The 284,386-nt window shown below is 42.9% G+C and overlaps 17 protein-coding genes across 33 annotated transcripts; 6 read left to right on the top strand and 11 right to left on the bottom strand.

Moving 5' to 3' along the window:
• Positions 1-11,577: 11,577 nt before the first annotated feature.
• On the bottom strand, positions 11,578-19,966 carry LOC133957121 (deoxynucleoside triphosphate triphosphohydrolase SAMHD1-like). 2 transcript variants are annotated; one of them, XM_062392561.1, is made up of 14 exons: positions 19,842-19,966; positions 19,051-19,211; positions 18,598-18,713; positions 18,377-18,447; positions 17,433-17,591; positions 16,487-16,587; positions 16,269-16,377; positions 16,078-16,169; positions 15,879-15,991; positions 15,636-15,775; positions 14,971-15,072; positions 14,749-14,853; positions 14,459-14,596; positions 11,578-12,690 (listed from the first exon to the last, which is right to left on the bottom strand). In XM_062392561.1, exons 1-14 carry the CDS (start codon positions 19,857-19,859, stop codon positions 12,664-12,666), a joined length of 1,452 nt encoding a protein of 483 aa, XP_062248545.1. In that variant the 5' UTR covers positions 19,860-19,966; the 3' UTR covers positions 11,578-12,663. The 2 variants fall into 2 exon arrangements, with proteins under 2 accessions (XP_062248545.1, XP_062248546.1); XM_062392562.1 differs by having other exon boundaries at positions 15,636-15,739.
• Positions 19,967-31,509: 11,543 nt separating this feature from the next.
• LOC133957119 (deoxynucleoside triphosphate triphosphohydrolase SAMHD1-like) lies at positions 31,510-41,753 on the bottom strand. 2 transcript variants are annotated; one of them, XR_009921188.1, is made up of 17 exons: positions 41,498-41,753; positions 41,330-41,396; positions 41,105-41,177; positions 39,275-39,435; positions 38,972-39,087; positions 38,207-38,277; positions 36,902-37,060; positions 35,922-36,022; positions 35,704-35,812; positions 35,512-35,603; positions 35,310-35,425; positions 35,067-35,206; positions 34,556-34,657; positions 34,334-34,438; positions 34,044-34,181; positions 32,936-33,164; positions 31,510-32,386 (listed from the first exon to the last, which is right to left on the bottom strand). XR_009921188.1 is itself a non-coding variant. In XM_062392560.1 (16 exons), the coding sequence occupies exons 1-16, from the start codon at positions 41,616-41,618 to the stop codon at positions 32,321-32,323; spliced, it is 1,737 nt and encodes a 578-aa protein (XP_062248544.1). In that variant the 5' UTR covers positions 41,619-41,752; the 3' UTR covers positions 31,510-32,320. The 2 variants fall into 2 exon arrangements, 1 of the variants encoding a protein (XP_062248544.1); XM_062392560.1 differs by lacking the exon at positions 32,936-33,164 and having other exon boundaries at positions 41,498-41,752.
• A 1,764-nt stretch (positions 41,754-43,517) lies between these two features.
• LOC133956918 (deoxynucleoside triphosphate triphosphohydrolase SAMHD1-like) lies at positions 43,518-56,937 on the bottom strand. The gene is made up of 16 exons (XM_062392286.1): positions 56,645-56,937; positions 56,475-56,541; positions 56,244-56,316; positions 53,670-53,830; positions 52,835-52,950; positions 52,605-52,675; positions 51,835-51,993; positions 50,946-51,046; positions 50,728-50,836; positions 50,538-50,629; positions 50,336-50,451; positions 47,791-47,930; positions 47,080-47,190; positions 46,849-46,953; positions 46,567-46,704; positions 43,518-44,480 (listed from the first exon to the last, which is right to left on the bottom strand). Exons 1-16 carry the CDS (start codon positions 56,823-56,825, stop codon positions 44,346-44,348), a joined length of 1,875 nt encoding a protein of 624 aa, XP_062248270.1. The 5' UTR covers positions 56,826-56,937; the 3' UTR covers positions 43,518-44,345.
• A 3,960-nt stretch (positions 56,938-60,897) lies between these two features.
• LOC133957037 (NUAK family SNF1-like kinase 1) lies at positions 60,898-75,916 on the bottom strand. Its single transcript, XM_062392460.1, has 7 exons — positions 75,019-75,916; positions 68,782-68,902; positions 67,848-67,999; positions 66,399-66,464; positions 64,137-64,256; positions 63,683-63,815; positions 60,898-63,532 (listed from the first exon to the last, which is right to left on the bottom strand). The coding sequence occupies exons 1-7, from the start codon at positions 75,445-75,447 to the stop codon at positions 62,367-62,369; spliced, it is 2,187 nt and encodes a 728-aa protein (XP_062248444.1). The 5' UTR covers positions 75,448-75,916; the 3' UTR covers positions 60,898-62,366.
• A 109-nt stretch (positions 75,917-76,025) lies between these two features.
• Positions 76,026-81,765, bottom strand: LOC133957035 (kelch repeat and BTB domain-containing protein 12-like). Of its 2 annotated transcripts, none has more exons than XM_062392458.1 (10): positions 81,612-81,765; positions 80,566-80,763; positions 80,262-80,458; positions 79,967-80,099; positions 79,340-79,573; positions 78,868-79,223; positions 78,508-78,781; positions 77,954-78,101; positions 77,662-77,859; positions 76,026-77,336 (listed from the first exon to the last, which is right to left on the bottom strand). In XM_062392458.1, exons 2-10 carry the CDS (start codon positions 80,728-80,730, stop codon positions 77,188-77,190), a joined length of 1,854 nt encoding a protein of 617 aa, XP_062248442.1. In that variant the 5' UTR covers positions 80,731-80,763; positions 81,612-81,765; the 3' UTR covers positions 76,026-77,187. The 2 variants fall into 2 exon arrangements, with proteins under 2 accessions (XP_062248442.1, XP_062248443.1); XM_062392459.1 differs by having other exon boundaries at positions 80,277-80,458.
• Positions 81,766-85,962: 4,197 nt separating this feature from the next.
• LOC133956509 (solute carrier family 26 member 6-like) lies at positions 85,963-95,705 on the top strand. Of its 2 annotated transcripts, none has more exons than XM_062391625.1 (19): positions 85,963-86,295; positions 87,839-87,978; positions 88,280-88,390; positions 88,521-88,693; positions 88,786-88,950; positions 89,239-89,391; positions 89,557-89,639; positions 90,165-90,312; positions 91,413-91,526; positions 91,630-91,707; positions 91,819-91,914; positions 92,007-92,113; positions 92,241-92,310; positions 93,656-93,748; positions 93,924-94,028; positions 94,147-94,470; positions 94,585-94,639; positions 94,867-94,997; positions 95,130-95,705. In XM_062391625.1, the coding sequence occupies exons 1-19, from the start codon at positions 86,156-86,158 to the stop codon at positions 95,154-95,156; spliced, it is 2,313 nt and encodes a 770-aa protein (XP_062247609.1). In that variant the 5' UTR covers positions 85,963-86,155; the 3' UTR covers positions 95,157-95,705. The 2 variants fall into 2 exon arrangements, with proteins under 2 accessions (XP_062247609.1, XP_062247608.1); XM_062391624.1 differs by having other exon boundaries at positions 85,964-86,295; positions 94,144-94,470.
• A 570-nt stretch (positions 95,706-96,275) lies between these two features.
• Positions 96,276-102,594, bottom strand: LOC133956511 (sodium- and chloride-dependent creatine transporter 1-like). 2 transcript variants are annotated; one of them, XM_062391626.1, is made up of 7 exons: positions 100,728-102,594; positions 100,173-100,307; positions 99,229-99,369; positions 97,912-98,014; positions 97,722-97,822; positions 97,474-97,644; positions 96,276-97,337 (listed from the first exon to the last, which is right to left on the bottom strand). In XM_062391626.1, exons 2-7 carry the CDS (start codon positions 100,200-100,202, stop codon positions 97,209-97,211), a joined length of 675 nt encoding a protein of 224 aa, XP_062247610.1. In that variant the 5' UTR covers positions 100,203-100,307; positions 100,728-102,594; the 3' UTR covers positions 96,276-97,208. The 2 variants fall into 2 exon arrangements, with proteins under 2 accessions (XP_062247610.1, XP_062247611.1); XM_062391627.1 differs by lacking the exon at positions 100,173-100,307 and having other exon boundaries at positions 100,728-102,593.
• A 536-nt stretch (positions 102,595-103,130) lies between these two features.
• LOC133956512 (kelch repeat and BTB domain-containing protein 12-like) lies at positions 103,131-106,153 on the bottom strand. Of its 3 annotated transcripts, none has more exons than XR_009921154.1 (5): positions 105,997-106,153; positions 104,979-105,195; positions 103,768-104,321; positions 103,412-103,512; positions 103,131-103,269 (listed from the first exon to the last, which is right to left on the bottom strand). XR_009921154.1 is itself a non-coding variant. In XM_062391628.1 (5 exons), the coding sequence occupies exons 2-4, from the start codon at positions 105,078-105,080 to the stop codon at positions 103,780-103,782; spliced, it is 480 nt and encodes a 159-aa protein (XP_062247612.1). In that variant the 5' UTR covers positions 105,081-105,195; positions 105,997-106,153; the 3' UTR covers positions 103,377-103,512; positions 103,768-103,779. The 3 variants fall into 3 exon arrangements, 1 of the variants encoding a protein (XP_062247612.1); XR_009921155.1 differs by lacking the exon at positions 103,131-103,269 and having other exon boundaries at positions 103,377-103,512; positions 103,768-104,020; positions 104,137-104,321; XM_062391628.1 differs by lacking the exon at positions 103,131-103,269 and having other exon boundaries at positions 103,377-103,512; positions 103,768-103,972; positions 104,137-104,321.
• A 4,266-nt stretch (positions 106,154-110,419) lies between these two features.
• LOC133956507 (solute carrier family 26 member 6-like) lies at positions 110,420-123,656 on the top strand. Of its 3 annotated transcripts, none has more exons than XM_062391621.1 (19): positions 110,420-113,713; positions 114,989-115,128; positions 115,449-115,559; positions 115,690-115,823; positions 115,953-116,117; positions 116,402-116,554; positions 116,727-116,809; positions 117,329-117,476; positions 118,587-118,700; positions 118,804-118,881; positions 118,993-119,088; positions 119,181-119,287; positions 119,415-119,484; positions 120,807-120,899; positions 121,075-121,173; positions 121,288-121,614; positions 121,728-121,782; positions 122,004-122,134; positions 122,267-123,656. In XM_062391621.1, the coding sequence occupies exons 1-19, from the start codon at positions 113,574-113,576 to the stop codon at positions 122,291-122,293; spliced, it is 2,271 nt and encodes a 756-aa protein (XP_062247605.1). In that variant the 5' UTR covers positions 110,420-113,573; the 3' UTR covers positions 122,294-123,656. The 3 variants fall into 3 exon arrangements, with proteins under 3 accessions (XP_062247605.1, XP_062247604.1, XP_062247603.1); XM_062391620.1 differs by having other exon boundaries at positions 115,690-115,862; positions 121,291-121,614; XM_062391619.1 differs by having other exon boundaries at positions 115,690-115,862.
• Positions 123,657-123,659: 3 nt separating this feature from the next.
• On the bottom strand, positions 123,660-137,821 carry si:ch211-117c9.5 (sodium- and chloride-dependent creatine transporter 1). Of its 2 annotated transcripts, XM_062391622.1 has the most exons (14): positions 137,179-137,817; positions 135,786-136,085; positions 132,846-132,977; positions 132,392-132,716; positions 131,929-132,061; positions 130,506-130,640; positions 130,286-130,389; positions 128,382-128,506; positions 127,537-127,649; positions 126,590-126,730; positions 125,275-125,377; positions 125,085-125,185; positions 124,837-125,007; positions 123,660-124,713 (listed from the first exon to the last, which is right to left on the bottom strand). In XM_062391622.1, exons 1-14 carry the CDS (start codon positions 137,207-137,209, stop codon positions 124,585-124,587), a joined length of 2,043 nt encoding a protein of 680 aa, XP_062247606.1. In that variant the 5' UTR covers positions 137,210-137,817; the 3' UTR covers positions 123,660-124,584. The 2 variants fall into 2 exon arrangements, with proteins under 2 accessions (XP_062247606.1, XP_062247607.1); XM_062391623.1 differs by lacking the exons at positions 123,660-124,713; positions 124,837-125,007; positions 125,085-125,185; positions 125,275-125,377 and adding an exon at positions 125,383-126,201 and having other exon boundaries at positions 137,179-137,821.
• A 7,026-nt stretch (positions 137,822-144,847) lies between these two features.
• Positions 144,848-155,081, bottom strand: LOC133957225 (transmembrane prolyl 4-hydroxylase-like). Of its 2 annotated transcripts, XR_009921202.1 has the most exons (10): positions 154,385-155,081; positions 153,658-153,739; positions 148,833-149,029; positions 148,603-148,693; positions 147,605-147,767; positions 147,306-147,491; positions 146,836-146,926; positions 146,524-146,647; positions 146,322-146,415; positions 145,827-145,966 (listed from the first exon to the last, which is right to left on the bottom strand). XR_009921202.1 is itself a non-coding variant. In XM_062392698.1 (9 exons), exons 1-9 carry the CDS (start codon positions 154,772-154,774, stop codon positions 145,752-145,754), a joined length of 1,539 nt encoding a protein of 512 aa, XP_062248682.1. In that variant the 5' UTR covers positions 154,775-155,081; the 3' UTR covers positions 144,848-145,751. The 2 variants fall into 2 exon arrangements, 1 of the variants encoding a protein (XP_062248682.1); XM_062392698.1 differs by lacking the exon at positions 146,322-146,415 and having other exon boundaries at positions 144,848-145,966.
• Positions 151,362-153,639, top strand: LOC133957226 (secreted frizzled-related protein 5). Its single transcript, XM_062392700.1, has 4 exons — positions 151,362-152,012; positions 152,503-152,678; positions 152,761-152,847; positions 152,961-153,639. The coding sequence occupies exons 1-4, from the start codon at positions 151,450-151,452 to the stop codon at positions 153,278-153,280; spliced, it is 1,146 nt and encodes a 381-aa protein (XP_062248684.1). The 5' UTR covers positions 151,362-151,449; the 3' UTR covers positions 153,281-153,639.
• Positions 155,082-158,368: 3,287 nt separating the features above from the next.
• LOC133956546 (cyclin-dependent kinase 17-like) lies at positions 158,369-195,550 on the top strand. 6 transcript variants are annotated; one of them, XM_062391684.1, is made up of 18 exons: positions 158,369-158,782; positions 163,569-163,728; positions 166,732-166,896; positions 177,855-177,988; positions 180,865-180,990; positions 186,295-186,351; positions 186,469-186,583; positions 186,711-186,805; positions 186,941-187,003; positions 187,352-187,475; positions 188,149-188,269; positions 188,579-188,676; positions 188,779-188,884; positions 189,090-189,132; positions 189,227-189,317; positions 189,400-189,477; positions 191,140-191,261; positions 192,737-195,550. In XM_062391684.1, the coding sequence occupies exons 2-17, from the start codon at positions 163,599-163,601 to the stop codon at positions 191,241-191,243; spliced, it is 1,650 nt and encodes a 549-aa protein (XP_062247668.1). In that variant the 5' UTR covers positions 158,369-158,782; positions 163,569-163,598; the 3' UTR covers positions 191,244-191,261; positions 192,737-195,550. The 6 variants fall into 6 exon arrangements, with proteins under 6 accessions (XP_062247668.1, XP_062247666.1, XP_062247667.1 ...); XM_062391682.1 differs by lacking the exon at positions 166,732-166,896 and having other exon boundaries at positions 158,372-158,782; XM_062391683.1 differs by lacking the exons at positions 166,732-166,896; positions 191,140-191,261 and having other exon boundaries at positions 158,374-158,782.
• A 647-nt stretch (positions 195,551-196,197) lies between these two features.
• LOC133957020 (parapinopsin-like) lies at positions 196,198-198,053 on the bottom strand. The gene is made up of 5 exons (XM_062392423.1): positions 197,723-198,053; positions 197,098-197,188; positions 196,781-197,018; positions 196,459-196,701; positions 196,198-196,338 (listed from the first exon to the last, which is right to left on the bottom strand). Exons 1-5 carry the CDS (start codon positions 198,051-198,053, stop codon positions 196,198-196,200), a joined length of 1,044 nt encoding a protein of 347 aa, XP_062248407.1.
• A 1,316-nt stretch (positions 198,054-199,369) lies between these two features.
• On the top strand, positions 199,370-205,777 carry ddx20 (DEAD (Asp-Glu-Ala-Asp) box polypeptide 20). The gene is made up of 11 exons (XM_062392579.1): positions 199,370-199,582; positions 200,475-200,569; positions 201,176-201,344; positions 201,451-201,565; positions 201,667-201,809; positions 202,044-202,182; positions 202,282-202,340; positions 202,846-202,928; positions 203,040-203,145; positions 203,864-203,965; positions 204,112-205,777. Exons 1-11 carry the CDS (start codon positions 199,387-199,389, stop codon positions 205,308-205,310), a joined length of 2,406 nt encoding a protein of 801 aa, XP_062248563.1. The 5' UTR covers positions 199,370-199,386; the 3' UTR covers positions 205,311-205,777.
• Positions 205,778-206,391: 614 nt separating this feature from the next.
• On the top strand, positions 206,392-210,917 carry LOC133956096 (neuropeptide FF receptor 1-like). The gene is made up of 2 exons (XM_062390927.1): positions 206,392-207,463; positions 207,945-210,917. The coding sequence occupies exons 1-2, from the start codon at positions 206,408-206,410 to the stop codon at positions 208,098-208,100; spliced, it is 1,212 nt and encodes a 403-aa protein (XP_062246911.1). The 5' UTR covers positions 206,392-206,407; the 3' UTR covers positions 208,101-210,917.
• A 70-nt stretch (positions 210,918-210,987) lies between these two features.
• Positions 210,988-243,945, bottom strand: LOC133957114 (potassium voltage-gated channel subfamily D member 3-like). The gene is made up of 7 exons (XM_062392549.1): positions 243,884-243,945; positions 226,910-227,078; positions 217,633-217,734; positions 214,831-214,863; positions 214,585-214,674; positions 212,837-213,081; positions 210,988-211,445 (listed from the first exon to the last, which is right to left on the bottom strand). The coding sequence occupies exons 1-7, from the start codon at positions 243,943-243,945 to the stop codon at positions 211,271-211,273; spliced, it is 876 nt and encodes a 291-aa protein (XP_062248533.1). The 3' UTR covers positions 210,988-211,270.
• Between the last annotated feature and the right edge of the window lie 40,441 nt (positions 243,946-284,386).

The following is a 284,386-nucleotide window of genomic DNA, read 5'->3' as shown; positions in this document are numbered from 1 at the left end:
TGAGGGAGAAGAGATTGAGGAGAAGAGATTGGACTTTGAGGGTGGGGTGGTAAGTGTCTGGTGGAGAACGAGAGTCTCTATTTGTTTATCAAATCACTGAAGAACAGAGTTTGCAGGGGAGTGCTATATGTTGCAATGTAGACTTGATCAGTGACATGTGCTGTGAGGGCTGAGAGATACTCCCCAATGATGATTGTCTGCAGTTCACACACCGAGACACACACACACACACACACACACACACACACACACACACACACACACACTAAGAGCTCAGGTCTCTGCACAAATAAAGAAGTTTTCACCAGGGACAGGATATGGCCTGTAGGAGGGGGTACACACCGTTTCCTGCCCACCTCCGCACTCCTGCTGTCCCCTTCTGTATGTGTGTGTGTGTGTGTGTGTGTGTGTGTGTGTGTGTGTGTGTTATGTGGCTGGCACTGTGTTTCCTCCTAAACACAGAGCCTCTCTGTCCCACAGGGTCAGAGGGTAGAGGATGAGCCATAAAGGGACAGGAGAGTAAACAGATGAGAGACACTGTGTGTAACAGAGGTTTCAAACCTTGTGCCATCCAGAGCAGCGTGCATGCAGGTTTTCCACCAGCTTAAACAGTTGAGGGTCAGTTGAATGGCACAGTTTGGCTCTATTCACTGTAATATACATGCAGAGGCTAACAGAAACTAGGACAATATTGATGACGCATTCTATTGTCCAGTGATATAGATTTATGATTTTAAAGAAATTGAGTTTGAAATATACTTTATTAAACTAGAATGAAATCTAGTGGCCAAACCCAGAAAAGTTCAAAAACAAAGCTCTATCCTATTAAATAAAGTAAAAAGAAATTCTGGATCCACACAGAAATTTAAAGACTTTTTCCCTGACCCAGACTACAGCCTTCCAAAGAGCTTTGCGGTTATCCGTCCAGTATTTTTTTTGTAACCTAGCGAAGCTAACCTAGCTAACAGAGAAGCAAATAAACAAACAAACAAGCTAATAAACGGACAGAGGGGAAAAACACTTCATGGTGATGAGATCAGCCGATGGGAAAGTCTCTTTTCAGTTTATCCTGTTTGACAAACACTTTGACTTGCATGGATTCACATTGATTCAAAAGTTGTGCAACCTATTTTTTTCCCATAAAGCAAAAGTGCCTGCAGCTTTATCCTTATTTGAGACAGTGAGACAAAGAAGCAGATCCAGCTGGTAACAGTAACCAAGGCCCTTTATTTCTTTTATTCTTCGGCGTGGAATTGTTTTATTTTTCATATGCGTCAATGCTACTGACAATCTCTCTTATTTTGAAATCTAGGTTCATGAATTAGGAAGTGAATTAATTTATCCAGCACCATAAAGTAACAATCTAAAATTTTGTTTTTAATTTGAGTGAAGCTGCTCACAGTTTACTTGACTGTAGTTTAACCTATAAGGTCACATTTCTACAACATTTACCTGGCAGCTTCTTTGACAACAACTTTTTGATATACAAAACTTACGATGCATATTTTGAAGTTTGAATTTTAATAATTATAAAATTAGTAAAACATTTATTACAGCACTTTACACAGAGTTTACAAAGTGCTTTAACAGAAAAGCGAGAAAAGTAAATATTAGAGAAATATCAACCAGCAGGATGCAATGTGACAAGGTGGCAAGACAACCTTAAGGGGGTCGCAAATAAGGTAGTGTTCAAATTAAATGAATAAATATAGAGCTATGTCCCATGAAAACACATAAAAGCAGGAATTTGAACAAAAAAGTAAATAATAGGTGAAAAGAAAATGATAAACCAAAGTAAATACACAACACCACATGAAGGCCAGTCTATAAAAATGGGAATTAAGTTAAGTATAAACAAGGCTGGGCAATCGAGGGACTACATGTCACATTGACCTCAGGGTTGACTGTCACACGTGTCCGAGTCCGCTCTTGCAGTCTCTCACCATCTGGTAAATGTCTGAGTAATGTGAGGTAATCTAAATGAAAAGGGAGACAGCGTGGTGGGACAGCAAGGGTGACGGTCTCCATATGCTCCACAGAGCTGTTGCATTAACATTGTTTTTAACCGGTATCGGCTGTCAGACTCCTCTGTGTTTCAGTAGTGTGACAGCCGAGAAAATACAAACATCCTCCATCTTTGCCCTTTACTCGAGAACATCAGCACCGATGCAATACGTGCAAAGTTGAAGCATCTTTTATTAGAAGTTTTCCAGTGTTTTTGCTCCAGTTGCACGACCTCACAGCCTCACTACGCCCACATGTGTTGCACAGAGCATAGTGACTGTGGTTGCATCAGTGGTAATGTGACCGTGGCTTAACACACTTCATTTGACTGATTACCACACCTTCACTCAGAGGCAGGGATGTGAATACAGGGGCTGCATGGAAAGAAACAGGTCCAGCTTTGATTAACTGGGGCTGGTAGTTGATAAGAAATGCAGGTAATCAGTGTTATCCTGCAAACTCACTTGTTGAACCATCTTTCACAGCCTCAAAGTTTAAATGAGTATAAGTTCACTGAATTCAGATGAAAGTGTCGTCACCAGACCTACTACAAAGCTGTAGTTGTAAAGAAGTATGTGCTCATGGAGATATTGACAATACAAATATTGGAAATATAAAAGGATTGAAAAATTGACTATTGAGGCCAAACATAAATACAGATTTAAAGATAAATAGCTGGAGCAATACAAAGTTGTGCACCATCACTAAAATGATGGTACAGCAGATGTAAGTGTATTTAAAAAAAAAAGTGAAAACAGTGCAAGAAAAAAAGAGAAACTACAAGACTCCATGGTTTATACTTCACACTCATTCCGCCAATACACTGCAGCAACGAGCCAACCAGGGTTTAATGTGGTGGTGCTGGGATTAAATGTGCAGAGTGAGCTCAGACAGCATGTCATTACATGAGCGAATACGAGAGCGGGCTCACAGGGAGCAGCGGAGAGCACATAATGGGGGGGGGGGGGACGTTACCAAGAAAGAAGGTGTCAGAATAAACGTGAAAGAATGAGTGACATGCCGAATTACAATAATAAGAGGGGGAGAGGGCGACAAAATAATAAGGAGACCGCGGTGGTGTTTTCCTTGGACCGCTGGACACGTCTGTGTTTCACTTGGCACCTGAAAGCAGAGAATCGTCCCTGCTGACTTATTTTTCTCCTTTTCTTTCATCCCCTGTCTTCTCCCTCACCTCAGGTTGTGTCATTCTGTCTCTCCCTCTTATTTAACACAGGTATTCAGGTATTTGCCCCCAGGGTGCCGCTGGTGGTGCTGAGAGGTGCAAGGTGCACTTTTGTCCTCCTGTCAGGGCCTGTGTGGGCCCGGGGGGCCGCCAGCCGAAGGACCGGGACAGTTCTATTGTCCCGTTGCATTCCAGTCAATGAAGGATACGGAGGGGGACGAGGGAGGAGTGTTGAGTAGGTGGGTGAGGAGGGGGGGGCCTTTCAATTTGGGGAGCTAGAGGTTGTGTGTGTGTGGGGTGTGTGACTGAAGAAAGCACAGATTGCCTCCCCTCTCCTCCTCCTCCTCCTCCCTCCTTGTCCCGTTCTGTCCTGTCCCTTGAGGAGCCGCGGGGCAGGCAAAAGCACCTGCCTGAAATCCACACCCCAGGGCCAGACGCCGATCTCCCCCATCTCCACGGTTTTATAGAAACACTGCATGTGCCACACACACACTGGTGTCCACTTACACCCATTTAAAAGGGGAGTACAGACATGTCGTACTCTGCGTATTAGAAATCTGAATTTAAAATCAGAAGGAGTTCATGATCCTCAGTGTCCCTGTGGAGCAGCTTGAATCCCCAAACGATTTTTATTGAGCTTAAAGAAGAACATCGACCAAAGTCATTGGTGACCTGCTCGTCTGATGGAGAGCTTTGGAAAGCTCTGTTCTGACGTCAGTGGATCTGGGTCCAACTCTTTTGGGAACTTTTTGTAAAAGTGTGACTTGAGGCTGCTGAGCGGAGGTGAGAAGTGAGACAAAGGTGAATGTGTTGTGCAGTAAAAGTGAAAACGCAAAATCTACTTATGTTAAGTACACATGAAAATGCACTTATTGAAGTAACAAAATAAAAGTACTTATTTTACATCTCACCACTGTTCTGGGTTAGGACGACATGTCTCCCTAAAAAGAGTTAAACCTTGAACAGTTCCGTCTAGACACAATGATCCTCCGAAAACATGGAGGCACTTTCTAAGCTACCGTGTGTGGAAAACGATAGTTTATCTCGTCCAGAAACGCTCTCTGCTCTCTTCGACTTCCCCTCTCTGTCACAAGCAAATCCCCTCATCCGGAGCCTCGAGCTGCATGTGTACATCTCAGTCCCTGTGTCCTCCTCGTCTCACACATCGTGACCCTGTCATTGTGCGACTGTTCAGTTCGTCACGTGTTGTTTGGCAAAGCGAGAATCGGCCCTGGTTTTATCACGGTGGGCAGATTCACATTGCACGACAGGATAGCTGGTTCTAATGCTGCGAGTCAGAGCACATGTTCAAGCTGATGTGCATGCTTGTGTGTGTGTGTGTGGGTGTAACTAGACCCTCTTTTGCAAGTAGGGACAGGTGTGTCACCACCTGACCCCACCCCCAGGCCACACGGCACCTCCTGTCCTCAACACCTGTCCCCATCGTCTGTGCAGAGACCTGTATACCCCTCCACTCTGTCTCGCACTCACACACACACACAGTGGCTGAGGCCTGCAGGAAGGCAGGTTGCTGGACTGTGACGGAGCGAGCAGGATCAAATCAGGCGGTGCGGCGGCCGGTTTGTCTTGAGTATCCACACAGCTGTCCCCGTGAAACTAGAACTCCATCGATGCGTCTGGCTCAAGCTCCCTGTCTGTCTGGCGGCACGGTGTCATCTCTGCACACACAGTGACATCGCTGCAAGCTGTTGGAGAGCTGCTCCAGACCTTCACGTCCCTGCGGCAACAGATGGGAACGTACCACAACATATATCTTCTCCTTGCATGTCATCCTGAAACAAACACATTTATTTTTGCCTTATTTTCTTAACTGGATTTTACTCCTTAGTTTCATGAAGACGAGAGGGTTCGGTGAGATGACTGCAGTCCAGCACACCAAAGTTCAGATTTTACAAAATGAATACATGTGACAAAGTGACTGAGAGATTTAAAACAGCTGCAGCTACGATATCAAAGTACGCAATTAAATATCAACAATATTGTTGCTGCTGATTAGTAAATGATCCTGCGAAACTGCGAAAAACTAACGTGGCTCTAATGCTGTGTGCTCAAGGAAAGAAGTTTCAAGAGTTTATGTTTGAATAATCTCATACATTTTGTATCTCGAATAAGGATTTGATGTTCTCGTCTGTGTCTGTTTCTTGGTGTCTTTGTGCTCGTATTAATTTGATTTTCAGGGACTTTTGTAAACATGAAGTTGCCATTTTGGACACATTGGAGCTTTTAGAATAATCTACATTCATGAATAAAACTTAAATTTAAACTTAAAGCAGTGAAAATCAAAATCTTATATCAGATAACATAGCTGTGAGACATGAAAGCGATATCATTAAAGCTGTAATTAGTGAATATTGTGTATTTCTTTTGTCTATAACGATAAATTGAATAATTAAACATATGTTCAGATCACACCTGCTGTGAATAATCCTGAGAGGAATCACACCTACTGTATCACAAGAGAAAACACCTGAAAATATGATTACCGTTAAATCCGCTAATTATAACGTTTGATTAATTTCCAAGTAAACTAATCATCTGTCTACAAATTGTGTGATCATAGGACGGACTGAGTTGCTCGGCCTCCTGGACTCTGTTCTAATGATGTCACCATGTCCGCAGATCTGAACTGAAGCTTGTGACTGACATGTTAATAAAACAGATAAGAGTGAGGACCCGAACTATGAAATAAGAGCTTGCTTATGAAGAAAATAATTTTCCTTTAGGTGTTTCTGTGTGTCTGTGAGAGAAAGAGATAGAGAGAGTGGCAGAGAGAAAGGGAGGGAGAGGTCAAAGCAGCCTGAAGGCCATTGTAAATTCCTCGCTGGCCCAACCAAAGACATTCTTGTCTGTTGTTTTTCTTTCTAATCTCTATGCTCAGATTACCAGCTAGAGGGCCTGACCAGATGAGAGGAGGACAGGGTGGCATGCATGCACGCACATGTGCCCAAACACGCACAAACACACACACACACACACACACACACAAAGACATACACCAGGTTTGCAGAACTGCACGTTATGTCGCGGAAAACTCAAACACTTGGTCACCGTGTGCTACAGCGGATTAATGGAAGGCATCAGTCCGTCCTGCTGAGTCTTCATCGACTGAAGCTGAATTCAGTGTCACACAAATGAAACAAAAACACAGAAACACACTGAAGTCATTACCTGTGAGCTTGTTTTCTTTTTTAAACCTAGAGAAAACAACCCCCCCCTGTGGAGAATACTGAGAGGATTCCCACATGACTACACACACACACTGTATTTGAAACTTAAATCTTACCAGTAATTCTTTCCAGATGTTCCTAATTCTGTTTCTGTGCTCAACTGACATTACATTACATTTCATGTCATTTAGCTGACGCTTTTGTCCAAAGCAACTTACATTTTTAGTACACTCAACATTTACGAGGGGCCATTTAGGGGTTCAGTATGTTGCCAAAGACACTTAGGCATGTAGATGGGAAAGAGAGGGATTCGAACCAGCAACCCTCTTGTTGCAGAACACCCGCACTATCCCCTAGGCCACGCTCTCCCCGTCCCGGTGACAACAGACAGGGGGACATTCAGCCAAATGTAGGTTTTAAAGTGCTAAAAAAATATATTTTTGGATCTGTCACATTTTTTTCTCCAGATAATTCAAATGCAATTGTGGGTAGATTATTTCCATTCAATAAAGGAACATGTCATCAGTTGCCTGATTCAGAATTCCTGTGATACGTGGATTTCAATGTGCGATGATGCTCTTCTGTTGGGCCAGTTAAAGGATAAACTTTCCCCAGAAACAAACACAGACTCCAAACAGCTGGGTAAATCTTGATCCCCGTCCCGGTGACAACAGACAGGGGGCTGAGAGCCCAGTTAGGCGCTCCACCAGGGGGCAGAGACCAAACCACCACCCCCTGGAGTGATTGGTCAAACCAGAATTGAATCAGCGCCAGTCTCTGTTGCCACTTTGAATTTATCCACAGTGATATAAGACACAGTTGTACCAGGCTGGGGTTCCATTCATCCTTTAATCATCCACACTGTTTGTCTTACGAAAAACTAATTAGTAGGTTATTTGCACTCTAAATAAACTTGTCTCTCCGTCCCTTCCCCCTGTGGCCCAACCTGCAGTGATAAAAGAAACAACTAATCATCCTAGAGGTGACACCTGATATTGAAAGTGGTGGGGGGAAGGGGGAAGGGGTCAAAGCAGATGAAAACATGCTTAAAGTATTTACCCACACCTCACCTCAGACCCCCACCGTCTTGGCATGTAGCTGAGGCCTGGCCGTCTGAACCAGCATGAGTCCTCACACTTCAACAGGTGTGGGGAGAAGAGAGACAGAGAGGGAGTGAAGGATGAAAAGAAAAGGAGGAGAAGCAAAGATTAAGCAGTCGGAGCACCTGTTTTGAACTCCCAGTGCCTTCCTCCGGCGGGCCAGGGCTTGCACTGCGCTGCCCAGCACACCACATTCATGTCCCGCTGCCTGATCAGCTATGTGAGGTGGCGCTGGGGTCAATTTTCAAGGGCTGGAGATGAACTGAAATGGAGGAAAAAGGTCAAGAGGGAGCGGTAATTATGCTTCAGTAATTACTGATGGTTATATGGTGGTGATTGAATAGCACATGCGTAAGTGGGTGAGTGCTGCAAACACTGAGCAGGAAACCTTGACTGCCACCGAGATGTTACTCTGGCTTCAGATAAAGATTTGACAATTCTGAAGATATTTGACGATGAGCAGTTTGACATTTCAAAGTTACTGTAAAGACTGAATGATGCCAAATCCTTTGTGTCCATACTTTAATGTTGATTTTCACCATTTTATTTTTTTACTTAAAAGCCAATTTTCCATGTGACTGGATGTTGTGCCAAGTTTGTGGATCTTTACCATATAAAACATTTTTGCATTCGAAAAAATAATACTGCATTTTTATACAACACACTTTAATTTTTTTTATTGTCAACTCAATTAAATTTGTAATTCAGTCAGTATTATATATATTATATTATTATTATATCCACTGTACACTCATAATAAAACACAAATTCAAAGTAAATATCATGATGTTTATGAAGAGAATTGTATTTACACTGACATTTACAACTTTTTAAACCATATTTAAAAACTTGTCTGGTTCTAAAAATGTATACAGCGATGCAGAAATCTGATCAAATCGACCTAACTATGTTGATCAAGGAACCAGGTCTGACATGCAGTTTTACAAAGGGATGATTTTTTAAATCACCCTTGAAAATAAGTCAGGTTTAAAAAAATCCATCATATTAGTCAGGCTTCTTTAAGTCCTAAAGCGAGTGTAGGATTTGTGGCATCAGGCTGTGGAGTTGCAAATTGCGACAAGCTAAATAGTCAAAGCCTCACGGTTCCCTTTCTAAGCATGAAGAAGAACCTACGTTGGCTGTCAGGTAAAAATAACATGAAATCACCTTTTTTCAAAGCTTGGTTTTGGTTTGGTCGTTCTGGGCTCCTGTAGAAACATGGCGGTGCAAACTGCTTATGCAGATAAGATAAGTATAATCACAATGATTTTCAGTTCAATGGCAAACATAATTCTGAATATTATATTTAATTTGTGCCAATGTGAATCCTACACGCTGGGCCTTTAAAGGTGAAATCTTATTCTTATTTAAAGTGCAGGAATGGGAGAAGCCACAGATGCTGGTTTAATTATTTCAGAGTTATTCCAACATTATTCTCCACACCCACAACAAAAACAGCCTGGTCATCTGATCTGACCACCACGGTGAAGAATATCAGACGTCTGGAGGATCCCTCTGCCTCTTCCCCAGCACCCCCACTTCACACACACACACACACACACACACACACACACACACACACACACACACACCAGTAACAGCATGCCCACAGAGCTCACCGAGGCTCATTAACCTCCTGATGGTGGGGGTGGGGGTCAGGGGCATCAAAGTGGCAGGATCACTGCAGACTCACCCAGCAATCCTACCATGGGGGTCTGGAGCCGCAGTGTCTTACCCCCTAATGAGAGGCCATGACATGCACACATCCACACACAGTTTGACCCCTCAGGACCAGCTGGAAAAGAGAGTCTGACATGCCTGTAGCAACTCTCCTACCCCCCCCCCCCCCCCCTCCCTCTCCCAAAACCCCAAACATTCCGGCCTGTAAGCAGCGGCCCGCAGTCACCACCGACTCGCTCAAGTCTCACCCAGCAAAATTACCTAAATGCAACGGGGAGAACCTGAGGGAGGGAGACAGAGAAAGGGAGAGATGGAGGGTCAAGAGAAAGTCAGGATTTAAAGGTGCAACCTGTAAGTCTTGATATCGTCACATGGTCGACGTTAATGTTCACGAGCAGAAGCAAAGAGGGTCCAGAATCAAATGTCAGTCCTTCAATTTCCTCTTTTGCTCCTATTTCCGTCTCATCTTTTTTTCCACTGAGGCTAGGATGCTATCCATCCAGTCTTGACCCAGCAACAATGGCTGAAGCTCAGAGTATCCATCACCGCCCTGACAGCCAGTGCATATGATAAAATGGAATCGTTACAGAGAAGATTAGCAAACACTCAACAGGCATGTGGGAGGGGGTGAGTCAGGAGAGAGAGAACGAAGGGGGGGGAGGGAGGGAGGGAGGGAGTTTTGGAATAGCTTTCTGCCAGGAAGGCAAGTGCAGCAGCGGCTAGGGGGGGGTTGAGGGAGGGGTGCAGGGTCGAGGGAAGAGGCACCTTGCAACAGCTGGTCTCAATTATCCGTGGAGGGGCTGCTGAGCGTACAGAAGCCTGCATGCATGTGTGTGTGTGTGTGTGTGTGTGTGTGTGTGTGTGTGTGTGTGTGTGAGAGCCTGTGTCAGGTTGAGGCATCGCAGGGGGAGGGCTGAGACCACTGGCGCCAGGAGGGGAGCAACAGGTCAGGGAGGATGAAGATTATAAAAATACTAGCAGGCAGTTGGCCTTGGTTCTGCTCTTTGTGAGTGTGTAGTGGATACTCCTCTCCTGCCACACTGCCACATGATGTGGAGTGTGGAAGTGTGTGTGTGTGTGTGTGTGTGTGTGTGTGTGTGTGTGTGTGTACCCACAGTGCATCGGGGTAGTGTGTTTCTGTGAACATCCTGTTGGACAAACCTTCCTGGCTGAATTAGAACGGGGACCCACATTATTAAATATCAAACTTGTCTCATGGGTTCAGATCATTTACATGTAATATCCTAGTTAAATACTTATTTAAAACAATAACTAGTGATGTATTAAAGGTTTGATAGTAAAATAATGAGACTAATGCAGAAATGTTATTATCATGTAAAGTAGAACGTTCGATTCTGTATCCTCATTGTGAGGGACATAAGGAGATATTGTAATAAACTGAACAATTCTTATGATTTGTTATATTGGGCTATATCATAGACATAAGTGCAGTAACGTATTACTTTGAAATTACATTTCAACATGTTAACAGGAAAGGAAGCGTCACATACCCCATCACATGATTTGAATCTGCTGAGTTACAAAACATTTTCGAAAAAATCAAGGAAAAATTTGGAAAATCCCATTTACTCCAATATTCTTCCACACATTAAAGATATTGCCTAAAAATAAATCATAAGGCCCAGGGCTCCCGTTGGCTTGAGAGCCCCGAAGCAGTGGTTCATCATTAGGCTTTACCAATCAAATCTGACTTGATTGTGACGACAGCTCAGCAGCTGCCTCAGGACCTGGACCACAGCAATAATGGAACAAATGAAGTAGCATGTTGGCACAAATGAGTGCACAGCGCCCCCTAGCGCTCAAACGTTCTTGTAACATGAACATGTTCTTCCATCCCATTATCAGGCTTTAACTTAAATGTTAAAATTGTAATCAAGGTGAGGATGGATGGATAAATTACTTTCCATGACTGACTTTTAAGAGAGAAGAGCTCATTTTTTCCATAACCACTGAGAGTGACACTGCTTCATGAAGAGATATTTTAAAGGCCAAAGTGAATCCAGCAAGAAAACTGTGCTTCAGTGTTTATCTTTTTTACGTTTAAAAAAAGAAATTGGACTTCTGTACTTGTAGATTTAATCAATTGATTATAATCTGATTTGCAATATTCCAATGTATGTTTGTTTGGATTTTTAAGCTATACGATTTCACAATCATGGAGGGAGGATCCATCATGTAAATTCAGACTTTAGAAGTTTCTTATTCATGTTTTCATATAGTAATAAAGCCCTGAACCTAAGGTGCCATACAGCTATCTTAGAAAACAACTACAACCGTCACCTGGTGGTGGTATATGGTCACTAATGTGCAGAGAAGTGTTTTTGCAGAACATAATGATGCCACAGTGGAGTTGATCTTGGTCCTTTGACCACCGGCAACAAATAACATTACACAAGTGAAACAAAGTGAAAACAAAGTTTTATTTTCAAACTTTTCTTCAATTCACAGGATCACCACAAACCGTTTAAAACATTTCACCTCACACAAAATATAGGTTTTCAAACAATCCAGCACAAATCCCATTTTAAATGTTGCACATGTTAGTGAGGTGGAGATAACAAGCTGTGCAACTTACCATAAGAACAATAGATAAAAGGATTGCAAAACATTCTCGCCCCCCCCCCCCCCCCCCCAGTATAAATATATTTGCAGTAAAAATAAAATAAAATCTGCAAATAGTCCCTCAAGTAAAAACAAACACACAGTGTAAAGCTCAGAAACAGTTTTTCTTTGTATATGGTGACTTTTGAAGCTTGATATTAAAAAACAAGCGTATGTGAAAGTTGAATAACACACTGGCTGTAAATGCTGTAAAACACACTGACATGAAACACACTGTGTTGTTATTCTCCTGTTTAAGAGTAAATCATTTCCACTGCCCATGAATAATTGCCCATGATTCAAAATCATGATAACCTGATGCTTAACACAGGGTATTACATTCAATTACATTTCATTTAGCTGACGCTTACAATAAGTGCATTTAAACCCAAGGGTACAAACCCAGACAACAAGAATTAAGAAAGAACCATGTCTTCAAAAATAAAGCAAAATTACTAAGTGCTTTAAGTAAGTGTCATTTAAGTGCTACTAAATTGTTTTATTTTAGGAATAGTCGGATATAGAAACAAATCAACTCAAAAACTCGACACTTGTAGCCCGAGGTTAGTCCCAAATAAATCCCTGAATCCCACGAGAAAAAAAAAGTAAATTGTGCATATAATATTTAGGAAGGGTCAATTAAAAAAAACAATCACCTGATGATAGTCCCTGAGCTTCTGCTTGTAAAAAAACTGCTTAGTTTCCAGCTTCAATTAACATACTCACCTCGTAGAAAGATATAATGTTCACTCAACACTCCTCATCTACTGATAGTGTAAGAGGGGTATTCGCTCTCCTCCTATTTAAATTTTTTTTTTTTGCTTTTGTCACAGCTGTGACTAACAGCGTTGTCACTGGAGCCTCCATCATCGCGTTACACAGGGATCTACGCCGGCGATGTGATGTCTGCGTCCTGTGTATGAATAAAATGTCAGACATTGATATTAACATTGGCAGGTTAGTGTGTACACTGTCGTGACTGACACAGGGGTCAGTGACAGAACTCTTCTTTACCAGCCAGATAATGTAGGTAGACTAGAGGAAGGTGATCTCTGGACACCGATTTTTTTAAAAGGTACACAGGATGAACACTAATTTTAAATAAAACATTTCTTGCTTTAGTTTTTTTTTCTTTCAGTTTCTCCAGACCTCATTCCATTCATTTCAATTTCCCTGACTGTATTGTTTTTGGTTGTGTAGAGCCTCACTGCCTCATTAGGACATATTTCGGCTACCCGCTGTCATTTGATATAAATGCTGTAAAACAGCAGCGTTCTTTTTTTAGTGAGATACTTTTGAGTTAAAACTAATTTCGCTCTGTCATCTGAGGAGTGGTAATAATGTGGTGATAATCAATATTGATGTTATTTTGATGAAAAATATCTACATAGAACTCGTTATTACCGAACACCAATTGGAATTTAAAAGGTGCTATGCCTGTCTACAAAGCAGATTTCCATACCTAAGTTGTTTGGCCACTAGGGGGCAGTGGGAACAAGCTGTGAATCTGACACAGACACATCCTCTCTGTTACCTCAGGTCTGAGCCCAACTCTGCCCACTGCTGAGGTGACATCCTCAGGCCAAAACAAGAGAGACAGAATCACAGGGCACCAACTGTATGCTACCACATGAAGAGGAGAACCTTTCCTCTGCAGTGGGCATTACTGTGCATCACTTCGAGTCTTTGGGGCATCATGTAAGCAATCATTCAAAGAGGTTGTAAATGTATGTATATAGCTTTAATATCTTACGTAAAATAAACTTCAAATCAAAAACGACACACTGCCAGCCCCACTAATAATGTCCTCTCTGTCCTAATTGTTGGTTTGGGCGCTGCAGTTGCGAATGTGCTGGAATGAGATCAGGTCACAGTTTGAGCTACTTTGAGGAGGCTAGCATCATGATGGTGAACCAGTGATGGGTACTCAAGGCTGGCCCATGAGGTCGAACCCATGAAATGCTCAAACAGTTCATGGTGACTATGACAGAAAGCTGTCAGAACACAAACGCAGCCGTGTGGCAGCAGACCGGTGAGAGTTGCTGTGTTCGACCTCTGTGCTGCTGCTTTGACTGACGACAATGAGCTGGACCATTGAGCTATAGAGGAAGGTGGCCTCAATTTTTGAGTGACATGTTACACTAACAGTACAGGGTTATGCTCAATACACTGCTCCACACAGCCATTTCTGCTCAACATTTACTACCCCCACCAAGGAGGTTAGGTTTTGTTCATGTTTGTCTGTTATTCAGCGGGATAATGCAAAAGTGCAGAACTGATTTCCATGATATTTTGTGGAGGGGTGGGGCATCTCCCAGGGAAGAGTGTACTGAATTTGAGTGGGGATTCAGATTATAACGGCTCCAATTAAAAAACATGTGGCATATTTAAGCGACTGATATTTATGATTGTATATAATCTGGTGCAGAACCAAATAAAAATCTGGATCTCGTGAATGTATGTGTTTATTTATGTGGTTTCATAAGATGACTGTTGGTGCTGGACAGAAGTATGTGCACTTTTCTTAGGGCCATTCAAGTTCCCTTTGTTTTCCATTCTCAAAAGTCTCCCCAGTTTGAGGCAAACGCTCTTGAAGGCGTGTACCCATCCAATGTTTATCAACCAACATTGACACTGCAAGTAAATACACAATTCTTTACACTGGAGAAGATAAATCTTACCGTAGGCGTTGTGAATCCGTTGTTTTCGCACCACTGAACAAAATGTCTCTTTGCAGCCGCCACAGACTCTCCATCCCTCTTCTTGCAGTAGACTCGGATCACCTGCTCGGCAAACACCGCTGGAAGCATTCTTGACACCTGACAAGAATGACAAGGGTTTATTTTAAGCTGTAAATTCAAAATAGAGGAAGTGACAATCAATCTTTGTGTTTATAAATATGAGACATGAGAAACATTCAGCTCTGTAAATGCGAAGGCAACTCATGCAAACAAATATAAAGATGTGTGACCTGGTCATCGCTTATCTGGAAGGCTTTAGTTGGGTCAGTTTTGCAATAGAATTGCACTTTGTTGATGGGGTTTTTATCCTTCATCCCATAGTTCAGAGAAATGACCTAAAGGAGAGGTTTTGTACAGTAGGCAACGAATCAACAAAACTAAAATTCACATTTAAAAATAGTTGTTGTTAAATATAATTTATGAGATAAAAAGTAGTTGAACTGAAAACTCACGTCAACTTTAAAGTCTTCTGGCTGCAGATGGACATCCGGGACACCCTGGTCATTCTGAGGAGTGGACTCTGACAATTCTTCTTCCCAGTCTGTAATCGCAGCCTAACAGATGTGAAGTGGATTAAGTAATAAGAAAAGAGAATTTACATCCAAAACACAGAATGATATACGAGGATACATATACAAACACATATGGTTAGATTTCTAAGTTGAAATCACAATGTACTTTCCAACATGCAATACATTTTTTTATTGATTAATAATATCTTAGGATCAAACTGGTTTCATATCATCTATAAGGAAGCTAATTGGCTACATCAAAGCAGCAGCTTTTTTGGACAATTGCCAAATCGTCCAATATTTTCTTATTAAAGCTTCTCAAACACAAGGTTTGGATGTTTTTCTTTGAATTGCACTGATGGGAATTTAATGTCTTTGCATTTAGTTTTGTTGATCAACAAATCAAATCATAATTGGATATAAAGGTGGATGACATGACTGTTCCCAAAAGGGAAGCCAAAGTGTCTGGATATCATATCACTGGAGAAGCAGCCAGTTGAACCCTCCTTGAAGAACATTGATAAAGTTATCAATATAACTTATAATTTGTAAAAACTAAAATTCAACAGCCAAAATAGTTCCACGAGAAGAACACAAACACACACCGGGGTAACCTCCAGATGTTCTCTTGGATTGGTGCGGCCCAGACACTTGTAGAGGCGTCGACATACGATGTCTTCTAGAATCCTCCGCGACTGAGCCAGCTCCACTGAGGGCGAGTGGAGTATTTGTTCAAACACATGATCTAAGGTACAGAACGGAAATCTATGAATTTGAATCATTCATGTACACTAATGTGAATGCGTTTAAAACTGTTTTAGAGATGGCACACTGAGGTGTCCATGGACCTGTCAGTTTGGTGTAGGCCTCCATGTCATCTATGGCTGTGGAGAGAGTGAACATCCCTTCTGAGCCTTCGATCTGGATGTGTGGATCTGCTTCTAGAAAGGCCTCAGTGATCCTAAAGAAACACCCAACACATTATCACCTTTCAGAACGACCACAGGGAAAAGCAAAGAAGCTACATCAGAGCAATGAGCTACTCACATGATCTCTATGATGTTACAAACACTGTGCTGGTAGGCTCTTCTGTGGAGGCAGTTCCTTGTGTGGAACATGTCATACAGATTGCCCACCTCCTGTTTAAAGAATCACTTGTGTTTTAGTCACAGCTTAAATGTTTAACTAAGACGTTTTGTAAAAAGCTGATCAGAAAGAAAACGTAAGAGAGTTTTTACTTTGTCTCTGGTACAGATTTGCTTCTGCCCATCCACCTCACACACCCTGGCGAACATAAGGCAGCGCTGATAATCAAAGTTGTTCTTGATGCCCAGGTGGTAGCAGTCCCTAAGAGGAGAAACATGTGAACAGATGGGCCATTAAACTCACAAGGATTTATCAACATGTGATTTAGGAAATCCTTATTAAAACAAACTAATACGTCTAAAATACTCACCTCGCAAAGTAGTCCCACTTATCCACATCAATGCCATTTATTTTGTTGGCAACAATCTCATAGAGAAAGGACTTGTCCTTTTGGCGGCCTTTGTAAGGCCACTTTGACAGAAAATAGACACATGAGATTCTGATATATTAGACAAATATTTTTAAGGATTAATAGGATTTTAACTCTGGTTTCCAGAGGCAAGTCATTACACATTGCTGAGAACTAATGTGGCATTCATTGCATCTGCTGCATACACACTAATATTCTGTAGCCTGCACTGTTAATGTGCCAATGGATTAGTCCATATGCAGGTCAAACTCTTACTGTTAACTGCATGTGCAGGTACACAATAGTGCAAGAGTGTGAGGAACATTAAGCTGCACATCAGTCACTGGTTTTTGTAGCTTTTAGGAAGTGAAAGTTTCTTCTGCACATTTCTGCTCAAGCCTCCACCACATTGGAGCTGAAATTTAGTGCAAATCAGACCCATAGAATGATTTACAACTGAAGACACTGATAAATGTGCAGTTGGGAAGCTGACAGCGAGAGAGTGCAATGTCGACCCCTCATCTTATTATAATGTGAGGAATCTCTGTACTTCTGTCCGTATGTACCTAATTCAGGCATCGAGTCGCAAGTTTAGTGCAATGTGGGCGCTTGAACCGTTCCAAAATGAAAAATAATTTGAATGAAATAGTGCTCAGTAGCAGCAGAGGCACTGATTCAGGGCTCTAAATCTTCAGCTGCTTCAGGGCTCTAAACCTTCAGCTGCTGCCTCGACCCATTTTACAGGAACTATTTTAATCCAGAGATCCTCTAGTCAAAATGTTGTTTTAGTTCAAGAGTTCCTCAAAAGGTTCTTGGTTCCTTTGGTAAAGTTCCTGCAGTAGAACAATACGACTATAATACTAATACAACTATCAACTGATCTCATATAGGCAGAACTAGAAGTTACCCCCTCAGCTTCAGCTCCATTAGTGTCCAATGGTCCAGCAATCTGCTCCTTGATGAACTGCAGGTCCTCAAGCAGCACCAGTTCGTGCTGCTCCATCACCGGCTCCAACTCGTTTTGCTCAACCAGGTAATCGAACATGTCCAAAGAGGCCTTCTCATGCTGAAACACACAAAGAATTGTTTATTAATATTATATAATAATTGTAACTTATGGGAAATTACACAGTCACAACTTGAAAATGAAAGCAATCAGAAAGAGCTTATCTTAAAATATGACTCCTGCAAACAAGAATGCTTATCGGTGACGTTTGCCAGACGGCAGGTCTGTGGTCATAACTTAAATAATGACTGTTTGTTTATAAGCTCTTAGTGTCTCTTATCAGTGACGCTTATTATTAGGAACATTGCAACCACTACTTTAAACCTCAGCTGTCCTGCTCAGAGGCCAGGTGACACTGACTGGTTTGTGTAGCAGCTTTGTTTTTACAAATAGATAGAAAAGCTCCCTTTCATCCCAATGTTGTTTATTGCTGTAACGTCATCCCATATGCTGCAGGAGGTTTTATACAAATATCAAACTTTATGGGTTCAGTGTGTAGAATTTAGTGACATCTAGTGGTGAGGTTGCATGTTGCAGCTGAATACCCCCCACCTCACCCTCCCCTTCCAGACATGACAGATAACTTGTAGCAGCCCTCAGTTGTCATAAAACCTTACAAATGATTTAGTTTGACTAGTTTGGAATAATGTAAAATAACATGGCGGCCTCCTTAGAGAGGACCCACTTCAGATGTAAATATAAAGTATTTAAATATAAACGGGCTCATTCTAGGGTAAATAAAACAACCATTTGTACTCTTCCACTGGGTGGTTCATATGTGAAAGGCTTATGTGATCTCCTTGAACTAATTGTTTTTTGGCCGAGGATAAGTCACATTTTCTTACCTTCCAGGTTAGACCAGGACGTGCTGCGGGGATGAAGCTCCGATCAAACATATGGGAAAATGGCCCATGTCCTGACATGAAACATGAAAAAGATGATTAGGCTGCATTGGATCTTTGCACTAAGATATGTGGGTTCTATTCCCATCTGGACAATAGAGGATAATAAAAATACTTTCACTTCCATTCTTACTCATGCACACACCCACGATGCTCTTACTCACCCAGGTCATGGCAGAGCCCAGCGATCTGCACGCAGAGGATGTCTCTGGGAGAGATGAGGAGTTCTGGCTGCCTGTCATTTAGAGCCTTTACAAGTTGTCCTGCCAAGTGACAAACCCTGTTCCCACACACAACAAAACATTTCATACAAAACAAGACAAGACAGGGAAAATACAAACATTGTGGAATACATTGCCATGTGTTTATGAGAAATGTTAAAGGACTTTCGCCGAAGAGGTTGACTTTACTCTGTTTGTTTGTTGTTTGTTTTGTACAGCATTATTTCTCAAAAACTATTGATTGGATTTCTACGAAACTCGTAGGAAGGACGATACACGGGGACAAAGGGGCGTTTTAGCTGTTTAAAATTTTTTGGGAATAATTAATGAATCTTAATTTCATGAAAAAAACCTGACACATTGATCATTTGACACTGTCTCTAAATGAGGACAAACCCGATGCTGTGTTCAAAGCGGTTGTGGGACGCTCCGGGGAAGACAAAGTAGGCCCCTCCAAGCTGCTTGATGTTTCGCAGTCTCTGGAATTGAGGTGTGTCAATGATTCTGATGAGAAGTGGGTGCAACACCACATGCCCGTGGATCGGATCATTAAAGACCTGGCAGGAGACAAGACAACAAAAGAAGGACTGACTCCATCACTCCTACTCGCAGCATTAGTGTGCCTCACCGAGCTGTCTTCATGCTCTACACTGTGGCAAAGCTGTCTTAGCGTCATATCGCACCACAATCATATCTGTGATAAATATTCACTTTTATCAAAAAGTCAAAGCTGTATTCTCACTTATTAGAGTGGAAATTTGTAGATATCAATAATAAAAAACTGTATCTCAAGATATCTACAACTTTGATTCTAGCCGTAAAAACAAAATATAAAATCCCGAAAACCCTTAAAAAGTACAAGTGGCAGTTTCACCATTTAATAGCTCAAGTGGATACTGCAGATACGTGTCATTCACTTCTTACTAATCCATAAAGCACAGTTCACACCTACAATCCATTTCTTACAAAGCCATCTCATTGGATGTGAAACTGGACGAGCCCTCAATATGTGAAGAGAGAGAAAACGTCACTCGTTTCTTGAGAGATCAAAATATTTACTATCTCCAGACGCAAACATCCCGACGGATATGATGAGTACATTTTAATTTAAATTTTTGGGCGAACTGTCCCTTTCTTATCTGACCTTAACCAGATTTTGAGCTCTGGCCAAAACAAAAAACTGTTACCTTGCCTTGCTCTGCCATCTTCCTGGTACTGTGCAGGCTCCGCAGATGGTCACCGAGGAAACGGGGAAGGATCAAACAGAGGAGGAGGAGGAGGAGGAGAGGTTAACCCTAACCTGGGTTTTGTTATTTGACTAGCTGTGTCAAGAATCACCTGCTTTTTATACTCACAGACTTTCGACAGCTCTTAGAGGGCAGGGCTAGATCCAGTTGAACGAGGGAAACCGGAGCAGCGACATCGAAATCCCGGATCACATCCTTGACGCTGTTGTGAGCTTTATAAAGGCGGCTTATCTAAAAAATGTCGTTCCTGCCATTAACTGATTTTCTGTCCAGTTGCCCGGATGTTGATCGGACACATCCTCCCTCCATTTTCACATGGCCAGCAACATATCGGAATACAAAAGAAACAAAAACTGAAATCACAGAAACCCTGATGGGGTGTTGTTGACAATATTTGGGGTTTTATTCATTTCCAAAACCATAGACTGTGAATAAAGGTGGACGAAGCCTTTCCATTTCCTGCCACTTTACAAAAGTGAAGCCGAAATACCCCAGGTTCGGGTGCTGCCATCTTGCTCCTATGACTAGGATGATCATTTGGAACCAGTGGAACTTATGATATCAAGATCCCATGAGCAGTCATGAGCCAGACTCAGTAACTGGTTTGCAGCAGGTTCCTTTGCAGCAGCACAGAAAGAACGGTCATGTGAAAATGATTAAAAACACTGACACTTCAGAGGAAGAGTTAGGTGAAGACATTAGAATGGTGAATGAGAGAGTCCTTCACATAGTGTTACAAATACATATTGGTAATGTTTGTGTGCGCAATGATAATTCAAGTTAATACTAGTTAATTAACTTGTGCATATTTCGATTAAAAAACACAATATGTCCTTTCAAACAACTCCATGGTAATTAAGCACCTGCTAAAACAACATTTGGACACAATGACTCAAAAGACTTCTGAGTTCTGAGTGATCAGTGAGGTCAGTCAAGTTTTTCTACATTCATAATGTGGACACATAGTCATAATGATGATGTGCTAAGGATCATTCAGTGACCCTGACGTCTTTCACACTCCCTTGCTTTGTGATTTACAATCCTGAAGGGCAGGTCTTAATTGTTTCTTTATGAGCTCTATGACCATGCTCTTATATCTAACTCCATAACAACCAATTATAAATAGTTTCTTCTGTACACACTGTCTGTACTGTGACGAGTGGAACTTTGTATGAAGAATAAGAGCAGAGTGATCACACGCGATTTTGATTGTTTTCACAACCTCATTAACACGGCAATAACATGTGATGTAACTGAATCCACGAAACTCTAGACTGCACCTCACCGAGCTGTCTTCATGTGCTCCACTGTGGCAAAGCGGTCTTAACGTCTTATCACACCAAAATCATATCTGTGATCAATATTCAATGTGATCATTAAGTCAAAACTGCATTTTCACTTATTAAATTGGAAATTTGTGGATATCCATAATTAAAAATGTATTTCAAGATATCTACAACTTTGATTGTAGCCGTAAAAACTAAATTCAAGATCCCGAAAAACCCTTAAAAAGTACAAGTGGCAGTTTAACATTTAATAGCTCAAATGGATACTGCAGATATGTGTCATTCACTTATTACTAATCCATAAAGAACATTTCACACCTACAATCCATGCTTACAAAGAATACAAAAATGAATTTTGAAAGGTTTCTCACTTTGGAAATCTAATATCCAATTCATGAGATTTAAGAGTTCGAGTACAGATCCAGTCCAGTCCAGCAATTAAATGGAAAAACTGTTTGCCATACGTGACACTGGACAACACTCTTCCCATCATACTGTAGTAGGTTTTCCATTTTCCTGTTTTCAAACTGCTTTACTTCCTCTTTCTTCATCAAGTGTCAGCATTTGCTATATAGCAGGTTCCTCAAGTGGATGAATGTGTTTTTTTCTGATTCTGAGTCTAAACCTTCCGCCCTGCAGAGAACATGTCTGACTTCAGAGGGATCTGGAAACTAGATTTCCTTAATTTTAGAGCACACAATCTACATCTCTGAAGGGATAGTTTACCCAAAATTAAAAATGTACTCATTATCCCCTTGGCTGCAACGCTGTTTACCCCTGAAACTCCAAAAGTGTTTGTTGGACTCAAACACTTCACGCACCCCTCCATCGGCATAGTGCTAAGTAGATAATGAGTACATTTCATTTTCGGGTGAACTGTCCATTTTAAATTCTTATCTGACTTTAACCAGATTTTGATCCGTGGGCAGAACAAATAAAAAAGAGGACACACACACAGAGAGAGAGAGAGAGAGAGAGAGAGAGAGAGAGAGACAGAGAGAGAGAGAGAGAGCACAACAATAACATTAAGCAGTCGCTGGCAGTGAAATGCTTGAGTCTCAGGCTCCCTTCTAACAATGCTCAAGTAATTACAACCTATAAAATAAAATAGAAATAGTATAAAATAGAATGAAATAGAATATCAAAATTTAAAATAGAAAATAAAGTACATATATATAAACAGCTGAGGAGAAAATAAAACAACAATAGTGCAAATATGCAAATATATAACGGAGAGGAGTTTAAAAGTCTTATGGTCTGGGGGATGAAACTGTCTGAGCCTGGTGGTGCGGGCCCGGTTGCTGCGGTACAGTCGGCCAGATGGCAGCAGGCAAAAATGTTTATGGTTGCGCCGTCCTGGTGATGTGCTGGGCAGACTTCACCACCCTCTGTAAACCCTTATGGTTCAGGGCGGTGCAGCTGCCATACCAGGCGGTGATGCAGCCAGTCAGGATGCTCTCTATAATGCACCTTTAGAAGTTGCAGAGAATCCTGGAGTCCATGTGGAGCTTCCGCAGCCTGCGGAGGAAGAAAAGCCGCTGTCTGGCCGTCTTCCTGATGGAATCTGTGTGATGGGTCCATGTCAGGTCATCAGTGATGTGGACCCCGAGGAACTTGAAGCTGCTGAATCGCTCCACCGTGGTCCCGTTGATGGAGAGGGGGACGTGTTCTTCTCCTCTTCTCTTCCTGTAGTCCACGATCAGCTCCTTCGTTTTGCTGACGTTGAGGTTGTTGTCCTGGCACCAAGATGTCAGGGCCCTGACCTCCTCACTGTAGGCCTTCTCATCGTCGCCGGTGATCTGGCCTATGACAGTGGTGTCATCAGCAAACTTAACGATGGTGTTGGAGCTGTGGGTGGCCATGCAGTCATGCATGAACAGGGAGTACAGAAGAGGACTGAGCACGCAGCCCTGGGGGGCACCGATGTTGAGAGTCATGGTGGAGGATGTGGTGCTACCGATCCGCACCGCCTGTGGTCTGACCGTCAGGAAGTTCAGTATCCACTCACGGAGGGTGATGTTGAGCCCAAGCGTTCTGAGCTTGGTGACGAGCTTCAGGGGCACGATGGTGTTGAATGCTGAACTGTAGTCGATGAACAGCATTCTCACATATGTGTCCCTCTGGTCCAGGTGGGAGAGGGCAGTTTGGAGGGTGAGGGAGATGGCATCTGCAGTCAACCTATTTGACCTGTAGGCAAACTGAAGAGGGTCCAGAGAGTCAGGGAGGGAGGAGGTGATGAATGGTTGGACCAGCCGCTCAAAGCACTTCATGATGATAGAAGTGAGTGCTACTGGGCGCTTGTCGTTCAGGCAGAGGATTTTTGTTTTTTTGGGAACAGGGACAATGATGGTCTTCTTAAAACATGCGGGGACTACAGACTCGAGCAGTGACAGGTTGAAGATGTCTGTGAACACATCTGCCAGCTGATCTGCACACACCTTGAGAGCTCGGCCGGGGATCCCATCAGGTCCAGGTGCCTTGCGTGTGTTGATCCGGTTGAGAGATTTCCACACGTCTGCCCTGGATATGACGGGGGAGGCAGCGGCCCTCCTGGGCCTCTTCGATCTCCGCAGCCGGGGAGTTTCTCTCAAAGCGTGCATAAAAAGTGTTCAGATCCTCTGGGAGAGATGCAGACACTACATCAGCACTGCTGGTCCAGGCTTTGTAGTCTGTGATGGTTCTCAGTCCGGCCCACATGTTCCTAGTATTGGAGCCCTTGTAATGGGACTCCACTTTGTCCCTGTAGAGTCTCTTAGCACTGCTGATAGCACTCCAGAGCGTGTACCTGGATTTCTTGTATTCCTCCAGGTCCCCCGAGATGAAGGCAGCAGTCCGTGCTTTGAGTTTAGCATGGACTTCACCATTTATCCAGGGCTTCTGGTTTGGAATTTTTTTTACTGTAATCCTGGGTACGACGTCATCGATGCATTTGCTGATGTAGCAGATGACCGCGTCCGTGTACGTGTCGATGTCATCATCCTGGAACACGCACCACTCAGATGAAGAGGTTGTGAGTGAAACACCTGAGTGTTTCACTCACAACCGTAACGATGAACGTGATTGAACGTCACGTTCATTTTTTAAATCATCATCGTATCAGGCCCTCATGAAATACCAGGAGCGGGCGTAGGTGTGTGTGTGTGTGTGTGTGTGTGTGTGTGTGTGTGTGGCCAGCGCACCGGGGCTCCGACCCCGCTCACTCGCTCGGAGAGAGCCACAGTGAGCTCTGAGCAGGAAGATGGTCCGATCTAGAGACATGCCGTCTTCTCCTGTTAAAAAGAATAAACAGCGCTAAAACACAAGACCCTGTTTGTGAGGCCATGTATTATCCATAGTGTGCAGGAGGAGGAAAGCTTTACTATCAGAAGAGACATTTTACCCCCTCTTCTGAGCGAGTGGGCGGGGTCGGTGCCCCGAGACCAGAGACCGGTCAGCCCGCTACACACACACACACACACACACACACACACACACACACACACACACACACACACACACACACACACACACACACACACACACAACACACAAACGCGCTCCTGGTATTTCATTAGGGCCTGATACGATGATGATTAAAAAAAGTAACATGACGTTCATTCACGTTCATCGTTACGTTCACGTTAATAATATGAAAACTTCGTTAAGTTCAGCGTTCGACGAAACATATGCACAACACTGTACAGGAAGCCACTGCAGACGGGCTGAAGAGCCGCGTTCAGCTCCAGAGCCGCGGGATGACAACCCCTGTGCGGAACCGAAATTGTATGGTGTATTGGACGTTTTAGTGTCTCCTGTGTCCATCCCTTTTACCTGTCCTCTGGAAACACTTCCATTGTGTTGTCGCCTCTATTTGCTGCGCGTTCGTCTATTTGCTGCGCGTGTGACTATTTGCTGCGCGTTTCTGTGATATGTTGTGTTGTGAAATTGATGAAGATGTTTTCTTACTTTGCTTGTGTTTGTCAACTTGCATGTGTTTTCTTAAGTTGCTGTTCGTTGAGCTCTCAGGGCCAACGTAGTGACGGGATCCGCCGAGATGAACCTACGAGTGGACCGAGGAGCGGATTTTGTTAGAATGATGGGAATTTATATAAAAGGGCTTTGACTGAAAATGTACTTTCCTGAGTATAAGGGATATTAAAAGTCAGAAAGAGAAAGTGATCATCACAAAAGTGCCTGAGTTGAAGTCTGAAATTTCTTCTAATCTGTTTTAGTTACAGCTAATGTTTTGATGAGTGCTGAGAAGAAATAAAGAAAAAGTTACTACAGATAAAAACAAACAAACTTGTAATTACTCTGATTTTTGAGTACTGTTGAATAGGTAGGTGCCTTGAGAACAGGGTCATGCAAGATACAACTATGTAGTATTAGTGTAATTTTCAAATTGTACAGAATGATATTCTATTTTATTGTTGAATTGTACATAGTAATACAAAAGTAATACCAAAAAACAATAAACACAAAATTTAAGAAACTAAAACCGAGGAGCGCACAGGTGGCTTGCGGGGAGCTAACGAGCGGCTAGTGACAAGCTGTGCCCGCATCGTAGCCTGTACCCAGGTGTTAATCAATAGACCCCGCCCCTAATTATGCGTAATTTTAAACCTCTATATCGTTTAAACGAGGGAGTTAGAAAAAAAGTCACCTCCTCAGAGTTGTCATGAAGGAATAACCTCGCGATTGAGACTAAAACCAAAGTTTGTACCAGGCTTTAAACAGGTTTAATTCTGCTCTAAAGTTGGCCATTTTAACATTGGAGTCAATGGGACTTTCTGTTTCTTGAAGCCAGGCGTAGCGGCTTCCCATGAAACTGCAGCTTTTTACACTTCCGTGTTGGCCTCATCGCTCAGCCCAGGATGTTGCCCCTTAGTCTGTCCAGGAGCTGAACGTTTGGGATCAAATGAATCACCCTCCATTTATACTCACAGACTTTACGTCAGCTCCAAGAGGGCAGGGCTAGATTCAGTTGAGCGAGGGAAAACCGAGCGGAGCCATCGAAATCCCGGATCATGTCCGTGACGCTTAGGCGGCTTAGCTGTAACCATAGACTGTAAATAAAGGTGGACGAAGCCTTTACACCTCCTGCCACTGTACACAAGTGAAGCTGAAATGACTAGGATGATCATTTGGAACCTATGATATCAAGATCCCATGAGCAATCACGAGCCAGACTCAGCAACTGGTTTGCAGCAGGTTCCTTTGCAGCTGCACAGAAAGAACAGTCATGTTACAAGGATTAAAAACACTTGAAACTTCAGAGGAAGAGTTAGGTGAAGACATTAGAATGGTGAATGAGAGAGTCCTTCACATAGTGTTACAAATACATATTGGTAATGTTTGTGTGCACAATGATAATTCAAGTTAATACTAGTTAATTAACTTGTGCATATTTCGATTAAAAAACACAGTATGTCCTTTCAAACAACTCCATGGTAATTAAGCACCTGCTAAAACAACATTTGGACACAATGACTCAAAAGACTTCTGAGTGATCAGTGAGGTCAGTCAAGTTTTTCTACATTCATAATGTGGACACATAGTCATAATGATGATGTGCTAAGGATCATTCACTGACCCTGACGTCTTTCACACTCCCTTGCTTTGTGATTTACAATCCTGAAGGGCAGGTCTCAATTGTTTCTTGATGAGCTCTATGACCATGCTCTTATTTCTAACTCCATAACAAACAATTATAAATAGTTTCTTCTGCACACAGTGTCTGTACTGTGACGAGTGGAACTTTGTATGAAGAATAAGAGCAGAGTGATCACACGCGATTTTGATTGTTTTCACAACCTCATTAACACGGCAATAACATGTGATGTAACTGAATCCACGAAACTCTAGACTGCGCCTCACCGAGCTGTCTTCATGCTCTCCACTGTGGCAAAGCTGTCTTAACGTTTTATCGCACCACTATCATATCTGTGATCAATATTCAATGTGATCAATAAGTCAAAACTTTATTCTCATTTATTAGAGTGGAAATTTGTAGATATCAATAATAAAAAATGTATCACAAGATATCTACAACTTTGATTGTCGCCGTAAAAACTAAATTTAAGATCCTGAAAACCCTTAAAAAGTACAAGTGGCAGTTTAACATTTAATAGCTCAAATGGATACTGCAGATATGTGTCATTCACTTATTACTAATCTATAAAGAACATTTCACACCTACAATCCATGTCTTACAAAGCCAGTTTGGATTCTATTATTTTCCCATTGGATGTGAAACAGGACGAGTCCTCAATTTGTGAAGAGAGAGAAAACGTTGCTCGTTTCTTGAGAGAATCAAAAAATGTACTATCTCCAGACACAAACAACATTTGATGAACATGATACCGCAACAATGACTTTGTTTGATGAATAAGAGCAGGGTCAGGCATTGAAAAAAAAATGAAAAAGCCTTTTTTTTTACGAATGTAGTGGAAATGTCAAAGATAAAGTCAAACTACACTGGAGCAAGATTGTTTTGTGGTTTCTTTGGTGGAATTAAATCAAGATGTCAAGAATAAAATGTAGATATTAAGTATAAAATCTTAATATTGAGAGTAATTTAAACTAAATCAGAAGAAAATATTTTGGTATTTTGTTAATAAAGTCAAAATCTTAAGAAAAAAGGCAATAGGATAGGATCAAAAAGTCAAAAATAAAGATGAGATATTGAGAATGAAGTCAAAATGTTTAGAGATAAGTAGAACTAAATCAGAGGAAGATAAAAAAAAATTATTTCATGTATTAGGTCAAAATGCCAAGAATAAATTTGAAATATTGAGAGTAAAATCAAAATGTTGAGATGGAAGTCAAACTTAATCAGTTTAAGATAATATTTTTGTGTTTGGTGAATAAAGATGTAATGTCGAGCGACAGACAGGGCGCCATCTTTCCTAGCTGATGTGGTTTCTCCCTTCAAGAGCATTGCTTTTCAAATACTGATTACCACATTGTGTTTATATGCTGAGAGAAAAATTCACCAATTATACACAAAGTATTTTGTAATTGGCTGTCGTAGCTACTAACATTATTCTTTTTATATATCCTTAAAGGTTTAAAAACACTAACTCTTAAAGCTACTTCAGCTACTTAGGGGACTTTGGGCCACCTACATCAAATGGCCACAAAGGGGCCCTTTTTCTCAATTCTTTAGTTTGGTTGCCTCTGCAGTAAGGGACTTTTTGAAGCAGGTGCTGTGTTGCACCATGTGCTCAAACAAATACTGATTTATCGTTTAATGCTAAAAGAAGAAATGTCCAAATTCCAAGATCAACAAACACAGAACTGTACAATCATATCAAAGATGTTGTCGTCCACCATATTTAGGATAAGTATCTTGAAGAGGTCCACTTTCCCCTGTATTGTTATCACTGGGAGCTGGAGCTTGTGATGTGAGTTGTAGCAATTGTTGTCGTAAGTCTTCAGATTAAAGACAAATATGTCTCGAGAGGTTACTGTATGTCTGTTCATTTGTGGTAAATAATGGCAGTGTTAATCTTTCGGTTTTAATCAGTAAAATTAAGACTGAACTAATAACATTTAGATCAGATCAATATATACTCCAGCCCTATTCAAAATGAGGGCCTCGGTCAAATGTGAGGAAACATCAGTTTGTCGTTTAGGAATGGTTCTGGGGTCACAGATGCGGGGTTTCAGAGGCTTTCTATGCAGACACACATCACACTGTAGCTCTGTAGTCCCTGTAAGATCAGATAACCTCAGATGCTTCTGCAACTCACATAGTAATTAATGGTCATCATGACCAGGCTGACGGATTTTGTTAGAATGATGGGAATTTATATAAAAGGGCTTTGACTGAAAATGTACTTTCCTGAGTATAAGGGATATTAAAAGTCAGAAAGAGAAAGTGATCATCACAAAAGTACCTGAGTTGAAGTCTGAAATTTCTTCTAATCTGTTTTAGTTACAGCTAATGTTTTGATGAGTGCTGAGAAGAAATAAAGAAAAAGTTACTACAGATAAAAACAAACAAACTTGTAATTACTCTGATTTTTGAGTACTGTTGAATAGGTAGGTGCCTTGAGAACAGGGTCATGCAAGATACAACTATGTAGTATTAGTGTAATATTCAAATTGTACAGATTGATATTCTATTTTATTGTTGAATTGTACATAGTAATACAAAAGTAATACCAAAAAACAATAAACACAAAATTTAAGAAACTAAAATACAATGCATAAATGTCAAGATAAGCATACCAACACAAATCTATTTGTTTTTACATACTCAAATGTATAGATCATATAGCTCCTAGTGTAAATCCCACACACATGTACACACAAAATACCTTAAGTTCCACAAACCTGCCTCTCAGTATTATGCTGTATTGTTATTGTCATTTTTCGTTATTGTCAATCTTTGAAAGATCACCGTGTTTTAACCAGAAGACAGCTAGAGATTGTCATTCATGGTTTCGTTTTTTCTCTTTTAGATCTTTGCAATTCTCTCTTCACCTGCCTGAGCGACAGAGTCCACATAAATAGCAGCTCATCCAAACATGGCGGGCAGACAGATCAAATCAAATCTGGTAAAAGAAGAAGTCTGTATTTATTTAAAAATATTTTTTCCGCTCTGGACTATCACTAAATAAATTTTTGATCTTTTGTCTCCATATGTGCCCGGTCATTATCATTTGACAATGTTTTATTTGATCTTTCTCAATTGTAATTTCTGTTATTTCTGCATCTGTGCTCTTTTTCTGTGGGGTATTCAGATTGGTTTTCATCCAAAGATCGGACCAATCCAAACTGATTTGCAAGAGCTAAACTAGCGAGTCAATGGATTTGTTAGACAAGTATGGAAATGGTTCAGTGGTTAAAGCTGTAAAACCAATGATTTTTTACCAACCTGTTTTGCAAATATTTGTTTTTACATTGTTTCTCTTATTGCAGTGGTTCTCAAAGTGGGGGGCGCGGACATTCTCCGGGGGGGCGCAATGTCACAGACAAAAAAAAAAAATTATAAAAAAAGACAGGTCACCTGTCACTGGTTAGTGAAAGCTCCCTCAGTGGTGAAATGCAAGGGACTGGACTGACACAAACAAATCAAATACTGTTTCGTACCTGATCCACCAATCAAAAGAGGAGTGTTATCATTTGAACGCGAGTTGCACGTACAGTCTGAGTATAAAAGTAACTGCAGGCATGGTCAGCGCTCACCCTCACTGAGACGACACCCTGTAGAGCGATTGCTCTTGTTTCCTCCTATTCGTAGCCTAATCTAAGGAGTAATTAGCTCCACAGTCTTTTTTAGAAAGCTCATAGCCCCAAGAGCTAGCCTTCTAGCTAGCTAACTTCTTCCAACTGCAGCTAGCCCTTTTCTCCTTAGCACCTACCTTTACATCTTCAATCATCCACCGTGTAAAACACCGGCATTTGAATACTATTCTGTGCTGTCCCTGTCTATATTGTGTACTGTTCCTTTTGTTAGGAACCATTGCCTAGCACAGCCTTATTCATTATTCGTGTGCAAGTCGCTCACAGCCACACATAAAAACACACGCACAAGACCACGACGTTGAAATTAGAACTTTATTAACATCACACACACTGTATCAGCAAACCATCACAACTATGGCCAAGTTTCTGATTCGTAAAAGTCAGGCAACCGATGCGCCAGTTGCGAAGAAGCCAAAACTGCGCAAATATGACGAGAGCCATTTGCAGTTTGGTTTCACCGTCACTGGCACGACTGAGCAACGTCCTCAGTGTGTTCTGTGTGCCGAGGTGCTGGCAAATGACAGCATGAAGCCATGCAAATTAAAAAAGGCACATCGACACCAAACACCCCGACTTGAAAGAGAAGCCTGTGGATTTCTTTAAAAGGTAAACGTTTTGGACTCCAGCAACAACAATCCACCATCTCCAAGCATAGCACTGTCTCCAAGCTATCTATCTAATTATCTATTCTGGTGTAGTTGAGGGCGGCGGTGGCGGGCGGCGCGAGGGGGGGGGGGCAACTACCCCTAACCAGCTTTGGGGGGGCCCAGCTTACAAAAGTTTGAGAACCCCTGATTTAATCTATTTATTTGAATAGGATTTGTTATATTCCAAAGTATGTTTGTTTTTTAAGCTATAAGATTTCACAAACATGAAGGGAGGATCCATCATTTACATTCAGACTTTAGAAGTTTCCTATTCATGTTTTCATATAGTAATAAAGCCCTGAACCTTATGTGCAATATAACCGCCACCTGGTGGTTGTATATTGTCAATAATGTGCAGAGAAGTGTTTTTGCAGAACATAGTGATGCCACAGCGGAGTTCATCTTGGTCCTTTGACTACCGGCAAAACAAAGAACGTTACGCAAGCGAAAACAGAGTTTTATTTTCAAACTTTTCTTCAACTCTCACAGGATCACCACAAACCGTTTAAAACATTTTCCCTCACATTCTTTCAAAATATAGGTTTTCTGACAAAGCAGCATAAATCCCATTTTAAATATTGCACATGCTAGTGAGGTGGAGACAACAAGCTGTGCAACTTACTGCAAGAACAATAAATAAAAGGATTGCAAAACATGCTCGCCCCTCCACCCTCCCAAGTATAAATATATTTGCATTAAGATCAAATAAAATCTGCAAATAATCCCTCAAGTAAAAACAAACACTCAGTGTAAAGCTCAGAAACAGTTTTTCTTTGTATATTGTAACTTTTGAAGCTTGATATTAAAAAACATGCGTATGTGAAAGTTGAATAACACACTGGCTGTATATGCTGTAAAACACACTGACATGAAACACACTGTGTTGTTCATCTACTGTTTGAGAGTAAAACATTCCGCTGCAATGATTAATTGGCCACGATTCAAAGACATGATAGGCTGCTGCTTAGCACAGGGTGTAAAAACAATTCAACTTAAAAACTCGACACTTGCAGCCCGACGTAAGTCCAAAATAAATCCCTGAATCCGACGAGAAAACAAAAGCTAAATTGTGCTTATAATATTGACGAGGGGTCAATTTTGTTTAAGAACCCTGAGGATAGTCCCTGAGCCTTTTTTTCTCCCTTTCTGTAGCTTGTAACAATATAATGCTGACAACACTTTCATCTACTGAAAGTGTAAGAGGGGTGTTCGCTCTCCTCTTATTTTAAAGTCTTCATGTGGCTCTCACCAGCTATGTCACCGGAGCCTCCATTGTCGGGGTCACAGGGGTCAACACCGGCGCTGTGATGTCTGCGTCCTGTGTGTAAATAAAATATCAGACATTGATATTAACATTGACAGTTTAGTGTGGACACTGTCCTGACTGACAAAGGGGTCAGTGGCAGAACTCTTCTTTACCAGCCAGATAATGAAGTTAGACTAGAGGAAGGTGATCTCTGGACCCCGATTTTTTAAAAAGGTACATATATAGGATCAACACTGATTTTATAAACACATTTCTTGCCTTAGTTTTTCTTCTTTCAGTTCATCCAACATTTCTTCTGTTCATTTCAGTTTTCCTGACTGTATTGTTTTTGGTTGTGTAGAGCCTCACTGCCTAATTCAGACATACTTCGGCTCCCCGCTGTGATTTTATATAAATGCTGTAAAACGGCAGCGATCTTTTTTGAGTGAGAAACTTTTGTGTTACCTAATTCCGCTCTGTAATCTGATGAGTGGTAATCATGTGGTGATATCAATACTGATGTTATTCTGATGAAAATTATCTGAATAGAACTCGTTATTACCGAGCACTAATTGGAATTTAAAAAGGTGCCCTACCTGTCTACAAAGCAGATTTCCATACCTGAGTTGTTTGGCCACTAGGGGGCAGTGGGAACAAGCTGCGAACCCGAGACACACATCCTCTCTGTTACTTCAGGTCTGAGCCCAACTCTGCCCACTGCTGAGATAGACAGAATCGCAGTGCACGAACTGTATGCTACCTCATGAAGAGGAGAACCTTTCCTCTGCAGTGGGCATTACTGTGTATCACTTCAAGTCTTTGGAGCATCACTGGGGCAGGAGGCAGTTAACTGAAGGCCAATGTAAGCAAACATTCAAAGAAGTTGTAAATTTATGTATATAGCTTTAATATCTTACGTAAAATAAACTTCAAATCAAAAACGACACACTGCCAGCTCCACTAATAATGTCCTCTCTTTCCTAAATTTGGGTTTGGGTGCTGCAGTTGCGAATGTGCTGGAATGAGATCAGGTCACAGTCTGACCTGCTTTGAGGAGGCTAGCATCGTGATGGTGAACCAGTGATGGGTATTCAAGGCTGGCCCATGAGGTCGAACCCATGAAATGCTCAAACAGTTCATGGTGACTATGACAGAAAGCTGTCAGAACACAAACGCAGCCGTGTGGCAGCAGACCGGTGAGAGTTCCCGTGTTCGACCTCTGTGCTGCTGCTTGGACTGCCAACAATGAGCTGGACCATCGAGCAATTGAGGAAGGTGGCTTAAATTTTTGTGTGACATGTTACACTCACAATACAGGGTCCTGCTCAATACACTGCTCCACACAGCCATTTCTGCTCAACATTTACTACGCCCTCCAAGGGGGTTAGGTTTTGTTTTTGTTTGTCTGTTATTCACCGGCATAATGCAAAAAGTGCAAAACGGATTTCAAGGATATTTTGTGGAGGGGTGGGGCATCAACCAGGGTAGGGTCTACTGAATTTGAGTGTGGATTCAGATTAGAACGGCTCAAGGAAAAAAAAAACGAAATCTGGATCTCGTGAAAGTATGTGTTTATTTATGTGGTTTAATTAGATGACTGTTGGTGCTGGACAGAAGTATGTGCACTTTTTTGTTTTCCATTCTCAAAAGTCTCTCCAGTTTGGCCCTTCAGGGCGTGTACCCATCCAATGTTTAAACCAACATTGACACTGCAAATAAACACACTTACCGTTGGCGTTGAGAATGATTTCTTTTTGCACCACTGAACAAAATGCTTCTTGGCGGCCTCCACAGTCTTTCCATCCCTCTTCTTGCAGTAGACTCGGATCACCTGCTCGTCAAACACCGCTGGAAGCATTTTTGACACCTGACAAGAATGACAAGGGTTTATTTTAAGCTGTAAATTCAAAATAGAGGAAGTGACAATCAATCTTTGTGTTTATAAATATGAGACATGAGAAACATTCAGCTCTGTAAATGCGAAGGCAACTCATGCAAACAAAGATAAAGATGTGTGACCTGGTCATCGCTTATCTGGAAGGCTTTAGTTGGGTCAGTTTTGCAATAGAATCGCACTTTGTTGATGGGGTTCTCCTTCTTCATCCCATAGTTCAGAGAAAAGACCTAAAGGAGAGGTTTTGTACAGTAGGCAACGAATCAACAAAACTAAAATTCACATTTAAAAATTGTTGTTGTTAAATATAATTTATGAGATAAAAAGTAGTTGAACTGAAAACTCACGTCAACTTTAAAGTCTTCTGGCTGCAGTTTGACAACCGGGACACCCTGGACACTCTGAGGAGTGGACTCTGCCAATTCTTTTTCCCAGCCTTTAATCGCCTCCTTACATATGTGAAGTGGATTAAGTAATAAGAAAAGAGAATTTACCTACAAAACTGTAACACAGAATGATATACTAGGAACAAACTGGTTTCATATCATCTATAAGGTAGCTAATTGGCTACATCAAAGCAGCAGCTTTTTTGGACAATTGAATTGCACTGAAGGGGGATTTAATGTCTTTGCATTTAGTTTTGTTGATCAACAAACCAAATCATTATTGGATATAAAGGTTGATGACATGACTGTTCCCAAAAGTGAAGCCAAAGTGTGTGGATATCATATCTCTGGAGAAGCAGCCAGTTTAACCATACTTGAACGACATTGATAAATTTATCAATATAACTTATAATTTGTAAAAACTAAAATTTAACAGCCAAAATAGTTCCACGAGAAGAACACAAACACACACCGGGGTAACCTCCAGATGTTCTTGTGGATTGGTTTGGCCCAGACACTTGTAGAGGCGTCGACAGACAATGTCTTGTAGAATCTTCTGCGACTCAGCCAGCTCCTCGGAGGACGAGTGGAGTATTTGTTCAAACACATGATCTATGGGACAGAAGGGAAATCTGTGAATTTGAATCATTCATGCACATTAATGTGAATATGTTTAAAACTGTTTTAGAGATGGCACACTGAGGTGTCCATGGACCTGTCAGTTTGGTGTAGGCCTCCATGTCGTCTATGGCCGTGGAGAGAGTGAACATCTTCCCTCCTGAGCCTTTAATCTGGATGTGTGGATCTGCTTTTAGAAAGGCCTCAGTGATCCTAAAGAAACACCCCACACATTATCACCTTTCAGAACGACCACAGGGAAAAGAAAACAAGCTACATCAGAGCAATGAGCTACTCACATGATCTCTATGATGTTACAAACACTGTGCTGGTAGGCTCTTGTGTGGAGGCAGTTCCTTGTGTGGAACATGTCATACAGATTGCCCACCTCCTGTTTAAAGAATACCTTCGGTTTTAGTCACAGCTTAAATGTTTAACTAAGACTTTTTTTTAAAAAGCTGATCAGAAGGAAAAAGTTAGAGAGTTGTTACTTTGTCTCTGGTACAGATTTGCTTCTGCCCATCCACCTCACACACCCTGGCGAACATAAGGCAGCGCTGATAATCAAAGTTGTTCTTGATGCCCAGGTGGTAGCAGTCCCTAAGAGGAGAAACATGTGAACAGATTGGCCATTAAACTCACAAGGATTTACTAACATGTGATTTAGGAAACCCTTATTAAAACAAACTAACTAGACAATAATACTCACCTCGCAAAGTAGTCCCACTTATCCACATCAATGCCATTTCTTTTGTTGGCAACAATCTCATAGAGAAAGGACTTGGCCCCTTGGCGGCCTTTGTAACGCCACTACGTCAGAAAACAGAGACACGAGATTCTGATATATTAGACAAATATTTTTAAGGATTAATAGGATTTTAACTCTGGTTTCCAGAGGCAAGTGATAACACAGTGCCAAGAACTAATGTGGAACTTATAGCATCTGCTGCATACACACTAATAATCTGTGGCTTGCACTGTTAATGTGCCAATGGATTAGTCCATATGCAGGTCAAACTCTTACTGTTAACTGCATGTGCACGGACACAATAGTGCAAGAGTGTGAGGAACATTAAGTTGCACATCAGTCACCGGTTTTTGTAGCTTTTAGGAAGTGAACGTTTATTCTGCACATTTCTGCTCAAGCCTCCACCACATTGGAGCTGAAATTTAGTGCAAGTCAGACCCATAGAATGAATTACAAGTGAAGACACTGAAAACTTTGCAGTTGGGAAGCTGACAGAGATACAGTGCAATGTCGGCCCCTCATCTTATCATGTGAGGAATCTCTGAGCTTCTGTCCGTATGTATGTAATTCAAACAGTTCTGTGCATCGACTTCCAACTTGCAAAGTTTCTCTCAGGTGGCTCAAAGAAGTGGAGTGGCAAATTTGGTGCAATTTGGATGCATGAAATGTTCAAAATGAAAAAAACATTTAATGACAGAGCTCAGTAGCAGCAGAGGCACTGATTCAGGGCTCTATATCTGAGCATACCCTTCAGATGTGGCCTGGACCCATCTTACAGGAACTAAATTGAATCCACAGTTCCTCTAGTCAAATGCAGTTTTAGTTCCAGAGTTCATCAAAGGGTTCTTGGTTCCTTTGGTAAAGTTCCTGCAGTAGAACAATACGACTATAATACTAATACAACTATCAACTGATCTCATATAGGCAGAACTAGAAGTTACCCCCTCAGCTTCAGCTCCATTATTGTCCAATGGTCCAGCAATCTGCTCCTTGATGAAATCCAGGTCCTCAGGCAGCACCAGGCCGTGCTGCTCCATCACCGGCTTCAACTTGTTGTCCTCAACCAGGTAATCGAACATGTCCAAAGAGGCCTGCTCATGCTGAAACACACACAGAATCCTTTATTAATATTATATAATAATTGTAATATATGGGAACTTCCACAGTCACAATTTGAATATGAAAGCAATCAGAAAGAGCTTATCTTAAAATATGACTCCTGCAAACAAGAATGCTTATCGGTGACGTTTGCCAGACGGCAGGTCTGTGGTCATAACTTAAATAACAACTGTGTGTTTATAAGCTCTTAGTGTCTCTTATCCGTGACGCTTATTATTACGAACATTGCAACCACTACTTTAAACCTCAGCTGTCCTGCTCAGAGGCCAGGTGACACTGACTGGTTTGTGTAGCAGCTTTGTTTTTACAAATAGATAGAAAAGCTCCCTTTCATCCCGATGTTGTTTATTGCTCTAACGTCATCCCATCTGCTACAGCAGGTTTTATACAAGTATCAAACTTTATGTGTTCAAGGTTCAGTGTGTAGAATTTAGAGACATCTAGTGGTGAGATTGCATGTTGCAGCTGAATACCCCTCACCTCACCCTCCCCTTCCAGACATGACAGAGAACTTGTAGCAGCCCTCAGTTGTCATAAAACCTTAAAAATTATTTAGTTTGACCAGTTTGGACTAATGTAAAAAACATGGCGGCCTCCGTAGAGAGGACCCACTTCAGATGTAAATATAAAGTATTTAAATATAAACGGGCTCATTCTAGTGTAAATAAAACAACCATTTGTACAGGTTAATCTGCAGCTGTTAAAATCTGATATTAAAATACATCTGGAATTCCTTTTCCAGGGAGCACTTCCTGATCCATATGCAAATAAACATGTACGCTATTTGTGTTCACAAAGACCAAATGATGATGTTTACAGCCGGTTCCAACTACACAGATTTGTCTGTTGTCATTAGCTGCTTACAGACATTCACTGAACTCTGGAGGAGGTGTACGTGTGAACGCTAATGTCAGAGAGAAAGCTTCCAGAGTTTCTGCGCCTGGCTCCTGAGGATTGGTTGTTTATGTTAACGTGTCTGAGCAGAGACTCTCCCACTGGGTGGCTCATATGTGAAAGGCAAAGTGAAAATGGCTTATGTGACCTTGTATCTCCTTGAACTAATTGTTTTGTTTGAGACTCATATGGCCTGAGAAAGGATGAGAACAGGATAAATCACATTTTCTTACCTTCCAGGTTAGACCAGGACGTGCTTGAGGAATGAACCTCTGATCAAACATATGGGAAAACGGCCCATGTCCTGACAGGAATAATAAAAACATGAAAAAGATGATTAGGCTGCATGGGATCTTTGCATGAAGACAGCTCAGTTTGCACTAAGATACGTGGGTTCTACTCCCATCTTCTACTTAAAAAATTCTGTATGTTTACTTCTGCAACAAACTGTCTCTTGTACTGTTTGCACTTTATCACTTAAATGACTACGTTTACACTTTTAGAGAACCTTATGCTGCTGTACTTAAAAAATTCTGTATGTTTACTTCTGCAACAAACTGTCTCTTGTACTGTTTGCACTTTATCACTTTAATCACTACGTTTACACTTTTAGAGAACCTTATGCTGCTGTACTTAAAAAATTCTGTATGTTTACTTCTGCAACAAACTGTCTATTGTACTGTTTGCACTTTATCACTTTAATCACTACGTTTACACTTTTAGAGAACCTTATGCTGCTGTACTTAAAAAATTCTGTATGTTTACTAAGTATTGGGAAATGTCTTATGTTATCTGTTGTGCCTGTGCACTTTATATGTCTCATTGTGGGAGAGTGGGAAACGTTGTATCGATTCCTTGTATGTTCTGAACGTGTTAAGAAATTGACAATAAAGCTACTTTAACTTTTAACTTTAACTTGAATCTGGACAATAGAGGATAATAAAAATACTTTCACTTCTATTCTTACTCGTGCACACACCCACGATGTGCTTGCTCACCCAGGTCATGGCAGAGCCCAGCGATCTGCACGCAGAGGATGTCTCTGGGAGAGATGAGGAGTTCTGGCTGCCTGTCATTTAGAGCCTTTACAAGTTGTCCTGCCAAGTGACCAACCCTGTTCCCACACACAACAAAACATTTCATACAAAACAACACAAGACAGGGAAAATACAAACATTGTGGAATACATTGCCATGTCTTTATGAGACATATTAAAAGGACCTTGATCGAAGAGGTTGACTTTACTCGTTTGTTTGTTGTTTGTTTTGATCATTTGACACTGTCTCTAAATGAGGACACACCCGATGCTGTGTTCAAAGCGGTTGTGGGATGCTCCGGGGAAGACAAAGTAGACCCCTCCCAGCTGCTTGATGTTTCGCAGTCTCTGGAATTGAGGTGTGTCAATGATTCTGATGAGAAGTGGGTGCAACTCCAAATGCCCGTGGATCGGATCATTAAAGACCTGGCAGGAGACAAGACAACAAAAGAAAGACTGACTCCATCACACCTACTCGCAGCATTAGTGTGCCATATTGAAACTATCTGTAATAAGGGGTTAAACTGTAAATGTTTAATCTCAATTGTAGTGTGGTGTTTGTGATTGTGTTTGGTAGTTTGTGGCTGTGTTCTTCCCCTTCTGTGTTACCCTGTGTGTGTGTGTGGCAGGGGGTGTGGCTGGCTGGTGGCTGCAGCAGGACGAGGCACACCTGCATCCAATCCTCCTCATCATCCTCCTCCTTTTTAAGCCTGGGCGTCTCAGCACTTCGACGCCAGATTATTCCGTCCAATACGGTAGTAAGAGATGAGCAGGAAACTCTCGACTTCCTTATCATTTGGATGTAAGCTAACCTTGTGACTTTCTTCACCCAGGACTCTCGTGTGCCTCGTCGCTCGGCTCTTCATCCTCCACGTTGCCAGGATCTACAAGCCAGCCAGCACCCTGCTACTCCTGCCTTCCTTTTCCTCGCCAGCAAAATAAACTCTGTTCCTTATCCATCTACAAACCACTCCTTGTCTGCTTTGGGGTCCGAACCTTCACCTAGACAAAACATATAGTTCTCTTTCACAAGGGTTCTATAACCACATCTTTGGGATCATTACCAATTCAAAAAATATAACGTTAAGCATTACAGTGATAATGCCATTAATACTGTCTGCTTTTACATTATTGTGCAATCATCCTGTCCCACTTCACTTTACTGAACCCACGATGTTGTTGTTTTCCAAACCTCATTAACAATGCATAACATGTGATGTATCTGAATCCACGAACCTCTAGACTGCACCTCACTGAGCTGTCTTCATGCTCTCCACTGTGGCAAAGCTGTCTTAACGTCATATCGCACCACAATCATATCTGTGATCAATATTGTATTATCACTTATTAGGGTGGAAATATGTAGATATAAAACATGTATTTAAAGATACTTTGATTGTAGACGTAAAAACTAAATTTAGGATCCTGAAAACCCTTAAAAAGGTCAACCGGCAGTTTTAACATTTAATAGCTCAAGTGGATACTGCAGATACCATATAGACATCCATAAAGAACATTTCACACCTATAATCCATTTCTTACATAGCCAGTTTGTATTCTGTTACTTTCCCATTGGATGTGAAACTGGACGAGCCTTCAATTTGTGAAGAGAGAATCAAAACATTTACTATCTCTAGACGCAAACAACATCCAAACAAACATGATCCTGCAACAACATCTTGTGATAGCAGCCCGAGAGAATCTTTTCCCATGGGGATTGTGCACAGTTACACGTCAAAACACTGAGTCAAAGGTCCCAGTTACATTCACTCTGTGTCAGGTACAATTTAAATATCTGATCCTGCATTCTGGAGAGGAGGAGATACACTTATGGACAATATTTATAACAGATGTCCACATTTGTAAGATTGCAGTGGTACATAAGGAAACTGACATTCGACTAAATCCATTACTGGATATCAAAATTGTCATCAGGAATTTTGAAAGGTTTCTCATTTTGGAAATGCAGATTTTGATCTGTGGGCAAAACAAAAAAAGAAGAGGACACAGAGAGAGAGAGAGAGAGAGAGAGAGAAAGAGAGGGAGAGAAGGAGAGAGAGAGAGATGACTTGCTGTTTATCTCTGCAGCTGTTACCTTGCCTGGCTCTGCCGCTATCTGCCACAGCTTCCTGGTACTGTGCAGGATCCGCAGACGGTCACCGAGGAGCCTGGGCAGGGTCAAACAGAGGAAGAGGAGAGGATGAAGAGGTTGTGAGTGAAACACCCGAGTGACCCACTGAGGAGGTGCAGCCCTATTCTGACACTTCAGGGGAAACGCGAATATGTATCACATTTATTTTTAAATCCAACACACACATACTTTACTCCAATCCCCTGCAGACGCGCGTCATCGAGGTACCTCAGGCCCACACCAGTTATGTTTTGTTCTGGAAGATGAAGCAGACACATGATGAGCTGCCGGATTCAGGTCACATGGGATAAACAAGCGGCTCAACAACATGTATACATCACCGACACCACCACCGACCTCTGAACGTTTTCTCCCACTCCTGCAGACCCTCTGCCCGCAGGTACCGACACGTTTCCTCCACGCCCCCATCGAGTGTAGTCCGAGTCCGGCGGCGCTCTCTTCTCCGGCTGCGGGGCATGCAGAGGAACTGGCGCTTGTTCGGGTTGATACGGGAACGGGAAGCTGCAGTTGTACAGCCGATACTGTTGAGCCCACTCCGCCTGACACAGCTGATTGCGCACAAATGAATATTACACGGGCTGCGTCAAAGTGAACCGAAACACTACCAGCTAGTTCCCGTCAGGGATTTCAAAATAAAAGTCCAATGCATCCTCGTTCCCGAAACCCTACGCCTGATAAATGGACGGAGGGTCCGTGACGTCACCCATTGGTTTCTTCAGAATGAGAATGAATCAGTCTGCTGTGATGTCCTGAGGTTGCCCCCTGCTGGCTGCTGGGTTCCTCTGCTGCTCTAGCTTGGTTTGTGCAGCTTGTGATTAACCAAAGTTGTCAATAAAAGAAAATCTTAATATCCTTCAAGGGCAATTTGATGTACAACCAGCAATCATCAATTGATGACAGAGAGAGTAATTTTTATTCTTAAATATTGATGAATGAAGAAAAAATGGTGCTCCAGCAGAAGGGCACTTTTCTCATCCAGGGCAAAAGGGCCAGTGCTTGAGCACCACTAGGGGTCTATCTGTGCACGTGCCTGGTCCTCACACTTCAACAGGTGTGGAGAGAAGTTAGAGGGAAAGGGAGTGAATGATGAAAAGAAAGGGAGGAGAAGCAAAGATAAAGCAGTCGTGGATTTTGACCGTATGAAACATTTTTGCGTTCGAAAAATGTAATACTGCCACAGGATGTGTAAGAGTGTGTCTGTGTGTGTGTGCGTGTGGGTCCACAGTGCATCAGGGCAGTGTGTTTCTGCGGACGTCCTGTTTGACAAACCTTCCTGGTTGAATTAGAACGGGGACCCACATTATTAAATATCAAACTTGTCTCATGGGTTCAGATTATTTCCATGTAATATCCTAGTTAAATCCTTATTTTAAACAATAAAATAGGTTTGAAAGTATAATAATGAGACTAATACAGAAATGTTTACTATCTTTTAAAGTAGAACGTTCTCGTTATAACAAACGTAGTCTGTATTATCATTGTAAGGTATATAAGGAGATATTGTCATAAATCGATCAATTCTTATGATCTGTTATATTGGGCTATATCATAGACACATTAGTGCAGTAACATATTACTTTGAAATTAGCTTTTAAGAGGTTAACAGGACAGCAAGGGTCACATACCCCGTCACTTGATTTAAATCTGCTGAGTTACAAAACATTTTCACAAATCAATGAAACATTTGGAAAATCCCATTTACTCAAATATTTGTTTTAATACATTAAAAATATTGGCTAAAAATAAACCCTAAGGCTCAGGGCCCCCTTTGGCTTGAGAGCACCGCCCTGAGCAAGGCACCTTACTCCTCCAACATCTGCTCCCCGGCCGCCGTACATGGTCGCTCACTGCTCTGTGTGTCCTGCACCAGATGGGTCAAAAGCAGAGGTTATATTTCCCTACCTGCATGAGTATGTCTGTGATTGGGACTAATAAATGCATCTTAATCTTAATCATATTGGCCCAAATGAGTGCACAGCGCCCCTTGGCGCTCAAACGCTCTTGTAACATGAACATGTTCTTCCAAAAAAAATTGGACTTCTTTACTTGCAGATTTAATCTATTTATTTTAATAGGATTTGTTATGTTCCAATGTATGTTTATTTGGATTTTTAAACTATAAGATTTCACAAACATGGAGGGAGGATCCATCATGTACATTCAGACTTTGGAAGTTTCCTACTCATGTTTTCATATAGTAATAAAGCCCTGAACCTAATGTGCAATATAGATGTTAGACAACAACTATGGTCACTAATGTGCAGAGAAGTGTTTTTGCAGAACATAATGATGCCACAGTGGAGTTCATCTTGGACCTTTGACTACCGGCGAAACAAACAACTTTACACAAGTGAAACAAAGTGAAAACAGAGTTTTATTTTCAAACTTTTCTTCAACTCTCAAAGGATCACCACAAACCATTTAAAACATTTCACCTCACACATACACAAAATATAGGTTTTCAAACAATCCAGCACAAATCCCATTTTAAATGTTGACATGTTAGTGAGATGGAGACAACAAGCGGTGCAACTTAATGTAAGAACAATAAATAAAAGGATTGCAAAACATGCTCGCCCCCCCCCTCCGAAGTATAAATATATTTGCAGTAAAATCAAATCAAATCTGCAAATAATCCCTCAAGTAAAAACAAACACTCAGTGTAAAGCTAGGAAACTTGTTTTCTTTTTATATTGTAACTTTTGAAGCTTGATATTAAAAAACAAGCGTATGTGAAAGTTGAATAACACACTGGCTGTATATGCTGTAAAACACACTGACATGAAACACACTGTGTTGTTCATCTACTGTTTGAGAGTAAAACATTCCGCTGCCCATGATTAATTGCCCATGATTCAAAGACATGATAGGCTGCTGCTTAGCACAGGGTATAAAAATAAATCAACTTAAAAACTCGACACTTGTAGCCCGAAGTTAGTCCAAAATAAATCCCTGAATCCCATGAGAAAAAAAAGTTGTCCATATAAAATTGAGGAGGGGTCAATTTTTTTTTAAAACCCTGAGGATAGTCCCTGAGGCCTTTTTTTCTCCATTTCTTTTTCTTTAAAAAAACTGCTTAGTTTCCAGCTTCAATCAACACACTCACCTCGTAGAGAAATATAATGTTCACTCAACACTTCTCATCTACTGAAATTGTAAGAGGGGTATTCGCTCTCCTCTTATTTTAAAGCTTTCTTTTTGCTTTTTTCGGCTCACTCTGTCTAACAGCGTTGTAACTAGACCCTCCATCGTCACAGCCATTGTTGTTCGGCTTGTCGGGTTTCATAGGGGTCAGCTCCGGCGCTATGATGTCTGCGTCCTGTGTGTAAATAAAAATCACACATTGATATTAACATTGACAGTTTAGAGTGTACACTGTCCTGACTGACACAGGGGTCAGTGACAGAACTCTTCTTTACCAGCCAGATAATGAAGTTAGACTAGAGGAAGGTGATCTCTGGACCCCGATTAAAAAAAAAAGGTATATAGGATAAACACAAATTTTATAAAAAAATGTCTTCTCTCGGTTCCTCCACTACTAATTTCATTCATTTCAGTTTTTTCCTGACTGTATTGTTATTGATTGTGTAGAGCCTCACTGCCTCATCAGGAAATTGTTCTGCTCCCCACTGTCATTTGATATAAATGCTGTAAAATGGCAGCGATCTTTTTTAGTGATACTTTTGTGTTAAAACTAATTGGTTGTTAAGAGTGGTTATTGTGTGGTGTGGTTATTGTGTATCACTTCAAGTCTTTGGAGCATCACTGGGGCAGGAGGCCGTTCATTTGAAGGCAAAATGTTAGCAAAAGTTCAAAGAAGTTGTAAATTTATGCAAATAGCTTGAATATCTTTGTAGCTCTTACGTAAAATAAGCTTCAAATCAAAAACGACACACTGCCAGCCCCACTATAAACGTCCTCACTGTCCTAATAGTTGGTTTGGGCGCTGCAGTTGCGAATGTGCTGGAATGAGACCAGGTCAGACTATAAACAACATTTCTCCCACAAACGGCAGTCAGTATCCTTGGTTTTTAAACAAGGAGAAGAGGTGGTTGATGGCGAGGTAAGCTGCCTCCAGATACATCACCTGCTTCCATCCACACCAACCAACAACAAAATTAAATTGCAATAGCCAGATTTCAACCAGTAGGGGGTAGTCACTATACATTTTACTACACAAAATATGGAACTCAAATACGAAGCACTAGAATGTCAAGATGTGTACCTGAATCAATCAACAACACTGCCAAAACCCGTCACGCCCTCCAATCTGCCCTCAGCCCGAGTTTCCTACCTTCTCACCTGCATTCGTTTCTGTCATTACTGTTTCTGTGCATCTACATATCGAGTTGCACTCGTTTGTCTCGGGCAATTTCAGGTATTGTGTTTGTGTCTTTCTATCAACCGTTGCTCCCGATTCCCCGCTCCTGCCCCGTATCAACTGGCGTGTGATCTGATAACTGGTTTGACGTATTGCCCGTCATCTCCAAGTAACTAACTGCTGCCTGAAGTGGTTTGTGTTTGTTGTCGTGCTTATGGGTTAAAGCCTGTCTCCCCCTTTTTTTATCCACCTTGTATAGAGATCTAACTTGTGTGAGAGGTGATGAGAATAACACATGTTCTCATCAGAGTGGCATCTTTCATGGGGGGGGGGAGCTGCTTTGACGAGGGTAGGATCGTGATGGTGAACCAGTGATGGGTACTCAAGGCTGGCCCATGAGGTCCAACCCTATGAAATTCTAAAACAGTTCTTGCCGACTATGACAGAAAGCTGTCAAAACAAAAACGCAGCCGTGTGGCAGCAGACCGGTGAGAGTTCCCGTGTTCGACCTCTGTCCTGCTGCTTCGACTGACGACAATGAGCTGGACCATCGAGCAATAGAAGAAGGTGGCTTCAATTTTTGTGTGACATGTTACACTCACAATACAGGGTCCTGCTCACTATACTGCTCCACACAGCCATTTCTGCTCAACATTTACTATGCCCGCCAAGGAGGTTAGGTTTTGTTCTTGTTTGTATGTTATTCAGCGGCATAATGCAAAAAATGCACAACTGAGTAAATTTGAGTACGGATTAAGATTAGAAAGGCTCCAGGAAAAAAAGATCCGGCATATTTAAGCAACTGATATTTATGATTGTGTGTAATCTGTTGCAGAACCCAATAGAAATCTGGATCTCGTGAATGTATGTGTTTATTTATGTGGTTTCATTAGATGACTGTTGGTGCTGGACAGAGTATGTGCTTTTCTTAGTGCCATTCAAGTTCCCTTAGTTTTCCATTCTCGATAGACTCTCCAGTTTGAGGCAAACGCCCTTCAGGGTGTGTACCATCCAATGTTTATCAACCAACATTGACACTGCAAGTAAATACACAATTCTTTACACTGGCGAAGATAAATCTTACCGTAGGCGTTGAGGATTTTTTGTTGTTGCACCACTGAACAAAATGCTTCTTGGCGACCTCCACAGTCTTTCCATCCCTCTTCTTGCAGTAGACTCGGATCAGCTGCTCATTAAACTGCGCTGGAAGCAGACTTGACACCTGACAAGAATGACAAGAGTTTATTTTAAGCTGTAAATTCAAAATAGAGGAAGTGACATAATCAATCTTTTTGTTTATAAATATGTGAGATGAGCTCTGTACATGCGAAGGCAACTCATGCAAATAAAGATAAAGATGTGTGACCTGGTCCTCGCGTATCTTGAAGGCTTTAGTTGGGTCATCTTTGCAATAGAATCGCACTTTGTTGATGGGGTTCTCCTTCTTCATCCCATAGTCCAGAGAAATTACCTAAAGGAGAGGTTTTGTGCAATAGGCCACGATTCAACAAACTAAAATTAAATTTAAAAATTGTAATTCTTTCTTTTGGAGCAAATGAAATGTATGAGATAAAAAGTAGTTGGACTGGAAACTCACGCTAACTATAAAGTCATCTGGCTGCAGTTTGACATCCTGGACAACCGGGACATCCGGGACACTCTGAGGAGTGGACTCTGCCAATTCTTTTTCCCAGCCTTTAATCGCCTCCTTACATATGTGAAGTGGATTAAGTAAAAATAAGAAAAGAGAACTTACACACAACACTCTAATGCAGAATGACTTACGAGGATACATATACAAGCACATATGGTTAAACTTCTTAGTTGAAATCACGATCTACTTTCCAACATGCAATAGAAAATGTATTCATTCATAATATCTTACTGGTTTCATTTCATTTATAAGGAAGCTAATTGGCTACATCAAAGCAGCAGTCATTCATCTCAGGGTGCAAATGGCACAAAGTTTATCCATGAAAGTTTTTCACATTTGCTAAATCGTCCAATATTTGGTAATTAAAGCTTCTCATACACAAGGTTTGGATGTTTTTCTTTGAGTTGCACTGAACTTAATGTCTTTGGGTTTGTTTTGTTGGTCAACAAATACAATCATAATTGGATATAAAGATTGATGACATGACTGTTCCCCAAAAGTGAAGCCAAAGTGTCTGGATATCATATCCATGCAGAAGCAGCCAGTTAAACCCTACTTGAACCACATGGATAAAGTTATCAATATTACCTATAATTTGTAAAAACTCAAATTCAACAGCCAAAATAGTTCCACAAGAAGAACACAAACACACACCGGGGTGTCATCCAGATGTTCTCTTGGCTTGGTTCGGCCCAGACACTTGTAGAGGCGTCGACAGACGAGGTCTTGTAGAATCTGCCGCGATTCCTCCAGCTCCTTGGAGGACGAGTGGAGTATTTGTTCAAACACATGATCTAAGGGACAGAACGGAAATCTGTTAATTTGAATAATTCATGCACACTAATGTGAATGCGTTTAAACAATGTTGGAAGTACAGTTGCAATCAGAAATATTCAACCCCCTCACCTCAATAGACATTATAGTGATGTGGATGACAGATAATGACAATAAATGACAAAAACCTCATCAAACAACAAAAGATATTTATTAATGCGTATTTTAGTTATTTTGACAACAGAAGTTGACCTAACTTTGAAGTTCAAATGAAAAATGTAACTCTTTCAACACATGTTGATGTGCAGTATTATTCAACCCCACAGCTTCAGTACTTTGTGGCGTATCCTCTAGCTTTTATAACTTCTAAAAAATGTTTTCGGTAAGTGCGGACAAGCTTCTTACACCTCTCGATTGGAATCTTTGCCCATTTTTCAAGTGCAAAAGCCTCTAGATCAGTGATGTTTGATGGCTTCCATGCTGCAACTGCCTTCTTTAAATCCCACCAAAGATTTTCAATCAAATTTGAATCTGGTGACTGTGAATGCCACTCCAGGACATTCCAGGATCTTTTTCTCAACCAAGCTTTGGTGGACTTGGAGATTTTGCTTTGGATCTTGCTGGAAAGTCCAATGATCACCAAGGTTTAATTTGTCAACAGAAGGAATCCCATTCCTCTTTAAAATGGCCTGATATTTCTGTGAATCCATGATGCCATGTACACAATAAAGATTGCTAGTTCCTGCCGCAGAAAAACAGCCCAACATCATCTTTGACCAACCTCCATGCTGGACTGTGGGGATGGTATTCTTCTGGTCATAAGCCTGGCCTTTCACACGCCAGACATACCGCTGGTCCATACGTCCAAACAGTTCCAGTTTGGTTTCATCAGTACATAGAACTGTCACCCAAAACTCTGTAGGCTTATCCAAATTCCTCCTGGCATATTCTAGTCGACTTTTGATGTTGCTTGTGGTCAAGAGCTTAGTGCGTCTGGGAGCCGGCCATTAAGTCCTTTATTATTCAGTGCATGTCTTATGGTTGCCACTGCAGCACTTGTACCAGCCTTCATCAGGTCATCCTGTAGGTGTCTTGCAGCCACACAGGGGTTTATCTGAGTTGTTCTGACTAAGTTGCTGAGGGTCCTTGATGAAATGCTGGGCTTTCTTCCACGGCCAGGCATGTTTGAAGCTGCTCCATCAGTTGTAAACTTCCTTATAATGTTCCCAATTGTGTCTCTTGGAATATACTTTTTTGGGGAATTCTTCTTCTACCCAAGGCCTTTCAGGTGTGATGAAATAATCTCCTCTCTTAGCTTTTGTGTAAGCTCCTATGTCTTTCCCATGATTGCAACTCACCTTGAATACCTTCATGGGTGGGGTTTATATATGCATCACAGCTGAAGCAAATGAAGGATCAGTATAGAGTTCCCAAAGGCTTAATAATGTTTCAACTCAACTTTAGGACAAAAAAAACTGTCAAACAGCTTTAAAAACAACAATATTATATAGGGGTTGAATAATTGTGACATGGCTATCTTAACAAAATATACTGCTACACACAAATACTACATCATGCATTTTCCGGGTTGATTTTCTTTATCACTTAACTCATAAAGAAGGCATCCGAAGCAGAATCTTGATCAAAGAACAAGATTCTGTCTACTTTAATTGATAAATCCTTAAAATCTATGGGGGGTTGAATATTTCTGATTGCAACTGTAGATGAAGTATGAGTACTTCAAGACTGATACAAACCACTATCTGGGGAGTAAATGAAAATAATAAAATAAGTTTACTGGTGCTGTTATACTCTATATTAATGCAGTTTGTGCAGACTGTGAGCATTTGTCTCTGTAATAGTGAACAACACTATGATCCATCATTGTGCCGTGTGTGCAGTACGACGGATTTGTTTTTTTGGGGTTGGATGGTGAAACTGGGAGTAAAAAACTTTCCAATACCGATGTATCCGACGATATATATACTAGAAAGACCCTTATGACAAATTAATGTAATTGAGACTTCATATTTTACAGATTAAACAAACAAGTTAACGGAAATATATAGAACTTGAAATAATGATTATTCTATGGAATCAAAGTTCAACATTTTTATGATAAGCATTATAAAAATAACAATAACAATTTGCTATGGCAAACTACATATCGCCACCATTTTCAAAAACCAATGTTTACAGCATAGATCTTTCTGTAAAATAAAGGTTTTTGTATTGGTAAACATAAATAAGGATATTCTTATGCCTGTTAAAGGCTCTTATTGGCTGATTGTTATTGGCCAACTGATAAATCAGTCGGCCTCCAGCCTGATGAGGGCCCACAACAGTTGCACAAAAGAAACCATGGTTTCAAACCAGAAAACAGTGGGATGGACAAGCTAAACGGCACACAATGGTGTCCACGGACCTGTCAGTTTGGTGTAGGCCTCCATGTCCTCTATGGCCGTGGAGAGAGTGAACATCTTCCCTCCTGAGCCTTTAATCTTGATGTGTGGATCTGCTTTTAGAAAAGCCTCAGTGATCCTAAAGAAACATCCGACACATCATCACCTTTCAGAACGACCAAAGGGAAAAGTGAACAAGCTACGTCAGAGCAATGAGCTACTCACATGATCTCTATGATGTTGCAAACACTGTGCTGGTAGGCTCTTCTGTGGAGGCAGTTCCTTGTGTGGAACATGTCATACAGATTGCCCACCTCCTGTTTGAAGAATAACTTGTGTTTTAGTCACAGTTTAAATGTTAAACTAAGACGTTTTTTAAAAAGCTGATCAGAAGGAAAAATAAGAGAGTGTTTACTTTGTTTTTGGTACAGATTTGCTTCTGCCCGTCCACCTCACACACCCTGGCGAACATAAGGCAGCGCTGATAATCAAAGTTGTTCTTGATGCCCAGGTGGTAGCAGTCCCTAAGAGGAGAAACATGTTAAGAGATGGGCCATTAAACTCACTAGGATTTATCAACATGTGATTTAGGAAACCCTTATTAAAACAAACTAATAAGTCTGAAATACTCACCTCGCAAAGTAGTCCCACTTATCCACATCAATGCCATTTCTTTTGTTGGCAACAATCTCATAGAGAAAGGACATGGCCTCTGGGCGGCCTTTGTAACGCCACTAAGACAGAAAACAGAGACATGAGATTCTGATATATTAGACAAGTATCTTTAAGGATTAAAAATAATTTTAACTCTGGTTTCCAGAGGCAAGTCATTACACAGTGCAGAGAACTAATGTGGAACTTATAGCATCTGCTGCATACACACTAATAATCTGTAGCTTGCACTGTTAACGAGCCAATGGATTAGTCCATATGCAGGTCAAACTCTTACTGTTAAATGCAAGAGTGTGAGGATAATTAAGTTGCACATCAGTCACTGGTTTTTGTAGCTTTTAGGAAGTGAAGGTTTATTCCGCACATTTCTGCTCACGCATCCATCACATTGGAGCCAAAATTTAGGACAAATCAGATCCATAGAATGAATTACAAGTGAAGGCACACAAATGTGCAGTTGGGAAGCTGACAGACAGCGAGTGCAATGTCGGACCCTCATCTTATTATCTAGTGAGGAATCTCTGTCTGAGCTTCTGTCCTTATGTATGTAATTCAAACAGCTCAACACATAGAGTTGCAATTTTGGTGCAATTTGGAAGCATGAAATGTTCAAAATAAAAAAAACTTTGAATGAAATACTGCTCGGTAGCAGCAGTATTTACGTGTGTATTTATGTACCCTTCAGCTGCTGCCTGGACCCATTTTACAGGAATTAAATCCATAGTTAAATTTAATCAATAGTTCCTCAAAAGGTTCTTGGATCCTTTGGTAAAGTTCCTGCATGAGAAAAATATGACTATAATACTAATACAACTATCAACTGATCTCATATAAGCAGAACTAGAATTACCCCCTTAGCATCAGCTCCATTAGTGCCCAATGGTCCAGCAATCTGCTCCTTGATGAACTCCAGGTCCTCAGGCAGCACCAGGCCGTGCTGCTCCATCACCGGCTTCAACTTGTTGTCCTCAACCAGGTAATCGAACATGTCCAAAGAGGCCTGCTCATGCTGAAACACACACAGAATCATTTATTAATATTATATAATAATTGTAATCTATGGAAACTTACACAGTCACAACTTGAAAATGAAAGCAAACAGAAAGAGCTTATCTTAAAATATGACTCCTGCAAACACGAATGCTTATCGGTGACATTTGCCAGACGGCAGGTCTGTGGTCATAACTTAAATAATGACTGTGTGTTTATAAGCTCTTAGTGTCTCTTATCAGTGACGCTTATCATTACGAACATTGCAACCACTACCTTAGACCTCAGCTGTCCTGCTGACTGGCCAGGTGACACTGACTGCTTAGTGTAGCAGCTTTGTTTTTACAATTATTTTAACCGCTCATAGAATTATTTATTGCTGTAAAGTCATCCCATCTGCTACAGCAGGTTTTATACAAATATCAAACTTTCTGTTAAAGGGTCAGTGTGTCATATTTAGTGACATCTAGTGGTGAGGTTGCATGTTGCAGATGAATACCCCTCATCAGGATTGGTTGTTTATGTTAACGTGTCTGAGCAGAGGAAAATGGCTTATGTGGCCTTGTATCTCCTTGAAATAATTGTTTTGTTTGAGACTCATTTGGCCGAGGATAAGTCAAATTTTCTTACCTTCCAGTTTAGACCAGGACGTGCTTGGGGTATGAACCTCCGATCAAACAAATGGGAAAACGGCCCATGTCCTGACAGGAATAATAAAAACATGAAAAAGATGATTAGGCTGCATGGGATCTTTGCACGAAGATACGTGGGTTCTACTCCCATCTGGACAACAGAGGATAATAAACATACTTGCACTTCCATTCTTACTCGTGCACACACCCACGATGTGCAATGCTCACCCAGGTCATGGCAGAGCCCAGCGATCTGCACGCAGAGGATGTCTCTCCGAGAGATGAGGAGTTCTGGCTGCCTGTCATTTAGAGCCTGTACAAGTTGTCCTGCCAAGTGACCAACCCTGTTCCCACACACAACAAAACATTTCATACAAAACAAGACAAGACAGGGAAAATACCACAAACATGACGCATGAAGAATTACTATTTTACTATTTAATAACACTGTGTTTCAAACGCAGTTCTTAAGGAGTCTTTGCAGAGAATTTATTTAAACAAAAAACTAAAGTATAGGAAATAAAGTATCTGGAATTTGTCTCACAAAACGTATATATATGAAATACGTGGGATTTATTAATTATAAAAATATTTTTTATCGTCCGAATCCCGCAAGGACATAACATGATCGTTTGAAATTCCGTAGACTTTCACCTACATTCATCTGCTTCATTTTCAGCAACACCAATCCTTGTAGAAAACATTTCCATGTTTCCCATCATCATTTTAAAATGCATATAATTGCCAGTCAAATAATGAAAAGAGTGAAAAAAGTACATGTAGTGTTAATGAGACAGGTTAAAGGACCATGGCCGAAGAGGTTGACTTAACTCTGTTTGTTTGTCGTTTGTTTTGTTACATTTAGATTTTCAGCATCGTTTCGCAAAAACTATTGATTGGATTTCTACGAAACTCGAGGGAAGGACGATACACGGGGACAAAGGGGCAGATAGAGGATTATTTTTTAAATCCGTTTAACATTTTCTTGAAATAATTTATGAATCTTAATGAAAACAAATCGATCACATTTATAATTTGACACTGTCTCTAACTGAGGACACACCCGATGCTGTGTTCAAAGCGGTTGTGGGACGCTCCGGGGAAGACAAAGTAGGCCCCTCCCAGCTGCTTGAGGTTTCGCAGTCTCTGGAATTGAGGTGTGTCAATGATTCTGATGAGAAGTGGGTGCAACACCACATGCCCGTGGATCGGATCATTAAAGACCTGGCAGGAGACAAGACAACAAAAGAAAGACTTACTCCATCACTCCTACTCGCAGCATTAGTGTGCCAAATTGAAATCTGTAATAAAGTTAAGGGTTAAACTGTAAAATGTCGCATCTCAATTACAGTTCTCTTTCACAAGGGTTTGATAACCACATCTTTGGGATAATTACCAAAAAAATATAATTATTGGCATTACACTCATGAAGCCATTATCACTGTCTGCTGCTGAATCATTGGAATTTGGTTGTTTTATCTAATCTTATCTTTACATATCAGCATCAACCCCAATTAAAAACGAATCAGTCAGGCTCCATTTGAAATCGTTCTACCACAATAAAAGAGTGGAAACGTGCGATAAAGATAAAAACAATAATAAACATTACAAACAAAAATCTCTTGCACGGAAACTCGCAGAATTTAATGAGGTAGGTGAAATACAGGATGTGCAGGGCAAGGAGCACAGGGACTGATCACACACAATTTTGATTGTTTGTACAACCTCACTAACACCGCAATAACATGTGATGTAACTTAATCCGCGGACCTCTAGACTGCGCCTCACCGAGCTGTCTTCATGCTCTCCACTGTGGCAAAGCTGTCTTATCGCACCACAATCATATCTGTGATCAATATGCAATGTGATCAATAAGTCAAAACTGTATTCTCACTTATTAGAGTGGAAATTTGTAGACATCAATAATTAAAAATGTATCTCAAGATATCTACAACTTTGATTGTAGCCGTAAAAACTAAATTTAAGATTCTGAAAACTCCTCCTGAAAGTACAAGGGTCAGTTTTACCATTTAATAGATCAAGCTGATGCTGCGGATATGTGTCATTCACTTCTTACTAATTCATAAGGAAAATTTCATACACACAATCCATTTCTTACAAAGCCAGTTTGGATTCTATTATTTTCCCATTGGATGTGAAACTGGACGAGCCTTCATTTTGTGAAGAGAGAGAGAACGTCGCTCTTTTCTTGAGAGAATCAAAACATTAACTATCTCCAGACACAAACAACATCCTGACAAACATGATCCTGCAACAACATCTTGTGATAGCAGCCCGTGAGAATCTGTTCCCATGGGGATTGTGCACAGTTACACGTCAAAACACTGAGTCAAAGGTCCCAGTTACATTCACTCTGTGTCAGGTAAAATATGTAATCCTAAAGATTTGTAAAATTGCAGTGGTACATAAGGAAACTGACTTAATCCATTACTGGATATCAAAAATAGAATTATGAATTTTGAAAGGTTTCTCACTTTAGAAATACAATATCCAATTCATGAGATATAAGAGTTTGAGTACAGATCCAGTCCAGTCCAGCGAATAAATGTAAAAACTGTTTGCCATATGTGACACTGGACAACACTCTTCCCATCATACTGTAGTAGGTTTTCCATTTTTCACTGCTTTACTTCCTCTTTCTTCATCAAGTGTCAGCATTTGCTACATAGCAAGTTCCTCAAATGGATGAAAGTGTTTTTTTCTAATTCGGATTCTAAAGCTTCCACCTTGCAGAGGACACATCTGACTTCAGAAGGAATTGGAAACTAGATTTCCTTAATTTAAAACCGTACAATCTACCTCTCTGAAGGGATAGTTCACCCAAAAAATTTGAAATTCACTCATAATCCCCTCCCACTATGCTGATGAAGGGGTGGGTTAAGTGTTTTGAGTCCACAAACACTTTAGGAGTTTCAGGGGTTAACAGCGTTGCAGCCAAATCAAATACAATTGAAGTAGATTGTGACCAATTCTTTAAACGTAAAAAAACAACAGAAAGAAAAGTATAAAAAGCATCTGTACTGCTCCTGTGGTGTCATCCAAGTGTCAGTAAGCCCCAACATTCAAATTTGACTCGACACAGCATAATTTACACCATGTTTTAGCCTAAATGTCCACTGGTATCCTCCTACCCTGGAGCTGCATTCACGTTTGTAAGCAAGAGAAGAACCGGTAGCATGGCTAGCTCCATTAGCAACTCTGCAACATTTGTGCCAAAACATGGTGTAAATTACCTCGTTTTAAGTCGAATTTGAATGTTGGGCCTTGGATGAAAACACAGGAGCATTATGAAGGTATTTTACATTTATTTTTTTCCATTTGAAGAATTGGTCACAGTTAACTTCAATTGTATTGGATTTGGCTGCAACGGTGTTTACCCCTGAAACTCCGAAAGTGTTTGTTGGACTCAAACACTTCACCCAACCCTCCATCGGCAAAGTGCTAAGCAGATGATGAGCACATTTTCATTTTGGTTGAACTGTCCCTTTAAAAATTCTTATCTGACTTGAACCAGAGTTTGAGATGTGGCCAAAACAAAAAAAGAAGAGGACAGAGAGAGAGAGAGTTGATCCTCCCTTGCTGTTTATCTCTGTGGCCTCGACAGTGCAGCTGTTACCTTGCCTGGCTCTGCCGCTATCTGCCACAGCTTCCTGGTACTGTGCAGGATCCGCAGACGGTCACCGAGGAGCCTGGGCCGGGTCAAACAGCGGATGAGGAGGAGGAGAGGATGAAGAGGTTGTGGGTGAAACACCCGAGTGACCCACTGAGGAGGTGCCGCAATACTCTGACACTTCAGGGGAAACTCGAACATGTACCACATTTATTTTTGATTCCAACACACACTTACTTTACTCCAATCCCCTGCAGCCGCGCGTCATCGAGGTACCTCAGGCCCACACCAGTTATTTTTTGTTCTGGAAGATGAAGCAGACACATGATGAGCTGTCGGATTCAGGTCACACGTGATAGAGAAGCGGCTCAACAACATGCAAACACATCACCGACAACACAACCGACCTCTGAACGTGTTCTCCCACTCCCGCAGACCCTCTGCCCGCAGGTACCGACACGTTTCCTCCACGCCCCATCGCGTGTAGTCCGAGTCAGCCGGCGGGTTCCCGGGCGCTCTCTTCTCCGGCGTTTTGAAGCTGTCGTCGGGGAACGACGCTGCCTCAAACGATCGTTTTTGGTTCTCCATGCAGAAGAAGCTTGTTCGGGTTGATACGGGAACGGGAAGCCGCACAGTTACAGCCGGTAATGTTGGACCACACGCCGCCTGACACAGCTGATCGCGCAAAGGAGACTGTAAAATACCCGGGTTTTGTTATTTGACCGGCTGCGTCAAGGTATAACGAAACACCACCTGCACTTCCTCTCTAGAATTTCAAAATAAAAGTCTAATGAAACTGCTGGTACTACTGCTAATAATAATATGAATAATACAAATAATGTTATTGTTGTTTTTAATATAACTTTTTTATGGGTACAGCCCAGTAGAACGCAAAGTATTTGTTTAATGATATTAATTTCTAAGTTAAAACACTAAGTTCCGGTGAGTTATTTAAATAGTATCGGCAGCTTGACCTTGTTCCGCTTTACGTCAGCTTTTAGAGGGCGGGGCTAGATTCAGTTGAGCGAGGGAAACCAGAGCGGTGATATCGAAATCTCGGATCATGTCCGTGACGCTGATGAGAGCCTTATAAAGGCGGCTTATCTGAAACTGTTCGTTCCTGTCTTTCACTAATACTTTCCCCAGTTGCCCGGATGTTGACAAATCCTCCCTTAATTTTCAAATGGCCAGCAACATATTGGAAGTAAGAAAAACTGAAATCACAGAAGCCCAGATGAGCTGTTAAATTAACTAAACATTAACTGTAAATAAAGGTGGACGAAGCATTTCCACATCCTGTCACTGTACAATAGTGAAGCCGAAATACCGCAGATTCGGGGGCGCTGCCATTTTGCTCAAGTGAAATCATTTGGAACCAGTGGAACCTATGATATCAAGATCTCATGAACATCATGAGCCAGACTCAGCAACTGGTTTGCAGCAGGTTCCTTTCAATTAGCACAGAAAGAACGGTTGTGTTAAAGGATTGAAAACATTGACACTTCAGAGGAAGAGAGTTAGGTGAATACAAGAATGGTGAATGACTGAGTCCTTCACATAGTGTTACAAATACCTACTGGTAATGTTTTAAAGATGTCTTGTGTGCAGTGCACAATGATAAACTTGTGCATAAAAGTAAATTAATACCAGTTAATAAACTTGTGCATATTTAGATACAAAAAAAACAAAGGAAGTCCTTTCAAACAACTCTCCATCATAAACACCTGCTAAAGGAAAAAATTGGACACTATGACTCAAAATACTTCTGAGTTCTGAGTGATCAGTGAGGTCAGTCAAGTTCTTCCACATTTCAACTTCAACGAAACGAGGTAAAGACACAGTCATAATAATGTGCTAAAGACAATTCACTAACCCCGACGTCTTTAACACTTTTTGCTTTATGAGCTCTATGACCATGCTCTTATATCTAACTCCATAACCACCCATTATCAATCATTTATTGTGTCCACACTGTCTGTGACGAGTGAATCTTTGTATGGAGAATAAAAGCAGGGTCAGGCATTAGGAAAATTCACAAATTCTTACAAAGTTCTTTGTAATTGGCTGTTGTAGGTACTTACATTAGTCTTTTTTTTATATTCCTAAAGGTTTAAAACTCTTAAATCTACTTCAGATGCTTAGGGGACTTTGGGCCACCTACATCAAATGGCCACAAGGGGACACTATTGCTCAATTCTTGATGGTTTGGTTGCCCCTGCAGTCAGTGACTTTTTGAAACAGGTGCTGTGTTGCACCATGTGCTCAAACAAGCACTGATTTATCTTTTCATGCTAAAAGAAAAAATTTCCAAATTTCAAGATCAACAAACACAGAACTTTACAATCATATCGAAGATGTTCTAAGTCGTCCACCATATTTAGGATTAGTAGCTTGATGGGGTATCTCTTCACCTGCCTCAATCATTTTTGCAGGTCTGCTTTCTCCTAGTTCTGATCTCACCAGTTAAACATTTAATTATGTTTTTTTTAATCTTTTTTAAATGTTCTCATTTGTAACATTCTTTATCTCTGTATCTGTGCTCAATTGCTGTGGGGTCTTCAAATTGGTTTGCAACTGTTTCCTATTGTTTACCTTCAATTTTTAACTTGTAAACCGCCTTGTAACTCTGTTTTGAAAGTTGCTCTATAAGTTTTTTTATTATTACTATTATTACTTTTAACTTTAGTGTCGTCTCCAAAGAATCCAAACTGGTTTGCAAGAGCTAAACTAGCGAGTCAATGGATTTGTTAAACAATGGAAATGGTTCAGTAATTTCAAGCTGTAAAATCAAATTAAAATTAACAATCTGTTTTGCAAATATATATTTTTGAACATGGTTTCTCTTATTGTATTTGACCAACTTAAATTCAGTGATTCATAGCAACAGCATGTGGGGAATGAAGGATTTCTCCATTTTAACGCTGCTGTTCTCTTATGGCCTGAGCCCCAGTAAGCAGGCTGAAACACGGGTAAAGTCTGACTGCTTTGGTTCACTCCACGGTACTTTTATCCACATGTGATAGAACAGAAGGAAAAGCCTCTTGGCTGTGAAGCCCTTCGCCCTGGTTTGCATTAGTGATGATTGCAGATTTTGGAATACTGGAACATACTCGGCCATTGGGTCCATGCAGCTTAAGGGAATTGTCAGTGTGATTGACAGGAGGCCCACTGACTATTAAAGCCAAGTCTTTGTTTGTTGTCTTGAGCTCCTCAGTGACGGAGAGCATTAGTGGGATCAAACATCTAACTGGTCAAGACTTTGACACACACACACACACACACACACACACACACACACACACACACACACACACACACACACACACACACACACACACACACACACACCACACACACACACAAAATAGTGTTTCTCAGCTCAGCTCAACTCAGCTCAGCTCTTTGGTGTCTCTTTCAGTCTTCCTCCCACGTGTGTCTCCTGTGCCTCTGGGGTCTGTCCCTGGCAGCTCTCCAGCTGCCTTTTGAATCAGCCTTCCAATGTCAGCTGTGCATCACCTCTCCCTGGTTCACCTGGAGATGCTAACCACGTCACCTCCATGCCCACATACCCCCATCACCAAATTCAGGCTGGGTAGCCATCTGGGGCACCGCACGGGTGACGTGGATCCAGGATCAACACTCGCCCTCGTCTGTTACAGCATCTTGGGCACATGTATTTAGTTATTTTTGTATGTTCTTACCCCAGCAGGTTCACGTATGTAGTGTAAATGAGCTGAACAGATATAAATGGAAGCTGTTATGTAACTGGCCCCTGTGTGACTGACAGGAGGTCATGACTGTTTTGAAATGTCACCGTCTGACCTCGGCTCTGGACTTCACCCACCAAATGAACAAAGTGCTTTCCTGCCATCAATCAACCATTAACATAAGAGTCATTAGACTATTGCAACAGGAAGAACTTTTAAAACCGTACAAAAGTGTGGTATAAAGTAATCCCTGTGTTTATGGAAGCCATGACAGACTCCTCCACATCTAAACAAAACCTGCGGAGTGATGGTTGCTTTGTTTCATCTCGACAAAACGTGGAAAACGGCTGTGACTCAGCCAGCAAGGACCACATGGATTCAACTTTTGACAGGATTTAATGAGTAAGAGATTGGATACTTCTGCCAATTCACTGAGGACAATATAATCTTTAAATTTGGCATTAAGGCCTTAAAAATCTTAACCGCTGATGCAGGGTTCTCTCCAATACACAGAGGAGAGGCCTGCCAAACATTAAGACTGGGCTGGAGAGGTATTTAGTGAAAGCCGATACAGGAAAGAAAAGGAAAAGTGTCTTAGGAAGGCGTCACAGTCATGCTCACTTATGTTGTAATACACAGTTTTGCACAGTTGATATATTAATCCCCCTCTCAGAACAAAACGTTCATGTAAAATCTAAATGTAACCTGAAGTGAATTCATGAAATATTCCCACATTCTGCTGAGTGCTTTCTTTCTTCAAATTAACTTTTTAAGTACATGGCTCATAATGAAATCAAGGCTTAATGGTAAACACAGCTCTGTGCTTATGGACACACAGGACTGTTGGAGTTAATCAAATGGATAAATGGCTTTTTTTTCTTTCGCAAGAATGGTCATGGAATTCTCTGTCTCGTGTCACGCTCATGGCCAGAAAATAAAAAAGTAAACATATGGAGAGTATTAAGATTCACATAATTTATTTACTTTTCCAAAAGAGAGATAGGAAGAGCTAAAAGATGTCATCAAACAAAATGAACAGAGCCTTGTTCTCATAGGATTACGTGCATACATCAGCTGTTCAAACGTCCACAGTAAAAACCAATATGATCCACCTGCTATTCAAACTGTGCCTGTTGGTGCAAAGGAGAATATTGTGCACAGTGTAATACTGTGTGGTACAAACACACTCACTAACATGTTGAAACAGGAAACACTGTACATCAATCGCTCATTTTAAACATCAGGTGTTATTTAGTGCTATTTGTTGAATGGCCTGTTTCTAAGAATATTCGACTTTGGCACGTTTACAAACACAAGACAACTTGACCACACAATCACACGTTGGACTGACTTTATGGATGGTTTCACAAGCAAATATATCGTGACAGTCGGCCTAACATTGTCTGGCTGTAAATGCAGCACAGGTCGTCCCAGTTTATGGAGAACGAATGATAAGTAAAAGGGTGTTTTACTGCACCTTCATAGAGTCAACGATAGGTCAAAATGATGTTATTCACTGTGCCACCCAACTGCTACCTGCAACTTTCAAGATTAAATGTTATAGAGTCTAATATTCCTTTTGTTTTTATTGTCCCACTTGCAGGTCATATGCTAACAACTGGAACATGCAAACTGTAAATATTCTGTTTCCTCACTTGGAAGAAGAGATCTGCAGTATATATAACATTTAAGGACTGGTTTATTAAAACACTTTAATGTACTTGTGCACAGATATAAGTGTTTGTAAACAGCAACTACAACTCCTCTTGTATCCAGTCAACAGGGAAGCCTGGTGTGTAAACAGAGAATTAAATAATGTCAAATACAGGAGAAGTTATGATTGATGACACGTACTATACATTAAGAAATGCTTAAAATGTCCTTATATCTGCGTACAACTCCATTTCAGTGAGTTAAACACTAGTTATTAAATGCGTTAAAATGCATTAAAAGTGTAGTTATTTAGCAGGATTCAAGCTCACAATAGAGGTGTCTACATGTCTTGCCCCTATTGACAGACTCACATATTCAAGATGGCAATTTGTTAAACTCGTCATTGTTTCCAAAAACCTCGGTGCCACAGCATCGACACTCAGATGTTCAAGGCTCATCTGAACCGAAAACTGCAGCAAAATCTAAAAAGACGATTTGTTGTGCAGGCGAGGTTAGAGGTCATCCAACAGAGCGTCTGTCTGTTCTGCCATACTCAGGTGCCATGTCTGTGATTCAGCAGGTGCAGGATCTCTTTTCAATGTCTCGCCACTTTCTGTTTTGCAGTTAAACTGTCAAAGAATTCATCTTTCACTACAGAGAACTGGTGCTTTACATTGACAATGTTCTCGAGGTGCAAACTTCATTTAAGAGTTTTTATGGCAGACAATGATTATCACAGGAAAGTAAACTGAGGAACAGGTGTCGCATGTCAGCATTTCCTTCTGTCCTTCTGTCCTTCTTCGACCCTGTCCGTCTCAGCCCTCAGCTGATCCAGGTCCTCCTCTGAGCTGCGCTGCGTCCCCCGGGAGAAAATCCTGCGACGTGACTGGGCGCTGAGATCCAGCAGGTCGAAGGAATCGGAAGAGAAGACGCTATCCTCGCTCACCACGCTGGAGGGGCGGCTACGCCTGCCCTCGGCGCCCCCTGTGGCACGGAGCAGCTGCTGCAGAACCTCGGGGAACATCGCGGGGGCCACAGATGGAGATGACTGGTGGTCATCGGGGAGATCCAGACTGCGGGAAAACTTGCCATTACGTTTCAGTATACCTTTCCTTCTTCTTACTGCCTCTGTGTGCATGGTGGGACTCTCCCCTGATGCTGGGAGACAACTGTGCTTTTCATAAGAGCACAAATCACCAGCTTCATTCTCTTTAACTCCTGCTCCGGAGCCTCTTCTTCCTGAGGCGGAGCCATAACTTGACTCCCCTCCACACAATTTCTTCAGTATCCCCTTCTTGGGCATTTTAGATGAGGGCTGGCTGAATGTTGGAGGGGACGGCAGGCTGGTGGATAGGACGTCAGCATGTGTTCGATAAGGCTGGGGAGAAGCGTTGTATAGCTGGGAGGGAGAGCTGTCTCTAGGGGGGCTGTGAAAGACTGAGTCAAAACTCCTCTGGGGTTTCAGAATACCTTTGGGTTTCTTTCTTTCAACAGTGGAAGTGGAGGAAACCAAAGCAGAGAGGGCAGCTGCTGCACAAACACCACCACATGCTCCCTGTGCCGTCTGGGGAATGGCATTCTCCTTGCGTGACTTCCTGAGGCTGGACATTCCCCCACGTGCCCGCCCTCCGCTACGATCGCTCCTCAGAGGTAAGCTCAGGTAGAACGGGTGGTGGGAGCGCTGGGTTGCACAGGTGGAGTCTGAGGACAGGCACCCGGGGTCAACCGCCATGTTGCTGGCGGCAGCGACCCGATTCTGCCAGTCGATGTAGCGAGCCAGCAGAGGGGAGGGACATTCTTGGTGCGGAGATGAAGGGCAGTCACACACACTCTCTTCATAACCCCAGTTCACCCACCAGTGGTTGGCCACATCCTCTATCGTGGCTCTCTCATCCACGCTCACTGTCAACAACCAGTCGATAAGAGCGCAGGCGTCTGGAGGAACAGAGTCAACAGCTATTTACAGCAGCCGCACTGGCCGACACAACACAATTAACAGGATACTAGTGAGAACAACACACTAACCCAAACTTTTGGACGGAAATGTGAATTTATAATGTTGCTAAATATAAGGATAAAGTTTACCTGAGGGGGGGCTGGGTCTGTGATAGCGACCTTGGCTTATCCGCTCAGTGAGCATGGAGTGACTCGCACCATCAAACGGCATGCTGCTGTACACCAGGGCATAGAGCAGCACCCCGAGCGCCCAGCAGTCCACCTGGCATCCCAAAACACACACACAATGAAGAATGAGCCATGCACATAACTTACACAATTTCGGCTTCAATTTATACAACACAATTGGGTGATACACGATTCACTCCGTCAAGGAAGTTGAGTTTTCAGCCCTGTCCATGAGTTAGCTTAAACGGTTTTTTTGTTGGCTTGAGGGAGATGGAGGGGCAGGAGGAGCTGAGTGGAGCAGAGTGGTTCGTTCTTGAGTCTAAGCTAACGTTAGCGCAACTTCGGTTGCCGCTCTAATGACACACCCGGAATGTTTTCTCATAAGAAAAAGCAGCGATGGCAGTGTGTGACCCACCTCCGGCCCCTGGTACGGCAGTCCTTTCACTATCTCTGGGGCGGCGTAGAGCGGACTTCCACAGTACGTCTGCAGCAGAGTGCCCCTCTGGAAGTGATTGGAGAGGCCGAAGTCAGCCAGCTGCAGAGAGAGAAAGAGAGCGAGAGAGGAATTCACACATTGTTAATATATTCATATTTTGTCCCCTTGTTGATCCTGTTCCTCGCTTTTGTATTAATTATATGTTATTAATAGTATTTATTCCTGGGGTAGAACATAGTGAGGATGACAAACCACTGAAATACAAAAACTGTAGCACCTTGAATCTACCTCTGTGTGTATGGAAGGTGCTTTATAAATAAAATTGCCCTGCCTTGACGTGCCACGGTAAGTGTGATGTCTCATTTCCTTTGGGTAGTGTCTTTTACATTTTTTGTAGTTTTTCCTTCCTATTGTTGAGGTGAAGGGCAGAGGATGTGTTGTTGTGAAGCCCCATGAGACAGATTGAGATTTGGAAATATGGGTTATACAAACAAAAGCACGTTAAACCTTAAAAAGATGTTATCATATTTCATTCAAAGGTTTCACAGCACAATAGAGCATCAGTGTCAAGTGAACAGGAAGATTAATGTGACAAGGATCACACGCCTAACACTGGGTCCATCCCAAATCTAACTCACTCATTCCCTTTAACACTCAGATTCCTTTTCACTGAGTACGCGCCGCAAACTCTGAACAGTAACACAACAACTCAAAAGCAATTCCTTTTAAAAGAGCCAAAAATAGCTTTGCTGAGCGCTTGCCAAAGTAAGTGTGAGCGAGGGGGAAGAGAAGAGCGCCAAAAACATCAGGCGGCACGTAACGGAACAATCACTCACTCGAGGATAAGAGCGCCGTGCACACACACGCCGAGGCTCTTCTCTATCTGAAGAGATTATTAACAACGTGCACGATACTTAGCGTGACAGCTTTATTTCCGCGGAGCAGAGGTACAGGGAAACAGAGACCTCACAGGTGGAAGAGGACACGGTGTGTACATAGGTGAGCTCACTCTGTATATTATACATGTACCTACTGTTGCAACAATGATGTGTAGACCTTCAACAAGTGTGTGTGTGTGTGTGTTTGTGTTTGTGTTGGTGCATTTGTTTTTGTGCTCCCTGCAGATACACATAATTTCAGGCCATGACAAAGACTTTCCTCAGTGTTGAAACCTTGCAACACTCTTTCTCATAAACATAAAAATGTTTTCCCTGTGCACGCGCCTAGACCAATGTATGAAGCAACTGCCTGACCAGACTATTGTTCCTGTTGTCTGTTACCAGTTGAAATATAAAATGAACACATTAAACAAACACCTTCAAAGCTCTGAAGTCATAAACCCTGCAGACTTCTGCCACTGCTGGAATGAAAACAGTAAAACCATCAAAGAAGAAACTGTATGTTCATAAGCAATAAGCTGTTGCTTCATACGTGACCGAGAGCCAGAGTTTAACCTTAAATGTCGGGCTGTGTCGGCAATGAACACATGCCATGAAGCTGCTATTGTGCAGGTATAACATGCACACGCATGACTAACAGCCTCTGTCTTTTCCTGCAGCCCAGTGTGGTGAACCTGTGGTCTGAGATGGAGGAAGAACTGCTGAGAGGTCTGCACAATGTGCTTTCTTTTGACGGACAGACAGCATACTTACATCAAAACCCTCAGATTGGCACGATTGCCCCTAGATTCCCCGCATTCCCCTTTGGCCGTGCACAACTCCCATATAAGGAGAGGAACATCCAAATAAGGCAAAAAAAGACCCCTGGCTTCTTTTATAAGACCTGGCACAGTGATTGTGCTGGTTCAGCGAGCGTGAGTTAACAACATATTAACATTACTGTGGGCAGAATGTGTTCCAATGAACGTTCTGAATCTGGACTTGGTTTGCAGTTTTATTTCGGGGCTGGCAAAATCCTCTGTCAGCAGCTGCACGAGGTGGAGCTTCGTTCTAGCATGCTCAGAACATCAGCAGTGGAAACAAGATTGTTTCCTAAAACATATCAGTCAGTGTGTCAGAAAGAAGCATTTAAAAAAAAAAGTATAATCTGTGGCCTTTGGACGATTCAAAATAACTCGTGGTGTATTTTAGGCTCAGGCCAACAGAGATTCTGTCAAAGGACACGTCCATTTTTAACGTAGGGATACATATTTAGATTTTGGAAGGAAACTCTTCATCTATTTCTTCTTTTTGTCAAAGTAACCTGCAGGTCCGGTGGTTGATTGCTTTTTATAGATCTTACCTTGACATTGAAATCTTGATCTAAAAGGATGTTCTCCAGTTTGAGGTCACGATGCACCACACCATTCTGCAAAGAAAGCAGAGACACATGAGATGTTTTCTCTTTGCGTGAAGTGTCTGAAGTTTACAAAACAAACCCACCTGGTACATAGAGCATTTACTATTTCATGATCCTTAACATTCCTCTCAAGCCTCAAGTAGCAAGGGCCATGAGTCTCCAATACCAGAGAACCTTGAGACAGCTTCTCAGACGTAAAATCATCAGGCATGAGGAAGTGCTTTGTTTGGGTTAATGAATCTGTTGAGATGAGATTTTATCCCCTGATGGCATTGAGCACCTGGGAGCCAACTGTGTAGCCACAGGAGGGAGACAGCTGTGGACCAGTGTGACACAGGGCAGCAGCGCACTTCAGATCCAGTGGAGGGGAAACATCTGTTTATTTGATATTGAATAGGTACGAAATCCTAAGAAGAGACAAGGCTAGAGATAACTGTGAAAACTGTGTGACGCAGAGGAACTTTGGTGAATGAGCCAGAGCCTTTCTTTCATTTATTCCATCATCTTCAGAGCATTTACTGTAAGAGGAGAAATGACCCATGACCTTAGATGGTGTTGTGTGAACTCTCTGTGTGTGTCTGTGCATGCAAGGCAGAGATAAAGGTAAACATAAATCTGTGTGGCTGACCAGATTTGTTTCTTCCTGCAATTTTTCACATCACTGGAACTTATTTTGAAGGATAGCACAAAAACAAACTCTTGAAGCTATAATAAGCCCTCCATGTGTCCTGCATACCTCAGAGGCACATTCAATAATTCATTCATGCCAGAACGTTCACATCTATTTTGGGAAAATATTCATAGGGGCAGAAAAAAAAGGAGCACAAAAAAATCCACCTCCCCGCCGACTACAAAGCTGCAGGAGCTGAATGATAATCCCTACGTTTAATGTCAGGGATTCACAAAGAAGCCAAGCTGCTAAAATAAGAATGATAAGAAAACAAACACCTTTCTGTCACATCCAACTCATGTGACCAAAAGCCATAGATCCTCATGATACACTTCTGTATTAATAGGATTTGTGTATTTCCTTTCTTACGACACAAAGAGGAACTTGTTCTGTCGCGAGGGCCTGGAAGGAGGAAGGAAGCTCCTTAAACCAACATGTCGGTTAAATGTGTCAGTGTGTGACTGTAAAAAACAATCAAGGCTTAATGCTCTCTTAACCCAGAGAGATCTGAAAACTCGAGTCAAGTTTTTCTGCAGCATTAGGATTAGGATTTAGTGGATTTAGCAGGGCCGTATTTGCTTGTGCACACTCGAATACAGCAGCAAGCGAATCAGCATGTGCCGACATGTTATCCCTTAATTTATACTGAATTGGCGGGGTTCCATTTTGTGTTGCAAGTGTGTGTGTTGCAAGTGTGTGTGTGTGTGTGTGTCAGTATAAACCTTGTGGCAGTAGTGGACAGCAGATGTGATTTGTCTGAAGATGCTTCTAGCTTCTGTCTCTGCCAGTCTCCTTCTCTCCTGGATGTAATCGTACAGCTCTCCTCTGCTGGCATACTCCATCACTATCACGATCTTATCCCGGCTCTCGAACACTGCACAGGCGACATCGACAACATGACATTATACGTATGAGTCTCAGAGGATGCCTCAGATTTACACCGTACAACATTGAGAGATGCTATTCTGCATTTGTGGAAGACCAGACACACAGAAGCTTGTTAACAGAATATTTCAAACTTTTAATGAGCAAAATCCCTCCAGAATAAACTCCAACAATACATAATATTTCACTTTCAGGGGGTAATGCTGTAATATAATGTTATGACATGTGCTAGATCATCTCTTAATTCCTTTAGAGACAATGATCTTTTGGCAAAATGGTTTAAAAATATATTTTCTAAACGCTAATTTCACTTTCCTGGAACAGCTGGGCCCTGCAGCCTTTTACTCACACAGGAGTAAGTAGAGCACGTGTCGAGGACTATTTTCAGCTGTTTACATGGGATCCGCCCAAGAATAGACCTCAGTGCCAATGTTGTTGTTCCCTGATGTTGTTTTTGAACAGCAATGTGGGTCTGTGGCACTGAGGAAGAAGCTTAATTGGAATTTGGAAAATTGCTTTTCATTGTTCGTTTTAAACTTGATTGACAATTAAAAATGTCAGCATTATCTGTTTTGAACATTATTATCTCTTTATTACACAACAACTACTGGACAGGTTACCACAAAACTAACCTGTCCAGTTTTGTGGTTTAGTTACCACTGGACAGGTTGTAACTGTCTGGGGCAACAGACCCAGACAGTTACCACCTGTCTGGGTCTGTCGCCCCAGTTTAGCTATTGTGTGCAATGTTGCGTGTGTTTGCAGTCTTACCCTCGTGGAAGCGTATGATGTTGGCGTGTCTCAGCGAGGAGGTGATCTCGATCTCCCTCTGGATGTGGATTTTGTCCAGGTCGTCTGTGATGCGCTCCTTGCGGATGGACTTGATCGCCACCTGTGAAAGGAAACACGCCATTGAGTCCGGACATGTCATATGAAGCAAAATGTTCGAAACCAACATAAGCTGATCACTGCAGCGACTCCGTGAGGTTAGTTCACGGCTAAGAAAGAAAGAAACGTCCTTCTGAAGAGAGCCCGTCTCCCAGGTTATCGGGGGACAGTCGCTACCATGGTGATACTTTGTGCAAAACTTGTGGATGTTGCCAGCAAACACAAATTCCTCTTTGATGAATTCCTCTGCAAACCCAGCAGTTAACTCATTTTCAACTTCCTCAACTCATGACTTTCAAGTGATAAACACAGACAAATGCCTAGTTTGTGTATCACCTCAATAGACAAGCATGGGAACAAAGTGATACATAGTGTTGATACAGTTACACACACACACACACAAATACAATCTCTGGGTATTAGAGGTGATTATGTGGGTTTTAAAGGCTGGATGGTGAGAGCAGGTCTCCTGTGATCTGAGCTCAAACAGAGGCAGAAGGTTGACAGCAGCACTGTTTACACTCTGCCTCCTTAATCCCAGGCGCTCACTGTACCCCGATGTAACCCCCCCGACCACCAAATACACACATGACACACACACCACAAAAGCAGGCACCCCCGGCATGAGCCCCTGAATCTCTTTAGATTGAGTAACTGTCGCCAAAATGGCAAGAACAAGACAAACTAGGGCGTCCTTTTATTAGAAATAGCCCAACAGGACGACTAAAGAGTAGGAGATGTGATATAAAGTGATGGTGAGTCTATAGGACTGCGTTGCGAGGTTGACATCCTATGATAGCGATGATCGTACAGCCATAAAATTCTGTCAACCCCTTCAGAGTCTCTTTGGGCGAGGCGGCTTCTCCCTCGGGTCACAGCTCCAGAATTCTCAGCTGCTGGAAAAAAAAACGTCTACGAGATACTGGAAGACACAATTCACACGCTCTATCAACTGCAGCAGTTATGTAACACAACACAAACGCACTCCAGTGAACTGCCGGGACTGGCCTTACCTTCTTTACTGATGTGTTGATATTCAATGAAAGAGACTGTTATTTTCTTCTTTGCCATGATTTTATTTTGCATTTAATTTATATTCGATTTACCCAGAAAAGGTCCCAATAAGATATAGTATATCTTCTGCAAGGGAAGGAAATTTGAAAAGATATTTTAAATGAACCAATAGTAGGAAACGATTCCAAGTTTAAAATATCATGCAGCTCTTTCCAAGCATGTCGTGCATGGAAGCAAAACGCAGATATTTATTTCTCACATCACCAGACTGATGTGGCTAAAGTCGTTCAGGCAAGAGGGAGTACAGGGTGCTGGGTCAGAGATTAGGGCCTGCTCGTATTCAGAGGCTGTTTGCTGAAAGGCACAGGTCCAAGCTTGGGGAGATATCATCATGTGGGACATTTGCATGATCGTGAATATTTTCTGACCCAAACACCTGCTGGCTGGGACTGCAGAGTGAGGAGGGGAAGGGGTGAATGTGGAAACAAGACGAAACAATCAGACATCTGCTCTTAGACTGTCAGACGTCACAAGATGCTTCGTGACATCTATTGGTTTTAATATTGATGTAAATCTGTTATGATGTATTTATAGAACAACAAGCCAGTTCACATCTGGAATTGTATAGGACACTGATCAGTACGGTCGTCTCAAAGTTATGGAAAACAACATGTGCTGGAATTTTGCACCAAACCATAGTTCCCAGTAACATGGTCTTAATGCAAATAATTGAAAAAGCAAAGATCATTCGATATGAAGCAGAAGACAATGAAACCTTGTGGAGAATTTAACCAAATGTATTTGTTGATCATGAGGAGAAGCTACCATGTTTCCTTGCTGTTTCCATGTTACCCCCATTTTTTATACGCATGCAAATTTCTTATTTTATTTTTTATCTTTTTATTACAAAAACAAGTAATAAAGAGGATGTATGAGGCAGCTACCAGTATAGGTGAAAGTAATGACTATGTTCAAAGTAAAAAAACTTGTCTACTACTGTCATTCTAAGCCTTGAGTTACTCCCTAGGGCCCTTGGACTTGGCATTTAAGTCTGATCAGCCGAGCGCACAGAAGAGAGACACACTTGTTCAGCCTTCAGGGAATTAAGAGTATATTTTCATAAGGGGCACGCGTGAGGAGGAAATGTGGGCATGTGTGTGTTTGTGATTTCACCACTGTGCATGCAAATATGCAGTGTCTGCGTCATGTCTGAGTACGACCTCTAAAGTATCCGTCTCACTAACAAGGTCTCCCTGTTCATCCGAACAATGTGCTCCGTGTGAGATATTTGCCTCAAACACCAAACTGTAGCAGGACACGCAGGAAACACAAGGGGCTACGAGTATGAGTCATGTGGATGTCATCAGATGTTCTTTAACGTTATTAGAACGGGTGTGGAGGAGAACTATCTGTACATGTTGTAATGGTACAGCCAATCTGTACAATGTGTACAATATGATAAAACGTAATTAGAACCAGACAGAGTGCAACCTTTTCTGGGCTCTCTCTCTATCTAATGTTCTCTTCCACGTACTGCTGTTGCGCCCTGCCTTTTCCCCACTGACCAATTCCTGACGCTGCTGATGTTTTGTGGGAAGTGTGCGTGATGTCACGATGGGGTTTTGGGGCCGAGGAAGGCCACTGCTGACTTCCTGTCCCTCTTCTCCCACAGACAAATTCATGCACCCACATACGTACACGTCCTACGAGCTTGAGCATCACTCAAGATCCCTGCTGCATCGGTGGAAGATTTGACAGCAGGACTATAGGCTTCTTGCCAAAGGGACCCTTGACCTTAACATCCAGCTACACACAAACAGACAAACGCACACACAGACAGACACACACACAGCCCAAATGTTGATGACGTCCATGCAAAGCAGAAAATGATTTAAAAGCTTTCAATGGCTAATCCTCAAAACAAACTGTCTAGTTAAAGCAACAGTTTGATATTTTGTGAAATGCACTTCTTGCCAAAGTTAAATATCTGTATCTATGAGGAAGCAGCAGCTGTCAGCTTAGCTCCAAAATACAAACCAAAGGCCTGACTACCAGCACCATTAAAGCTCACTAATAAACACATTAATTATATGGATCTTATTCGCTAAATCCGACCTATGACCGCAAGTTGTGGTTTTACTGGGATTTATGATTTTGGCTGGTTGCAATGATTGGCTGGGCTCCAGGAAGTTACTGTTTCAGCCAAGAAACAGTTCACAGCCCATTCTGTTTACCCCTGAAAAACTATGTTAGAGTGTTTGTTTGAAATTTAACAAATGATAAACAACAATCAGTTAATTGAAAACGTGCGTGTGTTTTCAACTGACACCTCATCTCCCCTCCTCAATAACCGCCTGCTTTTCTCCTCGTGTGTGACCGTATAAGGTACAAACACTTGTTTTCTCATCCGTTGAGATCATTTCAACCATTTCTCCAGAATAACTTGGGCATTAGATTAGCTGGTACCAAGCGTCCAGGCAAAGCAAGAACATGTTTTGGGCCCCGAGTTGAGAGGCGGGTTTTGAGAACATTTGTCAACAGCAACAACAATTTAGTGAGAACCAGCACATTTTGTTTTTTATCCACTAGGGTCAAACCAGGCCCCACGCAACAAGGGTTTGTGCCTGGGACCTTTTAAAAACAACTGACACTTTACCATTCTACTGGGTCCCTTGAAATGCTCCTGGCTGGTAATCAATTTTTTTTTGCCAATTGTTGCCGAGCCAGGCTAGTTGTCCTTCTAGTCCAAACGCTAAGCTAATAATCCATTAACAGACACATGTAGAAGTTCTATCAATCTTCATATTCAAACCAGCAGTGAGCAAGTTTCTACGAATTTCTCAGGTCGCAAGTTTTCTTAGAGGTACGTACAACAACAAAATAAGCATCTGGTTTGTGTCTCAGGGAAAATAAAAGAAAATGCTGCGGCTACATCTGGTGCCTGGTAGTATTTTGATCTTGAATAAAAGAAATGTGTCAATTGCAATTTTCTTTCTTTCCAAATGGTGCAACACAAGTTCAGAGCTGTAGATATCTGATGAAATCATGTGAATACTTTTTTCAGGCATAAGAAATGTACATTGCACAAAGCAAAAACATATCCATCTTGTTATTACTTTCTCTCCTGGTTCCGTTACAGTGACGAGTCAGGCTCTCAGCCAGTGTGAGTGACCCACAGCACAGATTAGTGACCAAGCGTACCCAACACCCATTCCTTCCATTACATTCACCTCCTGCACCTAAAACAAGCACTCCTCCTCCTCCTCTTCTCTACCCTCCTTTCCCTAAAACTATCCCCTCCTCTGCTTCTTCCCCGCACGCAAACAACAGCCCCCTGGTCCTGTTTCCAAAAATAACGTCCGTTTTGTTTCAAAGAATCCTTGGTATGTGCTGGCTACTGGCTCGAGGTATTCAGTATTTTCCCCTTGTCCCACAGACACACACAGACACAGACACACACACACACACACACACACACACACACACACACACACACACACACACACACACACACACACACACACACACACACACACACAATATAACAAATTCTCTATGCACATTCTTCCTACCTGTTGTCTGTCTTTAATCCCTCTCTCTGTCCTTTCTTTCTCACCAGATGGAGGAATTGCAGTAACTGTGAAAGTAGCCAGAGGAAGTGTGCCAATGGCACTTCCACAGTCTGATTGCAAAAAAGATTATCCTTATTACTGTGTGTTTGTTTACTAAAAAAAACTGAGGGGGAATTCAAGGCTGACGGGGTCTCTGTCTGTTTATGCTCAACTCAGAGCAGAGTGGGGGATTACAGCCTGACTGTGGATGTTAAATCCACAATTATTCAAACTAATCTGACCCTGAATAATTGTTTTAACCTGGATATGTAAAATTAAAGAGAAACATGTTATTTTGTGTGTGTGTTTGAGAGTGCCTGTGTGTTTCAGTGGGTAAGGGGGGGGGGGTCAGACACTTCTCTCCTTGTAGGAGACCTATTGTAGTTATTTTATCCTCTTGTTCAAGTGCTGAGTGAGTCAGGCCAAAGGCATCTCAGCCTGGCAGCACTGGAAGAAGAAGCATGATATGTTTTCAACACACACACACAAACACACACAAACACACACACACACACACACACGCACACACTCACACAGTCGTCTCTATGACTAAAGAGGACAATGCATTGGTTTAAATGGATTTCCTTGAGACTAACCCTAACTTTAACTATAGTTACTAAAACCCTAACCTGAACTTAACCTTGAACAAAACATATCCTTAAAGGTTCAGTGTGTAGAATTTAGTGACATCTAGGGGTGAGGTTGCATGTTGCAGCTGAACACCCCTCACCACATCCTCCCCTTCCAAACATGAAAGAGAACCTGTGATGGCCTTCAGTTGTAATAAAAACTTAAAATGTGTTTAGCTTGTCCTGTCTTGGCTCCTGTAAAAACATGGCGGCGTCCGTAGAGAGGACCCGCTCCCAATGTAAAAATAAAGTATTCAAATATAAAGAACCCATCTAGGGTAAAGAAAATAACAATTCTTACAATTTAGATGAAACACACTAGTGAAAACATCAGTAGGATTATTTTATATCAAATTTCTGCCAATAGATCCCTTTCACCTAAATCTTTCACACTGGACCTTTAACGTACAAATAACCTAAACTTAAACATAACCCTACCATAGACCTTAACCTTAACCTAAATCTAACCTTAAAACTTGTCTTCAAATGTAATGATTCACACTATAGGGAGGCTTTTTAACCCAAAAAGGACAAGTCCTCATAATGTGACTTTGTAGACAGATGTAGGTCCCCACAACGTGAGCAATACTTGGACCACACATTCAAACACACGCACACACTTTTCCCTTTATAGTTCTGAGGACTTTCATTGACATAATGCTTTTACTATTCCTTACCCTAACCATCACAACTAAATATGTCCTCACAATGATGGTATTGAACCAAAAGTGGCCCTCATAAAAAGACATGCACACACAGACACACACAAATACATTTCCCTCTGCTTGTTAATTATGATACACAATCCTTGTACTATAATGTGGAAATCAACCATTCAATATCAAATTCCCCAGCTCCTCACTCACCGTGTTCAGGCTGCTCCTCTCCACCGCCTTCTTCACTTTCCCGTAGGTGCCTTGGCCCAGAGTCTGCATCACCTCGTAGCGGTGCTTCAAGTTGTGTTTGTGCTGGTGCTTCTTCACTTCCATCGGCGCCGAGGCCGTCGCTGCCCGGCCCGCCGCCTCCATCTCCGGGTGCCTGTGCGTCTTCTCCCCGCTGCAGGGACGTTGGCTGCCGAGCCTCGGGGACCCCTCGCCGGCTCGATGGCGTCTGGATGCCGCGTCCTGCAGACAGCCGAGCCCGGAGCGGTCGCTGGTCATCATCGCGCCTCTGCTGTCCGCCTCCCGTCTGCCCATCCTACCCGCGCTCTGTGCGCACCTGTCCGGGGCTGGGACCTCCGGGTCCGAATAGAAGTGTCTGTCAGTGACGGAGAAGTTTCCCGTAAAGAGTCTCATCAAAAGTCTTGAACATGACCGATTCCAGTAAACCGACCAGTATGTGCGGCGGCACTGTTCTCTGCGTCCTCTCCTCCAAAGCACAGCAACCGGGGCGATGGGAACCACATGGTCCGGAGCGGAGGGTGGAGCCTCCTCATTCCAGAGCCAGCTCCCACAGCAGCGTCACCCGCACCCGGGATCACTCTGGGCTTTCTCAGCAGCAGGAGAGAGGATATGCAGGCATGTGAGGAATGCAACGCGGGTCAGACGCTCAACCCTTAAATCCACCACTTCTGTCAGACATGTTTGTTGATGCTTTGCAATGAGGTGAGCTGAGAACAAATAAATCCTGGAGAAGACTTTGAGGACATATGGAGTTCTGAAGTCAGAGAGAAGGAGCTAAGGGTGGTTGGAAAGTCTGCAGGATTAAATTACCTCAAGAAAAGTCATATTTTACTGGCATCCATATATCCCACACTCACAAAAAGGGTTTTGCCTGAATCACTAAGTGTGCGTTTCAATTACATATAAATAAAATGTTAAAAATGTAAATGTAAAGGGTGAGATTTAATGAATGAGTTATCATGTTGAGTTGATGTGAATAAATCAAAAAACCTGAAAGTGATTTGATCGAATAAAGTTACACTTATGCAATACATTTGACATACATTTGATAGAAAGTGTATACAACTTTAGAACCTTTACAAACTATTTGGGTGATCGTTTCTTGTGGCGTTAATGTCCTACACCGCTTAATCAATCCTAATGCTAAGTTAAAACTCCTAACAATGACCCAATAGATTTTTTTTTACTTATATATGAGATTTTTAGCTTTCTATAAAGAAATTTTAAAATGTTGGTAAGTCATGAACTAATGGCCACACTAATGCATCGTTCCTTCAGAGGTCATGGGTTCAAAAAGTAAACAGCATGAGTCATCAGTGCGCTGCAAAGCTAAAGGTCAAAATAAGATAATTTGGAGGGTTCTCCACCTACAAATGAATACTCTTCAACAAGTTATCACTCATATTTTAAGCATAATACAACCATTATCATTAATGAAAACATTAGTAACCATTTATTAAAGCTTTCCAGGTAAAGGCTACTATCTTTTAAAGTGGCACTATACCTGGAGGACCGACCAAAAGACCAGAACAATTACAGCATTTGTTTAAAGGGCCAGTGTGTATGTTTAAGAGACGTCTACTGGTGAGGTGGCAGATTGCAACCAACTGAATCCCCCTCCCCTAAATCATCTGTTTCTAAGTAGCAAAACCTACAGGGGTCTTAAGGTTACGTAAAAGCAGGCAAGACCATTTTTAGAGCTGGTTTCCTTAGCTTAGCATAACAGGAAAACAGCTAGAGAGGGTTGGTCTGGTTCTATTTAAAGGTAAGAAAAATCCACTGTTTAAAGCCATGTAAACTCTTCAGTTTGTGGGATTATGTGTGGATTGTAGTGGGAACATTGACTTGACTGATGTACGATTGTCATGATTGTCAAAACTAAACAATAATAAGCCTATTTACACTTGAAAATAGATTCATAGCTTTTGAAGGGAAATACTTTTGGACATTTACACTAAAGTTAAAAAAACACTCAACTCAGATTTCCTGTTTCTCAATCTACTCGTTGAACGATGTGCAATCCCAGAGTGAAGCTGAGTTTCTATAGCACTGTGTGAGATTTAGAAGGCAGAAGTCTATTTCTGACATGTGCCAGCCCCAAACATTGCTCCTCAGAATCAGGAAGGTCATGCATTAGGGCGTGAAGAGGTTTCGAGGATTGAGGTTAGCCACAAGACAGACGTCATAGCTGTCGTGCATGGCTGCTCGTCTTTCCACCACCGTCCACACATTGTCCGCAGGATCCAGTTCCAAAATCTCCTTGGTGATGATCTCATGACGGCCTGCAGTCATGAGAGAGGGTATGTTAGTCATGGTTGACCAAAATCTAATTTCCATAGAGATACTGCCTCATCAGTCAGCTGGTATTCCTTGGCACTGAAGTAGACACAACATCGGCCTTGTGTTTGTGGACCAGAAAGGAGTTCAGAAAGCAAAGGACATTTTACCACACTGTTAAACTGATGGCCATGATTTTTGTTGACCGTGGGTTGGTTGGGTGGGCACGAATCACATTGTCCCTCTGGTGCTGCCCTACAGTTAGATGGTGATGCTAGAAACTATGTAAAGAAGCTGCTGGAAGTAATTAACATGCAATCAGTCACTGACCTGCCCCCTTGTAGTATCCACAGAGGTATAGCTTTCCCTCCACTACTCCTATATTGGTGGCATTGGTTCGGAGGGAGAGCAGAGTAGTGGGCAGGGTTGGTCCTGCCCTCCAAGTGTCTGTATCTGGGCTATAGATCTCCACAGAGCTCAGACAGCAGCGTGATTGTCCGCGGTCTGCTCCATCGCATCCTATGCCACCTGAAGACAACACACACACATTATCTGACCCGTTTCTTCTCCTACAGGAAAAAGAACAGAAGAAATGCATTTGATGCCTTGTTTGTGGTCTGACCTAATACGTAGATTTCTCCATTGAGGACAGCAGTGCCACAGCGGTACCTGGAGTACTTCATCCTCGAACACTCGGTCCACCTGTCCTTGCTCGGGTCAAACTGAAACATGCGGTTACTCAGCTTGTCAGGGTCGTCGTCCGGCTGATCCTTGGGGAAAAGAAGGCAGCAGATTTCACGAATAAATGGAACAATCAAGAAAAAGACAAGAAAATCATCTGAGAAATGAGAACCATGATTTAAGACTACTGTGTGTAGGATCATTCTGTTGGTTGTGTTGTAGATAACTGAGATGTTGCAACCTGTTGTTCAGATCTTTTTACACAGCTATGTATGGACCATAAAAGCATCAACTATCATCTCATATAACAAATACACTATAACTGATGGTGATGAGAAAGAATCGTCAGTTCTCCTTTTGCAGCTGGGCTCCCCCCATTTAAACCCAGTTAGAAAAGGCACAAAAACTGAAATCTCTCGCTTAAAGCATCTATTCCTTACTAACAAGAGGGCCTGACTATAATACTATATCTATTGACCGGCTATTTCTCTGTACCTGTGGTGTCCAGCCCCCGAGCACATACAGACGGTCCTTCAGGCTCACGGCGCAGTGGCAGGCCAACGGTAGAGGCAGAGGGGCGAAGCTGAGCCAGCTGCCTCCTCTCTTCAGTGACCACCTCTCCACGCTGTCTGTGATGATGTAGTGATTGTTCATTTTCATCTGACCCCCTATCATGTAAAGTGCGTCGCCGATGAGCCCCAAGGCGTACATGTCCCTGTGTGCTACTGAGCACAGCTCCGCCCAGCTGCTCTCCTCGGAACTATCGTACCTGGAAGACAGATGGACAGTTCAGATCTGGTTCTGATTACAGTGTCACTCAAACATGTGCGTTTCTTACAGATTACACACACACACCTGTAGATATCCAACATCTTCCTCCTGTGTTGGTCGAATGTTTCAATAGCCACCACTATGTTATTGTCCCGTGTCACTGCCCCTGCTGTGATCTGTCCCGTACCTCCAGAGGCCCTCAATGGAGAGGGGATGTAGCAAGTTTTTCTAGCATGGGGGGCAAAGCACCAACTGAGGTCAGCAAGTCCTCCGCGTCGGGCGGGTACTCCATCCTTATCAACACCACCCAAACAGAGCAGCAGGTCAGTGGCCTCCATGCCGTAACGAAGAGCCGGACGAGGTGGAACTGATGTCTCACAGAGACCTGAGGTCTTGAGAGTATCAATCATTCCAAAGCACACTGCATCCCGAAGCAATACCTGGAAGAATCATTTGTAGGCATTATATTCTGTCAGTTTACTAATCACTTGGAAAATGTGGGTTAAGAGTCTACAGTTTCATCACTTGGCCTTTCCCTCCGAATATCCCTTCTCACTGGGTTTCTCCTCCTGGCTTTGCGGAGGAATCCAGGGTCCACAAGCTCCAGACGGACAAGCCTAAGCAGCTCCAGAGCCTGAGCTTCGCTCTGAGAGTCCCCTCTTCGTCTCTCCACCCAGCGCAGCACTAGCTCCAGCACCATCTCCTCCTGTGATATGTTGAGGTCATCTGAACGCAGGAGATCCCCAAGGCTTTGGGCGTCCAGGTCCAGCACTTCGTCTTCTTCACAAACCTATAGAGAGCACAACAAATAAGGGGAAAAACAATTACAATGTCTTAGTTATAGAAATTAACCGAATTGCAACAGAATTGTGCCGAAGGAAAAATTCCCAAAGCACCTCATCACCTGTGTGTAACAGAGCAGAGAGTTTCTGCCATCTAGTGGCTGCAATAAGTAGCTGAACAACTAAAATATGACTCAACGTTAATGATAAAGAGCATTTTTAAAGAGTTCATGTATTCTGATCCTTTGAAATAGGCCGATTTCAAGGGACCAACAAATACATATTATGATTTATCTAATTTTTTCATAAATCATTTTCTTATCATGCTGTATTGTTGCCTCACAATTGTTTAAGGCTGTGATTGAAAGATTATTTGACACGAGTGCTACTGAATGCCACACCTGTGCAAAGTGCTGGCAGAGGTATCTTAAGGCGCAGTCAGCCAAACCAGTGGCCCCCAGGTCTCTGGCCCAGTGGTATAGAGCAACACAGTTGGAGGGGTCCATACTGGTTTCCATGCGGCTCTGACACAACCTGAAGCAGTAACAATGAGGGAATAAAATAGGGTCCATAGTTCAAAGCATGGGCCACTGACCTCTCCACTTGACAGTTACAAGGGGGATAACAAGTCTCCTATCTAATCCAATATCCTGTCTACTCAGTTTATTTGGTAATAATAAACATCCTACATCCCACTCTCGTTTTTTCCACCTGAAGGCTCCGTCCACATGGAGCAGGAAGGCAGCAGCAGCCACTGCCTGGATGTTGTCATTGGAGAGGGGGAGTTCAGCTCGGTACATGTAGCCCAGCAGCAGACTCAGACTGTTAGCGGGAGTGTCTCTGAGTGGTACCTCTCCTCCCCGGGTCTCTTTCAGACCACATGTGAACATGGCCTGGGCACAGCAGATCGACAACAATAATGATGCATGAGAAAAAGGGGGGAAAAATTCAGACAACCACTCAAAAAAAATTCTATAAATTGTGTGCAAGGCCTCTTTACCTGGAAGTAAGGGCTGAATGCGGAGAGCACAACCTTGTGGCAAGGAAAGGGAATCCCCTCGGCCAGCAGCACCACGTCCGTGAGCTCCTCAGCGGTTCTCATCCTCTCAAGCTGCCTGAGCAGGACTGAGGCGTGCTCGGCAGAGACCATCACCCAGGGCTCCATGGGATCTCGTTCAGGCCGGGAGCAGAGAGAAAGCTTTTAGCAGAGCACCAACAAACACACATTACAGGTAAAGTAAGAGAGACAATCAAGGGGAACTTGTCAACCTGAATAGATCAAATGTTAGTAGCGTAAAGTATGTTGCTGCCTCATCATTTGACCATAACAAACAAAATGAGACTCCTGGTAAACCAACAGCTAAACTTTATACTTTCATTCACTTTTTCATGCCAGTGGATTTGTAGCCTATTTTGAGCTCAAACTACTGTGGTTGGACCTACTTCAAATGCTGCATGAACTCGTACTTTGTTAAGTGAATTTAATCCATGTACACTCACAAGTCCTTCCTATTCTTTCCAGCTGAGCTTTAATGAATAACTATAGCGTGTTGGGCTTTGTGCTGCTGATCCCTGTGTGATTGCACAACACATTAACAACACAATATTTGTATATTATTATTATTATTATTATCATTACTTTCTGCAAACAGTATTATTTCTATTTAGATTATTACAATTTTAAAATGTTCTTTGTTATGAAAAGTGATTCATAATTTTCAAAGGAGATAATCTGCATGTATGAATATCAATTAGAAAAATATATACTGTATAAAAACATCAGGACCATATCAAATCAAAGCACAGACAACAGGAGGACTATCAAGTGTCTCCCATAATACTTGATGGTTTCACTCTGCTCATACAGACGACTTTTCGACCAGGCTCTTAAACTGGCTCTGGCCACCGACTCACACACTTTTGCAGACCATGTCGACACTGTCAGTGGGCGTGCCAAACACACACAGGCCTCTGAACTCCAATGCAGACATGCATAGGTAACTCACAGCATGACTTATCTAGACACAGAGAAAGCAGCCATCCTACCAGTGTTGTACCGAGCCTGTCCCCAGCCAGGATTTGGATGATGTCACTTTTGATGTCTTAAACTGCTCCAGGCGGGTGTGTTTGTATTTGTTTATTATTGGACTGGCAGGTCTGTCTTGTGTTCTAGTTGCTGCCTGTGAGTGCGGCAGTGACACGCTCACTGGTGAAAAGGTTTAAAATAGACCAGCGAGTGCCACTGGTGCTTAGTGGTGTTGTTGGTCAGTTCAGGTTTCCAGAAGTCTCTGAGCAGCAGTGACCATTCAGTGTTTCACTCTCATTCAATCTGCCCTTTTAAAAGACATGCACATTTCTCCAGCACGGAGAAAGGAAGGACCAGCATGCAGGTGTTGACTTTTTTTGAAAGTCCCAAAACTATCTTATTAAGTTGAACAGGGTCTGGCAAGAAGGAAGGAAATATGATGTAACTGTTCACTTGTGCTAAAGACTGAAGTCAAGGACAAATCCACATTTTGAACAAAACACTTGGAACCAATCACACTTTCCACTTTAAAACACATAGTATAGTTACAGGTTACTTGAAAGCACACGTCACGGCTGTGCTGTTGTTTGCCACCGACTGTGACTCAGCAGCGTCACGCACTTTCACTAAACAAAATAAGAAGTCAAACATTCACAACAAGCATTCAGCCGAGGAGGTGTGTCCGGTTATCTCTGGCTATTTGGATATAACAATGTTCCCATGCAAATTTAAGAACACTGCATTACACAACGGCAGCAGATAAACATCCGTACAGTCGTGAATTTCAGATTAATCAGTGACACCAGGTCGGGTTGTGTTTGTGAGTGTGTGTGTGTGAAATTGTCTCCACATGTGAAATGTGCTCACCTACATGTGTCAACTCTCCCGCTGCAGGTGTTCTCGTCAGGACCTTTGGCCAAACCTGTGCTTCAGGATGGTCTCAGTCGACGGAGCATGAACGTGAAAGCAGATACAAATTTGTATCTAAATCTAACACAATACAATACAGAATACACATTTGAAGGCATTTTGTCGAAATTGAGCCACTTGATCTTGAATTCTTATTCAGTTTACCATGGGGGGGGGGGGGGGGGGGGGCACGCACCTCTATGTGTATATGGATCACTTTAATTTGTTGGATCAAGCTTCCAATGATCTACTCCTAATTTTTGCCTTTTTCTTGATTTAACCACTTTTATATCCAGCTCCGGGAACAGTGGTGTTGATCAGTTGGCCTTTCTCCTTTATCACCCCTTTGTTCATAGTCATTTGTATAAATATGATATGAGTCATCTGCCATTCCTATAATTTCTGCCCCTTCCCAATTTCATTTATAACTATAAATGAGTATATTTTTTAGAAAGTGGAAATCGTTATCCCTGACCAGGTTATAAAGTCCCTCGACTCTGCATCCAGGCAGTTGAATGATTGAACTTTATTTATTTAACTATTGATAAGACGTGAGCAGCAGCATCCTGTGCTTGAAAGTCTCGCACGGAGTAAAGGTCACATCAATCAAAGATAATGAGTTTATTGTGTTTGTCTTTCTTAGCTCTGCCGTGTTGGTTATCTAGTGCAGAACCAACAAATACGTTTCTTTTTATAGACCTTTGGGCTGCTCACTTTCAGCAGGCGTTGTTTCACATTCACAGCGAGAGAAACTCTGTTTAAAAATCCCCCTAAATGTCTCTTATGAAACATCGTGCAACCACATGTTAAATAAACTGCTGGTTTTATTGTAAGACAGTTTCAATGTTGAAAAAGCTGTGGTGAGATTTGAATGTTCCACTCACCTCTGGGAGGAAAACAAAGATGAGACATCTGCAAACAGTTTCACACCGTTTAACTCTTAGTTTAATCTCTCCCTGTCTTTATCTCACTCTATCGCTGTGAGAAGATTTTGTTTTTTCTGTCAAAAAACAAATGGACACAAAACTAAAATATGCACACATTTGATACAACAAAGATGTGGGATCACAAAAGTTTAAACACATTTCTAAATGGAACATCTTACCGTTTGATAGTCGCATTTTTGTTATCCTGTCCCTTTCAATGTTTTATAACAGTTTTTGAAAGTTATAAATGGAATTAGAATTTCTTTTAAAATAGGAATGGGTTCACTAGCCTATATTTGTGTAGGTGCTTGGAAATGATGTGCAGTATAAAATAATTCTATATTAGTTGAAAAACAGAGTAGTGGTATGTTGTATCTATTTTCACATTTACTGTTTAACTTTGAGCAATTTCCGCCGAACCAACGTGAGTCAGCAGTAACAATTTGAAATAGGTAACTAAAAGTAACAGGGTTTTATGGTTGCAACATGTGGCCTTGGCTACTCCAAATAGAACCAACTCAAACGTGACAAAAGAAACGGTAAAAACATGGCCATTTACAGGAAAACTAAGTTATCCAAATTAGAGAACTTTGACAACTTAAATAGATTATGTTGAATAGTGTCAGGGGTTAAAAAAAACAATCGTGAAAAAGGTTTGACTTAAGTTTGTGTAAAGCAATATTTACGTAGTGGAAGTGTCTTTAATTATTATTAGATTAGATTAGATTTCTTTATTTATCCACACAATGGGGAAATTCACTTGTTACAGCAATAATAGAAAAACAGAATTAAAGTAACAGTGCCGAAGCACAATAAAAAAAAAGATCCGATGTGTTTACTACATTTTCGATTAAAATGAAACGCATCCTGTTTTGTATAATCTGTGAATGAGCTCAGATGAGATGGCGTTGTAGAAGATTCTCTCTGGTTATTCTTCACACATTCACATATGGGGCCAGGGTTAATACGCGCGAGAATGTTTCCTGGCGCATCCGACACTCATCCACCCCAGTTAGTCATTTCAGTGACAAAACAGAAATCCTCTCCTGTCAACCAGTTGCTCCTCAACGTACATTAAATACGGTGAAGCTGATACATCGATGGACATTTCAATGACACAACAGAATCTGAAACATAAACATCTTGTTTCAGATACGTGGACTCGTGTCTTTATTCACACAGGGCAAAACGCTCCAGCTCAGATTCAGACACCATATGGTTTAGTCTCAGTTGTGAAACTTTATAAGCCGTTTTTATTTAGTCAGGGACAATGTTTTGCTCCTCATAGTAATCAAGATTAATTACCTCCACCAGGGAGGATGTGTATTTAACCCCTTCCATTTGTTTGTTTATCAGCAGGATTACACAATGAAAGAACCATAAAAACTGGTTGAAGAAACAACTCATTAACTTTGGAGCCGATCCAGAAAAGAGATGGTTCCATGACCTTTTTTTGTCACTTTCTTTAACATATCAAGATAGAGATTTTATTAACATTTTCATAAATTTCCCGGAGTTATTTAGGGGACGTAGAGCAGATTTAATTGTGGTTTAATAAGGGGACTGTTGGGCCTTGGTGGAGGCATGTGCTCTACTGAGAGTCAGTACAGTTTTTTACTACTGATCATTCTTCTCTCTATTTAAAATTATGGGGCATTAACACTTACATAATGTGTGTGGTGATTTCATGCTGACGGTGAAAATATTGTTACTCTAACTCCTGACTGAGGAAGATTGGTCTCCAATAAAGATAAACAGGTGCTTACACACAAACCTAACTTAGAAACATCAGTGAGAGGTGTGTGAGCTTAAAGCGATGATTCACAGACAAATTCAAAGTCACACATTATCTACTCTCCACTATGTCGATGGAGTGGTGGGGGAAGTGTTTGAGTCCACAAAACACTTTTGGAGATTCAATGGTAAAGAGTGTTGCCACCAAATCCAATGCAATCGATGTAAATTGTGAATACTACTTCAAACATGATAAAACAACAGAAAAAACGACAACATGCCCCCATACTGCTCGTTTGGTGTCATCCATGTGTCCGCAAGCCCCGGCAATCAAATATGATTCAAAACGACGTCATTTACACCGTTTGTCCTAAATGTCTGCAACTGGAAAGAGCGATGCTAGAAGATATAGCGATGCTAACTCCGACCCCGGGCATGCCTTTGGGTGAGAGCGTGTGCTCAGAGGACATCAGAGGACATTAAGGCTTAAAGCGTGCTATAAATGATGCCGTATTGGATTTGGCTGCAACACTGTTTATTCCTGAAACTCCAAAAGTGTTTAATGGACACTGAGCTATCCCTTTGATAAAAAAAAAGTGATAATACAAAATATAATCTTTACCTTAGAGTTATGTGAGCGTACAACCAGGTGTGTGTTTGGTAGAGTGTCTCTCAATGTCAGAATCAGGTTTTTTATTTACAGATTGGAGTGTCTACCACTTTCTGGCCCTCCAGCTGCAGTCTTCAGCAGGATCATCACAATAAGCTAACACGTGCATGTACCCTTAAAACATATAACCGCAGGTGTGCCTATGCAGAATAGGGACTAGTGTCAGGACAGGGATAGTCAATCCCACAGGCCAACCAAGGAAACCAGTTCTCTCAATGAGTGGACTTTCCAGTCCATTCAAGATAACCCAGGAGCAGAGAGGAGGAGCTGAGACAGACATCAGCTTGGCGAAGCTGTGCTGAATCCGCTCAAACACACCTGGGACATGGAGGAGAAAGGCAGTTCACACGGGGAGTATTTTGTGCAGAGGGAGATTCTGGATGAGCTGCGTCTTGATGAAGTGGCGCAAAAATGGAAGAGGACCAATTCACCGAACCTGGGAGAACGGGTGAAAGAGTCCCTGAGGTAAAAACTAAAAAAGGACACATGGGGAGAGTGGTGTAACCGGCAACAAATGAGAAAACTGAAAAACCCTGAGACAATGAAACAAACTGACAAGACTGATATGTTTGTATTTGGCTTTGAAATGTCTATTTATTTTGTGTGTGACTTTGCTTTACCTCTGGCTGCTCAAAAAGGACTTACAATAATGAATAGTCATGAATACGTCTGTGTGTGTTCATGGTAATTGTGTTTGTCAACTGTTTTCCCCTCTCAAAGCAAAACAATGATGATTAAAAAAAGCTTTAATCATGTAATGAATGACAATGAGGGAACAAAGACCATTTACTCAGCTGGAAGCAACAGTCACACATTATATGAGACATATTAAACACTCAAACCTGCGTAGGACATTTCCTTTTGCATTTAGAAGTTAAAAGTAACACATTGCCTTTAAAACGGCCTGTTGATAAAAACTGCAGAGTTTTTTCACGACAAATTAATCACTAATCAATAAGGTTTTGCGTTTCTGGGTGCTGATTTAAAAATCTACTCTTTCACATAAAATCCAGAATTCATAACCATACAAATATAACATATAGAAATTGCAAAAAATATTTGACATCTAAAGTTTGACACTATTTGTCTTTTGTCACTGAGAAGCTCAATCTCATGTGGGTATGTGCACATACCCACATGGAGGGTTTCTGCTCTTCCAAATCACACTGACTGCAAGTTATTAGTTATTAATAAACGATTTTATTCAATCATCGAATGCATTTAGAAGATCTGCCTGTAGTGATGTAGCAATAACAGAATTACAATTTGTGGAGGACTTATATCATTTCACAATTGTTTTTCTTATCCTTCAGCATTGAAGCCGGAAAGTTCAGAATTCAATGGATAACCCTCCAAGCAGGAGGTATTTTAGTTAGTTGGTTAGCTTTTGTTTGTTTGTAAGCAAGATTACACAAAAATCTCTGAACGGTTAACCACCATACTTAGTGGCCAGACGGCGTATGGATAAGGGAAGAACCCATAAAATGTTGGTGCGTACCCGGATCAGGGGACAGATCCAGGATAAGAAGTATTCAACTTTTTCTCCATTTTTCCAAAGAATGTTTCATGGATTATAGTCAAATATATCAGGCATATGGGGAGAAAGGGAACTGATACATATGAGTAGGTGAGATGTGGTGCAGATTGATTGAATTTAAAGTTTCAGTGTGTAGAATTTTAGGACATCTAGTGGTGAATTTGCATGTTGCAGCTGAATACCCCTCACCTCACCCTCCCGTTCCAAACATGAAAGAAAACCTGTGGTAGCCTTCAGTTGTCATAAAAACTCAAAAGTTTAGTTTGTCCGGTTTGGACGACTGTTAAAAACATTGGATGATTGCAGACTAATGAAAGCCTCACAAGCATTATTTTATATTCAATTTCTGCCAATGAATCCCTTCACCTGAATCTTACACTGAAGTTTGAAGGAGCTTGTTGGGACATGCAGGTTCTAAATGGGAAATTACTTGTGTGTCAGATAAATGAGCGTTACCTATTTCTGTTGCAGATGTTCGGTGCCCAGGTTGAAGCAGACAGTGGTGAGCTGGGTGCCTGTTCTTGGCTGGCTGCCTAAATACTCCATCAGAGAAAATGCAATTGGAGATCTGATCGCTGGCTGCAGTGTGGGCATCATGCATCTGCCGCAGGGTTTGTATATATGGATGTGCACAGTGGAGGGAGCTCAGTGTTTGTCCAAACAGACTTTAAAAGTTCAGTTCAGAGTTCATAATCTGTGCCACTCTCATACCGATCCAAGCGAGGCTGCTTCCAGTCTTTATACTTCATATTTAATGGTCATGAGAGTGTTAATGGTATCAAAACTCTGATCTCAGCAATTAAATCAAAAAAGTTTTAACAGCCAAAATATAGCCACCTTAGCTAACATCACATTTAGTTTACATAAGGGAGTAGGCTTTTTCTTTATAGATTTTTATGTTTTTTTTACCAGGTATGGCGTATGCTCTTCTGGCTTCCCTACCCCCTGTGATTGGCCTGTATACTTCTCTATTCCCGGTGCTGGTCTACTTCATCTTTGGCACCTCCAGACACCTCTCCATAGGTGAGAAAGAGTGTGTGTCTGTGGCTTCTTGTAATTAAGACTGAAATACACATAACAAAATGAGTTCCCTATGGATAAAAGGATCCGGGTTGATGTGTCTGTGTGAATCTAAATGATTTTGAATTTTCAGGTACGTTTGCGGTGATGAGCATCGTGATCGGGGGTGTGACAGAAAGGCTGGCCCCCGACAGTGACTTTATCGTAAACGGCACCAACGGATCACAGGTTCACGATTTTGGAGCTCGGGATGCCCTGAGGGTAAAGGTAGCGTGTTCCCTCACAGTCTTGACAGGGATCTTTCAGGTGTGTTTCTGTCCTTTTCAACCAAACAACCGTTTTATTTCATATTTCACTGCTCTGTATTTACCCTCTCTCTTTTTCTTCCCTGTCCTAAGATCCTGTTTTTTGTGGTGAGGTTTGGCTTCGTGGTCACGTACCTGTCCGAGCCGCTGATCCGTGGCTATACTACAGGGTCAGCGTGTCATGTGTGTGTCTCACAGCTCAAGTACCTGTTTGGAGTCACACCATCACGATTCACAGGTCCCCTCTCCCTTATCTATGTGAGTATGTCAGGCACCATGAAACTACAATATGGAAACACACAAGTTAAATGAAAGTTTGGTAAATCTTACCTTGTCTTATTTTATTTAGACCATTAGTTGTGTTGATTCAACAACACACCTAACTTATATTTTTGCATAAACTTGACCTCAGAGTTGTTGTATCGTCTCGTGTGACCATAGACAGGCCAGAGGGCAGAGCAAGATTTAAACACCAGGTTCATTGAATTGTTTTCCAACCTTCTCCCTCTCCTCCATCCTTCTCTCCTCCACTCTTTTTGCTCGTAGACTGTGGTGGATATTTGCCGAATGCTGCCTGAGACCCAGGTGCCGGAGCTGGTGGTCAGCCTGGTGTCGCTCACTGTTCTCATTGTGGCCAAAGAAATCAATGACTGTTACAAACAGAAGCTGCCGATGCCCATCCCTGTGGAACTGATAGTTGTGAGTCTGTCTGTTCCTTTCGTCACTCATGCAGCAGGTGCATTAGGTTAATCGTCCAGCAGGGGGGCACCATGACCACAGTTGACCTAGCTCTACACGTGCTGCAGCCTGTGCTCAAACTGAAGAGTTACTCCACACGTTGAAGCCTTTGTTTTTTCTCAACAGATCATAGCAGCAACAATCATCACCCACTTCTGCGGACTTGAGACTAAATACAAGCTTGATGTTGTTGGGCCGATTCCCAGTGGGTGAGCTCGTGTGTGTGTCTGCAATGAGTTTGTGTGGACAAAACAGAAAGAGGAAGTGAAAGTAGGGGTGAGACTGAGGTCGGCTGTTTGAACAAAACTGTTTACAAGACAGAGCAGCACCAGATTTTCAGATTGTCTGATATGTAGAGTTGTTTATGAGACAAACAGGGTCACAGATTGTGGATTGCTGGTGGAATAGTCCATTAGTGAGATTGCTTTATCATATTCATGGAAATGCACTTTCAAACAAATATTTAAATGTTTCTCAGTGATTGAAAATGTTAATGAGTTTGCCAGCTTCAGCTTGTGCATATAACAATAACAGAAATCTACAACCTGCAGCTAGTGCTAAACCAATAGTCAGGAAAAGGTCACACGTGAAGTGTTACAAGAAAACTCTAAGTTAAAACTATTTGAATGTCACGGTGTTGGAACAGCCTCAGGGAAAATGTCACATTCCGTATGATCTGATTGGACACTACACTGGTACAAACTCCAACCATTCACCCTTTCATCCTGCTCCAGGCTCCAGGCCCCTCAAGTTCCAGATACCTCATTTTTCTCCGAGATGATAGGCGATGCCTTCACCGTGGCCATCGTGGGCTACGCCATCAACATTTCCCTGGGCAAAACGTTTGGCCTTAAACATGGCTATAAGGTGGACAGCAACCAGGTGAGGCAAAAGATACACTGTGGTTCTCACAAGCAGCTGTGAGAGTCTGTGTCCCTGCTCCTGTCTGACTCCCTGCTAGCAGGGGAGAGTCAAACCTCAACTTAATATTAGACTTAACTCTATCTGGCCACTTTGCATCATGTTATCCTGGATCAACAACACACTCACAGCTACTTAAAGACATTATTATGTAACAATTCTACATGAAAATGTAAAAGAAGCAACAACTAGACCTATGTTATATATTTACTTGTGTACTTATTTATTATTTACAAATGTATGATCAATGACAGTAATTGTCAATGATATGGTGGTTATTACTAAAATGCATATAATTTTTGCAACTAATAAAAGTAAAAACACAATCACATGCATGGAGGCTTTTCATTTACAAAGTGTGAGTCATCCAGTTCTCACACACCTCACAGTGGAATAACCATGAATATACACTTGGAGTGACTTGGCATAAATCTGACATATGTAAACACGTTTGTTTGAGACACAGAAGTAGAAATTGGATCGTGGACTCTACAGAAATGGGTTTATCATCCCCATCAGTCACGGAGATGCAAGTACTTTCTCTTCTCTCTTCTCTGACAATTTATTCTTGATGCCCCAACCTGCTTCCTATTTGCTTGCACAGCAGCACTGAATGATTAATGTTCCCCTAAAAATACATGCACAGAGCAGCCAAACTTTCCCCCCCATCCCTTTAGCTCTTATTATTGTCTGCAACACATGGACTTACAGTACACCCACTTGCGGATGGATGTGCCCGGGATCATTGTGCTGCAAAGAGAGGGATGGGTTGGGAGCACTCGCAGTCTCTAAGAGCCCGCCTGCTGAATCATTAATAGCCAACAAGCTTTGTGCAATGAAGTGTCTCTTAAATATTCACACATTGCTCTCAGGGTGTCGGTCATGTGTTGAGAATTGCTATAATACAACAGTAGATTAATATTATTGACCCACAGGTCACAGACTCCAGACACTAAAGGTCTTGATGTTAAAATCAGCTAATGTCAGGATTAATATAGTCAGCTTAATAAACATGCAAGTTACTACTTCAACCTGTCTGTCTGTTTCTTTTTTAATTCCAGGAGCTGGTTGCTCTGGGTCTCAGTAACACTATTGGCAGCTTCTTTCAGTGTTACTCTGTGACCTGCTCGCTGTCTCGCAGCCTCATCCAGGAGAGCACGGGGGGCAAGACACAAGTAAGCATGTCTACACAAACATTCACAGAAAGCACAATGCACCTATGACCAGCCGGAGACCAGTGACTGTACAATAAAACTGTGTGTCTGTGTGTTTTGTCAGGTTGCGGGAGTGGTTTCATCCATCATTGTGCTGATCACAGTTTTGAAAATTGGTGCTCTCTTTGAAGATCTCCCCAAGGTAACACCCTCCTATGCACCATTTCTTGCTAATGATCCCCATCTCTCCTGGCATACAATTTAATAACCAATAGCTTGTGTGGTTGTGTGTGTGTCTTTGTTTGCTCCTCAGGCTATTTTAGCCACAATAGTGTTTGCGAACTTGAAAGGGATGTTTAAGCAGTTCATGGATGTGCCGATGCTGTGGAGGACCAACAAGGTGGACCTGGTACGACTAAATCCAGCCCAGTTAAAAACTGGAAATGTTGCTGCGTCACTGTTTTGACCCCATTGACTCTCAGTGTTTATACTGCCCTCTAGCTGGTGTGGCTGGTAACATTAATAAGCACCATCCTGCTCAACCTGGACCTGGGTCTGGCTGTCTCCATTGGCTTTTCCATGCTCACTTTCATCTTCAGAACACAACGGTAACTATGCGTAACTGATTATTAATTATTGACGTGCATGCAGCCATGGTGGGATAATCCTCATGTGATTTTTCTTCGAGCTTCAGGGGAGTTGTTTTTCTAATTTTGCCACTTCAATACCTTTCAGACCCCGTTACTCCATCTTGGGCCAAGTGCAAGGCACTGACTTGTATCTGGACATAGACGCCTACGGGGGGGTAAGAATCTTTCAGTGCTAAGTACCTTTTGCTTCAGTAGAGAGCTAAAGGGCCAGGTCACTAAACTTCAACGGTCACATTTTCTTATTAATCTCTTATGTTCTGTAGCCATGACATGAGCTTTGGTTTTTGTTCATTTATTTATTCTAACCTTTCTCGTCCTGTTCCTTAAAATGGTGCATGCATTTCTGGCAGGGCCCTCATTTATATTCTACAGAGTTCTCTGGCAGGTTCAGTCCTCCTCAGTAGAAAGTAATTTGATATATTGGCCTTGCTCAAACCATTATTCTGAGAAAGTCAGGTCTGGTCCCCCTCTTTGGTCCGGACTAAAAGATAACAACAACTGTCAAGAAATGTTTTACAGACATCCACAGAGGGCACAACGGATAAATACTAATGAGTTTTCCATAGTTGAAGTCTTAAAATGAAAGGTCTCTAGTACTAAAGGACAAACTGTCATAGTTAGTCCCAGTCAGAATGAATCGAAATGTGAGCCCTTAAGATTTCATTTAATAACATCCAAAATAAACATTTGTACAATAGTTGATGACAAAAATACAGTTCTTCCCATTGGCTCAGCTGTGCTCTGTGTTTAGGCTAAACTAGCAAATGTTACCACCATAGAGTGGGTATAAGGCTCTACTTGCACCCTCTATTCTGAAATGCCGCCACCTTACACTTTTGGAGCCAGAGTTTGCCCAGTAGCGATTACGGGATGAAGTTAGCGAGGTTAGCATAAAATAACCAAACTTATCAGAAACATGAACACTTGTTTCTGAATTTTTGTTACCTACAATTTTTGTCATTTTAGGTAACAAAACTACCTAAAATGACAAAAATAAACATATTTGACATACACCTCGACTTTTTAGTTTCACCCATGACCCTTTCGTCAGTACGGGAGAAGTGGGGTTTATGACCTATACTGCAGTCAGCCACTGGGTGGCGCTCGAGACATTTCGTAAACATACAGCTGCTAAACATCATCATGTTATTTGGCATGTTAACCTCCTTATGTTAGCATGCTGTGGACAGCACAAAGCTGTTACCTTGTCTGTAGACTCACATAGTCTGTTTCAGATGAAGTTTTTCCGGATGCGTACATTTCAGTGATTAGGCAAACAAAAGCAAAAACATCGGAGATACTGGATACTAAATTTACAAATATTTTTCAGGAATTTGGTTGAACTGTCCCTTTTAGATGAGCACTGTTGATAGTCAGATCATCACTGGTAGCAAAGCCTCATTTAGACAAACAACCACCTGGGGGAGGTAGAAATTGCCAATGAGATCAGAACCTGGTGTGATGTTCTGAACTCTTCTACCTCATGATATCTCCCCGCAGACTGAAGAGATTCCAGGAATAAAAATCTTCCGCTCATCTACGACTATCTGCTACACAAATGCAGAGATGTACTTGGAGGCCCTGCAAGCGAAGGTTAGTGTGTGAGGCTCCATGAATGTTGGTGGCTGTTTGTGTGCTGCTGTGTGTTTGATTACAAGATGTAAATCCTTGTCCCATCTACGGCACCTTTAATTGCTTTCATTATCCTGCCCAATCATCTCACCCTCTCTTTTCTCTCTTTAATGTGGTGCCCGGGCTTTTTGTGCAGAGTGGAATTGAAATCAGTAAGTTGCTGGGGGCCAAGAAGAAGCGAGACGCGGCGCTGAAGCCTAAAAAGGAAAACGCGAAAGCGAAAACGGAGGAAAAGACACAAGTACAATACAAATAACATGTTCAGGGACACTTTCATTCATCTGAAATGAAAGCAAAAGCTTATAAAAATCCATCTGATGTGTTCCCTAATTGTGGTTCCCTCTTTTTCAACCTAGCAGAAGCAAAAAGCGCTCAGAGACATGTCCATTCTCGCCATCTCTTTGACGGAGTTGACTGAGGACAAAGTCTCTGCAGGACTGAGTCAGGGGAACAGTGCAGCAGTAACCTCTACAAATGGCCTCAGTAAAGGAGAAGTAAACTCGGCCTACCAACATGACTCAGATTTAGACACAGGTTGCCACGGTGATGAAAGCATCTACCAGGAGCCGCACCATGGTGATGAGGAGAAGGAGGGGACCCGCGGATCAGATGTCCACAGCATCATCTTGGACATATCGTCCACCGGCTTTGTGGACACAGTCACTACAAATACATTGAAAAATGTGAGTTTTTGTTTGTCGGTGGTGACATGATCTGATACTTTGTTTGGAATGGGCGCACACAGGTTCAACTTGAGACAGAAGACAAACAAAGTAATGTCTGTCTTTTTCTCCCAGATTTTCAGGGACTTCGGGGAGATTAATATAAACATTTATCTCGCGGGATGCCAAGGTGAGTGGCACACCAGACAAAACAGAGACAAAGTGAATGACCCTAATGCATGGTCAAATCACTGGAGCTCTAGATACTGAATGCATCAAGGTCTCAGCCTCAGTGGCGCCACATTGTTCCTTGCCTGACATGTCACTCAAACATAAATATTTATCTCTTTACAATCATAAAAATGCTTTCCCTCTCATGGTCTCTCACTGTCACGCCTGCTTTTCCCCTCTGTGTAGCCTGTGTTGTGGAGCAGCTGGACACCGCAGGTTTCTTCTCAGAGTCCATCCCGAAGAGCAGGTTGTTTGTCACAGTCCACGATGCCGTGCTGCACATTCTCAAGAAACTGGGGCTGAGAGACTTTGTACTTGTACGTTCATCGTCGTGAATGTTCATTAACGCCTCTCAGATCCTTCAGCTTCACTCAGTTATCAGTGCCGGCTCATATTCTGAAATGCCCGCTCGTCCTAGCCTTGAATCTTCCACGTCTTTTTCCCCCCAGGACGTTCCCTGCATCAACCCGATGTAACCAACAGGGGTCAGACTGTTCCAACTCTCGCCATCCTCCCCCTCCTCCGCTGTGGTCCGCTCCTCACTATTGGTCGTCACTGTCTCCTCCCCCTTTAAAATCCAGGGAGCCGTTAATGTGGCAACGGGCTTTTTATGATATCGCTTAATGAGATCGCCAGCAATACGTCATCGTAGCTCTCTCTCTCTCTCTCTCTCTCTCTCTCTCTCTCTCTCTCTCTCTTTCCACAGAGGAGGGGCGGGGGATGAGTGGGAGAATGTAACAGACGAATAAGAGTCTGTATTTATAGCCGGTGTGAGAGAGTGAGTGAAAGGTTGACTGTGGAGGGGGGGGGGGCACACTCATATTTGAGAGGTGTTGTTGTGAACAGACGCACCACGATGTGTATGCATGTGTCAGTCTGTCAGTGCGTTGTGTGGGTTTTCTGGGATCTATGCAGTTGGCCCTTGTGTTGTGTTTGTAAGGGAAACCCACGTGTCATCTCACACAAATCAATAGAAAATATATTTGTAATTTATAGCACAAGACTTTGTCACCTCTGGGATGAAGAGGAGGAGGAAGGGGTGGGGGGTGTGGGGGGGGGGGTAATCCTGTTATCACCACCCATTCGTTTCCAAACGGCTGCAAGAAGGAGCTGAAGTGCAGATATGATGTAATAGGTGTCTACAGCGTGGGTGTATTTACAGTCAGTGATCACACATCTGATTCTTATATTTTGGGGGATGCAGTCTTGTCTCATCATCTATACTAACTCTCTTGCTTTTGCGGAACAGAGTATCGTAATAGACGGCACACAGTTCATGTGACAAATGTAATTCAATGATTAGGGCAGTCCCATCCAAGTAACTCTGCATCAGGCCTTGAAAAGTTTTGTTATTATTTTGACTTTCAGGAAATGTATTCAATTGCTTTCGTGTGCAATTCTGCAGTTTCTCACGACCAGAAATAAGGGCTAAAACAGAAACACATTTCCTTGTGCCTGTTGCTCAACACTGTGTCCACAGACTGATAACACTTCCAGTGTAATGCTTTATCAATATTTATCGGTCAAATGACTCTTGGAATTAATTTTTTTTATACATTTTTTCTGCACATTGTTCTGTGTAAATAAAGATTCACAAAAACACACAGTGTCCATCTTAATCTGGTCATTTATTGCTTCTTTCCTTTCACCAAGACTCTTGCCCCTCCCCACATCCCCGCCTCCTGCTCTTTGCACAATTCGATCTGAACTTTCTCTCCGTCTCCTTCTGATGGAAATATTGATCGTCATCCCCCTCCGAATATTGTTAACACTGATTCACAGACCCCACAATACACTGGATAAGTTAGTTCATAACACACAGCTGGAAGTGGTGATGCATTTTTCTCTTTTTGATTGTTTTGTTTTGTTTCTTACAAATGGAAGCTGTTCACGAAGAGAGTTCACTTGGCAGGAAACAATGATGGGCAAATACAACGCTACATGTAAATGAAGACACCACTGCCACAGTCCAACACGCACTCATTCTTACTCACACACACACACACACATTCAGACCATGGCATATCAGCAGCGAATGTGAGGTCTTTCATTTCGAAAGTTTCTCGAGAATTTTTTTTTTTTACGTTTCTGCCTACTCACAGTAAAATGACGTGACATGTTGGGAGGCTGTTGAACTTAAACAGAGAGGCACAGCGAAGGGAAGATATCGCAACTACACTGGACATATCGCACTCACGGAACAAGACTGGACGGAACAGCACAAAGGCAGGGGACAGAGAGAGAGGGGAGAATCAGCGAGGTAGCGTCAGAAAGCAGAGCAGACGGAACATCAGCCTGTGATGGCTGTATTCTTGCGGTTGGGTTTCAGTTCTTCTCCCATCTAATCTTTGGTCCAATTGTCCAGGGCTTTTCCATACCTTCAAAACTGTGGGCTGCGTAGTTAATCTGCACTTTGCTCTGACTGGGCCAGTGTGATGTGCATGCTTGTGGGGTCGCCTGCATGTTTGTATCTGTGTGTGCTGATGTCAAAGGCGACCTTGGATCTGTGTTCTGTCGGGCTCAGGTCATCAGATGACACTCTCAAAGGGTAGCTGATTCTTGGTTCCAGCAGGGGGCAGCAGTTTGGCCTCACTCTCTGGGGCCAGGTACTCCAGGTGATGTCTGCCCCAAACTGGGGTGGTAAGGTGCTGCCACCTCTGCACAGAAAAAGACAAGGACACGATGAGCTCGCTCCTGGACTGATGCTGGAGCTTTGAGTTTTAAGATAAGCATCTTAATTCACGCTCAAGATAATGTGCATATTCATCCATGTTTGCACCGTGGCCTACTGACCTCCCGCAAAGATCCTTTGCAGCGCAGCAGTTTGAAGAGAACAGTGACAGGGATACAGAGCATTGAGGATAGAGCCAATAACCAGCCGATTACTTCACCCCACAAGGGGTACGTATACGACGAGTTGTAGGTCAGGGGCTTGTAGTTCACCACGTGGAACAGGAACACACCCTGTATGCACACAAAACTGTCAGCGGTTTGCAAAGGCCACGTAGAACAAACAGAAAACCACACACAACAACTCTTACCAAACAGACGACAGGCGTGATGTAGGACCAGCACCACTTCATGTAGGGTAGGGGCTGGTAGCCGATCATACGAGCCACGTCGTCCATGAAACGGTCTGCGCCTGACAGGGATGACATAAGTATGGTGAGATAATGCTTTAGATTGTGTTGTTTGTGTTGTTTGTATTGCAGTTGTGCAGCATTGTCTCACCATAGACCCATGCAATCACCACACACTCCCAGAAGGCCTGCCACAGCAGAGTGATGCCACTGGCAGAGTAGTAGTCAAACAGCTGGAAGACATACATCCCTCCCTGACAGAAAAGAGAGAGAGCAGTGAGGATCCAGACTTTCCTGCTAATTCTTTATGTTTGACCTGATTGCAGCCCCATCTCCAATGTTCGGGATTTCATCCCATTTCAGTTCTGGCAATGGTTTCCTAAGCCCATGAAATTTTGGTGCAGTTCCAGGAATTCTTTTTTTTCCCCACTTTCTTTAACACTGCAACATTTTCACCAATTTCTAATGAAACACCACATAGATGATAAAACAGGGATATTTAGACTTCTCATATCTATGAGTGTGTTCACTTTAGTGCGACTACATCGAATTTTAAAGAGACTGTTGGACCTTGGCGAAAGTGTGCAATCTGATGTGAATAATTTGTTTCCTGTATTTCTATGGTACAGAACAATAAAAAAATAGCTTGAGTTTTTCCTGGCAGTTTGTTTAATGATCAACCAGTGAGTACCATTGAAAACTGATATAATTCATAGGCTACACAGGTGTGGCTGCAATAAAAAGTGTCTACGTGCGGCAAACAGTATCATTACAATGCAACAATAAAGGCCACCCAACAATGTGAAGTTGGACCATAAGACGAGAGGGAGACGATGCCCAGTGATACCGTGATGAGATCCTTGTGCCCATGTGATCCTGTTTATCCGGCGCCTGGGGACTGACATTCCAACATGACAATGCACGTCCTCATGTGGCACAGATTTGTAGTGCCCTGTCAGAGGCTGAGACGTCCCTGTCCTGCCTTGGCCTGCATACTCGCCAGACAGGTCACCCATTGAGCATCTGTGGGATGCTCTGGATCGGCCACAGCCGGAAAACAGCCGACAACTCCGCCAGGCCCTTGTGGAGGAGTGGAACAACATTCCACAGGCTAGTATTGACTCTTCTGTGATGAAGGTGTGTAGCACTATACGCAATGAAAACTGGGGGATATACCCAGTACTGAACAACTTTAACTAGACTTCAGCTGCGTTGCTTATTTTGCAGTTTAACTGTTCAGCTTTGAATTCACTCGACAAATGTTTATTGCCATAAGAGAAAAGAAATAGAAATCCAATGTGTACGTCAATGAAGGCTGCATCCCTACTAAGTCTATAATAGAATCATAAAAATAATCTTCCGACCCAATAGTTTCTGAATGGCATTGAATTCGGTCTGGAAGTAATTTTTTTTATCCCACTTAAATCCTGACAAACAACACACTGAGGTCTAAAACTCCACACTGTACCTCTGTGACCATAGACATGTCGATGAGGAAGCAGATGAAGCAGCAGATGGCCGCCACCACCTCTCGGCGCAGAGAGCCCAGGACAGATTTAGGGGGCAGCATGTCCATGATGCCTGTCATCAAACCTTCTACCCCGACGAACTGAAAAAGAAAGCAAGTGGATAAAAAGAGAGAGAGAATGAGGAGAGAAGTGAATGACAGACCCAGAGGTTAAGACTCAAGTCAGTATGCTTGGATGTTGTGCACAGATGTGCATTGTAACCTAGAAATGCAATGTACTTGGAAATAGCATATTGCTGAATCAACCCCATGACTAACCGCTAACGTTCCCTTTCAACGAACCAATGTACTATGTGTCAGGTGCACATCACATGCAACTGAGAGGTGAGCATGTCCGCTCAAGCTCACCTCCTCTGTCTGCAAACGCAAGGATGTTTATGTGTATCTTCGCAGAGACATATTTCAACCTGAGTTCAACCGAGAAGCTATTTTTACATCATTTACTAGAAATGGCAGCACATGCACGGGCCGAGTGGCTGTGGCAGGAAAAGGAGAAACATGAATGCAGAAGAAATGAAAGCGAGAGAGAGAGGAAGGAAAGTGAGAGTAACTGAAAGGATCGGAGAGCAGACAGACGCTCTCTGTGTGAATCAGACAGAAGCTCATTGACAAATCCCTGGGTTGTGAAACAATGGATGTAGGCACTGGCTCAAACAGACACACAACAAACAGGCTGCTAAGAAATGCAATGCTAAAACTGGACACGGTGTGACCGTTTGTGTAAGAGGAAGTGATACAGACACAGAAATGTAGACAATGCTTCTAAATAAGTGCTGCAGAATCAAAACAGCAAAAATACAGAAGCAGGTCATACCTGGCATTAGCACACAGCGTCCTCTCAGACAAAGCTAAGTTGGATAGAAACAACTGAGATGTGTCCTTACCTGGCTGTCCAAGCCCAGTATGAGCAACATGAAGAAGGGTTAAGAAGCAGAGTCAGAGGCATAAAGTATCCAGAGCAGGGCTTCCAAAGCCCGCGTCCAAACTGGAGAGCGAGAATATCTGCACCCGGCACTTATCTACAGTACATTATGAGGTGTAATGTTTCGATTATGGAATACATTTTATCAATACAAAAAATGGAATATGCAGTGTAGCTGGAGATTCTTCACCTTGATCTTGTCCCCGGCTGAAGATGGTTTTACTCTGGCTTATTGCCTTATCGTTGACGGTGTTGTCTTAGTGATGCTAACTGCTGGAGAGTGTTGTGAGTAGATACAAACTGTGTCTGGACTAAAACTATCTGAGCCGCTTGGCTGACTCGGTTTTGTGCTGACCCCATCACATGACAAGTGACTGTTGTGATGTTATTACACATGGAAGTTAAATAAAAATCCGATGTGGACGTTGCATAACCCCTGATTAAGCTCTCAATGTCAGCCCTCTACTCATTACAGTGGGTTTAAGGTGGCTACATTGTGGGGATGCCGTATCCTTACCACTCTCTGCTACCTTACTGATGTCCACGCCTTGCTCTTCAGCCATGAAGCCCAGCACAGAGAACACCACAAAGCCTGCAAAGAAACTGGTTCCACTGTTAATGAAGGCCAGGACGAATGCATCCCTGCAAGAAGAAAGAGGAAAAGAAAGAGAGAGGGGGTAAAAACAGAAGGGCAAGAATGTGACTGTGAGCAAAATATGAATTACAATATCCTGTAACATGAGGCTCAAAAGGGATGCTGTGTTGGCAAATCAGGGATCAATAGCAATTTCTCTGAAAGCTTCTGTTGTCGCAGTCGTTAGCAGGAGGAGAGGAAATAAACCAATGGTAAGTCTGTTCCAAGGTCTGAGAGGGGGAGAGTTAAATGATACCCGGACTGACTCACTGTATATACAGCACAAACTGTATCTAACATTATAATTATTCAAGCATTTATAAATGAATTATGTTGGAGATTTTATTCCCATTCAAATACAAAGTCAACATTCCAGTTTTATGGTCAGCACAGTGAGTGACCTTCAGTTTACGCTGATAAAGTCAAGTCGAGTTTGCGACACAAGCCAAGAATCCGCTCTGTATAAACAACAGTTGCAATACGGTGGATATTATAACAGCGTCAGCCGTCAATAAGCTCTATCCGTCTGAGGCAATACTCATAGGAATGCTTATGGATATGTATAATTACAACAAGTGAGAGTGGGTGGTTGGGTTAAGAAAGCCGGCCGCATCAAGACCACATTGTTTAGTAAGACTGCAGGTCTATAGCTGCACTAGTGGCCCTGTGAGGCTGTGATGTGGTGGAGGAGATTTAACTATGACCAAATAAAAGCGTGTTTATCCAAGACAAGGCTCAGCTTTTATTAGTGTGTAATTTGGACTACTGTGTGGTTTAGCTCACCTGCTCATTGAGCTGAATCCTAACATTATTATACAGAAATTTGCTGAACCCTCAAGAGCCCTGGGCTATTTGGGCCGTTTTGGTTGTGTTTGATTTTGCCTTTAAATACCACATTAAAAGATTTTACCATGTCAATGTTTGCTATATTTTCGGCACAAAATTGCTTGCACAACAAGAAACTTTTTTTTCCCCCCACATAGTATATAAACATATCAGATATAAAAACACACAGGACACGAGACCCCCACTGGCTCCTGAGTCCTAAATACATTGGCATCACAGCTCAGTTCATTTATACTTCTTCCAAGATATTCTGGGCTACTTTAAGTGAGTGTGAGAAACAGAGCTGAGTGGAAATACCTCAGGATCTGTACACATCTTTTAACTTCCAATTAAGGTCACGGCAGACAAAATACCAGATGGCAGGATATTCGTGAAGGCTCCTCCTATTACGGGCATTCCAAATATCTTCACAGAGTGATAAGATTATCTTGTTTTTCAATTATCCCTACTACAGCTGAGGCGCTAACGATCACAAACGTGTCTTCATATATTAGAATACTTATTAAGGGTTAATACTTTTAGGCTCATCGACCTGCCAACAGAAACGAAACTAGGGAGGCCACCTGTAGTTTAAACTCGGCGCTACACTCCCCTCTTCAATAAGGGCCGGCTTGACCTTCTATTGTACCAGTTCATATGTATTATGAAATAAAATAGAGCTTCTCCTGGAAACCCATTCGCTTCTATTATTATCACAGAGGAAATTACTTTACATGTGAAATGTGAGTAGTGGGCCAGGAAGTCTGGGGGCCTTCAGACATTGTTTCTCAATCTACTCGTTGAACGATGTGAAATCCCAGAGTGAAGCTGAGTTTCTATAGCACTGTGTGCGATTTAGAAGGCAGAAGTCTATTTCTGACATGTGCCGGCCCCAAACAGTGTAGCTCAGAATCAGGAAGGTCATGCATTATGGCGTGAAGAGGTTTCGAGGATTGAGGTTAGCCACCAGACAGACGTCATAGCTGTCGTGCATGGCTGCTCGTCTTTCCACCACCGTCCACACATTGTCCGCAGGATCCAGTCCCAAAATCTCCTTGGTGATGATCTCATGACGGCCTGCAGTCATGAGAGAGGGTATGTTAGTCATGGTTGACCAAAATCTAATTTCCATAGAGATACTGCCTCATCAGTCAGCTGGTATTCCCTGGCACTGAAGTAGACACAACATCTGCCTTGTGTTTGTGGACCAGGAAGGAGTTCAGAAAGCAAAGGACATTTTACCACACTGTTAAACTGATGGCCATGATTTTTGTTGACCGTGGGTTGGCTGGGTGGGCACGAATCAGATTGCCCCTCTGGTGCTGCCCTACAGTTAGATGGTGATGCTAGAAACTATGTAAAGAAGCTGCTGGAAGTAATTAACATGCAATCAGTCACTGACCTGCCCTCTTGTTGTATCCACAGAGGTAGAGCTTTCCCTCCACTACTCCTATATTGGTGGCATTGGTTCTGAGGGAGAGCAGAGTAGTGGGCAGGGTTGGTCCTGCCCTACAAGTGTCTGTATCTGGGCTATAGATCTCCACAGAGCTCAGACAGCAGCGTGATTGTCTGCGGTCTGCTCCATCGCATGCTATGCCACCTGAAGACAACACACACACATTATTTGACCCGTTTCTTCTCCTACAGAAAAAAAGAACAGAAGAAATGCATTTGATGCCTTGCTTGTGGTCTGACCTAATACATGGATTTCTCCATTTGGGAAAGCAGTGCCGCAGCGGTACCTGGAGTACTTCATCCTGGAACACTCGGTCCACCTGTCCTTGCTCGGGTCAAACTGAAACACACGGTTACTCAGCTTGTCTGGGTCGTCGTCCGTCTGATCCTTGGGGAAAAGAAGGCAGCAGATTTCACGAATAAATGGAACAATCAAGAAAAAGACAAGAAAATCATCTGAGAAATGGGAACCATGATTTAAGACTACTGTGTGTAGGATCATTCTGTTGGTTGTGTTGTAGATAACTGAGATGTTGCAACCTGTTGTTCAGATCTTTTTACACAGCTATGTATGGACCAAAAAAGCATCAACTATTAATGTTATTGTCCCGTGTCATTGCTCCTGCTGTGATCTGTCCCGTACCTCCACAGGCCCTCAGTGGAGAGGGAATGTAGCAAGTTTTTCTAGCATGGGGGGCAAAGCACCAACTGAGGTCAGGAAGTCCTCCGCGTCGGGCGGGCACTCCATCCTTATCAACCCCAGCCAAACAGAGCAGCAGGTCAGTGGCCTCCATGCCGTAACGAAGAGCCGGACGAGGTGGAACTGTTGTCTCACAGAGACCTGAGGTCTGGAGAGTATCAATTATCCCAAAACACTCAGCATCCCGAAGCAATATCTGGAAGAATCATTTATAGGCATTCTGTTCCGTCAGTTTACTAATCACTAGGAAAATGTGGGTTAAGAGTCTACAATTTTATCACTTGGCCTTTCCCTCCGAATATCCCTTCTCACTGGGTTTCTCCTCCTGACGGACGGCGAGCCTGAGCTTCGCTCTGAGAGTCCCCTCTTCTCCTCTCCACCCAGCGCAGCACTAGATCCAGCACCATCTCCTCCTGTGATATGTTGAGGTCATCTGAACGCAAGAGATCCCCAAGGATTTGGGCGTCCAGGTCCAGCACTTTGTCTTCTTCACAAACCTATAGAGAGCACAACAAATAAGGGGAAAAACAGAGCAGAGAGTTTCTGCCATCTAGTGGCTGCAATAAGTAGCTGAACAACTAAAATATGACACAACGTTAATGATAAAGAGCATTTTTAAAGAGTTCATCTATTCTGATCCTTTGAAATAGGCCGATTTCAAGGGACCAATAAAGACATATTATGATATATCTAATTTTCATAAATCATTTTCTTATCATGCTGTATTGTTGCCTCACAATTGTTTACGGCTGTGATTGAAAGATTATTTGACACGAGTGCTACTGAATGCCACAGTCTCCTATCTAATCCTATATCCTGTCTACTCAGTTTATTTGGTAATAATAAACATCCTACATCTCACTCTCGTTTTTTCCACCTGAAGGCTCCGTCCACATGGAGCAGGAAGGCAGCAGCAGCCACTGCCTGGATGTTGTCATTGGAGAGGGGGAGTTCAGCTCGGTACATGTAGCCCAGCAGCAGACTCAGATCTTTTGTGTCCAGGCCATGTTCACATGTGGTCTCTTTCAGACCACATGTGAACATGGCCTGGACACAAAAGATCGACAACAATAATGATGCATGAGAAAAAGGGGAATAAAATTCAGACAACCACTTGAAAAAAACTGTATAAATTGTGTGCAAGGCCTCTTTACCTGGAAGTAAGGGCTGAATGCGGAGAGCACAACCTTGTGGCAAGCAAAGGGAATCCCCTCGGCCAGCAGCACCACGTCCGTGAGCTCCTCAGAGGTTCTCATCCTCTCCAGCTGCCTGAGCAGGATTGAGCCGTGCTCGGCAGAGAGCACAACATCACCCAGGGCTCCATGGGCTCTCGTTCAGGCCGGGAGCAGAGAGAAAGCTTTTAGCAGAGCACTAACAAACACACATTACAGGTAAAGTAAGAGAGACAATCAAGGGGAACTTGTCAACCTGAATAGATCAAATGTTGCTGCCTCATCATTTGACCATACCAAACAAAATGAGACTCCTGGTAAACCAACAGCTAAACTTTATACTTTCATTCACTTTTTCATGCCAGTGGATTTGTAGCCTAATTTGAGCTCAAACTACTGTGGTTGGACCTACTTCACATGCTGCATGTACTCGTACTTTGTTAAGTGAATTTAATCCATGTACACTCACAAGTCCTTCCTATTCTTTCCAGCTAAGCTTTAATGAATAACTATAGCGTGTTGTGCTTTGTGCTGCTGATCCCTGTGTGATTGCAAAACATATTAACAACACAATATTTGTGTATTATTATTATTATTATTATTATTACTTTCTGCAAACAGTATTATTTCTATTTTTAAAATGTTCTATGTTATGAAAAGTGGTTCATAATTTTCAAAGGAGATATTCTGCATGTATGAATTTCAATTAGAAAAATATATACTGTATAAAAACATCAGGACCATATCAAATCAAAGCACAGACAACAGGAGGACTATCAAGTGTCTCCCATAATACTTGATGGTTTCACTCTGCTCATACAGACGACTTTTCGACCAGGGTCTTAAACTGGCTCTGGCCACCGACTCACACACTTTTGCAGACGATGTCGACACTGTCAGTGGGCGTGCCAAACACACACAGGCCTCTGAACTCCATGCAGACATGCATAGGTAACTCGCAGCATGACTTATCTAGACACAGAGAAAGCAGCCATCCTACCAGTGTTGTACCGAGCCTGTCCCCAGCCAGGATTTGGATGATGTCACTTGTGATGTCTTAAACTGCTCCAGGCGAGTGTGTTTGTATTTGTTTATTATTGGACTGGCAGGTCTGTCTTCTGTTCTAGTTGCTGCCTGTGAGTGCGGCATTGACACGCTCACTGGTGAAAAGGTTTAAAATAGACCAGCGAGTGCCACTGGTGCTTAGTGGTGTTGTTTGTCAGTTCAGGTTTCCAGAAGTCTCTGAGCAGCAGAGACCATTCAGTGTTTCACTCTCATTCAATCTGCCCTTTTAAAAGACATGCACATTTCTACAGCACGTGATTAGAATACCAAGTTGTGTATTTCTTCTAAAAGACATGATCTATATTGACATAGCTTATTGCACTTGAGGATGGTTTGTAATGTGAGCTGGAAGGAAGGACCAGCATGCAGGTGTTGACTTTTTTTGAAAGTCCCAAAACTATCTTATTAAGTTGAACAGGGTCTGGCAAGAAGGAAGGAAATATGATGTAACTGTTCACTTGTGCTAAAGACTGAAGTCAAGGACAAATCCACATTTTGAACAAAACACTTGGAACCAATCACACTTTCCACTTTAAAACACATAGTATAGTTACAGGTTACTTGAAAGCACGCGTCACGGCTGTGCTGTTGTTTGCCACCGACTGTGACTCAGCAGCGTCACGCACTTTCACTAAACAAAATAAGAGGTCAAACATTCACAACAAGCATTCAGCCGAGGAGGTGTGTCCTGTTATCTCAGGCTAATTGGTTATTACAACGTTCCCATGCACATGTAAGAAACACTGCATTACACAACGGCAGCAGATAAACAATCCGTACAGTCGTGAATTTCAGATTAATCAGTGACACCAGGTCGGGTTGTGTGTGTGAGTGTGTGTGTGTGAAATTGTCTACACATGTGAAATGTGCTCACCTACATGTGTCAACTCTCCCGCTGCAGGTGTTCTCGTAAGGAAGGTCTCGGTCGACGGAGCATGAACGTGAAAGCAGATACAAATTTGTATCTAAATCTAACACAATACAATACAGAATACACATTTTAAGGCATTTTGTCGAAATTGAGCCACCTGATCTTGAATTCTTATTCAGTTTACCATGGGGGGGGGGGGGGGGGGGCGGACCTCTATGTGTATATGGATCACTTTAATTTGTTGGATCAAGCTTCCAATGATCAACTCCTAATTTTTTCTTGATTTAACCACTTTTATATACAGCTCCGAGAACAGTGGTATTGATCAGTTGGCCTTTATCACCCCTTCCACTTTTTAGAAAGTTGAAATCGTTATCCCTGACCAGGTTAGTCCCTCACCTCTGCATCCAGGCAGTTAAATGATTGAACTTTATTTATTTACCTATTGATAAGATGTGAGCAGCAGCATCCTGTGCTTGAAAGTCTCGCACGGAGTTAAGGTCACATCAATCAAAGATAATGAGTTTATTGTGTTTGTCTTTCTTTGCTCTGCCGTGTTGGTTATCGTGTGCAGAACCAACAAATACGTTTCTTTTTTATTAGACCTTCGGGCTGCTCACTTTCAGCAGGCGTTGTTTCACATTCACACCGAGAGAAACTCTGTTTAAAAACCCCCCTAAATGTCTCTTATGAAACATCGTTCAACCAGATGATAAATAAACTGCTGGTTTTCAATGTTGAAAAAGCTGTGGTGAGATTTGAATGTTCCACTGACCTCTTGGAGGAAAACAAAGATGAGACATCTGCAAACAGTTTCACACCGTGCTCACTCTTAGTTTAATCTCTCCCTGTCTTTATCTCACTCTATCGCTGTTGGAAGATTTTGTTTTTTCTGTCAAAAAACAAATGCACACAAAACTAAAATATGCACACATTTGATACAACAATGATGTGGGATCACAAAAAGTTTAAACACATTTCTAAATGGAACATCTTACCGTTTGATAGTCGCATTTTTGGTATCCTGTCCCTTTCAATGTTTTATAACAGTTTTTGAAAGTTATAAATGGAATTAGAATTTCTTTTAAAATAGGAATGGGTTCACTAGCCTATATTTGTGTAGGTGCTTGGAAATGATGTGCAGTATAAAATAATTCTATATTTCAGCAATTTCCGCCGAACCAACGTGAGTCAGCAGTAACAATTTGAAATAGGTAACTAAAAGTAACAGGGTTTTATGGTTGCAACATGTGGCCTCGGCTACTCTAAATAGAACCAACTCAAACGTGACAAAAGAAACGGTAAAAACATGGCCATTTACAGGAAAACTAAGTTATTAAAATAAGAGAACTTTGACAACTTAAATAGATTATGTTGAATAGTGTCAGGGGTTAAAAAAAACAATCGTCAAAATGGTTTGACTCAAGTTTGTGTAAAGCAATATTTACGTAGTGGAAGTTTCTTTAATTGTTAAATGGGTGTTTACTACATTTTCGATTAAAATGAAACGCATCCTGTTTTGTATAATCTGTGAATGAGCTCAGATGAGATGGCGTTGTACAAGATTCTCTCTGGTTATTCTTCACACATTCACATATGGGGCCAGGGTTAATACGCACGAGAACACTCATCTACCACAGTTAGTCATTTCACTGACAAAACAGAAATCCCTTCCTGTCAACCAGTTGCTCCTCAACGCACATTAAATACAGCGAAGCTGATACATCGATGGACATTTCAATAACACAACAGAATCTGAAACATAAACATCTTGTTTCAGATACGTGGACTTGTGTCTTTATTCACAGAGGGCTCAGGTATGAAACTTAATAAGCCATTTCTATTTAGTAAGGGACAATGTTTTAATTGAGCTGGATAAAAACACATAACTGGCCACACAGATTTAATACAAAAATTAAATTATATCAGTCGGCCTCCTCATAGTAATCGAGATTAATGACATCCACAAGGGAAGGTGTGTATTTAACCCCTGTCCGTTTGTTTGTTTATCAGCAGGATTACACAATGAAAGATCCATAAAATCTGGTTGAAGAAACAACTCATTAACTTTGGACACGATCCAGAAAAGAGATGGTTCCATGACCTTTTTTTGTCACTTTTTTTAACATAGCAAGACAGAGATTTTATTAACATTTTCATAAGTTTGCCTTCACTCGCCAAGATCAAGTCCTGCAAGGCTTACAACAGACTCTGAAGGATGTACTGGCTCGCTTGCCACCACCTGTCCCCTCTGGAGTTCCAGTGCCAACACCGGATCCACTTCCAACTGCAGCACCTTGGTCCACGGCAGAACCACGACTACCTGCTCCCGAGAGGTATGACGGCAACCCCAGGGACTGCCGGGCATTCCTAACCCAATGCTCTCTCACCTTTGAACTTCAAGCCTCGCCCTTCCGTACTGATCGCGCTCGCATTGCCTACAGGGCCATTCCTGTGATGACTACAGCACCTTCACAAGTGAGCTGCGTCGGGTGTTTGACCATCCATTAGGAGGTAAAGATGCAGCAAACCGCCTTTTCCAGCTGCGTCAAGGCAACGCTAGTGTGGCTGAGTATGCCATGCTCTTCCACACCCTGGCAGCTGAGTGTAAGTGGAACGAGGAGGCCCTGATGGCAGCGTTCCAACAGGGGCTCGCGGGCAATATCAAAGATGAACTGGCAGCTAAGGACCCTGTTGTGGATCTAGAGTCCCTAATTGACCAGACTATTCGGCTCGACAACCGTCTGCGAGAGAGGCGTCGTGAACGAGAGACATACAGCCGTTCCAGTTCTGGAGCCACTGCTTCAACCTTCAGTTTGCCACAGTGGCCTCGTGGGCCTCACCCTGACCCAACCTCTTCCGAAGAGCCGATGCAGCTTGGTGGAGCCCGCCTTTCCAAAGAAGAACGGGACCGACGGATGAGGGAGAGAAGCTGCTTCTACAGTGGATGTCCTAACCATTTCCACGCCTCGTGTCCCGTGCTTGCGGGAAAAGCACTGCCCCCTCCAGTAAAAGGAGAACTGTGACGGGGGCGACTCTTACTCCTTCAGACTCTACTTTGTGCCTGCAGCTTCCTGTCACCATTTCCTGGGAGCACCAACAACACCCTCTAGAGGCACTTGTGGACTCTGGTGCTGCTGGGAATTTCCTGGACCTCACGCTCGCCAGCCGCCTTCATCTGCCCATAACTAGCTTGGACCATCCTCTCTCGGTGACGGCCCTCGATGGCAGGCCCTTGGGCAGAGGTACGGTAACTCATATTACCGCTCCTGTTGTTTTGTCTATTTTTGAGAAACATTACGAAAAGATTCGGTTTAATCTTATCCACTCTCCTGAGTTTCCGGTTGTGCTAGGATTCCCTTGGTTGTCTCACCACAGTCCTCATATCAATTGGTCTTTGGGAACGGTGATCGAGTGGGGCCCAAAGTGCAAATCTTCTTGTCTCCTCACTAGAGCGGTGGCCTCAGTTCCTAAACCTCCCAGTCCTCTGGAATTGTCCCAAATCCCTTCCATGTACCATGAGCTGAGTGAGGTATTTAGCAAGAGGAGGGCAACTGCCCTGCCTCCTCATAGGCCTTTTGACTGTGCTATTGACCTCCTCCCAGGGTCCTTCCCTCCACGTGGAAGGATCTTTTCCCTCTCATCCACAGAGACTCAAGTTATGGAGGACTATATCAAGGACTCCCTGGCAGCTGGAATTATTCGCCCCTCGTCTTCCCCTGCCGGTGCCGGATTCTTTTTTGTTGGGAAGAAGGATGGCGGTCTCAGACCATGTATTGACTATCGGGGCTTGAACAAAATCACGGTGAAGAATCGTTACCCCTTGCCCTTAATGTCCACAGCATTTTAACTCCTACAAGGGGCAACTATTTTCACCAAATTGGACCTCCGTAACGCCTACCACCTGGTCCGGGTCAAGGAGGGAGACGAGTGGAAGACGGCCTTCAACACACCTACAGGTCATTATGAATATTTAGTTATGCCATTTGGGTTGTCCAATGCACCAGCCGTTTTCCAGGGACTCATTAACGAGGTTCTCAGAGAAATGTTAAACCATTTTGTTTTTGTCTATTCTGATGACATTTTGATTTTCTCCAAATCCCTCCATGAACACGTCCATCATGTCAGAGTCGTCCTCAAGCGCCTGCTTGAAAATCAACTCTTTGTAAAACCTGAAAAATTTGAGTTCCACGTCTCTGAGGTGTCCTTTTTGGGCTATATCCTGTCCAAGGGGAGACTTCTCACAGATCCCAAGAAGACTCAAGTTTTTCGGGATTGGCCTCAACCATCCTCGGTCAAGGAGGTGCAACGGTTCATTGGCTTTGCTAATTTTTATAGGAAGTTTATCAGAAACTTCAGTGCTGTTGCCGCCCCTATGACCTATCTCACAAAGAAGAAGTCTGGCTCCTTTAAGTAGTCTCCAGAGGCAGAGCGGGCTTTTCGTGAACTGAAGGTGAGATTCTCCTCCGCCCCTATCTTGACCTTACCTGACCCCTCTCTCTCCTTTGTGGTCGAAGTAGATGCATCAGAGGCGGCAGTAGGGGCGGACGGAAAACTACATCCTTGTGCCTTCTTCTCAGCTCGCCTTTCGGCTGCTGAAAGGAATTATGATGTGGGGGATCGTGAGCTTCTGGCTATTAAGATGGCCTTGGAGGAGTGGCGCCACTGGCTGGAAGGGGCCCAGCACCTGACCTGGAGACCACCCTCCGATGCCTGGCCTCCTCTAATCCTTCGTCTTGGAGCAGGTATATGATCTGGGCTGAATATGCCCATAACACTTTGTGCTCTTCTGCTACAGGACTCAGTCCTTTCGAGTGCCAGTTCTGATTTCAGCCTCCACTGTTCCCCGACCAAGAGGTAGAGGTTGGTGTTCCCTCAGCCCAGAGCTTTGTCAGACGGTGCAGGATTGTGTGGCGCAAGGCCCGGTCTACCGAGCAGAGGTCGGTCCGTCAGTACGAACACCATGACAACCGCCGCCGCAGACCTGCACCCCCTCTACGGCCGTGACAGAGCGTCTATCTTTCAACGCGAGACCTTCCTCTGCGGGTGGAGTCCCGCAAGCTAGCTCCACGGTTTGTGGGGCCCTTCAAGGTTGTGAGGAGGGTCAATCCAGTAGCCTATCGCCTCCAACTCCCACGATCCATGCGGATCAACCCAACCTTCCATGTCTCCCGGCTACGCCCAGTCACCACGAGCCCACTGGTCCCTCCAGCTAAACCCCCTCCCCCCCAGAATCATCGACGGCGGTCCAGCTTATTCGATCCACCGGCTAATGGACTGTCGCCGGGTGGGGAGGGGTCTGCAATATCTGGTGGACTGGGAGGGCTATGGTCCAAAAGAACGGTCCTGGGTTCCTTCCCGTCATATACTCGATCCAGCCCTCATCAGGACCTTCCACCAGGATCATCCGGATCGCCCTCGAGGGAACGTCAGGAGACGTTCAGAAGGAGGTGGGTCCTGTTAGGGTTTTTGGACTGTAGTACCCTGAATGAACATGTGGGGTCCTCAGCGTTCTGGTGATTTCTGTCACGTGTGTGTCTTGATTGTTTTCATTGTGTTCACCTGTGCCTAATTTGCCAGCCTTTAAAAGCCACCTGAGTTTCTTTGTGTTTGCCGAGTCTTGGAAATTGACACCCTAAGTTAAGCCACGTGAGTTGCTCAGAGAACCTCTGCTTAGAAGCTATACCTCTTTAAATCCTTTTTTGTTCTTGAGACCTTTTGTTGCCTGTTTTTTGGGACACCCTTAGTTGCTTAGTAAATTTGCCCAGACTGGGTTTTTTAGTTGTCTGGAAGTATTTTTGGACTTGCTGTCAAGCCTTATGGAATCCTCTGCCTTATACAAGTAAAGAAACCTTTTTTGATTCCTTAACAACAAATCATCTCTCTCTGTCTCTGCATCTGAGTCATCATCACTCGTAGCACAGTGGTAGGCAAACCACTTGTGACACAGGAGTCCCAGGTTCGAATCCCGACGATCCTTATGGCAAGACACGGCCATGGAACCAGACTCAGCAGAGACAAAGGCTTCCCCATCATCTCAGTCCCCGGCGGACCAACTCTACGCGGCAGTGGTCAGTAAACCGCCTGTGACATGGGAGTCCCAGGTTCGAATCCCAGCGTTCCTTATACTCTCCTATGTCGATGGAGTGGTGGGTGAAGTGTTTGAGTGAGCTGCAACACTGTTTATTCCTGAAACTCCAAAAGTGTTTAATGGATACTGAGCTATCCCTTTGATAAAAGAAAAGCGATAATACAAAATACAATCTTTACCTTAAAGTTATGTGAGCATACAACCAGGTGTGTTTGGTAGAGTGTCTCTCAATGTCAGAATCACGTTATTTATGTACAGATTTGAGTCTACCACTTTCTGGCCCTCCAGCTGCAGTCTTCAGCAGGATCATCACAATAAGCTAACAGACGTGCATGTACCCTTAAAACATATAACCGAAGATGTGCCTATGCAGAATAGGGACTAGTGTCAGGACAGGGATAGTCACTCCCATAGGCCAACCAATGAAACCAGTTCTCTCAATGAGTGAACTGTCCAGTCCATTCAAGATAACCCAGGAGCAGAGAGGAGGAGCTGAGACAGACATCAGCTTGGCGAAGCTGTGCTGAATCCGTTCAAACACACCTTGGACATGGAGGAAAAAGGCAGTTCACAAGGTGAGTATTTTGTGCAGAGGGAGATTCTGGATGAGCTGCGTCTTGATGAAGTGGCGCCAAAATGGAAGAGGACCGATTCACCGAACCTGGGAGAACGGGTGAAAGAGTCCCTGAGGTAAAAACTAAAAAAGGACACATGGGGAGAGTGGTGTAACCGGCAACAAATGAGAACTGAAAAACCCTGAGACAATGAAACAAACTGACAAGACTGATATGTTTGTATTTGGCTTTGAAATGTCTATTTATTTTGTGTGTGACTTTGCTTTGCCTCTGGCTGCTCAAAAAGGACTTACAATAATGAAATAGTCATTGATACGTCTGTGAGTGTTCATGGTAATTGTGTTTGTCAGCTGTTTTCCCCTCTCAAAGCAAAAAAATTATGATTAAAAAAAAAGCTTTAATCATGTAATGAATGACAATGAGGGAACAAAGTCCATTTACTCATTAACCACTGAAAACTGTGTAGGACATTTCCTTTTGCATTTAATGCAATGTATGAGTTTTTTCACGACAAATTAATCAATAATGATTTGCGTTTGTGGGTGCCGAGTTAAAAATCTACTCTTTCACATAAAATCCAGAATTCATAACCATACAAATATAAAAATTGCAAAAAATATTTTACATCTAAAGTTTGACACTATTGGTCTTTTTTCACTGAGAAGCTCATTCTCATGTGGGTATGTGCACATACCGACACGGTTTCTGCTCTTCCCAATCACACTGACTGCAAGTTATTAGTTATTAATAAACGATTTTATTCAATCATCGAATGCATTTAGAAGATCTGCCTGTAGTGATGTAGCAATAAAAGAATTACAATTTGTGGAGGACTTCTATCATTTCACAATTTTTTTTTCTTATCCTTGAACATTGAAGCCGGAAAGTTCAGAATTCAATGGATAACTCACCAAGCAGGTGGTATTTAAGTTAGTTGGTTTGCTTTTGTTTGTTTGTAAGCAAGATTACACAAATCTCTGAACGGTTAACCACCATACTTAGTGGCCAGACGTGGTATGGGTTAGGGAAGAACCCATAAAATGTTGGTGCGTACCCGAATCAGGGGACAGATCCAGGATAAGAAGTTTTCAACTTTTTCTCCATTTTTCCAAAGAATGTTTCATGGATTATGGTCAACTATATCAGGCATATGGGGGGAAAGGGAACTGATATCTATGAGTAGGTGAGAAAAAAACAATTCATACAATTTAAATGATTGCAGACTAATGAAAACCTCACAAGGATTATTTTATATTCAATTTCTGCCAATGGATCCCTTCACCTGAATATTACACTGAAGTTTGAAAGAGCTTGTTGGGACATGCAGGTTCTAAATGGGAAATGACTTGTGTGTGTCAGCAAAATGAGCGTTTATCTATGTCTGTTGCAGATGTTCGGTGCCCAGGTTGAAGCAGACAGTGGTGAGCTGGGTGCCTGTTCTTGGCTGGCTGCCTAAATACTCCATCAGAGAAAATGCAATTGGAGACCTGATCGCTGGCTGCAGTGTGGGCATCATGCATCTGCCGCAGGGTTTGTATATATGGATGTGCACAATGAAGGGAGCTCAGGGTTTGTCCACACAGACTTTAAAAGTTCAGTTCTGAGTTCATAAGACATCACCCTCTTCAAAAAATCGAATTTCTTTCCTTATTTTTTCAAATTTTATCTTTAGTAGTTTAATTTTAGTTGTTATTGTCAAGTGTCGATTCAGTGTATGCCAAATCAATTTTTGTTATGTGTGTTATGTCAATGTGCGACCATTTGTTTTGTACACAGCACAAAAACCGCCCCAATATAGCCACCTTAGCTAACATCACCTTTGTTTTACATTTTCATGTTTTTTTTACCAGGTATGGCGTATGCTCTTCTGGCTTCCCTACCCCCTGTGATTGGCCTGTATACTTCTCTATTCCCGGTGCTGGTCTACTTCATCTTTGGCACCTCCAGACACCTCTCCATAGGTGAGAAAGAGTGTTTGTCTGTGGCTTCTTGTAATTAAGACTGAAATACACATAACAAAGTGAGTTCCCTATGGATAATAGGATCCGGGTTGATGTGTCTGTGTGAATCTACATGATTTTGAATTTTCAGGTACGTTTTCGGTGGTGAGCATCGTGATCGGGGAAGTGACAGAAAGGCTGGCCCCCGACAGTGACTTTATCGTAAACGGCACCAACGGATCACAGGTTCACGATTTTGGAGCTCGGGATGCCCTGAGGATAAAGGTAGCGTGTTCCCTCACAGTCTTGACAGGGCTCTTTCAGGTGTGTTTCTATCCTTTTCAACCAAACAACCTTTTTATTTCATATTTCACTGCTCTTTATTTACCCTCTCTTTTTGTTCGCTGTCCTAAGATCCTGTTTTTTGTGGTGAGGTTTGGCTTCGTGGTCACGTACCTGTCCGAGCCGCTGATCCGTGGCTACACTACAGGGTCAGCGTGTCATGTGTGTGTCTCACAGCTCAAGTACCTGTTTGGAGTCACACCATCACGATTCACAGGTCCCCTCTCCCTTATCTATGTGAGTATGTCAGGCACAATGAAACTACAATATGGAAACACACAAGGTAAATGATAGTTTGGTAAATCTTACCTTGTCTTATTTTATTTAGACCATTAGTTGTGTTGATTCAACAACACTCCTAGCTTGAATTTTTTGCATAAACCTGACCTCAGAGGTGTTGTATCGTGTGACCATAGACAGGCCAGAGGGCAGAGCAAGATTTAAACACCAGGTTCATTGAATTGTTTTCCAACCTTCTCCCTCTCCTCCATCCTTCTCTCCTCCACTCTTTTTGCTCGTAGACTGTGGTGGATATTTGTCGAATGCTGCCTGAGACCCAGGTGCCGGAGCTGGTGGTCAGCCTGGTGTCGCTCACTGTTCTCATTGTGGCCAAAGAAATCAATGACTGTTACAAACAGAAGCTGCCGATGCCCATCCCTGTGGAACTGATAGTTGTGAGTCTGTCTGTTCCTTTCGTCCCTCATACAGCAGGTGCATTCGGGTAATCGTCCAGCAGGGGGCACCCTGACCACAGTTGACCTAGCTCTACACGTGCCGCAGCCTGTACTCAAACTGAAGAGTTACTCCACACGTTGAAGCAGAATTGCCCTTGTCTTTTTTCAACAGATCATAGCAGCAACAATCATCACCCACTTCTGCGGACTTGAGACTAAATACAAGCTTGATGTTGTTGGGCCGATTCCCAATGGGTGAGCTTGTGTGTGTGTCTGCAATGAGTTTGTGTGGACAAAACAGAAAGAGGAAGTGAAAGTAGGGGTGAGACTGAGGTCGGCTGTTTGAACAAAACTGTTTACAAGACAGAGCAGCACCAGATTTTCAGATTGTCTGATATGTAGAGTTGTTTATGAGACAAACAGGGTCACGGATTGTGGATTGCTGGTGGAATAGTCCATTAGTGAGATTGCTTTATCATATTCATGGAAATGCACTTTCAAACAAATATTTAAATGTTTCTCAGTGATGGAAAATGTTAATGAGATTGCCAGCTTGTGCATGTAACAATAACAGAAATCTACAACCTGCAGCTAGTGCTAAACCAATAGTCAGGAAAAGGTCACACGTGAAGTGTTACAAGAAAACTCTAAGTTAAAAGTATTTGAATGTCACGGTGTTGGAACAGCCTCAGCGAAAAAGTCACATTCCGTATGATCTGATTGGACACTACACTGATACAAACTCCAACCATTCACCCTTTCATCCTGCTCCAGGCTCCAGGCCCCTCAAGTTCCAGATACCTCTTTTTTCTCCGAGATGATAGGCGATGCCTTCACCGTGGCCATCGTGGGCTACGCCATCAACATTTCCCTGGGCAAAACGTTTGGCCTTAAACATGGCTATAAGGTGGACAGCAACCAGGTGAGGCATAAGATACACTGTGGTTCTCACAAGCAGCTGTGAGAGTCTGTGTCCCTGCTCCTGTCTGACTCTCTGCTAGCAGGGGAGAGCCAAACCTCAACTTAATATTAGACTTAACTCTATCTGGCCACTTTGCATCATGTTATCCTGGATCAACAACACACTCACAGCTACTTAAAGACATTATTATGTAACAATTCTACATGAAAATGTAAAAGAAGAAACAACTAGACCTATGTTATATATTTACATAGGTCTAGTTGTTTCTTAATTACAAATGTATGATCAATGACAGTAATTGTCAATGATATGGTGGTTATTACTAAAATGAATATAACTTTTGCAACTAAAAAAAGTAAAAACACAATCACATGCACGGAGGCTTTTCATTTACAAAGTGTGAGTCATCCAGGTCTCACACACCTCACAGTGGAATAGCCATGAATATACACTTGGAGTGACTTGGCATAAATCTGACATATGTAAACACGTTTGTTTGAGACACAGAAGTAGAAATTGGATCGTGGACTCTACAGAAATGGGTTTATCATCCCCATCAGTCACGGGGATGCAAGTACTTTCTCTTCTCTCTTCTCTGACAATTTATTCTTGATGCCCCAACCAGCTTCCTATTTGCTTGCAAAGCAACACTGAATGATTAATGTTCCCCTAAAAATACATGCACAGAGCAGAGACAAACTTTCCCCCCCCCCATCCCTTTAGCTCTTATTATTGTCTGCAACACATGGACTTACAGTACACCCACTTGCGGAGGCATGTGCCTGGGATCATTGTGCTCCAAAGAGAGGGATGGGTTGGGAGCACTCGCAGTCTCTAAGAGCCCGCCTGCTGAATCATTAATGCCCAACAAGCTTTGTGCAATGAAGTGTCTCTTAAATATTCACAGCATTGCTCTCAGGGTGTCGGTCATGTGTTGAGAATTGCTATAATACAACAGTAGATTAATATTATTGACCCACAGGTCACAGACTCCAGACACTAAAGGTCTTGATGTTAAAATCAGCTAATGTCAGGATTAATACGATCAGCTTAATAAACATCTGTGTTACTACTTCAAACTGTACCTGTCTGTTTCTTTTTTAATTCCAGGAGCTGGTTGCTCTGGGTCTCAGTAACACTATTGGCAGCTTCTTTCAGTGTTACTCTGTGACCTGCTCGCTGTCTCGCAGCCTCATCCAGGAGAGCACGGGGGGCAAGACACAAGTAAGCATGTCTACACAAACATGCACAGAAAGCACAATGCACCTATGACCAGCCGGAGACCAGTGACTGTACAATAAAACTGTGTGTCTGTGTGTTTTGTCAGGTTGCGGGAGTGGTTTCATCCATCATTGTGCTGATCACAGTTTTGAAAATTGGTGCTCTCTTTGAAGATCTCCCCAAGGTAACACCCTCCTATGCACCATTTCTTGCTAATGATCCCCATCTCTCCTGGCATACAATTTAATAACCAATAGCTTGTGTGGTTGTGTGTGTGTCTGTGTTTGCTCCTCAGGCTATTTTAGCCACTATAGTGTTTGCGAACTTGAAAGGGATGTTTAAGCAGTTCATGGATGTGCCGATGCTGTGGAGGACCAACAAGGTGGACCTGGTAGGACTAAATCCAGCCCAGCTAAAAACTGGAAATGTTGCTCCGTCACTGTTTTGACCCCATTGACTCTCAGTGTTTATACTGCCCTCTAGCTGGTGTGGCTGGTAACATTAATAAGCACCATCCTGCTCAACCTGGACCTGGGTCTGGCTGTCTCCATTGGCTTTTCCATGCTCACTTTCATCTTCAGAACACAACGGTAACTATGCGTAACTGATTATTAATTATTGACGTGCATGCAGCCATGGTGGGATAATCCTCATGTGATTTTTCTTCGAGCTTCAGGGGAGTTGTTTCTCTAATTTTGCCACTTCAATACCTTTCAGACCCCGTTACTCCATCTTGGGCCACGTGCAAGGCACTGACTTGTATCTAGACACAGACGCCTACGGGGGGGTAAGAATCTTTCAGTGCTAAGTACCTTTTGCTTCAGTAGAGAGCTAAAGGGCCAGGTCACTAAAGTTCAACGGTCACATTTTCTTATTAATCTCTTGTGTTCTGTAGCCATGACATGAGCTTTGGTTTTTGTTCATTTATATATTCTAACCTTTCTCGTCCTGTTCCTTAAAATGGTGCATGCATTTCTGGCAGGGCCCTCATTAATATTCTACAGAGTTCTCTGGCAGGTTCAGTCCTCCTCAGTAGAAAGTAATTTGATATATTGGCCTTGCCCAAACCATTTTTCTGAGAAAGTCAGGTTCGGTCCCCCTCTTTGGTCCAGACTAAAAGATAACAACAACTGTCAGGAATGTTTTACAGACATCCACAGAGGGCACAACGGATAAATACTAAGGAGTTTTCCATAGTTAAAGTCTTAAAATGAAAGGTCTCCAGTACTAAAGGACAAACTGTCATAGTTAGTCCCAGTCAGAATGAATTGAAATGTGAGCCCTTAAGATTTCATTTAATAACATCCAAAATAAACATTTGTACAATAGTTTATGACAAAAATACAGTTCTTCCCTTTGGCTCAGCTGTGCTCTGTGTTTAGGGCAAACTAGCAAATGTTACCACCATAGAGTGGGTATAAGGCTCTACTTGCACCCTCTATTCTGAAATGCCGCCACCTTACACTTTTGGAGCCAGAGTTTGCCCAGTAGCAATTAGGGGATGAAGTTAGCGAGGTTAGCATAAAATAACCAAACTTATCAGAAACATGAACACTTGAACAGACATAAGTCTGTAAAAAAAAATACCTAAAACGACAAAAATAAACATATTTGACATACATTTCGACTTTTTAGTTTCACCCATGACCCTTTCGTCAGTACGGGAGAAGTGGGGTTTATGACCTATACTGCAGTCAGCCACTGGGTGGCGCTCAAGACATTTTATAAACATACAGCTGCTAAACATCATCATGTTATTTGGCATGTTACCCTCCTTATGTTAGCATGCTGTGGACATGCACAAAGCTGTTACCTTGTCTGTAGACTCACATAGTCTGTTTCAGATGAAGTTTTTCCGGATGTGTACGTTTCAGTGATTAGGCAAACAAAAGCAAAAACATCAGAGATACTGGATACTAAATTTACAAATATTTTTCAGGAATTTGGTTGAACTGTCCCTTTTAGATGAGCACTGTTGATAGTTAGATCATCACTGGTAGCAAAGCCTCATTTAGACTAACAACCACCTGGGGGAGGTAGAAATTGCCAATGAGATCAGAACCTGGTGTGATGTTCTGAACTCTTCTACTTCATGATATCTCCCCACAGACTGAAGAGATTCCAGGAATAAAAATCTTCCGCTCATCTACGACTATCTGCTACACAAATGCCGAGATGTACTTGGAGGCCCTGCAAGCGAAGGTTAGTGTGTGAGGCTCCATGAATGTTGGTGGCTGTTTGTGTGCTGCTGTGTGTTTGATTACAAGATGTAAATCCTTGTCCCATCCACGGCACCTTTAATTGCTTTCATTATCCCGCCCACTCATCTCACCCTCTCTTTTCTCTCTTTAATGTGGTGCCCGGGCTTTTTGTGCAGAGTGGAATTGAAATCAGTAAGTTGCTGGGGGCCAAGAAGAAGCGAGACGCGGCGCTGAAGCCTAAAAAGGAGAAAGCGAAAACGGAGGAAAAGACACAAGTACAATACAAATAACATGTTCAGGGACACCTTCATTCATCTGAAATGAAAGCAAAGTTTATAAAAATCCATCTGATGTGTTCCCTAATTGTGGTTCCCTCTTTTTCAACCTAGCAGAAGCAAAAAGCGCTCAGAGACATGTCCATTCTCGCCATCTCTTTGACGGAGTTGACTGAGGACAAAGTCTCTGCAGGACTGAGTCAGGGGAACAGTGCAGCAGTAACCTCTACAAATGGCCTCAGTAAAGGAGAAGTAAACTCGGCCTACCAACATGACTCAGATTTAGACACGGGTTGCCACGGTGATGAAAGCATCTACCAGGAGCCGCACCATGGTGATGAGGAGAAGGAGGGGACCCGCGGATCAGATGTCCACAGCATCATCTTGGACATATCGTCCACCGGCTTTGTGGACACAGTCACTACAAATACATTGAAAAATGTGTGTTTTTGTTTGTCGGTGGTGACATGATCTGATACTTTGTTTGGAATGGGCGCACACAGGTTCAACTTGAGACAGAGACAAACAAAGTAATGTCTGTCTTTTTCTCCCAGATGTTCAGGGACTTCGGGGAGATTAATATAAACATTTATCTCACGGGATGCCAAGGTGAGTGGCACACCAGACAAAACAGACAAAGTGAACGACACGCAGGGTCAAATCACTGGAGCTCTAGATACTGAATGCATCAAGGTCTCAGCCTCAGTGGTGCCACATTGTTCCTTGCCTGACATGTCACTCAAACATAAATATTTATCTCTTTACAATCATAAAAATGCTTTCCCTCTCATGGTCTCTCACTGTCACGCCTGCTTTTCCCCTCTGTGTAGCCTGTGTTGTGGAGCAGCTGGACACCGCAGGTTTCTTCTCAGAGTCCATCCCGAAGAGCAGGTTGTTTGTCACAGTCCACGATGCCGTGCTGCACATTCTCAAGAAACTGGGGCTGAGAGACTTTGTACTTGTACGTTCATCGTCGTGAATGTTCATTAACGCCTCTTAGATCCTTCAGCTTCACTCAGTTATCAGTGCCGGCTCAAATTCTGAAATGCCCCCTCGTCCTAGCATTGAATCTTCCCCGTCTTCTTTCCCCCAGGATGTTCCCTGCATCACCCCGATGTAACCAACAGGGGTCAGACTGTTCCAACTCTCGCCATCCTCCCCCTCCTCCGCTGTGGTCCGCTCCTCACTATTGGTCGTCACTGTCTCCTCCCCCTTCAATGGGGGAGAATGCACCACCTTGACATGGCGGCTGGTTGCCATGGAAATCCAGGGAGCCGTTACTGTGGCAACGGGCTTTTTATGATATCGCTTAATGAGATCGCCAGCAATACGTCATCGTCTCTCTCTCTCTCTCTCTCTCTCTCTCTCTCTCTCTCTCTCTCTCTCTCTCTCTCTCTCTCTCTCTCTCTCTCTCTCTCTCTCTCTCTCTCTCTCTCTCTCTCTCTCTCTCTCTCTCTCTCTCTCTCTCTCTCTCTCTCTCTCTCTCTCTCTCTCTCTCTCTCTCTCTCTCTCTCTCTCTCTCTCTCTCTCTCTCTCTACAGAGGAGGGGCGGGGGATGAGTGGGAGAATGTAACAGACGTATAAGAGTCTGTATTTAGAGCCGGTGTGAGAGAGTGAGTGAAAGGTTGACTGTGGAGGGGGGGACACACACACTCATATTTGAGAGGTGTTGTTGTGAACAGACGCACCACGATGTGTATGCATGTGTCACTGCGCTGTGTGGGTTTTCTGGGATCTATGCAGTTGGCCCTTGTGTTGTGTTTGTAAGGGAAACCCACGTGTCATCTCACACAAATCAATAGAATGTAAATATTTGTAATTCATAGCACAAGACTTTGTCACCTCTGGGATTGAGAGGAGGAGGAAGGGGGGGAGGGGTAATCCTGTTATTACCACCCATTTGTTTCCAAACGGCTGCAAGAAGGAGCTGAAGTGCAGATATGATGTAATAGGTGTCCACAGCGTGGGTGTATTTACAGTCAGTGATCACACATCTGATTCTTATATTTTGGGGATGCAGTCTTGTCTCATCATCTATACTAACTCTCTTGCTTTTGCGGAACAGAGTATCGTAATAGACGGTACACAGTTCATGTGACATATGTAATTCAATGATTAGGGCAGTCCCATCCAAGTAACTCTGCATCAAGCCTTGAAAAGTTTTGTTATTATTTTGACTTCCAGGAAATGTATTCAATTGCTTTCGTGTGCAATTCTGCAGTTTCTCACGACCAGAAATAAATGGTCTTCCTGCAGAAGATGCGTCTACAGTATGTTTGACAGACATCCTACTCCAATGTGAACAAGGGCTAAAACCGAAACACATTTCCTTGTGCCTGTTGCTCAACACTGTGTCCACAGACAGATAACACTTACAGTGTAATGCTTTATCAATATTTATCGGTCAAATGACTCTTGAAATTTATTTTTTATAAATTTTTTCTGCACATTGTTCTGTGTAAATAAAGATTCACAAAAACACACAGTTTCCATCTTAATCTGGTCATTTATTGCTTCTTTCCTTTCACCAAGACTCTTGCCCCTCCCCACATCCCCGCCTCCTGCTCTTTGCACAATTCGATCTGAACTTTCTCTCCGTCTCCTTCTGATGGAAATATTGATCGTCATCCCCCTCCGAATATTGTTAACACTGATTCACAGACCCCACAATACACTGGATAAGTTAGTTCATAACACACAGCTGGAAGTGGTGATGCATTTTTCTCTTTTTGATTGTTTTGTTTTGTTTCTTACAAATGGAAGCTGTTCACGAAGAGAGTTCACTTGGCAGGAAACAATGATGGGCAAACACAACGCTACATGTAAATGAAGACACCACTGCCACAGTCCAACACGCACTCTTTCTAACTCACACTCACACACGCACACACACATTCAGACCATGGCATATCAGCAGCGAATGTGACTTCTTTCATTTCGAAAGTTTCTCGATTTGTTTTTTTTTACGTTTCTGCCTACTCACAGTAAAATGACGTGACATGTTGGGAGGCTGTTGAACTTAAACACAGAGGCGCAGCGAAGGGAAGATATCGCAACTACACTGGACATATCGCACTCACGGAACAAGACTGGACGGAACAGCACAAAGGCAGGGGACAGAGAGAGAGGGGAGAATCAGCGAGGTAGCGTCAGAAAGCAGAGCAGACGGAACATCAGCCTGTGATGGCTGTATTCTTGCGGTTGGGTTTCAGTTCTTCTCCCATCTAATCTTTGGTCCAATTGTCCAGGGCTTTTCCATACCTTCAAAACTGTGGGCTGCGTAGTTAATCTGCACTTTGCTCTGACTGGGCCAGTGTGATGTGCATGCTTGTGGGGTCGCCTGCATGTTTGTATCTGTGTGTGCTGATGTCAAAGGCGACCTTGGATCTGTGTTCTGTCGGGCTCAGGTCATCAGATGACACTCTCAAAGGGTAGCTGATTCTTGGTTCCAGCAGGGGGCAGCAGTTTGGCCTCACTCTCTGGGGCCAGGTACTCCAGGTGATGTCTGCCCCAAACTGGGGTGGTAAGGTGCTGCCACCTCTGCACAGAAAAAGACAAGGACACGATGAGCTCGCTCCTGGAACGATGCTGGAGCTTTTAGTTTTTAGATCTTAATTCTAATAATGTGCATATTCATCCATGTTTGCACTGTGGCCTACTGACCTCACGCAAAGATCCTTTGCAGCGCAGCAGTTTGAAGAGAACAGTGACAGGGATACAGAGCATTGAGGACAGAGCCAATAACCAGCCGATTACTTCACCCCACAAGGGGTACGTATACGATGAGTTGTAGGTCAGGGGCTTGTAGTTCACCACGTGGAACAGGAACACACCCTGTATGCACACAAAACTGTCAGCGGTTTGCAACGGCCACGTAGAACAAACAGAAAACCACACACAACAACTCTTACCACACAGACGACAGGCGTGATGTAGGACCAGCACCACTTCATGTAGGGTAGGGGCTGGTAGCCGATCATACGAGCCACGTCGTCCATGAAACGGTCTGCGCCTGACAGGGATGACATAAGTATGGTGAGATAATGCTTTAGATTGTGTTGTATGTGTTGTTTGTATTGCAGTTGTGCAGCATTGTCTCACCATAGACCCATGCAATCACCACACACTCCCAGAAGGCCTGCCACAGCAGAGTGATGCCACTGGCAGAGTAGTAGTCAAACAGCTGGAAGACATACATCCCTCCCTGACAGAAAAGAGAGAGAGCAGTGAGGATCCAGACTTTGCTGCTAATTCTTTATGTTTGACCTGATTGCAGCCCCATCTCCAATGTTCGGGATTTCATCCCATTTCAGTTCTGGCAATGGTTTCCTAAGCCCATGAAATTTTGGTGCAGTTCCAGGAATTCTTTTTTTTCCCCACTTTGTTTAACACTGCAACATTTTCACCAATTTCCAATGAGACACCACATAGATGATAAAACAGGGATATTAAGACTTCTCATATCTATGAGTATGTTCACTTTAGTGTGACTACATCGAATTTAAAGAGACTGTTGGACCTTGGCGAAAGTGTGCAATCTGATGTGAATAATTTGTTTCCTGTATTTCTATGGTACAGAACAATAAAAAAATAGCTGGAGTTTTTACTGGCAGTTTGTTTAATGATCAACCAGTGAGTACCAGTGAAAACTGATATAATTCATAGGCTACACAGGTGTGGCTGCAATAAAAAGTGTCTACGTGCGGCAAACAGTATCATTACAATGCAACAATAAAGGCCACCCAACAATGTGAAGTTGGACCATAAGACGAGAGGGAAACGATGCCCAGTGATACCGTGATGAGATCCTTGTGCCCATGTGATCCTGTTTATCCGGCGCCATGGACTGACATTCCAACATGACAATGCACGTCCTCATGTGGCACAGATTTGTAGTGCCCTGTCAGAGGCTGAGACGTCCCTGTCCTGCCTTGGCCTGCATACTCGCCAGACAGGTCACCCATTGAGCATCTGTGGGATGCTCTGGATCGGCCACAGCCGGAAAACATCCGACAACTCCGCCAGGCCCTTGTGGAGGAGTGGAACAACATTCCACAGGCTAGTATTGACTCTTCTGTGATGAAGGTGTGTAGCACTATACGCAATGAAAACTGGGGGATATACCCAGTACTGAACAACTTTAACTAGACTTCAGCTGCGTTGCTTATTTTGCAGTTTAACAGTTCAGCTTTGAATTCACTCGACAAATGTTTATTGCCATAATAGAAAAGAAATAGAAATCCAATGTGTACGTCAATGAAGGCTGCATCCCTACTAAGTCTATAATAGAATCATACAAATAATCTTCCGACCCAATAGTTTCTGAATGGCATTGAATTCGGTCTGGAAGTTATTTTTTGCATCCCACTTAAATCCTGACAAACAACACACTGAGGTCTAAAACTCCACACTGTACCTCTGTGACCATAGACATGTCGATGAGGAAGCAGATGAAGCAGCAGATGGCCGCCACCACCTCTCGGCGCAGAGAGCCCAGGACAGATTTAGGGGGCAGCATGTCCATGATGCCTGTTATCAAACCTTCTACCCCGACGAACTGAAAAAGAAAGCAAGTGGATAAAAAGAGAGAGAGAATGAGGAGAGAAGTGAATGACAGACCCAGAGGTTAAGACTCAAGTTAGTATGCTGGGATGTTGTGCACAGATGTCTGCATTGTAACCTAGAAATGCAATGTACTTGGAAATAGCTTATTGCTGATTCAACCCCATGACTAACCGCTAACGTTCCCTTTTAACGAACCAATGTACTGTGTGTCAGGTGCACATCACATGCAACTGAGAGGTGAGCATGTCCGCTCAAGCTCACCTCCTCTGTCTGCAAACGCAAGGATGTTTATGTGTATCTTCGCAGAGACATATTTCAACCTGAGTTCAACCGAGAAGCTATTTTTACATCATTTACTAGAAATGGCAGCACATGCACGGGCCGAGTGGCTGTGGCAGGAAAAGGAGAAACATGAATGCAGAAGAAATGAAAGAGAGAGAGAGAGGAAGGAAAGTGAGAGTAACTGAAAGGATCGGAGAGCAGACAGACGCTCTCTGTGTGAATCAGACAGAAGCTCATTGACAAATCCCTGGGTTGTGAAACAATGGATGTAGGCACTGGCTCAAACAGACACACAACAAACAGGCTGCTAAGAAATGCAATGCTAAAACTGGACGCGGTGTGACCGTTTGTGTGAGAGGAAGTGATACAGACACAGAAATGTAGACAATGCTTCTAAATAAGTGCTGCAGAATCAAAACAGCAAAAATACAGAAGCAGGTCATACCTGGCATTAGCACACAGCGTCCTCTCAGACAAAGCTAAGTTGGATAGAAACAAACTGAGATGTGTCCTTACCTGGCTGTCCAAGCCCAGTATGAGCAACATGAAGAAGAAAAGTGCAGCCCAGAGCGGCGCCAGAGGCATCAGAGTCACAGCCTTGGGGTAGGCAATAAAGGCCAGGCCTGGACCTGCACATTAAGAAGCAGAGTCAGGGGCATAAAGTATCCAGAGCAGGGCTTCTTAAAGTCCAGACTTTGGCCCGCGTCCAAACTGGAGAGCGAGTCAATCTGCACCCGGCATTTATCTACAGTACATTATGAGGTGTAATGTTTCGATTATGGAATACATTTTTATCAATACAAAAAATGGAGTATGCAGTGTAGCTGGAGATTCTTCACATTGATCGTGTCCCCGGCTGAAGATCGTTTTACTCTGGCTTATTGCCTTATCGTTGATGGTGTTGTCTTAGTGATGCTAACTGCTGGAGAGTGTTGTGAGTATATACAAAATGCGTCTGGACTAAAACTATCTGAGCCGCTTGGCTGACTCGGTTTTGTGCTGACCCCATCACAAGACAAGTGACGGTTGTGATGTAATCACACATGGAAGTTCAGGGGGTCACATGTGGTGAATATCAGAACATATTAGTGTAAGCTTGCATTTTAAACAGTTAATTTGGCGAAAAGCTCAAACCAATGAACACTTGGATCAGTGTCTCAATCTGGCATTCTCACCTCTTGTGTCGGTTCAAAGTTATTTTGATTATTTCTATTAGCATGAATTTGAATGTATGGTGCTCTATCCTTAAATAAAAATCCGATGTGGACGTTGCATAACCCCTGATTAAGCTCTCAATGTCAGCCCTCTACTCATTACAGTGGGTTTAAGGTGGCTACATTCGGGGGATGCTGTATCCTTACCACTCTCTGCTACCTTACTGATGTCCACGCCTTGCTCTTCAGCCATGAAGCCCAGCACAGAGAACACCACAAAGCCTGCAAAGAAACTGGTTCCACTGTTAATGAAGGCCAGGACGAATGCATCCCTGCAAGAAGAAAGAGGAAAAGAAAGAGAGAGGGGGTAAAAACAGAAGAGCAAGAATGTGACTGTGAGCAAAATATGAATTAGAATATCCTGTAACATGAGGCTCAAAAGAGATGCTGTGTTGGCAAATCAGGGATCAATAGCAATTTCTCTGAAAGCTTCTGTTGTCGCAGTCGTTAGCAGGAGGAGAGGAAATAAACCAATGGTAAGTCTGTTCCAAGGTCTGAGAGGGGGAGAGTTAAATGATACCCGGACTGACTCACTGTATATACAGCACAAACTGTATCTAACATTATAATTATTCAAGCATTTATAAATGAATTATGTTGGAGATTTCATTCCCATTCAAATACAAAGTCAACATTCCAGTTTTATGGTCAGCACAGTGAGTGACCTTCAGTTTACTTTGATAAAGTCAAGTCGAGTTTGCGACACCAGCCAAGAATCCGCTCTGTATAAACAACAGTTGCAACACGGTGGATATTATAACAGCGTCAGCCGTCAATAAGCTCTATCCGTCTGAGGCAATACTCATAGGAATGCTTATGGATGTGTATAATTACAACAAGTGAGAGTGGGTGGTTGGGTTAAGAAAGCCGACCGCATCAAGACCACATTGTTTAGTAAGACTGCAGGTCTATAGCTGCACTAGTGGCCCTGTGAGGCTGTGATGCGGTGGAGGAGATTTAACTATGACCAAATAAAAGCGTGTTTATCCAAGACAAGGCTCAGCTTTTATTAGTGTGTACTTGGGACTACTGTGTGGTTTAGCTCACCTGCTCTTTGAGCTGAATGCTAACATTATTATACAGAAATTTGCTGAACCCTCAAGCCCTGGGCTATTTGGGCCGTTTTGGTTGTGTTTGATTTTGGCTTTAAATACCACATTAAAAGATTTTACCATGTCGATGTTTGCTATATTTTCGGCACAAAATTGCTTGTATAACAAGAAACTTTTTTTCCCCCCCACATAGTATATAAACATATCAGATATAAAAACACACAGGACACGAGACCCCCACTGGCTCCTGAGTCCTAAATACATTGGCATCACAGCTCAGTTTATATATACTTCTTCCAAGATATTCTGGGCTACTTTAAGTGAGTGTGAGAAACAGAGCTGAGCGGAAATACCTCAGGATCTGTACACATCTTTTAACTTCCAATTAAGGTCACGGCAGAGAAAATACCAGATGGCAGGATATTCGTGAAGGCTCCTCCTATTACGGGCATTCCAAATATCTACACAGAGTGATAAGATTATCTTGTTTTTCAATTATCCATACTACTGCTGAGGTGCTAACGATCACAAAGTGTCTTCATATATTAGAATACTTATTAAGAGTTAATACTTTTAGGCTCATCGACCTGCCAACAGAAACAAAACTAGGGAGGCCACCTGTAGTTTAAACTCGGCGCTACACTCCCCTCTTCAATAAGGGCCGGCTTGACCTTCTATTGTACCAGTTCATATGTATTATGAAATAAAATAGAGCTTCTCCTGGAAACCCATTCACTTCTATTATTATCACAGAGGAAATTACTTTACATGTGAAATGTGAGTAGTGGGCCAGGAAGTCCGGGGGCCTTCAGACATAACTACTCCTCACACTCATACAGTGCATCCATCAATTCTAATGGAAATACTATCCTTACTGGTTTGTTTAAGACTAATCACGTCAACGCTCACATGCAGCAGTACACTGAGTCTGACTGATGTTTGTGTTAACGTTGGCCTCCTTCCAGCGACAGTGTCGTCCGATGTTGTGTGTTGACTCACTGGTAACAGTTGTTATGGAAGCGGTTGTAGCTGCCCAGTGCAGTCAGGGCACCCAGTCCGATGGCATAGGAGAAGAAGATCTGAGTGCCGGCATCAATCCACACCTGTCACGTAAGGGAACTGTGTGAATAATATTTCGCACTCTTTCTTTTCACTGCCCTGCTGCAGACAAAGAGTATGTGTAAGGATGTCCACGTGCAGGCGAAGGCAAAGGTTATACCTGTGCTTCTCCGAGTTTGGACCAGTTTGGTTTCAGGTAGTAAATGATCCCATCTAAAGCTCCAGGTAAAGTAATTCCGTGGGCCAGGAGAACAACCAGGACCAGGTATGGGAACAGAGCAGTGAAGTACACAACCTGCAGAAAGATGGAAAAAAGGGAGATGTGAAGTACATTTCTAGACATCCTAGCACCAATTTGTAGAATATACTTGGAGGTGGGGAGGTGAGGTTTGAATGCTATGCATTAACTTGTATTAAATAAAAGTAGAAAAACTCCACAGTAAACAATTAAACTCCTCATATTACATGAGGTGAGTACATAAAAAATATGTGGTTATATGATGAATTTAACAAGCTAGGTTCAGTGCTTATTAACATGGTCCATCAGCTATGGTCAAATGTTTCAATGCAACTGCTGTTTTATCACTTGGATTAAGCATTTACCTGCTTTGCAAATACTCAAGGTTTAAGTAGAAGCCCATTAGGTCCTTCCTGTAGTAGATGTGTAATGGGCCCTGTCATGTTACTTTGAAGAAAAGGTAGCCTGTAAATGGAAAGCCAGACAATTTGTAAACCTCCTGCAATAGCAGGGGTTTTTGGCAGACCTTTTCAGAAAGTAGTCTTTGTCAAGTTATGCCCCATTGCTACCTTGAAGAAGCAAGTCCCCGCTAAATCAGTGTGGTAAGAGCAAAGTAATGAGAAAGCACATATTTGCCTTGATCTAGGGCGAACATGGTCAGCTCTAAAACATCTACATCGTGGAAAGTTACTAATCGGCTTACAGCTGGCTGGCTCAATCTCCTTCATTGTTTTCCGCCTCGCTCTACGAGCTGCAGCTACTCTGGAGACACAAGTATGCAAACACAGACAGCTCCATATGCTACAAAATAGGGCCGTATTCGTTTTTTTCGTCAATGATTCAGCGCACACACATTAAAACAAAATGAGAAGTGGACATCTTTTTCAAATGGAACAATGCATATGGAGCATTAAACATAATAGGGGTGTTGTGATCAGAGTAAGATTGTAACCTGACAGAAACTTAAGCTGCATATATATGTATACACCCACATAAATATAAACAGGAATATGATATAAACATGTATATAAAAATATATATTAAACTGTTAATATATATAACTATGCAAATTATCAGACATTGAGAGAATACACGTGTTTACGCTTTTCAGTCTAGACACTAAAGCTGATTTGGGGTCAAGGGGCAAAATGCTGCAATTGTTTAAATCTTTCACACAAAGCCATGCAAATAACACTCTGCACTCCGTGAACCCTGTTGGTGAAAAGTTATATTTCATGCACAGTGTAGAATACGAAGCCATCAATATTAATCTACACTGACTAAGCCCTGATCACTGGCATGTGACATTAAGCACCATGAATTGCACAGCCAGAAAGTACTTTACCTTGCCAGTAGATTTAACACCTTTCCACATGCAGAAGTAAACGATGATCCAGACGGCGATGAGACAGAGCACCAACTCATAGCTGATGTCCCCGGGCTCGTGCAGCCCATCAGACAGACGCAGCACTTTACGCCTGGGAGGGAGAACACAGAGACGAGTCCATTAGAAAAGCCGACGGTTTCCAAACACTTAAACTTCATGCAGGAGTCTGCAAGTTGAAATACAACTTGAATATGGGTTAAATAAGACTTTGATAGGCCTTGCACTGTGAATGTCCTAAAAGTGAATTAAATAATCCAATCTGTAACATTAAAAACATCAGAATAAGGTCCGTATGACAAAGTGCATGGACTTGGATACAACGTGCACAAACACAGGTCAACTTAGCGGTGTTTTCAAATCGTATTGGTTTTTCATTTGGCTCTAGTCCTCCATGACAACTCCCAGTCAAATTACAACATACTCCCAGAACTCGATGACAGGGGAGCGCATGCCTTCGTGCTCCGCGCAGCTGCCGTTGAAAAGGAGCAGGGCTGAGGACAGGTTCAGTGGGGGTGTAGAAGAGACAACGTTGAAGGGGGTGTCGGCAGTTGACAGCAGTATGCTGCGGTTGTAGCAGGCGCGCCGGAAGTCCTGTGTGCAGTTGGCCGTGTTCCAGGGATGTCCACAGGTGGCCCAGGGCAGGGGGTTGGTGAAGGAGTGTAAGAGAAAGTAGAGGCCCCACACCAGAATCATGATGTAGTAGGTGTTACAGAAGAACACAATCACCATCGAGGCCAAGCCCAGACCTGGCAGAGAGGAGGAGAGGAAAGCAAGGGATGCAGGGTTACAATTGGCAAATCAGAGGTGATGAACATTAATTAAATAACTAGTGATCTTTGTGTGTCCGACACATTTACATGAACAGAGTTAGGTACCTTTGAAGAGGGGTGCAATGTTCCAGGCAGAGACCCCTCCTTTCTTCATGAACTGTCCCAGTGCTATCTCCAGGAAGAAGACCGGGATGCCCCCGATGAACACGATGAGCAAGTAGGGGATCAGGAAAACGCCTGCAACACACAATAAACAGATTCATCACAAGGCACCTGGATTAACAGGCAGGTAGATACAGTGCATGGTATCGTTATTAGAAACAGCAAAGAATTCAGTACAACTCAGAACAACCCTCTGTAATAATTAAAAGCACACGGCACAGTTTGGATATCTAGTAGGAAGCATATTACTACAGGGTGTGTGGTTTATAGTCCTTTATAACTCAATCAATAATTATAATGGTATTATCATGATAAGAATTGCATCAAATGAAGCATTTCCCAATAACAACCAAATATTATGTAATATTAAAATCGACCTCAGTTGTTCTGAGACTTCGTTGTCATTTACTCTAAAACGAACATTTACCAAACAAGTGTGTTGACAAACAGTGAACATTGGGATTACATGGTCAAACACTGAATTAAACCCCTGAACGCACCATTTTAAAGTTTTTCCTTTTGAATTGAAAATATAACAATAAATAACGTAATGTCAAATTTTATATCTTGATATGACTGATCGTAGTTCTTTGGATTAGTCTACAGATCATATGTGTAATGAAGTGAATGGAGTGCATTTGTAAACCACAGACAGACGGAGTTAAAAGTGTTAAATTATGTGTCAATTGTCTCTTATTCTTAAAATAAAAATTCAACACAAATTTAAAGGAGACAGACAGTGAGTGTCAGCGTTTTCTATAAATAATCTCCCTTCAGCCGCTTGTGCCGGGGCAGCAGCTTGCTGTGATCAGGAATAGACAGCGGGGGGGTAGAAACCACAATAAAAAGACGGCATGGCCCTTTTTAATTCACTAAGCGATTTGGTTTGATTAATAATATAAAAGGGTGATGCCACCCCAGTGCGCAGATGGGAGGGAGTCACATGACCAGGTGTGACGCAGAGCAGAGAGAGGCCGAGAAGAGAGGAGGGAAGGATGGATGGATCACAGGAAAGGGACATAACAGAGAAACTGGGACAACACTGTGGTAGAGGAGCTTCAACGATAACACACACACAACAAAGGGCCCCCCCACGCCACTGCCCTGGTCGTTTCTGCAGCCATGTTATTGATTGACATTTTGTGCCTCGTTCAGTCCATCATCTTTATGTCATTCTGTGAGTGCAGAGGGCTGTAGCCTTATAAGGAAACATTGGTGAGCGGGAGTCTAACAGAGGAAAAGGGGGTGGGAGATCAAGAGAGAGACACACAGAGGAAAGGAGAGAAAGAGAAAGGGAGAGGGATGCAATAGGAGGCGTGAATGGAATGACCAGAGAAAATGCTTGGGCTGACATGCCCCAGCATATTGGGCAAATCAACGAGGAACTGCGTCCTTAATAGGCTTAAGTGAATCCTCTCTAATCACGACTGGACCAGACACATCAGGCCAAGAAGCTAAGTTACAAATAAATAAATAAATGAGATTTGCAGAGCGTTAATTCCACATGTTTACAGTACTATCGTCTGCTACAGTCTCAAGTGGAGTGTGTCCTTGAATCAGTAGCAAGACGGCTCGTCTACAAGCCGCAGACCTTATCTGACACAGTTGTTGTTATGTTACAAGGTGTACTCTGGGCTGGTCAAGGACGCAAACCGAAGTATTGTAGTGGATGTGGCTGTGAGGGGGGGGAAAGGACGGAAACGGTCACAGGACAGTTATTGTGTGACGTACCCATATACCTCCTTATCAGGAGCAGAGGGGGAGAGAGCACCTTTGTATTCGACGTGAGGTCCGGGCAGGAGCACAGGGGGTGGACTGTGTGAGGCAGGCCATTGTTATACGATACCAGAAGGTGGGTATCAAAGCCATGGGTCACAAGACCCACACACACAAGAGAGGGAGGGCTGGACTATGAAACACACACACACACACACACACACACACACAGAGTTGTTCAACTAAACACCTCGTAAAAAAAGAGAAAGGTGGGTGTAGGGCAGAGATAAGTTAGTCAAGGCCAGAAGCTGCAGTCCGGGGAGGTTACTGTAACACAAGCTGGCACAGATATACTGTAGGAGTCGATACAGACCATAAAAAAACATGTATGCCAGTGAGTGATCAGTGGACTGACCGAAGGGCAACTTATACTAGGTCTGAATGTGAAGCAACGGTCGGCTGTAACAAACAAAGTGTTGTCCCACCAACTGCCAGGAGTATCTGAGAGAAATAGTTAAGTGAATAGTGAAATACCAGGAAGATTCCTCAAATTAGCTGAACCACTTTTTCCCACGAACAATTTCTAGGATTTGTTTCCATTGTATTCTAACAGCAGGTTAATGGAAGCTCTGAATATACAAGTTTAAAACCTTTGGCCTTTGGTGAAGACGGAATCTCCCAATTCGTATGACAAGGAATCATTAAGTCTGGACTGTTTCTCTACAGCACTTTAAGTTATGAGTTACATTCACATATGTTGCAATACACTGGGCTTTTTCATCACATACACACACACAGCAGCCAGTCGCACAGGTCTTTAAGGTTGAGTGTCTTGCCTTAGCAGACTTTGCCAGGAGTGCAAACCGGAGGAACCTGTGATCGAACCACAAACCTTCTAGCAAGTGGACGACCCGCTTTTACCCTCCTACGTTGAGAGACACTACCAGTGGCTGGATTTTAAACACCGGTGATGGATGACACTAAGATAAACTGTTTATGACTAAAACCTCTTCGCTTTCACACTCGTGTTTTATACTCATTAGTATAAGAAACTATGGATGTCAATCTGAACTATTTTAATGAAATGGATCCTAACACATTTTGAAATGGAACTTCTCATAGTAACACAGAGATTTATTCTAACCACACTGTGGACCTGAAGCTCACCTCCTCCGTTCTTGTAGCAGAGATAAGGGAACCTCCACACGTTGCCCAAGCCAACAGCAAAACCCACGCAGGACATGATGAAGTCCATCTGTCTGGTCCAAGTTTCCCTCTCCACCACCGGCACTGCCACCCCGTTCCCGGTCCCGGCTGCAGCCACGTCCTGGGCTTGCGGTGTGCCAGCCCCTCCGCCCTCACCACACCCTGGCCCCGCTCCAGGCACGGGCACCAGGGGGCGAGCTGACCCCCCACTTTCCTCCTCAGACAGGGTCCCTGCCTCGAGCTGGGGGAGACTGATTTCACCTGGAACGGGGGAAAAGAGGGAGGGTCAGATGAGGAAGCAGAAGAGAGAGGGGCAGATAAGACACCAGGGATGAGTCTGTTTAAATACAGAGGAGGAGGCCGTATGCTAACACTGATGTAAACATACACACTCATGTAAACATAGACACAACTTCACACCACAAGTCAAAACTGGAGACGGATGAACTACAGTCTCCTCCCCCAATGAGTGGAAGAGGGAATCTGAAGGTTTTCCCTTCAGTGCAATTGAAATTCAATTCACTGTGCCCATTCAGGGGGTTTGTGTGCAATCTGCCTTTACACAATCACTGCTTGGGCTGAAATCACGTTGCTGTTGTGCTGGCATCACTGAGCCCTCCCCCCCGATGCTCATTCCCTCTGTCTGTCTCACAGACAGCGGGCGATTAGTGATGCTGCGGTGCAACACAGCAGAGAGGAGAGCCGGCTGAAGGCACAGACTCTGACGCTCACGCAGCTGTCTTTTGTGTCCATTTTCCCACAAGCAACAGTGAACACATGCAGGCAGGGGGTCTCGGGCACAAGTAAATGCACCGGTGTGCCGCTCCACTGCTGCCATCCTGTGATATCAGCGTCAGCTGCTCTGTGCTGGATGCAAAAAAGCAAGGCAGCTGAATCCAGATCAGAGCAGTTTGAGAGGGTGAGCGAAAACAGAGGAGGGGGAATGAAGAAGAGGAGGGTGAGGAAGGTGAAGGATGGAACCAAGTTGATGAGAGGAAACCTGTAGGTTGAGAGTAAAGCTTGATCCAAATAGACCCAATGTTGGGTTAAGAATTAAAAATATCTATTGTCCCTGTATCTGAATAGGGGGGTCTGTGTGAGTATAGAAAATGCCTGAACATGAGTCATCTAATTCTGTGAGCATGGGTGATGCTCTGAGATGATGACGCTCTCACATCGCCGGGGTTAAAACCTGACATTTGATTTTGTTGTGGGTGCAAATGTGTATAAAATTTCCGAGTGACGTGCACATTCAGACACCGTCACGTGTATCTGAGATGTGATGAGGGTTGAGGCAGCTCCTGAGGCTCAGTCATGTGATAAGCAAGTGCAGGTCATGCAGCACCATACTCACCTTGGCTGTTTTCTTCCAACTCAGGTGACATGTTGTCGGATGGAAAAACTCTTTCTCTTCTTTTTTCAAATGAGGCTGGCAGCTGGTGGCTTGAGCCAGAGGGGCCTGGTTGAAGTTTGTATGGACGTGCCTGGCTGGTGACAGGGCTCAGGCACTCACACAGGAGCAGCTATGCAGGGCTCAGCTTGTCTTTTTTTTTCTTTTTTTTTTGTTGTTATTTTTTTTTCTGAGTTTGTTATTTTTTTTTTGTTGCCTTCTTAAGATTGAAAAACAAACAAAAACAATCGCAGTCTGTTTTTTTGTTTTTTTATAACACGTTGGATCCCCTCGGCTCGACCAAGAGACGGAGACGGAAAAAAAACGATGTTCACAAAGCAACGCGGTCAGATGAGCCGATGACAGGAGCAGATTCAGAAGCAGTCGACGAAGCACTTGAAGGATAGCCTGAAGAATCTCATGGATGACACTTAGATGGAAATGATGCTGCGCCTGAGGGAGAGCAGCTGGTTTCCTGTCGTCCTCGTGTCGTTCCAACGGCGCCGGTCAGGAGTCCTTGAAGCTGCGGGTTGATGCCTCGGCTCGACAGACGGAGAATGTGATCTGCTCCGCCAGGGTCCGGGAGCTGAGGAGGACTCTACCCCGCGCCCTCCCTCCCTCTCTCTCTCTCTATCTCTCTCTCTCCACTGCCGCCGCCGCCGGCTGACGTGATTGGCTGAGACCGAGCCCAGTGCAGTGGGTGCGCACAGCATCAGCAGCCGCAGCAGCGGCAGCAGCACGTAGAGAAAATGAAAGAGAGTCACAAGGATGGGGTTGTGACACTCTCATGCATATTCACACCTACACACACACACACACACACACACACACACACACACACACACATGCTTGTAATTATATCATAGTGAGGACACTCATTTGCGTATTGCATTCCCTATGCCCTTACCATAACCTTAACCATCACAACTGTACGTATAACCTTAAGCTAAACCTAATTCTTAAAACCAAGTCTTAACCCTCAAATAGGCCTTTGAAAGAGTGAGGAACGGTCAAAGTGACCTAACTTTTCAAAAAATGTCCTCACCCTGTAGGGTCATGGTCCTCACAAAAGTAGGACGATACACACACACATCTTTCTTTGGGACTTAATGCATTCCCTAGCCCCTAACTCTAAACTTAACCATCCCAACTAAATGTATAACCCTAAACTAAACCTGATTCTAACCCTAACCCTTCATTAACCCTTCATAACAGTTCATTAAAGGTAAGTCAGAAAGTAAGGACCGTCCAAAATGTCACTCTCAGTCCGAAAGTTATAGGTGCAAAATGGTCCCCTCAAAGACATGTATACAAGTTCACACACACCCAGACGCATACATGCACACAGGCACGTACACACAACTTCCATTCATTATGAATAGCAAAACCCACACATCTTGAACTTCTATCTTAGTGAGGACACTCATGGGCATACTGCAGTCTCTAGCTCCTTACCCTAACCTTAACCATCCATACTAAATGCCTAATCGTTGCCCTGACCTAAACCTAATTCTAACACTAACCCTAATAACAATTCTCCCTCCATAAGGTTTAGTCTTAAAATAGTCCTCACAAAGATATCTGTACAAGTACACAAACACACCTATCCTTACTGGGACTTAGCATTGACTTTCATTCATATATAAAAACCTTATATCTAATCTTAACCAAGATCAATTCATGCATATCGCGAACCTTAACCTACCAACAATTCACATATTGCCCCTAACCTTAACCAGGACCTAAGAAGTTAAGTTCTCCTAATAACACACACACAGAAGTTAAACGCCCAAAGCGGCGTCTGATGCTGTTATGTTCTGCTTATTTTGTTTACATTTCTGGGCAGCAGTACCTGTAGGCAGGAGGGTTAACAAGATATATTGACATTAATATTTTATCACTTGTTAAGTAATTTTTAACCAATATTCAAATGTGACTTTTTTGTCAATATTTTTTCAACATTGTTATATTTTTTCAAGACAAACGGAGGATTTCATAGACTAAATAATCAATTGAGTATTTTTAATCCATCCTGCAGTTTTTGTGTCATCATCTAACCAACAGTGTGTCTGCAGTGGTGTCCTTCAACGAAACTAGTGATCTTGAAGAGCTTTGGCTGCTGTAGGACATTGGGCGACATCTAGTGGACATTATCTATTTTAACAGTTTTGCACAAATGACCCCACTCATCCACTACTAATAAAACACTGTTTAATACACGTCATTACATCTAGCTGTGATAAATATTTTGGTAAATATCCACCTCTGCAAGGTGAGAATCCACGGAGGAGCACACACACATGCTTTGGTCTCGCTGGTTTCAGGCCTTAAACCCTAGTGACCAGTGTTGTGCATGAACGAACGCAAAAGAACGCGTTTATTGAACACGTTCACCTTTATGAGAACGATGAACTGAACGCAACTCAATGCCAAATAATGAATTTGAACGGTGAACACGTTCATATTGTAGCGTCCTCGCGTATAGACAACAGGAAACCTCTCTTTATGTGTAACTTTATTAAAGTCCAGCGAACACGACACACTTCTTGTTCGTAACTCCGACACTCCTTTCATCCACCACTGTATTCTTCACTCCCCTTCCTCATTCACCCTTGATACGCCAACTCATCTGCCAATGAGAGCCTGCCATCCCATAAAACCTTACAGCCTTTGGCCTAGAATTGTCACGTGCCCCACGCCTACCTGTTCACTAACGCTTTGGACATTTCAATACTTTCTCCTCAGGAGAGACGCTGTCTAAATCTAATGCTTTCACCATGTCGTTGCTCAGTGCCCGTAAAATTTTCGCGATGTAGCTTAACCTAAACCAACTAACTTGACTTCGCACTACATTACCCATCACTCGTGGCACACATATGCAGACCAATCAAGCAACATTTTCCAAGTGTTTTCTTCTCTGGCCAGTGTCTCGGCTCTGAACCGTAGTTGGGAGCTCAGCTCACTGGTCTGGGCCGGCCCTGGTAATGTTGGCGCCCTAGGTGAGATTTAAAATTGGCGCCCCCCAACATACACACGCAAACTGTCATGCATCCCCAAGAACTTTTGGACTGTAAACAGATGCACACACAGGCAGACAAATTTGTAAGCTATAAAAATATATAATAAAATATATCAAAAGAGTCCTGTACTGATGTCGACATAAAAACATTAATGATGTCCACAATCGGGGGGTGATTCTTACCTCTATATTGTTCTTTCTTTTCCTCCTCTACTTTGCGGTGCTTTCTGATTTGTGCACCTGTTAATTTAATCTTTTTTGGATTCATCTTTGACTCTAACCGCAGTCTATAATGTCCCTACTATGCTGCCAAAATGAGTAGGTTTTTATACATCTCTTTGTATGCAGCATGCTTCTATGAGGAACTGTTGTGAAGTGAAATTAAACTCCTTTTTTTCTGTTCAAGCTGAAATAAAGTGGATTCACTTGGTCTGACGTTTTTGATCACATCTTTATAAAACACCTCACTAGCTTCACACTACAAACCCTATGGGGCTGGGGAAATGTTTTTTGAAAGACGATTCATTCACTAGACTGGCACTCAGTAGAGCTCAACAGAGCCATATAGGTTCATCTCTGATCCATGCAGCCTCCTTCTAACAAGTTGTGTGGTTGTTGGTCCAGTAGTTTATTACATAAACCTGTTGACTGACAAATCAGAGATGAAAACATAACCACCAGGTAATAAAACCTCCACCCATTTATCAAGGAAATGTCACCAACATTAATAATTATTAGAATCACAACAGGAAATTAAAAGTAGAAATCTACGGGTAATTGACGGGTAATTTTCTGTTGGTCGACTTATCAATTCATTTATTAAAAGCTAATTTTCCCCTGCTACTTAGTCTATAGGGTTTTTATATTGTGTTTTATTAAAATTGTTTAAATTTGTTTATTTTTGTCGTGCACTGATTGCTGGTTGTACATCAAATTGCCCTTGAAGGATATTAAAGATTTTCTTTTATGGACAACTTTAGTTAATCACAAGCTGCACAAACCAAGCTAGAGCAGCAGAGGAACCCAGCAGCCAGCAGGGGGCAGCCTCAGGACATCACAGCATACTGTGATTCTTGTAAGGCGTTCAAAGACAAGGTTGGAAAACGTACTGGGTTATTCTCTAACAATCATCCAGTATCTAAAAGGCAAATATCTAAAAGTAACTTTTAATAAGGCTGTCAAATTGATGTAGTAAAGTTCAAAATATTTTCTCAAAAGCAGCATAAAATGACATGGAAACACGGAATTGTCCATCTTCTTATAGTGCTTAGTTCATTACAGTTATCATCAGGCTGTGTGGCCTAGTTGGTAGAGCGTCCGTTTACAAACCCGAAGGACCCGGGTTCGAATCCCGTGTCTTCCTATATTTAGCCGGAAATAGAACGGACTCTTAAAATTGATGAGACATCAGTTGTTAATTGCAAAATATCTTACGCTATGTAAATTTAACTTAATTAAATATAAAAAAAGGAAAAATATTTAATTGAAAAAAAAAAAAAAAACTGCGCGCGCAATTTCTGCGCAATGGGCTTCTGCGCAGATGTGCGCAATGGGCTTCTGCGCAGCATGTGCGCAATGGGCTTCTGCGCAGCATGTGCGCAGTAGGCTACTGCGCAGCATGTGCGCAGTGGGCTTCTGCGCATATGTGCGCAGTAGGCTACTGCGCAGCATGTGCGCAGTGGGCTTCTGCGCAGCACGTGCGCAATGGGCTTCTGCGCAGATGTGCGCAGTAGGCTACTGCGCAGCATGTGCGCAATGGGCTTCTGCGCAGATGTGCGCAGTAGACTTCTGCGCAGCATGTGCGCAATGGTCTTCTGCGCAGATGTGCGCAGTAGACTTCTGCGCAGATGTGCGCAGTAGGCTACTGCGCAGCATGTGCGCAATGGGCTTCTGCGCAGATGTGCGCAGTAGGCTACTGCGCAGATGTGCGCAGTAGGCTACTGCGCAGCATGTGCGCAATGGGCTTCTGCGCAGATGTGCGCAGTAGACTTCTGCGCAGATGTGCGCGCGCAGTTTTTTTTTTTTTTTTTTTTAATTTAATTTAATTTTTAATTAAAAAAATTATATTTAATTTTATATAAAAAAAAATTTTATATTTAATTTTTCATCATCATCATTTCTCCGCGCTGGTTCAGGGGTAAATGAAGCTGGTCTTCACAGGAGATTATGTGTGTGTGTGGCCGCGGAGCCTCCCGGTTCTTCCCGGTGCGAACAGCCAAAGTATTTAACATGGGCGAGGAAAGGAGGCGGACCGCTTTTCGCAGCGCTTCTACCTGCGGTGCGTCCCCGGGGTTTAGAGAATGATGGTGTGACTTAATGTATTGTTTTAAATTGCATGTTTCACGTCATGAAAAATCTGTCTCCTATGTCGCCTGTACCAGGTGCCGCCCCAGTCACTGGTTATCTTGGCTCGCTGTCTGGCTGGTAACCAGCCGTCCGGACCGCTCCGTGAATAAGGAGGAGGAGATGTTTCTTTACTTGGAATGCAGCCACTTTATTTCTCGGATATACAGCAGGAGCAACACTGACATCACCTCCAGTTGGTCCGTCACTTCTCGTTATGTGTATTGTCTTTACCCACAATACCCTGGTGCACTACGTCACAGACTACAAACTTTCCTTAAAGGGGCAGGCCTTACCTGCAACACAACAGCTCTCGGTCTCATATACAGATGGCAAGAGAAAGCAGAGAGGGATTTTTACACACTGTCTGATAAAGATTCCGACAGTAAAGGCAAGGGGTAGTGATGAAGGTTTTCTTTAACAAGTTAAGTCTTTCATTCTCACTTTCCACCTTAAAACTATGACATGAACTGAACTATGAACTAGTTCAGAATTTAAATGGTGAACTATGAACGTGAACTATTCATGTTTACTGTATGAACTGAAATTTGAACTAGTTCATGAGATGTGTAAACTTGCACAACACTGCTAGTGACACATTTAATCAAATTATTCCCCGGGATAGAAGAATAGAAGTGGACATAATGAACTCACTCACCTTGTGTCGCTGGTACAAGATGCAGCGAGGATGTGTGGCCTTCTCCACTGGTGATGCTGGTAGCAGTAGCCTCAAAAGAAAGGTCAGTCATTTCACCTTGAGCGACTTCTACCAACTTTAAGTTCCGTGATGGGCTTTTATTCATCCAGGATTTTCCACGTCTCATCAGCATTCAACTTATATTGTGGTGTGATATTGATTGACAGCAGCGACAGGGAATGGGTTGGGAAGACCAGGTTGGGTCAAATTTAATTGGCTACAAGGCAGGGATATGTAAAACTATATGGTTCGTAAGTAAATGATAATAAAACCGCCCAACCTGCCTACCTTCACTAAGGGGGTTGTGTTTTCACCGCTGTCCACTGGTTTGTTTCTTTGCATGTCAGCAGGATTAAGCAAAAGGTACTGAATGGTTTTCCAAGAATTTAAGTGGAGGGATGGGACACTGCTTAAAGAAAGAACCCAGTACATTTCTAGTCTACAATTTTAGTTTACAATATTTTCTCAACATTGTTATATTTTTAAATGTTGCCCAGAAAAAACAAGACTTAAGAATAAGCTAATTTGGTCTTCAGGCATTTTACCTTATTCTCCTACATTTCTTTAACTCAACAATGGATTATTAAAGTAAGTCATTGTCAGGCCAGTTGATTATAACAATAATAAGTTGCAGGCTTCCTCTTATGATGGAAAAACAGGACCTTGATAAGGTTTTCAGTATGTTATTTACCTGACACAAAAACAATAGAGCAATTCCATAACCTTCACCTTTTATTACTTTTAATATAACTTCATATAAATGAGATAAAATGAGAATCTGACTCACATTCCCACTCTTTACCAGTCTACCAGATGCCAGACGAAGAGGATGTCAGGTGAAATTCTACATCAGTGGGATTTATTTGAGATTAATCAAATTATGTAGAGCCCATTCACATTAAGTCAAGCTAGGGGGGTTGTGAGTCATGTTGCCTAGTTGCTAATCCAGCCTTGCTCACAGGGATCTGCAACTAGGTATTGTGGTATCCATATAATTCCCCAAGTACATATATCCCAGTTAACTTTTTGGACCCAAGCTAAACACAGTGTTAATGTCACACATTAACCCCACTGCATTTATTTGGCAGCTCAGCCGTATTACAAGATACTTTAAAAAACAAATTTTGTACCATCTACCTCTTCAATTTAAGATCTACCTCGCCCAGATACAACAGTAAAATTATTTGTCAATGTACAATTAAGGAGCTATGTCTGCACTGTCAGATTTTACTGAATTAAGTAATAATTTTGATTCAGGACTTCAACTTGTAATTGAGGCACAGTTCTTTCTACTTAACCAAGGGATCTGTATACTTCGTTCCAGCACTGATAAAAACAAGAGGCTACTTATGTTGTCAGCTCCACATAAACATTGACATCTTGGTGTCTTATCAATAAGGGAACTGGTGCTTACATGATGCAGACAGCGCACCAGAAAATGATACCACAGTTAAGACCACTTTCTGAACTATCTCACGTTTAACAGCCCATAAAGCTTGAGCTGTTGTATTTGATATTGGGCGACATCTAGTGTCTACATCAGATTTGCACAAATGACGTCACTCACACACCACTATTAAAACACTGCTTTATATATTTCATAACATAGAACAAATACAGTGACAAATTCAGTGCAACATCAAACTGTAATAAATATTCCTCCCTTTAATTAAAAATCCCCAAGAGGTGGTAATAAATAACACTCAAATAAATACGCAAAAAAATTAAATAATAAATATAAATAAACACAAGTTTATTTGAGTTGTGAGGATAACAACCACAAGAGTTTAAATATTAAAGACCTTAGTTTGAATTATACCTGAAGGACTAGCCTCCCACAGCCAGTGTGACAGCTGATCCGTCTGATCAGTTTAGAACAGTCCTGCATTTGCACATGTTGAGGCAAAGTCATTAAATAACAATTCATGATAAAAAGCCCAGGAACAGAACAATCAAACATGATCTCACAAATAATATTGAAAACATTCATCGAGGACTATACTGATATGGCTTGTGACAACAGCCTATTACTCTATAACAATGAATAATGCTGACTTGCGACAGGGTCAGATGCCTTGTAAAAATGAAATGGAAGGCAGGTAAGAAGGTCCTAAAAGGTTCTAAATTATGACTTACTGCATCTTTTCCAACTCTCCAATCTGTAACCACAGATATCTGTTATACTAAATTGAGGGAGTGATATTATATTTAAGGCTAAATTTAATAGAGAATAGGATTCCTATTCATGTTTATCTTCACGTAATGTATTAACGTATGCATCTGACAGACATAAATCTGTATCAAAATTCAAGACATATTTAAAGAAAGGTGCCACGATTTTATGTTGTGCAAATTCCATTTCAACTACAACTTCCTCTGCTGTTGTAGAAACGTCATCAGGACTCACCAGCTTCATAGATGCAAAAATGACTCAGTTTTGATGATACGTTGCGTTGTGTTATAATTAAAAAGGGCCGGCTATAGATCCTGGTGGAGGTCACTGTGTGAGAGAGGCTGGTAATGTTCCTCCAGGGTCGACTTAGCTTTGTGCCTCTGAGCAACTAGTCTCTGGTAGCGGACCTGCAATTGATGATCTGGGTCCACATTTACCCAGCTGTTGGCCACCCACTTCACCCCACGCCTGACCGGGCAGTCGCCGTGCAGGGAATACTCATCTAAGTCGCCCATCCAACCTAGGGAAGGCATGGGAGAAGAAGAACACCATTTAGGAAGGAGGGATGAGAGAAGTAGCTAATGGAGCGAAGTGACAAAAATTCAGATATATTTTAACCACAAGACCCAATAAACTGCCAGAGATAATGTGAGACCTTTTTCAGATATATCCACCCTATCGTGATTGTACTATCAAGTGATATACTGGCGCTGTTATAATGAAAGTCACCACAATTTGATAAGTCATAGAAAGCGAAAAGCCAGGAGAGACACATGAAAATTAAAATGGAGAGAAAAGAAGACAGAAAAGGGCAGAAGAAATCAGAGTAGTTTAAACACATCCTTTCGAAGATGTATTCGCCTGTAAACTCTCACCTCACCATCTGCCTGCAATCTTCCTTTTAGTAATTTTCTCACTCTCACAAATGTGGTAAGCTTTCACTTCTACAAAGTTAAAATCCACACAGACCTTGAGAGAAAAAAGTAAATTGACACGGGTTTTGATTTTCATACATTAGAGGAGCCCGGACCAACCTAAAGGAGCGTTCATGTCTGTGCTACAACTTTTTGCTCTTACCTCTCCCATCAGAGAGATGGTTGTACCAGAGAAGCGCTGTCCCAGCAGTTGGTTTTATTCTCAGGTTCCCTCTGCCACATGTCTCCTGGGTGTCTATCAAATCAACTCCATCCTGGCCCAGTGCCTAGGACACACAAAACTGTAAACGCCTCATGTCCAATCATTTGTTTTGGCACACTTTGCTCACGTAGGTGTCAGATTCCTTGTCATGTCTTTGTCTTATCAGCAACATTCAGGTCATGCAGAGTTGTCATCATTTCACAGCAGAAAAAAGAAAAGCAGGGTTGGGACTGTTTATGACTTCACACTAACCTGCTCGTCATAGGTACGATTGTCTGCCACAGGAAAGGAGGTCTCACCACCTTCCTCTGCAGAGCTGAGGTAGAACGACACAGTAAGATACCTAGAAAACAAAAACAAGGAAGAAAGTGACAAATTATAATAATAGCGAAAAAGTGTCTCTCACAAAACCCAAAGGAGAAGTTATACTGTTTAAACGCAAGAACAATCGTTTGGCAGTGAAGAATTTGTTTTGAGAAACAGGTGGAAAACAAATTATGTCCAAAACTGATTATAATCTCAGGAATCATACAATTATTACACAAAAATCCACAAATACATACAGAGCAATATTGTAGTATTTATTATTAACGTATGAATGATTAGTAAACAATATGAAAATGAAAAACTAAGATAATTTGGAGATTATTCAAATGATCTGCGGATGACTAAGCGGTGAAAACTATTTAAAATGTTCAGTAGAAAAACAGCACATGTCGTACCTGCAGGAGACCTCTGTGAGGGCAGATGTGTTTCCCGCCAGTCGCGTGTGTGCACATGTCGTCTCTGAATGAGAACGGCTGCTGTCATGGTGGGCATTACTGAAGTCTCCGTGCTCATAGCGAATCACCTGCAGTGGCTCAGTCAGTTCAACCAGCGCAGGGGGGAGACGTGTCAGACTGATTAATCTGAATAACAGAGATATGGGGGTGAAATAGTATGTTATCAAATATGAGTGTAAGGGGTGCTAACAACATGACAGTCTGTGTGTGTGTGTGTGTGTGTGTGTGTGTGTATTTACCTGTTCCTGAGTGTTTGTAGCACATGGTGGGATCCCAGACCTTGATAAAGCCACGTATGTTTGTTTCTCTGTTTGAACTGACTCCGGAGCTTTCCATTCTGCTGTTGTCCTGGACGTTGCGACATATCATAAATACGCCTAAAGTCTTCCAAGGTCAGCAACCCTGCCAAACACAGTCACAAACACCAACTCAAAAGAAATACCAAGTGACCCCTGTGAAATTATTAAACCAGTCTTCCACGATTCCACTTAAATCTTGAATTCTTGTCAACGTGGTGACGAGTAAGTTGTGACAGCTCGTTTCTCTCTTTTCCTCCCTTCTTTCCCTGTGATGTTACTCTCAGCTGAGTGAACGTTTGGCCCGCGTCACTTCCCCTGGGGGACCACGCCCCAGCAGCAACAAAAGCTCTGAGGTTCCAGAGGAGAGGTGACCGGAGAGGGGATGGGTTAACGAAAGAGCGTGGAGGTGGGAGCTGGGGGATACAGGGGATCCGGGGGGGAATTAAGAGAAGGGTCTGGAGAATAATCACCCTTTAATGAGTTAGGATGAGGCACATCCGGACTGCGATGTGTACAAAACTGTGTCACCCCTCTTCCGGCCTTGCCACTCACAAAGACTTGCACGCAATCAGCGCTACCAATCAGCAGCTTACTGTGCTTGAGAGTACACCACTGCAAGAAAAGTATATTTATATACTTGAATCTGAGATTATCTTCATCTTGAACCGATGAATTTACTAACAGCTGGAAAAATGAAACTGAAATAAGTTGTCTTTTAAAAGCACAGAAGTTGGACCAGAACAAACCTCAGCTAATGTTCAAAATACATAGTATCCATACAAACCAACAATAAAAAAAAGGAGATGGTGAAATCAAAACCTCTGTAGAAAACTTTCTACCCAAAACTGAGCTTCACTGATGTTAAGTACTTTTTCAAACCTCCACTGCGAAACAGCCTAAAATGTACTGACTCACACACAAACCACATGAGCACAAACCTGCTGGACGAGCTTCCAGACCAGTGAGTATCTGCCGTAAGTTGTCTGGGCTCAGCCATGTTCCATCTCGAGAACGTGAGTGACTCACAATCTGGAGAAGAGACCAGAATGTTTATCTCAAATTAACAGAAATACATAACATTGTTGTGACAGTTCATGTAATTTTTCATCACTTGGGATCTTTTCATGAAATCTTTTTCCTCTCAGCTTGTTTGACTGTATCTTCTCACCTCCTGCTTCTGCAACAGCCTGTCCTGGTTTAGGTCCAACAGACTGAAGACCTCCTCTGTGCTGATAGAAAGTAGTGGCTGGTTGGACTCCTCTTGTCCCTGGCCTGGTGACATTGTGTGGCTCTCCATCAGACCCTTGAGCTGAGCCAGTTGCACCACCACACGGCATTCCTCCTCTGACAGGAAGCCAGGGATCTCTGGTGAGAACAGGAAAAAGACAATAGCGGCAAACGTTAGAAACAATGCTGCCTTGTGTAATTAGATAATTTCAATCCCTCTCAAAGATGCTAATTTGAAAAGAAACACATTTATTTCACACTACTCATTCATTCAATGCACACAATGTGATTTCCTGTGGCAAATTATATGGAGCCTGTGGAGGTTTTGCTAAGGAGAGACTGAAAAAATTAAATATATCTTAATTTCAAATTTTTGAAAGCACTGAACAACAATCACACAACAAGACCTTCCTGAATACAGTCATTGAACTGAAAGGTCCATATTTTCAGAATAGCCACCAACCGTGAGCCTACCCAGACAAGATGGCTTAATCAAGATACTTGATTTGTTCACAGATTAACTGGATAATGACCAACAGATTCAGATGTTAGGATTTTTTTCAGGGGACTGGTGTCAGATGGACTCAAGCAGCAGACGCTCCGATTCAACAGCTTTAAGTACAGGTGTGACCCAAGATGCACTGAGACCGTATGTGGAGGACGTGTCTCTCACATGGAAAACACAGCAGGAGATTGTCAGTAAACAAGTAGAGCAAAAAGGAAGACGGACAAGACATATAAATTGCACTGTAGAAAAGCATTTGCATTATACCTGAAATGGTGAAGGAATGAGTGAGTGGCCTTTAAGTGGATTAAAATATGTGTGTTAACAGTGCTGGTTTGATCTGTCAGACTACAAAGCCTGTTGGGTTGATGGGGCAATTTGGAGATGCTTTGATCAGTGTAAGCTAATAATCATATGATCTGGATGAGGAGTCCCCAAAGGGCGAGAATTGTTTAATATAAGGACTAAATATCAGCATGGTAAAAGGAAGCTGAAGCACATGACATGTGGCATAATATGAATACCTCTCATTCCCACATATTTTAAGCAAAGGAAATGTATTTACGCCATACAGTTCATATAGGCTATAACAAGCCTAAGCTATTCCCTTCCGTCACTCCCCAGTGGGTCATTTGTGGTGTTGCCTAACCCACATCCCACTAGGAGGCATAATGAGTGATGAAACTTAACTTCCCAAAGGAAGATAGGAACAGCGCTGGCTTCTGGGACACAGTTATTGGCAATATCAATTAGTTTAAAGAAGTAACAGAATCAGAACTTGGTGTACTCTTTTTATTTTAAACCTATTTATTATTAGACTGTTCCATTTCTCTATTATGGTCACCTGAGATTGAGATTCCTGTTCTTGGATTATTTCTTTTAGGTCTGCATTGGTTTGCTAGAACATAGTGAAGGTCATGTTTTATTTGATCTGTTCTATCAGAATCTTTAAAACCATGTGTGAAGGCAGTAGTGTTTCATGGCGCCTTTCCATCAACCTTTCTATGTCTGTTAGTCATTAACCCTGTTACTAAAAGGCTTCCGGCCTGTACAGTAGAGGCCTTGTTTATCGCCCATTACTTTTACACTGTACCCTCTTGGTTAATCCCTATTGTCCAGTCGGCCCTCATTAATCTGGATAACTGATATGAATGAGGGGGGACTGAGCCTCTCTCTCTCCCTTCCCTCCCACCATCGTCTTTCTTTATCCCCCGGAAAGGAAGTGACCTGCTTGTCTGAACAGGAATCAGGCCATGGCTTCACAGCAAGACAGCACCAATTTTATTTCTCACACACACACACACACACACACACACACACACACACACACACACACACACACACACACACACACACACACACACACACACACACACACACACACACACACACACACACACACACACACACACACACACACACACACACACACACACACACACACACACACACACACACACACACACACACACACAGAGAGAGTTTGGAGGCAGGTCTAACAGGTCCTGTCACTTTGAGAGATTTTTTCTGTTGATTAATTTCTCTAACATGGTCATATTTTTGCTGCAACTTGGGGGCAGATTAACTGTGTCCTCACTATTAGGGGCACCTTCAATCTCTCAGAAGAAGGAAATCACTCTCAGCAGCAGAGGTGGGTGAGAAAACAAGTGGTCTGGGTGGGACAAAGCAGTTGAGTGTGGGTTGGAAAGGGGGTGAAGGAGTTTCATTACATGATTGGAAACAGGGATTGGAAATGACAGAAAGTATCCAAACGCAAAATCCTCCACATTAGCAACCTTGAATTCTCTCAAACTCTTAAATCTGCTCATAAATACGAGTGGGCCTAGATCTCTTTTAACCATTTAATGTGTGCCCCGCCCCTTCTCCGGCTGTTCTCGACACCTCCCCTTAACCCTTCCTATGCAAATGTAATCACTGCCCACTATAATTACACCTATTCTGCCACTCTCTCCTGCACTGCTACACAGGAGTCTGTATTTTACTCAAGAGACACATTGCAGGGTTTATCCTACTTTCTAACTCTGCTATCAGGATGACTTCAGTGCTCTGTCCTCATTTTAGCTCCAGAAAGTGCTTCCTTTCAGCCTTGGCACTACTTCTCCTTCTGCTTGCGGGGCCTAGCAGCACATTGGCGCTTGGTCCTGGTGCTGGTAGAGCAAGGGCAGGACTTGAGGGACGAGACAGAGCGAGAACTGGCGGTAGGGTTAGGTCTGGGGTAAGAGACAAAGCAGGTATAGAGGGCAACACTGAAACTGGATTTGGAAATACTCGTGTTTCTAGACCAGGAGCTGCAGCAGGAAGAGCAGGGGAGGAGGACTCTGGTGCTAATGCCGGACTCAGATCCATGCTTTCTATAGGAGATGATGGACTATGGGAGCCCCGCAGTTCCTCTCGATGCGTGCCCATCCCAGCCGGCATGGCCTTGTGCCAAAACATTGGTTATGACTCTATGAGGATGCCCAACCTGCTGGGACACGACTCTCCAGCTGAGGCCGTACAACAGAGTGCCAGTTGGTTGCCACTACTAGCAAGAGAGTGCCACTCCGATGCCCGCATCTTTCTCTGCTCTCTATTTGCACCCATCTGCCTTGACAGGTAAGTGTAATTATAATAGATTTTTTATTTCCTGTAACCATATATTGTCAACCTCTTCAAGTCACACTGACCTTTTGTCTGTTTAAATGAAAAAGAAATGTTGATATTGTAAAAGTGTAGTAGTTTGGGTTCAAGAGTAAAATCACCGTTGCTGTGGGCAGATAATTAGCAGATTTAATTAGAATATTAGATTAGATTAATTACAAAGTTACATAGCAGCAGGATTATCTAGGCTGAAGACCCCTTTGTAAAGCTATGCAAATTTGTGTCAGCCTCTGGGAAGAGGCCCTGGTTTCACACACAAACCAAGCTGTTAAAGGACTATAATCTCCTTTTAGTCACAGTAACACCTCCCTGACTGAGAAACAATAACAAGCAACCAAATGGCATCTAATCAAGTGTTGTGTGTTCTCTAACACTTCACTATTGATTCATACACTTTCATCCATTCAGCATTTCCCATGCTCCCTCTCCATTTCTACTTTATCAGGTTTATATCACCCTGCAGAAGTTTGTGCGAGTCGGTACGGGACAGCTGCGCACCGATCATGAGTTGCTATGGCTACCCCTGGCCAGAAATTCTACGTTGTGACCAGTATCCTGCAGACCATCTCATGTGTATCTCCTCCATTACCAACACCACTGTCCACACCGGCGGGCTCAGAGGTCAGACATTGAGTACACACAGACAAATGGCTGGGCTGACTTCATTTATCCACCGATTTAATTAGTCGTTTAAATATTTCAGTGCCTCTGGCGAGCTGTCGTGACTGTGAACTGGAAGAGGCCTCCTCTTCAAGAGATACTCTGGAGACTTTTTGTAAGAGTGATTTTGGTGAGTATCTGTATTCTTCAACCTCTTTACCTGAATCTGTTGTATATGTTTTTCAATAATTCAGTACAACAAATAATAGACCAGAGTTTTGTCTTTATCTCTTTACACCCCAGTTGTGAAACTGCGTCTAACGCGGCTGAAGTACAGTCCTGGGAGCCTTTCGCAGTTCTCACTGGCTGCCAAACTGGATGTTCTGAAGCATGGACCCCTGTTAGGTGGACAGATACGCTCACACATTGAGCTGTGGCTAGAGAGGGACGCCACCTGTGTAAGGAACATGACACGACAACATCCCCAAGGCGGCAACTTCCTAGTGACAGGCACGGTGCAGGGGGGGCGCCTGGTGGTAAATAAGGCTTATGCCTGGCAAAGAAGGGATAAGAAACTGATGGGAGCTGCGCGCAAATGGAAACAGCACAGATGCAGGAGCTAAAGCTAATGTGTTCATTTAGAGAACTAACTGAAAGAACTGAATTGTGAAGAAGACCAATTGTGAATAAACAGCTATGGTTAGAGGAAGCATATATATGATTTAATCATGGGCAAATGACTGTAAATACTTCTTGTTCTAGTCTTTTCAAAAAAATGTCAGACTTCTATGCTGGTCACCAAGGGGCTAATGAAGTATCAACACTGCCTCTCAGACAATGGAGGTCAGAGAAAACAAAAGGTGTAAAATGTACAGTATCTGTGAAGTTAAACTAAATATTGCTGGTCTATATTTGTATGACTTTGAGTTGAATTAAAATGTGTTCTCTGAAGCCTGATGAATCCTTTATTCATCTCATCCAAACACCACACTGTACTTACCAAATAACAGAGGTTTTAAGCTCAGTGTCCTCATCTCATGCAAACTGTCTGGGACAAGGGATACCTGCTGAACATGTCCAACCTGCAGAGGTACAGGAGACATTATCAACACAATGAGTACACAGGGATTCAGATCAACGATGTGTATCATGCATGCACATTATTGTTGCATTGACAATGGCTTTATAGCATGTATTGGCGGTGGAAGTAATTAATAAATCCTTAAACTGAGTTCTTTTATTTTCTTTACTGACATAGCTGTGGGCAGCGGTGTGTTCGAGATTTATATCAAGATAAAGATTTTCATATCGATAATAAATATCATGATAAATGTTAAATGATGATTTTCTTTAGGTTTAAAGACTGGTTTTCAGGTCTTGTGAGACGGTGGTGGTTTTAAACTTTTAATCATGAGCAGAGAATGAGAAACACTTGAAATACAGGAAAACATTTTTCAAATCTGAGTAAATCATGTTAGAATATAGGACAAAATGGTCCTATATTCAATGTGCAAACACAACACAGCAGCATTATATAGATATAAAGTGGACCTCTGCTATGAGTAAAACCAGTATTGTCTAGCCTATACTTTTCAAACGCTTACTTGATGTTCACTAGTGTGTACACATACTTATACCAGGGTAACCCACTGCACTGTGGGACTCTTTCCATCAGTGATGTGTAAGTGGCAAACAGCCTTGTACTGAATTGATGCCACTTTTCTTACCCGTATTCCCTCGATGCGAGGCAGACTGAAACTTTGACTGTGGTCCTGCACTTGCAGCTCTGTGGGGGCCGGGGCAGGATGGGGCAGGGAGCTGCCACCCCCACCTACTGATGCTGATGGGGTCCCGGCGCCGCTCACGAGTTCCCCGGGGCCGTTGTTGTAGTGCACGTAGAGCAGCAGGGCGATGACATTCAGGATGTACAAATGGAAGAAGACCATGACCACGACGAAATAAGCCCGAGAGCAGACACTGCTTCTCTCGATGTGCAGTCGGGTGGCGCGTGAGGGGGGTTTGAAGGGGAGCAATGATGGATTCTCGCTGCCGTCGGACTCCCCCTCTTCTTCTTCCTCTCCCTCCTCTTCCAACATATCGTCTTCAATGGCTTCCATTGTCAACCGCTTGGTAATAAATCAGAAACCTGAGGGTGTCTATTTACTGCGTAACGTCCCTTTACGCCTAGCTGCGACGACCCTAACAAAGCTAGCTAGCTACGGGTCCAGCCCCACTACACACCTGCTTCGATGAACACCGACGCTTTAGATCCTGCTTTTACCCACAGAAACAAACCAGGCTCGGGGGTGGGGGGGAAACAGACACGGCACCGGTCCTTTCCGTTTATGAATGAATGTGTCATCATTATCTAAAGTCCCTTAATCTCCTGTTAGCTCACTGGGCAGGAGCGCAGTCCCTGACAACCTGCCTAACAACCATAGCTAACAACACGCCATGCTAACAACAAGAGGGGGAAGCTAACGACTGCAGAGGGGGCGCTGCTCCCGCTCCAGGAAACCGATAGCGCCCTCTAGCGGTCGACGCCACAGGGAAAAAACCCAGCTGGATGAGGAAGAAGGCGTTTATCTACGAATTATACCATGCAAAGAAGCTTTAATATGAATGTAGCAGGATGGGCCTTTAATTAGTGCTGCAGTACCGGCCCATCACGGTTGGTTGCGCTGTCTATAAAGGTGAGTGGTTGTGCACTGGGAGCCCTCTTGCCTTGGAGCTCCAGACTGCCCCGCCTCCTGTTATCACCGCACCTGGCCGCCTCACCTGGTCGCCTTTTGTTAGCTGGGGCGTGCAGCTCGCCGTTGTTTGGCAGTTCCGGGTCTTCCTTCTCCCGTATCGGCCCCAATTGTAGGGCATGCAAGTGTTTTCCTCCTCTGCCGGTTGCAGCGGGGAGCGATCAGCTGATCGATCGAGTCGCACGTAATTGTGCTGCTCGATACAAGCGATCCCCTTCCTCCCCTTTGATGTTCATTCAACTCCTGACGGGTTGACGTGTGTGTGGGCGGTTTCTGCCAGCACGTTTTTTCCCCCCCCTCTTCACGCTGCTGTTGGCCGGCTGCTGTTTTGCCCACTGGCTTATATAGCCAACACATCCATCCTACTCTGCATCTCCTACTGTGCTGTACCTGCCACCGAGTATGGTGACTGCTGCCTCATCCTCAGTCTCATTTTAATCTATTCAGTTAACCGACTTCTAACTGATCTTATTGATGATATTATTTGTGTTTTGTGGTTTGCTTTGCATGTTTTTGGTTTAATTCGTTTTCAGTGTCATCTTTATCTATTCAGTTAACCGACTTTTAACTGATCTCATTGATGATATTATTTGTGGTTTACTTTGCATGTTTTTGGGTTTAATTCGTTTTCTTAGTTATTTTGGTTTGGCTTAATTGCTTTACATATTTATTATTTATATCAGTTTGGATAAATCTCCATTACTTTTGATTTAATTTCTCTGTTAGTTTTCTTTTGTTTGCATTTATTGAGTTTGTTTAAGTTGAACATATTTTATTGTGAAGTCATGTTTAAAGATTATATATATTAATTAAAAGGAATTGAAATTGTATGCTGGACCCAGTCTCAAGCTTTCATTAGTAATGAATTTGTGTGCTTTAACTTTAAGGTTAATCTAACTCTCCAGGTGAAATTCCTGGGGTGGCGTTACTGGCAACTTGTCACTAGTTCAACTAAAACTTCATCTTATTGAAGCCTTTAAAACGTCGAATGCCACATAAGTAAAATCAAGTGTTTTTTGTTTTGATTAAATGTTTAAAAAGTCATGAAACAGTTACAAAAACCAGAGGCTAATATCCAGGAATGTTCAGTTGACCTTCATGTAAGGCGAAAATAGTTGATGATAATAGTCAAAAGATGAACATTAATAATCACTGAATAATGTTCTTCTGATCAACTTTATCACTAGATCATGTAATCGTTTTATATTCAAATGGAGAGAATGCGAATCACATAAAGCATCGGCTAAATACTTTCTTTTTCCACAGAAATTATGTGTAGAAATATGTATGATTATCTGCGGAGCAAATATCAGTATCTTGTAATAACTCAAATACTATATTACAGAAGTTATAATAACAGTATTAAACCATTATATATTGTAAATAGAGTAGCTTATTTTAAGTTCATAGACAGTGCAATCAATTGTGCAACTCTGTCCCTTTCAAACAGTCTTGAAATAAATCCAACCTTCATGGTTATAATGTTGTGTTTAAATTGTTTGAGAGAGATGTTGATTCAACCTGCTCATCCTATGGTCATGAAGGATTGAAGACGTAGTTTAGGCCTCACTGTAGTGGAACAGAAAGTACCACAAAGAAAATCCTCCAAAAATGATCGACACAACACTGAAACATTTTCAATAAAAATTGAACATCATAAACACAAGGGCTGTGGTGTGAGAAAAAATATGTTTAGTCTAAAATTAACCCAAAATCGTCTGTAATTCTAAATCAGCTGAATCCTACTTATTTACAACTTTACATCCAGAATACATTGCTTTGAGTAGAGATGTGCTCTTACCTAAATTATCTACTAAACCAGCTCTGTTACTATGAAATGTATGTATCGTTACATTTCTGATGTAACTGAGTATATACTTCTTTTGTTGATTAATAAAATGTACATGTTATCTTGCCATCTTTTATAATTATCTCCACCTCCAGCTGCAAATTCAGGGAAAAGCTGAAAGTAGCTCTGTGGGATTTTCTCCACTGAATGACTTCAGCTTAATGAATGAAAACATGCTGCTGTTGTTTACATGAACCACAAGGTGGCGCTGAAGACCAGCACTCCTCCTCGTCAACTGTGTTTGCCGAGTCATCTCTGTGACTAATTGTTGGGGATTCAGGTGATCCCTCTGGAAGGAAAAATAATAATTTGGTTTCATCCACTATTATTTTATGAAACACAGAAAACAAGTTTCATGTGGAAATCTTGGTATTATCTCCTCACAGTAGTCACTCAATAGCCATTTTGCAGGCCATCAAAAGAAAATCATCCTGTGTTTAAATCTCATAGCCTCCTGATTCATTTAAACCTTGTGCTATTGTTACTCATGTTGATGCCACGTAAGTACTGGTGGGTCCTGATGTTACTGTCTTATTTCCATAATTTTTTGAAGCCATGAATTATTCACCAGGACATTTTCTTTGAGGTGCATATTTAGATGAAAAGGAGCTAGGGTAATGAGGGCTAATTTCACCGGTGACACTGAACTCCCCCCCCCCAAAAAAGTGAATCTATTCGACCCCCCTTTTTTATGTAGACACGCACACACAGTCACACACACGCACACACACACACAAACATTTGACTTCTATTCATTTTAGACAGCTTAACCAAAACCCTATCCCTAACCAAAAAACAATGCCTTTTTGCTTCATTAGAGACTAGCCTTTGGTCCCCATGAGGTACCTGGTCCTGATATGGTCATGGTTTGTAGTGGGGGGAAAAGTACACCCACACACACACATGCAGGTTTGCACAGCTATCATTATCAGGACTTTGCTTTGTCCTCCATTCATTGTGGACAGTGTAAAAAAACTAGGAACCGAACTTAAACTTAAACTACCCACAATTCACATCTTATCCCGAAACCTTAACCTGGACCAATCAGCAATGACGATTTGCCTCTTTAGTGACCGGACATTGCCCCCCCTCTAAAAAAGTAACACGCACACCCCTTGCGGTGTTTTCCGGGATCACTCCACTGTTCCACTAGGGAACCATCCACCTCCACCACCACTACCAGCAGAAGCAGGAGCAGGAGCAGGAGCAGGAGCAGCAGAGACGGAGACATGGCTGATCGTCGCTGGACGGGACGGTGCCGGGAGTGAGTGAAAGTACGGACGGATGATGCACTGTGACGGGCCAACGATGCAGCCACGCAGGCGAGGACTCACTGCGACACACCGCCAGACGCTGGGTTAAGAGTCATCCGGCGGCCGAACACACGATCTGCCGTGTTTTTTTTTGTTTTTTGTTTTCACTGCAAAGTAGTTGAAGGAACTTGTCGCAGTGGATCCATCCCCCCGCTGTCCCGGATTACCACACGCGAGTGGAACAATAGTCTCCTGCAGCACCGACACAAGCAGGTCAGTGGCAGCGGTGTGTGTGTGTTTGTTTGTGTGTTTGTGTGTTCACATTAATGTCAATGCCGGGACAACAATGGAGACAAACACTGGTCCCACCACCTGACCCCCACACTGCAGGTGGACTTCAGTTTCCACCCGTTGAAAACGAACGTGTCTATTTGGAATGGATCACGCTGCGTAAATCGCGCGTCTGTGAGCCTGACGAATACTTTTCATTTCCAAATTCTCGCTGCAGGAAATGTAACGTGAGAAACACCAGGCACGGGATAACCCACTCGCGTTTAATTCCCCAGGGTGCTGTACTTGAAACCTATCGTGTTGGTGGGGCTCAAACACATGCAAACACGCGTTTTAAAACTAGTTGATCCCACTCCTGTTTCCCCTTCGAGCTCCAGAGGTGGGGCGCCGGGAGGCTGTGCAACTTTTCCCCTGCCCTGCATGACTCTCCTCCTCCCGGATACGCGTGTCAGGAAAACACGGGGAGTAGAGGAGCCGACCGAAAAGGGCCTGGTTTGGTCGGTGGGGAAGGTGGAGGTGGAGGAATCTCAGCCAAACACGAACCGTCACCGTCGAGTTTGCAACGAGTCCTGTGAGATTTGGGGCCCACCTATATGGGCCCGGCCTGCGGCAGAAGTAAACCCGGGACACCGTCAGTCCGGTCCAGAGCTGCGGTCCTGCAGTGTTGTGCACAACCTCGGGGATGTTCCATCGATTTCCATCTGTATTTGAACCCAGCACAGGCGAAGCACTTATACCTATAGCTGAATATCACATGTGTTTTTCTGAGCAGTGTGTTTAGGGTATCGTTTAGCACTGAATTATTTATGTCCATCTCAGTGTGGGACGTCCAGATTGACAATCATGCGCATCCTTCAGTGCCTTTGCCCTTGTGATGCTCTGAAATAGCAATATCTCAGTATTAACCCTGGACCAATAACAGCCGTGTGTTTTTACTGTGTATATTTCCTCCCCGAACTGCCTCATTTCAATATTGACATCCTTACTAAAGTGTTGATAAGGGCTCTGCTATATATTTTTCAGCCTTTACAAAAGATAGACATTTACACCAATTTAGTGATTAGACAGTCTTACTTTTTAGCACTGTGACAGTTACTGTGCAGTTTCCCCTGAATCTATGTCCTCTATGTTTGAATGTCACCGGTTGTCCAACCCTCTGTGGTTTAAATAATTACATTTATTAACCCAGGGAATGGCTTCGGCTCACAGACACCAAAAAGTCAGTTTTTATAATAATTATACTAGCCAAAGAAGTTTTGTCCTGCCTGTTACTCAAGATTGTATTTTACCAACTTGGGGTGGAATTATATCGCGATGACTGATTAGGCTACTATATATTTTCATACAATTTCATTCTGTAAAGCAAATATATATTGCATCGTTGTCCCATATCCTCACATAGAGTTTAGCAACATCTATTAGTGCCAACTGAAGTTTCAGAATTGAGCAAGTTAAATAGTTACGAATATTTCTCCACTTTGAATCAATTGTCCCTAAAATCCTAGAAAAAGCTTCAGTTAATCTACCTGAACATATTTGGAAGCATTTCTGATGTTTTTGTAATTAAGCAATTATTTTACTCGGGAGTTTCAGGTTAAGTAATAGACAAGATGCTTCTTTTTGGATTATCTATTAGTCTGTGTGGACATGTGTAGGATTCCGTAGTTGGGCAGATTTGTGCATTACTCATTCATCCTCAAGCCACTGTGCCAGGCAGAGTACTAAGTGCCACTGAGTGCCTGCTCCGCTCTGCCACATTGTATGTGTGGGCATGCATGCGTGTAATTCATGTGCCACCGAACTGCAGAAGAATGCCAGTTTGCTTTGTGATGCAAAGCAAAGGGCTGAGACAATATCTGGCTAAAACTAAAAGGATCCCTCGTTCACACAAGCCGTCAAAAACCTCTGCTCTTATAAAAACTGCAGACTCAGGTCCTCTGGTCGATTCTTTCTTAAACCTCCAAGAGGCTAAGAAGAGGCAGAGGAATCCCAGAGCTGAGCTGGCAAGGATCGCATGCTGCAGTGCTGTGTGGCATCCCAAGCACTGGAGGGCTGGAAGTCTCTTACAATTACAGAGTGTCTGTGTGTGTTTGGATGGGGGAAGAGGGGGTGGGATTGGGGATGTAGAGCAGAGACGGAGAGATGATAATTCTGAATTCTCAGCTTTCGGCTCCGTTTCCTTTTTAAAGTGGGATCTTTTCCCGTCAGAGACAGAAGCTGCGGTTCCAGCCTCGTTCTGTAACCTAGCAACCCAAATGGTGTATGTCTTGAATAAATTCTGACTGTGGTCATCCCCTGACCTCCTCGGGGGGGGTGTGTCCATGGGCCTCACCTCCATGCAACCACATCCATGCAACCACCCAGACATACACATGTGGAAACAGATGTGCGACACAGACAGGCTGCTCACAGACACACTTATAACTTAGGGCAAAGTTGGAGGAAGGTTTTTATCTCTTCACTCCTTGGCATCATTTGCCTGTTAACCCTCTCTGGTGAACTTATCAAGCGAGCGGTATAGTTTTGTTCAAGCAAAACTATAATGAAAAGTGTATTGTGAGTAAGAGCGTCCTACATCCTCTGGAGTGGGTCCCTCTGTCGAGTGGGAGTTATGTATCAGAGGTGTTCAAGGTGTCTGGTGAGTGTGTCCTGCACTGGGAGCCCCATGCCAAGTCCCAGTCAGCCTCCGCCGACCTCCTCACGTTGCCACGTCCATCAGCACCAAGCCACAGTTACTCTTATAAAACTCCCTGGAAGTGTTTTACATTATTATAAGTCTTTTACTAAATGCAGCCTAGTTTAGTTAATTTGCACTGAGCTACTAGCGAGGCGGTGTAGCAAATAGTAAACCGATGTCACAACTTAATTTAGCTTCAGGCAGAAATGTTTGTGTTTTTGAATAATTACATACAATACAAGATGAAAGAGATTATATAATCAATGCACAATGATTTTAAGCTAATACTTTTTTTAAAGCTTATTTAAAATCAGGAAGAAATAGAAAGTTAACAAGTTAATTCTGTGCTTATTTTTCTGTAGCATACAGGACAGATTACACCATATTTCACCTTTTTGTATAAATAAAATAGGAGATCTCAATTACATATTTAACATACAGTGGCACCCTGAAGTGTTTCTCTCGATGGCCTGCTGGGGAATGACTTTCCCACTGCATAATGGTGTGGGCTTTTGCAACAGAGATAAGATGACGACTGTAAGATTAGTCACTATAGTGTGTCTGTGTGTGCAATGGTGAAGGCATAAGTGTGTGTTGATAACATTTATCTGGGTTATTAGGTGTGCACTGTGTCATCGGCTGTTCCCACATAACATGAGTCATTTGTGATTGCGGAGGACAAGGATGCCCGAGGACAATCCAATCTTCTCGTCTGCCCCTTATTATTCTCTTGTGAAGAACGGGAAAACATGCAAATGAGGGGGGAGGTAGAGTCACTCCATAGTGATGATCCAGGGGTGACTGATGATATGAAATGAATGCATAAGATGCTGCACTTTCACTCTATTGTATTCTTCACTTTCACTCTATTGTTTCCTTCACTAACTTTTGTATGTTTATCATTTCGGGGCAACCGTCTCCGGCTGAGATTCAAACATCCAACTGGGCTCATGTAAACTGGCCGAGGCAACGTTCATAGCAATAGATACTCGCCGAAACGCATCTTCTGCTGAAATAAAGCCGGTCGTCCTGAATGAGGATTTGAATTCCCTCAGAGCACTGCCTGTCTCTAATTGGCCTGAAAGACTGAGAGCCTGAAAGGATGAATGGCTTTTGTTGAAGCCTCCAAGGTTGGACACAAAGAGAAAGGCAGGGGGTGCCATGTGTGTGTGTGTCTGTGTGTATGGACTTGTGAGCGTCAGCTTCCGAGCCCTTATGAGTTGGATGGAAAGAGCAAGAAGTGGAGAGAAGACAGAAATACTCTACCTCCAGGCCAGACAACACACAGTTATGCAAACGCAAACATAACGTACATAAAGCCGTATTTTTAATGTCTGCTGAAGGGCACTTTTTACAATATGTTGCGTTGAAAGCTCACTGACCAAATAACACACATAGTTGGGTCGCCATTGTATATAAAGAGCACTTTGCTGGAAAAAGAATGTGTACTTTTCTCAAAGTTTATTTTAAGGATGGGACGCTTCTCTCTTCCGTAACCACATTTATGCTGCAGAGTATTTAAAACCAGCTTCTCATCAGTCACATTGTCACGTTGTCGTAGGACTACAGAAGAATCAGCCACAGATAATGAAGAACTTTGTTCTTGTCTCATTGCATTAGAATACATTAGATGTTGGTTTACATCACTATGAACAACTGATGGAATGAAATGCGCTTCAATCACATCTCAACTGCTCTTGTCTCAACCAGCTGGGGAGCGTCACAGTCAGCCATTCACGTGTCATTTTTTTCCATGTGTCTCCCTAGCCCTGTATATCTCCCCCTCTCTCTCTCTCATTTAGTCTATTTTATTCTGCAATGTTTGCACTTGGGATACATAACAATGAGACCACGCTGTGTGAGCAAGCACAATCGTCGGGCGCCAAAAGAACTGCAGAAAATGCGCCGAGGCTGCACTGCGGTAGTTTGACGGTACAATGAAGATTAAACGAGGCAGCGTGGATCCGTTGATGGTTGTAATGAGAACAATGTCTATTACTCTGGGGATGCAGGTGGTGCTGGTGATGATGATGATGATGATGATGATTATAATGATGTTGTTTGGTTGTTGTGTCCCCTCCTCCTCCTCAGCCTGTGGGCCCTGGTGTAGCGGTCGAGAAGATGGACCGGATGAAGATAATCAAGCGGAGGCTTTCCATGTCTCTCCGCAGCGCTCGGCCCGTCGACGACTCGCTGTCTGAACTGGCAGAACAGATGTCCTTGGACGAGCCGACCACAGCCAGGGACAATGGTGAGACAGTTGAACCCTGCCATGCAGGTATACACAAGTATATAATATGTATGCATCATGTGCATCAACTCCATAGAAGTAAAGTAACTTAGTTCTTAAAGTTAGGGTTGGTAAGTTCTTTCTGAGGCACTTTTTTTTATGTTATTTGTTAAAACAATTAAAGTCCCAATGGCCATCAATCAACTAAAGTTGTCCATGACCGATCATTTCATTAAGGCTGAGTCAAAGTATTTCCTGGTGTACCTGTCTGTTACTGCCTGCCGTTGCTCTAACTGCACATGGCAAGAGTCTTCAGCCGATGATACATGCACCGCAGAAGCAGAGGTGATCGCCAGATGTTAGCAAGGGAGTCACAGAAAAGTCGTCTTCTAGTGGTTGTCAGTGCACGTTCCTGTGTTTTGGTGCTGCAGCTTTGACGAGAGGGTGTAGCCAGCTCTTGCACGCTTTTCCAGGATTACCAACCCTAGCTTTAACAGAAGAAAAAGCTTTCAAATGGTGGGTGGGGTTGCACGGATTGCCTTTATGAGGAAGAGAAGCTCCGTCACCTCCATAACCGTCTTGGGAAAATAATGACGTACTAGAGGTTGTATCTAGTTATTACAGGAGATGCATGAAAGTTGTATAAAGTTATGGGTGCTGATGATATTTATTGAACTGTACTTCACTCTTGTATGTTTTCAGTTTTATATTTCAGTTTATTTTCAGTTTACATACGTCAGTGGACGTATGGAAGTATATGTCCATAGCTGTGTCTCAATTCAGATTGTTCCGCCTATAAAGCTTTCGCCTTTACTATTAGCTGTTAGGTACTTTTCTGTCTCACTTGCCGCCGCCATTACCTCCTGGTAAAACAGCTAGCATCTCAAGTGGAATGAATCACGGGTTATGTTGGACCGGGTAGCATCTTGTTGGCTCGGGGTGGAAGGACGTATTTGGGACAGCCTAGTTGTGCCCCTGAGGCGCAATTAGTCTTAAATGCAGCCTCCGAAGGATGCGGCTCCTGAATTGAGACACTGCTCATATTTCAAAAATGATTGTGTGTTAACATTTAGGAAAAATGTGAAGCTCTCATTAGAACACAAAAAGACACACACACACACACTCTCAGAATGCTTCACCTGAACTTTCACACTCACTGGAGCCATTTGAACCTTCATCATCCTCACCTCATCATCACTTCTGTCGCCATCCCTTCACTGTTCACCTCACGTCATCAGACTGACTGGAGTCTCACACTGAAAATGTATTTGAACACACAAGCTCTCGTTGTCAATTTGATTAGTCAATTTGTGTGAGTTTAAGAAAAATGTTCATATCGGAGAAGAAAGTGCAAAAAGCAGCGTCATTCTCTGAAAGTCTGGGTGCCATCTGGTGGCCAACTTTCAGGACTGCAGCTCCGCAGAGTCCTCACCTGACATACAAACATAATGCATGTGTGTGGTCATCCATCTTAGTGCATGTTAATGTCTTTATCTTGCTCTCAGGCAGAAACCAGGTCAGAGCATAGAGCGCGGGATGTGCCGTGTGTTTAACCAGGTCCTCTTGTCAAAGAGAAAAGACAAAATCAGGAGCCAGACACGTTTCAGTGTTCAAATATAGCTGTGTGTGTTTTTTGGGCTGGATGTATTGGCTCGGAGTGTAGGTACAAGCAGTGATAATGTTTGTTTGGTGTTGCCGTCACTCAAGCTCCTGGGCTGCAACATCTATATCCACCTGATTAATTACAATCCCTGCCATCGCTCCTCTCTTCCACATATTTTTACTTCCCTCTCTTTCATATTTAACAGCTCGAGCTGAGTGAGTACATTTCCAGAGAGCGCGAGGAGCAAGGAACAGGCGAGGGATGGGAGTGGGATGGAGGAAGTAATGTAAGGGTTGAGATGAGGGACATTAAACTTTAACCACGGCTATACATCTTTTACTTATCATCCTCTGTTGACCTTTCCCCTCACTGTATCACCCTCCTGACCCCCCCCTCACTTCTCTATACATCTTACTCAGACGGTGCAAAAGAGTGGTGAAAAAAAATCCTCACATTTTTCTGGTGCTAAGTGCTAATTAGAAACCATGTCGAGGCTGCTGCTGGCCTCAGATCGGGCCTTAGACTGAGACTGGGAGGGAATTGTGTGAAGATTTTAGGAGAACATTAAACTCTGATGCTCTGGGATCACAGTGGAATTTACAGTGCAGTGTGCAGGGAATTAGGGATTATTAGGAAAGATGGGAGATGTGACATGTGGGCTTACATTCTATGAAAAAGGAATCATTAATGTCTGAGAGAGGTGAAGGAATGTTGTTATATGCGTCCTGACAGCGTTTATGAGGGTATTTAGCTCTGAAAAAACCTTTTATTTGCCCATAAGCTTAAAATATGACCCACAGACTTCAATTTAGTTTCCTTAATATATTTCCCAGTACCTTCCGTCAGTGATTTTGATTCTCCCTTATCTCTGTGGTCTGCTTCCTACAGTGTGTCTGCTAGTTTTTCATGTGCATGCCTCTTTTTTTTTGTTCTCTTGACCAGCCTATGACTCAGCATAATTTCCACGATGCACGTCACACACTTTATATATGTTCCACGGTCACTTGTTTCTCTGTGTGCCACGACTGTTCCCCCCTCTAACATGTGAACCGCAGCTGTATGTGTTCCCACCCTTTTATCTCGCAGCGCTACATATTGTACTGTTCCTACATATTCTGCTGCCTCTCTGTGTATGACCTTGTGTCGTCTCTTTTCCTCTTCCTCTTCTCCTCCTGTTCCCTCCTACAATTCCTGCCATCTGCCTATTTGTATTTTGCTGCCTCTGTCCTCCCATCTCTGCTTTTCTTCCAACTTTTCATTAATTATTTTGCCCTTTTTGTTTTACCTCGCTTTTTCTCTCCTCACTTTTCAACATGCTGTCCTATCGGAGTTTTCTCTTCTCCTTCTTGTCTTCTCTGGTGTACTCTCTTTTTTCCCGTTTCTCCCTGTCCCTGGCTGTCCGTCTGCATCGTGCGTCTCAGAGCCCATGGTGGTGTGCGCCATGCACCCTCCTGCTTCCCATAGTGCTCCCTCCTTCCTGCGTCAGTACGCCGGTCATCTGGGCCGCACCGCCCTGCGCAGAGAGCCAGGTGGGGGGCTGGAAAGAGACAGAGCCTACCTGAGCCTGCACAGGACTGGATCTCTGGGTACACACAGCACACACACACACACACACACACACACACACACACACACACACACACACACACACACACTAACACAGTGATCTATGCATGCAACCATAAGCTCACACCAACCATAAAGCTGCAAAAAAAAGTGGTGGAAAATAACAAATACGTATACTGAATTTCTTTTCTTATATTTCAAGTAATTTTGTGTGTGTACTGCCTTTCAGTGTTCCTATTGTATAGTTCCTTATATTCAACTACATTACAAAGCTGATATGTTACATGTAAGAATTGTACAGCTACAGTCAGTACGTGTACGAGTGCAAAACCATATTTACAGTCACAAACTGGATATCTGCCCAACATTTACCACAGATCTAAAAGGCTAAAAACACTAATGACCTTAATCCAACATTTCACAAATGCGTGCACATGTTCACAACACCCCCGCACTCTCGCAATCACTTTTTCCTTCTGTCTCTCTGCATTATGTAACGGAACGCGTTGTCTGTGGTTCCATGGATCCCAGTAATCTCATCATTTCCCACTGCGGCAGAACGGCTTACATCAGGAAGGAAGGGAAAGACGAGGATGGAGGGAAAGGGAGGAGCTGAAGATGTCCGATTGGTAGAGAATGAAATGAAGCTTGGAAAACAGCGAGAGATGGATCTATAGGCGGCTGAGCGATAGGGAGGGAGAAATGAGAAAGTACATGTGAAAGGAGGGAGCGGCCGGCTGAGTGGTATCGGAGAGTGGTAGTTCCTCAATGGCTCCTTCAGAGTCCTATTAGCTTTGTACTTTGTATCCCCGAGTCCTTGGCTGCATGAACTGCTGATAGACCACAACAAGACTACTTGATTCATTGAACTCTGGCTGACAAGAGAACGAGTCCTGGAACTGGAGCGTGATAAGAGTGTGATTTATGAAACTTAAACGTGCTACAAGGAGTTTTTAACTGGTTATGAAACAGTCTCATTTTAATATTGTTGCCTTTTTTATGACCTACAACAGCAAGGGAGACAATCGGAGACAAAATTGTCTTTTTCAATGAACTATTCTCAATGTCTGTGGTCTGGTCGAAGCACCGCATGAAGAGCACTAAAACAAAATGATTATGTCATATTTCAGTTATCAATCCTATGATTGATAACTGAAATATGACATAATAATTTTGCTCTATAGCAACAAAAGAAACATTACCTAATTGCTCTGCGTCCTGCAAACAGCAATACAAGACTAGACTTTTGAGTATAAAACAGCATAAAATGTTCTTGAGAAAACATTATTTTTCATTTAACAAAAGAAGCCAAAGTTCTTGAATATTGCCTAAATCCACAAAAAGATCATATTATTAGATCTAGACTACTTACAATACAATTTAATAGTATTCAGATGCAGCCAATATTATAATGGATGTAGTTATTGACAGTTATTAGAACATGAAAACGTGCTAAATCTACATGTTTAAATTAATTTCCACTGCACTGCATAAGAGATGATTGTTTGAGAATATGGAAAATAGTGCCTGACTGTTACTGATTATAATGATAGTTTAGTTAAGCAAATCTAATTATCATAGTGACAGTATTGGCCAATGTTAATTCAACACTAACGGTTTTCTGACATGTTCCCAGTGGGACATGTTATAATTAAACTGGAATGGCACTCAATAGCGTTTACCTCCACCAAGGCCCAACAGTCCCCTTAAATTAAATAAAGCTGCATTGCACACTCGGAGATATCAGTTCTGGTTAAAAAAAAAAAAAATCAAGACCCATGAACTATTCCCTGGGAAATTGGTGAGAGTGTCAAAAGACTGTTGAACAAAGTGATAATATATTCCCCTTTGTTCAGTTCCTTGCCGATATTTAATGGGTTCTGTCTTGACCCACGTCTCATCCTTCTACCAACTTAGAGGAAATCTGTTCAGTCGTTTCATAACCCTGCTGACAAACAAACCAACTAACAATCAGACATCGGTGAAAGCTCCTTGGCAGACGTAATAAACAAGCAGTCATTCTTCTCTCGTTTGGCTTTTGTCTACTGCTGACAGGGAAATGTGTAGAAATATATGAGAGTAACTGTGAAGTCCACAGCTGTCTATGAGCTTAAAAGCCTTTAAAAAGGGCGAAGCTTGACTCAGAACTGAGAATAGATGCTACTCTATTATTAAAACCTTGATAAGGTGTAGTTTGAAATGTTAAGAGGTTCAGAGTGTGAGTGTGTGAGTCAGTGAGTGTGTGTGTTTCCCACTGGTTGGTCTCGCTGACTCACTGCGTGCCACTCAGCAGTCGGAGCACGTCGCAGCCTTTAATAGAGCAACATGATGATGCAATCTCTCTGCTGCAGATTACCCATCCTTTCTCTGCTTTCTCTCCCTCCTTTTCCAACTTGCTCTATCCACCCCCATTCGTTTAACTACGTTTTTCATCTGAGTAGGGCTGACTGTAGGGTTATCCGTGCGTTTTAGAGGTGTTGGGCCGGGAGCCAGCGCACGGAGCGCTTTTACAGGTCTTGTGATTCATCTGTTGCTAGCCGGGCCAACGCTCACTCCCTCCACCGCGCACACTGTACTTACAGGCAAGAAAGACGAACACTGCACTTTTCATTCCAGCTTTTTCGCCACCGACTCACCTCTCCCCCTCTGTGAAGATGTCTGGTTGCACTGTTGAGGATTAGTCGGCACCTCCTGTCTGTTTTGCTGAGAGAGAGAGGAGTCTGCTGAAAAGGTGCCCGGCTCCTCTCGGCACACGTCGCGGCCGGGCTGCTATTTCTGATACTGTCACAGATGTCTCCTCGTTCTTTTCTCTCCTCTCCCCCTTTCTCACTGCATATATCCAAATGCTATATTTAACCTCCCGATAAAATCAGAATGGGGCAAAGATAAAGGATGGAAAGCTTTTCGGACCAGCCTTATCTCTTCCTCTGTATTGTGCACCATGAGAGACCCTGTTTGTGCCAGGGAGTTAATGTAATGCATTAACACTGAATTAATCCCTTTGGCCCACTCGCCCTCTTTCTCCCCCTTCACCCATCCATTTACTCACACTAACCCTCCACACTCACTCCTAGATTGGGTTTAATAAGAACAATGGAGTGGACTCTTTTTTGTAGTTCGTCTTCTAAGCTTTTATGTGTGCTACTGCGGCTCGCTTAAGGGGAAAGGATGCTCCGCAAGGATTCCGAATATATTTTCAGAGTAGGTAGGAAAGAGAGGAAGAGGATAGAGCGTTTGGGACCAGCACAAGAGGAGCCGGTAGCTTACAGTAGGCACTCTGGTCCCAGTAATTGAATAATAAGATTCCTTAGATGCAGATAAAAGGTTTAGATGTAATTACTGCAGTCTAAATTCTCCCTCCCCTCCAGCCTCACATGCATTTCTCTGTGCGTGCATGTTCCTCTGGGATGCTATATGCACTCTAAGTTTTATCGTCTCACCAGTCTGGAGGCAGACTATCCAATTTATGATTAAAAAAAAAAAAAAGATGAAACAATATATTTTAATTGTAATCTGAAATGTAGGTGAGCAAATATGGACCATAAAGATGTGTATAACAAGAAACTGTGACAGTGAATGAGACCTTGAAGGGAGATAAAAGCTGCGTGAAGGAGGCCGTAGAGGGCAAGAGAGAAATCTTTGGCCTGCAGCCACATGTGAATATAAAGAGACAGGGAGACAGGGATGGGTGAAGGGATGAGCTTTTGTCCTTGACGTTTTACACAGCATGAAAGTCGAGGATGCAGCACTCTCTACATCAATATATGTCTGTCAATGCACTGTAAATGGCCATTACTCTTTACTAGAATCGAACCTAATGAACCAGGGTCATGTCGGTTTTAGATGGAAAAGATACAGCACCCTTGTAGCCAAATATTCATTTGAATATGTCCTTCACACCAACTAGTTAAATAAAGTTAATGTTTTTCCAAGATGTGCTGAGTAAACAGGATGGCGATGAGCTCATGTACTTAACTTAGTTAATTGTACCATCAAGTTGTGTCTGCTGCCAAGTCTGGTGGTGTATAAGTACATCTTTATTGACTTGCAGGGTGTGTGAGCCTCTGTGTTTTGTCAGTGAAGAGACAACCTGATTATTGACACGAAGGGAGAGGTGAGGTTTTAACCTTATCGGAACACATTTGAAGAACAGTTTTTTTTTATGTGCTAATCCTTGAGATTATCTTGAGGAAAGATGGCATTTAATACTTTATCTTGCTGACATTTTGGATGTAGTCGCAATTCAATGCATTTATTTAAACACTTATAATGATGTTGGTTTCTATGGCGGCGAGGTCCGTTTTATGGGAAACCTATGGAAATATGCATGCAACCTACATGCATAGTAGTGTATGGTAGTCATGGGAGGTTAATCCAAAATAAACATGCGGGTCTCATAAACTGATACAGTTGCATCATCCTTTGTCGCGTTATGCCTCCATCTGTATTTCTCAAAAATACATTCCCACAACGATAATCTTCTGAATAAATTATTCACATTTACCCCATGAAATAAGAAGGGTCCCAGTTTAGATCCAAGCTGGGCAGGGGTCTCCAAGTATGGAGTTTGTATGTCCTCTCCTTGCTTGTGTGGCTTTACTCCAGGTACTCCGGCTTCCTCCCACAGTCCAAAGACATGCAGACTTGGGTCAAGTTAATTGGAGACTTTAAATCTCTGTGTGTTGGCTCTGCGATGTCAACCCTGGAAGGATAAGCAGTACCTCTAGAAATGGATTGGATGTGGGAGCTACAAAATTAACTTAAAGGTCCAGTGTGTTAGATTTTGGTGAAATGGATCTGACATTTAATGTAAAATAATCTTAGTGATGTTTTCACGTGTTTCATCTAAATTATACCAATTGTTTTATTTACCCTAGAAGGGGCCCTTTACATTGAAATACTTTTTATTTACGTCAGGGTTTTTATGAAAAATAAAGGTTACCACAGGTTCTCTTTCATGTTTGGAAGGGGAGGGTGAGGTGAGGTATTCACCTGCAACATGCAACTTCACCACTTATGTCACTAAATTCTTCACACTGCAACCTAAACTGGAAAATTAAGTAGTAACTATTACTTTTAAAATGCCTGCAATGGAGTATTAAGTGTAGTAGATTGATATGGACACATGGGTTAGTAATAGATGGATAGATAGATAAATAGATGCATCCTGTAGTTGAGATAGTTGCCTTCATTGATTTGTACAGAGACTGTGATCATGCATCGTCTGTATGCTCTGTGTGTGGCAGAGCGATGCATGTGTGCGGTCTTGAAGGGCATGTGCAGTAGCTATGTGCAGTGGCACGTGCAGGGGAGCACTTGTGTACGTGTGCGCAGGTGGTGGATAAATAATGGCCTGTGCTTCAGGTCCACGGGGAGCGACGGAGAAGGAAAGAGGAAGGCAGAGGGAAAACGTATGCGAGGGAGAAGATGGGAGCTCAGGATGCCAGAGGCGTCACTCAGGGTTTCAATTTCTGTGCTAGAGTGCGATAAGGACGAGGAGGCAGAGGGTGTGGAGGAGGGAAGGAGCGAGAGAGAGCGGGCAAACGAGATGGAGCGATAGAGACGGAGTGAAAAAAAGAGGCTGATCAGGCAGAAAATGTTGTCATTGGCTACCAAATAGAAAAAAAAGAGCAGGACTGTACTGTATATTTACCACCATCTCCTGAACCAGACAGATGACAAGAGCGAGGGTGGGAGAGAGAGAGAGCGAGAGATATTGGTTTCATATAGGAGGGAGGAGACTAATCGCAAGGTGAAGGGAGGGAGCAGGATGACCAACAACACTGGAAACACTGCTAGGGGCGCCAGAGGCAAGGAGGGAGCAGCCGTGAGACGGGGAGAGCGCTACGACTGCCTGAACAGAGTGGTGGGCTGAATAACAGAAGGAGGAGATCTGAGAGAGGAGGAGAGAAAAAAGACTGGACGCTGGACTGTAAAGGAAAAAAAAAAAACAACAGAGAGAAAGCTTGAAAGGAGGAGCTGGGAGCCGAAATGGTCAGATAGTTTGAAGAGCAGACAGATGACCGCGTTTTACTTCCTGGTGTGAGAGTTTTGCGTCCCTGTGCTCGTGCGTTGAGTTTCAATGGATGCACAACCCCTGTTATTTTGAGATAGATGATGGGTGTAGCAGTTTACAGCCTGCCGCGTGTTCGGACAATGTCTGCAGCGGTTTGTCTGTACCTGCACAGAGTTTGACCTTCCTTAGTCAGCAAGCAAGAGTGGGACTGCGGAGAGAGGAAAAGAAGAGAGGGAGTGACTACAGCAAGAGACAGAGTCAGTTAAAGTGGAGTTGCAGCCGGGGGAGTTGTTGTATTGTGCTTCGTGTGCCGGTGCAACCTGCACTGTGCATGTGGTTCATCTGGAAGGAAGGTGGCAGCGTGAAGAATAGATTTGATCCACAATTAGTGACAGCTCCCTGTCCCCCCCTCCCCCCGAAAGGTCAACTTAACAGAAAAGATCTCAACTAGAGCCGCTATTTCTTGACAAAATCTCTCGGTGACATGCATTTTTGAGGTTTTTTAAACGCACCTCTCGGCTGCAGCGCTTTGAATTTTCTGGAACGATGGATGCGTCGGGCAACCCCCAAGGTTGCCCCGCACGTGCTCCCATCAGGGTGGGAGACTCCAGGAAGGAGGACCCTAGAGTGGGAGACGGGTTGAGAATGGGGGAGAGAGACACCCCGCTGAGGCTGTCGCCCTTCCGCATGCTTCGAGTGCTAGACTCGCGTCGTGCTCCGGGAATCCATATCGGTGAGTCGAGTTCATCTGCATGCTAATCTTCCATCTGCTCACAGGCAAACAAATATACAGATCACGTCACAGCAGTTTTCATATATATAGTTTAATATATTTGGGTAAAACATTGTTCAATATACTATATAGTTTGTGTCATAAAGTCTTAGAATAATTGTATTTTCATTGTTTTAGCACATGTAATATGTCTGTATATACAAATATATGAAGTTAAGTTCAATCTCTGTCCTCTGTCCATCAGATACAAGATATAGATTTGTGTGAAGTATTTTTTCCGTCAGAGTCGCAACACTTTTGTGTGTGTGTGTGTGTGTGTGTGTGTGTGTGTGTGTGTGCTTGCATGTGAGTAAATGTGGGCAACTTCAGGGAACCTATGAACTCCTCAGAGAAGTGAAGAGGCCATCAGGTTCTTCTTCTTTTGAATTTTTAATAGAAATGCATTTCAGCACAATGACTGCAGCATCTGTATTCCCACCACCCACACAGAAATATGCCAGAGAGTATGATGTGCTTTGCTTACACTACAAGCAGTTTGAGAAATTGGCCAGAAAAATAAAAAAGAAAAGTTCAAAGCCTGTAAGTAACGCATGTGGTCTATTCATTCTACCACTGCACCAATGAGCCACCCACTGAACTCGATATCCAGCCTTGTGAAGTGAGGGCTTTTGTTAAAGAAATACAAAAAATAAAACTGGATTTCATTACTCTTTGAAAAGCTCTTGAAGCAAATCTTAGACTGACATTACTTCTTTCAACATCCTCTCCATTGGCTTTTCAATCATTTGCTGAGGCACTGCCAACATTTGGCAGAGGTGGATTTTCCAGCTCCGACCTTAGCGGAGTAGATGCAGAGTTGAATGAGGAAAGGATGTTTCTAAAAGCAGAGCACTCACTCTTCAGGACGTGTTGGCGGAGAGTCAGCAACCTTAACTAGGGCAGCCGGGCTCCACCCAGGGAGCCAGGTGAAACTCATGAAACTTACTGTCTGCCCTTGGTCTGCTGTGGAGAGAGCCTGCAGGGGACTGGGAGAGAGTGTACTGAGAGAATAGGATATGTTTTTGTGTGTATAGCAAAACCATTCCGATTTATCAGTTGGCTGATAAAAATTGGCCCAATATGATATGAAAATAAAGAGTACTAAGAGTAAACTGTCAAAAATATCAAGCCTGAATTACATTTAGTTGTCATAAGATTTTGATAATGACATTTTTAGGAATTATTGACAAATAGATAAATATCGGTGGATGTATACATCCACCGATATTTATATATGTACTCATCTTACCCATAACCCCCATCAGTTGGGCTCGTGAAAGTGTTTGAGGAGTGAACGTGTTAAACTCTGTTGGTAAAAGCTGGAATATGAGAGACAGATGCAAACTCTGCAGGCGTTTGCTGAGCATTATCTTATTAAGTTGTTCTGTGTGCCAATGTGATAGAAGGTCAGTCGCCCTGTGTCATGCACCCGCATCCGCCTCACTGTACACAAACACACAAACTCCAGGTGTCTCTGAAAGTGAGAAAGAGCTGTGACATAACAGCAGTACTGGCTACCCGCAGCTTGTGAGTGTGTGTGGTCATGTGTGCGTCTTTCGGAATGTAGGTATCGTGGATCAGTTTCCCTTCGTTCTGGTGTCGGTTATCTTGAGTTTAGTGTTTCACCATCAGGGCTGTGAGGGTTGATTCCTGATATCACGACTCGCTGCTCGGTTTTCTTACCAAGCTGTTCTTTATACACATCCCCTGTATCACTGTGTCTGGATTTGAGGCCACAGGCTGTTACATCAGACTGGTTGGTTTACTGAGCATTAACACATGGATTGTGTTTGAGTTGTGTTTTGCTAATGAGCAGATGCTGCTTTTGTTAACAGATATTTGGACTAATGGACAGATGTAGGTGGAAATTAGTATCGTGGATCTATACAGGTAGTTTGACTGTTTGCGTCGCTCAGAAAACGTCTGTTTCTGGAAGGTTTTAATTCAAAGTAGGTCATGAATTTCATTTAATTCTACATTTTATCAGTGGCAGATATAGCAACGTTGTAGATATCAAGAATAGATTTTTGACATCTGTAATTTAATCATTACATTACATGTCATTTAGCTGACACTTTTGTCCAAAGCGACTTACAATTAGTACACTCAACATTCATGAGGGGCCATTTAGGGGTTCAGTACCTTCTTGTTGGAGAACCATCACTCTAACCACTAGGCCACACACCGCCCACAGAAATCATGAGTCATGACTTCTATTCAAACTCATTTACAAATATCTGTTATATATTAACATATACTGTAAAATGTTAACATCTCAACTAGTGACAATGAAACCGCTGCTATCAGCACCAGGACTGGAGGCGGATGTAAACATTTGGGGATTATCCCACATCAAAGTGGGTCTGGGGCCGTGCTACCCCAGGGAGGTTTTCCCCCATTCACAGCAGCTATAAGCACTCTTTTTCAGGCCAAATGAGAAATTAGTATAATCCAATTTGTAAAAAACATGATGGTTGCACAAGAAAACCATCATGTTCTGTGTAGAGTTAAAACTTCATTGGAATTCATTTTTGATCCAATTTTGTAGAAGCTCCTGCAAAGCCAAGTACTTGAATGTTTGGCTAACAGAAGAACATTTACTGGAATTATATTATATTTATTTAGAGAGCAGCATAGTCTGATAAACCACCTGGACATATGACGGTGAGATACTAAATCTACCGCTCCAGGTCACTCTCTTCTCCATTTCTCATTTTGGTAACAAAAATAACAAATAAAAACATATCAAGCTCAACTGAAAATGAGCTGAAGATTTAAAACCGATGAAATGCAGGTTAGATAATCTTCTATCTGTGCCAGGCACCTCTGGTCTCCTGTCCTCCCCCACTCCTCTTGCAGTATAGGCTTGAAATCAAGGATAATAAATGGCGCATTCTTCACAAATATTTCAGTCCATGCTTTAAGCAGTGCTTATTACTTACAAAAATCCAGTTTGCAGTATTTATAGATAATTAAAATACAAAGACAGGTTTCTTTATTTTGTCCATACTGTATCTTTAATATTTTTTTATTCATTAGAAACCAGTCATCTTTTTTTGAAAACTTGCCTATTACTACCTAAAGGGGCCACACACATGACCTAGAATCAACCTCAGGTTGGATTTCCCTGCTCTGTGTTCTATAATAAATTGCGTTACCTATCTGGCCCTCCCTTGTTCTGTCCTTCAGCTGAGGTTCATCCCTTCTTCTCGTCTAAGCCATCCTCCCCAATCTTCCCCTCTATCTCCCTCTCCTCAGCTGATGGCGGCTGTTTAACGTGTACACAGTAGATGGTGGTAAAGTGAGCTTTGACGTCTGCCAAGCCCCTCTATACTGAATAGAAAACAAACAAACCAAAGAAAAACTTGTGTTCTTCCTGTGCATTCCATAGACCCTTATACCTAACCCACAACTAAAAATATAACTCTAACTCTTCCCCCTAACCCTAAATGAAACCTAAACTAACACTAACTCTGCAATGATCCCTTAAAATCTGTCTCGCATCAGGACCTTATTTTTTGTCCTGACGGTGACAAAAGTCCCCATGGATGATTTCTATCTGTCGTCAGATTCCCCCACACACCCACTCACACATACTGCATGTGCTACACATGACCTACACTTCAGAGCTATCAGGCATCAATGAAACCAAACCCGAAGAGAAGCCCTCCCCCCACATTTACTCACTCACCAGCGAAGGAGGCAGTCTTGTCTGCAGCACCGTGACTCATTAATCAGATGGATTGTTTGTGGGTGTGTGTGTGTGTGTGTGTGTGTGTGTGGGGGGGGGGGGGTTGCACTGGCAGGCAGTGATGGGAAGCTCCCATTGCATGCAGGGTAATAACGATCTCAGACCTGCACTCGTTTTACACCCCGCGTGGTTGGTGGTACAATTCATAATCTGGGGATTGGGATCCTGCTATGGCTGTCACAGAGGGGTGAATGAAATGTGAGCACATTGAGAGACAAACGAGAATAGGACGACAATACTCAAGAGTGACAGAGCGTCAGTGTCATTACAACTGAACACTTTACAAATGATCTGTGAATTACTTTGTAGGATATTAAAGAGGAATGTAAAATGTTCAGCTAAGGTTTGGTTATTTCTGGCCAGTATAATTTCACAGATCGTAATTCCTGATAATAACACTCTGCCTGTGTGTGTGTTTGTGTCCGTGTGCGTTATCTAGGTATCGTCCATGAGAATGTGAAGATGGGTTCAGATGGAGAGAGCGACCAAGCGTCCGGGACGTCTTCTGATGAGGTCCAGAGTCCGGTCAGGGTTCGCATGAGGAACAACCACCATCGGCGCATCTCTAATGAAGTATGGATATCCAGGACGCACCTGACACACACACAACAGAAATAGTGTGGTCATATACTGTATATATCCACAGGAAAGCTCACAGTGACACAACATTATTCACTGAGATTCAACTGTGACACTCAGTCCTTCACTGTTCACAACTCAGTTTATAGGGTAATGCTAAGGGGACGTCAATTCATTCTGCCAGATGGTAGCGCTTGATCGATAAATCGCACAGGCCCATTCACTGGCCTCAGCTGTCTTCAGATATGCACTAAAATCAATTATTGAGTTTAATGATGCGGCTGAATTGTGTAAGCAGTGGGCTCCAAAAATCGGAGACTCTCATATTTAACGTACATTAAGTTGCATGTCAGTGGGAGAGCACCTGTGCCGACCAAGCACAGGTAAATTTGTCACTTTGTTTTGCCACATACCTGATGTCCTGGTCAGTCTGCGAACGCGTGTCCGTGTGGGTGCATGTGTGTTTTGAAGGAGTCGCAGAGTGATGAGCACACCAGTGTTAGGAGAAATGCCTCTGGACACACAGGCTGCTGCCTCCGACGGCTGTGAACAGTGGAAGGGACTAATTTAGACCATGTTTACCACACAGAGAAGGAAAGACGAGGGGGGGGGAGGAAAATGCTGGAGTGAGACAGTAATTATGGACGTAGGACTAATTATTGGTATGACAAAGAAAGAGGAGAAACCGGAGGAGCAGAGCTCTGGGGACGACAAGAGAGAGGAGGGAGACGTGGAGGACAAAAAATGAACGGCGGGAGAGAGCAGTGTTTCCTCTCAGCCATCCCCCTCTGTTCACCCCTTCCCCCCATCTGCCGTTCTCCCCTCAGGAATCTGTCCATTCCTCTCTCCTCTGCTCATGCGTTCCCCTCCTCCTCTTCCTCCTCCTCTTCCTCGTCATCCTCCTCCTTTGAGCATGTGGATGGCACTCTACAACAGTGCCAGCCTTCCTCTTCCTCTCTCTCTCCCTCTCTCGCTCTCTCGCTCTCTCCCGGTCAGTGTGTGTGTGCAGTCATGTGGCAGGTCAGAGACATGCATCGGTGAAAGCGCATGTGTGTGACTGTACAGAAAGACACGTTTAAGGAGGACAATGAGGGAGCTACTAGAGCTGTTCTGCTTTGTGAGTACGGGGACACGTGTGTTTATATGTGGGTCTTTATTCAGTCTGTGCCCGTGGATAAGAGGGCATGAGTGTCAGTGTCTTTGTCAACTTGTGTCCATTGTTGTCCTTTTGAAAAACGAGCATGGAGAGTGCACTTGTGCGAGTATCTGTGTTTGCACATCAGAGGTCACTAGTTGTATGAGTTGCATGAAATTTTGGGTGCATTTGTTAGAGAGTTATTATTTTTGTGGCAGCTATTTGCAGCTTTGGTCTGTTGTTCTTATCTTACTGTCTTGTATTTTACTCTATTGTGAATCAGACGCTCAGTGGAGCTTAAAAATGCCAAATTACTCTAAGGTCTGCAGGTCATATTGTATTTTTTGCAATGTGCTCGTATGTAATGCTGCACGTTGTTATCGTAGCCAATGAGCTCAGATAAAACCGTCTCAGGCGTGAAATCCCTCAGCCTTTCATCTTTACGCAAATACACACTCCTCCATGGTCCCACTGACGTTCAGATGTAAACACACACACATCATCACACACTCACATCACACACACACACCGAGGGTATGTACCGTGGGGCGGTTGGGACTGGGCCAGCCGCCGCTGCCATGGAAACAACATGTGACTAGCACCTTGCCAGCGAAAACGTCCTACATGGATAGCATATAGGAGGAATGCATTGTGGGAAAAGTAACAGCCCACAGTTGCATTCCAGCAAGGAGGATGAAGTGAAAGCTATTCCAGCTAATGGGGAGTAGTTTGGTCCCTGGTATTCACTTAACCTTTGCTTTATGGTAAAAGTATAAGGTTAAAAAAACAAGGTGTAAATATAAGGTCATCATAAGCAGAAGGCTGACTAAATATTACTTTTTAAAAGAAATACCACAGCACCTGATTGAAATCGCCATCTTGACATCAGTACAGTTCACACACTGGAAGAAAAATCAGCTACTTGAGAACAGGAGAACAATATATCAACCGTGATTAATATCAAAATAACTGCCTCCAGATGTGTTCCAGTGTGTGGGACCAGCAGTGTGCCAACCTTCTCACTCTGCCAACACTGGGTTCAGAAAATACGCCTGAAACTTGCCGGCAACCAAATTGGACCTCGTCCTATTATGTACTGGCCTTTCTGTGCTGACACCTTGTAACTGTCATTCATTCACAAAAGCAGACGGCACCTGACAACCGAAGATTTGACTGAGCTGCTGTCGCGTGCATGCTATTCTTTTGACGCGGCTTTGTTGGTCTGAAAAGTAGGCCAAGTTACCCTGGCTGGATAAAAAAAATACAAGTCTTTTGATTGGCTTAGAAATGTACAAATCTCCAGGGTTAAAGATGGTTAGTTAATAAACTAATATGCTTGTTAATGTTGAGATTGAGATGTCGTCTTTACCCTTCCTTATTTAACTGTTTACACTTAGTATTGTGATTATTTTTGGCTTAATTTATTATTATTAGTTTTATTTTGTAGCTAATGTTACAGGACAATTAAAAGATTTCACATATCCTTTTTATTTAGATAAATTTGTATTAAAATATGTACTCTTCTATCTGCACATTTTATGGAATAAAGCTGAAACACTGTAGATGTGTATTAATGCAAATTAATATTTTCACTGTGGGAACAGGAAACGGAGGAGGAGACTCCTCCCTCAAACATAGGACTACAGTCATATGGTTAAGATTTAGGTAGAAGCTGAAGATGATCTAAGACAATACTCATAAACCTCTCTTTCTCTCTTCATATTCTCTGTTGCAGGACATAAACAAGCGTCTGTCTCTCCCAGCTGATATCAGGCTACCGGAGGGCTACTTGGAGAAGTTCGCAATGAACAGCCCGCCCTTCGACAAACCCATGAGCCGCAGGCTACGACGTGCTTCACTGGTCAGTGTTCCGTGTGTGCGCTTGTGTGTATATTTGCATTTGTGTATGTGTGTGCAAAGCAGCTGAAACTAGTTTCAGTCGGCCGCTTTGGTGTTGTTGTTTTTCGGTCCCTGTGTATTTTTGGGAGCACTGTCTGGTGTGTGCTGTTCTCTTGACGCGGCTTTGTTGAGAAACAAAAGTAACATGAACTTTAAGTGCCATTGTGCACCTTTCAACATGGTCCTCTCGGGCCATTATATGCACTGACACAAACATAGATTCATTGTAAACTGAGTTATGCTATAGAGCTTACAATGGCTCAGTAGGGGATGAATGATGGAGTGTACATTATGTATCCAGGCCAAGACTGAGTATGAGTATGAAACTGGGGGTGGGTGAGGGAAGAGGTGGCGGGGGGTATAGATTGGTAAGAAAAGGCAGATATTCATGAATATGCAGAATGTCCCTTTACACCCCTTTGTAATGCTGCAATAGTTCTCCTGCTCAGTCTCTCTTTTTCATTTTGGTCACCCTTTATTTCCCATCACTCCTTTGTGTCTGCGATCACACTCATTTCTTAAGTTTCCCCCCATACACGACTGAGTGCACTGATCTGTGTTCCCCCCACTCTCTCCCCCTCGTATGGACGTTCTCTTAAAATACCAACTCACTCTGCCTTACTGGTGCATTTACCTTACAACATGATTTCCCAGAAGTCTGGAAATTCTATGGGAAAGCATTAAGGGTTCGCCCTCCATCAAGCAGTTTTGCTGTAATTATTGAACGGAGGCCTGTGCCATGCCTCCGGCTCCCTGCTTGCAGCTATTTAATGACACAGCTTTTCTGCAGGAGTCTCGTGGAGATGAAAGGGAGGAATGTTTGAAGGAAAGTTTGCTGGGAAGAAGAGAGGTTTATGGGTGTGAGAGCGGATCAGAAGAAGAGGATAAACTGTAGGGATGTTTGCGTCTTCACAAAATAAACGAGTGTCATTACTTTTCTGACGTTGTTTGTCGGCTCGCGTGTGGCCTGCGGTTGTTGCATGGACGTGATGCAATAGATGAATCAATAATTCAGCAGCGGTGCCAGACTCATCTGCTGCTGCTCCTCTCCTGACTAGGATTCCACGCTGGGACACCTTGAAGTGAGCCAGGGAGCAGGGAGGTGGGAGGAGAGAGGGAAAGACGCAGAGAGGCATGATGAGGGGAACTAATGACAAGGAGACCTGTTTTAAAAAGTGATCAGATGCTGTAAACAAGGAGGAACAAATAGTCAAAGTGGAGTTACAGAAAAAACAAATGGCAGCTTTGATGAATGATAGAACCAGTCTTTACTGGAGCGCAAAGTTTATGTGGAGCTTATCTTTACCTCTGCTAAGGCTTTTAACCCTGACTGTTTTTTGTGGGTTTGTTTATAAGCAAGATTAGACAAAAACTACCAAACTAGATCCATGACACTTGTTAAACGGATGGATAGATCTTTATTTAAAAAGTCTAGGGAAGTAATATCCATGCATGTGTGAATTGTGATGTAGCATGATTCACTTTAAGAGGCCTTAACAGAGGTATGGGTTTGACTGAGTGCAGGTGTAGTGTTTAATTAATTTAGCATGGTGCAACCAGGCAGAATAACGTATTTGACTGTGCATCAAACTAGTTGCACCGTATGTTTGAGGCCTATTTTGTGCCATGGGACAGTTTAAGCACCTGTAGTTAGAACAAAATGATTTTTAAATAAAAGTTACAAATGATAAAAAAAATAAAAAATTGACTTCATCCTCCTAAGTGCCCTTAGTCATCCTTTAATTGAATAAATAATTCGTTGCTGCAACATAGAACATGTGTCCGGTGTCGCATAACAGGTGCATTGCGTCTGAAGCTGTGTATCATGATCTCTGAATGGCTTCCAATGTAATGTAACTGAAGTTGGTTGGTATCTCTTTTCTCTCATGGCTGCTGCCCACTCCTAATCAATTATTCACAGAGCCGTCCAATGAGATCCAGTGTTCGCTGGTGCTGAGGAAATGTTAAATGGACCGCAGTTATAAAACTCCTCTCCAGTCCTAACGTCCGCTGGAAGCGTTGGACACTACGAGTCACATTCACCCATTCGAACACGCATTCGTACAGCGCTTCTATATATAGTGCTTCCCTATCATGCATCCCATTCACGCTGCTGCTGCAGCCGTCAGGGGGGCAATTTAGAGGTCGGTGTTTTGCTCAAAGACACGGCCCGAAGTAGCTGGGGATCGAACCACCGACCTCCTGATTAGTGGATGACCCACTCTGCCAATGAATGAGTTGTCACACTTTCTTCTAACCCATTCAACCCCACAGCATAATAGATACATTATTAATTTAAAACTCATAGACACCAGTTTATGTGCGCCTCTCGCTAATTACTGACGATTTTAGCTATTCACTATATATTCAATTACATTTCAAAAAACTGAAAACATCGTTACTTAACTTAATTTTCCTTCCGTTCCCTTTCGGTAAAACTCTGTTGTGATCAGCGGATGTAGAAGCCGACTCAGAGCAAGATGTTTACTGGCTGATTGATCGAAGCCCAGACCGGCTACATCATGTTAATTAGCAGGCTCTCCTCCCACATCCCATTTACTGCCACCTCTCCTCTTAGTGGAGGGCTGTCATTTTCCCTCTCCTACTCAGTGCTGGAGAGGTAATGGACTTTTTTCCCCGATACACATTCGATCCACTTTGCAGACATCTTTCTTCTCACATTTCCTCCCTTTTGCCGCCGGGTCCATTTATCTGCACGACTCCTCGGTTTCTGCACGGGGCTCGGACAGAGCACACATTTTGTTTTTGGTTTTATGTTGCTTTAATTTGATCACTCAAAGTTGGCCTGACCTAGTTCTGCTGAGTAAGCTCACTGGAGCGTTGGAAATGGAATGAACCCAATGCCATCAAAAGCATACGCAGGGACGAGCTCACACACACACACACACACACACACACACACACACACACACACACTTACACGCGCACACATACAAAAAGCATTGTATGGTACAGAGATAGGGAGCGCAGTTGCACACTGTAAGCAGAGAATGGGCTGGAGGTGAAGAGCTGGGCTTTCCTTTGTTTTATAGATGCTTCAAAAAGGCGAGAGGCCACACATTTCTTTAGTGGAGTGGTTATGAATGTGTGTTTTGTATGTTTTTGAATGTCTGTCTGTCACTGTGTGTGTATTGCTGTGTGTCACCATGTATGTGTGTGTCACGGTGTGTGTGTGTGTGTGTGTGTGTGTGTGTGTGTGTGTCATGGTTTGTACGAGTGTGTGTATGATTTGGCCCATGAGACTGACTCCTCTGTCAAAAGAGCTACACAGCTCCTGACAGCCCCTGTCACAAACACGGGGTGTGTGTGTGTGGGTGTGGGTGTGTATGTGTGAGAGCAGGGTCAGTGTGTTTGCATTTCAGCATAGGTTGTATGTCTCATCTTCACAAATACAGTTTTCTCTTGCCCACAGGGACACACAATCCAATACACACAAAACATACTCGAGTCCCAATACTACATGCACACGCACCGTTTTTATTGGGCTTTGTTATATCAGTTTTCTTTTATCATTTTTCAAGCATCACAAAATACAGATATAAAAAAAGACACATTGGGTTTAATACATAGATATTATTATGTCTCTTAATTAATTATGCAGAATTAAAACTTGTCCCCATACCCGCACATACTCACACACAAATACACTTGTTTCCCCGTGTAAGTGTGTCTTCTTGAGTCCGAAACGTGTCGGGATGTTGGCTGTTGGACATGGCTTTGAAGATATCACATGCTTCATCAGCTAACTTGGTCACTAGAGATCCCCCCCCTCCCCCCGCACACCCAAGCGCTGGCCTGGCACTCGTATACGCATTACCCATCTCCCTCAATCGGGCCAGCACCAGATTGAGGGAGATGGGTACGTTCGGAGAGACGAACGCGGATTAACCGCAGCTGAGGCGACCCTGACAGAGAAAGACAAATAAGTGAGGGAAACTGTCAGCATGAGGGATAAACACTGGCAGGCCTGTGGGTATCACAGCTTGACATAGCTACATCCATCTATAATTCATGACCTGAAAACCCAGGGGCTACATACATTATGCAGCTAAACCTTTATTAACTAAGAACAGGATTAATTCTGAATTCACGGCGCGTACGCAGATGTGAAGTAAGTCTGTTGGTTATCCATAGAAATGTTTAGAAGGGATATTTTATCCCCATTAGGCCGTCTGGAGTGGATCTCAAGCTCAACCCCTAGTAGTTTTTCATTATACTGACTTCCTGTGGCCAAGAAATACATGCATTGTGTACACAACTGATAATGTTGCCACACAGACACTTCGGTGAAATTACATTTTGTTGAGATGTGTGTGTATATGCTACATCCTGAATGTTGTTATTGAGTGACATAGACATCTAGAGCCCAAAATAAATATGAATTCATTTCTTGAACGAGGTGTCATGCACCTGCATTTGTGTGCAGTCCATCTGTACATCCACTCTCCTGTTGAAAATTAATATATTTATATAATACATAGTTAATATAGCTGTACAACCAGAGAAGACCTTTAGGAAAGTTTCCACTGTCCAATTGCACATGGCATATAAATCTTGATAAAAAACAATCTGGCATATTTAGGGAACTGATACCTATGAGAGTGTGAAATTTGGTGCTTCTTGATTGACTTTAAGGAGACTGTCGGGCCTTGATGGAGGTATATGCTCTCCTGTGTGCGATTCTGGTTTGTAATTCAGCAGGATTATGGGACCATGATCCAAGGAGTAGCCCATTCAAATTTGGAATGGAACAAGATATAGGGGTGGATCCAGGAAGTTTTTCTCAACATGGCAAGATAGGGGGGTTAACCTTGGCAGACTGATTTGGACTTCTAGTACAGTTTCTGTGGTGCTGAACTGTGTCAGCAGGTGTTCCACACAGATGTTTCTATGGCCATAATTCAGTGGTGATTGAATTGCAGCATGAGTTCGGTAGAGAGTGTTGGAGAAACCAAGCTGTTGTTTTGGCACAAACACAGACACACAGACACACAGTGAATGACAAGTATGGTGACTCAGACCCTGCAGTTATAGGCCAAATGTCAGCCGCACTGGGACTGCAATCTGAACTAAAAGCCCTGGCCTGCAGGATTTTATTCAAGAGTGGTTATCTTACATACGGTGAGGAGGCCAAGACTGGTCGACAATCAGATTATAGCCAAATAAATGGGTCACTGGCTTAGTGATCATTCATCATGGTAGCGCTCATTATGTCCCTAAACTTTTTTCTTTCTCTTCTCTCTAGTCTGAAATCGGCTTTGGGAAACTTGAGACCTACATCAAACTGGACAAACTTGGAGAGGTGAGCTCTCGACAGAAAATCTGTGAAAGGAACACAAATCACATACAAGTCTTTAAATACTCTGTATGTTGTTTTACCTTTCCGAATGCATTGACATGTGTTTTTCTTTCTCTCCAGGGGACCTATGCTACTGTGTTTAAGGGTCGAAGCAAGTTGACAGACAATTTAGTGGCTCTGAAAGAGATCCGACTGGAGCACGAGGAGGGCGCCCCCTGCACGGCTATCCGAGAAGGTGAGGACGCCGTTCTTGGGACATAACCTCAGTGCTGATGCGGCTCCCTGCGCTATGAGATGTTTTAATTCTCCTCACACGTTGTCTTTGTTCGACTGACAGTGTCTCACGTGTCTCCTTCTTCCAGTGTCTCTTCTGAAAGACTTGAAGCACGCCAACATCGTCACTCTCCATGACATTATCCACACTGACAAGTGCCTGACACTCGTGTTTGAGTACCTGGTGAGTGCCTGTACTTTGCATGGCTATTGTGTGTGTTTTCAAAGTAATTATCCATGTAAATCTACATATGGTACCTTTTTTCCTTCCTTCCTTCCTTCCTTCCTTCCTGAATTCCTTCCTTCCTCCATCTTTCAGGAAAAAGACCTGAAACAGTACATGGATGACTGTGGGAGCATCATGAGTGTTCACAATGTCAAGGTAATTCAGAATAATATGAACGGTCAGTACTGAAGAGATGTTGTTGAATATAACCCTATGCGTAACAACTGAAATAAATAAAAAGTTAAAATAAAGGTTGCAGATTTTAGGACAGAACACTGACAGTTTAGGTTTTTAATGATAATAATTCTAGAATTATTTATTTTCAGTTGCAATAATGGCTAATACAATTGCTCTTAACAGTAAATGGTTGTTTATAAATGTTTTAATTAATGTTTAATGGCTTCGTATAATATTAAACTCTCCTCTCTTCTCCTCTCCTCTCCTCTCCTCTCCTCTCCCCTCCCCTCCCCTCCCCTCCCCTCTCATCTCCTCTCCTCTCCACAGATCTTTCTGTTCCAGCTGTTAAGAGGTCTGGCATACTGCCACAGAAGGAAGGTTCTCCACAGAGACCTCAAACCCCAGAACCTGCTCATCAATGAAAAAGGAGAGCTCAAACTGGCAGACTTTGGTAAAGATTTTACTAGGATCATCACATCAGTCTTATTCATTGTCTTTTCAGAAGTTCATGAGTGGAGGCGCTGATTATGACATGTGCTTGATTCCATTGATACCTGCTGTATTTCAAATGCCATTTTTCAAATAACAATGTTGTAACTAAGACGCAAAGCCACAAGACTCATAGTTTCAAATGTTTCTTTTTTTCTTTTTAACTAAAACATTTACTGCATGAGGTTTAAAGCCTCACTAGCAGCCCCTAGAGGCCACCCTCCTCAAACCAAACAACACTCTTGACTAACCTCCCAACACTGCCCTCTGTAGGTACAAATTAAAGCATGTAAATTGGTCATTCTCTTGCGTTTGTGTTTATTACAAATTAATTGTAGAGTATAATCAAATTGGAACAGGAATGTGGATTGAGAATGAATCGATGGATATAATAATGTCCCATTTGTACATTCGAAACGATGTTCTATTAAGTAATACGAAGGTTATTATAATACAAATGCAGGTACAACTCAAAGTCCTGACCTCATTCAGTATGTGAAGGTTTATTCTTGTATGTTGAGTTGTGGAAGGATATTTCATTGACCTGTTCACCTCTGGTGCACCACATCTCATACAAGATACAAAAGGTCAAATCTTGGTAGCTTCATGTCCCCTTGATTTGTGTTTGAATTCAGGTTTGGCCCGAGCCAAGTCTGTCCCTACGAAGACCTACTCAAATGAAGTTGTGACATTATGGTACCGACCACCAGATGTGCTTCTAGGCTCCACTGAGTACTCTACGCCCATTGACATGTGGTGAGCAAACACATTTGCAGATACACACAGTTTTAGAACATGGCAGTATGTCTTACGTTAGATAGTTTGTTTGGATGTAAAATCGCACATTTTTGGTGTAATTTTCAGCATTTGAGCACTTTCTTCATTTGTGATAAAAACATTGTGTGTCTTGTCGGTATTCCATTTATAGTTCAAGACGTTTTTTTCTTGAACTAAAAATAATTATGGACTCATGAATTACAACAGCTCCATCTACACTTCAAGACGACTCTATAACACAGTTTTTGAGATGATGTAACATTCCTCTGTTTCTGTCTGTGTGCCCAGGGGCGTGGGCTGCATCTTTTATGAAATGATCACCGGCAGACCTCTTTTCCCTGGATCGACTGTGGAGGATGAGCTTCACCTCATATTCCGCATCCTTGGTAAGACAACACCAGCGGAATTTGAATTTGCTTGTGCAACATTCATGCTTTTACGTGTGTGTATGTGTACTTCTCTGTATACTGATCTGCCCTCTCTTACAGGTACGCCTACTGAAGAGACTTGGCCAGGTATCACCACCAGTGAAGAATTTAAGACGTACAAATTCCCCCAGTACCGCCCAGAACCCCTCGTCAACCACGCACCCAGGTGTGTAGATTTAACAAGTTGTGTGCGTGTGTGTATTGAATGACTGTGATATTTTAGATGTAATAGGATAAGATGCAGGATTGATTTTCAGGAGAAACTGTAGTCAAGCCTTTCCGCCTCTGTTGAAAGGGCAGGGGCATTACACAGCTCTAAATGGCCTATGTCAGCATTTGACTAAACTGACACTCCTTCCTTTCTATTACAGAATAGACAACGACGGTCACGACTTGCTCTCAATGCTCCTACAGGTAAAAGAACCTTGCTGTGTAGGATAATAATTTTAACGTATGTGTACCTAAAACTTTGGATAAACAGCTAATTATCCTGTCTCTGTTCTTTTAGTTTGAGGCAAAGAAGCGAGTATCGGCTGAGGACGCTCTCAAACACTCATATTTCCGGAGTCTTGGAGATCAGCTTCAGACACTAGCTGACAGTGAGTACACGCAGACCGACCGTTTGACATACGCCTGTCAAGTACAAACACTGTCTCACTAACCTCTCTGTCGTTACTTTAGCTGCATCCATCTTCTCCTTCAAAGACATCCAGCTCCAGAGAGATCCAGGAAAGAGATCCTCAGTCTACCCAGAGTCAAGTAAGTCCTCCAGGGTAGATGAATAGAGGGGGAGGAAAAAAGTAGAGACTGAGAAATTGCCGGTGGGAATAGAGAATAGGTCTTGCTCCCTGTCCACTTACTCTGCTCTGGGGTTTCTTCACTGTGTCTTTTTGTGTGTCCTCTTCATGCCACTGTGTGGTCATACATACAGTTTTTTGACATACATTTCTGGCCATTGTCGTATCAGACCAATAATTCTGTTGTATGTCTGTAACAGTTATTGCTGTGCACTGTGAGGGAGGAACAGGACATGTTAGTGGCTTTAGACAGCATCAGTCAGTCCACCACTTTGGTCCAGACTGAAACAGTTTGTCCAGTACTTAGCTTTGTGCTCAAATACAGACGACCTTAATGTATTTAAATCATCCTCGGCTACATGCTGTGATTACTTCTGATTAGTTCTTACTAATTCATATTATACCAGCTAGACATCAGCGTGTTTACATATCTTGTCTTAATGAGCGTGCCATGCTAGCAGTAGGATGTAGCTTAAAGCAGCACTGTGCTTATGCCGGGGTTCTGTTAAACATCGGAGCTCAGCCCTCAGAATGATGTCACACCTGATTGACCCGAGTTTAGCGTTCCAGTTGCAGAGGAACAATGTTTACATAAGTCAGCTAGCCATTGTTAGCAAAACCAGTTTATAATAACACATTACACAGCATTTCACGCATACTGACACAGCAGCAACACATCCACAAACAGGATTTGGACAGTACTATATATACAACAAATCTAATGACAGAAGTGCTAATAAACGGTAAAAACTACAGTTTTCATGATTCTTTTTACATAGAGCGGCCATCTTTGATTTCGAAGTCAGGGGTGCTGAGGTTCCTCCGGCCTTCCGAGTTGAAACTACGATTTCAGTGGGCGTTCAAGTTGCAACTTCCGACTCGGGCTGGTTAATTCTTAGCTCTGAGGTTTAATGGAATTCAGCATTATAAGCACATTCTCACTGACCTGCGAGATGATAGCATTAGGATTTAGCTTAAAGCAGCACTGTGCTTTTAAGTCCTGCCTCACAGAGCTGTTAGCATGGCTATAGACTCTTAGTCTTGTTTTAATAGCAGCAGATTACACTCGGTGCCGTTGGTTATGCACTCACAGAACTAATGTAGATTATCAACAAGCACTGAACAGCAAGCTGCACAAGTGAAGGTTTTACCAAAGGTCAAATATGCTTAATTCACTGTGAGGTTTAAAGTATACGCTGTATTATAGAGTCAGGATTTAACTTTTTCATTTAACGATTTGATTTTTAAGGATGCTAATTTGAAGAATTCAAGTTAACCGATTTCATTGCCTCGTTTAGTTCAGAGCATCCCAGGAGTTTTACTTTCAAACACTGTATTCATTAACAATGCATGCCTAATGTGCTCAGATGAAGTCTTTCTGTGTTTATCACAGTCTCAGCCTGTGTGTGTGTGTGTCTCTTTCTTTCTGCTTCCCGCTGCCGCTCTGTCGTTTCCTGATAAACTGTCCCTCCTCTCTCCTGGCGCCCACGCTCTTTCGCAAATGCTCATCTTGTCCCTTTATCCTCTCTGTCTCCCTTGTGTGCCCGACTCTCCTCCGCAACACTTCAATATTCCCGACCTCCCCAACCCACCCGCTCCCCCCAACCCCCAACCCCTAAAAAAGTGATGGCCCATAAGCTAGGCTCAGCACCCTCGCAGTACTTCCAGAGAGAAGCAGCCAATCCCAGGGCTCAGAGTCAAAATCTCTCCTCCACTTCCACTGGCTGAGTGGCCTCTACCATTCTGGTAAATACGGTCTCTTTCATTCTGTGAGTTTCACCTCTTTTATTTCCTATGTGGCTGTTACTAGCATTTTTTCTTCTGTCCGTCACATCATCTTTGCTACTCAGGTTGCATTTCTCTTCTGTCCTTGCTTCCCCTGAAACATAACAACGTAGTATTTCACATGTTTTAGACCTCATGTCTTTTTTTTTTAATTGTCTCCTTCATCTTTTTTTTTTTTAACTCCCCATTCTTGCTCCTACCGGTCTCCCATCACATTTCACAGCCTGCCCCTGCAGGCGTCATCTCGACTTTCACTTACCTCACTCTCTTTTTCTCAGAGTCGGCCACTCCCAGGGTTCATTTCAGGGATTAACGGGGCAACGATATATTCATAATGGAAAAGAATGTGATCCAAGAATGGGGAGTCATTTGATTCTTTTCATTTGCAGTCCTGTTTAGGTTTCTGCAGCGAGAGATGTAGGCTTGTTGTTAAGACTGTAAGTGATGGTTTGGCATAGTGTGTGTTTGCTTGGGTGTGTTGTAAATGCACTTTTCTCTCAGCATGGATAAGGGTGTTTGTCTTACTGCAGTGTGTTACCACTACTGGTAAGTATGGTTTAGCTTCAGCTCCAGCTAGAGTACACACACCGTATTACAGGTTATACAACTGTAATGTGTTAGTGTTATCCTGATGGTCATAATTCTACAGGTATCTTTCACTCTATTGTCTAAAAGCCTGAAACTAAACCGCTACCTTTTTACCATAGAGTTTGTCATACTTTGTGGCAACCAATTAAAAAATTATTTCTTCTGTTACAACATGACAGTGCCCCCATGATCTGATTTTAGGGGTAAGAGAGGAAGGTGTAATTTCGAAATCCATAATCACCAGGACCATACACTGTTTATAAAGAGGGACGACACGAACACTCCTCAAAAGTGAAGCCTCTCTGTCGTCTCCTAGTGGATGGCTGCGGAATGGATATTAAATCCTGACTCCTCTGTTATTGGACGGGTCTGATTTACAATGACACAAATTAAACTAAATTAAAAATACATGTTTTATGACATTTTTTCATATATGGTTTCTGTCATTCTTGGTGAATCAAAAACTCTAATGTTTGTTCAAATGTTGGTTTGGATAAGTTATTTGATGCAATAAAATCCGGTTAAAACGTCATGATTGACAGCTGAGACTGACTAAGTAATGGCCGGGAGTGTATATGGGCGGATCCTCGCTACGGCTAAATCCATAATGAAAACATTGATTTAATGATTGATTTAAACTTTATGTAAATCTTATGCTTAAAGCCTTATATAGTATATTTTGTGCTGTTGGCATGGAGTGACATTTTATTTAGGAGTGTGGTGTGTGCGTTTGTGTCCAAATCAAATGTCATTTTTCACATGTCTTTTTCTCTCTCTGTCTCTCTGTCTCTCTGTCTCTCTCTCTCTCTCTCTCTCTCTCTCTCTGTCTTTCTCTGTGTCTCTCTCAGCCCAGGGAAAGAGCAGGAGGCAGAGTGTGTTGTTTTAGTCCTGCCGGGGGGGGCGCTGAGGCCCAGAGGACAGTGACACCTGGAGCTGTCCTCCCAGACATACATTCACTGACCCTGCCACACACGCTGGAGGAGCGACAAACATCCTGCCATAGAAACATGCACACACACGCACACACACACATTGAAAAACAAAACCACACAGGACTAAGGCTGAAGAATTCATACTTGACATAAAAAAAGAATATAAACTTAGAGTTCAACCCCAAAGACTGAAGAATGAGAGAGCGTGCGTGGTGCTGGACAGAAAGTGTGAGAGGACATGATTCTCCTTACTGCAGTTACCGCTGCTGACCAGAGGAGGGCAGCGTTTGGTATGCGTGGGCTGACTCTGGGTCTTTGGAACAGATCTTTCTGCATCACTGAAATGTGGGAGAGAAGGAACGCGAGGAGACACGATTCAAAGACAAAGAACGAGAGAAAGGAACCCTGTTGCTCCCTCTCATTTGTGACTTCTGTTCTCTTCTTGGACTGTTGTTGTACATAAAGAGACTGAGCTGTAGAACGCATTTTCATAACATGCCTCAGCCTGAATTCAAACTCTGAATATTGCACCGCGGCCCCAGACCCTAGCCTTCTTGGCCCCCCAAACACACAAACACACACACATACACACATACACACATACACATCTCTCTTTCTCTATCTTCCTGCCTCTCTCTCAAATACACAAACATAAACACACACACACACACACACACACACGCATGATATCAAGAGTGTGTAGATCATTGAGGTTTACAGAGTTAAACTTTAGCACCTTATCGTCAGGAGGTCAGGGTGGTTGTTATCAAGTTACCTCATCAGTCACTCGAGCAGAGCAGGGTGTAAAGTACACGCTAGTTAATAGAGTGAAGAAGAATCAATATGAGAAACCAAAAAAAATGTATTGGACACCACCACACTACAGTTAAAAGCACTGCTACTCACTGACACAGTAGTAGGCCATGGCTTCATTTGTCACACACTCGTATAGAGCACTACGCCACAATGATGCTCCTGTTTCAGTATGCAAGAACAACACTGAAGGACGGAGGGGTAAAGGGAGTGTACAAATCCTCACCTGCTTATTCTTAGACACCCCCTTCCTCTTTTGCCTTGACTCAGACGTTGTCTTGATTTGTTGCATTGTGTCCACAGGTGTTGATGTTGATGTTCTCTTTGCACCTGATTATTTACCTCTGTAGATCAACCATTTGACAAACCCCACCTTCTCATGCCCAACTCCAAGTGCATTTGATTTTTTTGTTCCTTTGAAAAAAAAAAGAAATCTGTATATATATATGAACCTAATTTTTACTTGTCCGAAGCAATGATAATTCCAGGATGCTGTTCTCAGTCTTTACTGTGTTCTCACTGGAGCAGCAACTGCCTGGGGACGTGTTGCACATTCCTCGAGCTCAGGACTTATTGCTAGTGTTGTTTTATGAATGCTGTGAGGTGCAGCTGGTCTTGTATGTGTCCAACCCCCCCCCCCCCAGTAGAACGGAGTATATGTCGGACATGGCTTGAAATCCATCAATCCTTTTTTCTGAAGTGTATGTGAAGGAGAAGAAGAATTTCTCAGCATCATCCTGTCGGTCTTCTGTGTTGGTTTGCCCATAACGTTGCTGTTCAGAGACTTACCCGTGTCTTTACTCGTCATCTCCTGTTTGCACGTTGGCACACTGATGTTTTTTCAGTTGGTATGTGAAAGAGCTGCTGCTGGAAAACAAAATGCCTGCAGTCGGATTTAAATTCAGGACGGTACTTTATTTTACTACAGGATCTTCTGACACCAAACGCCACATTAACCTGTTTATAGAGTGTGGAGACGGTACCTTCAGTTGAAATGAATCACATCTACAGTGTGATGTGCTGCCGGCATTGGGACCAGATAGTTTGTATGACGAATTCGACTCAACCTGGGGGGTATGAAGTACAGTAAATACTCTCAGGTTGCCTGTCTAACCCTAACCCGTAGCCTCTTTTGAATATTTCAAGCTCAGACACACTGTTGTTTCATGCTGTTATTGTTGCAGACTGCCAGAAACAACAGGACCAGAGTCCATCCTCCAAGCACCACAGGTCTTCAAGCACACAACTGTTTCACACACCAATAGGTTGACGTATCCTGTATCTCGGCTGTAGAGGATGCAGATCAGAGTCTCCTGCTCCCCCCCGGGCACCGACCTCGGGTCACTCGTGCAGCGTTTTCTCTCGGTGTTGGTTCGGAAAAGGCGAGGTGATCCCACGTCTGTGCCTGTAAGAAGGACTACTTATTCACCCAGAGTGTGACAGTATGTAGCATGTACATAGAAGATCCCTCACTCTGTATATACAAACGTGTACAGGTTTGATACAGCTATTCACATTCTGGCTTTTTCTTTGCAATTCTTTAATGAAAGTCATAGCAATATTTCTGTAATCAATAAAACGCCAAGGTAATAGGATGATTGGATTTGTGTTTATTTAGAGAGGTGGAAGTGACTGTGAATGATCAAACTGTGAGACTTGACTTTACTGATGACAGGTTGTTGTTTATTTTTCCTTTTTTTGCTGTATAACCTGCTGGATCGAAAAGGCTGGAAGTAAAGTATCACGTTGCAAAGGAGTATAACATTCTGATAGTTTTGATTTTTATCAATGAAAGCCATAATTCTCATATACAGGTTACAAAAGGTCTGATTGTGTGTGGTGGGTGTGTATCATGCTTGAACACAAACCTTAAGAAGCAAAGGGGATGTGTACACAGAATAAAGAACTAAAATAATACTGCAAGTGCATTTTTTTTTCTCTTGTCATAAATCCTTTGAAAAGATACTGCAAGTGTGACAGATTACAACATCTACCACATTTGATATTTAACTCAAGCAATAACTCTGTAATTACAGGTCACATGTAGGCCCCTATGAACAAAGTAATGTTTGTATGTTTTCATTTGAATTTACACTGTTGAATGGGAGCCTCTTAACCTAGTTAAGACTTAAGAAAAGGATGATGATTTCACTCAAACTAGTTTTAGAGTTTTAAATGTATTCATAAACCGAAGAAAACATGTTAGTTTATATGATTTATTTTAGTGTATAAGTAATTTATCATTAATATCCATCTCAGAGAACAAGTCCAGGGGATTGTCGACATAGTCTGGAAACGTGACAGATTCACACTCAAGTTTCAGCACACAGGAAGTATCATATGGTGATGATTTTCTTCATTTTATTTGTGTTGACATATATATAATATATAGTTCGGACAGAATTTGGAGCATTCTTCCTTCCTGGCATCCACACCGACTCAGATTCTTATTCTTATATTGGAGAATAAATATTTGTTTACAATCCAGTTAAGAGGGAGTTGGTTGAGTTAAGATTATCTGATGTTTCCTAAGGAATGGGCCCACGGTGCCTTCATACATTCTTTTATTCTTTTAAAGATTGTTTAGGTGAGACTTTCTGGCTCTTGTTGATAGTCGCGACAGTTGACTCCCCCTCAGATAGCTGTGGGTCTGAGGCCCACGGGTTCCAGCCACACAGGATCGTAGGTACAGCGTATCCTCGAAACTGAAAAGACACATACAGCACACATGGTTAAAATGGAAACGAATACATATGTTTATTTATGCTAGATTTATTGTCCTTCTCTTTTTAGTTGAGAGTATACATGTTCATACGAAGGATTACCTGTCTGTTCATGAAAACATATATGAGGGGGTTGTAGACCGTGCTGCTTTTAGCCAAATAAACAGGTATGGTTGCGATCACCGGGTCAATATAGAGGCTGGAGTCTATGATGACAGCCAAGGCCATGGCAGCATATGGCAGCCAGGTGACGAGGAAGGCCAACACCATCACCACCACCATACGTGCCACCTGCACCTCCACACGATTTGTCCTCCCAGCCTCAGATACCTGCAGCTTGGTCACCTAGGAGACCAAGACACACAAACATTTGATTATGACAACAACAACAATATGCAGTGTCCATTGTATGTCTGTCTCTCACCTGACGGAGAGTCCACAAGAGTCGGGAGTAGGACACGGTGATGATGGAGAAGGGTATGGCAAAACAAAGGGAAAAGTACATGAGGATGTAGGACATGTTCCCAACGTCACGACTGTACCAATTGGGGGCACAGGAAATCTTTATTCCCTCCAGCTCATAACTTCCCCAACCAAACAGGGGTGGAGTGTTCCACACGAATGACCACACCCAGGACAGCACCACTCCTGCCACTGCATGTCTGAGGAGAATAGAGGGTGGGATTCAGTTTGTGGAGTCATCAAGTTATTTTACACAGTGAAAATCTGGATGTAAAATACCTGGTCTGGAACAGGACGGCACCCATGGGAAAACACACCACTATGTAGCGTTCAACAGAAATCACTGCTATTGTACAAAGGCTTGCTATACCTAGAAGAAAAGACAGTGGAGGAAAAGAATCAAATAAATGATGTAAAAAAAAAAATCATTACACGTCTCTACCACCTTTACAAAAAAAGTTATTCTAGAACATCTCCTTCGCTTATCAGAGTTTTGATTTTTATCAATGAAAGAGATTAATCTCATATATAGGTTACAAAAGGTCTGATTGTGTGTGGTGGGTGTGTATCATGCTTGTACACAGACCTTAGGAAGCAAAGGGGATCTGTACACAGAATAAAGAATTAAATAACAATTAAAAATGTTTATCAAATGCTTCTTTTTTGAGCACTTGCCACTTTTTGGGATGTGAAGCTTTTACACCATCGTCTCACAGACATAAATTCCTCTTACTAAGTACTTTTTTTTTCTCTTGTCATAAATCCTTTGAAAATATACTGCAAGTGTGACAGATTACAACATCAGCTTTGTGTGTTGATTCTCACTATTGGAAAGAATTTGTCTCAACATGGTAATGTTGGCAAACTTCTTTTTTGCACAAAAATTAAAAAGCTGTAGACTCACCAAAAAAGGCGACAGCAAAGCCCTCCAGCACACAGCCCACACGTCCCAGGCTGAAGTATCCCATGGCACTGGTCACTGTGGTGGGCAGACCTCCAAACACTGCACAGCCCAGGTCACATATAGCCAAGTTCACCAGTGCGTAGCTGAGGGGCTGCCTCAGCTGCCTGTGTCTCACTGTCACCACGATCACCAGGACATTGAGGATGATCCCCGCTGAAGAAAAAACACCCATGATAACGGACAGTATTGTGAAGCCAGTCTTAGATAGGAGCTCTCCGTCGTCTGAGCTGTGAGACGATGAGGAGTTTCTCTGGAGGGCAACAGTTTCCATTTTGCTCGTTGTGGATGTGCGGATGACACAGTGGTGCTTCTGGCTGATGCCACAAATTGCCTCCTTGAAAAAAAAAAATGTGTCAGGGGTCCATTAATAGCTAAAAACAAATCCAATCCAAGGGTTAGGGTTAGAAATGTACTCAGATAAAAGCAACTGTTTCACAAAATATAAAACATATCGCAAAGCGATGATAGACATGTGCTGACAGTCCTAGTGCAGCACGAATGCAGGAGTATAGGAGATGGATCTCAATTAATAAGAGAGCCCAGTAAGAGGCTCAATAACATGACATTTAATTCTTGAAAACCAAATCTGAAGATCCGGATTGTGAAGGCGATAATTCTCTCTAATATCCTGTAAGACTGCGCTTTCCATGATTGCTGTTTTCACAGCTGCCCCTGAGTAATGAGGCAGGGACTCAATGACCCAATATGGGTCTTGGTTAAATGCATGTGGGTTAATTAAAGGTGCATAAGCACAATAGCTTTAGTCTAACATAGCCTTTAAACAAAAGTAGATGCCTGTTTGTTTCTATTTCCCCACTTTAGGTGTCAGAGGTGAAATGAAGCAATGAGCAGCAATTTAATTTATTAACCAGTGCTTTACTGTCTCCAACCAATGGCAGCAAACTGAGGGTCACTAAATGAACTAAAATCCTCATTAGAATATAAAGCAAACATGAAGAACAGCAACATGGAATTAAACAAAAAATGGCACATTTACACATTTGTCTTTCAGATTTAGTCTCAGTAACATTTCTGAATTCCAGACCAAGCTTCTTAGTTTAGACTAGCGAAATCCATAGGGGCCAACAGTCCCCTTAAATAATATCACACTGCACATAGAGCAGATCATAAGACAAGTAAAAACAAGAAAGAAAACAAGGATACACGGATAGTTAAACATGTGTGCAGTTTATAAGTATGGTAGATTATTTACAGTTAAGGTGATTAAGAATATATGTATAGGACCAGGTAGCAGAAGATGAATAAATACTGTAGCATATGAATACATGTATATTTATATATATATATGTACAGCTGATGTGTAAAAGATGAATAAATATAACAGTGGATAAGTACATCTAAAGCAGATGAGTAAGTAAAAGTATGAAGTAGCTGTGTGTAAAAAAGTTATGTTACCTTTGCAGGAGGGGTGGGGGCTCGGTTTAAAATTCTTTATTTCCCCTCTTTTTCTCCACTTAACTGGATTCACATCGGGGTCAGTACCCCTCCCGGGCACTAGAGGGCGGGGAGTCACGGCTCTGCTGCATCACTTTAAACCGGATGTGCGTTTGATCTCCGGCGGTAAAAACAGCGCAGTCGTCAACATGGCGTCCTCCTCGAAGAAGGCAGCCCACGACATAGAAACTCGAAAGCGAACCGACGATGTGCTTCTATCGGAGGGAATCGACTTCGGCTCCCTGCTGCTGTCTCCCGCCGTGTTGGAGGGACTGTCGGCGTCAGGCTTCCGGAAACCGTCCCCCATCCAGCTGAAGGCCATCCCGCTGGGCCGCTGCGGACTGGGTGCGTTCGGGAAACTCACTTTTAACAAGTTGCTTATTCAGCAACACACAACATATGTCAACACATGTGCTGTATTCATTCCGTCGGTGCAATACATTGGTTGATGTGCAATCTATTCACTCTGCATATTGTCATACCGCTCATATTTAGCTTTGTTTTTACACTGAATGTTTTAGTTTGTATTCCATTCATAATACGTGTTACTACTTACTGATGCCTAGTTTTGACTGTTGCTTCTGTAATATTGCAAATGTCCCCATTGTGGCTCTAATAAAGGATTATCTTATTTTATACTGTAGTATTACAGCACAATTACATACTAATACTAAACTAAAACTTTATCCTCTCATGTGTACTGCATGGTGTACTCGGTGGCATCAGTACATTAAGTGTAAACTAAAATAACAAAAACCTAATTTAATGGAAAGAGTGTTTGTTAATCTGGATAATCCACAGAACAAAGCTTTTCATTGGGACTATTTCGCAATGTAGTAGTTCCAGTAAAATGATTGACAGCACTATTACGCCATTGAAAGTCGATGTGAAAATCTGACACACGCTAAAATAAATATATTATTGGTGTTTATGACAATAAAGCTTTATACTTTGTATCTCAGTGGAAATCATTTCCTTTCACAGTGTTGTCACATATTTTCCTCTCTGGGGGTCTTATGAGATACAGTGATGGCTAAAATGGTGATCACGACAATTGTGGTCATTATTGACATCATAAATATTAACCATGTTTCAAAATGATTATTTCACTAACAGAAGAAACCCTAATGACATGAAGCAGCGCTATTGCCCCCAAGCAATAATGTCAGTCAAAATTGTAATTGTGGTTATTCTGACAAATTTGTGTTAATCTCACTCTGTCCACCCGCTGCTGCAGATCTGATCGTACAGGCCAAGTCTGGTACGGGAAAGACGTGCGTGTTCTGCACCATCGCCTTGGACTCGCTGGTCCCGGAGAATCCTGCGACTCAGGTGAGTAATTTCACTTCACTGTGGAGATCAAGATGATTTGTGGAATCGTATGTTGGAGTTTGATTGATGGAGGTTTCCATGGAGTTTGAATGATGCCCAGAATGAGTTTTTCTTTTCTTTAATACCTCACTTTTCACATATGCAGGTGTATATGTGTATATTAAAAAATATTACAGATGCCCAAGCATTTTTGTGAATAAAAAAAAATGGTTTCCTTTCTAAGTGATGGTAAATATCAGTCTTTAGGTATCTTCAAAATGACAAGCTTGAGCGAACAAGTTTTATTTTGAAGTTAACCCCTTTTTGTTTTTTAACTGAAAACAGATGGTCATGAGCAGTAATCACTTCATGTTTGATCTTTGGTTTTAATCTGACGAGTTTAAGCTGCTCAGTGTGAAAAGTATCAAATCAGACGGTGATTGATAAAGGAGACGTGCATCTGGCTTTGTTGATCAACTGGCTGTACTCTAGTGCAACATAATCTTATTAGCTGTTTGGTATTACTGACTGGGAACCTCCCAGCACCTGTCTCTCTTTAATCTGGGCCCAATTACTCTATATGCAAGTGGTTGTTGACCAGAATAAACGTAACCTTTTCTTCCGCAGGTTCTCGTTTTGGCTCCCACACGTGAGATAGCGGTGCAGATCCACTCAGTAGTGATGGCTGTAGGCTGTGCCATGGAGGGTCTGCAGTGCCACGTTTTTATCGGTGGCCGACCCGTAAGTCAGGACAAACCCCACCTGAAGAAGTGCCATATAGCTGTGGGGTCACCAGGTACGAGAGGCCAGTCGAATATTAACAGATGGGCCTAATCTGTTGTAAATGTAAATGTCATGCAGTTATTTGTGTTTTGTGACTCTCTTTGTGGTCACGTGCACAGGTCGTATTAAGCAGCTCATCGAGCTGGGCATGTTGTCCACCGCCAGCATCAGGCTGTTTGTTCTGGATGAGGCAGACAAGCTCCTGGAGGAGGGCAGCTTCCAGGAGCAGATCAAGTAAGATGGAGTCAGCCATCTATAATCAGATTTACTGTATAATACTGCACATTAACAAACCCACACATGCTGAAACTCTCCTACTTGTCATTTCCCCTCAGCTGGATTTTCTCCTCTCTGCCTGTGAACAAACAGATGCTTGCTCTCTCCGCCACTTACCCAGAATCCCTTGCACAGCACCTCACCCGCTACATGAGAGAGCCAACATTTGTGCGACTCAATCCCGATGACCTGGGCCTCAAAGGTAAAACCCTTTCCTGTTCCTGCTCATATTACCACCAGGAAATAAGATACACTGGGAGATTTTCAACAGAGACTCCTTCACTTTGTCAGAAATTATTTGTGGATGATAGCTCCTTGTGAGATCAAGGAAACAGGCCCTGATATTCATAGACCTCAGAGACTGTGTATAATCAGTTGATGTTCTACTTGGATTAATGCTATTCCGTGTATTTTGCCCTTGTGCGCCCCCTGGCAGGTCTGAAGCAGTATTACAAGCTGGTGCAGTCCCATCCGCTACCTCACAAGGTTTTCCAAGAGAAGGTGAAGCACTTATTGGAGCTGTTCAGTAAAATCCCATTCAACCAGGCCCTCGTGTTCTCCAACCTACACACAAGGTAGCACATTATTTTACTGCGTACGTGTTGTAGAGTGTGTGCGTATAATATGTGTATCTTGGAGAAACAGTTACACATGATGTTGGATTTGCTCCTCAGGGCTCAGCACCTGGCAGATATCTTGTCCTCCAAAGGCTTACCTGCTGTTTGTATCTCAGGTGAGATCTTTTTGAGCAGTGAAGTAATTGCATGTCAATCAGTCAACAGAAAATATATGCATGTACATTTTGATAAATGATTGGTATAAATATAATTGACTTGTATACATTTGTAAATAATTCACATTTAAATCTTAGTTAGGAACGGCTTGGAGGTCCTGCAGGTTTTTTTACATTTCAGACTTTATTGAGCAGACGTATTTGTGAGGAGAATCATTAATTATTGTTACTATTATTTTCATTATAGATTGTCTGTCTTTATCATTTTATCTTTTTTCTTCTTATTTTAATGGTGGAAATATTTGTTGGATTAAAATGTTCACTATAATATTCAATGTGATTTTGTGAAATTCCTTTTGTCCGAGTGAAGCTCAAAGCCTCCGAACTCTAAAGATACTTATTTTATGATCATTTTGTGAAAAACAGTACAAACATTGCTGTCTGTCTCAGCAGAGTTGATTCAGTTGATGTGATTTAATGTGACGGTGTGTGATGACCTGTACAGGAGGTCTGACTCAGGACCAGAGGCTGGAGGCGATGTCAAAACTGAAGCAGTACCAATGCAGGGTGCTCATCTCCACTGACCTGGTGAGATGGACACATCTCATTGCACTGCTTTCCAATATGTCACCCATTACTTCCATCGTCTTTTTGCATGTCCTAAAATTTGTTTCCTCTTCCTCCTTCTCCTCCCGTCAGACTTCCAGAGGTATAGACGCAGAGAAGGTCAACTTGGTGATAAACCTGGACATACCTCAGGACTGGGAAACCTACATGCACCGAATCGGACGTGCAGGGCGCTTCGGTCAGTCCCCAAACAGTTTGATTTAGACAGAAACCAGAAATCAGAATCAACACTAGTCATCGTTTTCACCTTTTCACATCATCCTATTAGAGACCAGCCCACTGATGACACTGTGCAGGAGGGGAGAGAGTGCTTGTAGAGAAGTTGCATCATTATTGAGTCTGTCCTCTGTTGAGATAACTTTCTGTTGATTTCAGGTGGACTAATTTGACTGAATAGCTAAACTAAAACGGCTTCAGGGTGATTCCTACTTACTGTTAAATAGGAAAGGTTTAATTTTGTTGCGTTTATTTAGCAGTTTTGTATATTTTATTGTTTTTAAATGATCATTTAGCAACAAACCAAATCCAGTTCAGTGTTGGAGGAATCAGTTTCTCTCCTAGTGGTATGGTACCCATCTGAAAACCTGCAGCACTTTACGTTGCTCGGAATTAGACTTGATCTGCTTCACCACTTTCCTATTCCTCTAAATGCTTTCAATACTGATTTGAAGATCAGCATCATTCTCTGAATACCAGGTTTACCAGGTTCGACCCACCTCACAAGGTCATTAGATTCTTAATCATGTGCTATTAATGGGAATTATTTTGACTTGCGTGTTGTCCTGAAAGTGTGTGAGTTTGTGTATGTGTGCACCTGCTGCCCCTGGGTACACACTCTCCTTGATCCCTCATTGTAATGTGAATGGGTTCTCATCAGGATTGCGTTTTGTTTGTAGGCACTCAAGGCCTGGCCGTGACTTACTGTTGCCATGGTGAGGAGGAGAACAAGATGATGGCCATTGCTCAAAAGTGTGGCCTGAGTTTGTCCGTATTACCATGTAAGTCGACGTGTCTACATGTTTCATATGCAGGGTTTGCATCTCTGTGCTCTTTGTAGATTTGTTCTCCTTTTTAAATCAAATTATTTTCTTTACTATTCATCTGGTGAAGTACTTCCAGTCTCATTTGTCATCTGTCTCTTTAGCCACCATAGAGACGGGGTTGATGGATGAGCCATGTGACTGGGATGTCTGCACTGAAGCTTCCACTCCAGTTTCCTTATCCCAGCACGTCTCCAAGACGGAGAAGAAGAGGCATGTCAAGGCTGATGTCCCTGCCACTGCCGCCGCCGCGGTCCCCTCGATTGCAGATCAACCTGTCGAGCGGAGTGCACCAACAAAGCCGGACAGGAGGGAAGCACCACCCAGGAGGGAAGCACGTGGTGAAGCGACCACGAGGAAAGTGTCTCCTGTGAGTTCCCCTCGGGAGGTGCAGACTCGAAAACAGCAGCAAGACGCTCTCCCCAAAATCCCCCCGCTCAGCTCGTTCAAGAGCTGCAGGTCGAGCTTCATGACCTTCGAGGAAGCTGAGCAGGATTTCTGGAGCTTCATTAATACAGGGCTGGGGAGATCAGTGGAGGTCATCAGGGAGTTCAGAGGTCGCGATGTGGACGGCGGCGATGATCAGAAGGGGCACAGAGAGTCCTTCATGCTCCACGATGACGGAACTCAAAGTGTAACACGAAAAACAGAAAGCTGGAAATCCAACGTTTCACGTCCAAGGTCAGTTTCCAGTTCTTCAAGCTCAGACACGGAGGAGAACCAGAAGGATGACGAGACGGTGGGACGGTTGAATCCCTCTGGAGAACGTGAACACAAAGCAGTGACCCAACCTCACAGTGATGCTAGAAACAAACCAACTGTGGCCAAACCAAAACCGAAGCCCAACGTATATTCTCCGGCACCAAAAACATATCAGCAGAGGACCTTTGAGTCAAATGAGAAATCTTTGTGTGACTCTGTACCGAGCGTCAGATCAAACCGGGCGGACAATCAGGTCGCTCGCTCACAGACTGACAGACATGCAACAAGAAAGGTGAAAGAAGAGGTTGACAAACAGAGCAAAAAACTCTCTGAAAAGATTAAGAGAAAGAGGGAGAGATATGAAGGAGATCAGGAAGAAGAAGAAGAAGAGGAGGAGGGTGATGATGAGGAGGAGGAGGAAGAAAAGGAAAGGAGTGCTGAAGTTTACTGGAGAACTTGCTACAGAGCCTGGAATGATTACTACGCCTCTATGTCTCCTTTTCAAGCACAAGGTTACCAAAGCTACTATAGTGCAGCCAACAGCTGGATGGCAGCTTATCGTATGAACACTGCCTACATGGAAGAACTCCTCAAACAGTGACCTGTCCTGAACTGTTAATATGTTTTTCTAATGATGACGTTATTTTGTGTGAAATAAGACAGACTCCAATGACATACTGTTAATGTGTGTGTATATGTTCTGCTGCAGGACTTGTTATAATTTTGTTTCGCACCTCTGGTGTAACACATAGCACTTAGATTTATTTGGTTCAAACCTCCAGAGTACGCTGTGTTTTCATCAGTTACTGTTGAACCTACTCTGTGGGAAGGTTGGCCCTGGGATGGAAGCACTAACTCTTGCTGTGAATGAAAGTGGATGACGCATGTCTTTCATTCTCTTCATCATTGCAACATTGTGCTCACTTTTTCCTTTTTTGTGTTTTTACATTGGAGGATTGTTGGGCCTTGATGCTCTGTTCAGTGTCATTCTGGTTGGTTATCATATTGTTCTTCACATGAATACCATGTACGGCACAGTTCTGTCACTAATAAATGACCAGCATGGAAGATGTGTCTCAAAGCCCTTTTCTGTAATGAGTCTATAAATTCACAAGCCATGGAACCGTTACGTTGGCACGTCTGTCAGACAAAAAAAACTGGATGGATTTCCATGAAACCCGGTGGTTGGATGTGGTTTGGGTCCACATAAGGTAGTGAATTTTTTTTGTGGTTTTGTTTTTCCATTTTCACTTTAAATAATATGAAAAATTCATGGATCTTGATATCTGTCACATTTCAGAGGCAGATTCCTGAGCGTATTCAACTTGATGCAGCTTGTTTTGCCTTGCCATTTGACTTTGCTAATATGATACATCTTCTCAACTTCTTCAGAGTATACACATCACCTCTTCATTTTATAGATGAAGGTGAAGAGGGAGGAGGGCACGCTGCTGTTCACCGTCACCTCTTCCACAAGGTCAGACTACTCCTGCTCCTGATTACAGGACAATCAACCGCTACTGACCATCCACCCAATCAGTGCCAGAGCCAAACTAGAAGAAAAAACACCCTTGAATAATTCAATTTAAGCAGAGGTCCTTTTCAATTACTCTGTACCATGTGTTCCCTTAAACCAGAGGCTGTGCTGCACACTGCCTTCCACCGTGACACAGGTGATCTTGGAAGAAAGAAAGAGACATGTCTCACTCCGGGGAGATGATGGATGTTCAGTCTTTGTGGAACCAAACAACCTGGCATCGTGACACTCGCGTGGAAGTTTGGTTCCTCCTCTTCAACTGCACAGTCCTGACTCTGACCCTGGTCTTGGGTTTACCCGGGAACCTGTGGGTGTGCTGGGTGGTTTCAAGGACCAAGAGCCTGCAGACGTGCAACAACGCGCTGCTGGTCAGCCTGGCCACCAGCGACCTGCTCAAATGCTGCGTGGACACGCCGCTGCTTCTCTTCTCGCTGCTGCGCTACGGGGGCGGCCGCCGGGTGTCGGTGCCCGTCTGTACCCTGCAGCAGTTCACCTACGCGCTGTGCAGCTGCGTCCAGCTGCTCACGCTGGTCGGCATCAGCGTGGAGCGCTTCCAGGCCATAGCCTTCCCCTTCCAGACCGAGGGGCGCAAAGCGAGGGTCCGCGTCTGGATCCTGTTCATCTGGGCGTGCGGCCTGGTCCTGGCGCTCGTCTCCCTGACTCTCTCCGAGAAAGCGCTGTGTTACATGCTGTGTCGCCCGCACGGTGCCGGCCACGCCGGGGAGACACTTCGGTACTCTGACCCGTTCGGACCCTACGTGCTGGTGCCGTTGTGGGGATTGTGTATAACTTTGATCGTCATCCACTACGTGCGGATATTCAAAGTTGTGAGGCAGCACCGGAAAAATGTTTTCCAACGGGGAGTCCAGCTGACGCCGACGGTGTCTGGGGACGTCTGGGCCTGGCTGAGTGGTCCGGCCTCGGGACCGGCTCCAGGGGGGCCCTTCAGCCCGGTGCCGCCCCGCCGCACGGTGCTCCTGGTAGCGGAAGCCGCTGCGCCCGCCGCCTCTGGCACCGGGGGCCCGCCGGGGAGACATCCTGAGATCGTCGGGGCGGTGTGTCTGATGACCCCCGGTGCAAGGGAGCGGGGGAAGAAACGGATGGAGGGGAAAGTGGCACAGCGGTTCGGTTACATTATCATTGCGTTCACTCTCTTCTGGATGCCCATGATGGTTATTCTGCTGGTGAAAGTCATCTCTCGGCGGGACATGGACAGAGTGAGCTGCTTGTTTGTTTGTTGCAACCTGTAATTATAACATTTCTTCTTTCAAAAGTTATGTGAAAAATATTAGAAACATCCAAATAATAAGTGTTAAGTTTTACGCAACTATTACGCAGCTGTGTCTAACACTCTGGAAAAAATGCATCATAGTAGCAGCTAAAAATGAACTAATCAACAACAATTTAGATGATCAATTAAATAATTTATCAATACAATTAAAGAGATTTGCTGCTTGTATCCATTCTTTGCAAAGTAAATTTGTTTTCACTGTTTTTGCAAATTTGCTGATGTCGCCTCATTCTCTGAAATCTGTGATGGAGTATTTTCCACTTTTCTGTCACATTAGATGAAACAAATCAGCGAAAACGGAACATTCATCAATTACAGTCGCACCTCATAAAGAACGCATAGAGAGAAATATTCTGTTTCCCTGTGTCCCTGCACCATCCTGAGCTCTCTGCTGTGTTTCCCCACAGCTGCTGATGGAGCTGGAGACCTCAGCCGTGGTGCTGACCTGCATGCAGGCTGCGGTGGATCCCCTCATCTACACTTTGGTCACGAGACAGTTTCGCTCTGAACTCAGCAAGATCCTCTCCTCCATCCCGGGATGCCCACTGAAACCCAGAGCCTGAGGAATCGACCCTTTGATGATGGATGTCTGAGGACACGTGGACTGAAGTTAAATGTGATTTAGAGGCAGGTGAAGAAGAGAGTTCACAGATTTCTTTGTATTTGTGGCAGATATAGATGTTTTTATCAGGCGTTTCACAGTCGGGACACAAGACAAGGTCATACATAATATCCAGTACCTGACAAGATACGCACAGCAGTAGTCTCCACAACGACAGGTGGCGTAGGAGGGCAAAGCAAAGAGGGAGAGGGGAAAACGGACTGAGCCCAGAAAAGAGACAATCAAAGAAGAGTACTTAACAGAGAGAGAGAGAAAGACAAACACAATCAAAGACAATACCTTTTGCATTTGCTGTTTGGAAATAAAAATGCAATCCTTTGACACTTGGAGAAGAAATATGCCTAGATAATAAGTCAAACTGTGTCATTTTCAAAGTGCAGCTGACACAAAACAACCTGTCCAGAAACAGGGAAGCGGGAAATAAATGGTGTTTAATCACTGTCCTATAGCAAATGAATTAAAATAATAAATTCAGGGAACCTCACTTGTGCCGTTACCTACGTCACATCCTCATAGTTTTCCATCGACTCCAAATGTTGGACTTGATGTTGTGAATATAAAGTCAATGTTTTTAACCCCCAGTTTTATAATCACACTGGGAAATAACAGCTCTGCTGGCCTGTGCTTGTCTTCTTTTGTTCACTCCAGGTACATTTGCACACTATTTTTTTTTTTACTTAAACACCAATAATACTGGATCTAGGCAGCTGCTGTGACTGCGTACAGCTCTAAAGTACCAGCAGGAGTACTAAGTCACTACTAGGAATATCAGAAGTAAAACACACCCTGTTCCAAGTATATTTTTGGCTTCTTCATTTGAGGGGGTGATACTAATGTCGGGATCAGAGTGAACACAACGGGGGGGTGGGGAGTCTAAGTCTGGTGTTGTGATGCACTGATATGCTATATACTTCCACACGTGGGCTGATACGGTGATGATATGCGTAATTCTAAGTCTTAGTACAAATGCATGTGTAAAATTGGTTCAGCTTTTCATTTATCTCCACCTGAAGGAAGTTAAATACTTTAAAAAAAAAAAACACCAGGATGCGTTTGGCTCCTAGTTTTGTTTTAAACACACACTATTTCCACAAGAAAAGAAACGTCAGCTACAAATGGGCAGACATGATATTAGACCAATTCCAGTATTGCTTTTGAAATATGCTCTTCACTAATGGACAGCCTGCTGATGCATGGGTGTATCTTTAGCCCTGTCTGTGTGCTCTTAATCAACACCAGCGTCGGAGCGGCGGTGGTTGTCTCGTCTGCTCCGACGGAAGCTGTTCCTCCCTGTTTTTTGGGGGGAGAGCCCAGCACAGTTCTCCTCCACCTGAACAAAGACCAGACCTGACCGTCTCTGCAGCCGCTGCCCTCGAAATGACATTCAAGATGAAAAAAAAGGCCAACAGAGACTCATCAGCCGAAAGGTCAGCGTCCAGAGTTACAAAGGCCAACTTTGATGGGATTCCACGGGGGGGCGATGCTGAAGTTACAGGGCGGCTCTTTGATTCAAGAGAACAGAGTATAGCGCTTGTTTTCGGCGACGGGGAACACGTGGACGGCTCATCCAGTGTCCTCTGGGTCTCCGTTTGTCACCGTGACAGCAGACCTCGCTCCTTTGAGTTGTCCAGAAGATTAACGCAAATAGGATTCCTTTGAAAAACACCAAGAAAGACAAAAAGTACAAACACCAAGTTTCCTAACCACATAGAGTACACATACCCAACAGCTTCGAAAAAAATGCCCGCTGAGTTTGGGGAAGAAAAAACATTGACAGCTATAAAGACTACTGAAAGCATACTGTTGTTTACACAGGAGGTGGGGACACAACAGGACAACAACGAGAGAAAGAGCGGAAGAGAGGAAAGGAAGAGAGAAAGACAGAGTGAGGGAGAGAGCGAGACAACGAGAGGACAGCTTCACTGGTTCTGCCAAACAATGGTCAAATATTACAAAATATTCTATTAACAATATTCACAAAGAACCCGGTGGCTCAGGACAGATTTGTGTCAGAAATTCTCAGCATGCGCCTTGTGCTTTTAATTGTGGTGGTTTGAATCAAAAACATTTTCCTTTTTTTTGTTATTGGCTGTTTGTTAAGAATTGAGCTGTTTGAGGTCCGTCAGGCTGTAGGAGTCGAATGGTGGAAAGAAAAAAGTGGGGGCGGGGGGTGTGGAGGGGATTCAGAAAACTGTAACAGAACTCTCTTTTTTACTGCAGCTAAACAGGCACATGTTGTGTGGAAGGCTTGGAGCTGAGGGTCTCTGACATAAAAGTGTTCAATGAACCCTTCAGAGTGGCAGCTAGTCAAATATGCCATATACTGAGCCGTAGAGACTTCCAGAAGAATTGAAACACAAGTTTTCAATCGACTGACACATTCGCACACAGACGCACACACACACGCAAACACACACACACACACACATCTCCTTTCCAAAACGTCACAAATCCTCTATCTAGCAAAAAGTCACATTCATTCATTCACAAATATGAAACTCTTCGGTAACGTCGTCACAGAAACACCGACCATATTTCATCTTATAGGAATTGTCACTCTTGTGGAGTGATATTGGATCAGGAAAAGAATCGGTGGCATATTTATCTATGGTTGGGTTAGAGAATCAAAACGATACGAGTCCAAAGGTCAGGGGGGGAAATCAGAGGGGGAAATAGATTCTGATTACGTGTTAAATTTTTCTTTAGGTTTGAGTTTTCTTCCCTTTTCCTTAATTCTCCTGCTGGAAAAGTGCCAAACTGAAGTTAAAATCATAAAAAAAGGGGCTTTGTGCACAGTGACACGTGACGTACTCTGGGAACTCACCTCAGCTAGAATAACACCTTAAACATAATCTTTCACCCACCCACACACTTGCATATGCGCACACATGCATGCCAACCACTAACATGAATAAACTGTATCTAAAAGCCATCCTCCGTCAGTGCGGGGAGTCCATGTCGTTACAGTACATGACCAGCAGAGGTCAGGCTCCACCACAGCTAGGACTCTCGGATGCTTTCTTCTGTCATTCCCAGTCCTCCTCTGTCCCTCAGTCTGTCTCAGTGAGTCTTTATCTGTCTTTCTGCATGGCGGGTCTGCAGCTCCAGTCTTCACAGTGCGGACACCTTCACAACGTTCTGGTAGGTGGGGCCCGCCGGCAGGTGAGCATCGCCATCAGTGGTCGTCACGGGCGGTGTGGGAATGCTGATGATTGCTGTGGTGATCTGGCTGCTCTGGCAGTTCAGGGCTGCTGGTTCGTCAACGCGCATGTTCAGACTGGAGCGACTGCACATCCAGAAAAAAGCACAGACAATCAAGGATTAGGATATGAGTGACTTGTCCAGAAATCCACATGTCACAACCTTCAAATCAACTCTCCCAGTGTAGCAGTGGGACGCCGGTGGAGCCAAACCCAAAGCTGCCTCACTGCCTGATCCGAATGGTTTGTCTTGTAAGAGAACAAGAAAAAAGGAGAGTGACAGGTTGAGCTTAACTTGTGTTCCTAGCTCAGCGCTGACAACAGACGCTGTGACAAAGTGAACATTACTATTCTGAAAGTGTACGCAAAGGACTAGCATCAAAAGTTGGTGGTTAAATCCAGTGCTTACCTAAACCAGAAGAAAAGAAATGTGGAAGCTTCTATAAACTTTTTTAATTACGTCCCAGTAATTAAAAGGGGACGGAATTTAAATTTGTATAGGAGCTTCAACTGGTGTGCAGACATTTCTTCTGTTCCAACATCATTGTGACCACTGATAGTGAATAATATCATTGGGATGCTGGTGGTGTCAGAACCACTGAGCGTCTCTGCAGCTCTGCTCAGCTTTCAGCTGCTCGTGAATTGGTTTGCAGCCTTTCCCAGTAAACAACAAGAGAGTCGGAGTAAACATTGGCTGCCGAGGAAATTTGAGAGGCTCTCTGAATAAACATGTATTCCTCCGTGTGGAGTTTGTGGACTGAACCAACGGTGGAAGCTGCATAAATATTTGGCGTGCAGTTGTCGGATGGCCGAGGAAAGCGACCCCATCGGGATTCTCACATTGCTCTTTGACGTCTGGGCGGGTAAGAGGGAAGTTCTTTGCAAACTAGTTAATTCAACAGCTGATGATGGATGACTTTTTTCTGTCGGTGATGTCAAAAATCACTCTATAGACCGATTTCATTATAGCCTCTAACCTGGTTCTGAATAATCCTGTGGAAATAAAGGTTAAAATTCACTGTATTACCTCACTCAGGGCAAAATACCCTACCCTAGATAACACATTAGCAGATAAGCAGCTAGTTGTTGGTTGTCATGAGTTACGCAAAAACTAATTAAGCTAATTGTAGCTGGTGATAGAAAGAGATATTGAAAGCTCTGAGAAAAATTACATTTTCAGTGGATGTTTTCTCGTCTTTTGTCTGAACATGATGCGACACAGTTTTTGGAAACAAAGCTGTTAAAAAGCATTTTTTCTCAAAAATTGAATTCAAATTCCTGATAAAAATAGTTGAGGGAAAATGAGCGCAGTAGAAATAGTGACTGCAATTCTCTGTCAAATCTGATTTAATACACTACAGTGTATAAGTAAGCGAGAGTGTTTGTTTCTTTAAAGTGATTTCAGAAACACCCCAGCACACAAATTGAAGGATATTAGAGTATTTTTGTTTCGATCTATGGGGAATCCTGATCTCACCTGGTGCTGATGTGGATGGTGCTGAGCTCCTGCAAACCTTGTTGGTGTGTGTGCGTCAAAGGCTGCATGTGCGCCGGGCCGCTGGCGTTCTGTAAAGGGGTGTGGTGCTTCTTGCTCCGGCGGGTGCAGCAGGTGCCCGTCACGCCTTCTCGGCTGGAGAGGGAGGGGCTTTGAGATGGGTAGTTTTGCATTCCTGCCTCCAGGTAGCTCTGCTGGTAATACTGCTCATCCACAAACTCGTGGTTCTGGAGATGAAGAGAGCGGGACCGTCAAAAGGAACAAACACACACATAGAGAGAGTGTCATAAAAAAGTGACATTTACAACAAGTATATTTATGAACATGTACTGTATGTGATTTGATATAGTTTGTCGTTTTCTGCTTCATAGCCTGGGTCAATAACTGCTAAGAATGTGATTATTTTTTATATTGGCGTGTGTGTGTGTGTGTACACTCACATTGTAAACATGATTTTAGTGTTTAGCTCAGAATCAATTCTCCAGGGTCTCAGCTCCTCAAAGCAGCTATAACTTGTATATTAACAATTGATCACATGACTACTTGTATGTGAAAAGGGTGATGAACCCAGCTTATCACCCAAATCGGAGCATCACATCGGCCCGACTGAGCTTTACGGTGGCTTCCAGATTATTGTTCTGGTTTGATGGTCCACGGCTGTGTTGGTTCACTCTCATCTCTCCCAGTGGAGCTGTTTGTTGGCTACAACAGTGAAAAGGTTCCAAAAAAAAAACAGTATGTACTCTACCTGCTTCAAACAGCAGTTTGACAAAGACAGTGACTTACTGGAGATTTGAGCAGCAGCTAAACAGAGATGATTTCTGGAGAAGAAGTCAGAGCTGAAATTGGAAAATTGGGCTTAAATTCCAAGCAGGTGGATAAAAATGGCTGTAAAATAATGAATGTGGTTGCGTGTGTGAATTTGTGAGTATTTGCGAGCACTTTAAACATAACAGCGAGACTGTTGACAGCTCTGCAGCCGTTGAGGATTTGTCTCAAATCTGACCGTCAGATGGTCAGATTTCTAGCAGGATTAAACGAAAACCACTGATTGTGATTTCCATAAAACTTGCTGAAAGGACAGAAGAAAGAGCTCATTAAAGTCTGCCATGGATCCTTATCATTGGAGTAAGGGAATAACATGTGCAATTTGGTATAGATCCAAATAAGAATCTGTGTCTAGTGGATTTAAAAGTGCTTTATGGGGACAGGCAGGTTTATGAGGGCCTTTCTAGTCGTAGGTTTGAAACTGCACTTCTTGTCGTCCTTTTTCTCAAATATGCATATGTATGGTTCCAGAACGACAGCTTGGGTGTGTGCATGTGCAACAGTGCGTGCAACAGTGCATGCTAGACTCTTCCATTTGTCGTGTGACGAGTTGTGTTGTGTGAGTGCGTCTGTAACGCATTATGACACAGATGAGTGTGTGTCATATGGGAAAATGCAGTGTTCTGGACATCGCGCCACAGTGAGCTGCACTTGCCCAGGGACAAATAAACACAGTAGATCTATACACATTACGCCCAGCTGTCAGTTACTTCCATCTAATGATCTACAGCCGGGAGAAATGCATGGATTTATAAGGGGCTTTATGCTGACGTTAAAATAATATTATACAATTTGCACAACTGAAAACAAATGTGTGTGTGTGTGTGTGTGTGTGTGTGTGTGTGTGTGTGTATGTGTATGCGCGTGTGTGTGTGTGTATGTGTGTGTGTGTGTGTACTCACAGTGGTTTTCTCCAGACAGTGCAGCAGGTGGTGGTGCTGGCTCTCTAATAGAGAAGTCGACTTACTTAACCGCTGATCCTCCTCAGAGTTCTGTAACACACACACACACACACACACAGACACACAGAAACACACATACACACACACAAGCACACAAACCAGCCCAATGAGTACTCCTCCACGTTTTTCTTTTTAGATGACAGTAATCAGATGTGGGAGGTGCGCGGCCGGCAGCCGTCTCAGTACCTGATCCGAAAGGTTCATCTTGAATGGAAGTTGCTTTGGTTGGAGAGAAAGACAAAAGGAGAACAGACAGGTATGATTTTTCATGGTGTTCATAGTTGGAGCGTGGAGAACAAACGGCCATCAGGGCCGCAGTGATGCCAGTCAGACATAGGGAACGTTACCATTCCTACCCTGAGAGGCACGTCCCCTAACATCAGTGGAGCCAGTGCCCTGATCTGTGCTGGAGGGGGGACTTCGAGCAAAACTCGCCCCTAATGGATATACAGTATCTACAATTCATACAAGAATTTCCACTGTGTCATTTTGCCTCCGTCTCTGCGATTGCAAAGGCTGTAGATACAGGCAACTTGTTAATGGCTTGTTTCCATATTCCTTCTTTTCTATGCTATGGCCCGTTTATTTGTTTGTGTGTGTGTGTGTGTGTATCTGTGCGTGAACAAGAGGGTGATGTCTCTAGCTCTGTGTTGGTTGGATTACGAAACTCTTTCTGGGCAGTGGTGTGGTGAGTCAGAGAATGGGATTCTTATGGACTGTTGTGAATCCTCTAAGAAAGTGTAGAGATCCTACAACAACAACTAAAACAACATGCGATGTTTTATACTCTGCAGTTTGTTGCTTGGATTTTTTAGTCCGTATGTTTATTTGGTTTTATTAGTCCAATAAATCATTTTACTGCCGGACCTTAGGGAGGAATTAAAGCTTGTGGAAATTATTTCCTCTGTATCTATAAGAAATGTTATATTAAGAAACATAAATATTGATAAAATAATACAACGAGGCTTTTAACACTCTGCTATTCATTCACTCAGTTTCCCAGGTAAAATTCTTAACAGATGCCTTTAGATTATTAAAATATTACTAACACGATTTGAAATTTAAAACATTTATACATCTAACATCTCAGCAGGGATTCCAGGGGAGCTTTCAGACATGCAGCAGAGATTATTTTGCATTATGTCATAAATATTAGCCATAAAAGCTTTGAGCTTGCACTCGGGAAGATCAGTTCAGTAAATTGCAGAATGCTGCCACTGTTGCTTTCAGAAGTACAGCAATGTTTCACATATACAGTCTTTCAATGGGTTGCATCAGTCTTTCCCTTCAGAATCCATAGTTGAGCTGTTTATAAAAAAACAAAGCCCTGATCCTGAATGCACGACAGCACCGCCGGAAGGCAACTGCAGCGCCACGTTTGAGGGATTTGTGGTTGCAATTTTCTGTTTGTTGGAAGCAGAAACTTCTATGCAGAGAGGGTACGAAGCGCTCACCTGTGCTCGCGCTGCACAGGCGTGTTAACGCAGAGTTATTTCTGTCTTCCTCTATACCTACGACTGCATTGCCCATATCAGCAGTCTTTCTGGAGGCGGCTATGGCTCACCACCCAGGTGGCCGCCATACTGTGGTGAGTGGAAACAGCTTGATCGGCCGAGCGACAAATCACACTGAGTCGGCGCTGAAAACGCTGTTAGTAAATAGCAGCCTTAAAAATTACACTCAATTTGGACAACAATTATTGTTGACTATGCCGGTTCACTTCTTTATGCAAGAGCTTACGAACGGTGAACTGTTTTGGACGTGAAGAGTCACCGCTGATGGACGGAGCTCGACTCTGGCAAATCTCTAAAACCCAACTGACAAACAAATGTGATAAAACACAGAAAACACATTAAAGAAAGAAACGAAAGGTGCATTTATCTGAGCAGACAGCGCAGGAGAGCGACTGCTCATGAATTTAAATGACTATCTCTGCAAAGAAGTGAAAAAGTCTTCAGATGCTGATAATGTTGCATTTAATTACTTTTGAGCTTTGGCTGCACACTGTGGAAAAGGGGGAAACTATTTTCTTATTGTGTTTTCAATAGGAGGTATTTGTGATTGTGATAACGACCTGGGGCTTTGTGCGTTATAAACTAAAGAAAAACATGCACTGCTCTGCAATGTTATAATGTTCCCTAATCCATACTTCATTATTTAATTTAAATTTAATATTGGCTGAGGTTCTCTGAAGTAAACAAAATAAAACCACACCTCCTGGCTATGTAATCACATTCTTCTCTGTGTCATGTATAAAACAAACTACAAAAAACTCCATATTTATATAGAAATGTTAAACTTTTGCCAACTCCTGTCTCTTTTAGCACTTCATCAGTAAATATTTTCCGTCGTGTTTACCCATGACACTGTGCTTGCATATAAGATAAATGGAAACAGTAAATTTTTTCTTAGGGCAATATCAATATTAATTTGGTGCATTATTCAGCCATAGCTAGATAATATGGCTCAGTGCCATTCCAAGAAAAAGAGAGAGAGAGAAAAAGGGAGAGAGCCAGAGATGGACATATAGCGAGAAGGATGGGGTGGGGGGTGGGGGGATGAAGCACTTGTTTTTATTTTTGTGCCATGTCAGCCCCAGGCCACTGTAGTGCCTGTGAACCACAACATTTTGGCGACGCATGGAACATCCCTGAGTTGTGTTTACATTTCCTGCTACATCGCCCCAGGCCAACTCCTCAGATGGGCAGCTGGGCTCGGGATGCTCACATTAGAAAAAACGTCGCTCCGGCAATGAGATCACAGTAAGCTGCTCTGATGGGATGCCGGGCGCATTCTAAGAAGTGATAATTAGAGGATGGACAAGCGCTGGGCCAACATCCAATTACGCAGAAATCCTCAGAACATTTTTTCCAAGTGGTTGCAGATGTCAGGCTTTCTGTGTCGTCAGTACAAAAGACGTGAGAATGTGAGGGCACCGCGTGTGGCTGACACCAGCGACGCAGCGGTGGTCTCGGAGGCTTTTCTTACCGTGAGCTCCAGGACTTCGTTGAACAGGCCGTTGCGTTTGCTATGGAGGAAGGCGTTGGAGGTTCCCTCCCTAGATATTCGTATCCTGGCCAAGCGGGCTTTCTGCAAAGAGAAAGAGACAAAAGAATCCACCTGTTAGTCAATCAGTGCCTACAGATTACGACCACATGTCAGAACGACTGAAAGATCCCACTCATTTGCCACCGGCCTTTCTCGATGCCTCATAATTTAGCTGTGATCTTATAGAATCAAATCAAACCTGTGCTACTAAAGCATTCACTGTTATCTCCTGTAATATGTTCACTCTAATCCCCTGCGATGCTTATGAATGTTTTATGGCGACTAGACGTCAGAACATTCATTGGGCTGAAAATTGTTAGGGAAGGAGCTAGGAGTGGAGCAGGCAGGAATAAAGCAGCTTAAGTGTCATTCTGTGTTCAAAATAGAGAATTCAAACGATTTGGGCTGTTTTATGCGCTGCTTTGTTTGCATTTTGTTTAGTAAATGAAATCACGGTGTCCCGGCCCATAATGCTCTACAGCTTCACACCTGAGCCGCTGTGCAAGCGTCGGCTGAAATGTAGTACTTATTAAAGCTGTACAGCTCAGTAAGCGCACAGACCAGTCTCTCTTTTTCTTCTCCCTTTCTCTCACGCTGTCAAATCTCTCCTGTGAGGCAACGGAGATGAAGAGGAGAAGAGAAGGAATCCGAGGAAGGAACAGTGAGATCCTTAAGCATCAGTAGCTTTGACACAGTGGAAGGATTCTGCTGCTACATCCTGCAAGTGAAACGTGCGGGAAAAAACGTCTGTGTATAAAATCCTGTGATGAAAATGTGTCTCTGTACCCAGAGCGGCTCCTTTTACAGGACAGTGTAATCAGACTCACTTATTTACTCGAAAGTCCTTCCATTTTCTCATCAAAGTCAACATCTGCGTGTCGGGCTCGGTGTGTGAGTGTGTGTGTGTGTGTGTGTGTGTGTGTGTGTGTGTGTGTGTGTGTGTGTGTGTGTGTCTGTTTCTGTTGCTTCGCCTATTGCAATCTAAAAATAGAATGATGGATTCATTGAAGGGAAATTGCTAGCAAGAGAATGTGAGCTGTGTAAATGATGAGCAGACACACAGCTCGTTTAGTCGGGGCCCCATGCACCGCTGGGGGGTTAATTGAGTGTGCGGATGTGTGTTTGCACATCTCCATGTGTGCTAACGCATGGCCACCAAGTCTCCATTGCAAAAAATGTCCATACATAAACACATGAGCCACATCTGAGCAGAGGTGCAGCAGAGGTGCAGCAGAGGTACCTGGCTCAGTGAGAGTATGGTAATGTATGGTAATTCAAGCTCATACCCGGACTTCAGTTTCATTTACAACATGGTTATGTTTGTTGACCTGCAGGTAGCTCACGCCGGGATCTCGTGAAGAAGAGCAGGGGAGATAAACTACGCCTGTGAACGCACATGTGAAGAGTGGCCAATCTCCTGCGCTCTCTCACAAAATCAAGTTTTACTTTCTCCTGTTCTCCTGTTCTCCTCCATCTTTCTGTCTCTGTTGCCCTCGCTCCGCTTGATCAATTCTCCCCAGCTCTGCGTGCCCTCACACTCTTACACCTATGTACATTTGTGCTGGCACAGCAATCCCACAGGCCTTTGGGACGACCCCTCTTCATGTTCTGACATTGTGTTCAGCCAATGGGATCGTCTCTCTGGGGCCCACCACGCAAACAGGAGCGTGTGACTGTGGCGATGGTTGCCAGGCAGCGCGGGGGTAATGGAGGGGATGTTAAGAACATGTCCTGCTAGATTGAATCTACTTCTGTGGTCCTCTGATAGGTTCCCGGGGGCCTCTGGGACCCAGGCGCTTGTGTCTGGGGCCCATCTGTGTGTCCTCTCAGGCAGAGCCCCCCGCTCGACAGATTGAGCTAGAATTGCTGTTGAAGCATCATTGAGAGGGCAAAGGAAACCATGGACACAGGCCTTTCATTAACATCTACACAGGCGCAGAGGACCATGTGATAAGTTACAAGGCAGTGACGCACAAAGCACATGGAGGGAAAGCGCTTATTTTCTTATCTGTAGTCAAATGTAATCTGAACGTATTTTTAAATGTATTTTTATTAGTTATTATATCGTCATATTTGCATGAACAATCCGCATGTTCCTGTTTGTAGGATCGATAAGGACGCTTTGCCAAGAGAGCTGTCATAAGACCCATAGATGTTGAAGAGCAATTACGAGGAAAATAAAGATTTGTCCGTGATTGTTCAACATTTTTGTCATTTTGGTTTAAAGAAGATGGCATCAGCTCTCATCTTCTCACAAATTGCCCACTGGGTTTGAGAAATTGAGAGATTCTTGTGTCTGTAAGGAATAAAGATGCCATGGTTATTAGTTTGACTGCCCTGGGCAGGCACCTCATGACTGGGTTGTTCAGACAGAAAGTACTAGGAATTTTTAGCTAACTCGTTAATGCAGAAAAAACAGATCAGAATTTCAGTTTTTCAAGTGAATACAATAAGCTTCCAAAGACTTTGAGTAAGTAGCTTTCAAAATTGTTCAATTGCCCTTTACGGATTATAGCTATAGGACGCAAATCTGCACAAATGCCTAATTTGAACATCATGTGCCTCCAGTTGCAGGATCTAGACTTCCATATCCTGAAACTATATTCCCCCCCCCCCCCCCCCGCTACATATCCACTTAGCTCCCATGACATTCCTCACCGAGCATTCAAGGGAGGTTTGTTGGAAGCTCATTTTTTCCGATTTGAAAGTAAAAGTAAAAAATTCACAGCACCTTGTGAGCTGCAGCCTTGTCAGTCTGCCTGTATAGAATTTGGATGAGTGAAAAAGTGGAGCGTTCGAGCTGCGAGACCAGATTAGGGTTCTGCCTCAGGCCTGCCTTTGAACCATACAAGTGAGAGAGGGGAGCATCTGATGAGAAAGCACTAACCCGCACACACTAACACACACACACACACACACACACACACACACACACACACACACATAAATGGCCACGGAAGAGTCACATTTTGTTCTGCACCTGCCGCTCAACTGAAGAGTTGCTTTTATACATGCTGACATTTCTGCCACAAGCAAATAAGTCAGTAAAATCCTCTGAGGTATGTCGCCTTATGATAACACAAACTCACAGAAAGAAAGAGAGCTGAGAGAGAGCTGAGAGAGAGAGAGCTGAGAGCGAGAGAGAGAGAGAGAAGGAGAGAGAGAGAAGGAAAATTAAATCCTCCGACACCCGGACCTGCCTCTGTGGGAGAGGCGGCTTAACCTCAGACTAACACCACTCAGAGACAAATACCTCTGATCATAGAGAAAAGTACGAACGAGCTGCAGCCATGTTGGTATTTAGGATTTCATTCTTAAGGACGGCACGACTCTTGACCCTCCTCAGTGAAGTCCCCTGTCAACATTCCTCCATCCTTACGCTTTTTCTACAACTTTTTTGCAACGTGCAGACACCTTTATTGATTGTCTAGTTGGGGGAAAAACACTCTCAGCCAGAAGTCATCTCAACCTTTTGACTTCAACCTTCTGAGGGAGGGCGAAAAACAATAGTGAGATGATTTAGAGCAAAGGGAGCAGGAGGAGGGGTGGTGTTTGTGTGTGTGTGTGTGTGTGTGTGTGTGTGGAGGGGGGGGTTGTTTTTGTTTTTGTTTTGTTCCGTCCATGTCAGCCTGGAGCCAGTGTAAAGCTCATGAACTGCAAAGGACGAAAATGTTGTTATTTATTATTTTTGAGAAGAAAATTCAGTCGCTCCATCCGCAGAGAGATTTTCTATCCGTGGCAAAAAAGGACAATGTCATAAAATAAAGATGGCAGCAGAAATTTTCAATGAGACAAGAACAACAAAGGGAAACAAAAAATGCAGAGCTATAGATTCTGCAGCGCGACAACAGAGCCTGGATTCATGATCAAAGACTACAGTATACTCAAGGGTGGTTAACATCATATGTGTTTCACTGAATTATAGAAGACTCCTCCATCAAACAAAAGAGGTTTCACTCCCATGGGTTTACGTAAATGGGACGGACACATTTCAAGGTACAGATCATGACTGTTGCATCAGGAAGTCACAGATCTTCGGGAATTATGCATATGTCTGATCTGATGGAAGGGGGGGGGGATGACATCTTTTGTCTTTGGTTTTCAAAACCAAAAATCCTATTTAAAAGGCTATTGTGTCCCTATATATTAGAACGCACTAATTTAAGCTTTGTTCGTGTGTTGTAACACACATTCGGCTAACACACTTGCATACAGCCTGATCCTTTCAGGAGGTTAGCCAGAGTTTATTGCAAGGTCACACCTTAGAAGAGGTAAATACAGCGATAGTTCCATAATGAATGAATATAAACAGTTTCTTGGAATAGAATTAAAGCGTGACAAACAAGGTTCAACACTGAACTACAAAATCTAAATCTTCTCTGCAGTCGGGAGCTCGTGTCAAAATGTTGCATCAAGCATGAATACAACTTTACGGATATATTTGGAGAGGCAGGAAAACAGATCCCGCAGCCTACAATGGAAATACTAAGCAGTTCAACTCATTTTAATACCGCTCTAATCCTTCTCTATCGCTTGCCCTTTGTGATTCTCCATTTAAATCCTGCCCTCTTTAAGGTGCAATAATCGGAATTTGTAATGAGACGTACCTGGAGATATCATTGCCTTTATGCATTAGGCTCTGCAGAGCAACAAAAGTGTCCCCCCCGCAGACTGGACTCTGTGTTTCTGATCACTTCAACACACTGAGGACTGTAGAGAAACAGGATGAAGAATATGTCCCAGCTGCAGGTTCAGTCTAACCACACAGCGACTTGTGGTGTCACCATGTATCTCTGCCTCGTACAGTGAGACACATCAGGTGCTGTCTCTCTTGCACCACCCAGATGGATGGCTAATTGCAATGGGAGCCCAGAACAGCAAACAATTAGACCTGAACGAAGATGGATGTGGATGGGGCACAGCATGTAAAGGGGTGGGGGGGAGGGGGGAAGAGAGGGAGACGACAGGAGGTGAACAGAGAGGGCCGGAGAACGCAGAGGGAGCAGTGCTGCACTTTCCACCCTTAATAATTCCCCCGTCCTCTCCTCCGTCTGCTCTCCAGTCGTCGCTTAACTACTGTGAAAGGCAATCTTGAACGGCTGTCCGATTTTACCCTCAGTTAAACATAACCTTATTCTAAGAAATGGTCTGAGGAAAAATGGATTTCCCGTGAAATACAACCACGTACAGGTAATAAAAGCTGAGCACAGGACGTTTTGCTATGGTAAACCAGTGACACTTGCTAAATGGTTGGCTTAATGGCTGAGAGGGTCATGTTTGGTCCAGGTTATGGAGCATTAAAGAGCAGTGTACATCACGTATAGGGTAGTAATGGGGTACTGAGGGATATGGCATGTCTGGATAATGCTTGGTCGGGGCATTAAATAGTTGTCATTAGCCGAGGAAGAGCAGCCCCTACAATAATAATGGCTCTATCATCACCAGCCACACCGAGGTCACCGTCCTCACAGTGCGACATACTGTCGTCTGCCAAGCTAGAGTCCAAGAACATTAAATTAATATGAGCTGGGCTGCACTGAGCTGAACACATGTCAATACCAGTGCCCGCAAAGGGCAGTAAAATCAATTTCACTGTTTTAAAATTCTACAGTAAGCATCTCAAACCAGGCAAGCTGCAGCAGCATCAAATCTCAGGGTAATCCAGCCAATAGTCGACAACAACAATTATCTCCCTCAAATCACAAATATCAGCTTCATGGGGGTGAGCAGGAAATGTCAGGGGTTGATTAAAGTCATTAGGATTCATCCTCAGGGAACCATGAGTACAAGGTCCATGGGAATCCATCTGATGTTTTTTTAGATGTTTCAGTCTGGACCAAAGAGATGGATTGACTGACAGAGGGAACGGCTTTGTGTGCTGTGGAATGAAACAAGCCCTTTTTCGCTAACAACCTCTCAAGCAAGCACGATATTCAGCCTAATTCAAGACATACTCACAAAAGCTTAAATGCTAAGACACACTTCAATCTGTGGTATAATTAAAGACAAATTGCACCCTGTCTTTAATTATCCTTAAAATCTCACATTTGCAAACGTACAGCATCCTCATCCTTGGCACTTAGACCTGGATTTGCTGTGGGTATAACCGTCTCAAGGATCAAGGTATCCAGGTGGAATATCACCATGAAGGCGGTAATAAAGGGTTTGAGTCATGCTGTTGTAAAATGGAGAAAATCTATCCGCTGGATGTATGGGTGCCTGAGCAAACAGCTGACCTCACCGCAGGCAAACCAGGGAGGCATTCAAGTGCCTGAGGGAGTCGTTCAGTGCAGGTTAATGATGACAGCACCGTCATGCTACGCCGGCCAGTTAGTTGGCGCTCCTGGAGGTGTGCACATCTGGTACCGAGCAGCGTGTGGACAAAACACAGGAAGTCGGAGGCGACTATGGTCGGGCCGAAACTGACAGGAAGTTAGGTGGATGCACACGCGTGTCTAACCCCACACACACTCGCAGGGATGTAGGTTCATGCACTCAAACAGATGCACATATATATAAGCAGATGGACAGAAACCTTTACACCTTCATTCGAGCCAGCACCTCATCTGGGTGACAGCTATTTCAGGAGAGAACACAGCATTAGGACACACTTTGCCTCCAGCTCTCCTTCCCTTTCCACTGGCCCGTTTGCTTCCCCTGTTCCCTCCTTTCTTGTCACTGCTCCTCTCTCTTTTCTGTGTCAACAGTACATCGGTATATCGGTTCCAACCTGTTTTCAATCGAAATAATTCCCCTAACTTTCCAAAGCTTTCCCCCCTGTCCAGCTACTCAACCAATCCGGCCCGTTCTGCGCCCCTCTTCCTCGCCACACACTTGGCTCGGTTTCACCGGAGTGTTTCTCGGCAGACAAGGTTATGGTTAGTTAAGTCTGGGCGGCGAACAGGCCACGGTCAAACTGCAGGGCTTTAAACAGATTTAAACTACAACCAGCGAGCATGTGCAGAGATGGATGGCAGTAATCACAGAGAGGGGGAGATGGGGAGGGGGGAGCGGGAGAGGGGGAGAGAGGGTTGGGAAAGAGGGATGGAGACTGAGCAGAGGAGAAGAAAATGAGCTCGTAGAGTGAGAAAAAGCTCAGAGGTGCGATGAGAGCAGGCAACAGTCCCCGGAAAAATATGTGTCAGTGTGTGCATGACTGCCAGGTCCAAACAAACCCACTGCAAACTGGCCTGGCTTCGAACCAACCCAGACTTGTGTGTCTGCCCCCTGATGCTCGGGGACGCACAACAACGTGATTATTTTAAAGGTCTGAAGCAGGGCGTGAGCATTTTACTCGCAGCTAAAAAACAATGATAAAATTTATTTAGGAGCATCTGCATAAAAAGTTATAAAATTTGTTTTTCCTGCCACAAAAAAGTTGATAACCCAACAACAATGACAATGTGATCACAGCTCTGATCAATCAATCATCATATTTAAAAGTATAGCCTGTATTCACAAATAGACCAAGAAAATGTCAGACAGAGATGAAGGGAGCAGTAATGACAATTGTAATGATAGGTGTTGCCAATATTGGTTGTATATGTGAGTAGGTATGTTGTATATAACGATATATATATGCAATCTAGTTGTAATTATAATCCACCATAATGATCTCAACATTGCTGGAGTCGTGAAAACCTCTGTTGTGGTTGTTGGTGTTTACAGCTAAGCACTTTTTCTAGAGGTCAAAGTGTGGCCCGCCCACGTAGATGAAAACTCACCTAAGGGAACCCTGATAAATTGTGGCACATACCGACAGCCTATTTGTTTCTATGAATTGTAGCTGCAAAAAATAACCTGTTTTAAACTCTCCCCCTCTCAACCGCAGGATTCTTTAAATGCACACCGGTCACACGCTGCGTCACACACCAGCACACGTAAATTCTCTGCAGGGGGTTTTATTTTGTTTATGCAGCAGTTTAAAGTATAATTCAAAATATAACTATGATACAAATAAAATTGGAAGCAGAAGTAGTTTAAAACTTACATTCATTTTTGTATTCTGATTTAATCGTTTCGAAGAAGATATTATTTGATATATTTTCATTCGGCCTCTTTAGTCCTTTATGCGCTCCCTGAGTTAAGCTCTGTAAAAGCTGAACTATTTACCTGAAGGAAGATAAAGATCTTTACTCCTTCCACAGATAAAACACAAGTTTACATAATCCATCTGTGCATTTGAGCCTGTGTGGGTTTTTGTACTTAGAGGAAAATCTCCTCACAAGAACAAACCAACAGAGAAAATCGTGCGAAGAGAGGAAATGCGGCTCATTTCGATTTCTTCTGACGAGCATTTCAGGGCTGAGATTTTAGGATAAGACTGGACTCAGACAATTTTCATCAACCCACAACTTCGTTATAAAGGAGGTTTTATTTGCCCAAATCCCAAGAACAACGTTTTTAATTTGTAAATTGGAATGCAATTTAATGTTGTAAATAATCTTTTCTTTGATAAGCTGAAACGTTTAATGTGTATGTGTGAATTTATTACCTCCACCAAGGAGGTTGTTTCAACAGCTGTCGGTTTTGTTGTTGGTTTATATGTGTGTTTTTAAGTAAGACCACAAAAACTAAGAATGAATTCCCATTAAAGTTGGTGGGTGGAGGCAGCATGGGTCAGGGAAGACCCTCTTCAATCTTGATGGGGATCCGGTCAGAGCATGGATCCAGGAATTTCTTTTCACTTTATTTAATTTTCCGAGGAATCTTTCAGCATTTTCCTTGATTAGCCAGTGGAATTTGGTGCAGCTTGATTGAATATAAGACGTTCCTAAAGAATATCAGCCATCAATATCTCTACAAGATTATTTATTTTATGTCTCTATATTTCATTGATTTACATAAAATAAAACTTTAGGTTGGAAATTCAAGCGACACACCATTGTTGAGTGAAGAGCAAGTTTTCTTCTAAAACTCAATGATTAATGCAGCGCAAAGTGAAAAGGTCGAGGTATAGGTATGCATGTCAAGGGACGAGGGCCATTAAAATGTGATGATATTCATTGAATATGTATAACACACTTCCTGTTAATGGGAATGTACTGGAATCGAATATGCATTATACACACATCATCATTAGTCTCAATGAAGATATGAACCCAGTGGAGTCCCTCAGTCTGGGGGAAAGAAACAACGTCAGAGCTCCCCTCTAGGCTGGAGGCCTGGAGGTCCGACCCTCTGGGGCCCAGCTGGAGGTAAATAAAACTGCGTTCACCTGCATTTTCTGCGCCCGCCGCTTGTCTGCTCTCTGGTTCTGATGATAGATGCGACTAAAGTTGGACACAATGACGGGGACAGGCAGGGCGATTACCAGCACCCCGCTCAGAGAGCAGATCGAGCCAAAGATCTTCCCCGCAATGGTCTTAGGAACCATGTCTCCGTACCTGCAGGAGGTGAAAGGAAGAAAGAGAGAATGAATTAAGTCACTGTCTTTAGTTGTAACTCACCCTCGTAGCCACAAACAAACACACACACACACAAACACACACACAGACACAGACACACACACAAACACACACACACACACACACACACACACACACAAACACATCACCGGCCCAACTTCCTGCCGATTCACTCTTCTTGTATACAAGGCTTTCATGTTTCTTTTTTTAGGCTTCTTCATGGAAGAGAGAGCCCCCTAGCAAACCCCCTGTCTGTCTGAATGGAACAGTAAACTCATTCACTGAGAGTAGATATACTATTAACCTTTAGGGAGGAGAAGGAGGAAGGTATGATGAATGCCAGGCACATTTCTCAAAAGCCATTTAGCCCAATTCGATCTGAAATATTTGCAAGTCAAAAGCAATCCCATCTCCAGCTCAAAGACAGACAACGCAATTACAGTAACAATATTAGAAATCCCTTTTTCTTCCCAAGGAAGAAGGAGCACTGCAGTATTCAACAGCGGGAGGGAAAAAGACGGGAAACATATGAGAACAACTTCAAAAGCTAAAAGAGCGTGACTTAAGTTGGAAAAGCAACCTTTATATCTAATGGTGTTCATTTCCTATTCATGAGTAAAAAGAGCAGGTAATTTGTTCTTGTTTACCAGCTAAATAAGAAGTTCGACTGAATTTATTAGAAACGATACAAAGTCAGACTGCAAATAAGCCTGAGACAAATAGCCTCTAAGAAATTCGGCATTATTCATCCTGCTAGTACTATACAGACACCTCTGTCTTTCTGTCCTTCCTATACATTTCTTAGGATTTGTCAAAAGTGCAAACAGGAATAAAAACAATTTATTTCTATTTCATTAGGAATTGTTAGCTTGATTTAGCTGACAGAACTGTATGTAAACACAATTATACATACAGGCACCATTCTTACTAAACTAAAAGAAGATTTCAACATTTATATAAACTCAGAAATGGAAAAAAAAATGTGACTGATCTCATATTTATGTACATTTTTCCCCTGAATATTCCACTCTTCCCTCGATCCTTCATAAACGTTGCGACCCAGTGTGCGACAGATGGAACAGCACATTTTCACATGAATACTAATGACACCAGGACGGAGCAGCGTTTGGCATTTGCCCCCTGATGCATCTGTAATGTATATTATAGGGCCCTATAGACTTGGCAGAGGACAGATCTAGTCAAATCAACATGTTACTGCTGACTGGCACGTGTGCATATGCAAAAACTGACTCCCATGCACATGCACGCAAACACAACTGGCATATTGAACAGTGAAGAGGTTGTAAACTCACATCATATTCATGCAAAGTCTTAAACCCAAATCTAAAACCCAAATCTTCATAAATGTTAGTGCTGTTCTACTTTGGGTCCTGTTTAAGCAGCATGTTTCACAGCAGTGAAGTAAGGCTGTCTGAGTGGTAAGGACATGAAACAGCAAGAGGAACGCTGTCAATGCCTGAAATGTTTTTCAAGTATGCAGAGTCTTGTATATATCAAGAAACATGTTGCTCATCAAATTCATTCACTTTGACAGATCACAGAGAGACTCACTGATTGTTATTTGAAGACTTGGTGCACAGTCCCTCTGAGGCTCTCCGTAAATGAACAATAATCTGCTTAAGAAGTTGTCACGATAGTGGCTTCATAATCTAATTAAGCACTTCTGTCACAGTCCGTTGGAAATGGTACAAAAGCGCAATGGTTTAATGCACATACGCATGAACCGTCAACACACACACACACACACACACACAAATACTCATTCAGTTCATTTTGGAAAAGGAAGTTTGCAACAAGAGACCTCATCCTCATTAGTCACACATTTCAGCAAGTACGATCCCAATATGAGGCCATTTAAGTGAAGGGTGGCTTTTGCATCAATAAAACAAAGAACTGCCCACACACAGTGAACCGCTGGTCCATTGCCATAACCGAGAGGATACTCACAGAGAACATTTGTCTCTTCCAAGAACTTTAATGGCCTTTTTACCCAAATTAGGCAATAACAATGCTATCAGTGGTACAAAGGCTCTATCACCACAAAACATTTCATCTCCTCCCCTCTTCAGAAGATGTTTCCATTAGGAGAAATTAAAAGGTAATCATATTCATCTGCAAGCCTTCTTTAATGGGATCCTATCAGATTGCCAGATAGAGGCCCATCTCTCCGAATACTACAGTCAATTTGCGGCTCCCATTTAGTCGAGTTGGTTTGTCTCTGATGATACCATCTCGGAGCCATTATACGTCGCACAGAGATAAAGCCGGACTCGCGTACATTAAAGAAAGAGAAAGCTCTAATAAGTGGTGTGAGGCTGTGCATGTGCATGTGTGTGCATGTGATAAGCGAGGTTAGATGCCATTTCGATCCCTCCCGCCTGGATTAATGCAGAGGCTGCTTCTGACTTTGCGACACGACAGTGAAGGTGGCGAAACAAGCTGGAGGTAAATGTCTCAGAAAGGAAGAAGATGGATAAACAGACGAAGTAAGTATACTGGAGGATGAGACATTTACTCAACAGATGTGCACCCATGAGTTGTTTTTCTCTCCAGTTGCTCCCACACTAAAATACGACCACGAGGTTGCGCTACATATCTGTCCTCACATATTTACAAATCCAAGGTGCATGCACAAACCCTTTACACGCGTGCACACAGACAACTACACACAAACAGGTCAGGTGGGCAGGTCAGTCCTCGGTCAGGGTTGTCACATCCCATCAAATGAGGGCCGGGTCTCTGCGGGTTATATTAATAATGTCTGGGAAGGATAGATGGAAGGTTATTGACTAGGACTGAGGACTGAGTGCTCTTGTGAGGGTATGTGATGGATGGACTTATCAGAGATGGTCTGGGGGCTGACAGACACACAGATTTGTGATGATGGCCGGTCCCTACATGCCAGGTCATGGAGTGCAAAGCTCATCCCCTTGCATACCGTTTGCACTGATCCACCAAACCAGTATTCAGGAGTAACACGAAGCAAATTCTGAGTGTTCATCTAGGTCGTGTGTGTGTGGTCGAGTTGAGTTTGTGATTAGGTTGCACAATTGTTGGACGAGACGAAGTTCCCCACTGGCCATTTGGTGTTTCGAGGATGCATTGGTGCGAACAGTTTCTATTACATTCAGGGGGGATGTACAGGCAGTTTTGCCAACTTAGCACATCTGTCGCCAGATTCACTGACTTTTCAGACCACTTCAGTACCTTTCTTTTTTTTTCACCCAAAACAGCACCTTGGGACAAATGTGGGGACTTCTTGGAAGAACTGATCGACTTTCATTAAGATTAAGAGGGGCAGAGCCACAATGTGTTACCCACATGAAGGCCATGCGCTTCAAGCAGCAGACAAAGGCTGTTTGTGTGTACCGCAACCCTGCACTTTTCCACATATTACCCGGAAAAGTTGTATGTGTGAACGGAAAATGTTCCAACCAGTTCATTAAGACATTATACAAACTGCCATTATCCTGTAATGTATGATTGAATTAATGTGGAAACAGGAGCTGAAACCAACTAGCACGTCATTAATGTGCAAATTGCAATTCCCGAAAAGTCTTCAACTACGTCCTCAATTGACCATTCACAGTGCAGCCGTTCTCTTGGTTTGACCTAGTTCCTGTTATTGTATATTATTGCAAACTAAAAACTAACTGCAAAACAAGATTGAGATTAACTACTCTGAGCTGAGTAAATATTGATTGCTGGAAATTGCTTTCACTTTGTGGATCATAAACCACTTTTATGTATTTCCGGCAAGATCACATTGCCATATTTATTGATAGACTATGTTCAGGATAGGAAACTTCTATAAAAGGGAAGGAGGGCGAGAGAGAGAGCGAGAGAGAGAGAGGCTATAAAGTATTGAAGGGTGGGTCTCCATTTACAGACCCGATCCCAGGGGATTTCTCTGCAATTTTCCCCTTTTCCCTTAAGATACAGCATAAGTGATTCAGCTTGGACCACTATCCCTGGCGGTGAATTGACCCCTAGAGAACATAATTCACCTACTGCATGTGGCAGTAAATTCATTGTTAGTGAGTTGGTTTGTGTGTCTACCTCATGTACGACGTGTATGTGTCGCCTTTATATGTGTGTTCACAGCAAGAAATCAAACACAAAATAACAGAAAACAATATGTGCGTGTTGAGCAAAGAAGTTCAAAGAGCATCGCTTCTTTTAAGAAGGTTCAACATGGAACAAATATATTCATTTGTAATAATAATATTCTTTTTTTTTAAAAGCAAACAGTGGAGGCTGGATGTGGATCAATTTACTTGATCAATATCAAAAATGATATTATAGATTTTTATATACTTTTAAATTACTAATTCATAAAGATTTACAGTTGAAATTACTTGTTGCATGATTGATGAGTTGACCAACAATATATACAATATCAAAACAATGCCAAGGTCTCTGGTAAAGCTTTTTAAAATGTGGGTTTTCAGCTTTTCATTGACATGACAAATTGATTAATCAAGACAATAATGATCACATTAAGCGACAATGGAAATAATAATTATACAATTTGAATTTGCAGTCATCATCAACGTCTATATCGAACATTGAGAGAGTGTGAGGTTTGTGGACACTTGTCATGTGAACACAAATAAAAGTATTGAGGGCAGCCAGGGCACACTGGTCGCATATTACACATCAATCCACAACTATTACATTACATTTCATTTAGCTGACGCTTTCATCCAAAGCGACTTCGAATAAGTGCATTTAACCATTAGGGTACAAACCCGGAACAACAAGAATCAAGAAAGTACAATTTGCTTCAAGAAAGCCAAACTACAAAGTGCTATAAGTAAGTGCTACTAAATCTTCAGTTTAAACGATTATAGCTTTTATTAAATTTTTTATTTTATTCAAGGTAAAGCCGGAAGAGATGTGTTTTTAGTTTGTGGCGGAAGACACATGAGATGATATCCTGATATGTGTGTACGGTGCTCATCAGTAACACAACTGAGCAATTTGGGATCTAACTTGTGCAATAAAAAAAAACTCCCACAGCTGCCCTGCTGTCCATCAATCCTTCAGAGTTACATTTGTTCATTTGAACCATTCTAAATAGGAGGTATTGTTCGGTCTATATTTAATCCTGGAGGGAAACCTTGACCGAGGTCTTCAGTTAACAGCAGGCTTTCTGAGAAAGATTTCAGCACCATGGAGAGCTACTGTAGCAAACGCTCAACTGGCTTCACAGAGCTAAAAACGGACGTCTGTCTGAACCACAGCTTCCTTGTTCGTAGCCTGAATGACTTTAGCTTTAAAGAATACTAGTGAATGACAAACAAATATAGCCACCATCTACCATACTGTATTTCTTTAATAACAGCCTGTAGTGTCCAGTGCTTGTTTATGCCAACATAATGATTTCACGTTATTGTTATTCTGAATACATAGCATTATATAGTATTGACATTTTTGTTAAAACTTTATCAGCGTTAATTCACAGTCTCAACAATACCAAGGTACTCATCTCAAAATGCATTCAATGTTTTTAATTATTACCTGCTGATCCACGATGTTGGATATCAATATCAGTTTTGCAGACTGTGCAGAACGCAGGGTGGGGAAGTCTAAGTAATTTATTCTGCAGCGTTATGGAGAGTAAACAACACAATGTACACTGTGAGAAGTCACATTTAACCATCTGCAACACTTGAGCAATATGATTTACTTTTCTAATCTAGCTGGCTCCGGTCTCCTGAAATGACACAGCATCTTTGTCAATCATCCCTGCTAGCGAATATTCTATTTTTAGGAGGGTGATGGCGAAGGGAGAAAAACATTTTTAGATGAAAACAAAGCAAACCGAAGTGAAAGCCAATCGTCCTTCAGCAGCGGTGATGGGTCATGATAGAAAGAACCTCAAGTTTGTTCTGTTTCTGAATGAATTTTTATAACATTTTGTTAAAAGATTCTATAATTTGCTTATTAAAAATAAATATTTGATTTATTTATTCAATGGTCCAACTCCAGACCACATACAGACATTTCATTATGTTCATTTAGAATTAGTTTGATAACTTAAGTTATTTCTTCAAATAAAGTCAGAATATGACCACATCATTATGATAATATTGCGCTAGACTTAAAATGGACGAACTTTGATGAATGTTATTTCAGCATATTTAAATATTCATATCCACAGCTGAGGTCGATTGCAAAAATTGTGTTACAACAGTGGCCATAAAAGATGATGCCTCATAAAAATATCCATAAGTAGTAACCGAGTTCCATTTTTATTGGGAAATGAAGTTTAGCTCTTTTGGATGCAGCAGAGTGAAAGATTGTCTCTCCAGGCCTCTAACCCTCAACCATTCACCCATCTGTACTCTCATCTGACATTTCATGGCCACTCAGTCAGATGGAGGAAACTCTGATGACACATTGCTCTTCGGTGATGGGACAATTATCTAAAATCACCACCACAAATGTCACTGCAGGAGAGGAGGAAGTAAGTAGGGGGAGAAACAACAGGTAGGCTGACAGGGAGAAGAAGATCAAGAAGCAAGAGAACAGCAGAAACGAGATTATGATAGTGTCAATTCTAATTAGCAAAGGGGAGGATATGTTTGGCTAAATTTGCCGGAAAGTATCTCTTAATGAGGATGAAATCAGATACACTGGAGCTACAATAATCTCAACTCTCCCGCAAGACAGCTTAACACAGACATGAACTCTGATTGTGATCCTGTTTAGTGAAGACAAAAAATAAAGGACTGCTTAAAAAGTGTCCTTATTGAGAAAGTAAAGAGGGTTCAAGAATAGTGCTTCTGTCTGAGATAATCCTCAGTAGAAAAACAAGGTAAGATAAAGACAACTTTGTGGTTGTTAGGAAAAGCCACATAACAGGAGGATTACAGACACTGAGAAGAGGAGATGACTGCTGAGTTCCTGATTCCAGAAACCTTTTGTCTATTTTTATATCACCGGTATATTCATACTTGGCACGTCTATTGTTAAGGATCCAAGTTTCAGATTTGGTGTAATTTGGACAAGTGATTCATTCAATATGGATAAACGTTGAATAAACAGGCAACCAGTGCTGTGTACTAGCAGCAGCAGCAGCAGGGTCTAATCAAAGTAAGTGATGTTGTCACTACCGACAACAGTGCAGTTCCCGACAGGTATGTTCATAATGGGCAATGCTAAAGTCAGAATAATAAACAAAAATCACATGTCAGTGTTTTCTTTTTCATCAACACACAAAAGCTATCACACCTGCAGAACTCTGGCTGAATCCAACCCCGTCGTCTTTCAGACTGGGCCATGAGGCAGGCATATGGGTTATTTCCTGATTTACATTTGTCAAAGGAGGAAAATGGGATGGGAGAAAGAAACACACAGATAAGTTGATAAAGTGAAGGTCATAACTCTCACACTGCACTGCACACAGAGGAAAGGTCATTATCATCACTCACTTCCCAACCAATCGCAAAGAGAATCACACTGAGGAATTGCCACCATTCATTTCTCCATAACACACATCCAGGTTGATACATTTTGACTTTGAATGGACTAGGGAGGCACCAATCTTACATTTCAGTCAACATATCCATACCGAGCTTCAGGTTCCAACCGATACTAAGAGCTTATCTGAAACCAGTGTTGTCAAATGAGCTGCATATGCCTCACAGCATGGGAGAGACTGTGATTATTGGCCTCGCAAAAGAAACACCTCCTAACATTGTGGTCTTTGTTTTCTAGGTGTTGCTAGTTGTTCTTGACGTGTAGTGCAATAGCTAGCCACCATTCATTGGCAAATTGTTGATGAACGAAGTGGAGAATCTCACAGCTAAAGGCTTTAGGACATGGTGGAGACCAAAAAAGGAGCAAAAAGAGAGAAAATACTCCAAATAAATGCTAATGCTGCTCAGTATCTGCTTAATGTATATGGCAACTGTCAGTCAACAATGTTGTCAAATATACTGAAATGGTAAAAATATGTCAGTGTTGCGTTTATAGCCTGTTTCTAATCTGCTGTCTTAACGGAGGGTTAGAGTTTGAATAGAACGATATTTTGGAGTTTTTATCTCAGCAACTTGTGGTTAGCACTTGTTTGAACCAGCAGAACTCCACCCAGTCTTCACCCTATTAAAAAAATGCTCCAGAAACTTAGAGCAGCGAATGGCAAACTCAATTAACATGTTTTAGGAAAGCTACATGTGCTCTTAGAGATGTTGTTTTCTAGAAGAGTCCCATTAAGCAGCATGAGGACATTTACTCGCCAGGATGTCAGTGATTAATAGACAAAGAAACTGCATGAACCTTTGCTCATTTGTGTGCGAGCATGTGTGTGTGTGAGTGTGTGTGTGTGATCGTCTGTGTGCTTGTGTATGTGTGTGCCTGTCTTTGTAATTAGCGATTACAAGACTGCTATCAACAGAACGCCTCACTGACTCCACTTTCAAGAGTAACCAGGAAGTGCAAACACAATTACCAGAAGAGAAGGAGCATAAAAAACATTTAAATATGAATAACATCTGAGATACTAAAGTCCCTGAAGCTTGCACTACTGCCTCCCTGCACACTGCCTACTTCACAGAAGAAGTAGTACCATTAAGACATGTGAATCTGTCTGTGTGCACACATAAATGCACGTGGTAATTTATAATCTGTAAGAGAGAGGTTATGTACACAGACTTGATAAAATGCATGTCTCTACAAGTGCTGGCTTACTTTCAAGCCCTCGAGGGTTGATGTATGGATAAAACCAGTAATGGCTGTTGGTAATTGAAATAGGAGCCCATCTATCTCTTTGAGCTAGGGTACACTGAGCAGTGTGGCAGTGTGGCAGAGGAGAGAAGCGAGGTTGAGGAGCTGGGGCATAGTTACCTTGATATGCGGTTCAATTAAGCGGCTGACAGGAATTAAAAGCACTTTCTTGAAATAACAATCTCTGGATTAATGATTGAATTCAGGAAATGATCTCAGCAAAGAACAAGTCTCGGCACAGATGAACACAACTTTCACAACAACGACCTGCACAACTCCAGTGCTGTTTGTGTGTCCAGGAGTGTGTGAGACTGCAGTCAGCAGTTTGAGGAGATAGACGAAGAGAGAAAGAAAAGCAACGATCCAGCATTTACAAAGTCTGCCGCACAATTAGAGCACAAACGATAGATCCGAATTTTTATGACAGATCAATATAGAGATATTACAGGCCATATTTCTTCAGCCATGCTCCTGCCAAAGCTCCCCAGAGAATGAAAGCTATAGTATCGACTATTTCTGTTCAGTCATCATCTTGCACCATTACTTGATAATATTTTTGATCGGTCAAGTACGCTGATGTATGTTAATCTAATGACAGTCCCATTAGCCCTTATTGTACTAAGCATATTAATGCAATATTAAGTGCTATTAAGTGCAATATTAAGTGCTATCAAATGTCAGTGTATGCTTACATACTAGTAAAATAGTAACAGTAAGACAGTGAGAAATCAGTGTATGTTAGCAACTAACATTTTAGTTTTTTTTCTCTTTACTGCTATACCTACTTCCGTGAGTCCTGTAAACCGTTTTTCAAAATAAAATCCTACTTTAACAGCTAATCAACACATTTTGTTATTCAACACATGATCAATAAAGTACCAATCAATTTCTTTCCATCTGAAATCAGTCCAGGGATGTAACTACTTATCTCATCGACTAGATAAGTATTGCCTTCATATCATAATCAGACATATTCAAAAGGTCTGTGCCCATGAGATCGATCGATCTGGGTCATATATCGTACGGCCTGGTCCCCACAGAGGATATTTTCCTAGGATGCGTGATTCATTTGGTGCATGTGAGCTCTGCTTCATTGCTGCAGACATCTCTGACACTAATGTCTCAGATTTACCAACGAACGTTGCTGTTAAAGACCGTGCGAGGCTCTGATGTTCGGCATGAAAGCGGGGTTAATTGATTTGTATCGCCTTCGTGTAGTGGAACACTAGCACACAGACAAAAGTAATCAGTTGACACTTGTCTACGGCAGAACACCTGGATAAATGCATGGACAACAGACAAGACAAATCAACATGACAGACACCGTTGCAGGTCAATCCTGCAGGGACTGGTTGTAATTCTACCCGCGGCTACTTTTATCAATTTGTAATCTAACCTATCTGTTTCTTTCACATGTTTGTTTAACACATGGTTCTAGTTCACCTGAGCCCAGTCCATCCATTTCGTCATCACGCTTGACCCCTGCTGGAACCAAAGCTCTGAGATGAAAAGAGGAGAGGCTGTGCTGAGAGATAAGGTCGGATCTGAGAGGAGTGGAATGAGAGAGGTCAGGGCCCAGGAGTTTTGGGGGGGGGGGTCTCTACTCTGCAGCGAGCCCACATTCATAGCAGTAACGTGACCCGCTGGCTGGTCCCTGTACAGATATCAAACAGGGATCAAAGGGAGGAAGAAAAAGGAAGAGGAAAAAAAGACGTACATTAAAGGAAGGGAGACAGGGAGGAAAACGCAGATGTGGAAACGGAGACTGCAGCGAGAAGTTAACAAACCAGGGGTGGGGGAGGGCTGCTGAGGGAGTCGGGGTGACCCCTGCAGAGACAAACACCGATGAGACGTAGGGAGGAGAGATAAATTGATAGAGGAATGAGAGGGAGAGTAGTGAAGCACATTTCAGGACGTCAGATCTACTCTGCCTCCCACAGTCACAGTGATTGGATTTGTTTGACTTTGCCCGACCATTTCCTATTTGGGTAGTGCGGTTTCTAGACCATAATGAGTGCATTCATTTTTTCCTGCCTCCATGTGACTTTGTTTGTGTTTATATCCACATGTGTGTTTGTGTGCACCCAGTCCCCTCCCTGTCTCTCTTTCATTTCTCGTACTCGACTGTAATACAATAACATAGAACCCAGCGATCGTACAACTTCTTTTTCTACAATTCTTCCTCATCCTCCGGGCCAGCTCTCTGCCGACGAGATGCTGCCAAATTTCCACAGCTCCAATCCAATGTCAGCGTGTCAATAAGTGTCCAAATGTGCCAACAAACTCAATTTAAGAAATATATTCTCAGAGGCCCTGGTGCTGCAGCAAGTCTGGAATGATTGACTTCACTGAAATATTGAACTTTTGAATTTTCTCCCCGAAAGGAGATGTAAATTCATTAAGCTCTGGACCAGTGTTTGTGCTCACGCTCCCACGCGAATCCTCAGGTGAAGCCATTTTCCATGTTACACGTCCTGCAGCTCCTGGAGTCTGCTGATTAAATTGTTGCCTTATCCAATCAATTAAAACAGATCCATAAAAAAACCCAGAGTAGTGTGAGAAGAAGGCAAATGTGTAAATGGTGCACTTGGAGGTCTGTGTGACTCTTCTTCCCAATTTCTATCCCAGACGGAGTATAACGACCATATTGAAGGAAAATATTTCCAAAATAATTCTATATGTATCTATATATATCTGTGAGAATAAAGTAGTAATTTAACAGGGGAAAAGGTCACAATAATGCAAGGGAATAAGCAGCAAGGGGAATGTTTCCCTGGTTGGTCCACATTTTTTCTTGAGAAACTACGAAGCCCTTTTGAATAACAAAACATTTCCTCCTACAAAGAAGAAGCAATTTCTAGCTCAATCTTTTTAAAGTTCTGATATTTATGGTAATGTGATTCTGATGAGCCAAAAGATCTGTGAAACCTATAATAAATTATAACTTAACAAGATTCCTCAGTTTGACAAAGACGACAGGCTGATCTTCTTATATTGCCCCAATAGCATGACACAAGACACTCAATTTATTTTCTTATAATATTACGAATTTATTCTTGAGATATTTTTCCCCTTTTAAGTGGCTCCAATACAAGTGTGTCTCAGCTGAGACACCATTTACATTTTTTATACCAGGAATTCCTCAATACTTCCTCAATAATCTTTCTTGCTGCCTGTTGTCAGGGGCCTTGTGAGGTAGCCTCACTGAGCAGCCTGCAGAGTGTCATGTCACAGCAGTTACATTAACATCAACAGCAGGTTACTTTAGAGCGGGGCTACATTACCTATTAGTGGTAGAAAAACACATTTGAGGTAGCGGGGCCAACCCGGTTAGCATTCAGCGCTGATCTGACTCTTCAGGGGTGAACACTCAGCCCATTTGGTTTGAGTGTAACTCACACTCATCTGAACTTCAGAGGCACTTTTTTTTGTGATGTACAGGTTTAAAACGAGCAGAGTTAAAACATAGTTTCAAATATATTTCACTTCACACGGCAAATGAAGGTCCAATGAGGGTCGGTTTCACTCCATCACCGAGAGTGAATTCAGCGGGGAAGCAGGAGATGATGCACACAATTTGCTGCTCATCTCTCCCTGAATCTTCAGATGTCTCTGTCAGATTGTTTATCTGTGGCCAGGAATATTGGCTCGTAGCAGTCTGAGCTTATCAGACACTGTTTTACGCTGCCTGACTTATTGACTGTGAACACGGCTAACATGGTTCGTCTCATCAGTGGCCGGCACAATGGCAGCATCGACTGTACTGATCTATGACCAAGTCGGATGGAGGGGCGGTCAATACGGCTAACAAGAGCTGGCTGGTGCCTCTAAATCCGCTTTGGTCCGGTCAATGTGCTGTCCAGGCGGAGCGCTGGAGATAACAGGACGTCATCTCAAATTGACATGTCTGTCCGTGGAAAGTTAAAGGGGTAAAACAGAAAAGAGCGAATGCTGGCTTCAATGGGCAGCACCTAAAACGCTGTTTTACATATCAAATGCACCGGTCAATACTCAAAAGCATCAAAATTCCCCCAAAACCAACAGCAAAATCATTTACAAGCAAAAAACAATTCTGTATTTCCTGACAGTAGATATTTTACACTTAAGTTGGTATTTTAGGGAATGTATCTATACGGACTCAAATTGAAGGATCATTATGTCACACAATCAGGTAATGGGCCTAATGCCCTGAGAGATGCACCCTGCGGTAATCTCTGGTGCTCTGGATGTTCATAATGTCCATTCTCATAATCTGAATCCAGTGGATGGATTTAAGAAATTATGCTCTCTTTTAGTAAAAAATGCAATTCCAGAAATTGGTCCAACCAGAAGAAAGTGTGCTTTTAACGTGTCTTTTTCAGCAAGAGGTTTCGATACCTGCGTCGGAGATAACCGACAACCTATTTTTCGCACTGTGAATCACACAAATTTACTCTAGGAGTGTCCCAGAATAAAAATGTAGAGCTGGAAATGAACATATTAGGTGTCCTGTAACAACAACAAGAGTCAGCCTGTCAGTATGGATCAGTGTTTATGCATGAAGGTAGATGCCTGGCTGCATGTGTGCGATAGTGAGGAAAAGTAGGCTGCAGAAACTAGGGCATCATTGAGACTCAAGAGAGGTGTCTCCAGCCCAGCCTCCTGTCCTATTTCCCTGCCTGGCGAGACTGGCATGTTTTTGTTCTATGTGTGTGTGTGTGCGTGTGATTCAACAGAGGCGGCACCCTGGGCAGTCAAGGGAAAGCTTCAGGCACTGGACGCAGAGAGATAACAGGTGAGCTCCGGGGAGGCCACCTGTGGGAGAGAGGAGGCCAAGTGACAGGCCTCTTTGCTGGGGTGGAATGGATGTGCACAAGCCCCCGGGGCACAGACCAAATGTCAGACAGTCTGTGCACACATCCTGGAAAAGTGCTCTGAGCTTTAATGGAATTTGTCACTTGAGTGTGTATTTGTGTGCGTGTATGTGTGTGTGTAAGTGTGTGGACGCTCTGACTCACAACAGGAAAGAGAGCCAAACAAGGCAGCACAGACAGGTGGAAAGAGTGTGCATGTAGGTGTTTTTGTTTGGCTGTGTGGGTGCAAGAAATAAGCTGTCGAGTGTCACTGTAAATATGTGCTACACAGTTTTGCAAGAATGTACTGTACAGCACAGTAGAAACACCCACACGCGTGCATGACCTCACAAAGTCCCATGCATTCACACACAAGTATGCACCCACCCACATGCAATGTTTACTGTACTATGACGGCCATTATTTATCTACAAGCCCCTGTTCTCCACTCCTCTGGAGCTTCCCAGCACATCACTTATTCATCCCTGGCATTTCTCCCTTGCTAAATAAGGGCAGCCTTTGAACCGACATGCTGGCCCTTTAGTGCTGGGCCAAGTTACATCTCAGCTTCTCCTGTCAGCCTATATCCAGGAAGGGCTCGTCCCACACGGCAACTCTACACCTCAATGACTGGCCCTCGTTGTCAAATCAGAATAGAGATGTGGGTTAATGTGCGAATCGTGGGCACCCGTCTGATCTTTTTGACCGTGCCGCTCTCGCAGCGCCGTCTGACAGCACGTCGTCAGGTGGGTGTCGGTGTAGTGTCAGGTTGCCAGGTTAGGTTTAGATGTGAGAATTAGCTGGTCATGTATCCTGACGTGTCATGAGGGCCAGGTTTGTGTTACAGCGCCCGTGTAGCAGCAAGCAGTGAATGCAGCACTTAACTAAACAGTCCCAGATCACAGTTTTCACATCTATACTATATGTTGAGCTTTCTACATAGAAACACACATGCACAAATACAATACAAATCATTGGGAAGTTCATATAGTTTGGGTGGACTTAAAACTTACTTGAAAAAAAATTTCAAAAACACTTCATGAGCTGTTGATTTATTGCCTGTCAAAAGGTGACCAAGCTATTGGGCAAGGTCCTGTGATGTAGTGAGGCACAGAGAGGGTGCTGCAGCTGACCTGCTCTTACATTTTCATGTATTGATTCTGTCTGATTGAGCCTTGACTGATCTGGCAGTAAGGGAGAAAGAGCAGAGGGTGGGTTGAAGAGCAGAGGAGAGGGCAGGCTACAGGGAGGCACTATTACATTTTTAATTTCAAAAGTTCAGTTTTTCCTCAAGGTCAAACGTAAAAATAACCCTCAAAGGAAGTGGGGCTGGAGCAGAGCTCGACTGTGTAGGCCTGCTGGGGATCAAGCCATGGAGCGGAAAGAAAGCAGCATATTCCATATAGTGGGTATAGGCCAATATGAAAAGGACAGCTTGTTAACATGCATCATAAGCCAATTAGTATCCATGGTGATGAATGAAGGAGGAAGGAAACATGCTGCCTTTAACACAAATAAGCTTTCAGCTCAGGGTTTGCAGCGAATTATACCTTCTCACAAATGATGGTAATATGAAAGACGTGTGCAAGGGCAGGCAGTTGTGAGCATGCAAACTCAAACATGTGCATTAGGCACACATCTACTCACACAAACGTACATAACCCAGAGCCTGAGGATGATTTAAAGCCTCCATGTTGCAATGGGATGGGCTGAGAAGAATGGTAGACTGGAGAATCCAGGCATCACAAATCATCTCCATCACACATCAGTGCTAATGCCACTGATACTAATCCATCAGACAGCCATCTCTAATGCTGCAGATGGCCATGGGTCTATCAGGTTGGTGCTGCGCCCTGCCTCCCTCCCTCCCTCCCTCCCTTCACACATGTGCACACATGTGCAAGCCACTTACACAAATGCACCTCAGAAATAGGCAGTGATGAGACGGTGATGTTCGTATTCTTCACAGCATCCGAAAGCATCAGTCAACAACATCGTAACTTTAAACCAAAAAAAGAATAAGTGCCATAAACACAAGCTTTCAACAGCCGTTTAGAATCTAATGGGGAAGACATTTTTCATCATAAAAGAATGTTAATGTTACATTTTTGTCAATTATGAAATTAGTTTATGTCCTCACTAAACTTTGATAGATTATTTATTTAGTCTCTTGCTCTCTTGATTGCCTCTTCATCGGCTCTATTTCCACTTAAAGGGATTGCATTAACTCCAGCCACTCTCTGTGGGCCGATCAGCTGCTCCCTCACCCTTCCTTTAAGACGCAACTCTGGATTAAACTCTTCCTTCTTTGGCTTGAATCCCTGTCTGGCTCCTGTCCGGAGGACACACAGACACACACACACACACACACACACACACACACACACACACACACACACACACACACACACACACTCAAACACACACACACACACACACGGTCTGACACTTCTCTCGGACAAATTTACAGTTTGATGGATTTCCTTTATAGATCTTTATATATGTATCTGTTGGACATGATATAGGAGAGTTTTCAGAGGGTAAACCGCTAAGATAAGAGAGAGAGAGGACTAAGTTACACATGAAATGTACATGCTAGTGTCATGTACAGTAAGCAACATGTGTGTACAGATCAAGCTGTGCAATTGAATAAATAATCCCACTAGCCTTGATGCCGGTCAGGATGTTAATCTTCTGGCCCCTGAGTTTTCAGTGCACCCATCTTTAACCTCAACTCCACACCCTTATGGTTTCATCTCCGTATCTTGCACAGTTCTTTTCAGGTCGGGTTGACAAAATCTGTCCATAAACTAGGTGAAGACAACATTAGCCATGCTGAAAAAAAGTGCCATTTCTTGGATGTGCTGCTGGCTACAGTGCTTTGTTCCTTTCAAAATAGAAGAGGCTGCTGACACACATGCTACCACACCTGAAGTCATTCAGCAGGAAAAACAGACGCTGATAGAGACATGTCTATACGCCCAGCTTCTTTCCATTCCCCCATCCCAATGTTCTCTTACGCTCGCTCAGGTCCTCCCACAAGAATTCATGTGTCTTAGCCCACCTGTATCTGAAGCTGGTGCAGATTGCCGACAGCCGGTGGACCTGGTCGTCTTTCCCTCCCCGGCTCCGCTCTGCTCTCTACCCTCTCCAGCTGGCTGTTCCTGCCTTCTGCTTCTCCTGTTGCCATATCTGCACCTAAGCAGCGTGTGTGCCAGCCAGTCCCTTCCCTCTCCCCAGCCCACTCTCTGCTTGGCCATCTTGGAATGAACAAATCTTTCTTACATTCATCTTCCGTCCATGCGTGTCACCTTTCAAACGAATGTGCCCTCTTCACACGCTCAATTTTAGCAGAAGCAGCTCAAAAGGCTATTATGGGAGAAGGATGCAGGTAATGTGTGCATATATGGATACTGTACGTGAGCCAGGGAAGCTCGTGTTTAGGCCCTAGAGGTCGCGCTACTCAGTGAAGACAAAAGCATTCATAACAAGACCAAAACAGCCCACGGCCTTTGATTCAGACCTCATGTTCCACATTTTACTTACACTCTCCCTTCCAGACCAAGAAAAGGGCAGCCTCACCAACACTAACATTTAAAGCAGATAGGGAGGATGGTATTTTAGTGTTGTTAATCATTGCTGCAGGTTCCTCTGTGCTAGCAAACAAGCAAAGTGGCTGAGAGAAATGCACAGATTTGAAAGTGTCTCACACATTTTCATGAGCAGGCAGGCACACACACAGACACACAGACACACATACACACACAGTACAGTTAGTCTTGCACAGCTTGATATTCCTTCCACTGAGCCATGTATGTTGAGGCCAATCGTTCTGTCAAAACATTTCAACACTGCTGGGGAAAGAATATACAGCAGCAAGACCTGACTAACTGCACACACACACCCACACACGCACACGCACACACACACACACACACACACACACACACACATACACACACATATATACGCTTCCAGACACATAAAAAAACTCAGATTCACATCACTGTTGTCGGCCTCAAAGAACATGTCTGTCTGACAAAAAAACTATAAGAGGCTGAAAAACACACAAAGTCTGCTACTGCTGTGTGTTTGTCTCTCAACGCTGAGAGGACATAGAGGAGCAGGGCTCAACTGAGCTGCTGCAAATAAACTCTATACTGAGTTCTACTCTTTGCTGGCAGCCATTGCTGCGGGGCGTCCTTAGGAGAGACGTTCCAGGAGATTATTTTTCCCGGCTAACCCTAGGGGACCCTGATCAAATTAATTATTTGTCACTTTCCACTAACCCAATGTTCTGCTAACTAATTGGTGTCAACGGACAGCAAAATATTCATTTAAAACACAGTTTTTTTCAGAGCAAGTAAAATAGTTCAAGACAGATTTATTTGCAAAGCCCCATCCTGGAAACTAGTATATCATTTATATTGCTAAATTACATCTCAGGTTTTCTGCTTAAGATTATTCCTGTTAATGTCTCAGCCAACAACCCCCTGCAGTGTTTCTAATGATGTGCAGAGCGACCTATACATTTTGTCACATTTTGTCAAGCAACTGGCGAAGCAGGTTATGGAAAAAGTACAGATGGACACTCTCCTTGATAAACATTTGGAGCCGAGCTGAAAGCTTTTCCGTTTCAGATTCAGTGAGTGTGCAAGAAAACAGCACGTGAGTGTGTAAGAGTGCATAACTAGTTCTCCATACCAGCATGTTTGTGTGTGTGTGTGTGTGTGTGTGTGTGTGTGTGTGTGCATGTAGGCTTCTGTATGCACAACAGGGGCATGTGCAAGGATGCAAGCGTGTACGCCTGGGGCACAGAAACAGCCTGGGGCATAATGCTCAAGCTAAGTTAGCCTCTTCGCTACATGGCTGTGGGCTGATCCAGGAAGGTTGCCTGAGATGTGCAATTAGCATCCTTACAGTACACACAGGGTAAAAACCTGCTTTCTCACATCTGATCCGTGTAAGAGGCTTCATGTTAAAGATGACACCACCAATTTATCACAACACCCAATTAACTTAAATGAAAAATGCCAAAACAAGGATGAGGGCCTCAAGGCAGAGATGGTCAGAAACATGTGATGCTCTGTGATCTGACCTTTAGAAATGAGTTATGCTTCATGCTATTCAAAACAGCATGAACCTTTGTCTTAACCTTAGCTGCCACCTCCTCTGTTCTTCCACCAATAGATTTCTAGCAAGAACTTCTTGCCCCCCCCCCCCCCCCCCCCCCGCTTGTAACCTGATGACCATGTCTGCTTGACAGATTTTTCTGAAAGGTAAACTCTGTATACATACAATCAGATCTGCCAATCAGACATTAGGACACACACTCACAAACAAACACAAAAACCTTATCACTGAGGGCTGCATTGGACTAACCACAGGCTGTCTGTGTGGATGAGGCTCCGCTCTTTAGTTCCACACGATTACATTCACAATAACCCAGAGCCCCTCAGGTCCCTCGCAGCCAAAAAACTGTGTGTTCCGTTGCACAACACAAAAGCCCCAGTTCCAAAACACCCGTAATTGGCTAAAATGTAATTAACTTACTGACACCATTTCAATTTGGTTTAAATTGGCCGCTAAATCAGCAAGTGGTGCAAACTAAGCGGTCTCAGAGCGGCGTGTACCCGGAGATTCAGGCCAGCTGTTTGAGATGCGTCAGGAAGGGGGGGAGCGAGAGCAGAAGTCTACACGGTGATGACACTAGTGAGACATACCAGACCGCTCTGTCCTCTTTCCTTACTGCTACAGAAGGGACCTTGGACTTTCACACTCTGACAAACACAATTAATTGGGGCAAAATGTGGTGCCCTTGGGTCTCCGATGACTCCTGGCTCATTTAATCTGTTCTGCCTTCAACCTGTATCCCCCTCCAGTGCAGGAGGAAAAAAAATAGGCTAGGCAGACGGTAATACATTATATGCAAAAGAAGAAATAGACAAAACAAAGTGACACAGCAAGACTGAATGTAAGCAAGACTGGAAAAATGCAACGCAGCAGCTAAGGGAGCAGTTACGCAGCGTGAAGGCCGTAAAAGACAGAGCAGGGGAGCTAAATACAGCACGCAGGGCGAGCTCCAGTGAGCCGGAGAGTGTGTCTTTAAACAAGTGTTGTGACTCCTACACGGCCCACGCTGCATATCGAACCTCATCAGTATACCATGGAGCAGGTCTAGCGGGTCATCAGCGGCAACGGCAGCAGCAGCTGAGAATAGCCTTGTAAGGCTTTTTCCGACTGTCAGCCTGCTGCTCGGACTCCAGAGTGGCAGGCGCTGGCTGGGCGGCAGAGGAACAGCGTGCGGTTTCATGTGGAGCTCAAGGGACTGAGGGGAGATATGGGTAGGGTGAATGTAGGCTCGCGGCAGAGGGAACACAAACAGACAAAGATGCAAAGGAGGAGGAAACACATAACATCAAAAGGAGGCTCAGCTGCTTCAGAGAAATGCAAACACTGGATGCACCAACTCACAATATTATTTGCCTGTGTGGCGTAAAAGCTGCGCTACATCTTCATAACCCAGTAAGTGCTAATGCAGTTAGGGTTTACTGGCTTTTGAATAGTAATTAGGGAATAAAGCATTTCATTGTTCCTGGATCAGCAAAGCATCTAAAAATAGTGCAATCTTCTGTTTTTCAATTTGAACACCATGGTGAGTGGTGACTGTGTGGGAGCGGGAGCATGAATCTTAATGAGGATGACATCACCTGTGAGGATGACATCGAGGAGAAAGAGGCCAGTGGGTACACATTTGCACATGAACAAACAAACCGCATATATAGTATAGTGTGCTTTATGATCATGATATAGTTTACGGCATCTTAGTGTCACACTTTTACACGGTGACAACATTAATGAACTCCATCTATACAATGCTTTTATAGTCTTAACAACCCCTCAAAGCGCTTTTACTCCAAGTCCCATTCAGCCGTTTACGAACACATTCGTCCAGCGCTTCTATATACAGTGTTTCTCCATCATTCACTCATCCTATTCACACACGGATGGTACAGCCAGCAGAGGTTTTTGAATTCGGATGATTTAAAGTCAAGTGTCCTGCTCAAGGACGCTTCAACGCGGACTGAAAGAGCCAGGGTACGAGCCACCTAACATAATCTCCATAAACGGATTCTGCGTGTGCATATGCAGAATCTGTTTAGAGAAATGGAGGCTGAGATATCTGTTAAAAGAGATTAGCCAAAATGCCATGTGGGCCTGAAACCCCTGAAATAATGCCGTTTGTGTGTTGTGTGGACAATCGTTGACTTGTGTGATGAAAGAAACCAATCAGCCTGTGTATTGTGAATGAAAGACAGAATATTGACCCGTAGATTCGCTGTCTGAGCTGGAAGCCCGAAACTATTGACTGCTGCTTCCAAGAGGCAAACTTCTCAGATGCTATCCAATGGGCTCAGAGACAGCGCCTGACATGGAAATGCCTGCCGATCATAATAAAGTATTAAAATCCATATGAAAACTGTCAGTTATTATCTAGCAAGCAAATCTAACTAAGTTGGGCCAAGAAACAGATGAAATTAGATTTCTTACTTTTATAAAAATTGTCATTACAGTATGATAACACTTCATCCCGCATACCCTCCCTGTACTTTACTGTCTTTAAGAAACACAACTTGTACTTTCAGCCATTACATTCCTACCAATACTGCTAAATGTACTCATGTTTTTTTTTAAGCTCTGTGATAATGAGACAAACGAAGAAATTATTCATCATTGTCTTTTGGCTGATCTATCTGCCGCTGTTTGAGATGAAAATGTATCTGACATAATGCAAAACTGTTACAGCAGAGTTTTTAGCACTTGCCAGAGACAATCTTAAATGCAGTGAATTATTCATCCGGGATCAGGATCCATTCGTGCTTCTCTTTAGAAAACAGAACAATGTCGAGTACAAAGTGAGATTGTGAATATGCATGCAGCCAAATCTACAATGAAATGACTTCTTTATCACAGTTCTCCATGTTGTATTACTGGGGACGTGATGAGGACTCTTCACTGTGAGCTACATCAGAACGCAGGGGGATCTCCTTTCTGTTCCCCCTGTTTTCTGTTGTTTATCCTTTCATCTCACTTCTCTGCTAGGACTCAAATCATTTTGTTTTCATAAAAGTTTACCCATTAAAAATCCTGGGATTTATTGCCTTATAAAAATGGAACATATTAGAAGATGTATTGAAATTGAGGTTTGCATCAGTGGCTCGTTTTAAATGTAGGCGTGCCGATGTTTTAATGTTGTTGTATGCTCTGGAAACACTCGTTTTACTATACAGCTGTTGTCATTTGTTACGTTGTGTTTATCTGTTAAATTGATTGTTTCTATTTATTTTCGTAATCTAATTCTTCAGTAATGTCGTTATGATCTTACATTGTACATCCTTCCAGTCTGTACAAGAATGATCTCAGGGCACAGCAGTTAAAGAGCTTAATGCTCCGTCAAACATTCTGAGAATAAACAATAACAAGTGTTTGCATAGAAGAATTAGTGTCTACACATGATGGGATTACTGCATATGCAATTTATGATTTAGTAATAGAGCAGAAGCAGAGGGGAGGGAGAAGAAGGAAAACGTAAAAAAAGGGCAATGCAGTTATAAAGCAAGCAAAGAAAAAACTCGGAAGAAAGAATTGTTTGACATTTTTGTGAGGAGGGAGAGGAGGAGAGGCTCAGATTCATTTCATCCCACAGAGAAAAAAAGGCTCAGGATTGAAGCTTACAGTCAAAGGGAAGAGATCTGGGGCTGGAGTCTGATAGCCCCTGAAAGCTAAGGCTCACAAAGCCTCTCATTTCTGGGGCCTCCACTTTGCTTTCTATATATGGGATATACTCTTCATTGTATGTATGCATAGGTGTATGGGTGTTATCGTTTTTGCTTTTAACACCGGCTGCAGGCCGACGTCTTTTTACGACTACCTGAATCTCTAAGTCCATCAATCCATCCATCCATCCGACCATCAATCCATCCATAATCTACTGCTTATCCTTTGTGGCTCGTATGGAAGCTGCAGCCAATCCCAGCTGACATTGGGCGAGAGGCTGGATACCCCCCGGACAGATCCCCCGTGTATCGCAGGGCCAACATACAGAGAAAGACTAACCATTCACACTCACACCTATGATCAACTTAGGCACCTTCTTGCTTTTGGGCAACAGTGGTTGCCCAAGAGCACCACTGTGCCGCCCACGCTCAAGTTTCTTACCTCCTACATATGATGTAAAATGTAAACCAAACACAAGGTCCTTTTCTAATTAGGCTAGACATTGAAAATACACATTGGTGAGCTACATGAGCTACAAAACCTTAACATGAGGGCTCCTGCATTAAAAACCATCCTTCGTAAATAAAGCTCCTGTGTTGCTCTCTGTCGTGTGTCACATGCTCAACATATTTGACATACGTGTGTGGGAGCTACATTCTGTACTGTAGCTGAGCCAGAAGAACTAAGCTTAGTCCAGATTCCATGTCTGTCAGGAGCTACACAGAGAGAGAAAACCCATGACTGACACTGTGCCCTGAGAGGTTAGTAGGGGTGGAAGCTCTGGGGCCGTGCAGGGAATGAGATAAGAATGTAAACTTCAGGGATTCTACCTGCTGGGACCTTTTCTTGTGCTTTGAATTCCAGTGCTGCAACCCCTGTGGAGATGGCTCTGTTCCCAGGAGGTCTGCAGCAAGGAACAACATTGTGTTTCACTCCCACCTGTGGCCATTTCTTACACACACACACACACACACACCGCTCAGAAATGAGACGCCTGCAACATCGCTGTCGCCCTGGCGTCATCCACATCTCCAGTTCTCACTTCCTTAGAATTCATTATCACCTATACAACTGTGTTGCTTCCTTCTTATCTTCCGTCTCACGACCCAGCTTCTATACCAGACCCTATATTCACAGAGCAAATTCATGCTTTTTTTATATTCATGCACGGCATTGCAAATGAGCCCTGACTGAAAGGAGCTGAACGCCTAAGAGTGGCCTTTGAAGAAGGAACAAAGAGAATTCCTGCCCTTCACCACGGTGACGCTGCTCTTTCTTTCTCTTCCTTCTGCTCCTTTTCTATTTTTCTTGTTCGCTCGCCTTTCTCTCCTTCCCAAAATAGAACACCTGTAATCACGTACGTAGCTCTTTACTTCGCTCTTGACTCTGAACAGGGAGGGTTTCAAAACTGAAGCTTAGGAAATCGCACTTTGTCCGTTCTCTACGGCTTTTCTTGACTCTATAGTTGCTCTTATTACACAGTCTTAGAGAGATAGAGAGATAATTCAGGTAGGTGGCAAGGTCAAACATGCTGTCTGTACTACGAATTTGATTTAAAGATGCATGGCCTGAAAACAATCACAGAAACACAAACAGGTGCATGGATTCGGCCACAGAGCATCAGCACAGTCTTACAGACCCATGATGCTCACGCCAGGAGAGGTACAAACACACTGACCTCTTTTCAAGCCTGTGGAGTCGCACCTCTGTGCCATGAGCTATTCTTAGCCTCTCTGTCCTCAGACGGTTAACTCACAATGCCCTCACATCTCACAAAGTGTCTGCCCCTAGTGGGACACTTTTAAGTGTGGGATTCATCTCAGGATATCCACACATTCCTGTATCCACACACACTTACTGCAGTTGCTGTGCACAAAAGTGACGTAAATGTAGTCTGAACATTCCTGCTGTATGAGGGAGCATGTGGTGGTAGTAGTAGCATGCATCTTTTTGTTCAGTCATGAAAACATTCATATTATACAAATAGTCAACAGTCTATGTTTAAGGTGACTGAAAAGGCACATGCAGAAGCTAGATGTTAATTTATGCCTGTCCTCTATATCTGTCCATTTTATTAATCCTCCAGATTTGAACAAAGAAAGCTAATTTTTCATGTTTGTAACCCTCAAAAATAGCTTCACAGACAAAAGAGTTACAAACATCTCAAAAATCATATTTACTCTTCTGAAATGAGAAATTACTTTGGACACAACTTGGGAGTGAAATTTAATTTCTATATACATGAGTGCCTCTTCAGGAATCCATTAAATGCCTAAAGTTTGCAGACACTTACATAAAGTATATGCAACCACAAACTGATTGTTAAATATCTCTAACCCTAACCCGAACCCTATTCAAAGGACAAGAACCTTAAGACGCTAATGGACAGTTTAAATTATCCTGTTTTCAACTGGATGGAACCTGGATGCATGGATTTGCTCCCAAATAGCCACAATCAGCAGCTGGTGATGAGGAGGGCTGCAACCAATGGCTTTGTATGAAAATGGACATTGTGTCTAAACCTCAGTGAAACCAAAATCTCCCAGCCTCAGGCACCACAGGAAAAACTGTCTCAGCCTGTTTATTAATGTGATAAGCCAAAAATCGTGGCAGTTTGCACTGCAGTTCAACATATGGCAATAAAATATTCATTTAAATATTAATTTGCTAATAGTCATCTACTAATCTGCATTTGTATGCAATTAGAGTGAGGGAAGTGCATTTAATTGGTGATATGCCAAGCTGTTTGTTATGCTTCCTAGTCAGGGCCCATACTGCTGTCAAATTTGAGTTTAATAATGCATTCAACTCTCCTCCTCCAACCCCGTCTTTATTCTCCACTCATTCTACCCAGTATGGGGCAAGAGCCTACGGCCCCACACTGCTCTCCCCGCTCTGTGTCCCACATTGCTGCCCAACTCCCTTTGTCTGTTTCCCTGAGCCACCATCAGTCCTTCCGTCTCCTCTCTTTGCATCATTCTCTATTTTAGTCTTCAGACTGCACTAACAAGATGGAGAGAGAGAGAGAGAGATGGCAATGCTGTTTGACCTTGATTTGTGTGAGGAGTATAAGGAAGTGAGCACGCATGCTTGTACTGTGAGAAAACTGACATTTTATCTTATGGGAATCAGCATATGCTGTCAAATCACATTTTCTCCAAGTCCATCTCCTTTTTTCCCCCTCAAGGACGCAAGCAACAGGATAGGGGGAAAAAAACGATGATGGTGCTGGAAGTTAAGCTTGTGGATTACCGAAGTTATTACAATTCATCCAGGGGGGGGGGGGGCAAACATTTATATACTGAACATTGTGTCAATCCATCCGATACCATAAATGTCAACTTGGCAGGGGATCACCGAATCATTACGGTTTAACCTCTGGAGACCCTGAATGTTTGCGCAGATTTTCATGGCAATCGATACAATTGCTGTTCTGTGTCAGTCGGGTCAGAAAGTAAGTCAAAAGGTTCTGCTGTACGTGTCAGTTGATTGACATGTACTATTGCATAATGTACTTAAGAGAGAAAAAAACATGCCCAACCGGAATGGCACTCGATAGAGCGCGTACCGCCGACATGGCCCAACAGTCCCATTAGATTAAGTCAAGCTGCACCTGTGAATGAGGTGGCTGTGACTCAGGAAAAGTGGCTCGTCCACTAACCAAATGGTTTGAGGTTTGATCCCGGACTCCTTCATTCTGCAAGCCAAACTGCCCCAGACAACTGTGCCAGCAGTATGTGTGTGTGTGATGTGGTATAGAGAAAGTGCTGTACATGGATGTTGTGTATGAATGGAAAAACTTTACTCCGTAAATTGCTTCGAAAAGCGATCAAGACTAAAAGCACTGAAAAAAAAGTGAAAAAAAAAACCTGGATCCGCCCCATGATCGCGAGGCACTAAAATTAAATGGGTTATTCTCTTGCCTGACATACACAGCATCTTTCCATTCAATTGTTTTTGTCTAATCTTCGTTACTAATACAAAAAAAAAACTACAAACAAACAAACGCTATGAGGCTTATTTTTGACATTTTCTTGCTAGGGCCGCTAAATCAACTACAAATGTTATACATGAGAAAAACAGCTGAGACTACAACAAGAGAGTACTGTCATTTACAAAATGATCTCCATATCGCTGTGGGTATCAAATGTTTAATAGTATTTAACCAATCTCAGCTACTGACTCCAGCACCATAAGCTTTATCTGTTGTCAATGTTCAATGGCAACAAATATTTTGCAGACACTGTTATGACAAATTGTATTACCATGATCAATGGTATAATAGAGTCATGGAGAAAATCAGCCCCTATGAAAAATACTGGCATGAATTATGCAACAGAGGAGTATGAAAAGTCAGACACACGCAGACACAAAACCACACAAACACACACAAAATTCCATTCCGAGCCCAATTAGGCTCTGTATGTCCGTTTGATCCATGGCACTGCATGGATGCAAAACCAACACAAACAAAAATGTTCCTCTGGAGATTACATAACCCAGTACAATGTGAATACCTCTCTACTCTCTTCCTCTCTCCTCGCACCTTCATTTTTCTCTTTCTCTCGCTTCTTCCTCTTGCTCATTTCTTTTCTTTTCATTCAGTGCCAACGCCAGGTAGAGGTGTGATTTTACCCCCCCCCCCCCCCTGTCTTTTGTTTCAATGCAGCGCAGGAGGAGATGATTGGACAGATTGGGAGGGAAGAAAAATGTAACTTAATCATGGAGACCGAGCAATAAAACAGAATCTTTGTGAGAGCTAGACGGAAAAAAATTGAAAGCAAAAATGTTTTTAACTTCGAAAGGTAGAATTAATTTCCCTGAGGTCATTATGAATGAAATGCATTTCAATAATTCAATACAGTCCTGATCCAGAAAAAGTTGCTGTGGTGGTGAGGAGAGAAGAAAGAGAATTTATAGAACTAATAGAGTAAAATGAAGCAAAACACACGATGCTGCAGCTCCAGCCTATGACTACTCCTGGAATTGATGCTCACAGAACAGGTTCGAAATGATGTTCCATGAATGGATAGCTTGCATTCAAGTGTACAAGCGGAAATGTTTATACTTCGAAACCCATCGTCTGTATTTAACTCATCATCCAAGAAGAAGGAGAAGAGGAAGACGACTGTTCTCTGACTGGTCTCAGACGCCTACGTCCTTTAAGGTTAAACTCAGAAAAAGGTCAGTCAGGTGTTAACTGAGGAGTGAGACGACATCAATCATTTATTTAACATGGAAATCATGCCAGTAAAGCACAAAACATGGAATCTGCCAAGCTGTGAATATTAAATCCCTGTAATACCTCTTTAAAATAATATACCATTATTGGCTATTTATTTCTAGTAAAAGCCAATTAGTTACTTTTTTCAGTTGCGAACACATGCACCACCTTCATTATAATCAAATGTTCAACTTTATGCAAATATCCTGTGATGTGCTGCTCATTGCCAAACTGCTCATTCTGATTCTCTCTGATTTTTCCCTACTCTGCCTAATGAAAGTACTTCATAGGGTAGGAAAACTGCGGTTAATCAGCCTGAAAATACGGCGCAAGACGAAGCTGAAAACGCGCTAGCTGACCTCGAGATGGAAGAAGATGGCTGCCATGAAACTACCTGCTTTGAACTAGCCGACAGCGAGGCTGGAATGCGCTCGGGTCTGGCAAACATTAGCAAGGACATAAAGGACTTAAAAACAGAAATGAAAGCCTCATTCCGCGCATTTGGTGAAGATTTGAGGAGGGACGTGAAACAAGACTTGGATGATTTCAAAAAAGGAATTAACCAAGAGTTCACTAAACTTGGCACTGAACAGCAGCTGCAGAGCGGGAGGATAAACGAGGCAGAGATGCGGCTGGAGAAGCTAGAATCTTGGGCACTGGAGGCAAACAACGCTCTCATTACCTCTTTGAAAGAACAGAAAACCCTGCAAGACAAGTTAACTGATTTGGAGTCGAGGTCGAGGAGCAATAATCTCCGCATCTATGGGGTCCCTGAGGGAGAAGAGGGCAAATCGACAGCTAAGTTTTTGCAAGACATGCTCAGGCGTGAACTTCAACTGCCGGATGACTTAAATCTCCAAATACAAAGAGCGCACCGATCGCTGCCACCCAAGCCAGCAGCCGGCGCTCAGCCGAGAACTATCATCGTTAATTTCCTGGAATTCACCACCAAAGAGAGAGTCTTACGGGACGCGTGGAAAACCAAAATACAGCTGAGAAACAAACTTCTGTCATTCGATCACGATTATGCGACAGAGGTTGTTCAAAAGAGGAAAGAATACAACGCTTCTAAAAGAGTCCTGAAGGAAAAAGGCATCCGGTTTCAGACACCATTTACCAGGATGAGAGTCTACTGGAGCACGGGAGCCCGAACCTACAACGACGCGAGGGAAGTGAAGGAGGAATTGGTGAAACGCGGACTCATTGAACCGACACCGGCTCGCGACACGGAGGAGACCGGGTTGGAGACACGGCTTTCCGCGGCGATGGAGTGGCAGCGCAGAGAGGGACCTCGGAGGAGCACCGCTTCAGCAACGACCATGGCAACGACACGCGCAAGGGATAAACTACAAGAATTCAGAAGATCTGGAGATTGAAGTAGGATTAAGACAACAAACATGATAACCTGTCCGGTAGGAATGTTCCGTTTTAAACTACGTCCACAAAAGGCTGAATATTGATCAGTACGTTTGCCCTATGTAAGTATAAAAGACTATCGGGACCTGAGTGTTACCCTATTTTTTATTCTTTTTCTCTCATAGTTTTTTTTCTTATCCGTTGGACTCACTTAGAATGACGAAAGCCTGTACCGTAGGCCATTATGTCATTACTAAGTTAGGGCCCTCTCCGAATGGGAGGCTTTCCCTTCGGCCCCCCAACGGGACCGGAATTCTGGAGGACGAGAAGACCCTCCTTCTTTTGGAAGTGTTTTATTTGTTTAGTTCGTACTCTGCCACTGTTCAGGCAAGGTTAGCTCAAGTGTTTTATTTGTTTAGTTCGTATTGTGCCACTGTTCTGGCACAGTTAGTGGGGCCACTGATGTTCTTATTTGTCCTTAAGTGATGCATGTTAGTGATGTGAGGATAGCGTCCTTAAATGTGAATGGTTTAAATAATCCAATTAAAAGAAAAAAAGTAATAACCAAAATGAAGAGGGAAAACATCCACTTGATATATTTACAAGAGACTCACCTCTCTCAGCAGGAGCATTCTAAGCTTGGGTCTTTTGGATGTAAAAATGCCTTTTATAGTACGTTTAAGAATGGCCCCAAAAGAGGAGTTGCCATATTAATCTCTAATTGTGTGAACTTTGAATTCATTAAAGAAATAAGGGACAAAGAGGGGAGATATGTCATCGTAAAGGGAAAAATTGACAATAATATAGTTACTTTGGTTAATGTCTATGTGCCACCCGGTAGTGATAAAACTTTTCTGAAATCAGTGTTTGAAATTATAGTCTTGGAAAATGAAGGGACCCTGATTTGTGCAGGGGATTTTAATATGATCTTGAATCCTAAACTTGATACAACCAATGCTAAAAGAAATAAGACACAATTATCAAAACTTGTCAATATCTCACTAATTGAACTGGGGATGTTTGATGTGTGGAGGGAACTCCACCCTTTAGAGAAGGACTACACGCATTATTCTGCTCCTCATTCTGTTTACTCTCGAATAGATTACTTTTTTATGAATACAGCAGACAGACATAGAATACAAGATTGTAGTATTGGGATAGCTGATCTGTCTGACCATAGTATAGTCTATCTTAACATTAAATTGGAGGCAAGGAAGAAAAATTCACTCTGGAAATTAAATGCAGGTATGTTAAATAATCGGGACACAAGAGAGGGAATTAAAAAAGAAATTAAAAATTGCATAGAAGAAAATATAGAAAGCCCTGTTGATGATACCATTCTTTGGGATACGGTTAAAGCGGTTATGAGAGGGAGATTGATATCAAGGGCAGCATACCAAAAGAAAATTAGAGAGGAAGAATATAAAAATTTGATTAATCAATTAAGAATACTGGAACAGAAACATAAAAACCATGAGGGTGGAGCCCTTCTACATCAAATAAACATTATAAGACGATGATGATAGACGACAATTTAAATAATGAGATTGAGAAAAAACGGAGATTTACTAAACAAACATATTATGAATCGGGCCCCAAAGCGGCTAAATACTTGGCTAGACGCCTTAAGGTGCAGCAAGCTGCTTATACGATACACAAGATCAGAGACCCCTTAACAAAAGAAATTGTATTTAAACCGGAGGAAATAGAAAAGGTCTTCAAAGAATACTATGAAAACCTGTACTCTCAGCCCCCAGCAAAAGAAAAACACGAGATGAAAGAACTTCTCAATTCATTGGACTTACCGGCTATTGGAGAAGATCAAAATAGAAAATTAAATTCTGCTATTACTAAAAAGGAATTAGACAGTGCTATTAGCAGATTAAAATTGAACAAATCACCAGGCAGTGATGGCTATCCAGGCGAGTGGTATAAAACATTTAAAGAGGAATTGTCTCCACTTCTTCTGAACTCCTTTAATGTAACTCTGACAGGGGGTAAAGTGCCCCCCTCTTGGAAAGAGGCGGTGATCTCAGTGATACTAAAGGGAGATAAAGAAAAGGAATTATGTGAATCTTATAGACCTATCTCGATTTTAAATGTAGATTATAAGATTTTCACGTCAATCATCTCTAAAAGGTTTGAAAATGTTATGTCTGATTTGATCGATGAGGATCAATCAGGATTTATTAAGGGGCGACAGACTCAGGACAATATTAGACGTACTCTACATATCATAGATCACATCCAGAAACAGGGACTGGAAGCAGTATTAGTGAGCCTTGATGCCGAGAAGGCCTTTGATTGTGTCAATTGGGAATTTTTATATCAGGTACTGGAGAAATTAGGTTTTCAGAAACAGTCAATACAATGTATCCAAAGCCTTTACAAAGAACCCACAGCAAGGATAAAAATCAATGGCCACGATGAGTATGCACAAGACCTCAGATGATCGCAGTTGAGGTTTCACCTAAATATTTCATGTCCGACATTATAGGATAGCCGTTTAACATACTACATTGACCTCAGATAACATTCTTCATGCTTTGAAAGATAAAATGGTTGCCCATCACCATAAAGAAGATGTAAGTGTCATTAAAGTGTCGTCTGGCGCCCCAGCCATACAGCATTCAGAGTCATGTAGGGATTATTAGAGTCACACATGAGTCACCAGTCCATCTCCTCTGGCAACCCCCTCCCATATTGAAAAATAACAGTGCCTTTGAATCTCCATGAATCTCATTTCTTTATCGGGATAGATTGATGGCCAGTCACTGTGTCTCAATCTGTCTCTCCGGGAACATCTTTCTCTGTCATTGTGCCCGCTCCACTTCTAATTCCAAGGTGCCAGCTGATGAATCCTAAGCACCGAAACTCACTATTTCAGTTTTCTTCATTTTTATCACGTGCATATTTTGTATTCACACATAAGCCAGTCATCAGTCATTACTCGTCAACATGCACATCGTGGAGTAATTTCTTCAAGAGAAGGGGCGGAGATGCCAAAAAATACCTGGAGATTACTTTATTGCTGGTAGTGCTGTTTGATTACAAATTTGTTAAGTCTTGGAACATATTCCTGCATTTTCAGGATTTTCACTTCCATCTCAAGTAGTTTCTCTCACCTCCCATCCCTTCCTGAAAGCCACAGCTGGCACAGGCTGACACAGTATGGCATTGCCAAATAGTGTCCATTAATGTCGCAGAGCTGCTCTGCCTACTAATGGATAATACCTGCTAGTGGGCATGAAAGCATCCACATTCATTTATAATTACTGATTTACGGATGCTTTGATCGACTCTGACTCTGAATATGAAACAGCCTCCAGCCATAGCAGCTATCAAAACCCAGAGCCGAGGCTTAGATGGCCACGCTGATGTCTGTGATGGTGTGGTGCTTAAATTCATTTCTCTATGACTCCGGCTGGTTCTGAGCTCCAGTAATGAGTCCTGTGTATGATGAGAAGCTGGTTTTGGACAGGAAGCAGGTTGGAGAAAGCATTAACAGCCTGCTTTGTATGCAAAGTTAAGTGAAATGGAGCCAGGCTATTTCCTGTCTCCTACCGGGTGTTACTGGGGAGCGCCGCTGCTCCCTCTGGATTGGGCTAATTGCAGTATTTGTCAGCAGTTCCATTAGAGAACATTTCATTTCAACACAAGTTATTGTAATGTGCTAGCAAGGCACAGAGAAAGCGCGAGCGGAAATCTACTCCACAAATTTCCCTGTAAACAAGGCGGTCGAGCCACTCGGAGATGAGAAAGGAAAAGGAACACGAGCGTCTGATTTGCATTTCTCCTTTCTGATGTTTAGTGTCCCTGCAACAAGGTTTTAATTGGTCTGATGGGGCAAGATCTCACACACTGGACACAGGAGACACAGCGCTGGCATATGAATGCCGAAATCCCATCCCTGCCTCATCACAGCATGCACGCACCAAAGCCCACACGCACACACTCACAGCAAGCACACACAAGCAAAACTCTTATGATGCAAGACCTACCAGCTGTTCTATTTTTACACCCTGCTTCCGAATTACAGCTCTTCCTGACCATCCCTGGGGAGACCATGAACCATGTGAGCACGAGGAGGTTTATAAATAGCAACAGACACATGCACATGCACGGATATATATACGGAGATACCTAGCCCACCCACGCACAGAGCTGTATGAATGTTTAGCAACCTGTTTCTTTAGTCCCACTATCGACATGGCTCCTTGTTTGCCATCTGTATGATGACGCCAATGTAACTACAGACAGCGAACATGGTCTATGGACGGCTGTTGAAGTGGATAACTTGGCAAAGACGCAGCTTTGCCCGCCAAACACTGACTCACTCGAATCTGTGGTTGACGCAAACATGTACATTTAAAAAATAGTTTTAGATGTAATAAGGATTTCTAGTGTGCAAGCCAAGTCTCTAAATCAGAAAATCCTATTCTGTGAAGTGCTACATTTGTTGTTTGTTTCAAATCCAGGTGGAGACCTTTGAGCAAAGAGGCAAATTCTGGTCGATTAAATAACAAATTAAACAAACTAAGTCAAGTGCTTCAATTTGCTAGTTTCATCGGATTGTCGGAGCTTAGAAGGATTTAATTGTGTAGCTGCAGGCATGTAAAAGATAACTTGATGTGTTGGGGTTGGTCAAATTTGGTTTGGATCAAGTTGTACATCACACATTCATGAAAGGGAAGAAATCACTTTATTACAGGTCCAGTAAACCAGGCCATAGGGGGGGCTTTAGGAATCTACACTGAAACTAAACGCCTACATTGTGAGTTTATTGTAAAAAAATGATTTGCAGAGGAGAGTCAGGGAAGATCTGAACTCAGGAGGCGGCTGGTGTTTGGGTTGTGCAGCATCCGGGGAGGGTGGTACGGGATATCATGCAGGTCAAAGGTCTGTGACATGATTAATACCATGAGGGCCACCTCATCATTGGATATGCGCTGCTGAACTAATGTGGCCTGTTCCTCTAAGTAAGACACATGCAAGCGTAAAACACATAAACAAAACCTGTCTATGATGCGTGCACGTCAACATTTAGAGCTTTGGCTTCGAGAAACAAAGAGAGACATCTTGCATATAAACTGTCTTCAATAGAAGCTGTGATGTAAAGGATGCAAACGTTCAGACGTTCTGTAGGTGAAAGCCCCTCTGTGTGATTGTGCTGTGTTCATAGAAGGGCTAGAGTAAAGCGAGGGGAAGAAAGCATGGAGCCGAAAATACAAGGCAACAACAACACCCTCTGATGCTACATCTGGAGTCACCATGGCAACCGTTTCCCCCGTGTAAGCCGGCTGACAATCAAATCTTGTTAGAATGATGTGTGCGAGCGCGCGCTTGTGTGTGTTCCTGTCAACGGGCTGATGGGGCAAGACGGAGCTTAATCTCGGCAGATTAAGTGCGTCTGTGTTTATCATAAGGCCCTCATAAAAGACGGCGCGGGATCACAATCAAACAGGATTTATAGGATTTCCACACTAATGACTGGCCTGTTGAGGATAGCGTGGTGGAGATGGGGAACATGAGAGGGGTGAGAGGAGGAGAGTGTGAGAGAAAAATTTGTCGGGAATGAAAGAAAGAAAAGGGAGACAGAGAGAGAGAGAGAAAGAGAGAGAGATGGGGGAGGACCAAAGGGTGAAAAAGAGGGTCATGGGAGAAACAGAAAAGAGAGGCAGCGGAAGAGAGGCACAGTGCATGGTTTAATTAGATGGGCTATAAATAACCCGAGGCCTGACATTTGAACATGGAGACCTACTGAATGTCTCTCTGTGTTTTCTGCTAGATGTGCCTGATGTTTGAACACATGCCACCAATTTTGTGTGCTCTCCTCCCTCTCCTCATCCTCCTCCTCCTCTTCACTCTGCGCTTCTGTTGCTCCGGCTCTCTCTCCATCTCTTTCTCCCTCTCTCTTTCTCTCCCACTCCTCAATTCTCTTGTCTCTCTCCCACACATGCAGACATGCAGGCCCACATGTACACACACTCATACACACTCACACGCTCGTCAATCATGCCTCCGTGTAATACTTGCTATATATGTACCGGGAGGAAGTGAAAATGACATATCAAAAACAAGTTTTTCATTAGCTGTCAGGAAGAGGAATGAACACACAGACCGACTTGGCACCCAGTATGATGTCAATACCCAGCCACTTATAGCTCACTCTGACACCCAGCACCAATCTCCCACATTGAAAAACACATCTGTCACTTTCGGTTGACACTGGGACACAAACTCTGCAAGAGATTTCGGCGACAGGTCTATTATACACTGTATGGGTCCGTGAGAGTGCAACAGAAAACATTTCCCTCTCTCATTCACGCCGCATTACCCCTTTTTAGCGTCCGTTGATTATAATTTATTTGATGTAATTTTGCTTGTCCTTGTGTCCCCTTAAGAGCCTTCATATATCGCTTGGAAAGTGGCTATGGGAACTCATGTTGCTGCGACGGGGGGGGACTAGGGGCTAACAACAGAGGGATAAGTCGTCTGCATCAAAAAAAAAAACGAGCAGCGGTAAGTCGGAGGAGGCGCGTGTTGGACATACAGGAGAATCGTGCCAGAGTGAAGGAGGTGACACAGAGGTTGTTCATCTCTGTCTCAGGAGAGCCTACCTGATTTGCCAGCAATAAGCCCCATCATTACTCACTAAAGCCCAGAGGTAACACTTCTACACCTCCATCCCCCTGACCCCCCCCTCCCCCCCTCTCCGTGTACCCATCCATCTCCACCTTCCTTGTATGTGTGCAGAGGGTGCTAAAACCACGCAGGGGTGAGAGGGAGTGAAGTCAGCCGCGGACACGTATGGACCGAAATACAACGGAGCAGAGGACAGCTGATCAATAGAGGAGGAGCAGCAGAGAACAGATGAGATCACAGTAAGAAGAAAAGGCAGCGCAGGCCGTCGGACATGTGCCAAACCGCAGGTGTCACAGGCTTTAAATAGATTTCACATAACATTGCACCATTTCCAAACAGTTGAAAGGAAAAACACAGCTATGGTTTACTCTGCCCTTAATCGGTAGAGTTGTCCCGAGAGTATTTGTTTACTTTCGCTCGAGGGAAAGAATAGGCGAGCATTCATCACAGCAGCTCCGAGAGTTAATGAGACAGAACCTGCCACGCACCTCTCGTCCGCTCCTGCTTGGACCCACAGTCCCACCGTGCCACAGCGTATGTCGTGTGCTTTTGTTGCATGTTGGCACAAGCGTTTTGTTGTGGGTCTTTGTGAAACCAGCTTGCGCGACCGTGACTATGTGTGCTCAATGAAAACCTTTCTTATTATTTTTCTCATTCAATAGGCTGGTAATAAGGTTTTAGTCTGCCAATATGGTGCAGCCGATAAGCACAGAGGCCAATAATCCATACAAATATTAGCCAGAGTTTTGGAAATGGGTTGAGTGAAAGAATTTGTGCATGTGTGCGTGTTTGTGTTGGCAGAAGCATTTGCATTGTACGTGTTTGTTGGCGCCTTTGTTGGACCATTTGGAAAACAAGATTTGTAACCAATTGTATTTTATAAAAATAATACACTTTATTGAGTAGCTTCTTGGTTTTGTGCACATCCAAATACACACACAAACTGAATAAACCCTAAGAAAAACTGTTTATATATTGTTTTTAGGGACATTTACCTTGTCTAGCATCTGAATGTCATCAATACTGGACAGTTAAACAATTACATTGCACTGCTGACAACAAATTATAACATGAAGTGTTTCAATGTTTTCTGCACTTGATGGACTGATCAAAAACCTGAGATTTTTTCATACATTTCATCACCTTCTATAACGGGGGATAAAGGGAAGAATTCTCATTATCATGAGAAGCCAAATAACCTTTGATTGATATTTGCCCTCATTATTCCTTCAGAGTGGGTCTGAAGGAGCGAGGGGTCTCTGCGGTCAACAGCCTCCGGAACAACATCTAAATAGTAGATATTTTCTGCCATGTGGTATACAGACAGTTCAAACCCACTAATTTCATTATAGATCCCCTGAAGGAAATCAATACTTTACCAAGCTGAGGTCAATATGTTTGCACCTAAAGGATCAGGAGCAAACAGGCCGCCTCTCCTTTCAACCATTCTTTCCAGCGCACGTTCCTCCGAAGAGCAGAGTTGACGAATTATCGAGTCAGCACCAGAGTCCGACAGCAGTGTTTGGATTTGTGCCTGCTTGTGCTCACTGAGAACCTGGATACAGGGGGATGTGCCGGAGTCGCTCGTCGCCCCGGAAAGACTTCTCTCCCCTGCGCTCTGACAGGAATGACAACTCAGGCAAGAGCGAGGGAGGAGGCGTTCGTGTCTTTGTCAACCAAAAGTGGTGCTCCCAGTTCACAGCAAAGGAAGTTAGTTTGTAACCTCAACATTGAGCTGGTATGTCTACGTCTCAGACTTGTACATGTCGCCTCCGTGAATTCCCAAATATTTTGTCTGTTTATGTTCCGGTGAATGGAAACTCTGTAAAGAGCAGAAAAACAGCCACTTTAACTGCAGACTGTGAACACAGGCAATGGCTGTGCACCTCGGAAGCACCTTGTTTTATTGTTGCAGATTTTAACAACGGCAAGATAGAATCAATATGGACACAACAAAGCTTTATTCACTTTACTTCTTTTGCTCAATTATTTGATAATAGATGGAAATAGATGTGTTTATCTTTCTCCTTTTCCTTTACATTTGAGTCTGTTCATGCATGTGAATTGCTTTCCTTGTTAACACAGCCAGGGAGGAAGCTGGAGCCAAGTTACCTACAATCTGGGAAAATAAAGTGAAATCTTGTATGAATAAGCCACTGACACAGAAAGCACAAAAGAATGCATGGAATCTGTGTTCACAAACTTGGCAGCCAGCATAACCAGCTTCACCTATCTCATTTCCCAGGCAATGCAGGTGGATAAGGCTTGAACAAAACCCAGAAGAAACTAAATCATCTTCAAACCCAGTGTGTTTCAGAGTCTGCTCCAGCTGCGCCTGAGGCAGAAACAGTATTTCAGCAAAAAACAACAGTTTGCTGGATGGACAGTCCACTACAGTGCATCTCTGTCCTGACTTTTTATACCTTGAGTGTTGAAGAAATGATCCAACATAACCAAACCACGGTAGAACAAAATTTTGCCATACCAATGTTTAAGATGATGGTGTAAAAAGTTGATAAAACTGCCTTTTCCAAGATAATCTACCTAGACGGCCTAACATGGTTAGAGTTCTTGTTCTCGATTCCCCTCTCCCCCTCTCCCCCTCTCCCCCTCTGTATCTCTCAAACTCATAAACACATCCCAGGCCAGACCATAACAAAGCCAGCCATCGTCTGTAAAAAAGACACAAGGGGCCACAGGATGCTGTTATGCTCATCTGTGGCCTGCAGGTAGCCACTGAGCGATCGCATTAGCAAGACTGGATCGCTCTCTGCCTGCTAATGTAGGGACTCGGGAAGACTGGACTCTAAAGTAAGTCACTGGAGCATAGAGGGTACTCACACACACACACACAGACACACACACACACACACACACACACACACACAGATATTAATGCATGTTTCTTGGCAATTGTAGAATATTTGGACAGAAACACTTTCTGGGTCAGTGTGATGCAGTTAATTTACCAGGAGGGGGTAAAGGCTATAAGGGAGAGGATTGCTGCTGATGAGTAACACTCCCCACTCCCAACAAATTTAGATACACACACAATAGATAGACACATCCAAAATGTATCCCTGGTTATTAAATAATGTCCTGGTATGGTACTCTCCCTTCTGTGCCACAGCAGCTAGAAATATCTCCATCCGCTCTCTCTCACCATTAATGCACTCGTATCCTGAAGCGTAATGTCAAACACACATTAGTTCTCAGGTTGAATGCTGTGCACTTGCTTGATGCTGCTGCAATGAGCCATTTGAGCTAATGATTTGTTTCTATACAGAGCTCTTCTAAGAGCTGTTATTGACCTGTCTAGGACCACAGGAGATCCCATATGGGCCTGTGTGTCTGGCTAATTATATATGAGGGTGGAGCACACATGACTATTATTGTGTCTTCATGCATGCGTGTTAAAAAAGAAAGCAAGTCACTGACAATTTCAAATAATGCATTATGAGGACATTTGTGCCCATTTAAGCCGAAAATTCTCTCTGATCAGAGAAAAAAAACATGAGGACACAAGGTGAACCAGGACAACAATCAGAGATGGGTTTTTTGATTCTTTAAACATATTTTTGCAGCCTGAAAGTCATCTAGTGTTAATTTGAACAATGACGGCCTCAGCCAAAAGCTTTTCTGCTCCCAACTGACCTATAAATAGAAGTCTCTTACAAAAACATCAACAAAGTATTATATAACCTCTGTGTGATTGTGAGTCTGAGTTTGTTTGTGTGTATCTGATATCACTGCGTCAGCACGGTGTGCCCAGTGGTCTCAGCTGCCTTTATAATTAGTGTGTATGCAGAGAGCGCAGGACTGAAGATCCCATGGGCACCTATTTGTGATTTGTTGCACTTGCCCAGGGGACCCTCGCATTCAATCACACACTCTAGACTTACACATGCCATTGCATCAGTAGGATAAAGACAGGGTCTCCTGGGAGGCATTAGACAGTGATGTGATACGGGTACACATTTGGATGGAGCAGACTAAATTAAACGCACTCCAGAGACAGATCAAGAGGGGACTCAATGTTGTGTCGCATAGCACGATGCGACAAATGGTCACGTACGGTACATTATAGCTCTTCCGATAAAGCAACAGGTTCAATGAATTCCGGATACATGTTACTTCCATATAACAGGCTCACCATTCGTCTGTGACAGGAAGAGAGATGTGGTGCACATTACATCAGGCAGCAGCGGGGCAGCCTGCGCGGCACAGGCCTGCTGCTGTGAGTATCATAGATTACCAGAGTTTGGGCCCTCCTGCCATTGCAACATACCATCTCTGTCATTGTCATTTCCCTGGAAATTGAGGTGAGGGTTCAGTGATTCCTTCATACCCATCACAGAAAGCAGCAACACAGGGCCAGAGCCGGCTGGCTGAGAGAACGCCCAGTGGTTGGGTTAATGCAGGTTAAGTTATCAACATCACAAAGAGAGAAGCCTGACTAATCACTTGGTTGATGTGCTTTCCCATTTTCTTGGAAATGAATGGAGGTCAAGCTGCAGCAAATTGGCCCAGTCTCTGAGCAAACACACAGCATGTACGCATGTGTGCGAGTGCATGTTGGTAAAGGCTGGTGAGCTGCAGGGTCAGCAGCCTCCTGCAGGAGCTTCATGGAGGAACTATTTATTTTTTATTACAGACCATAAGAGAGGACATGATTCTATATTATGGTAATAAATTGCCTTCTCTCTTAAATATCTCACTCAAGGGAGGAGCGATGGAGCTTAGACAGGACACAGGGAACAGCGCCAGGCCGGCCAGAGAGTTGGTCGGTCCACACATCCACACACACTTTCACGCACGCATGAAGAGTTATTCAAGGTACTTTTGTTTAACAACCTAGGTCGTATTTTCCTACTTTACTCCATCGCTTTATAAGGTTACAGGCATTTCACTCTCCGCCATCACTGTTGACAAATGGGCATGTTGTGACGTTCAAGGCCGCAGCTAATGATCATGTCATCATCAATTAACCTGTTGATTATCTTTTTGATCATCAGATTAATAGTTTGGAGATTTGAACATCAAAACACCCCAATCACAATTTCCTTGAGCCCAAGGTGAGGTCATTACATTTTCCAATTTTAATTGGTAATTACAATAATTGACGATAACATTTTTTGTGGATCAATGAATCAACTGATCATTGCAGCTCTAATAGCAATTCAGGAACAGAGGTTATACAACTGGACCAGGCACTCCAGTGGGTGATTCCTTTTTTAGGTGTGCTTACCTCCAGGGGAGTGGCTTTGCAATACCAATGCAATTAAGGGACTACAATGTTATCACATCCAATAGAAATAACAACCAAATCTATGAAAATAACATTTTTCTTTGTCCCACGGACACACACACACACAGAGCTGTGTGCACAGATGTGTTACCACAACATCAGAAAGTTCTACACTAAAGTCTCATGCTAATGAATCCCATTGCAACCCCAGCACTTGCAGTTAAGCCTCATTGCCTCACAGTGACAATGTTGTGAGTGTTGAAAGGCTCCCTTGTGTCTTCCCTCCCATCTCTGCTCCTTCCTTCTTCTCCCTCCCTCTTTCTCTGCATCCTCACTCCATTCTGTCCATCTCCAGCTCTATGAGTTATTGTCAGCGCAGACAGGGAGACACACCGCATCATTAACCGCCTCTCACGGCACTGTCTGCACCCCAGATGCAGAGAACAAGGCCTTTATGCACCGTGGTGGCTGATGGACAGTCTAATTCTCTATTAATGGAGGCAGCGCAGCCTCATTGCTCATTAAAAATGAATGGAGACAAGCTCTCTGCACTGATAATTACACATACACACACCTGGGTACGGCCAACTCTGCGTAACACTGACAACAGTGGGCCCTGGCAGGCAGGCGGAGAGAAACAGACGCACAGAATAACAAGGAGCATACAGTGGGAGTACAATAATCGTTTTAGAGGAATAAATAAAAGGTCAAGTTTCCTGCAGACGCACAGACGGGAGAATTCTCTCAGCCTGTTTGAATAAGGCATAATGTGGACTCTCTGTATTTTAAAGCAATCACAGATGCAGGATTTGCTTCTTTACAAAAAGTAAATTTAAGCCTGTTGTGTGAATCAGAGGCCTTAACAAATAAGATTCCACACAGTCAACACAAAAAAAACGCTAATTTCTAAAAGGACTGAGGCCGGTAAAGGAAAAGAAGAACAACTCGGCGATACAAGAGGTTTTTATTCCAGCTCCTTCAAGTGGGACGGTGACCTTCAACACAAAATGTGGAAGGGAGAAAAAAAACACGTAAATATTTAAAAAGTAAAAACAAAAACTGACAGGAGCGCAGGCAACAAAGTACAGGTTAGGAGTTAGTCAGAGAGAGATTGACGCTGGGGATGTAATAAAACAGCCTGGAGGTTAATGATGAATGTTTCGATTCCTTCAAACAACTGCACAAGGGTTCTGCCATCATGATGAAGCAAGTTGTTAATGAACTGAAACGACAGATGAAAGAAAGACCCACTCGGGTGTGAGGCAGATATACGACATGATGACGGTACAATGGAAGTGATAATAAGATTATGAATGATAGAGAATTGTGTCAATTACTGAGTCAGGGCTGGCTCGCGCACAGCATCACGCATTCGGCCGTGCAAATCAGACTGTTTGTTCGATTACGGCTAATTTATGTTTACTCAGGAAGGCGGGAAGGAACCTAAACAGGGCCAAACAGCCTCAAGCGCCAAGGCTATTAAGTAAAGCAGCCTTTTTTATTGATCGACCCAAATATAAAAAATTCAGCCGCCATCGAGACCTCCTTTTTAACTCTGCTCACATTAGAGGCAGAGACTTGGTGATAAATCGCCTTGGGATGACGGGAGATGCCCGTTCCTGATTCTCTCAGCGCTCTGCCCGCATGTCACGCTTCCACACAAGCAGGACTGCTCCCTTGTTAAAAGTGCTGAGCCTGCGACTTCTGCTGAATCACAATTAAACAGGCAATCTGCTCCGAGCCCGTAAATAAATCAGTTCGCAAAAATAATACCTTCAACTGAGTCGCACTCACGCACCCTCGCCAGGAGCGATTTATCATTTTCACATAGGTGGACAATAAAGAATATTTATGATTTTTTTATTCACAAATATGATTTTGACCTTTGGGGAACTATTATTAGTAAATATTTCCGATGAGTGTTAAATGCAGTCAGCAATTCGCCGTGTGCAGAATTGTTACTGAGGCGCAAAAAGCACATGCTTTTGTTTTTATTCATTATTGATAAACATACTGAATATATTAGTTTAAATGACATGTCACAAAACAATTGTCTCATCACAACTTAGCTGAGCCAAACATGCTGCTTTCAAAAGTCCTGGTTTGTTCCACCAAACATCCAAAGACTGTAAATATTTGGTATTGCGTCATTATTTAGATTTTAAAAGACTGAAATTATTAATTAGCTATCAGATAGTTGCCATTGCTTTTATGTTGATCTGCTAAATAATGAATAGTTCATTCATCTAAACAATAAAAAAGGAGAGGCAAACAACCACTTCTGTAGCTAAATGAATGGAAGGGTGTTGTGGTGGAGACAGTCCGCCTGTTTATAGTGAAGTGAATGGAAGTGTGAGCGCATAAGTCAGAGGGTGTGAGATACAGTAGAGAAACACCGACAGAAGGAAAACTTCAAGCAGCATCGTTCATCAGAGCTTTCGCCGGATGAAACATGAATGCTTTGCCGATGCGAGCGTCACTGTGCTCCATGGTGAGGAGTTTGTCATTTGACATGTGAGACATTAGAGTACCTTCTTTTAGAAATAGGAAGTTGGGAATGTTTTCATGTACGTGAACTTTTAAGGGCAATACAAATGATTCTGGTTGACAGACCTAGAGAAGCAGAGACAGCTGGGTCAGAGCTGTTAGGTGGAAAACAAATCCATGTTACACTGTATATTTCAGCACGTAAAACACAAGCAGTTAGTTGGAGCTGTTACGTCGCCAGTGTCACACTGCCACTGTTGTGTCAGATCTGTGAGCAATTATATATTGACCAACATCATCCTCTCCCTTTCTCTTTACCCTTTACACGTAGTTAGACCAAGGTCACTGAGAAGCACTGACTGTCATGTGTGGATTCACTTTCAGTTAACGTTATCTGGGAAGAGCAAATATCATGCAGTGCTTGAATGCTGCATAAAATCAACAAAGACCTGGATGTTTACGTTACTGCTGCAGTTACTCCGAGCAGTTTTGTCTTTTTTCTTTTATTTGCACACTCCACATTATGTGTATTTATTATTACAGGTGTTTATTATTTTTATGTGTATTATTATTATTAACTGTCATTTTAGTTTGAACTTTTTTGAATATTTAGTTCCTTTGTAACAACTGTGTTGTGTGTAGTTGTTAAGAAGCAATTTCATTGCAGGGATCAATGCAGTTCTTCTCATGCTCATTCTGATTCAGGAAATGAAAGCAGCTGGCAAAACCTGACAAAACCTGAAAGCAAGATATTACCTCATAACACACATGCTATTCTAAGATGTGAAAATGTCTTCGGTTGATGATTTCAAGGACACACAATGTAATCTCATATTCACCAAAAACGCTCAGTCGCAAAAAATCGTAAACCATCTTATCTGTAACTATGGCATTTTACTTTACATATACCACTGTTTCCATTCAGTCTTTGAAGAGCGGTAATGACTTCTCTCTACAGGCCTGAAACGACTTAATGACGGAGCGGATGTGACTTTGCTCGATCACAAAAAGACTGGATACAAATCGCAGCGCAGTACAAAACGAGTTTGAGCGCCGAGCAATGACATCCCATTTCAAGTGGAGAGTATTCTTCTGTGCATCGCATATCTTGGTCCTTTCCTGCCACTTTCGGCTGTGTAGAGGACGTGCCCAAGCTGCATAGATTAGTTTAATGTTCATCCATTTTCCACACTTTAACAAAACATCTTTAACTAATGACACCCAAAACAGGAGGCAGCGGGCTTTACTGTCTGAATCCCAAAGTGGAGGCAATTAAATACGTGAAAGTGGGCATGTGCACGCAAACAGGCACAAACAGGCACAAACAGGCACAGACACACAAACGTGCCTACCTAAAAGCCCTGAATACTGAGTGGACAAGAGATAAAGATAAAAAAAACAACAAAAAAACATGTCAAAATCTGTCGCTAGAAGCCCCTCTGGCTGCAGGGTTAATTTGTTGGGTTTATGTATGCGGGTGCATCTGAGCGGTTGTGTGTGTGTTGCATCCTCAACCACGGATAACACATTCTGCATAATTTGTCATATTCATTACCCCACACATTATGAATACCAAAGAGAGGCAGAGGGATGCGGACGGCCGACCGGGCACCACAACAAGTCCTATTTACCCTATCGCACAATCTGTTGGCACTGACAGATTGCCCCACATCATCGCGCCCGACATTATTCTGTGACAGAGCGCACACTTCACAGCCCCCTCCCTCATCCTCTCTCACTCCGTCGCTATCTCTCCCTCCCTCCCTTTCCAGGTTTTGTGACTCCCTGGGAATCCAAATAGCTTCATATTTCCATAAAAAAAAAAAAAAAGATCCGGGGGATTCAACATCAGGTTTGACAAGAAACATAGGTAAACAGTTATTAAAGATGAAAAGAGGCATTGTGCAATGAAGGGAAAGGCCTCGACTTACGGAACCTTTCCATCTTTGCTTAAGGTGGTAAATAAGTAAACAGCAAACAACAGGGATGTGAGGGGATGTCAGGTTAACTAATGCACACAGCTTTTTTTAAATGTAAAAAAAAAAAGTGGCGATGAGGAATGACCTGGGGCAGGGAGCTATAAACATCGCTGAGTGAAAGTGTTTGTTTTTATGTTTTATAGCCTATAGAAAATGACACAGCCGCAACACGCACACACATTATAAATAACAGCTCAGGACAACAGGCAGGTAAAAGCACGTTACTCCACGTGTGACATGTTGTCAAACATATGCAGCCACATGATGCTGCAGCACAGTGTGCCATCTCCCCCCCTGTTTTGATGACTTCTGCTGAGACCATGCTAATTTTCACTGCTGCTTCCCATCGCTCCTGCCCAACCTCCTCTCCCTTCCTTCACTTTTCCATTTCCCCCCCCCCCCCACCCCCCGTCATCCCTCCTTGCTCCTCCTGCACCTTCCAACCTGAGAGACAGGCACCTCCACCTGGTCTCATTATGTGTCTTAGTGTGAGACCAGCCTCTCCTGTTTTGCCATGACTCCCTCCTAGGGTGATCCAATCCTCCCCTCTCCTGAACCCCACTGCTAAAAGTCAGTGGTTCAGGCCACCCAAGACAATAGCAGGTCTGCTGTCCATCTGTCATGGTAAACCTCGCCAAAAACCACACCAGATCCCAGAGTAGGAAGCTAGAATGACTCAAAAGACCATTGGACCTGCTGCTTCAACACAAGTCTATTACACCAGCAACACAGCACACATGGAGGACACTTGGCTCTACCGTAGCGGCTGAAAGCTAATCTGAAATTAAAAATAACTCGGTGTAAAAATAATGGGATGAGCTTCTCAAAGTATTCACACTGTAATAACTGTTCCAAAGAAGATATGAAATGAATGTGCCAAATTGTGGCTAAAAGAAGAAATATTTCACTTGAACAACTGTTCATTTGTATTTTGGGCATATTTTAATTAAAGACAGGGAACAGTGTATGTGTGCATGCATGTGTGTGTGTTGCATGGGCTTATAAGCATGTGAAGAATGCCATGTGTGCCAGGGATCCCACAGCGAGAGCACAGTCATCTAATCTAAGATCAAGCAGCCTTGGACACCTCCTCACTGGTTTCCACTGGGAACAGGATGGAAGGCTGAAAATCCATCCATCCACATCACTCTCTCCTTCCTCCCTCCCTCCCTCCCTCCTCACACACATCTCCTCTGCCTACTGTCTTCAGCTCTCAGTTCTCAATGTATCAGACTATAGTCATTCTTTACTTCTCTGTGTTCACAAACATCCTGGATATACATCACAGTGGGCACGTCACTGGATTACAGCCTCCTAAACTCAAATATCTCATACGTCTACTGTCAGGGTAATGATCATGTAAGCAACATCATACAGCAATAAAAATAACTAAACAAATCGTTTCACTCTTCCCCTGGTGTTGTCGGCTGAATTGCAGATGAGCCAGCCTTCACATAAGGTCTTGTGTGTTTGGTATTCTCGACGATGGCCTGACGGCGCCTTAAAAAAAACGGGTTTAGATCACGCCCTGAGTCCCGTTGACGGCGCGCAAATCAGATGAGTTGTCATTAATGATTCACAGCGGGTGTGGATTAGCTGGAGGTTCCCGGCAGATGAATGAGGCTATTTTCTTGCATCGCTCCAAGGTTAGCGAGACCTTAGCGAGCGCGCTCCTGGGGCTAACTCGGTTCTATCATTACAGGGCCCAGCTGCTAACTAAGTTTGCGCACTCATCCCAAGGCATACCATTCATCCATCTGAAGACAAGAGAGCAGAGAGGAAATGTTACGCTGCATCAGACTTAAGGCTTCTTTGGTCTTTGCTGCATCTGAAGCATAATAATTGAATCTTGATAGTCTGGGTTTTCCCTTCTGTTAGAAGAGAAAGTGTCTCAACTTTATCAAAATAAAAAAACTCTCGGCGGAGAGTTCCCACTGCTCTAATGGAAACCAGATTGGCCCTAATATATGACGATTGTTTGGAGGTGGTCTTGAACGGAATGAGTGCCATGGTACTGAGTTTCCTTAATGTTTTTAGACAAGCAAGTGTGTCAGTCTTATATAGAGTGAATCAGACTTCTAACAGCTGGTGTAACATTTTGCTGCCACAACGGAAACTACAATGGCACTGAGTAGAGTACATACCTCCACCAAGGCCCAATACATTACACATTTAAATTCACTACTTCCACTTTTATTTGGATATGCACCAAATTGCACACACTCGGGAACATCCTTTACAAATGTGGAAAAAACGCCCTAATCTCTCAATGTCAAAGACAGTGGGGGAAAAAAAATCTTGTGCTGAGGTTTTGGTGTAATCCTGCTAACAAACAGACAAACAAACACAGACGGAAACATAACCTCCTATGTGGACATTACAAATTCATGATCTTCGAAAAACAAGATGATAGGCTTAAAAAAACGACTGAATTCTGCGAAACACTAACTGTCAGTGAAAATGCTGCAAAAGGGATTAGAGTGAGAGACGAAACAGCTCTTTCAAGTATCTGAGTCAGCTGACTACTCGACAGACAACTGACTGAATACATTTTGAGAAGCAGCCAAGCGCTGTTACACAGTTAGATGCTTGCGGGAAGATAAAAGAAAACTCAAGTTCAAATTCATTGACTGTAAGTTTTATTAGAGTTATTTTGTCTGGTTGCACAAACAAACGATCAGGCAAAAATATATCAAATTACCTGATGTTCGCTTCATCATTGAGCTTATTTGTTTCACTTGTTCTACTTGGTGGGTTTCGTATAAATATTGTTATGATGATGATGTAAACCGATTATACATTATATTATCCCAATGACAATGGTCCACGAGGATGTGCCTGGCATATAACACAAGATAAAACCTTAGCTTGTCATTTTTACTCTTCAGATTCTGAATGGTTTACTGAAATAGCCGTTTCCCTCTGCTCCACTGTAGCTTCACATTTGTCATTTTTACAAAGGATACTAAGAAAGTGCATTCTCAGAGAAACAAGCACATATTCAGCAACACCAACAGGTCAGGAGATGCTCAGGTAGAACTGGATCTGAAGTTACTCCTCAGGCAACTACAAGACTTTCAGGCCAAGAAGCATTTAATTAAGTCTTCTCATTTTCCCTCCACTGCCTGCTCCCTCCACAATCTCTTCATTCATCCATTTCTATCCCTTCTGGGAAATCACAGTTGATCCCCCCCCTTCATTACGTCTCCGAACCCTAACTCACCGCCCCCCATGTGTCCATTCACCAAACCCTAGTGAGGGAGATTACCAAACCCACAATCGATCAGTTATCCATCAACCTCTGCGCCTTGATCAATCCCAGCCAGCGGATTTCTCCATAAGCCTTTACCTTCCTCCATTCCCATGATCACCCACTTGTTGCTCTCCAGTTGTTACATTTGTTCGTTTTCCCTGCCTCTGCTGCACGCTCTTTTATAGCAGCGCTGGATCAATCATGAATAAAGTTGGTTTGCCACAAGCATGAAAGCCGAGAGCTAATACTCTCCTCTTACCAACCCCTACCCCTATCAATACACACGCACACACACACACACACACACACAGAATTATCTATTGTGAATATACAGCCCATTTCTTCTTATATAGGCTAATTCCCCACTCAGATCAGATGTCTGTTGTTCGTGGATGTGGGAGGGAAATAAAGGCACCAATTTTAGAGTGTGAATATTCTATTTCCTATACACTCCATATCTGTGCTCTCAGCAGGGCACACCGCCACAGGGGAGTGATGAATAGAGAGTTGGGGAAACAGTCGTGGGAAGTGGCAGTTACGTATATGTACCAGTGCCATGCTTCCATGCCCCCACCAGGGGCATACAGTGCATCTGTGGGGCCAATGAGGGCTGAGGTTGAGAAGAATCGAACGCTGACCCCTTCTTACAGACTGCACGAGATAGAAAAGGCCTCATACTTATGGCACTTTTTCAAGGGAAAAATAAGAAATGACGTGGATAAATTAGAAAGAATGACAACTTTACTGGGAATACAATCTTTGATATGTGCTTTAATATGGATCCCACTGTATAACAAGCTGCAGAATGTCATCTGATCAAAAAATCGCCGTAAATAAGCACAACAGCTTGGGCCTTGAACTACGGGAAACAGGGTTGTGCCTACAAGCTACTGTCTGTGCATGGGAAGCACATTTACCTTGAAATATTAGCTTGTCACTCCAAAGAGGAAAAAAATGCTCCTTGTATCAACAGAAAGGTTTTGCCTGGCTTCAGAAAAGGGTAAAATATGGGACCTACTCAGCGACCTGAGGCCAGAGCATGTTATATTGGCAGAGGTATGTAGCAGGTTTTGTGGGAGGCAGAGCGTGTCGTCCACTAGTCGCAAAGCCAATGATTTGATCCCCCTAATATGTCCAAGTATCTTTGAGAAAGACATTGAACTCTGAGTTGTTCCCAGTGGGCAGGGCAGTGCCTTGCAATGGCTGCTCCGCTACCATCGGTTTCCTGATGGGTGAATGTGAGGCAAACTATACTTTTTTCGTCTAAAAGTCCTGTAGATTACATTTTATAAAACCAGCATTTTATAAGTTAAAAATTATACTGTTTGTATGTTATCAATAATATCATTGCCATTACCTTCTTCTGTTGGCCTTGCACTGACTTCGACTTAACAGCAACCTGTTCAATCCTGGACTCTCTGCAAACAAGGCTGAGTCAACACTATAAACTGGAAGTGGAAACTGGGTTGACCACAGTCTCCGTGTTTAAAATAGGCTGTGTGATTTTAGTTCAAATTCGTTTGAGCAAATAAAATATCAAGGATCTGTTCAAACTTTCTGAAAATGAACAGCTCTAATCATGTCTAGATACAGCGATTGACTGATAAAAACAAGGATTGATAAAAAGTGTGAAAAGAGTAAATCTAAAGTGTTGAATCTAGATGTCAGATGCTAAACGGAATGATAGAGGGTGATGAAGGGCAGTGTGTGCCTGTATGTGTGTCAGACAGCTTGTCTGTATGTCCATCATGTGGTCCCTGAGGGGTGAACTGCTGTCAGTGCTGCTGTTCAGACAGCCAGCCTGCACCTCGGGGCTCAGCCATCTCCTCTTATTCACATAAAGTCATCTAAAAGAGAAACTACATTATGCAACTTGGAGAGGGAGGGGAGACATGAAAAAAAAAAACGTATCAGGGTGTACGTGAAAAGAGGGAAATGAGATGAAGTTTAAATGAAAAGAAAGATGAAGTTGAGGACTTGAAACCAGGGAGCAGGAGACATAACACATAACATGTCAAAGTTACTTCAGCACATCATGAGTATCCCACTCACTGTGATGTCCCCGTAATCTAGTCTCTCCAAACGTTAAAGCTACATGTGTTTCCAGGCCTCGCTGACTCCTTTTACATAATCAGGGCTACTTGACCTACCATCTCTTCTGTGCCTCTTCACTTACACAACTCTCCCACCTACAACACTCTGCATCTTTTATGTCCAAGAATCATGAAGCCGAGGGCGAGAAGAGAGCGAAAACAGCACTGTAATACTCTCACGTCCAATATATTTAGCCGTCTGCTACTTGTGAGTAATAAGTAGCAATGCAGCGTATGTGTAATTCACTCAGTCAAAGACACATGTCAGTTCAGAACAGATTAAGTTTAACTGAGACACTAGATGTAAATCTTTGGTCTATTGTTGACTCTCCTTCAGGTGTTTGGTGCCAGTTCTAAGCATGCCTGTTTAGGAACAGGCTTTCTGTGGTATTGCTAATTGTTGCTTCTTTTTCGGAAACTGCTAAAGTGACCAGCAGTAAAGTTGCACAGTAAACCAGCTGAAATCCTGAGGCTGCGCCACCGCTGATGCACAAAGAGCTTTTCACCTGTTAATTCAAATTTCAGTAGAGCTTGACTCAGTATCTAGAATCCAGAGCTGGAAAATCAGTTGCCATTGCTATACACGCACCCTTTGTTATGAACAACAGAGCACTGGTTGCCTGTTTAATGAAATCTCATAAATACTGAGCCCATCATATGTCAAAATCCCACCGAATAGACAATGCCCCTCTTTGGGCTTTTGGTAGTGGGGAGTGAGAATCGACACGATGGACAGTTCTGGAAATATGTGAGCCTCAGTCGTGCAGAGACAGATTTCTAGAATCATCATTTAGATGTAGTGAAGTTGGAAAATTTACCCTCACATTCCCTGGATATTTCATCACAGCTGTTTTCTAGCATATCCTCCCAAACCCGCTGCCTCCCCCATTGGTATCTTCTGAACCTATTGTGTCTTTTCAACAATGACGACAACACTGATACCAAAAATAGCTCTTTCCACCTCCCTGCCGCTTCATTGAGACACAGGCTCATGGAAGGAGGTCGAGTGGTTCAAAGTCAGCCCTAATCAATCTGGAAGATTCTGTCAGTGGGTTGCCGGCAGCCACTCCTCTGCCAGCGTTACCCCTCCAAATGACTCAGCAATGACAACCCTGTACCAATCAGAGACACTACTCTTGTGACCCCCACAAGCTACCTGGCGCACCAGTTGAGGTAACAGACAGACAGAGGGATTACACAGCCTGTCTCTAGGTCATTATACAGCCTTGTCCAGCCCTGTCTGGCCTGTCATTTTCCCCCTCCTTCACTTTTCCCCTTCCTGTCTGAGATGCCTTCCACCCCCTTTACATTTTTGGTGACTAACACAGGGGCCCCTTGAAAAGATGAGTAATTACAGAGTGGGAGGAGGAGGATAAGTTAACAGAGATTCTCTCAATGGGCTCTAAAACCAGACTGAATGAGCGGGCAGAAACGGGACAGGTGGACTGGACAGATGAGCCTGGACGAAACATGGGAAAACCTCAGAGGGAAAGAGAGGAAGAGGTGGAGGTGAAGGTGCAGGGCATTGCCGTATATTTGACAAAATTTGCACTACGGTTGCAGCAGTGTTGCTGGCAGCATTCGGTGGGTGGAGTTTGAGAGCTCTTATCCTCTGACTCTTTCCCTTACCAGCCACCTACTGCTGTTACAAAACTGTCACCCCTGACCTAGAACTAGACACTGTGAATAATACACTTGAAGTTACTCTCAAAGGTGAAAGAAATTAATCTTATTCTCAAAAATGTATTCCTTTTCTTTAATAGTCTTTTCTACCCATCAAGCCAGAGGGTAATTGCTTTGCACAGTATGTAAACTGCCGGGACCAGCATGGTTTGAGTTACCAAATCCGCTGGAAAATTTGTAAATATTATTAGTAATCATGTCTCTGGGTCCATGTTGTGAAGCGGATGCTCCCTCTGTGCAAGTCAGTTGTGGCACATTACGCCAGTCTGCGTCAATATCACTGGTGTGACATTAATTACTCCAGCCGCGAGAGTCATGTGACGAAAACCTGCCAAGTATCACATGCACAGCCAACTACACACACACAAAGCACAAGTACACATTCAAATGTATTTGTTTGATGGTTTGGTTTTGAAGGGGACTGACTTCACTAAATGACTTGAGTTCAATTAGACTCATCTTTAATGGGCCATATTAATATTAAATGTTCTCCTTACCCTGGTGCTTTATTCTATTAATCGCTGCAGTGCAGTAAACAAAGAATAAATCCAGTGTATTTGAATGAGATATAAATTGTATCATTAAGGCTCATTTATCTTTAACATTAGGTATGAATAGGGAAACAGTGGGAGACTTCCATCCGCACCATGAGTTTGCTTTATTTGTTTTGAAAGCTTAGCTATAAAGACGAAACAGATGAAACAAAGCAGTACCACCGAAAATCATGTGGGGGCAGTGTAGCCAATAGATTTTAATACGTACGGAAGAAATTAAAAAAAATGGAGGAACTTTTTGAGAAGAGACTTTGTGAAGTAGTTAGAAGTGTATATGTTACTGTGCGGTGTGGCCTAGTGGTTAGAGTGGTGGCTCTCCAACAAGTAGGTTACTGGTTCAAACCCCATTCTCACCCATCTGCATGCCGCAGTGTCCTTGGCAAGATACTGAACCCCTAAATGGCCCCTCATGAATGTTGAGTGTACTAATTGTAAGTTGCTTTGGACAAAAGCGTCAGCCAAATGACATGTAATGTGTCTCTTTTGCTTCTTTTTAGGAGGTGAATTATCACAACCAGCTCCACCGTCATGTTTGTGTGGTCAGAAAATCTCGACTCTGCACTGCCCTCTAGTGGATGTACGTAATACCTAACAACTTCGCAAACTTAAAGAACGCATGGTTGGGGGGCACTGATGTTACATAATTTGACAACAGACATCTCTTTTCATATGTAAATACAGTGTAAAAGGAGCCTTTATTGTGTATTTTATTTATTATAAATGTTTCTCATTCTTTAAAATCATTTGTAAAAGTGTGTTTTTATCTGTGGATCACTATACTTGATCGCCTCCCTCCCATCTACACTCATCATGTCTGTTGCTCACCATTCTCTAGGCTGATGAATAATAGATGGTGGCAGTACAGTACGAATCAGAGACAGAGCAATGACAGATGAATGTTTTATGCTGCTGTTGCTTCTTTGTATGAATGTCGGAGGTGTATCCGTGGCTGTCTGTAGCTATCAGCAACACTGGCACTCCATCAGCGTCTCGTGCTACCTTCATGTGTATATACCCTTCCCTGCTATTTCATTTCTTCCCGGCGTGCCCTCCATTCTCATTTCCCTCCAGCACCCCACATTTTCATAATAATAACAGAGAGATATAAACTTGTGTGCGTCTGGCAGGTGTTTCATTCAGCTGCGGTAATGTTCACATATTGGACTCCTCTGCCCTGACCTCCTTCTGCAAAGGGGGAGGCTTCTCCACCTCTGACAGCTGAAATATCTCAGGTGTCAGCATAGCTATGTATCTTTTGAAACAAGATATATGTTGAATTCAAGAGCCCTACGAAAACATGGCTGCTTAATTCAACACATGAATGGGCAGCTAATGTTAGCAAGGACAATCTCATATATCCAAAATAAACCTCAGAAAAAAGAAAAAAAAATCTTACTAAGCAGTTACATTTCTGCAATAGAATAAAACAGTAACTAAAATATGCTTCATGGTTGTCCCATCTGTCTGTATGCCTGTCAGGTCACGGTCTGGGTGAACGTAACACATGAAGCTGTTATGTGTCACTGGAAAATGAAGTAGCTCTATTAAAGTCAAGTAGAGCTGAGAAAAAAAGATGTGGGATGTCGGGCACAATCTTTGTTCGGAATACGCTGTTGAGTGTGTGAAAGTTCTGCAGGCATGTGGTGAGAGGTTTCAGAACAAATGTAAAGCAAGATACTCGATGTTCAATGTGGAACCAGCTGATGTGCAAGAAACTCACAACATGAAACCACTGAGCCGCAAAGCAACTACAAATCTAAAGCTATGTACAGGTACCTCTCTCTGCTGGAGCTCTACAACCATATATAAAAATAACAATAGTCTTCATTCTGAGGAGACTTGCACTGAAGTTTGCTTCTCCGTTTGGGACAATTTGTTATTATGATAGCATGTTGTTAGCATCGGATTTCCAAACTCTTGAAAACACTCAAGACTAACTGACCCAAGCCTGGATATCTGCCTTGGCTGCTCGAGTCATTGCATTAGAGAATTTAATGTGGTATGCATTCAAGGATTTAGTATGCTCTTCAAGAGATATTATAAAAACTGAATGGCCCTTTTAAGCAAAAAGGTTCCACACCCCGATTGAGACTGTTGTAAAACTGCCATTAGAGTCAGTTTGCTGCCTTAATGATATAGTGTAATTGTCACTTGTGGCTGCAGTGGCTGGTGCTCAGAATGTTTATCTGTCTGCTGGTACCCACAACACCGTGTGTATGCACTGAAAAGAAACCGCAGCACCACCATCCCGTATATGCAGAGAAAACTGAGGAGAGACTATTGATTTTGTGGAAAAGAGAAGGCTGATAACGGATGTGTGAATTTGTCATCCGGGGAGGGCCTCACAGAGAAATAGCCGGTGCAATCAGCAGCAGCGAGGAGCCTGTGGGGAGGCATTCACACACATTAACACGCGCATACACTTCTTTCTTAAGACACAGGGAAGACGAGGCACAAGACAAAGAGGAAGCTCCGAAACTAATGAACCAAAGAGGAGACGTCCAATTTTTTCCCCACACATGCATCAACCTAGATCTCAACCAAAGGCAGACTAATGGAGCACATGAAAGCAAGTAGCCATGCGGAAAAACCGCCTGTTCTAGGTTGAGTTTCACAAAAAAAAAGAAGACACCATCGCATGAAGCCACGCCAATGACAATCTGATCGTGAGCAGTCACACTGTTCAATTAGATCCACAACAGGTGGGTGATTTGGGCCAGAAGAGTTCGGCTGCATTCTTTATTTTCTTTTGTTCAGAGATGAGAGTGATGAGGAACAAGGAGACAGAACCACACCGTTTTAGCACTGTTTTATCAGGTCACCTCAGTAATTAAACACATACAGCTGTGGTTACAAGGGAGAGAAAGGGAGAGTTGCTGAAGCGCGACAGACGAGAGCTCAAACAAAACAGATGGTGACGCATTTTTTGGGAAGCGTATTTGTTATTATGATAGCATGAAAATGCAGGAGAGGTATCTTAACATTGTACCACTGATCCTCTTAGGTGGGACTCTCCGTTGCTGCTGCTCTGAATGTGTGTGTGCGTGCGTTATAATTATTCACTAAAAACATAATTCTCAATTACAGCCTAGGGTTACCACGGAAACAGAAACATCCCGACCGCAGATGACATGTATAAAAATATGAAAAGAAAAATTAAAAATAAACACACGATCACAGTTTGTCGTGCGTGTCGTGTGCATGTGCCTGTCAAAGTGTGTATTCTGCATGGTGGAGAGTGTTGCAATGTATGATTGTGAAGGGGGTGAGGGGGAGAGGAGGAGACAGAGGCAGAGGGATGTGTTGAGAAAGGCGAGATAATGGGAGGGAGGGGAGGTGAAGGGGAGGGAGGGGCTGATGATGGGAGTGTGAATGGTTTCTATTTTTAGCCAGCATGTGTGATATATGCCAATAGGTGTTCATCCCACGGAGAGAGAGCGGCTTTGGCAGGCGACAATACGCCGGTTCTGTGCATTTTCACATTCCGAAGTCAACACTGCAAAACGATTATCGTCTGCGATCACATTTCTGTGTTAATTACAATACATTTTTAAGATGAGTGAAACGGTTGCCTACTCACTATCTTCTTTCCCTGACAAGAGGCGAAGACGCCGGAAGCCTCCATAAAACCAAATTAATTGAAGGGTCCGAAATAAAATTGAGTGCGCGATAAAAAGCAGCAGACGGAGATGAAATCATATCATGATCAAATCAAATCAGGATTATATCCTTAAAACTGTTCAATCACTCATTAATCCCAAATGATTAGGCTTAGGAGGAAAATGACACACACAACCACACACACACAGAGAGAGATGGATTATGTGACACCAATCAATCAATCCCTATCCTGGAGTGATATCAAAACATTAAGCGTGAGAGATCCAGACGCTTTTTCCAACACCATGCGCAGCACACTAAATGGGTCTAGAGGTAAAACTCTATTATGAGTGATGGCCCAGAGTAGGTCAGATCCGCTGTGGCCAAATTACCACACAATTTAAAACGTGGCTTCCCATTCTGCAATATATCTTTGTTTGTAAGGATGCACTTCAGAAACCACTATCACTTATTGGATTATATGGTTATCACATTCATCAGCCTGTGACTGACCTCCACTTACTAAAGCATTTATCTGATCATCCTCTCATAAATAGCCTGATGAATTGCACTGCCTTCTGACTTTGGTCTAATCATAATTGCGTCTGTCTCCAATGGAGACAGTCTCTTGTCCCCCTTTCTGTCTCCATTTCTCTGAATCATCTTGCGTTTGTTTCACAAACTTCAAAACTGAACTTGACTGGCAGGGACAGTGTCATTCAGAAAAGACCACCAGTATGTGCAGTGTAATGTAGCGCTGCAATTCAAAGTAGTAAGCTAACAGGACAAGACTAAAAGTGA

Source organism: Platichthys flesus, chromosome 7, assembly GCF_949316205.1.
Source record: "Platichthys flesus chromosome 7, fPlaFle2.1, whole genome shotgun sequence".
Taxonomy (NCBI): Eukaryota; Metazoa; Chordata; class Actinopteri; order Pleuronectiformes; family Pleuronectidae; genus Platichthys; species Platichthys flesus.
The sequence above is the reverse complement of the archived record's forward strand: the minus strand, read 5'-3'. Positions and strand labels throughout refer to the sequence as shown.

Excerpts from the sequence above, each read along its gene's own strand:
- LOC133956096 (XM_062390927.1), top strand. The coding sequence starts at position 206,408 with ATGTCTCACTCCGGGGAGATGATGGATGTTCAGTCTTTGTGGAACCAA. Across the intron at positions 207,464-207,944 it reads CTCGGCGGGACATGGACAGA|CTGCTGATGGAGCTGGAGAC; the intron begins GTGAGCTGCTTG and ends GTTTCCCCACAG.
- ddx20 (XM_062392579.1), top strand. The coding sequence starts at position 199,387 with ATGGCGTCCTCCTCGAAGAAGGCAGCCCACGACATAGAAACTCGAAAG. Across the intron at positions 201,566-201,666 it reads AGCTTCCAGGAGCAGATCAA|CTGGATTTTCTCCTCTCTGC; the intron begins GTAAGATGGAGT and ends ATTTCCCCTCAG. Across the intron at positions 201,810-202,043 it reads CGATGACCTGGGCCTCAAAG|GTCTGAAGCAGTATTACAAG; the intron begins GTAAAACCCTTT and ends GCCCCCTGGCAG.
- LOC133957226 (XM_062392700.1), top strand. The coding sequence starts at position 151,450 with ATGACTTCAGTGCTCTGTCCTCATTTTAGCTCCAGAAAGTGCTTCCTT. Across the intron at positions 152,679-152,760 it reads CCACACCGGCGGGCTCAGAG|TGCCTCTGGCGAGCTGTCGT; the intron begins GTCAGACATTGA and ends TAAATATTTCAG. Across the intron at positions 152,848-152,960 it reads TTTTTGTAAGAGTGATTTTG|TTGTGAAACTGCGTCTAACG; the intron begins GTGAGTATCTGT and ends TTTACACCCCAG.
- LOC133957119 (XM_062392560.1), bottom strand. The coding sequence starts at position 41,618 with ATGCCCCGCAGCCGGAGAAGAGAGCGCCGCCGGACTCGGACTACACTC. Across the intron at positions 35,207-35,309 it reads GGCCTACACCAAACTGACAG|ATCATGTGTTTGAACAAATA; the intron begins GTCCATGGACAC and ends TCTGTCCCATAG. Across the intron at positions 34,182-34,333 it reads TCCAGATAAGCGATGACCAG|GTGTCAAAAATGCTTCCAGC; the intron begins GTCACACATCTT and ends CATTCTTGTCAG.
- LOC133956512 (XM_062391628.1), bottom strand. The coding sequence starts at position 105,080 with ATGAGAACCTCTGAGGAGCTCACGGACGTGGTGCTGCTGGCCGAGGGG. Across the intron at positions 104,322-104,978 it reads CATTCAGCCCTTACTTCCAG|GTTTGTGAAGAAGACAAAGT; the intron begins GTAAAGAGGCCT and ends TGCTCTCTATAG. Across the intron at positions 103,973-104,136 it reads CCGTCAGGAGGAGAAACCCA|ACCTCAGGTCTCTGTGAGAC; the intron begins GTGAGAAGGGAT and ends GATACTCTCCAG.
- LOC133957225 (XM_062392698.1), bottom strand. The coding sequence starts at position 154,774 with ATGGAAGCCATTGAAGACGATATGTTGGAAGAGGAGGGAGAGGAAGAA. Across the intron at positions 153,740-154,384 it reads CTCGCATCGAGGGAATACGG|GTTGGACATGTTCAGCAGGT; the intron begins GTAAGAAAAGTG and ends GTACCTCTGCAG. Across the intron at positions 147,768-148,602 it reads TCTGGAAGCTCGTCCAGCAG|GGTTGCTGACCTTGGAAGAC; the intron begins GTTTGTGCTCAT and ends TGTGTTTGGCAG.
- LOC133957037 (XM_062392460.1), bottom strand. The coding sequence starts at position 75,447 with ATGAGACTCTTTACGGGAAACTTCTCCGTCACTGACAGACACTTCTAT. Across the intron at positions 68,903-75,018 it reads AGAGGAGCAGCCTGAACACG|GTGGCGATCAAGTCCATCCG; the intron begins GTGAGTGAGGAG and ends TTCCTTTCACAG. Across the intron at positions 63,533-63,682 it reads CAGACCCAGCCCCCCCTCAG|ACGCCTGCGCTCTTATCGAC; the intron begins GTAAACTTTATC and ends CTGTTCCTCCAG.
- LOC133957114 (XM_062392549.1), bottom strand. The coding sequence starts at position 243,945 with ATGGCCAAGCAGAGAGTGGGCTGGGGAGAGGGAAGGGACTGGCTGGCA. Across the intron at positions 213,082-214,584 it reads ACTGTCTGGAGAAAACCACT|AACCACGAGTTTGTGGATGA; the intron begins GTGAGTACACAC and ends CTTCATCTCCAG. Across the intron at positions 211,446-212,836 it reads ACCATCCACATCAGCACCAG|TCGCTCCAGTCTGAACATGC; the intron begins GTGAGATCAGGA and ends CTGGATGTGCAG.
- LOC133956507 (XM_062391619.1), top strand. The coding sequence starts at position 113,574 with ATGGAGGAAAAAGGCAGTTCACAAGGTGAGTATTTTGTGCAGAGGGAG. Across the intron at positions 115,129-115,448 it reads CATCATGCATCTGCCGCAGG|GTATGGCGTATGCTCTTCTG; the intron begins GTTTGTATATAT and ends TTTTTTTACCAG. Across the intron at positions 120,900-121,074 it reads TGGAGGCCCTGCAAGCGAAG|AGTGGAATTGAAATCAGTAA; the intron begins GTTAGTGTGTGA and ends CTTTTTGTGCAG.
- LOC133957121 (XM_062392561.1), bottom strand. Across the intron at positions 18,448-18,597 it reads TGGGCTCTGCCATGACCTGG|GACATGGGCCATTTTCCCAT; the intron begins GTGAGTAAGAGC and ends GTTTCATGTCAG. Across the intron at positions 16,588-17,432 it reads ATGGAGCTGAAGCTGAGGGG|TGGCCTTACAAAGGCCGCCA; the intron begins GTAACTTCTAGT and ends TTTCTGTCAAAG.
- LOC133957020 (XM_062392423.1), bottom strand. The coding sequence starts at position 198,053 with ATGGAAACTGTTGCCCTCCAGAGAAACTCCTCATCGTCTCACAGCTCA. Across the intron at positions 197,019-197,097 it reads GCCGTCCTGTTCCAGACCAG|ACATGCAGTGGCAGGAGTGG; the intron begins GTATTTTACATC and ends TATTCTCCTCAG. Across the intron at positions 196,339-196,458 it reads ATGTTTTCATGAACAGACAG|TTTCGAGGATACGCTGTACC; the intron begins GTAATCCTTCGT and ends GTGTCTTTTCAG.
- si:ch211-117c9.5 (XM_062391622.1), bottom strand. The coding sequence starts at position 137,209 with ATGTCACCTGAGTTGGAAGAAAACAGCCAAG. Across the intron at positions 130,641-131,928 it reads GTGTTAAATCTACTGGCAAG|GTTGTGTACTTCACTGCTCT; the intron begins GTAAAGTACTTT and ends ATCTTTCTGCAG. Across the intron at positions 125,186-125,274 it reads GGTGATTGCATGGGTCTATG|GCGCAGACCGTTTCATGGAC; the intron begins GTGAGACAATGC and ends CATCCCTGTCAG.
- LOC133956509 (XM_062391624.1), top strand. The coding sequence starts at position 86,156 with ATGGAGGAGAAAGGCAGTTCACACGGGGAGTATTTTGTGCAGAGGGAG. Across the intron at positions 91,527-91,629 it reads GCACGGGGGGCAAGACACAA|GTTGCGGGAGTGGTTTCATC; the intron begins GTAAGCATGTCT and ends GTGTTTTGTCAG. Across the intron at positions 92,114-92,240 it reads TTCATCTTCAGAACACAACG|ACCCCGTTACTCCATCTTGG; the intron begins GTAACTATGCGT and ends AATACCTTTCAG.
- LOC133956546 (XM_062391684.1), top strand. The coding sequence starts at position 163,599 with ATGGACCGGATGAAGATAATCAAGCGGAGGCTTTCCATGTCTCTCCGC. Across the intron at positions 188,677-188,778 it reads CCTCATATTCCGCATCCTTG|GTACGCCTACTGAAGAGACT; the intron begins GTAAGACAACAC and ends CCTCTCTTACAG. Across the intron at positions 189,133-189,226 it reads TGCTCTCAATGCTCCTACAG|TTTGAGGCAAAGAAGCGAGT; the intron begins GTAAAAGAACCT and ends CTGTTCTTTTAG.
- LOC133956918 (XM_062392286.1), bottom strand. The coding sequence starts at position 56,825 with ATGGAGAACCAAAAACGATCGTTTGAGGCAGCGTCGTTCCCCGACGAC. Across the intron at positions 53,831-56,243 it reads TAGCGGCAGAGCCAGGCAAG|GTCTTTAATGATCCGATCCA; the intron begins GTAACAGCTGCA and ends GTCTCCTGCCAG. Across the intron at positions 50,837-50,945 it reads AAGTGGGACTACTTTGCGAG|GGACTGCTACCACCTGGGCA; the intron begins GTGAGTATTTCA and ends TTCTCCTCTTAG.
- LOC133957035 (XM_062392458.1), bottom strand. The coding sequence starts at position 80,730 with ATGGAGCCCTGGGTGATGGTCTCTGCCGAGCACGCCTCAGTCCTGCTC. Across the intron at positions 79,574-79,966 it reads TCTGCCAGCACTTTGCACAG|GTTTGTGAAGAAGACGAAGT; the intron begins GTGTGGCATTCA and ends TGCTCTCTATAG. Across the intron at positions 78,102-78,507 it reads TCGGGGGCTGGACACCACAG|GATCAGCCGGACGACGACCC; the intron begins GTACAGAGAAAT and ends CTTTTCCCCAAG.
- LOC133956511 (XM_062391626.1), bottom strand. The coding sequence starts at position 100,202 with ATGTTGCTCATACTGGGCTTGGACAGCCAG. Across the intron at positions 99,370-100,172 it reads TACTGGGCTTGGACAGCCAG|TTCGTCGGGGTAGAAGGTTT; the intron begins GTAAGGACACAT and ends TTTCTTTTTCAG. Across the intron at positions 97,823-97,911 it reads GGTGATTGCATGGGTCTATG|GCGCAGACCGTTTCATGGAC; the intron begins GTGAGACAATGC and ends CATCCCTGTCAG.